The sequence below is a fragment of the Lissotriton helveticus genome, chromosome 3_1 (assembly GCF_964261635.1).
Source record: "Lissotriton helveticus chromosome 3_1, aLisHel1.1, whole genome shotgun sequence".
In the NCBI taxonomy this organism is placed as follows: domain Eukaryota; kingdom Metazoa; phylum Chordata; class Amphibia; order Caudata; family Salamandridae; genus Lissotriton; species Lissotriton helveticus.
Genome location: NC_136061.1, coordinates 1769889619 through 1770177976, shown reverse-complemented (window position 1 = coordinate 1770177976; position 288358 = coordinate 1769889619). Strand labels below are relative to the sequence as shown.

Genomic DNA, 288358 nt, shown 5'->3' with positions numbered 1-288358 from the left:
CTCAAGGATACCAAAAACTAAGGACAAACTAAGGACTGGGAGACGCTCCACTTATACTTAACTGAAGTATTTGAAGATCTGTGACGTCGCTAGAAGACTCGTCTATCGTTTCGCTCTACCAAGGATCACTGGGTCCAAAACAAGGCGATAGTCAGGGCAGCAGTCCTTCGTAGCCGTCGGGACGCGGGGAACCTCGCAGCAAAGACCTTCGGAACCACGTCGACATACAGGGGTCGCTGAAGTGGCTGGCCGTCCTCCGGAATTTTCACACGAAGCTCCTCACGAACATCTGGCTTGGACCATCACCGCTTGATATCGCCCCACGTTGGGCGCCAACTGAGGTGCCGGGTTTTTAGGAACCCGGTGGTGCCAGGGGATAACAGCCGAAGACCTCTGAGTTCTCCCTTGTTCCGGACCACAGAAACCCAGAGTCTTCTAGTTACCGTCAAAGATCAAGTTTTATTGGTAGCTACCAAGTAACACGTGTCCCAGAAGTACACCACACGGAGAGTAGGTTCTTGGGAGACTGTTCGTTTTTACAGAACCAGCCGTCTCCTTATATACAAAAATAATAGCTGCAAGCAAGAATTCCTGAGTTTATGATATGGCTATACACATATTTCTACAATAATACAAAGAGCAAAGTCATGTAAGCAAGCCCATATTTTAGATGTCCAGTTTGTTGATAGATTACCCAGTTAGGCCTGGAACTCCCATCAGATATCGATGAAACCTTAATAAAGAAAGGTACAACCCAGTCATAAAACTGGCCATAAACAAGGAATGTGGACAGGTGCATGTTTGCAGAAAGCATGGTCTGTATGTCGTGAATGGTTTGTGGAATGTTATGTGTTGATGCTATCGTATTCGGCCACTGGGCGAGGAGCTGCCCAAACAGGTTTGGCCGAAGGCAATGGAGTCAGTTGGGACAGGTCAGGGGGAAGTCACGAAAAGGTGGACGTGTCCCTCTTGATCAAGCTCGACCTTTAATTGACTTAACATGAGGGCAAGATACAAGATGGATGCCGTTCACAAAATGGAGTTTAAGGGATGGGGACGGAAACTACGATTTTGGGGTGTTGGCAACCCTCGATTGTGACGCAAATACATAGGAATGATGTCCTAATCATTATCGGTTCATAGACACCAAAATCGTCATGGTACGTTGAGGTTTTGTGACACGGGTATTGGACCTCGATATCGGGAAAACACCAGGGTCCGGATTTTTGAGAACCACAGATACGTCCCCCAGGGGTCCTCCCCTACCTCCACGCCACCATCCCTGGGCCAGAGAGGGGGCCCCCCAGCCAGACCGGGGCCCCGCCCGAACGTTACGTGCCACAGATGCCAGCGACTGGGTCATTATGCGAATGACCCCCTCTGCCCAATGAATCAGCGACCCGGCACCACCGGTCCCCCAACCCGCCAGATCGCGGCCGCTGCCCTGGGTGAAGAAAGGAGTGAGGAGGAGGACCACAACCCCGAGCAAGCCGAGTGGGAACCCGCCGTCATGACCTTAGCATGCCTGGGTACTCACGACCTGATCCCCCGAGGCCCGATCCCCGGCAACACCCAGAAATACCGCCAGTGGGTCACCATCAATGGACGCCGGACCGAAGCCCTCCGTGACACTGGGGCCAGCGTGACAGCGGTCCGCTGCCATCTGGTGACCCCGGAACAGATCCTTCCTAACGTTCTGTGTCCAGTCCGGTCCGCAGATAACTCAGAGACTTTGTGCCAGATGGCCCGCATCCCCTTCGAGTGGGGGGGAGTGTCGGGCGTGCTGAAAGTGACTGTCCGTGTCAATGCCCCCGTGGACTGCCTCCTTGGGAACGACCTAGAAAGTTCCCCCTGGGCTAGCGTCGAACGGAGAGAGCACCTGGGGATGCTAGGCCTTCCCGAGTGGGTCTGTGCGACCACCCGCTCCATGACCGCCCGAGCCTCCACCCCAGCGGGGGAGGCTCCCCCCGAGGAGCCGGAGTGGCCCGCACCTCCGCCGCCCGTCGTCCCCGAGGACGCCGACCCCGAACAAGGCCCCCAAGGGCCCGACCAAGAAGATCTCGCCGAGCTCGACCACCTCCCGGAACTCGCTCAATGGCGCCAAGAAGGTGGCCCCACCCGCGAACAGTTCCGGCAGGAACAGAAAACCTGCCCCTCCCTCGAGGGGATTCGACAGCAAGCCGCTACCCAAGCAGCTGGAGACCCCGCGGGGTCCCACTGGCTCTATTGGGACAACGACCTTCTCTACAGTGAGCAAAAGATTGCTGAACTAGGGGCCGGCCGGGTACTGGTCGTACCCCTCCGATTCAGAGACTTCCTCCTGAACTTAGCACATGATGTGCCCCTCGCCGGGCACCTGGGGCAGGACAAAACTTACAGCCGCCTGGTGACCCATTTCTTCTGGCCCAAAATGCGCTCCGATGTGCATAACCACTGCAGGACCTGCCCGACCTGTCAAGCCAGCGGGAAGAGCGGGGGGTAAGTCAAAGCCCCGCTCCAGCCGTTCCCCGTGGTGACTACCCCCTTTGAGCGAGTGGGAATAGACATCGTAGGGCCCCTGGACCCTCGAACCTCGCAGGGGCACCGCTTCATCCTTGTCCTGGTGGACCATGCTACCCGCTATCCCGAAGCCACCCCCCTCCGGACCATCACGGCCCCCGTGGTGGGCCGAGCCCTCATGAGCATCTTCTCCCGAGTCGGCTTCCCCCGAGAAGTCGTGAGTGATCGGGGCTCCAACTTTATCTCGAAGCATATGCGGTCCCTATGGCAACAGTGCGGGGTCGCCTATAAATTCACCACCTCGTATCATCCCCAAGGAAATGGACTAGTAGAACGATTTAACAGAACATTGAAGGGGATGATCAAGGGCTTAGAAGAACCACTCCGGCGCAAATGGGACGTCCTGCTACCATGCCTCCTGTTCGCCTACCGAGAGGTACCCCAGAAGTCCCTGGGGTTCAGCCCCTTTGAACTTTTGTACGGACACCCGGTCCGAGGCCCCCTCAGCCTGGTCAAGGAAGGCTGGGAGACAGCAATTCGAGAGGCTCCACCGGATGTCTACCGGTACCTCCTGACCCTCCGCAATCAGACTCGGAAGTTCCGGGAACTTGCCGAGGCCAACCTGGAAGCTAGTCAGGAGGAGATGAAACGCTGGTATGACCAGAACGCCTCGTCCATCGAGTTCGAGCCGGGCCAGCAGGTCTGGGTCATGTCCCCGGTCGAACCTTGTGCCCTCCAGGACAAATGGACGGGGCCCTTCAAAGTGGTGGAACGCAAGAGCCCAGTCACCTATCTGGTGGACATGGAGTCCCCCCGGAACCCCCTCCGGGTTCTACACGCTAACCGGCTCAAGCCACACTTTGCACGCACTGAACTGAGTCTGCTGCTAGCGACCGATGACGGAGCTGAGGACGACTCCGAACCCCTACCAGATCTCCTCCGCACCACCGAGAAAGACGGCTCCATCGAAGGGGTCCCGCTCTCCTCTTCCCTGACCCCAGAGCAGCAACAGGACTGCCGGAAGCTGCTGGGGCAGTTTGCGGATCTGTTTTCCCTCACTCCGGGGGTCACCAGGTGGTGTGTCCACGATGTAGACACAGGAGACAGCCCGCCTGTAAAACACCGAGCTTTTCGAGTGCCCGACCGGGTTCGGGCCTGCATCCAATCCGAAGTGGCCAAGATGTTAGCTCTGGGGGTAGTCAAACCCTCCAACAGTCCCTGGGCCAGTCCCGTTGTCCTGGTCCCTAAAGCCGCCACCCCCGGAGCAGCTCCGGAGCTCCGGTTCTGTGTTGACTACAGGGGACTGAATGCCATCACCAGGACCGACGCCCATCCCATCCCCAGGGCGGATGAATTGATCGATCGCCTAGGGGCCGCCAAATATCTCAGCACCTTCGATCTCACGGCGGGGTATTGGCAGATTGGCCTTACCCCTGGTGCACAGGAGCGATCGGCCTTCTCGACACCAGATGGCCACTATCACTTCAAAGTAATGCCCTTCGGCATGAAGAACGCACCAGCAACCTTCCAGAGACTAGTGAACCAGGTGCTGGCCGGTTTAGAGGAGTACAGCGCCGCCTATCTCGATGACATTGCCGTGTACAGCCTCCACTGGGATGAGCACCTGACCCACCTCTGGACAGTCCTGACGGCCCTTCGGCGGGCCGGACTCACCATCAAAGCCAGCAAGTGCCAGATAGGCCAAGGGTCCGTGACCTATCTGGGACACCAAGTGGGGAGCGGCCAAGTGGCTCCCCTTCAACCCAAGATCGACGCCATCCAGGCCTGGGAGCCCCCCGTCACCCAGACCGCCGTCCGCGCCTTCCTGGGGCTCACTGGATATTATCGGCGATTTATAAAGGACTACAGGAGCATTGTGGGGCCCCTCACAGAACTGACCTCAAAGAAACTACCACAGAAGGTGCGCTGGACCCCCGAGTGCCAGGCAGCCTTTGAAACTCTGAAGACTGCCATGTGCACCGCCCCTGTGCTCCAGGCCCCCGACTACAGCAGAGAGTTTGTGGTCCAAACCGACGCCTCAGAGCACGGCATCGGGGCGGTCCTGTCCCAAGTTAACTCCGAAGGAATCGACCGGCCTGTGGCCTTCATCAGCCGACGCCTACTGGCAAGAGAGCAGCGATGGAGCACCATCGAGAGGGAAGCCTTCGCCGTGGTGTGGGCCCTCAAGAAGCTCCGGCCCTACCTCTTCGGCACCCACTTCCGAGTACAGACCGACCACCGACCCCTGCGGTGGTTGATGCAGATGCGGGGAGAAAACCCGAAACTGCTGCGCTGGTCCATTTCGCTGCAGGGGATGGACTTCACGGTGGAGCATCGCCCTGGCAACGACCACGCCAATGCTGACGGCCTGTCCCGATTCTTCCGCCTCGGCGAGGAGAATCCCCAAGAAGATGGGTGACTCTCCCCTGCCTTCAGCTGGGGGGGACGCGTGTTGGACCCGGCCTCATGGCGTGGTCCTACCGCTCCCGCATGGCGGGCCCAGGACAACATCAGACCTCCACCGGATCTCGGACGGCCCCTCCGGCCCGATCCTGCACGCCCCAACACCACCGGTCCGGCTACCATCCCGGTCCCCCATCACCGGCCTGACCCCAGCGTCGGCCCATCCCGACCTGAGCATGAGGCCATGCCCGACTCCATCTTGGGCCCACCACGTCATGACCACGAGGTCTCGGCCCCAGCCCGACCTCAGCGAAGCCCCGACATCGAGGCACCAAGATCCACCCAGGTGGTCGAGTGGCCACTCAACCGATCCCGGAGGAAGGGGAGTTTCGATGGCCCTCCAGCCGTCCCCAGACGCCTGGTATCGATCGCCCTCCGGCCTCCCTGGGCGCTGGCTCCACCCCCCTGCTGGGTGTCTGGACACCATCAACCCGGCCCCTCTGGCCCCCAGGCGCGAGGGTCCGGACATCAAAGAACCTCCATCCTATATCTGGGCCAGCCCCGTAGTAGGACGCCAGTTGTATCCTGGACTGGAAGCTCTGCTGGCGCTGTCACGGCCGACACCGGACGAACTCATCTCCGGTAACCTGAACCATCTGAGAGCCTGCTGGCGCTGCCGCGGCCTACCTTGCTGAACCATCTGAGAGCCTGCTGGCGCTGCCGCGGCCTACCTTGCTGAACCATCTGAGAGCCTGCTGGCGCTGCCGCGGCCTACCTTGCTGAACCATCCGAGAGCCTGCTGGCGCTGCCGCGGCCTACCTTGCTGAACCATCTGAGAGCTTGCTGGCGCTGCCGCGGCCTACCTTGCTGAACCATCCGAGAGCCTGCTGGCGCTGCCGCGGCCTACCTTGCTGAACCATCCGAGAGCCTGCTGGCGCTGCCGCGGCCTACCTTGCTGAACCATCTGAAAGCCTGCTGGCGCTGCCTGCGGCTCGAACCCCTCGGAACCCCCCAGCTCGAGGATTGAGAGCTGTGCGTAGGGTATCCCTTCCTCCGCCCAGAGCTGGACTGTCCCGCTACCTACCCCCCTTTTCCGAGACTTTACGGATCCCTCGATCCGTCTGTATATACTGCCAAGAACCAGCAACCTCTACTACCTATAAAAGCTTAAGAACTTGATCTCTTGTGTGGTGTCCATTTGTAGTGTTGTGATTACTCTGCTGTACGATCCTCGGAGAGGGCCCTCATTCAGGAGGCCTCTCAGCAACGCTCGGCTACTTCTCGACGGAGAGGTGGACCTAGGGGTGGTCAGTCAGACATCTTCTGCCTCCCCCGGGGTCGCCTTTCTAACAAGTAGTGAGTGCAGAGTAGTGAGTAGTGAGTGCAGAGTAGTGATTAGTGAGTAGTGAGTAGTGAGTGCAGAGTAGTGAGTGCAGAGTAGTGAGTAGTGAGTGCAGAGTAGTGAGTAGTGAGTGCAGAGTAGTGAGTGCAGAGTAGTGAGTGCAGAGTAGTGAGTGCAGAGTAGTGAGTAGTGAGTGCAGAGTAGCGAGTAGTGAGTGCAGAGTAGTGAGTGCAGAGTAGTGAGTGAAGAGTAGTGAGTAGTGAGTGCAGAGTAGTGAGTAGTGAGTGCAGAGTAGTGAGTGCAGAGTAGTGAGTAGTGAGTGCAGAGTAGTGAGTAGTGACTGCAGAGTAGGGAGTGCAGAGTAGGGAGTGCAGAGTAGTGAGTAGTGAGTGCAGAGTAGTGAGTGCAGAGTAGGGAGTGCAGAGTGGTGAGTGCAGAGTGGTGAGTGCAGAGTGGTGAGTGCAGAGTGGTGAGTGCAGAGAGGTGAGTGCAGAGTAGTGAGTGCAGAGTAGTGAGTGCAGAGTAGTGGGTGCAGAGTGGTGTGTGCTGTTGAGTGAAGAGTGGTGTGTGCTGTTGAGTGCAGAGTGGTGTGTGCTGTTCAATTCAGGGTGTCAGCCTGATCATTTGTTCAATTGAGGGAAAAGGTGGCGGTCCCTAAAGGGTTTAAAGTGAGGTAATATTCCTTCACCGTAGAGCCGGGTTACAGAAAAGACTGCTGACTAAATGGAGGGAGTCACTATTGAAATGCTGGTCAGAATGATTTTGGGCCTAGGAGGTGTTTGTGCAGATCTGTTTTAAACATAATTGTTCAAATGTGCAGTAGCCAAAAGAGAGGGGGAGTCTGTGAGAATGGGTCTGAGACTGCAATAGCGGCCTCAGGAAGACGAGATTGGCACAACTTACTGGACCTTCCATGAAAATGCCAAAAAGTATTTTTGATGAAATACCCTTATTGCTCATCCCACTATAATTATGGCCAAAAGGACCGGAGAATACTATGGGGGAAGGGGATTAGTCACCACAAGGAGTCATATTCTGATTTTTGATTTGTATGCGGGTTTGAATGAATTGTTATGTTTATTAAATCACTGTACTGGATAATGATATAGATTATGGGACCGATGTCCAGTCTATATCAATCGTATTGCCGAGAGAAAGGATTAAATGCATAAAAAACAGGTGAAGGAACCTGCTATAAGAGTGATTACGTTGTGATTTCCAATCTGTAACATAATATGTTTTACTTGTAATCATAAGTGCGTGGCGTTCACCTTGAAGAAATGGATACTTAGCGAAACGTGTCTACAGTGTCTGTTTTTCCATTAGAACTTTGTATTCAGCGCACTATGAAGTTTTGTCAGAAGATACATTTTTTCTTCACTTTTCTCATGGACATTACACATTTATGGACATTTGGCTACCTGATAAAGCATTACTAATTTGCCTCCACCATCTTCAGAAATACTTGGAATTTCGGTGTTAATGGAATTCTGATTTTTCTTGTCAGAGTTCTTGATAATGTGTCTGCTTTTCTATTTAATTGTCCTGACCCATATAAAAAAACACAGTTTTACTCTGTTTAGAAACAGTACCATCTAGTTTGTCTTGCTGTGTTTTAGCAATATGAAGAACAAGTTACGATGATCTGTATATATATTTACTGGTATCTTAGATTCCAATAAAGGTCTCCATTCTGAAAGGCAGTCTTTATAGCTAGTAGTTCATTTTTTGTTAATGTCTAACTGCATTTTGGTGTCAGAGTACCCACCTGATTCATCTACTCAGGAGTATCAAGGATTGGAGGATACCCCAGGGGAAACAGTTGAGGAGCACACATGACGACAACAGATGATTCTGATGTGCTTCTGACTGTGGCTCACAGGACACTTCACTGACTACTGATTAGGAAGCTGCAACACATACACAAAAAGTATGTTTTCTAATAAATAGTCTGCAATTTATATTAAATAAAAAAATTCTAAGCAAGCACCAGGTTTTATTAAATACCTGTAAGATTATTTCATCTAGCTCAGGATTGCATTTTTTACTTCAGAGTTTTAAATAGTGCGAACTTGACCCGAAGGTATCAGAGCGCTTTACACTAACGCCAGTTGCGTTACAGACTGACCCATTTTGATTGGCACGGGGAGATTAAGTGATTTGTCCAGAATCACAGGCAATTGAGTTTCCCTGCCAAGACTCGAACCCGGTTCCCCAGCGTCGAGTTCTATCGCTGTAGACGTAAGGTCACATCCCAGGTATTTAGTAATGCGCCCGAAAAAAGACAAACTTAAATATAGGTGTTTGTGTAATAACCCAAACTTTGTACAACAAATGACAACAGAAAATGCCAAACTTCCATTTGTACACCAAAAGTTAATTCTTTGAGATAAGGAAGACTCAAAAAATATATCCAAAAGAAGAAATTAAATGGTGGAACTTGCCTCTGGGCCTAATTTAACTCCTTTACAATGCGTGCTACTTAGCAACTATACACCAGATTTGATGGGGCATATGCACACAGGGCCAGAACCATTGCACTCCTGATGTCTTCCACGTGATCATTATATTTCTTTCTATACATACAGACATAGGTGGGATCAATCAGTTAAAATTTCCTTTGGCCATTGATGAAGTTTTCTTGGTAATGGCGAAGGTACTGGGAAGAGTTTTGGAGCCAACGTGGACTAATCATCAGTGTTTCGGCCTTAAGGATCAACAGTACCCAAGACCATGCTCAGGACCATGTGATATACCGCCAATGTAGCCGACCCTTTAAAATCCAGTATTCCAAAGATAGAAGTAAAATAATTTCTATGCTGTAAAATGTGACACAGCGGTACAAAAGGGGGTGGTGATGGACGGAGCATCTGAACCAGTCAAACACTCACACCCAGTCAACAGATCTGGGTTTAATCCATCACCGTTCTTTAGCCCACTCTGCCACCCAGTTCAGACATGGCCATATGCAAATCAGTCTGACACTGTGCCTCATGGGAACAGTCCAGCCCGAACTGCCAAGCCATGCCTTCCCTGGACCGGAAACAAGCTTCCTAGGACTGGTTTCTGGCATTTCAGCCGTCTTCAGCCAGGATAGCTTGACTCCAGTGGCAAAGTGAGCAAGGTACTCACGTCTGAAGATAGCCCTGAAAGTCTCTAGTTCTTTTAGGTGGAGGGAACTGACAACAACTGGTGCATCACCAAGGCAATGACCTCGTCAACACGCATTGTCAACTTCATTTGTATCCCCTTGATGGTCTCCCTGCCACTTATACAGTTTGCCATTGTTTCAAGCATAACGGTAAAGAGGAGTGACAAGAGTTGACAGCTCTGACATATTCCCAGCTTAATGGTGATGAGGGCTGAGCTGACCCCGTTGACTCTAATATGGGCTTTGGGAACCAACAGCTTACAAGAAGCCAAAACTGAAATGCAGGCCAAGCCTATTGTGACGATAACCTGAGACATTTACATCCAGCTCATCATGTCAAACACCTTCTCAACATCCTACAAGAGCAGCAGGATATTTTGTTGCATCTGCTGTGTGTTCTTCAGTATATGAAGTATCTTTTTGGTGTGGTACGCGCTCTGACAGCCTAACATGGAGCCTGATTGATCTGGGTCCAATGTATCTGGCAAAAAAGATGTCAACTGAGCCATCAAAATACCAGTCAAAGGTTTAATACCAATATTGAGGCATGATATTGGTCTAGAAGAGGTACACTTGATATGGTATTTCCTTGGCTTAGGAATCTCTATGACCGAAGCATCTAACTTGCTTCAAGTGACCCTGCTTGAGCCTCAGAGTTCACGGAAGCGCCTCGCCGGCAGCAGGGCTAGCAGATTACTGAACATTTTCTAAAACAAAGCCGGAAATCCATTGGGGTCCAGGGATTTGCCTATTTCAAGTTTTATTATTGCCCATCACATCTTTTTTGGCAATGGGGTCATCGAGGTATCGCTCACAGAAAGACTGTATTTTACCACCAATATGAGCAGAAAGGTATTCTGTGCAGCTATCTACCTTCCAGCAGTAACTCACCTTACTCTTATCACTTGAACCCTCTCCCTTTGGGTTTGGACTCTATGCTGGGATGTCAGGAGTTTGCCTGCTTATTGGGTGAGGAGTAGTACTTCTATTTCTTCCTCAGAAAGTATACCCAGAATTATCTAAATCCAGGGTACCCACTTGCGATCTAAGTGCAGAACCCTCCTCCAAGTTTTGATGGATGTGGGACGTTTGTGGCTGTAAAACACCTCAACACTTAACCCCCGCCACCCCACCCGGGTCACTGTGGGCCATAAAGTCTGTTACCGTTTCTCACTTTCCTCACACATTACTAAATCGTATAGTAATGGGGTATCCATACATTCCTATAGCAAGAGCTACTTCGGATCATTGAAAAGCTGCTCCCTAATGTATGAATTGAGATGGCTACAACATGGCTAAATGACAAACACCTCCAGTCCTGATCCAGAAAGAATACAGCATTACTCACACAAGAGCTGTATCTCAGAAGGTTTGCATTTGGGGTCCACAAAAGGTCAATATTGTCACTCTGCTCTTTAGACATTGAAGGGGAGAGTAAGAGAGAATGAGAAAGAGACAGAGAATGAGAATGAGAAAGGAGGAGACAAAAAAAGAAAGAAGAAAATGACAGAATGAATGAACAAGGTAGGTGAGAAAGAAAGACGCAGAGAATGGCAGGAAATAAAAAAGAATTTAAGAACAGAGAAAGAGGGAGAAAAAAAGAAGAAATAAACAGAGAAAAGAGCAAAGAAAGATTGGAGATGACGGAGAAAAGAAATTAAGGGGAAAAAAGATGAAGAAAAAAGAAAGAAAAGGAGAAATGAATGTACAAATAGAGAGCAAGAAAGACACAAAAATCAAGATATAAAAGAAAGTGGGAAGATCTTGACAAAGTCGAAAGAAAGAAAGTAAGAGAGAGAAAGCTATTGAAAGAGAAAAGGATGGAAAGGAGCAACGCAAAAAAGAAAAAGGAAGGGAAAGCATAACTGGTAGACAAAAACTAAACACAATGGACAGACATGAAGAAGAAGGGAGAAGTGGAGGCAGAAGGGAGAATAAGAAAGCAAAAGTTACTAAAAGTAAGTACAACAAGGATGAAATACACAAAGAGAATGAAAATGATGATATAGAATTAAATAAATAAAGAATCGAAGAAAGGAAGTAGTAGAAAAAAGAAAGGTGGTATGGCAAAAGCAAGGAAAGAGAGAAGGAGAAAAAGCAAGAACAAGAGGAGAAAGGAAAAAGAAGTGGAGAAAAGAGAGGAAAGAGGAAGGAAACAGAATGAAAAAGAAAAAAGTATTGCTAGAAGGAAGATGAGAAAGAAATAATAAAGAATTATAGAAAAAAGGAAGGAAGAGCAAATAGGTAGAGAAACAAAGAATGAAAGTAGGGAAGAAAGAAGACAGGAGTGATAATGGAGGAAATGAGAGGAAGAAAGGAGATAAGAAAGAAAAGGTAGAGGAAAATACAAGAGAAAAATAAAGACAGGAAGAAAAAATAAAGTGAAAGAAACAGAAAATAATGCAAGACAAAAAGAAAAGGGGAGAAATAAAAGAGAAGAAAGAAAAGAAGAGAAAAAAGAAAAACAACAATAAAAAGAGAGCAATAATGAAGGGAGAAAAGAAATTGTGGAAGAGCGAGAGAAAGGCAGGAAAGAAAGGAAAAGAGAAAGACAGAGAAAGAAGGAGAGGAGAAAAACAAAAGAGACAAAGAGGTAAAGAAATACATTTTCAGAAGAGGGTGGGCTGTATCGACCTGTACTGTCAGCTTCAAAGGCCTCACAGAAGCAGTGAGAGTGTTCTAATCTGCTGCCTTAGCAGGTGGGCATCATATTATCAAACCAGCTGACAAGTAGTTATCATAGGTGAGCTACTCAGAGGCAGTCTACAAGCTACTGGTAGATTGCGATCGATCTATGGAAGACCCCTGGCACCCGAAATAGCCATTTCGGGTGCCAGATAGAGCCTGTGTGTGGAGTGCATGTGGCTTAAAGCGGTATTGTGATCGGATTGGCCAGTATGCCCAATGGCCGGCTCCTTCACCTGCCCCAGGTATTGGGACTCAAATAGGAAGTGATCTAGCTGTGCGTATGACCCATAAGCCGCAGAATACAATGTGAAATCCCTTTGTGGCCTGTGCTCCTGTCTCGACCAGGCCCGCACCACTCAACCGGCCCCTGAGATCCTGAGACACCAGTTCCCTGTTTCTGAGCTGCTGGTGCCACCTATCCTTGGTCCCTTCCGTAACTGATTAAGATCTTCTCTCAGTATAAGTACCCCTCTGCATATACAGAATTATCAGAGACAGCCGTCTGGAATTTTATGTGCATACTTTTGCTTTCATGTCAGGAGACACTTTCACATCTTACCACCTTTTAATTGGATTGCTTATTTAAAAAACATTATCTATTGTGATGCCATAATCCTCATCTGTCCCCCTAAAACTCAATGACAAATAAAGTGCAAAATAAGCTAAAAACAAATAAAAGCATTGTCCAAAGTTGAACAGCCTGCCAATACCTCGGCAAAGGGTAAACCCGAGCTGAATACTGGGTTAGAGCTGGCTGGTCATTTCTGTCCCATGATGAAACCCTGGCGCTCGATCCGTCTAAGTATTTCTGTGACAGCAGGGTGCTGAGATACCCAGACAGGGGATGTGCTCGGTGCCCCACAAGGCGTGGCACTCCTAGCGTAAGCCTGAACTGCCGATTGGCTACATGTAAAGATTACCCCACACACATGTAAATATATGAAAGGGATTTATTCTGCGATATTTATGCAGAACAAGGTAAAACTGCTGCCAGTTCTCCTTCTTGGTGACAATTGTACCCCAGAGAATGTTGGCATTCCAACCAGAGCTCTATAATTCCCACAGGGAAGGACATAGGTACCACAATAAAGGTGACAGAATATACCATGATGAATAACAACATTTTAGAATAATGGGGGAGGTAGAGGAAAGAACCAGAGGGACTTCTCCTCCTGTCAATATTATCAAAGTGCCAAAAAGAGCCCATCCATCAATCATGTGCTAGACCTCAACGCCTAGTTGGAAAACAGAATGTTTTCTTTAGATAACCCTCACCCACCAGGGTTTCCACTTGGTGGCATGCTTCATCATTGGGCTCATCCCGTTCCGCTGCGGAACAGGGCGTGCTCGACCTCTGAGACATGTGGGAGCACTTGCAGTTGTAAATTCAATTGATGAATTCTAGATACAGAATATTGTAGCTGGGAGTTTATTAGACTTTAAAAATACCTGCCTAGTAGGTAAAATATTCTTTATTCGAACCTCTAGTCGAATTCGTTAAAAAACGGGTAAAAGAACGAGATTTAAGGGAATAATGGAATTAAGGGAATAATGTTCCTGAGTTTCCAAGGGTCTACGGGCCAGATGTACGACCATAGTAAATTGCGACTCGCAATTTGCGCTTGATTGCAAGTCGCAAATTGCGAGTCGCAATTTACTATGTACTACAGTGTCAGAAACAGGGCCGACTGGCTACCGGGCAGTTGTGTGTGCTGCCGAGCTGGGGGTTAATTTCTCAGTGGTGGGGGCTTATTTTGTTGATGGGGACCTGCGTGCGCATTGAAATAAAAAAAGCAAAACGAATTTCGTTTTTCACACGCAGGTCCCTATCAACGAAATCAGCCCCCAGCACTGCAGCACACACAACTGCCCGGTAGCCAGTCCGGCCCTGGTCAGAAACACTGATTGCGAATACCAATGGGGCAGCAACATGCAAGGCTCATTAATATTAATGAGGGACTCGCATTTTACGGTGGCTGGCCCACCCAGGGATGGTGGCCTGCTGGGCTCAGCAGACCACCATGTCTGGGACTGCTTTTGAATGAAGCAGCCTTTTTTTTTTTTTAAATGCGTCCTGTTTTCCTAAAAGGAAAACGGGATGCATTTTAAAAAAAATTAAATTATTTTGTTTCATTTAAAAAAATATATATATATTTTCGCATGCATTTGCAAAGGGGAAGGGTTCCCCTAGGGACCCCTTCCCAATTGCGATTGCATTACCACCTACTTGAAGCAGGTGGTAATTTGCAAGTGTTTTGCGACCACAATTGCAGTTGCAAAACATTCATTTATGGGTCATGAGTCTCTATTAGGAAGGAAATGCCCCTTCAATAGCGAGTCGCAAAACCTATTTTGCGAGTTGCTAATTGATTAACGACTCACAAAATAGGTTTTATACATGGGCCCAAGATTTTTAGCATGGAAAACAGGTTTTTAACCGTCGTACATCGGGCCCTACATGTTTCAAGCCCTACCCCAAGGCTTTTCGTTAGGATGAAGGATATCTACTACCTGATACCACTCCTGCTAAACCATATAGCTGCACTCAATCTGCATGCTAAGGAAAGTCAAACATATACATACAGCGCCACAGACTGGGTGATCTGAAAAAAAATAATGTGAACGTTAGTCTGCCAAGAGTCTCTGGCTGTATTTCGATATATTTTGTATGTATATAATTGATATAAATACTTTTAGGTCCGTTGTGTCTACTCCTCAAGAAGAAGCACCTCTGGGTGAAACTCGTGATAAAGTCATAAACGATCACAGATGTGGGTACTTCTATTGAAACCAAAAAGAACTTATGACACACACACATTACGCTGAGCACTATTCATACACAACAAGCGTACATATCAAGGACATGAAACTAAAATTAAACATAAATGTCCAGGACATGAAAGTAGAATTAAAGATAAATAAACTTCTTACATATATAATGCCCAAATCTGGCATCATGATTCCGCGAGGATGGGAAGCCTCTAGTCAGACTCTGAAAACGTTGAAAAGTGTTATTCGATGGAGCAGCATGGTAATAATAATAAATTCCAATGCTCGGATATCGTAACTGTTGGACGCGGCTATGCCGTACTTACAATTCCAAAGTTACTCCCTTGTGTAGTAACTTATGGTAGCCGGGCCAGGGCTTGAATGTTACCGTCCGGCTTTTCTTGGGGCCAGATATGCAGGACTCTATGAGGATGTGACGGTGTCCTCATGTGCGAAAAGGCTGGGATGCTAACCGTCAAATGGCTGTTGTGAAACAGGACCACATCTGTGTTTCTAGTGAAAGAGAATATGTATTGGTGCCTGTTGAGCACTAGAAAGACCAATCTATCGTTACTGGATTCAACTTTTGATCGCATGGTGAAGCATAAAAAATAAAAATAAAATATATATAAAAATATATTTAAAAATTGTCACACAATAGAAACGTGGCAGAAAACAAGATTAGACTTAAATGTGTTTTTCCTTTCCACTATCAATAGTCCACAAGGGGCTTTGTAATCGGACTACTGACCAGTGAATTGACCCTGAGAAATGTTGCCATTAAGGCCTTTTTCAATCTGATTGCTCCACGTTGTACTTTCTCGAACAATTGGGATTCATGGTTCACTTGTTCCAGGATCATCTATCGGTAATCCCGTACCGTATGTTTGCTTTCAATGTAATGAACTGACATTTTGGTTGTTGCACTTCCACACTTAAATTGCTGCGGTGTTCGCAGATCCTGGTTTTGATTTTTTGTGTAGTCATCCCTACATAGTGCAAATTGCAGGGACATGTTATCAGATATACAACTCTCTGAGAATTGCAGTTGTTGAATTTCTCTCAAGTCCCATGTGGTATTGTTGCTGATTGTGATTGTTTATTCAACTTCTGGCAAATGATACAACCACCACACAGGTAGTGTCCCATGACGGGGGTTATGACACCCTGATTATCCATTCAGTCACCATGGGTTTTACAGAGGCGTGTATGTACTAGAATTTCTCCGAGGCTATGTCCCCGTCTGTGCTGGAACATCGGTTAGGTGAACGGCAAAACGCCACTCTTCAAAGTGTGCCAGGGTTTGTTAATAATCTTGCTCAATTTGTTGAAAGCTATATTGAAGGTAAGGATACAAATGGGTCTTTCCTCTTGTTCTTTTGGAAGTCAGGTCTCTTACAGTGTTTCTTAGTTGTTATTTCTGTCCCCTTTTATGGCATGGGATATGATTCTTGGTGACATTACTCAGAACATACGCAGAACAGTCCCTGACACAATGCTTAGTTTCTTTCTCCACACCCCTCCACCGTAATTCCTCACGTATTCTCATGGTATGAATGCCAATATGACTCACATATGACAGCTGTAAAACTGTCCTGCATATGTGTCAAGGCACAACTAGCAAATTAGCTCTGCTAGCCAGATTCTTATTGGCTGATCACTCAGTCCCATGTCAATATGAGACTATTGCGCCCGATATGTTTGTAGGCACCAGCCAACCTTTCCTGACATACTCTAGAATCATTATTAAATTCCCATCCTTTTTCAGCTGTTCCAAACAAACATCCACTCTCAATGATCATCCAATACCTTGTTTACGTGACTAACAGTACCTACAATGGCCAGCTATACCTCATCATGCTCACTGCCATTCATACAGTCCAACAAGAGTAAATGAGACAGAATATCTATAGCAAATAGTTTTTCACCAAGAAGATACACTGTTACATTAGTATTCTTGAAGCTGCAGCTGCCACTGTGCAATGCGGAGGGTTGCACGACCAACACTTTCTGTGCAAAACAGTCCAATCAAGGGCTCACATGGTACGAAGTTCAAAAACAGTTCCTCACAAATAACTTTTAAACTGTTGAACTACCTACGTTAAGACAAAGGGATCTGTTTTTTTTAAAACTGTGTATGTTGCTTCCACAACCAGTAAAGCTCATGGGGCAACAGTTACAATTCCTTTACATACACACGCTTGTCCTGCCAGCAATACTGCCCCCAAGCCACTCACTTACACCTGTCATGATAATGACACTCTCTTTAATTTCTTGAATTCTGCAAAACATAAGTAATCGTCACCCTGTCACAGGAATTATCTGAACAGATCATCCTTATTAGAGGATTGGGGGCCTTCTTCAATAGCTCTATTGACTTGTACTTTGGCTTTACTCCTTCTCTAGAAATGTTATGTTCTAAATAGTCTTCCCCTCCAACCGCAAATCTGCACTTTTCCCTTCTCAATGTCATTCCGTTTTCTTGTAATTTCTTAAGTGCGGCATCCAATCTTGTGTCGTGCTGCTTTTTATCCTTAGGGTAAAATACCATCTTTCAAGAATGGTACTCCGCTCGTTCCCTTGAAAATAATGTCCTTTATTCTTTGAAAAAACACCAAGGTGGAAGCCCATCTGAAGAGTGTATGCTTATAGTGATAAGCCCCTTTAGAGGTGACAACAAATATTTAGTGTTGGGATTCCTGGGATTGTTCTAATGAGGATGTGCCACCGACATGTTGAAAGTTATGAACACGGTGGCGTTCTTCGGTATCAACAACATTTTTGCAATAGTGTGTAGGTGTTGGTAATCAACTCAGAAGTTCTTATTGAAGCAGCCCAAAATCACACACACTCAGGGTTTGTGATCTTGTTTGAAAATCAGAACTACAGAGGCCAACCACTGCATACACTCAGGGGCAGATTTACAAGCCCCTTGCACCACCCGTATGTCACTTTTCCCAAAAGTGGCGCAATGGGATTGTAAATAAGCCCCTCAGTGTCTTCTATCACATCAATTTCACACATTTTCTCTAATTCATTCTTCAATTCACTTCTCATGCATAAAGGTACCTTCCTGACTTTACTCACACAAGCCCTGGCATCCACGCTAAGGCTAATTTTGTGTGTAAAACCTTTACCCAAATTGTTCATCAACACATCTGTATATTAGTTTACAAAATGACCGCCCTTTTAGTCCACCGTGTGTACCAACTTCATGTTGTTATTGCATAACAGTTGGTCAGGAAGGTTGGGGTCAAAATCAAATACACCCCATAAGTAAAAATCTTAAATCTCGATTTATTAAATGTAATATTAGGAAAATTCTTAAATTCGTGTTCTTGTATCAATTAAGATATTGCTCACATTTGGGCCTTTGAGTCAGAAACTTGCTCTGCAAGTCCTTGCAAAATGAGCCTTTATATTATATTTGAAGAAATCCTGTGAGCAGACAGAACAGGTCTTCGCATTTCAAAAAATGTGACCTGCTGCAACAGCTAAAACAATTTAACTCCTTGGATGGTTGAAACCATTTCTTTTTGTATGACATGACATTCGGACCCTCCCACTCATTCTTAAGGAGACTCCTATGCACACCTTTGATTTCATTACGTGTTAATCCCCCTGTTACAAACACTTCTATTACACTCATGTCCAATGTTCAATGCCGCGTGCAATGTCCAATGCAGCCAATAATGTTTCTTCCTTCGCCAGAGACAAATCTCCCCTGGAACTTCTAACAGTTGGTTGTCTGAATTACTTGATCTCTAATAGTTTTGTCTCTACAATTGCCATAGTTACAGCTAGTGTTACAAATGCGTTTACAGGTTCTCCTGGATGTTGGACTGCTGCAAAACCTTGTGCCTTTCCAACACCACATTCTTTTTTGATTGAATCTGTTGTCCAGTGTTTGTAGAATTGTTACCGTATTCACCCACCTGCTTCTCCTCCATCAAAGCCAGATTTAATTTTTCCCTCGCGTAAATGACGTATTTTTAATTACTTTCCCAGCAGGAACTATATTGTTGAACAACATTGCCATTTTCTTTTTAGATTTGAAAACATCGCCGTCAAGAGACTTTAATAAGATTTCAAGGTTCCTTTCATTGTTGTCAATTTAATGGAGGTGTTAACCGCTTTGTCTGGGCAAGAGGCAAGACGCGGAGGGCCCTGAGGTTTATGTCGCTCCCGCGGGAAAGAGGGGGTTGGTTACTACCTGATCTAAAGCTCTATTATTGGGCAGCGGCATTACAATGTATGGCGGGTTTGATTGGAGGAGCCGAAGTGGAGGGCTGGCATGATTTTGGATCGCTTGTCATCTACGGTCTGGCTCTTGGTATGAATGCTGAAAATGTCTTTTTAAGATTCTCTGAGGGCAGTTACTTTAAAAGAACACGCTTTAAGACTGTAATAGCTGCATATAATATATGGAAAGGAATATCTAAAAAGGTGGGAATCGGGAAGTATAGTATATATACCAGATTAAAAAATAATCCTTCCCTTCCTAGCGAGGTTTTCTCGGATACTGTATTTCAAGAATGGGATAGGCGGGGGATAAGAAAAGTTGGAGATATGATGGGTCTCCATGGCATACTACAATTCACAGAATTGCAAAATAGGTTTACTTTGGACACAAAATATTTTTTTAAATATCTTCAAATAAGAAGCTGCCTTATAAATAAGCAAGGGGGCGCATTGGGTTTCGAAAGAAATGCATTGATGGATCTTATTGAAAAAGGCTCAGACTGCACGATCAAGAGGTTTTATTTAGAAATGACGACATTAAAGAAGGATGATTTAGAGAAATGGGTAGACAGATGGTCTATGGATTTAGATATGAATTTAGATATGGGCAGGGACATTTTCATCGAATCAATGGAAATGGGGAGGACAGTGCTGTGTTCATCGTCCCTTCAAGCTCAGCACTATAAGATACTATATCATTTATATTACACACCCGCTAAGATCGCTCAGTGGGGCGGTATGACTGGAAATACCTGTTTTAGATGTGGAAATGTAGATGCTGATCTGATACATATTTTTTCAGTCTGCCCCCATTTGGATAAACTGAAACAGGACATTGTGAATTTTTTTCAGATTGCTATGACTTCGACTATAGAATTAACGCCAGCAGTTATGTTATTGGGGCTAAGTGTTGGCGAGCAGCCGACTTGTAAATATTTTTTGTTTGTGGCAATGGCGATTCTGAGATTGATTGTGGCCTCGGCCTGGCTAGATCCTAATCCTCCAACATATCATCAATGGTTAGGCAAAGTAATGTCTATACAAAAGTTAGAAACAGCTATATATGCCAGAAAGGGAAAAAATTGTAAAAAGATGGGAATGCAAATCTGGGAACCCTTTATCCGATGGAAGTCTGGTTGAGATTTTTAGGGGGGGTGGGGGGGGAAACTTATATATTTGTTTTTGCTTTCTGTCTGCAAATTTTTTTTGTTTAACTCTCTGCTTCAAATGGAATGTAATCAATGTGCCCTGCTAATGTTATAAAGAAAATGGGGGGGGGGGGCGATGGGGGGAACCAATAAAATATTAAAAAAATATATATATTTAATGGAGGTGTACCTAATACAACTAAAAAAGGCGCAGATGGAACCACTCCTTCCATTGCCCTCAGAATACCTGCTCACAGGAGTTTCTGTCACCTGGAATTATGTACCGCCTATGAACGTGGTAGCTGAGAAGGGACTAAAAGCAAGACTGTGCTTCGTGAAAACTGGGATTAGTACCGGATTATGCAAAGTGACGACAGCATGCACTGACACTTACCTAATTGCCTGTGGTAATATACTTAGGCCGTGATTAATAAAATAAACGTAAACTTAGTGGTAGTTTGGCTACTTTCCCCGAATTCACAAACTATGTGCAGAGTTTTACAACTCCGCACTACCAATACTTATGTGTGCGGAGTTCTCTGCACCTGGAGATTCCATAGTTTGAGCAGAGAAAATTGCACACATAAGCATAGGAAGAGTGGCGTCGTAAAACTCTGCACTTAGGGGCATATTACCAACAACTAACAATATTTATCGCTAAATGGGCTTGGCAAGTTTTTTTTTATTGCCAAGCATCGCCGGATATAAATGCAGAGATAACGTGCTATATTAGCAACGTTTATCTCTAAAGCGATAAAATATCCGGCGATAGCGGCGAAATGCGTGAATATCGCTGAGAATACAGTGATATTCACACATTAACGCCAATAGGGTCTTAGCCATAATATCCACCTCCCATTGGATATAATGGCTAAGAGCTGGTCTGAGCAGGCGTTAACTTTTGGAGATATTCGTGCTTAGCGCGAATATTTCCATTGCTTCGCCTGCATTGATAATAGGCGATAGCGATGTTAGCGACTGATTTTAGTCGCTAACGGGTGTGGTACGCCCACTTTGCATGTCATTAGCGATAAATATCGCTGACATGCAAAGCGGGCCCCAAATCGCTCGTTATCGCCTACAAGCTGTCGCTACCTGCTGTTAGCGACAGCTTGCTAATAGGGCGATAGAATTATTGCCGCTTAGCAGCCGAAAACGGCCGCTAAAGCGGCGATAATCTCTTATCGCCCTCCTTGATAATAGGCCCCTATGTATTTATGCAGATGCCGCTCCCGACACCAGTCTTTGCTGGTACATGTCAAAGGCCAGTTCAACTTTCAGCTGCAGCTAAATGTGACATTCGCTGTCTCTGCCGAGGCCTGTCCCCGATTCAACTTCCGATGGCAGCCAAGAAGGCTTTGATGTTTGTTGTGTGTATATATATATATATATGCACCTTGGATGGTCCATTGACACTTGTTCTTTGCATGTCTCCTTCTCGTGAAGAAGACATGCAGTGCGACTGGCAAGAGGGGCTTTTGATTCTGGTGAACGCTGCACTTAGCAAGAGTCAGAGAAGGAAGATGCCAAGTTGTTCCCTGAATGTTTCACACAGAGATTTGTTGTTTCTTGGAGAGGCACTCTCGAGCTCTGATGATCGGATTTCGAAATTGGCAAGAACATGATTGTGGGGTTGTCAAACACGTACAGAAGAAAGTCACATAGAGGAGAGAGGTGGAACCATTTAATTCCCCTCCAGAATAATATTTCAAACTCTCCCCTTTAGGCTTGGTATCTTTGAAAGAGTACAGTGAGTTCTGAATGTACAATTGTCAGAGAATCCTGGAGGGGGATTCGGCGAAGCAGTGTATATTCCAACATGTTAGTTCAGATTTCTGTTTGTCGGTTAACAATGGAGAAGGTTTGATGACAGGGATGGGCAGTGGGGCGCTGCATTTAGAATGTTGTCGGTTTAACCGGAAAGCTACCTTTCATTGTAATTTGCTTTGGGAGTGCAGTTCTTCAATAATAGGTGTATGCCACTGGGGTATGCAAAACCCTACCTATACTTTGCCCGCTTCAGCGCATTATTGGAATGGAGGTGCAAGCAAGAGAGTGGGCTGAATCCAGTGCTCGGATGTTTTTTTGGTTGAGGTTCGGGCTGGGAGGGGCAGCAGGTAGATTGAGTCCTTCAAAAGGATGGCTCAGATGTCAGCAGTGCCCTTAGCAGGTAACTAAAGCGTTGGCCCTGGCCAATCCCTCTCTTTCCTGGGGATGGAACTGGATATGCTGAGACAGTAATCGTGGCTAATTAGGGCAAAAGAGAAGTCAGTCAGGGAGGCAGTCCGCATCAGTCTTTCGTGCCAAAACCCAAACTGCATTACTTACTGCCTCCCCTGGAATTACTTCCCAAGCAGGATACCTTTTGTAACGAAGTTAGCAGTCCAGTAGCTGGGGTGGGCGGAGCTAGGTGGGCAGAGGGGAAGAGGAGGAGACAGGATAGGAAAGGGCAGTTAGAGTAGGGACGGGGAACAGAGTAGACGCGGAGAGAATAAAGGGGTTGAATCAATACCACCGCGTCGGCGTGTCATTTGTAGTAAGACACTACAGCTGGCGACGAGGACGGGATGCAGAAGCTAACCCACCCGAATGAACCCCGTCCCGCAGCGTAGAGCGTTCAGAGCTCCGCTGTGACCGTGACCCGCGGTGCCCCAAGTGAGGCCACCCAGAGCGACCTGGTGGACCCTGGAAGCGGGAAGAACCGAGAGAGGAAGAAAGCGCCAAGTAAAAGCGCCGGAGTGCCAGAAGAGAAAGCGCCGAGTGAAAGCGCCAGAACACCAGCAGAGAGAGAGCCGGTTGCACTGGATGCGAGAGTCCCATGGGCGCGAAGACCCAACGAAGACGTAAGTGAAGGTCGGGAGCTCACCCCGATATTGCCCCATCACCCCTGAAGCTCCGTGGTTGTGGAGTGCGGTGCGCTGCGAGTGAACGCAGTGGAAAGTGCAGCCAGCGCGATCGCGCGCCAAGAAAGTATTCGAATCTCACCCTGAGCGTGAGTCCGGGAGAAGACGAAGGACGCGACATCGGGAGCTCACCCCGGTCACGCCTGTGCCCCTCGCTGTGGCGGTGGATGCGGTGACAGCCTCTGTGCCCTGGAAGGAGTCCCCTCGCCCGGTGAGTGCGGTGAATGGACCCGAGTGAATGAAGCAGAGAGAGAGATAGAGAGCCAAACCTCGTGTGACCTGAGGCTCCACAGCGGCGGCCATCTTTAAGTCAGGCAAGCCAAAAGGACACCCCTGTGCAAATCGGGGGCGGCCATCTTTGAGTCAGGCAAGCAGTGTCTGAAGACGGGAACTGATAAAAGACGTACAAACAAGCAGTGACAAAGGCAAGGGCTATACAAACAAGCATTGGCGGCGAAGCCAGCTAGTATAACGAAACAAACAAGCATTGATAGCCACAAGTGAACAAACCGTGGAAACGCGCGCCAGTCGCTGACGCAAGAAGCGGACGTGAGCGCCAAAACCCATCGCCAAGATGTCTAACCCTCCCGCGCAGAAGGACGTCAAGGGAGGCACCCACCTGCGAGCCCCGGAGCCATTGTCAGTCACGACAGGAAGCAGCATGGGACTAAAATGGCAAGAATGGCTAGAGGACTTCGAGGACTATATTGAGGGGTCCAAAATTGAGCCAGACAAAGACAAGATCATAGCCCTTCGCAATCTAGGGGGGCGTGAAATAAGCAAGATCGTACGAGAGATCCCAGCCACAGATGGTGACACCTATGATAAAGTAAGAACTGTTCTAAATAACCGTTTTCTGCATAAGAGAAACGTCGACTACGAGAGACACAAGTTCCACCAGCAGCGCCAGGGAAAGGAAGAACCACTGAGTTCCTTCATACATCGGCTGCGGCGGCAGTCCCAACACTGTGACTTTACCAACTTCTCGCCGGATGCGGCCATCAAATCTCAGATAATCACTGGGTGTCACTCGGAGTCACTGAGACGGCGACTGCTGAGAAAACCACAGGAACTAGCAGAGATCGAAGAAAACTCCCGACTATACGACCAAGCTGAAGAAAATGCGGCGGAGATTGAAACAGGACCCAGTACCAGCCGTGAACACGCCAACCGTATCACTGAGAGACGGCAGGGACGACAGGATCGGCGCGACAGTGGAAGACGTCACCCGCGAGACAGATCGCGGCGCTCCAAGTACTCGCCCAGGCGACGCCCAGACTACAGGCGGAAAGTATCCGAGAGGAGAGATCGCCGACCTGAACGCACGAGGAGATGTTTCAGGTGTGGATACGACTACCCTCACATCGACTCCTGCCCTGCCATGGGCCAACGGTGCGGAAAATGTGGACGGTCCAACCACTTTGAGGCCATGTGTGGGGATTACCACAAAGAAAAACGCAACGATGGTGACAGACAGGATGGGTCGCAGCGGCCCTCGCGATCGGAGGCCAAGCGTCATCACATCAGAGCAGTTCAAGAAGAGCCTCCTAGATCCCCCACGTCCTCCCACTCCAGTCACGAATCTCGGCGCTCCCGATGGGACCGTCGTTCTCCATCAAGAGACTCAAGATCGTCCTCATCCAGGCATTCATCCTACACCACCGAATATGTCAACTTTGCTGACCATGATCAGTTCAAACGGTATCCACGCCTCAACATCAAAGTGGGCAACCATGCCGCCAAGTTCATGATGGACAGCGGAGCATCGCTCAACTACATATCAGTTGCCGAACATGACCAAATGGACCCCAAAGCATGCTTACATTTCGCGCCCGTCCGCGTCTACACCTGGATGGCGAAGAAACCTCTCCAATGCTTGGGCAAGTTTGACACCACCCTCACGCATGGCAAGCTCTCTATCCCAGCAGTTATCCATGTAATTAAAGGACCCGAGGCTGACTGTCTGCTGAGCCTCCCCACGGCGGAACGTCTTCAGTTGGTGCACATCCTCTTCAATGTCCATGACATTTCGGACTGCGCTGGAAAATTCCCCTCCCTCTTCCGAGGTTTGGGGAAGCTGAAAGGCCGTCAAATCCACCTGCATATCAACGAGCAAATCAAACCAGTGGCTCAACACCCGCGAAGAGTGCCATTTCACCTGCAATCCGCGGTTGAATGTGAACTGCAGGAACTTCTGGACGCCGACATCATTGAGCGCACCGCGGGCCCCACTCCATGGGTGTCCCCGGTGGTTATCGTCCCCAAGAAAGGATCCCAAAACAAAGTCCGTCTCTGTGTGGACATGCGTCTGCCGAACACGGCTATTGAGAGGGAGAGACACCCAGGCCCACTCCTGAGCGACATGATCACGGCCCTCAACGGGGCAACCGTGTTCTCTAAATTGGACCTGAACAAGGGTTACCATCAGCTCGAGCTAGACGACAGCTCTCGCCCCATCACGACGTTTGCCACCCATCTTGGTCTTTTCCGCTACAAACGTCTCAGCTTTGGCGTCTCATCAGCCGCCGAGATCTTTCAAGAGGCCATACGTCTCGTCATCCACCACATCCCTAACGCCCTTAATTATAGCGATGATATCTTGGTCTACGGTTCGGACACGCAGGAGCATGACACCGCCCTCGATCGTGTCTGCCTCGCTCTGATGGAAGCTGGGTTAACCCTCAACAAGGACAAATGTGAATTTCATCAGTCGACCCTGAAATTTTTCGGACACATCTTCTCAGCAAGTGGCATGAAACCAGACCCGGACAAGATCGCCACGCTCAACAACACCAAGAGTCCGGCGGACGTCAATGACCTGCGTTCCTTTCTTGGGATGGCCAGCTACTGCGCCCGCTACATTCGTGATTACGCCACCGTAAGTCACCCTCTGAGGCTCCTCACGAAAGCTGGCGCGCAATTTGTATGGACCCCGGAGTGTGAGCGTGCCTTCAAGGACATCAAACACGCCGTGGAATCAGCCAAGTGTCTCTCCTACTTCAATCCCAAGAGGAAAACGGAAATCACCGTGGACGCCAGCCCCGTGGGCCTAGGGGCCATCCTGGCACAGTACGACCATGAGTCGGATCAGAGGAGAATCATCGCCTATGCCAGTCGGAGCCTAACCGACCCTGAGAAACGATACTCCCAACCGGAGAAGGAGAGCCTGGCCGTCGTGTGGGCGTGCGAACACTTCCACATCTTCATATACGGGAAACACTTCACGCTCATAACCGACCATCAGGCACTTGTCACGATCTATGGGAATCCCAAGTGCAAGATGCCCCCCAGGATCGAGAGATGGGGCTTGCGGCTGCAAGAGTACACGTTCTCGATCATTCACAAACCGGGGAAGGATGAGAATCCAGCTGACTATATGTCTCGCCACCCCCGAGACTCATCAGAGACCGCACCCTCCATTGCGGAAGAATACATTCACTTTGTGGCTAACCATGCTCGTCCACCAGCTATCCCCATGCATGCCATTCGGGAAGCGACCAATCAAGACAGCATCCTACAAGCAGTAATAAAGCGTACCCGAACCAACAGATGGAGATACCACCCGCAGGAGGAAGAGGAAAGCCCTGCTGTCAAGAAAGAACTCCAAGCCTTCCGACATGTCTCCGACGAACTCTCTGTAACTGGTGACGACCTCCTCCTCAGAGATCACAGGCTAGTCATACCAGCGACACTGAGACAAGGAGTAATCGACTTGGCCCACGAAGGCCATCGAGGGGTCGTCTCCACCAAAAGAGCACTGAGAGAACGTGTCTGGTTCCCAGCTCTCGACCAGATGGTTGAGGACACATTGAAAGACTGCCACCCATGTCAACTGACCAGCCACAGTAATCCACCTGCACCCCTACAGATGACCCCATTGCCCGATGGGGTATGGCAAGAAGTTGCCATGGACTTTTATGGCCCCCTGCAATCCGGGAAGTATGTAGTCGTCATCCTGGATGAATACTCCAGGTTCCCAGTGGCCCAGTTCATATCGTCCACCAGTGCCGCCTGCACCCTCAAGGTGCTTGAGGAAGTCTTCGCGACTTGGGGTGTTCCCAGGGTCATCAAGACGGACAACGGACCCCCATTCAGTAGTCATGAATTCAGCGACTTCGCGAAACACATGGACTTTCAACATCGCAAAGTCACGCCACTCTGGCCTCAGGCCAACGGCACTATGGAAAGATTCATGTCCACCATTAAGAGAACATTCCAGCAAGCCACGGCTGAAAAGAAAGATCTTCAGTCAGCACTGAACGAAGTCCTTAGTGCCTACAGGACCACTCCCCACTCTACAACGGGCCAATGCCCTGCGACTCTCATGCTCGGGAGAACAATGAGGAATCGGATCCCCACATGGGACGGAGCACTGAGAAAACCTCCGTCAGATCAACAACACAGAGACATGGCCACAACAGATCGGCACCGCAAAGACAAGATGAAAGAGTATGCGGACCGCAAGCGAAGGGCCCGGTCCCCCTCCCTGAAGGAAGGCCACAGAGTCGTTGTCAAACAGGAACAACGCCAAAAGACTGATTGTCGTTTCAAGGATGAGCCCCTAACAATTACCCAACAAAAGGGTACCATGGTGACAGCAGAATCAGCAACACGAAGAGTCACCCGCAACGCTTCTCATTTCAAGAAGTGCTCTCCTGAAGTCCATGAGAGCACACCCGTGGTCCCCAACCCGAAAGCCGGGACAACCCTGAGACTGTTGCACCCGACAACGGACCTTCACCTATAGCAGAACCCTCACCTGAAGGTGACGTATCCACACCAGCGAGACCCCGCCGCCACGTGCGGCCTCCCAAGAGACTGATTGCAGAGATGGACTAATCTCTATTTCATTTGTTGCTTTATTAAGAAGAGGGGAGATGTAACGAAGTTAGCAGTCCAGTAGCTGGGGTGGGCGGAGCTAGGTGGGCAGAGGGGAAGAGGAGGAGACAGGATAGGAAAGGGCAGTTAGAGTAGGGACGGGGAACAGAGTAGACGCGGAGAGAATAAAGGGGTTGAATCAATACCACCGCGTCTGCGTGTCATTTGTAGTAAGACACTACACCTTTGGGCTAGTATTCAGGTGGCAGACCTGAGCCACGGTGGGCCTTAGCACAGACACCACTTCATCATGTTCAGCAATAGTGTTCAGGAGGACTTTGTTGGCTGAAATAAATTCCTGAATGATGTCAATAAAATGGTCATTTGTACAGGTCAGTCGGTGAGCAGAAAGATTTTCTTGCAACTTTTTCATGGGCGCTTTTGGTAAAGTAGGCTTTGGAGTGTTCCTTGACTGCAAGTGACATGGAGCACATAAGGACAATGACATTGAGAGTAACATTGCACTTTTTGTACAGAGCCCCATTTTTGAAGCAGTAGAGATTTGTGAAGAGCAGCCAGGAGCACTGTCTTCTGGTCAGATACCTGGTCGGTACAGCAAGTACTGACCATGGATTCAGCAAGGGGTGCACAATCCTCAAGTTAGTCTGACATTTGGTGTTGAGGAGACAGAATCAAAATATTTAATTCACAGCCAAGTTTGTGGGGGGTTTTAAAAATCAAATTATTGTCTCTTTTGTCATTGTAGATGGAAAGATTTCCGAAAACAGCCACTGAATACAGAGAGAGCAAGTAAACTCTTTCCACAAAGCCTCAGGAGCATTGGGCAGGCTACCTATATGTAAAGTAGGCATCCAGGATATCAGGAAACCTCACACGTCAGAGAGCAGAACAACAGCACTTTTGATTTCCAGTTGTGCAACTGCAGAGATTGTGATGTGGACTGGAGAGCATGGAAATTCAAGTTAATGTGTGAAACGCAGGGTGTCAGCCTGAGTATTTCTTAAATTGTGAGAAAAGGCAGTGGTCTCTAAAGGGTTTAAAGGGAGAAAATAGTCTTTCACAGTCGAGCTGGGTTACAGAAAAGACTTTTGATTAAAGGGAGAGAGTCACTATTGAAATGCTGTTCAGAATGATATTAAGCCTAGGAGGTGTTTGTGCAGATCTATTTTAAACATTATTGTTCAAATGTGCAGTAGCCAAAAGAGAGGGGGAGTCTGTGAGAGTGGGTCTGAGACGGCAATAGTGGCCCCAGGAAGACCAGATTGGCACAATTTACTGGATCTTCCATGAAAATGCCAAAAAGCCTTTTTGATAAAATACCCTTATTGCCCATCCGAATATTCAAGGTCCACCATAATTATGGACAGATGGACTGGAGAATACTAAGGGGAATAGGGACCACAAAGGAATATTCTGATTTATGATTTGTATTCGTTTGTGAATGCATTGATATGTTTATCAAATCACTGTACTGGATAATGATTCAGATTATGAGACCTATGCCCAGACTATGGGCCTGATTCAGATCTCGGCGAACGTATTCCTCTGTTTCAATTGTATTTGTAATTGCATTTACATAACGCTTATTACCCCGGACGAGGCGTCAAAGCTCTTTATCGGTGAGTAGCACGCTACTCCATGACCCATAGAGGGTTAGTGTTGAAGTAGTATAGTGAAATATTTAAGTAATTTTAAGTGGTGGATAGGTTAGTCAGCTATTTGGATTCGGAAGCATAGCAGAAGTATAGAAGAGGAAAATGTTTGTATTTACATAGCGCTTGTTACCCCTGATGGGGTGTTGAAGCTTTTTTTTTTTGGCGAGTAGCACGCTACTCCGGAAACCCATAAAGGATTAGTGTTGAAAATTAATATAGTGAAATATGAAGTAATTGAGTGGTGGATATTAGTCAGTTATTTGGAGAGAGAAGGATAGCAGAGGGATAGAAGAGGAAGAAAGGTTTGCATTCATATAGCATGTGTACCCCTGATGGGTGTTGAAGCGTTTTTCTGGCGAGAAGCACGCTACTCTGGAACCCATAAAGGATTAGTGTTGAAAATTAATATAGTGAAATATGAAGTAATTTGAGTGGTGGATATGTTATTCAGTTATTTGGATAGAGAAGGGTAGGCGGTGGGATAGAAGAGGGAAAGAGGTTTGTACTTATATAGCACTTGCTACCCCTGATAGGGTTTTGAATCACTTTTTTGGCAAGTAGCACGCTACTCTTAAGGATTAGTGTTGAATTGGTATGGTGAAACATGAAAGTAATTTGAGAGGTGGATATGTTAGTCAGCTATTTGGATTAAGAAGGGTTGGGAAACGGTAGGAAAGGGAAAAGGTTTTACATTTATATATCACGTGTAACCCTGATGGGGTTTTGAAATGCTTTATTGGTGAGTAGCATGCTACTCTGGAACCCATAAAGGATTAGTGGTGAATTAGTATAGTGGAATATGGAATTTGAGAAGTGAACATGTTAGTCTGTTATTTTGATTGAAAATGATAGTGGAGGGATAGAAGAGTGAAGGATTTGGATTTGTGTTTTGTTTTTGTTTTAGGAGGCCGTAGCAGTAGGAGGAGGCTTTTGGATGAGTAAAAAGGGGTATGGAGGGGAAGAGTCAGAGGGAAAAGTTTAGAAAGGTTTGTTTTGGGGGATCGGTATAGTAAAAGAGGTGTCAGATGATGCAAGGAGGGCTAGAGCAGGGCAGAGTCTAGAAAGGGTTATTTTGGGGTTCATAGTAGTGGTATGGGGTTTGGGATAAATAAGAGAGTAGTTGTAGAGGATATATTGATAGATATATAGGGTGAGAAAGTTGGGCTAGAAGATATATTGAGAGAAGTATAGGTTGAGAAATAGGGTAGTGCATTGGAAATGCTAAATTAGAAGAAAGTGATAAATATAAAGCCCCATAAGAACATTGAAAGTATATAGATGCATATAGGTGGTAAGTATGTGTAGATTAAAGATATTGATAGAGGTTCAGGATGAGAAATAGGGCAGTGCATTGGATATGATTTTTCAGGAGAAAAGTAACAAACACACAGATCCAAGTACATGGAAGGTACATAGGTGCACAATGGAAGCAAGTACATGTAGACCAATGAGCCACCAGGTAAACTCCAGTTTTCAAGTGTTATTGTACTTTTTTTTAAAAACGTTTTTTTTAACATAATTATTCTACATGTTTATGGAAAGCAATACACAAAGATAGGTACATATCTATAGTGAAAATAAATGCATATATACACAGAGGGATATGCTGTAAATGTTCTGTTTGCGTATGGTTCTTATGTGGGGAACAGCCAATTCTTGAGTAGTTTTCTGAAGATATGGTGGCTGTTGGTGGATCTTATATTGGGGAGCAAAGAGTTCCATAGTTTGGCTGCTTGAACAGAGAAGGATGTGCCACCCATTGTTTTTTTCGTGTATCTTGGAATTTTGAGGCGAGGTGCCCCTTTAGAGTGGAGGTTCCTTTGCTGAATGTGTTTGGTGATTTTATTCCTGATGAAGAGCGGTCCCATTCCATGTATTGCTTTGTGGGTGATACAAAGCAGCTTGAACGTGGATCTTCTGGCAACCGGTAACCAATGCAGGGCTTTCAAGGCAGGTGAGATGTGGTCTTGCGGCTTGATATGTAAGAGTAGTCTGGCAGCTGAGTTCTGAATCTGTTGTAGTCTTTTCATGGCTGTTAAAGGTGATCCGTAGTAGAGGCTATTGGTGTAATCAAATTTGGATAGAACAAAGTAGATGGTAACTTGGACCTTGTGTGGAAATCCCAGATGATGGAAAATTCGTTACAGCGTTTTTATAGTGACAAAGCTTGATCTTGTTAGTTTGTCCACTTGGGCATTCATCAATATCTTGAAGTCCATGGTCATTCTGAGGTTTCTTACTTCCTTATACTTTAGGCGGTGATCCCAGTTCATCAGGCCAGGAGGCAAGCGGGTCTCAATGTTTCCAATCGCCAAATGTGAGTATTTCCGTTTTTAAAGCATTCAGTTTGAGATGGCTCCAAGTCATCCACTGATCCACGGCTCTGAAACAACTGAAAATTGGAGATTTTTCAATGTCGTTGGGGCATTCCAGTTGAAGGAGTATTTGCGTGTCATCTGCATAGTTATAGCACGTGAGGTGAAATTGATTGATCAGTACCGGTAATGACTTCATGTAGATGTTGAAAAGCATAGGCGAGATGATAGAACCTAGAGGTACCTCTGCTTTTGAGGAGTATTGTTTGGACGAGACAGGTGGGGTATGGATGACATTAGTTCCCTCTATGTCGGCTTCATAGAGTTTTGTATCAGAGTCTAATGCTGACCTGTGTCAAAGGCAGCTGAGAGGTCCAAGAGGAGTAGCGAAGCAATCCCGTTGCAGTCTACTGTACTCTTCAGGTCATCCCAGATGGCAAGGAGGGAAGATTCAGTGCCTCTTTCCGGACGGAATCCTGTTTGGAAGTCTGAAAGTATGTCATTCTCTTCAGTGAATTGTGACATCTGGGCGAATGCCGCTCTTTCTATCTGTTTGCCCAGGAAAGGTCCATTTGTAATGGGTCTGTAGTTGTCAGGGTTCAGCGGGTCCAAGTTTGTTTTCTTCAGTAAAGGGCGTATGTGTGTCTTTTTGAGTTCTTCTAGAAATATTACGGTAATTAAGAAATCGTTGATGATTCTTCTTACTGGAGTGGCAGCAGACGTTAAATGAATTGTCTTGAAAGTTTGCGGTGGACATGGGTCAGAAGGGCTGCCGGCAGTCCTGCTTGCTTTGACCAGGTCCATAAATTCATTGCGTGAGATATGTTGGAAGGAACGGAGAAGCTGGGTTAGAGTATTCTTGGATTGTTGTTTTGTACAAGGGTTAGTGCTGGTTCTTTGTTTCTGTTTTAAGTACGAGTCCATTGTTTCTGCTTTGTCCTTGTAATGATTTGCCAGTTTGTCTGTGAAATGATGAGTTCCTTCTGGGCAATTTGGTTTGCGAAATTCATTGATTATTTTATAGAATTCTTTATCTGCACATTAAGCATTTTGAATTCTCTCTGAATAGTACCTTTTCTTAGCTTTTTTGATAGCTGACTTGTATAATCTGTTATTTTTCTGTAGGTGAAGTTTGTCTTGTTTAGCGTTTGTTTTGAGCCAGGTACGTTGCAGCTTTCTAATTTGTTGTTTTATGTCTTTTATCTCTATTTGCCTCCAAGGCTCTTTTTTTCTTTTGTTCCGTTGTGTGGTTTTGAGTGGTATCAGGATGTCAAAAGCTTCCTGTAGCCACTCATATTGTTTTTTTTTGTTTTTTTTTTAAAATTACATTTTTATTGAAAACACAAAATCAAAGCACATTCAGCAATGTAAAGCATATAAACAAAAAGGTAATCATAATATGACATCTGGACAAAGCAAAGCAATGCAGAATAATCGAGGACGCAATTGAAGACCAGTCCATTTGCAATTATACAAAACTGTAAAGGACAACACAGAATGATACATACACTAATACAATAATCAATACTGATCAGTTTGGGTCATTATACACAGTTCTCGACCTGTCCATTGCCATGTCCATAGTGGGAGAACTACAGATCTCCCCCCTGCATGCATTCCATTTACCCCACTTCTTGTCCCATTTCTTGGGGACTCATATTGTTTTTGAACGGAATTTATTGTTTCCAGATTTGTACTGGATGTTAGTTGTGTTTCTAAGTGTTCCAAATTGAGTTTGTTCCATGGCCGATAGGTGGATGGATGTAAAGTAGCTTTAGATGATAGTGACGAATAGTTTGTCAGCCGAAATATAAATCCCATGCAATATAATGGGATTTATATTTTGCCAGATGGGGCGTAGTAGCCCACCAGGGACACACTAGGTGTCACCAGGTGGGCCGGATGGTGAAGCATGCCACCAAACAAGGTCGGTGTGTGAGGGCTTCATGAAAAAGAAAAGCTCTTTTCTTTTTCTTCAGTTTAAAACATACAGCTCCTTCATTATCAGATAGTACTAGACTAGTTCTTCTTGATGATACACCTGTATAAATAGTTACCAGTATCTTAGCTACCAATAAATGTCTCCATTCTGAAACGTCAGCCTTTATAGCTAGTAGTTAATTTTTTGTTAATGTATAAATGCATTTTGGTGTCAGAGTACCCATTCTGAATCAAATAGGCACAGTGTTAGTTATACCCTGTCTCTGTCTGGGTTAGGATGCCAGCTTGTGTTTATAAGCGGGGTGTGAAGAGATGTGGGATGTGCGCAGTAGGGTGCCAGAGCCCAAAACTCTGACTTACTGCAACTGCCGCCCTTTTGTGAAACATCATACTTTATGGTGGAGGTGGCCATATGAAAGATTGTCCTTGGGCAACCCTTTGTAGCAGATCAGGGTCTACCTGTACAGGTAGACGCCGAGGTGGGGAGGAGCCCTGCTGCGAACTTCACCTGCTGCTGGTAGGTGCTGTATGAGCGCATTTGGTGCCCCGCAGCTTGGGGGAGCAGTGCTTGCTGCCGGTGGGGGACTGCATGTCCCCGTAAACAACATGGCAAAGAGGAGCCCTGCTATGGACCTCGCCTGCTGCTTGTGAAGCGCTGTGAACATCACCAGCTCTGGGATCCCTCCAGGCCCAAGATCACCACCCGTGAGTGTAACAACACAACAAAGGCCTGCCTGAAAGCAAGAACCCAACCAATGGTATGAAGATCATGCTGTGTAAATATGTTTTTTTATTTGTCCAACTGTAACCTACTTCAACTTTCATAAAATGTAATCTTGAGTGAATTTGTATATATGTAACTCTAAGCACTAGTATCTGTAGTAGACTTATGTACTTACTACCATTTTTATGTGAACTTAAAGTTTATCTGTTCTGTGTCTTTTCCTTGAGTTTATTTGCAACTTGTATATATATAACTCTAACCACTAGTATCTGTAGTAGACTTTTGTACTTACTATCATTCTTATGTGAATTTAGAGTTTTTCTGTTTGTATCTTTTATGTAACTCATGCACTCTGAAGTCCTTATGTGATGTAACTGGTCCTTTTGTAAAGCGCTCTGACACCTTCGGGTAAAGTTTGCACTATATAAAATTGCATTAAATAAATGAATAGATAAATAAATTCTGATTTATCTCCACATGAGTATCAAGGATTGGAGGACACCCCAGGAGAATGCATTGAGTAGCACACATGACGACAGTATAGATGATTGCGATATGCTTCCTACTGTGGCTCAAACAGAACACTTCACTGACTACTGATTAGGAAGCTGATCACATACACAAAAAAGTAATCTTTCTAATGAATAGTCTACAATTGATATCAAATAAAGAATTTCTAAGCATGTCTCAGGTCTTATTAAATATCTGTCAAATGATTTAATCTAGCTCAGGATTGCTTTCTCTGACATCTGATATCTAGCAATGCTCCTGAAAAAAAGGCACATTTAAATGCAGGTGTCTGTGTGCAAATGTATATTTGTTTCTATTGTAGAAAATCAATAATGCAAACATGTTGGAACACAAACTTATTACAGCACAGCAACAGGGACAAATCAAATTTCCATTTGTACATAAAAAGTTAGTTCTTTGAGACAATGAATCCTCAAAAGATATACCCAAACGTAGAAAAGAAATGCTGCAACCTCCCTATTGCCATAATTTAACTACATTACAATGTGTCATTAGCAACAATCTTCCAGCTTTTGCTAAGGGTTGACTTCAGTAACTGCTGTGTTTGGGAAGCAACAAAATCTGTCTTCAAGCTGCCTAAATACACAGAAGTGTCTAGAGCGAAGTATTAGGTCTCCTTTAAAGATGACTCACTGGCTTCCTGTTCAGAGAACTATGCAAGGGCTGTGTGATGACTTATACAATGCAATGGTTTATTTGGCTGAATACAGTTTGAAATTATATTAATATTCATTCTAGGGCCTGACCTTTGCCACAAGCTGTGTATGCTGGTGTTAGCATGTTTTATTTTAGTGCTGTAAAACTGCCCCTTTTGTTTTCCATAATATTATTCTGCTATTTCTGCCTATTTCTTCCTGTGACTCAATATTTGACACATTTTTTCATCCTGTCTTCCTCTAATGCATATTCTGCAAGTGGTGCTGATGTGTATATGATTGTGACTTCCAGGATACTTAACTTTGTAGGGAAAAATGCTACTGAATGTAGTTGCCTGGACTCAGGATGGTATTGCGATAATATTGTTCATTGTTCCTATACACATGTTCAAAGTGTCTGCTTCAATGAAGAAAGGTGAACTTGTATCTGGATGTCTAGAACAGAATCGGAAGTAATATTTCAATTTATTGAATGTTGCTTCTGCTTCAGTTGTACAATAGTTTGAGGTTCCGTTCTTTAATAGTCTAGAATTAGGTATTACAATTTCAGATAAATATTTCATCAATCCTCGATACAAGTTTGCAAATACCCCCTAAACTCTGAATATCTTTGGCAGATTGTGGAGCTGGTCAATCTGAAACTGCATGTACCTAAACCTGCCCTTCCCTCCCCCCAGAGGGCCTGAAATGTTAGTACTGACTGTTGCTCCGCCACAAATAACATTGCTGATGGTCCAGTGGAGGATTCCTGTTCGGGGATCACCCTCAGCAGAAAGTCTTCAGTATCCAGTGGTTAAAGCCTGACACCCTTGAAGAGTTGAAGATTAATAACAGCACTGGACCACTAGATATTGTTACTGACGTGGGAGACTCCCTCCCATAATGTGCTGCAGCTGTCTACATCCCCTCCCCCAAACAACCAGGGGACAGATGATGGGGTTCAACCCCAACCTTTCCCGATTGGAGAGTAAAGGCTGACGAGACTTTAGGTAGACATAGCCTACCATACATCAGTTTTTTTCTGGTAAAATAAAAAATAGAAACTGATCGGGGAGGTATCCTTCCTGGTACAAGGCTTGCCACTCTCTTCCCTCTAGTCACCATGTGCATTTCAACAAACACTGGAGGAGCAGATTGGGGGAGGGGGACCTGAAGTGGTGCCTGGACAGCAGAGGTTATTTGTCACGGCAAAAGATGGACTGAAAGGGGTGGGACCAAGGAGAGAGGCTCGACCTTACATCCTGATGAGAGTACACTTCAACAAGGAGAAAAAGGAGATAATGACACAGGAAATAACCAAAGACAAGGTAAGCTTTGAAGGTCACAGTGCAATTATATCACCACTTGGCGGTTTCGACTCTGAGAAGAAGAAGTTTTAAACCAGTGGCGTAGCTAGACCGTGTGCTGCCCGTGGCGGTCCCTGCATTTGCCGCCGGCAGCGTCTGCATGTAAGAGTGGGAGGTTCAGGCGTTTCCTGGCTTTGCCGCGATGGCTGCAGGTAAGAGCGGGGTAGAGGCCACCCCCAAATCTCATGCCTCCCTTGCTACAACACTGCTTTAAACCTATAACTGACTTTCTCCAAGAACGTGCTGTCAGTTGTGAATGGGGCCATCCATTCCACCTGTTTTTCAGGTGGGAAGGAGTGAAGAAATACAAGAAATCCTGCTCTTACACTTGGCTGACAGTGATCAAGAGCAAGAAGATAACCAAATGCAAGAGAGAAACAAACCACATGGCAGATAGCACACCAGAGAAGAAGAGGATGTTCTTCTCGTAAAGACATTGCACAGCAAAGACAGAGACAATAAAGTAAGAAAGGGATTACAACTGCTCACCTACTGGAGATGTGGCAGATGATGGCGTTGATCAGGATGAACAGCTTGGCTGATTACCTGGGCAATTAACCACAACTGATATGCTTAATGCAATTCCTTTATGAGATGGGTTGGGCATGGAGTTGATTGTAGTGTTACAGGATGACAAGCTCAAAATCAAAATAGACAGCCTTCTACATGTAGCTGTACAGGGAGGAACCAAACTGGGAAAATCTGGGTCAGAAGACTTTAATTCATAACACCCTGTCACCAATCCTCGCAAGACTTTGTAACCTCTTTGGAAAATCGGGCTGAGTTACTCATTCCATGCTCAATGCCGCAATATCAGTGATCCCAAACCAAGGCAAGGACCCATCACAATGTGGGACATTTAGACTGATCTCCTTCTCAAATCTGTTTGCAAGCAATGTCACAGGGATTCTGGTGGCTCGTTTGGGAGCACTGATGACAGGGGTGGGACCCACTGATCAATGCTCCTACTTCTTAGATCACCAATGTGAAGATAATCTGAAGAAGGTCCTTCACATAGAAGAAAATGTCCAGATAACCTGCACTTCAAGAATGCCTTGCTTCTCGGAAATATTACTGTGCCGCGTAACTGGTAGCCATTAATCAGTGTGAGTATGAATCACCTGAGGAGCCGGCTTACTGGATGGATTGACATGTATTAGGTAAAAGGGGCTACGCCAAAGCGCTTTACACCCCTCCTAAATATTTATCCCTGACGGGGCCCAACAGAAACCACAGTCCAACTTTGGAATATGGTCCAGAAACAGATCAGGTGGAAAGATAAAATAACACAGTACACCTCACTGTGGGACGTGGAAAAGTTAGGCAATATGGGCCAATTTGCCGGCTTTGACAGATGGGATTTAATAGGTGTTAGAAATGGAATTTTTGGTAGGCTAGGGCATGTGCTAAAACCGGGCAGAAACCACCACTCTAGTCAGGATAAGGGAGCTACACTCCTAAAATAACCCCTACTCACCCCGTTGGTAGCTTGGCACGAGCCCTCAGGCTTATTTTAAAGTCAGTGTGTAAAACATTTGCACCTAACCAACAGTAATACAGTGTAAGCACTACAAAAGGACACCACACCAGTTTAGAAAAATATCTGATATTTTTATATACTTAAGACAAGACCAAAAACGATAAAAATCCACAATACAGTACTTAAAAATCATTGGTTATCAAAATGTGCTTGAAAAACAGTTCCTTGATGTCGATAGATCCGTGCGGGGCTATCACGACACCGTGAGCAAACAAATCCAAACAGTTATGGCTGACCGCTGAGTCGCGGGCCAGCTACTGTGTCGGGAAGACCCGCAAACAGTACCTTTTAGAAATGCAGGGCGTCGGTGACCTCTCGTTGAGCTTACGGAAGCACAGCGTCCGCAGTTGTTGGTTCCAGAGGTTGGTGCAGGAGTCGTCGGGCCCTCAAAGTCACACGCGTTACAGATTGAACTCCTCTCGGTTAAAGTCAGAAGCGCTGACGTCGACAGGCGTCGGGTGCTGTGGTGGGCAGTGCATCGGTGCGGCGTGCGGTGCCTTCAGGTCGCGGTGCGAGCAGCAGCTCGGCGGTGTCAGATAGCGTCGTCGGTGAGACCAGGGTCGCGGTGCAAAGTGAATGCGGTGCTCGTCGCGGTGCTGACAGGTCACGGTGCAAGCAGCGATGCCGTTGTTGCTGAGCGCTGTTGTCTGAAGTCGATAGCGCCGGCGTCGGTAGGCCAAGGCTGCGCTGCGGGATGAGGGCGGTGCGTCATGTAACTTTATGAGCGAAGCCCTCGAACCACGGTGCCAGCAGCGGCGTAGATTTCGGGGTGGAGCGGCGTCGTCGGGAATACCAAGGCGTTGTCGTGAAGTGAGGCGATGCGGAGTTCAGCGCCTACAGGTCGCAGTGCGAGCAGAGGCTCGGTGGCGGCCTCAGCAGACAGCGTCGGTGAGACCAGGGTCGCGGTGCGGCATTGTGGCGGTGCCCACTGTGGTGCCTTCAGGACACAAGGTCGGCAGCAGCGGCGTAGATGGCGTCGGGTTGCTTTTTCTTCTGTTGCAGCTGAGGGCAGAAGAACTTGACGTCTTTGCTGTTCCTGAGACTTCTTTAACAGGGGGCAAGCTCTACCTCAAGTCCTTGGAGAAACTCACAAAAGTAGATTGCAGAAAGTTCAATCCAGTCCTTTCACTGCCCAAGACAGAAGCAGCCACTGCAGGCCAGCACAGCAAAGCACACAGCAAAATGTTATTCCCTCCTCACAGCTTCTCTAGCTCTTCTTCTTGTCAGTCTTCTTGGTCCAAAAGAGTTCTAAAATTCTGGGGTCTGGGCCCCAATATTTATATCCCAAGATCCTTTGATCTCTTGGGCAGAGAGTGTCTGTGCCCAGCCAGAACCAGTTCTGCCTTCTCTGGTGTGACTTCCTGTCAGGAGGTGGAGACAGCATTGTCAAAGGTAGAGCAGGCCCTTTGAGGTGCAAGAGAATCTCCTCCCCCTTCCCCAATTTCAGCCCATGTCTATTCAGCCCTTTACTGACCCACCTAGACTATCTGGAGCCACTCCTGCTCCCCAGCCTTCTGTCATCCAAAACCCAGACAGACAATCCACATTTCAGCATAGGCACACAGGATGACTGAGCAAGAAAATACCTATGTTCTCAAACACAGAATGTAAATATCACCTTCACTAAAAGATGCATCTTTAGATTCTGAGTTCAGGCATACTAAACTTTATTTTCCTAACTAATTCCCCCGGGCCAGTTAGTTTATAAGATGTTATAGACAAAGTCCCCATTCTGTCCTATGGGGAACAAATAGCCTTGCAATAGTGAAAAACAAAATTAGCCGTAATCCACTATCAGGACATGCCACACTCACCAGGGCATGTCCTACCTTTCCCATACACTTAACCCGGCCCACAGGGGTACCTTGGGCCTACCTTTGGGGTGGCTAACATGTAAGAAAAGGGAAGGTGAGGGACTGGCAAGTGTGTGCACTAGCCAAGTCGACATGGCAGTTACAGACTGCCTGGCTGGTCTATGTTACCTTTTCAGGGCCACTCACGTGGGTGGCACAATCAGTGCTGCAGGCCCACTAGTAGCATTTGATTTACAGGCCCTGGCACACTCAGTGCACTTTACTAGGGACTAACAAGTAAATCAAATATCCAATCATGGAAACACCAATCCATACCACAATTTACCAAAGGAGCACTTGCAGTTTACCACTGATCAGCGGTGAGAAAAGTGCACAGAAACACTACGCCAGCAAAAACAAAGCCAAAACCGGGAGGTCAGAAAGTAAAAACTCAGGGGAAACACGCCAAAAGATGCCAAGTCTAACACAAGACATATCCTGGTGGGTGACCTATGGGCAGGGGGATACATGCTACCCTTTGCAATGCTCCAGATAGAATATGAGCTTGCAGACACAGAGACATTTAGATATTTACAAATCAAACATGCGCTGCAAGCAGTAATCCCCAAAGGTACTGAGCTCCCAGAGTCCTGCCAACTAGAGGATAGAATAGTTATAGAGCGCATAGGCCGTAAGGCAATATACCTTACACATAAGAAACTGGTTAATAATTCCCCAGATCCTCTCATTGGACTCCGGGATTGGTGGCAAGCGGACATAGGTGACCTGGAAGAGATAAACTGGCAGAAGCCCTGGCGTCCCCGAGAGAGGTGCCCATATCGAGCAAGTTCAGGTTACTACAATTGAAAGTGCTCCACAGAGTATATTACTCCTGTCGTTGTCTGGCTAAAATGGGGAGAGGCAACGACCCGACTTGTAGGAGGGCGTGTGGCCAAGAGGGATCGTATTACCACATGCTATGGGAATCCTCCCTTATACAACAATACTGGACAGCTATTGTCCATAAATTGAGCTGAGTGACAGGAGTAGAGATGACCCCCTACCCCGAATTGGTGCTTCTTCAACATATGGGAAGACACCGACATCAATGATAAAGAGAGAAGCTGGGTAAAACTTGGACTGATAATTGCTAAGTGCAAGATAGCTAATATGTCGGGTGACAAATACTCCAAGGCTTCAAGACTGAATGGAAGACCTTGACTGGTGCATGATAGCGTAAAAAACAGTGTAGGACAGCAGGGGCTGCCTCAGAAAGGGGGAACAGGTATGGGGAAAGTGGAACCCTTACCAAGGGGACCTTTGAGGGAGCCCGGTGGGGGTCTACAAACTGGTACTGACAGATGGGATGATCCTCCCCTTAGATTGAAAACAGACGGGGTGAAAGGGTAGTGGAAACGAAAATGTGGTGTTAACGTCTAAGATAGTAAAGGAGATATACAAAATGGGCAATGGAATTGTGCAATTTGTAATGTACCCTGTCATGTTTAATAAACAGAATAATAAACAAATAATAAAGAATTCCTTGCTTCTGTTACTAGCTGAGGAAAAGACGTTTGACATGTTAACATGGAATTATTTGAAATGTTTGATGCAACAGCTCCTTCTTGGCTTGCAGTTATAGGAATGGCAGATGGCTAACTATTGAATCGAGGATGCATATTTGGGTGAATGTAATGACCACTCAGAATATGAAATGAAATGAAATGAAATGAAAAAGGCATTTGTAAAGCGCATGGTTACGCTAGGGCATCCCAGCGCTGTCCATGGCGCCCTTAAGCTACAACATATCAAGGGAAAAGGAAAGTTTTAAGATGTTTTCTGAAGGTCAGATAATTGGATCGAGCCATATATAGTCAGGCAGGTTATTCCAAATCTTGGCCGCATTATCTGGAAATTTTCGGCCTCCGGTTCGGGCTCTTTTGATCTTAGGTATTGAGATTAGGCCTTTTTTATCCGATCTGAGTGACCTGCTTGATCGGTAGGGTTGAATCATAGGGTGGATCAGTGTTGAACCCTTGCCATTAAGTCCTTTGTGTGCAATGTACAGTGACTTAAATTGGATTCTCTCTAGAATTGGTAGCCAATGTAAAGTGGCGAGAGCTGGTTTTGCTGAGAGGCTTCTCGGGATATTGAGTAGAAGGCGAGCTGCACAATTCTGCACAATTTGCAGTCTTTTTATAGAGACTTGAGGAACACCTAAATAGAGGGCATTGGCATAGTTGAGCCACGATAAAATTATGGCTTGGACTAGTAGCCATTTAGCCCCAGAAGGTAGGAGGGGGAGAATTCCGGTGATCATTCTAAGAAGACCGTAGCAGCTGGCTGCAACTTTTTGTGCTTGTCGCTTAAAGTTGAGATTAACATCAAGCCAGACACCCAAGCTCTTGATCTGTTTTTTTGGCACTGGCGGGGTGCCTAAACAAGTGGGCCAATGAAGGTCTATATTCAGTGGGGCAAAATGAGCTAGGAGCATAAGCTCGGTCTTGGCTCCATTAAGCTTTAAAAAGGAATTGTCCATCCACCTGGATACCTTCTCAAGACATGAAGCCAGACCAGGCTGATTGAGAGAGACCACTAGCTGGGTGTCATCAGCATACGTGATCATCTGTATCCCATCTGACCATACGATTCCAGACAGGGAGCTCATATAAACATTAAACATTGTTGGACTAAGAGAGGATCCCTGGGGGACTCCACTTGTCAGGGGTATTTGCTTCGAGGAAAATTCCTCTTCAAAGACTGTGAAGACTCGATTTTCCAAAAAGGACTGTAACCATTTCAATGCTGTTCCGGTTATTCCTACTTCCCTAGGTCTTTGAATCATTAGTTGGTGGTTCACCGTGTCGAAGGCTGCGCTAAGGTCCAAAAGAATAAGGGTGACGCAGCCTCCGGCATCAAGGATTTTTCTCGATCTTTCTATCACGGCTAGAAGAGCGGTCTCCGTACCCTGTTGAGATCTGAACCCTGTCTGCGAAGCGTGGAGGCAGTTATTTTCTTCCAGAAGTCTGTAAAGGGTGGAATTTACATGTTTTTCTGCTAGTTTACTAATTCCAGGTAGCAGAGAGATAGGTCGGTAATTTGCCCAATCATCAGGGTCGAGGTTTGGTTTTTTCAGAAGAGCTTTCACCCTAGCTTGTTTCCATAAGGGAGGTACAATTCCTGTATGAAGTGAGGTGTTTATCACTTTGAGTATTACTGGTGATACAATCTCTGTAATTTGGTTTAAGATGGTCGGGGAGACTTGTTCAGATGGTGACCCTGATTTTAGTTGTCTCAAGAGACTTTGTAGAGATGTAAGGTCCAGGGGCGGGAATTCCTCCATCGGTGCTTAAGTTGGGGTTATAATATCTATAAATGGGGTGTTTTGTGGGTCTATGGTCTGCGGGAATGACTTGTAGATATTTGAGATTTTGGTAGAGAATAATTCTGCTATCTCATTGCACCGTTGTTGGGGATTATCAGAGATTATGGAGGGACAAGGGGAAGTGAAAAGGGATTTCGCAATTTTTAAAATTTCGCGAGGGGAGTTTGCAGCCGCCATAATTTTATTTTCATAATAAATTGCTAGGGCAGCTTTTATTTCAGTTTTGTAGAGTGCTAACGCAACTTTATAGTTAATTTTACTGTTGGCAGAGAAATCCTTTCTCCACTTTCTTTCCTGTCTTTTGCAAGTTTGTTTTAATGCTCGGAGAGGAGGAGTATACCAGGCATTACTTTTTGCTCCAGCTTTTTTTTGGGTCACTTTCCTTGGAGGACTGTATTAAGGGGTCGATTAGGATCGCGGACGGACATGTTGTTCTGTGAAACGCAGGGGGGTACCATAGGTACCCCCCATGTGTACCCCCGTTCACCCTGGGGGCCTGCAACGGGCCGCCAAAGCAAAGCCCGTATGCCTTTCCATGGCAGCATTGCCGCCACGGAAAGGCATCTGCAACTGGCCATCATAATATGGCTGGCGGTGTCTGGCCGGCCCAAAGGTGACCGGGGCGTAAAAGCGGCGGACAGTGTTTCTGTCTGCCGCGGTCCCCCCGCCATTGTAATATTGCGGGGGGGGGGAGGGGGGAATTTGTGGCGGACGGGCACAGATGGCGGACGGATCGCCATCGCTTCCATGGCGGTGGCGATCCGTCCGCCATCCTAATCGGCCCCAAAGTGAGGATTCTAGTCAGTTGTTGTAGTTTTCATTTGCGACAGTGGGGTTTGATTGGGGGGTTGATGTTCTTTAAAAGAAAAATATCAACATCAAAAAAGATACAAGCCAGGGTACCTTCTGTCACCAGTGCTTTGTGCCTCTACTTTGGAACCATTTGCAGACTGACTGCAAAAAAGAACAATATTAACGGGGGTCCAGATGTACGACCCTTGTAAATTGAGCCTCGCAATTTGCGCTCAATTGCGAGTCGCAAATTGTGAGGCACAATTTACAATGTACTACAGTGTCAGAGACAAAATGCGAGGCTCATGAATATTAATGAGCTACTCGCTATTTGCGACCCTATTGGGAATGGCTGGCCCTCTCAGGGATGGTTGCCTGCTGGGCTCAGCAGACCACCATGTCTGGGACTGCTTTTCAATAAAGCGTTTTTTTTAAATGCAGCCCGTTATACTTAAAGGAAAATGGAATGCATTTTTAAAAAAAAGTTTTCGTTTAATTTTTTAAGGGTAGGCAGTGAGTGGTCCCTGGGACCACTGCCTGCCCCCAAAAGAATATTTTCCCTGCATTTGCAAAGGGGAAGGGGTCCCCTGGGGAATCCTTCCCTTTTGTGACTGCATTACCAACATCTTGAAGAGGGTGTTAATTTGCGAGTATGAGTCGCAAAATATTCATACATGGCTTTGGGCTCGCTATTAGGAAGGGAACGCCACTTCCTAATAGCAACTCGCAATTCTTAAATAGAAAATCGCAAATAAATTACGACTCGCTATTTAGGAATTGTACATGGCCCTGTGACATTTTGCATGCGCAAACGGGTGCAAAGCACAAAAGAGTTTGGCGTCACCGCCTATATAGGCTCCGCCCATCTTGCCTCGCGCTGTAGACCAAAGCTCTGTGGCAGAGGGCTGAGGTGACTGCGCGCTGAGCGCTAACTTGTAATCTTTTAATTTTAAACTTGTAATACCTGGAGATCTCTGCTGCTGACTGGGAGCAGCTGCGTGCTTGGACCGCCCCGCTGAATACGAGCGGCGAGCGGTAACTGGACTATTTTATTCACTCCCCCCCTATCCCGCCCTCCTGACTCCTCCCCTCACTGGCGTCAACGCCTATATAGACGGCCCTCATGCGGCAGCGCAGCGGACGAGCGCAGCGGGCGCGACGTAGGCGCGCCGGAGTCGTGCCAGAGTCCTGCCCGTCTGCGCCCGTCCGCGCCTGTACGGGCCTAGGGCCTAGTCTCTCTGCTTCTAACTTAGTCACCTACTCCCGCTTCAAGCTTAGACTCTCCGCTTCAAGCTTAGACGTTATGTCTTCCACTTTTTGGAAAATGTCATCTTTAAATCACAACTCCTCTCTTACTTTACTTAAACCCTGCCCTACCTGGAAGTTTATCAGTATTAACTGTCGATCTCTCGTGAAACATAAGAGAGACATGTTTGACCTATTGGAGACTGATAGCCCAGCTGCCATGTTCGTCACTGAAACTTGGTTAACGGACAGTTCTGGCCCGGACATCGCCATGGCTCTTCCCGATGGATACACCTATATTGGGCGTAACCGCGTTTTCAAAGACGGTGGGGGAATCGCCATCATTTACAAGAGAGAATTCTCTTGTAAATGGGAAGATCTCGATCTTCCAAATTGTGAGGCGGGTTTGTTTAAGCTCCTACTCTCCCCTCAATTTACTTTAACGGGTTCGCTGATTTATCGTCCGCCGGGTTCCGCCAGTAATTGGGCTTCTTTCTTCCCAGAATTCATCTCCCCATTCTTGGCGCAATCAACCAACTTCATTATTATCGGCGACTTAAACATTCATTTTAATTCTGAATCGTGTGCTATTGCTGCACGCCTCTTACAGGACTTGGCAGCTTTAGACCTTCATTTGCATAATTTTGATCCCACTCACAAAGCCGGCAACCTTTTAGATCCTATTATCTCAAATCTTGCTGGCATCGCCTATCAATCCTCTGAACCAGTCATTTGGTCAGATCATTTTATTGTAAATTTCTCAATTGAAATAGAAAGGGTCAAACCTTCGAATCCCGCTCTTCCTCACAAAGCTAGTAGGAATTGGAAGCATCTAGATATTGACAATCTTAACCTCCTTCTCATCAAGGATAAACCCGCGCATCCCAGTATATCCACTAAGGAGCTGCCCATTATTAAACGATGGCTGACAACGGCTCTGGATATTTGTCTTCCAACGCAAAAAAACAAACCCCAAATCCATCACCCACCAGCACCATGGTTTACTGACGCACTTCGTCATGAAAAATCTAATTGTAAAAAACTGGAACGCATTTGGCGTTCCGAGTACAATATTGACCATAAAATAAAATACAAGGTAGCCCTTAAAGCCTATCATCTGTCTTGTGACACCGCCAGAGCCAACTTTGCCAGTACTTCTATTCTTACGGCACAAAATAGACCTAAGGCGCTGTTTAAAATCGTTAAGGAACTCTCAGGTGCATCTACGGCACCTAAAGACCCTTGTTTAAATACTGCTCAATGTGAGGTTTTGGCCAATTTTTTCGTTGAGAAAATTGACAAAATCTATGATACGTTTAACTCTAATTCGGCTGGGCCTATTCATTCCGATCCTACTCTATGCACTCCCGCTCTTGATATTAACCTTGGCTCCTCTTCTGCACGTTCTTCTCTGCATGCCTGGGACCCTATTTCTTCCACGCTTTTAAAAAAGTATCTTCAAGATATTAAATCTGGCTCCCCCCTCGATCCAATGCCCCCGCAAGTCTTGGGATCCCTTGATCCAGCCCTGCTTCAGATTATTTTTAAAATTCTGAATGCGTAGTTAACTGAAGCTATCGTCCCCAACGAATGGAAGCATGCTATGGTGGTTCCATTATTAAAAAAGGCCAATGCTGATCCCAATATTCCATCAAACTTTCGCCCCATCTCCTTGCTTTCATGCTTTTCCAAAATTTTGGAGAAACACGTTAACTCTTTACTTTCCTCTTATGTTGAAACCTATAATCTTCTTCACGGTTACCAATCCGGGTTCAGGACTGGCTTTTCGACTGAAACCACGCTTCTTGGAGTGTCGGAATCCATTAGACTAAAGGTGGACAATGGGGAGTCAGTGGCACTCATATTACTTGATTTGAGTGCCGCATTTGACACCGTCTCCCATTCCATCTTGTTGTCCACCTTGAAATCTGTGGGTGTCGGTGGCTCTGCCCTGGCCTGGATTGCTAATTTCCTTTCTGATCGCACATTTCAAGTGTTTTCCCCCATTTCTGTTTCATCTATCTTCCCTTCTAAACACGGTGTTCCTCAAGGGTCTATCCTCAGCCCCCTCTTTTTTAATTTATATGTGAGACCCCTGGCCTTTCTGGCTGAGCAGGCAGATCTCACGATTTACTCCTACGCCGATGACACGCAAGTCATCTACTCACTTTCCACCAACAAAAATTCCTCCTCCTCTTCTCTTCAAAATGGACTCCGACAAATATCTGCATGGATGCATGACCACAAATTAAAATTAAACGGGGACAAAACGGAACTGCTTCTGTTTGGCCAAGATATCTCGTTATGGGGCCCACAGCATTGGCCTCCGGAGATGGGTCCTCTTCCTACCCCAACTACGAATGCTCGTAACCTTGGGGTCCTCCTCGACAACCAATTGTCCTTTAAGCAGCACGTTGTGAAAGTCTCCGCCACCTGTACCACCATCATCAGGTGGCTGAGGAAAATCACATGGATGCTGCCTGCTGACACCCTGAGGACGGTAGTCCAGGCTCTTGTCATCTCACGCCTGGACTACGGGAACATCTTACTCTTGGGTGCCAGTAAGGAGGTAACTAGGAAATACCAGGTGGTACAAAATATGGCGGTTCGCCTTATTTGTAACCTTCCTGCTAGAACTTCCACCACAACTCACATGCGTAACCTGCATTGGCTGCGTATTGAGAATAGGACTAAATTCAAGGCCTTGTGTCTTATGCACAAAATTCTGACTGGAACAGCTCCCCACTATCTCTCTGTTTTAGTGCAGCGTTATGTCCCATCTCGCGCACTTAGGTCCTCCACCCAAAATAAAGTGAAAGTACCGCGAATCAAAAGAGCTAAAATGGGAGGTCGGTCATTTTCCTCGTTAGCCCCCTCTCTCTGGAACTCCTTACCGCCATCTCTACGATCGGAAAGGTGTTTTTTGACCTTCCGTAAGGGTATCAAGACCTGGCTATTTGATATGTAAGATGCTGACCTATTGCGCCCTTCACCTTTAATACCTAGTGTCTGCTTTAGCGCCGGGAAACCTCCGGGTAGCTGTGCGCTTAATCAAGTGTAATTATAAATAAATAAATAAAATAAGATAGGCCGGAGAGTCAGAGCACTAGGGGTAAAATGTACTACCCCATCTGGACAATGGGAGGGTTCCCCGGGGTGGATTTGGGGTGGGTGGAGGAAAGTGGGGCCACACACATGTATCTGCGATTATGAGCATTAGGTGGGGAGCATTCGTGAAAAAATGAAAAAGAAAGGGTCCTCACATGTGACTTTAGGTGGTGCACTAAAAGGAGGTGACCTTGATGGAAAAAAAGGGAGTATGACAGAGGAGGCACATTACCCGCATAAAATAGGAATAATATCGTGGAACGTGAATGGCCTTGGGGTGCATAGTAGAAAGAGGAAGATTTTGGAATTATTAAAACTCTCCAATAATGACGTAATAATATTACAAGAAACGCACCTGCACTCTGAGGAATGGGATAAGATTCTTAAGACAAATAAATGGATAGTGCAATTGGTATGCACTAATCAATTGTGCAATATGAAAGGGGTAGCTATATTATTCAAAAGATCTGCACAAGTTAAGGTAGAAAGTTCCATTGTGGATATCAGGGGTATAGGGGTAATACCCAATGTCAAAATAGACAGTATAGGATATACATTGGTGGGTTAATATGGTCCAATCGTAGACGATCCATCTCCACTTAGGGAACTATATAAACACTTACTTGACACGAGGTACCATATTATCATAGGGGAGGGGATTTCAATATATTATTGAATCCTGCTTTTGATAAATCCACAGTAAGACCAACAGTAAACACCCCTAAAATGAGGGAGGCTGCACAGCAGCCAATCAAGAATCTAGGTCTTATAGACATTTAAAGATTAAAGGCAGGTCTTGGAAAAGAGTTTACCCACCAGAATTAAAAAATACTCTCATGCCTCCAGAATAGATTTCTTTCTGGTCAAAATAAGGCCTAGCAAACATATGTCTACAGTCATGCACCAACTAGAACATCATTTGGATCACACAGACGTAAAAATAGTAATATCTGTTGAGAGCCACCAAATTGAGTCTAGGTGGACCCTAGACAGAAGTCTCCTAGGGAATCAAGAGGTTGTAAATACTTTCAAAAAGGACAAGGTAGGGGTGTGGCCAAGATGGCGGAGTGAGGGAACGTGCATTTCCTGAGCTCCGCTCCCGCCAGACCTACAGCATCAACTATGGCACACCGGCGGGGTCTCAGATCCCCCGCCGAAGGCTCTGTTCCTGTGCAGCACACAGACTGAAGGGAAGCGGGCCACCTTGCTCACCTCGGATGGTACTTCTGCACGACTCCCGATCGGCTCGTGGCTCCGGTGTCTGAGGAAGAAAATGCGGGACTGGCTTTTCAGCTCCCTGGGGTGCATCAGAGCCATTGCGCAGCTGCATCATTCCGGCTACTGGGCCAGCAGAGGTCACCTCACCCTGAGCGTTACCGGAGAACCCTGGGACAGCTCCCGCATTTGCACTTTGCCTCCGACGCCGCTGCAGGCACTCAGCCCTGGATCACAGGCAAGGCTGCGAAGGCCTGAAATCTGCTGGGCGTGCTGGTTCTGGCCTGCTGCGGCGGAGGGAGCCAGTCTGGACTACCGCAGAGCAAGGCAAGTGCCTCGCAGAGGCTCTACGGTAGCCACCCTGCCCGCGCCCCTTCTGGGGCCCTTGATTTGCTAGTCGTCTGAATGCGGCCTGACTGAGGCCTATAGCATGGTGGGGGCGCCCAGTGATCCGAACCCATTGGGGCACCAACGCATTCTGCAGGGATAGCACCTTTGGTGTCGACGTGAGGGGCCCCTGACAACATGGATGCTGGGGCCGTGAAGGTGACCATTTGGAGGTGGAGGAACTAGAGTAGCCGCATGGGACCTAGCGGCAGACAAGGCCTTCTGCACAGGGGAACCACTGGAACCTCCTGTCCTTGGCTGGCCCCCTTTATATTCCCCGCTGGTCGACCCAGTGCAGGTTTTGGCTGCATGGTGCACGCCTCTGTGTGCAGGGGTCACCGTAGTGGAACTACTCACCCGCAGCATTGCTGGGCAACGGGGTCTGGACTGAGTCACAATATTGGTACCCCTTTGATCTCACTCCCCACCTCCTCTTCAGTGCAAGCTGCCCTGGGTACCTTGCGGAGTCTACTGGTTGCCGTCGCTGGGTGCAATGAGAGCTGCAGAACAGAACCTCTCTGCGGCAAGGGTGAAGAACAGATTGCACACCACTAATGCACAGAAGCTTTCAACTTGGAGTCAGGTGCGATTGCCCATCTCATTCATAACTACTTAGCGCTGACTTCTTCCTTTTCCAGCAGCCCTACGTGTCTCCTGATTAGACTTGCTTGCTTACTTCACGATGGCTGCCGGCAAAAGTGAGAAGGACAGATCCGTGCAAGACCTCCTACTGAAGGCGATGGGGAACGCCTCAGGCTCTGGTGTGACGCCAGCTGGGGATGGCCCGGAAAACACTGTCACCAGGGAGTTTCTGGAGTCCCTGTTTGCCTCACAAAGGGAAGATATTTTAGCCATCAAGACAGAACTGCAGGCAGATCTCCGTGAGGTCAGGAGAGATGTGGATGCGGAGGAAGAGCGCGTTGCCGCCCTGGAGGATTCCGCAACTGCGAGAGATGAGGAGATCGCAGTGCACTAACAAGAAGTCCTGCGGCTGTGGGATCAGCAGCTAGATCTCCAAGCACACTCCGAGGACCTAGAGATTAGGTCTCGAGGTACCAATATTCGCATTCGGACGGTCCCAATGGGGGCGGAAGGGGAAGACCTCGTGGGCTATGTACAGGACCTCTTCCGCACGGTCTTGGGCACCCAGTCCGAATCCTCAGTCAAGATAGACTGCTGCCATCGAGTTGGCCACCCTCCTCAGCCAAATAGCCCTCCTGCAGACATCCTGATATGCGTCCACAACTACACTGTGAAGGAGGAGAGTTTCAGAGCAGCCCGCGCCAGTCAACCTCTACACTTCAGGGACCATACCCCACAGCTCTTCCAGGACTTCGTGGCTAGTACTCTCCAGAAGAGGAGAGACTTCCGTCCCATAACTAACCATCTTCATTCGCAGAATATTTCCTATGCCTGGGGCCGCCCCTTTTGCCTCATCTTCCGTCTCGACAGGAAGCTGCACCAGGTCCCTTCCCTGTCCGAAGCCTGCAAGGTGTTGAAGCTGTCCCTTGATGACCTGCCTCCTCATCCAGATGCAGCGGAGCGGGGCAGACAGAGGCCTCAGGGGCATGGGCCTCGGAGCGGCCGAAATCTGGAATGCCTCAGCCCTGATCCGGCCACCATTATCAAGGAATGGTCTGTGGTTCTCCGGACCTTGTCAGATGCAGAAGGGGGATCGTTAGACACTAATGATTTGTGGTAATGTGCCTTTGGGGCTATACCATCTTTTGTGGGTCTGGTGGGGCTGAGGGGGTGCTTTGGTTTCTACTGGAGATGTCCCTCATTCCTTTGGCAGTCCCCTTTGAGTACTGCCCAGCTTTCAAGTTGGACTGTGTGTTGGTTTATTGTTATGGGGCTTGTTTTTTTTGTTCTAGGGTGGGGTGGGTCCTCCCTCCGGTGAGCTTTTTAACCAAAATCTCTGTGTTAGGATTTGCCCGTCTGCGCATACATACTCAGTCCTCGATGGGCTCTTCTCCCCATTGCGGGTTCCTGAGCCTTAGCTATGGAGGTTGGTGGCTTTTCTCCCACTGATGGCAGTCCAGGCCGTTAGTTTTAATGTTTTAATGTCAAAGGCCTTAATCACCCCAATAAAAGGAAAGCTGTGCTGTCCTTGCTTGAAAACAAACAGGGGGCTTTGTGCCTACTCCAAGAAACACACCTCCTCCACAGTGATACACACTGCATGCAACATAGAGCATTTCCTGTGCAATGTTGGTCTTCCGGGAAAAATAAGAAAGGGGGGGTGGCCATTTTGCTTTCCAAACCCTTTAGTGGCGGAGATTCAGGGGCGCCTAATTGCTCTGCGATTACGCATAGGGTCTACCACTTTCACAATAGCTTCCCTCTACTGCCCCAATGACCATCAAGTTAAGTTCCTGTTGAATGCTATGGGTGAGGTGCTGCGTACAACTGACTCCCTGGTGGTGGTGGTGGGGACCTGAATTTGGTTATGGACGCAGGGGTGGATCGCTCTTGCCCGAGAACGGGCAGCACAGGAGCCATATTGGGGAATAGGAGGGCATGGCTTGACGATTTTGGGGTTAGAGATGCATGGCGCTGCTTGCACCCTAACAAAAGGGATTACTCCTTCTACTCTGCTCCCCATAAGACGTACGCCCGACTGGACCACTTCCTTGTCACTAAGGCAGCATGGGCCTGTACCTCGGCCTCTTCCATAGAGGCGTGCTCCCTATCGGACCATGCTCATATCATCCTAACACTGCGCCTCCCATCCGGGCAATTGTCCTCATCCCATTGGCACCTACGAGACTCACTCCTGCGGTACCCGCAAGTAGTGGAGGATCTCCAACATACATTGACTGACTACCCAGTGGTCAACGACGATAGCACCACGCTCTTGCCTCTGTTTGGGAGGCGCTTAAGTTAGTCGCGAGATGGGCTCTCATCGCCAAGGCGGCCTATGATAACAAAACCAGGCGAGATAAGTGTGAAGACCTCGAAGGCCGTGTGAAGGAACTAGAGGCCATTCATAAACGCACAGGTGCTCCCCGAATTTGGCGCCAGTTGGAGAAGAAGGTGACAGAGCTGAATACGCGGTGCTAAGGCTGAAACATAAGTATTACGTAGGCTCTGACTGGGGCAGTCGCATGTTGGCGCATTGCCTCCACTGTCAACAGCAGGCCTAAGTGGTGAAGGCGATCCGGGAGACCCAGGGGACGGAAGTAACAACAGACAATTTTAATATTGCTGCGGCCTTTCGGTCCTTCTATGCGGAACTATATTCAAGCCTTGTAGACCCTCTCGAGTACCTACAAGGCGTGGAGGTCACTCCTCTTCCACCTCCTGAAGTGGACGGGTTGGAGGCCCCCATTCAAATTGAAGAGGTGATCTCCGCCATTGCCCAGCTGAAGCTTATGAAAGCACCCGATCCAGATGGGTTTAACGCCCTCTTCTATGAGACTTACAGCGCGGAGCTGGCAAAATGGCTCACACTACTTTTCAACTCATTTACGGACATAAGCACCATCACGCCTTCTATGCTCCAGGCAACAATCTCGGTCATCCCCAAACCAGGGAAGGATCCGGAATTCGTTGCTATTATTCATAGAGAACGTTGGGCTCTTCAGTGTGAGTCCTCCACTATATGGGGAGGCTGTGAGGCTATGGATTTCAATCTCCAATTGTCACCTCACTTCACATTGGGGGGCTCATTACTTTACCGCCCACCGGGCCCAGCGGGCGCCTTCTTGGATGCATGCGGAGATGCTCTAGCTGCTAGAGTATTAAGGTTTTCCAACTACCTTCTCCTGGGGGATTTTAATTTACATCTTGACTACTTGGAGTCTGCTGACTCCGCGGCCTTCATGGAAAATCTCCAGTTGACCATGCTCTCCCAATGGGTGACGGATCCGACTCACAAGGGGGGGGGTCACATTTTGGATCCTATTTGCTCCAACTTCCCGGTGCTGGTCCGAAAGCCTCTCCCGATCACCTGGTCGGACCACTTTCCTATATTCTTTACATGGTCCGCCCTGAGCCAACGGCAATCAGTCAACTGCCACCACCTCCCACGGCCAGGAAGCTGGACGCTGGTCCTCTCGCCGCCCATCTGGCGGCCTCTCGCCCAACCCTCCTAAGTGATCTGCAGGACAATCTCACTAAATTCTCTAGCTGGATTAATGGCTCTGTGAGTGCCCTTTCGACACCGCCCCCCTGCAAACTGGGGAGAGAGACCCCCTCTAAGCCTTGGTTCACCCCGGAGCTTAAGGCTCTCAAGCATGCCTGCAAGGTGTTGGAGAGAGCATGGCAGGTCAGCGGCTTTTGCCTTGCTGCCAAGCAGGCACTCAGAGTTAAACAAAAAACCTATTACACAGCCATCGCCTTGGCTAAGGGCCAACACTTTGCTACTCGCATTGACCAGGCGAATAACAATTCCATGGAAATTCTTGCCATCGTGCAGAGTTTTGTAACGCCTCGCGCCCAGGAGCTGGTGGTCCACCCCTCGGACACCTGGTGCAACACCTTGGCAAAACACTTCAGGGATAAAATCATGGACATCCAAGAATCTTTCCTGGAAAACCTTAAGCCGATCCCGACTGCTCCATCGGGCGGCTCGGAGAGGGTTCTGGTCCATTCTCTTTCGGCTTTTAGCCCTATTGACCCGCTGGCCTCCCGCCGAATCCTAGGAGCCCTGAAATCTGGGTCCCCCAAGGATAGGTTGCTGGCCGAGCTGTCCGATGTGATTAATCCAGAAGTTAACCTTCTGATTAATCAGTCGCTCCGCGATGCCTATGTTCCGCTTTCCTGGAAGCAGGCTCTCATACTGCCCCTCCTCAAGAAGCCTACCTTGGATCCATCGGTTCCCGCCAACTACCGGCCTATTTCGCTTCTGCCTAGCCTGGCGAAGGTCTGCGAAAAAGCAGTTACCTCTCAGCTTACCAACTTTGTTGAGAAGGAGGGTTTGTTGCACCCAGCACAATCGGGGTTCCGTGCTTCTTATAGCACGGAGTCAACCTTGCTGGAGGTGGTGGAAGCTACACGGGACTGTTTGGATGCCGGCGGGAGAGCAGCCTTGGTGTTGCTGGATCTCTCGGCGGCATTCGATACGGTGCCCCACTCTCTCCTGCTTGACCGTCTCACTGCTATTGGCATTGTAGGCTCAGCCTGGAGCTGGCTTAGATCCCTTTTGGAGGACAGGTCACAGCAAGTTTGGCTGCCCTCTTGCTCTTCTGTGTCTACGTCCCTTTTCACCGGCGTTCCGCAGGGCTCCTCACTTAGCCCCCTTCTGTTCAACATCTACGTGACTCCCCTGGTTTATCTGGCGGAGTCACTGGGGGCTAAGGTGATGGCCTATGTGGACAACACACAGCTGTTGTTCTCCTGGAAGCGTGGTGAGGACTCGGTCAGCTCGGCGCAGCACTGTTTGGCAGCTGTGTTTCGCTGGCTGGCTAATGCACAGCTAAAGTGCAACGAAGATAAATCAGAGGTTCTCTTGTTTGGCACGTTCCTGGTGGACTTCAGAGCTAGGCTGTGGCCGCCTGACTTCCCGCCCCCTTTATCCAATAAGGGCCTCGCTAAAAATTTGGGGGTCTGGTTTGAGGAAAATTTAAACTTTGCCGCACATGTGAAGAAACTAACTGGGACATGTTTTGGCACGCTAACAATTCTGAGGAAATTCATACCCCTCTTGCAAGCCCGTGCTAAAGAGACGGTTGTCCGGGCACTGATCCTCTCTCACCTGGACTATGCCAATGCACTCCTGGTAGGATGCCCTGGCTATCTGACCAGGAAGCTGCAGGTAGTCCAGAATGCGGCAGCGAGACTCCTTCTGGGACTTTCTACCAGGCAGAGCGTGCGACTCCATCTTCGTCATCTGCACTGGTTCCCAGTTGAGTCCCGTCTCAAATTCAAAATGCTGTCCATTGTCCAACGGGCTGTGTATGGACTGGGCCCGGTCTTCAGAAGCGCTTTGCCTTTTATAGACCTTCTAGGCAATTGCGCTCCTCTGACCAACTCCTGATACAGAACCCTCGTTTCTGTCGCCACAGGATGGGTGGCTGCTCTTTCACCCGTAAAGCTGGTCTTGCCTGGAATGAGCTCCCTTTGGCCCTTCGGAGGGTATCGGACCCGGTTGTTTTTTAGAAGAAGTTAAAAACTTTGCTTTTTTGAGGGCTTTGCTCTTCCTGTCTCTCCTTTGATTATTATGTGTCTGTGTGTTTCCTTGAATAGTTATGTGGGGGGGCTTTCTTGGGAATCAGCGCCGGGATACTTTGAGTAGCCATGCGCTTTACAAATATAGTATAACATAACATAACATAACATATTCTGCAGCTCATACTGACCCATCTCCCTGCTAAATATAGACGCAAAGTTATTCTCGAGCATCCCACACAGGCTAAACCCTCTCATGCGCAGATTGATCGACCCAGATTAGTCGGGTTTTATCCCAAGTAGGTAGTGTGGGGACAACACCAAAAGGATTTGTCACCTAATTGATATGGTGCACAGGTCAAAGAAAGAGGCTCTTCTGCTGGCAGTCACCGAGAAAGCCTTTGACCGCTTACGCGTGCTCTGGCCATATCTGTTTGCCACACTGGAGCGCTTTGGCATAGGTCCTAAATTTAGCAGACGGGTGGCAAGCATTTATAATGCCCCTACTGCGCAGGTCAGGGTCAATGGCGTACTTTCGGGAGACTTTGCGGTGAAGAGAGGCACCAGACAAGGTTGTCCTCTCTCCCCACTGCTTTTTGCCTTATATATGGTGCCCTTTGCCCAACGTCTTTGGGACGATCCTCAGGCGCAGGTGTACCATTTGGGGCTGATCGTCATCTCATCAACCTATACGCTGACAATGTGATTTTCTCAATGGCACACCCCAAAAATCCATGCCAGTCATCTTGGCAGACTTACAGGCTTTCAATCAGGTCTCTGGGTTTAAAATAAATTTGCAGAAATCGCAGGTGCTGAATCTCACTGTGAATCCCACCACTGTGGAAGCCCTACAGGCCCAATTTGACTTCGACTGGGTGACAGGGAGCATTACATATCTGGGTTAGGTCCTGCATAATAGCTTGGATAAGATTGCAGAAGTGAACTATTCCACTCTACTCTCACACATCCGGAAAGATCTCGCCCTTTGGAGGCGCCTACCCCTGTCTTGGCGCTGTAGAATGGCCGTAATAAAAATGAATGTCTTACCCAGGGCCCTATATCTTTTCCAGACTCTTTCTCTATTACCCCCGCCAAATTTGCTCCCACAGATCCAAATGGAGATCGAACGCTTCATTTAAGGCCCGATCTCACCCAGACTGCAGAAAACTTTGTTACAGCGCCCTAAGAAAGAAGGTGGATTGGCTTGCCCAATTTCACTCGCTACTACCAGGCCTGGCTTCTGCGTTATCTCGTGGAATGGAATCGTCCCATGATGGAAAAGCACTGGGTATTTATGGATCAGACAGTGGCTGGTCGGCACATCTTGAGGGAGGTTTGGCTGCCTGGGTCAGCGCTCTCATGGGGACTCTACTCCTCGCCAGTCACCCACCCACCATGATATCCTGGGACAAGGTGGCTAAAAGTGCAAATCTTACCACTTTTCCCTCCCCCATGTCTCCCATTTTCTCGAACCCAGATTTCCCTCAAAGGATGGACAATGGTGTAGGCGCACGCAGGGTGGAGGGCAGGTGCAAGCGCCTGGAGCAGCTGTTCGACCTGAGGGGCCATATTCTCTTTAAGGAACTCCAAGAGGACTATGACCTGGCAGGTTCAGACCACTTTCTTCACACGCAAATGCTGCACTGGACATCCATCCCCCTTGTGTGTCCCCTGGTCAGCAGACAGATGCTACCATTTTAGAAGTGGGTTTTTCTGAAGAAGGACGACCGCAAGCTCATCTCCAAGTTATACGCCTTCCTCACATTAGGAGCGAGAGGGACTTGTTCAGCGGGACAAAAGTGGTGGGAGGCATAAATAGGTCACAGCCTGTCAGACAAAGAGTGGCAGGATATTTTTTATAGATCACATCATTTTGCACAGTCCATGGGTCACCTAGAGACCGCATTTAAAATTGTATCCTACTGGTACTACACCCCTGCCCAATTAACTAAGTGGTACTCTCAGAACAATGGAATCTGCTGGTGTGGCTGTGGGAGTCCGGGAACTCTTCTTCATTTGTTATGGAATTGCCCAAAACTTACAAAATAGTGGGATAAAATCCTCAATGAGATTGACAGTGCCTTTGATACCACTTTCCCGAGATTCCCTGCATACACTATCTTAGGACTCCCCAATGCTTTGACCTTCCCTTTGGTTCAATCAAAGGCAAGCAGATTGCCTTGGCTTTGAATGCTGCTCTTCGGGTTATATTAGCAGGCTGGAAGACCGACAGGATCCCAGACAACTCTCAATGGCTGCTCCAATTGTTGTCCCTCCTGGGTATGGAGCGATTGTCCTTGGCTACGCTGAGGGACAAATCTGAATACCCTAAGTTCTGGGCTCCCTTTATCACAATCTTATCCACGGAATTCCGGGAACTAACTTGCCCTGCCTATTTGCGGCTCCTGAAGCTGATCTCAGAGAGCCGGGTAGGAGACTAGGGCGTGTGCCCCTAATGTAACGGCTTTTACCACAGGGGTCTGGTACCCTTCATGCAGGTCCCCATGCGTAGGCCTAAGTCTGCAGGTGGCTCACTGAGAGGGAGGAGGGGAAGGGGGTAGGGGAGGACCCGGGGTTTATATGTTTTGAAATCTGGTTTGTTCTTTTCCTTTTTTCCTTGCTGTGATTCTTTAAACGCAGGCGTACTTGCTTCAAATGAGCTATGGTGTACCCTTGTAGCACTGCGCATGAACACGAGTGGTGTCCTAGAACTTGCTCTTATTTTATTCATATTATAATATGTTTATTTCTTACTCCAAGATGCTGTACGCGGCTGGCCCAAAATGGGTTGTAGTCGACGTGCTGTGTCATTCACCAGTTTAGTTGCTCCACGAATCATAAACTCTGCTTTCTATCCTTTGCTCGTGAAATTGCCAGCCCAAAGGGTTGTAGGCAATGACGCACTGTATGTTCTTGTCAAGTGTTCTGCCAATAAAAATCGATTTAATTCTAAAAAGGACACGGTAGACTTCTGTAAGATCAATGGAACCTCTGCTCCCTCGCATATTGTGTGGGATACTTTTCAGGCATATATTCGTGGAAGGATAATAAGCTATGCAGCGTATAAAAGAAAAGAAGGAAAAAGGAACTAAGAGAATATGAGTATTGAGTTGATAAGGCTCAGAAAGACCTTGCGGACAGTAAATATGCTAATTTAAAAACTGAGCTCCGTAGGAAATTGGAAGAGGCTAAGGAATGCTTAGCTGAATTTTTAAAAAGAAGGGTGTGGGAGAGGAGGGATGCCAGTAAACTGGCTTCTTATGAGTATGGGGAAGGATGTGGAAAATTACTAGCCTGGAAGACACGACGGCAAGACCTAATCTGAAACGAGATTAAAGAGGTGAAGATTGACTCTACTCAAGAACGTTGTTTGGAAGTTCACAGTATTGGGAGGGCATTTAGGGACTTCTTTCAAGACCTATATACTGATGATACAAAATCTACTCAGATAGAAGTGTTAGGACACAGAACGGGTCGACAGCGCTACCGGTACGTTAACAGAACTACAACCCCCAGACCGCTCACGCTCTGGAACTATTCTACCCAGAAGGCAACGCCTGGAGCATGCACAGTACGCGCCGGCAGACGAGCCGGCATAAAACAGACAGCGGACGCAGAAGACGGCGTCGGATATTCCGTGTTCGTAGTGTGAGCCAGCGCTTCTGACAAGGTGAGACCTTGATTCTTGGACCTGCTCTTTGTTTCCGCAGCTAGGAACACAGGGGATGCGTACGCCCACACCGCGGAGAGTGTTCCGATAGACTTTGTTGAGACCCGTAGTGCACAACCGCAATCCACGCTCAAGGGTTATCGAGCAAACTCCGAGCGCAATTACCTCTGCAGCAGCCGTACCCGCTTGAGAATTATCAGGCAAGCTGAACTCGTGCTTTGCTGCTCTGTTTGCCGCTGTCCCCGCTCGAGGGTTATCGAGCGCTTTGAACTCACGCTTAGTCGTGCTACTTGCCTCTGTCCCCGCTCGAGGGTTATCGAGTGCTTTGAACTTGCGCTTAGTCGCGCTACTTGCCTCTGTCCCCGCTCGAGGGTTATCGAGTGCTTTGAACTTGCGCTTAGTCACGCTACTTGCATCAGTCCCCGCTCGAGGGTTATCGAGCAAGCTGAGCGTTTCATTGTTGTCGTGCAGGCTGCCTCAGTCCCCGTTCGAGGGTTATCGAACGCACTGGACTTGACCTATTGCTGACGACCGTCTCAGTCCCCGCTCGAGGGTTATCGAGTGTGCTGGGATCTTTGCTTTACTTTATTATTTCAACAAGCCCCCGCACGAAGAAAACGAGCCGGACCAGAGCTTGTGTTTGTTGCCCTCCGTTGGATAGTGTCGGGACCGACACTAATTCGGAGGACGATCTAGGCAGTAAAGTGGTACTCCCCCAACAACGCTCGAGTGGCATTGTCGGCCACTACTTAGCACAGTGCCCTCTGTTGGTGAATGCCGGGACCGGCATTCGTGCAGAGGACGGTTGGAAGGAGAGGTCGGTAGCCAACAGAAGGGGCTTACACCCAAGTACCGACTCATCGCTGTACTGTGTTTCTCTGTACATACTTTAATTGATTAAACCTGGTTTAACCAACACAACAAACTATCCTGTGTACTTGCACAGACCGAAGTCAGGGTGGCTTTCTTCTTTACTCAATCCCGAGGTACCCAGGGGTTACAAGAAGTGAAGGAGTGGCTACAACGGGATAGTCTCCCCAGTTTAAATACTAGGCAAAAATATCTCTTAATCAGGATATCACTGCTTTAGAGGTAGAAAAATCAATCAGACATTTAAAGAGAGGGAAAGAAGCAGGCCCAGTTGGCATTCCGAATTAGCTATATAAGGTTCTAAACGAAGTGCTTGTGCCGTACTTTACTAAATTATGGAACAACATCTATATCAATTATTTACCTTCCCCAACCTCTCGAATGAGGCAGTTATAATGTTAATTCTAAAGCCTAGTAAGGAGATGTAATGTGAGTCATACAGACCAATGGCTCTGCTCAATAGTGATTATAAAATATTTACGCAAATACTCGCCAAAAGGCTAGATAGTGTGCTAACAAATATTGTACACGATAATCAAAAGGGTTTTATGAAACACAGGCAGCTTCATGACTTGACTCATGATTTGGTGATGCTGCCAAAGCTTTTGATAGAGTTAACTGGCCCTACTTATATGAAGTTATTGAACAGAATGGATTAGGTAACAACTTCCTCAGTGCTATAAAATCCATATATAATGCCCCCACAGCAAGGATAGTGGTAAAGGGGTCTCTTACATCAAAAATTGTTATAGGTCAGGGTACCCGACAAGGATGCCCATTGTCGTCCCTTCTATTCAATTTATACGTAGAACCCTGGGCAAGAAGAATAAGGACTGAGAAAATAAAGACGTTGCTATACTTATGGGTGCATCTACCTCTATCTATTTTAAGAACAAACATAGTCAAAATGATGATCCTCCCAAAATTCACCTTCATATTTAATGATCTTCCACTACATTTTAAAACTGAATGGTTTAGAAAGTTACAAAGTGATTTGGTTAGTTTCATTTGGAGGAATAAAAGTGTACGTATAGCCTGGAAAAAACATTGTAAAAAGAAAATAGATGGAGGGATAGCACTCCCGTACTTACAGCTATATTATTGGGCTTTCTCTTTGAAAAATGTAAGACAGCTGCTATTGGAAACCAAACAAATTATTCCACCTCGACTTAAGGTTCTAGCAAAAAAACTTCTGGATCAAGGCAACTATTTTCTTTTTAAATTCGCTCACCCTAAGTTCTTTAAGAAGATTAAATTCAAGGTTCAATCTGCAGCTTGTAAACTGTGGACCCAAGGTAAACGGATTCTTGGAATTCCTTATTATAGTTGTAATGCCCCAATATGGAAATCGCCTGGGACCCCAAGATGCCTTAGCCGTTCCATTTTTAAAAGCAGGCTTGACAAGATGCGGTCAGTTATTTGAACAAGGTTCCTTGGCATCATGGGATTCCTTAGTAATCAGCACTAACTTCACTTTTTCTAGGTTCAAATATTACCAACTGGCAAGTTGGTCCCGTAAACATTCTGAAATCGAACTCAAAACAGAATGGGAGAAAGAGATAAAACGTGGAGGAAAGATTTTTCTTCTGATAAAAAAAGGGAATATAGGTCAGTTATTTACAGGTATAAAGCAGAAATAAAAACTGCCCAAGCCACCGACTATGAGGGAAAGATTCTATCAGCACGCAACTCCCCTAGAGAAATCTTCAATATCGCCCTGAAACTAATGAAATCACCTAACCCAGTGGTTCTGCTGGACTCATCTAGTCAGCGATGTACTGAATTGGCCAATTTTTTCTCCACCAAGGTCCAAAATATCCTGAAGTTTCTCCCTCAAGAGGTCAGGAATGTTTCTAGCATAGACACGAGCGATAGTGGGCAGTTAGGGCTTCAGGAACTAACGATCCCCCATACAACTGGCTTGGACATGAAGGGTTGTGGGCAGTTAGAAAGTCAGATATTAACGTTCTTCCCTACGCTAACCCAGGAACGTCTCTTAGCAATCTTAGCATCGGTATAAGGTGGATCCCCTTTAGACCCAGCTCCTCCCAATATTCTGTCACTGGTTGGACCCACCATTGCCTCCACTGTTACCTGCCTGATTAATTCCTCATTGGATAAGGGTGTGGTTCCCTCAGAATGGAAAAGGGCAATGGTGCATGCATTGTTAAATAAAAACAACCTGGACCCTGCTGAGCTGTGTAACTATCGCCTTATCTCGCTCCTGCCAGGAATCAGCAAGATAACGGAGAAACATGTAAATCACTCCCTCTCCGCCTTTCTGGAGTCCAATGGTGTTCTCCACCCTTCGCAGACAGGCTTCTGCCCCGACCAAGGAACGGAGACCGCTATAATTTCAGTGGTGGAAAAAACCCGGAAAATATTGGACACGGGAGGAGTGGCAGCAATAATCCTCCTCGACTTGAGTGCGGCCTTCGACACGGTTAATCACTGAGTCTTGATTCACCGCCTCAGGAAAGCTGGAGTGAAGGGAACAGCGCTACTATGGCTGCAGTCCTTTCTAGAAGGGAGATCCTTTCAGGTTTTTGAGGGCAGTACCAACTCACAGCCCTTGCCTCTACACTGCTGAGTCCCACAGGGCCCTTCACTGAGTCCAACTCTTTTTAATGTTTATATGGCTCCGCTGGCTGAGGCGGTGGCCCCTTTTGGGATCCATTTGGTAACCTATGCCGACGATACCCAGTTGGTTGTAGCTTTGAACCATTCTAGCCAACAGACCAATCTCCCTTTCTGCTTGCAAGAAGTGGTAAAATGGATGAGTTTATCGCATCTGAAACTCAATGGAGAGAAGACAGAGCTTATGATTCTTGGTAGCTCTGTAAATGCATTCCCAAAAAATATTTGGCCATCCACCATGGGCCCAACACTGATCCCCAAAACTGAGATCAAAAGCTTTGGAATCTGGCTCGACCAGAATCTTACCTTTAAAGCACAGGCAAGGAAAACAGTCGCCCTATGTTACGGTCTACTGAGAATCATTAGCAAAATCCTTCCACTTCTACCTCCGATTGCAAAAATATTAGTGATCCAGGCTCTAATTTTGTCCAGACTTGATTACGGAAATGCTCTGTATTTAGCTGCCCAAAAGAGGTGATCTTAAAACTGCAGGTAGTGCAGAACTGTGCGGCGAGAATGCTTACTGAAGCTAGACCTTCTTTACATGCTCTCCACTGGCTCCCAGTACAGGAGAGATTACATTTTAAGGCTCTCTGTATAGTCCGTAAGGCACTGAATGAAGGAAAGCCTATAATTACAAATGCCATGATCCGCCCTCATAGGGCTAATAGGAAACTTCGCTCTAATGAGCTCCATCTTGCACTGGTTCCTAGGATCAAGAAGGCGAGAAGTGGCGGAAGGCTTTTCTCGCTAAATGCCGCCAAACTCTGGAATGACCTCCCGTTACACCTACGGAGGGAACCGATCCATCTAAAATTCCGGAAACAACTTAAGACCTGTCTTTTCCCTTAAAAGACCGGTGCCCACAGCAACTTATCATAGCACGGGGATGCCTTCGGGTCGCAATGCGCTATACAAATGCCAATACAATACAATACAATAAGGGACCAGGGTTATATGAAAGAAGTGTCCAAGAGAGGAGGTACGAGGAGAGGACGGTCCTTTAACACTGCCTGAGGAGATTTGGAAGATGGACCTGCCAGAGCATGACAGTCTACATTTATGGCAAGTATCTATGTCTACATTTTGGGTTAGAGTGAGATCTGCACCCCTGAGGAGGAACCATTTGTCCAGTCTAAAAAGGGCATGCTGGTCCCCTAAGAATCGTTCAAAGATGGAAGGAAGCAAGAAGAGGATTTGCCCTAAGTGCACTCTAGAAAACAATGATGATTTTCATATACTATGGCAGTGTCCAGCAATCCAACTCTTCTGGCAAGATGTGGGTAAATTTCTGTCGAGACTCTTTGGGGGAAAGATAGAGGTAAGCCTTGAATTGCTTTTTTGGGGATTCTAGTTGGTAATGGGAACTATCATGAGCTGGGGAAAGTTCGGGCCCAATTGCTTTTTACTTTGATAATAATTGCACGAAGAGATATATGCATAAAGTTGGTCTCTCCCATACCACCCTCTATCTCCAAATGGGTGGACCATGTTAAGTACATCAATGGCCTGGACTGCTCTAATGGTTCTGCTAAAAGGATACAAATGTTTGATCCATTGCTTGTAAATATTAGGCGATGTTAAAACGCAGCATGATGGGGCAGATTGGCACCTCCAGGAGGCTAGCCCTGTAGCCATCCTTTATAGTTTTGGAACTGATAATTCTAGAACAGTCCTAGGATTAAGACATACTTCAACAGTTGAGGAGGTTGACAATATCTGAGACAATATCTCCCACAAATGGTTTGAAGGAGGCTCTCCCAGGTCGCTTCCAGCTTAGATTTCCGGCCTATGTTGTACATGAGGACTACAAAAAGAAATGCTATGTACAGTTGTGCCACATTATGACCACCTGAGGAACTGATGGTCCCTCACAGCACTAAACCATCCAGGATCACGGATTCATATGGTACCTTCTTCCTGATGATGTTCAGGACTGTGTCCTTGGCTTAAAGTGACTATAGAGCTTACTGGACTTAAGGGATGATGACCCCTCCCAGCGTCTGAATGCAAGAGCACATCAGTTCTGCAGGAAAGTTCCTGCATTAATCCACAATATCAGAGGGTTTGGTATGCAAAGTACTGCTGTTCATTTCTTCAGAGGATGCACGTCTTTATCTTGATCTTACAGTGCTTTAGAAATTCCCTTAGAATTGGCAGTGAGTGTAAGGAATATGCTACTTACCAGTATGCATCTGTTCTTGGCATGTAGAGCTGCAGAGTTGTACACTTAGCAATAGATCGCCACCTGGTGTTGGGCTCGGATGATTGCAGGTTGTTGTCTTCTTGGAAGAAGTCTTTGTATTCACGAGATAGGTGACTCCTCCTTTGGACAATACTGCGCATGGTCATCGACTCCATCCGCAGATTGTTTTTCGCCATGATGGGAAATGATGGAGTTAGTAGAAGTAAAGAGAAAGGATGTCCATGCGTGTGCATCTAAGTAAGATGAGTAATCAATCAATCAATCAAGAAATGTGTATAGCGCGCTACTCACCCGGAGGGTCTCAAGGCGCTTGGAGGGGGGGGGGGGGGGGGTCCGCTACTGCTCGAACAGCCAGGTCTTGAGTTGCTTCCTGAAGGAGAGGTGATCTTGGGTAAGACGGAGGTGGATGGGGAGGGAATTCCAGGTCTTGGCTGCCAGGTAGGAGAAGGATCTTCCTCCCACGGTGGCTCTTTGAATGCGTGGAACGGCGGCGAGGGCGTGGCTGGTCGATCGTAGTTGGCGGGTGGGAGTGTAGAAGGTCAGGCGGTTGTTGAGGTACCTGGGGCCTAGGTCGTGGAGGGCTTTGTGTGCGTGGGTGAGGAGGCGGAACGTGATTCTTTTGTTGACGGGGAGCCAGTGCAGGTCTTTCAGGTGTCCGGAGATGTGGCTGTGACGGGGGATGGCCAGGATGAGTCGTGCGGAGGCGTTCTGGATGCGTTGGAGTCTTTTCTGCAGTTTGGCTGTGGTTCCGGTGTAGAGGGTGTTTCCGTAATCCAGTCGGCTGGTGACAAGTGCCTGGGTGACCGTCTTCCTGGTCTCGGTGGGGATCCATCGGTAGATCTTTCGGAGCATGCGTAGGATGTTGAAACACGATGAAGAGACAGCGTTGACTTTTCTGGTCATCGATAGGGAGGAGTCCAGGATGAAGCCCAGGTTGCGTGCGTGGTCCGTTGGTTTGGGTGCGCTACCTAGGGCCGGGGGCCACCAGAAGTCGTCCCAGGCAGATGGCGATGATCCAAGGATGAGGACTTCCGTCTTGTCTGAGTTCAGTTTCAAGCGGCTGTTCTTCATCCACTCGGCTACTTCTTTCATCCCTTCGTGTAGGTTGGTTCTGGCGGTGGCGGGGTCGTTGGTGAGGGAGAGGATCAGCTGGGTGTCGTCGGCGTAGGAGATGATGTTGAGGTTGTGTTGGCGTGCGATGGCTGCGGGGGGGGCTCATGTACACGTTGAAGAGGGTGGGGCTGAGTGATGATCCTTGTGGTACGCCGCAGATGACTTCGGTGGCCTCGGATCTGAACGGGGGGAGGCGGACTCTCTGAGTTCTACCGGCGAGGAACGAGATGATCCACTCCAGCGCCTTCTCTTGGATTCCGACGTTGCTAAGGCGTTGTACTAGGGTGCGGTGGCAGACAGTATCAAACGCTGCAGAGAGGTCCAGGAGGATGAGGGCTGCTGTTTCCCCATTGTTGAGCAGGGTTCGGATGTCGTCAGTGGCTGCGATGAGGGCGGTTTCGGTGCTGTGGTTGGCTCGGAAGCCGGACTGTGAGTGGTCGAGGGATCCATTCGTCTCGAGGAAGACGGCAAACTGTCTGTTGATGGTCTTCTTGATGACTTTGGCAGGGAACGGGAGGCGCAAGATGGGGCGGTAGTTCTTGAGGTCGGTGGGGTCTGCTGATGGTTTCTTCAGGAGGGCGCTGAGGTCGGCATGCTTCCAGCTCTCCAGGAAGGTGGCGGTGTTGAAGGAGCAGTTGATGATGTCCCGGAGTTGGGGTGCGATGACGGTGTCGGCCTTGTTGAAGACGTGGTTGGGGCATGGGTCGGTTGGCGAGCCAGAGTGGATGGTGTTCATCGTGTGGATGGTGTCTTCGGTGTTGACTGGGGTCCAGGCGTGGAGGGTGATGGTGGGGGGCGTTCGTTCTGTGGTTGGGTGCGTGGATTGTTCGCTGAAGCTGTTGTGTATGTTTGCGATCTTGCTGTGGAAGAACGTGGCGAGTGAGTCGCAGAGGTCTTGTGAGGGAGTGATGTCGTTGTTTCCGGCGCTGGGGTTGGAGAGCTCTTTGATGATGTTGAAGAGCTCCTTGCTGTTGTGTGGTTCTTGGTGGTGTGGATCAGCTGGTGGTGTTTGCGGGTGGCGTGCTTGAGGGCGGTCATGTTGTCTGCGGTTGGGTTCTTTCGCCAGGTTTTCTCGAGGGTGCGGCAGTTCTTCTTTGAGTTCTTGAGGTCGTCGTTGACCCACTGGGCTTTCTTGCTTCCGGGCCTGTTGGGATGGGTTTTCAGGGGTGCGAGGTCGTCGGCGCAGTTGGTGATCCACTGTGCGAGGTTGAGGTCTGCTTGATTGGGGTCCGTTGATCTGGCGGGAGGGTTCTAGTTCAGAGATGTGGTGAGTCGGTCGGTGGTGACCTTGTTCCAGTTCCTGCGGGGAACCTGTTGCAGGAGGTGGTGAGTCGTGGTCTTTCTGAAGCTGAAGTGGACGCAGTTGTCGTCTGTCCAGTGGAGTCCGGTGGAGTGGCTGAGGGAGATGTGCTTGCTGGAGGAGAAGATTGGGTCAAGCGTGTGTCCGGCGTAGTGGGTGGGGGTGTTCATCAGTTGCTTGAGTCTGAGGTTGGCGAGGTTGTCCAGCAGGGTGGAAGTTGAGGTCCCCTAGGAGGATGTAGTCAGCGGAGGGGAGGGCGTGTGGGCTGATGAAGTCTGCGATGTCTTCGCTGAATTGTGTGCGGGGTCCTGGGGGTCTGTAGATGAGGGTGCCTCTGAGAGTGGTCTTGGGGTCGGTGTGTATCTGGAAGTGGAGATGTTCGGCGGCTGTGAGGGTGTCGTCGGAGTTGGTCGTGATGCGGATGGTGTTTTTGTGGATGATGGCGATGCCTCCTCCAGTCTGGTTGACGCGTTCCCTCCGGATGATCTTGTAGCCGTCCGGGATGGCTATGGCGATGTCGGGTGCTGAGGAGGTGTTCATCCATGTCTCCGTGAGGAAGGCGACATCCGGAGAAGTGGTGTCGATCAGGTTCCATAGTTCCACGGCGTGTCTGTGGACGGAGCGGGTGTTGAGCAGGATGCACTTCAGGTGGTTGCTGTTGGTGCTCGGCTTGGCGGGTGCGGGTGAGTTGCAGGTCCGGATGCAGGAGAACTTGCAGGATTGGCAGGTGAAGGGTCCGTGGGTGCGTCCTGGGGTGGCTCGGTGGCAGCCGGAGGTGACCGTTGTTGAGTGCGCTGAGGGTGGCGGCGTCATACGTCCGGCGGGTGGGATGGCATCTGCGGGGACCAGGTGGTCTGGCTCTGGGCGCGGTCCAGGCGCGGACGGGCGTAGACGGGTTTGCCTTTGGCACGCCTTCGGCGCACCATTGGCGTGCCCGCTGCGCGTACGTGTGGACTCCGCCATAAATGGCTTAGTGAGAGGGGCGGAGTGGGAGGGAGGAGCAGCTGGGAGGCGGGAGCGGGGTGGCGCGGGGAGGGGAACAGGTAGAGAAGGCTAAAGGGGGGGCGGGGCCGCAGGGGAGCAGCGGCGGGGAGCGGGGAGGGCGAGAAGACGGCGGCAGAAACGGCAGGCAGGGAGACCGGGCAAGAACGGGAACAAGAGGAGCAATAAGCACTGAAAGCGGGCAGAAACGGCAGGCAGGGAGACCGGGCACACTTCAGGAGAGCTGCGCGGCAGGTTGAGCGACCGTCACCGACCAGAGCCAGGTCAGGTCACAGCTCCCCGTCGTGCTACCAGTCCTTAAGAGTCCGGAGGGAGGGAGGAGCAGCTGGGAGGCGGGAGCGGGGTGGCGCGGGGAGGGGAACAGGTAGAGAAGGCTAAAGGGGGGGGCGGGGCCACAGGGGAGCAGCGGCGGGGAGGGGGGAGGGGGGAGGGCGAGAAGACGGCGGCAGAAACGGCAGGCAGGGAGACCGGGCAAGAACGGGAATAAGAGAAGCAATACTGGAGTACTGGAACGGATACAAGTCCCGGGGAGGCGGGAGGGCGTGTACAACTCTGCAGCTCTACATGCCAAGAACAGATGCATACTGGTAAGTAGCATATTCCGTTCGAGGCATATGAGCTGCAGATTGTACACTTAGCAACGATTGTGCAGCAGTGTCTCCCCTAGCGGTGGTCGCTTGTATCCGTTGCAGCATACTGAAATAGTGTTTTAAGGACAGCTTGGCCTACTGCAGCTTGCCGCTTGGCTTGCACATCAACACAGTAGTGTTTAGTGAAGGTGTGTATTATAGACCATGTTGCTGCTTGCATATGTCCTCTAATGGTATGTTTCCTAAGAAAGCATAGAGGCTCCTAGTTTGCGAGTGGAGTGCACTCTAGGAGGAACCGTTAGTGTACGTTTAGCTTTTTGATAGCATATACTTTCATCCGAACTCAGTGGCGGAAAAAAAACTATCTGAGGATGGAGTCGATGACCATGCGCAGTATTGTCCAAGGGAGGAGTCACCTATCTCGTGACTACAAAGACTTCTTCCAAGAAGACAACAACCTGCAATCATCCGAGCCCAACACCAGGTGGCGATCTATTTCTAAGTGTACAATCTGCAGCTCATATGCCTCGAACATGAACTTCGCAACATTGGCTGTTTGTGTACAACCTGCTTATCCAATGGGAACAACATGATTATGGGAACAGGCAAACATAATCCATCCTGCAGTTTTGGAGCTGTAGTACAGGAAATCTCAAGTCTGCAAAACGTCTACAGATATAATTTCACTACTATAAATTAAATAAAACGTTGGCACAGGTCAAACTGAGTAAATTGTCAAACTAACATAGGACATGGGGGAGTGGAATGAATTGAGTGTTGGAGCGATTTGTTTGACTTTACCTTGCACACGGCTCATACAAATCGCCTCAACACTCAATTCCAAAAACTAACTCGCTCAAGGAGCAACTATGCATCCTTGCGCCATGGTTCCCAGCTTCCAATCTCTGAATCCTGAAGTCTTTTCTGGTTCATGGCTGCCCCCACCCCCTGATCCACAGTGCACCAATTGCCCTCAGGAACAGTATTCAGGGTAGCCTCCTGGCTCTAGATATGACCACAGGTTGTTAGAGACAGACTATGAAGCTCTAAGAGGTATTTCTACCTCCTGATGGTCACCCAGGCACACCCCAGCAGTTGATCTTGTTTTCCTTAGATAGGGGCTGTTGGCCACATCGTCCCTTCTTCCTTTCCATTGCCCAGAGTGTCTGTGAGGATCTCCTACACTCGGCTGCTGAGCATTATGTCATGTGTTTCTACAGGAGCTTGGGGAGAATCTTTTGAGAGAATCCCAATACTTCTGGTCCATTGTGGAAAAACTTTGGTAGGACCTTCCTCAGAAGTATTACACACTGCCCTTTACTTAAGAGACAGAGAGAGAGTTTGTATGAATGGAATAGATGTGGTAACGAACTTTCTAGTTTATACACAAGTGTCCTAAAGTGTGATAAATTGATATTCTGCACAGCCAGCCTACAATTCAAAGCCCATATCAGATTGAAAAAGGAGAGGAGGCTCCACAGCTCCACATGATCGCCATGGGGTTCTAGAAACAGCACAGAAGTGTCTGACTCTCAGCCCAGCCTCAGTGGCACCTCTGTGGTTGGAGGGGCCTGTTTCTCTCCTGGCGCTCAGTTGTGCATGAAATTACTTTTAGGACTAGTTAGGAGGAGGGCTGATATCCCATAATCTAATGTTAAGGCAATGAGAAGGGACTAAAAGAGAAGGGACTAAAACAAGCCTTTGCAATGCAACAGGTCTCGCAATTGCGAGAGTTTGTGCTATTGGCATTGTAGGAGAGTAGGGTCTGCTTTCCTATGGTCAACCCATTTTTTTGCTTTTTGCTTCACTGGTTTTCGACTTAATGTGGCTGTGGGCCTGCTAATCAGACCCACAGCCCTGCTGTTCTCTCTCTAAATTCACACCATGTACTTTAGGTACATCACCAATTGAGATCTGGGTCACTCGTATGAGTTCCTGTACAGTGTACTATAGGTACCCAGGGCATAGGTGCACCCAAGGCCTACCAGGGGCTGCAGCATATATTTTGCCACCCCTGGCTGGCCATCCAAACTGACACAACTGGCTGATCACTCAGCTGGGGCAAGGTCGTGTAATCACCCCTTGCTTAGATATAGTATTCCTATGTCTAACCTTATATCTAGACACATATACACCTATAAGTCACTCCAATGGCAGGCCTTAACAATCCTGGAGGCAGAGTGCTTGGTTTTATGTGAGATGGTGCTCTAGCATGAGCTGAGCCTGTCTGCAGCTTTCGGAACCATGTCCTTATAGCTGTTCTATGATATAGCCATACCATATACTCTTAAGTGCATTATGAACCTCGCGGTCAGATGCTAACTTTGGTTTGGCTTTATCAAAACATGTCATGTAAGGTGTCATACGCTTTGGAATACTACCCCCTCGCCAGTTCTGGCGACGGGGGTAGCATTCCACCCTTCTAGAGGGAGAAGACATGTTACTTCCATTAATCCTGGTTAAAGTTAACTAGAGCCTCAGCATCACAAAATGGATGCTGCTGCCACAGACACAAGTCTGACCTTTTGCTGCTGGGAGTCCTTCCAGCGAGGGAAGCTTGGACAATAGGTTTCCTGTCACAGGGAGGTGCTAGCACCACCCCAGACAGGTTATAGTGTATTGGAGCCGGGAGGGCTGAATGAAATGAGACACTGCCTGAGGCACAGAAGGTGTCCCATGCATAGTCCAGTTCAAACCGGTGCTGGGGCACTCCAGCCCCAGCTCTGGCGTGAAACTGGACAAGGGTAAAGGGGTGTAACCACCCACTTCCTGGGTCCCACTCATAGGATGGACCTAGCAGGTAATCCAGCCCCTAGATTTGGTATATAGGTAGGAGCTGAGTCCCAAGATTTTTAGATTTATCCTGACTGAAACTCTGATACGAAACTCTGGACCTTCGACATCCTACTCGACGTAGAAGACTGAAGAATCTCCCTTGTGGTCAAGGAGTGACCACCCTGCACAAGCAGGCACCATCAAGCGATCAACAGTTTGCTTTGTTGATGCTCCCGCCGGAGCCCGAGCACAGCGCTTGACAAGACCCGGACTTCCAGACTTCCTTCAGCCCAATCCACAGCCACAGCAAAACTGAGACCCTTGGAGGCGACGCGAGACGTGGGACCGGCCATCTTGGAAAGCCAGCGAATTGCTTTCCGTCCAACTTCTGAGGCACCCTCAAAGTTGTGCATTGGGGATTCAGAAGCCCCAGCCCAGAGCACCAACTGCACCGAAGATCAGCCCTCCACACTCCACGAGTTCTGCGTGGGGCCCTTCTGCATTTTCCTGCTTGACGCTTCTGTCCGGTCACTTGCCTGTTGGCTAGTGGCCTCTGTGACGACGAACCTTTGAATTTCCAATACTGGTCTGGTTGCTCCAGACTGGCCCTTGCTCCCCTGAAAAGCAGCAGTCCATTAGACCTTGCTGGTCTGATTAAGAATCCATCTTTCTTTTCGGCGTGGGTTGCCTTTGCCAAGGCTTGTTGACTCCAGTCCGGAAGCCGACACCGCCAACAGCGAGATCCTTCGTGGGACAGTCCGTATCCAGCTCCTGGTTGTTGTTGACACCTCCTGGTCCACGTGGCTGCAGAAACAAGCTTCACGACATCACCTGATTGCTTTTCGACATCGCCTGGTTCCTTCCTGGTTCCATCCTGGTCACTGGCTAGTGACCCAGACTCTGTCCCCTCTGCTTTCAGGTACTCTTCATCCTCGATCCGCCCTTGGATCCACCCGGACACTTCTCTCCTGGTCGCCTGCAGCATCTTTCTCCAAGGCTCCATAGGAATCAGCGACGAAACCCGACACACTTTGACACCTATGCACCTGCTTCCTGTGGGTGAGGTAACGCGAGTATTTCGGTACCTCTGTGGATTTTGACTATCCTAGTGTCCTAGTTTCAAGTAGATTTTCCCTAGTCCATCCGGAAGTGTCCTAAAAGAACTCGTTTCCATTTCTTTCGTTCCCATTTTAACTCCATGGTAACTTGCGTGCGTGTAAAGACACTGCACGCGCATCCCGTGTGCCTCCTGCTCTCCATCCATTGGTAGTACAGTGTAGCCCCAGCGATTCTCCAGGCCCTGGGCATTTCCTTTGTTCGTGACGTGGTCCTTATACCACTATTTTAGTATATGGTTCGAAGTGCCCCTAGGGCAGTAATGTATTTTGTGCAACGTATTGTATTTTAATTAAGTATCTTGTATTGTGCTGGTGCCTCTGACCTCATAAAGAGTTCAGAGGATTGTGTTAGAAATAAATACATATATATTTTGATAATACAACCTGTGTGGTGTCCTTTCACTTGGTATTAAAGGGATTGCATATGGTAAAACAGCTGGCTTAACATGCCCTCTTGAGTTTAGCCTAAGACTGCTTTGTCCATGCTACCACTAGGATAGATGGTCTATAAGGTTGACTTTACAACCATCACCATAAGGGTTGTTTGGACTGGTGCAAGGTGCTCACTAGAATAGTGAACATCATATACCAGGCCAACTTCTCACATTGGTGTGCAGAGGTTGGGATTTGAGCTTGCTGTTGTTTTACCAATTGTAATCTTTGCAATATCATTTGAAAGATCATACATATCGTACATATAAAACAAGACTACTGAACTTAGTTGTTGTAGACCAAAGGGCCTAGCACACCCTGACTACAACTGCTAGGGAGGTTTAGTAGGAAACACTCAGTGCACACACCACACCTCACTAGATCATGTCTGGCACAGGTGAACCATCTGGATCTTTACCTGTGGTGAGTGACCCTCCCAGGGCACCCTCCAGATATGACATGCTCAACTTCCAAGAGATGAGACACTTGTGTACCTCAAGGAAATTGAAACAGGGTTCCAACCCTACCATTCCACACCTGATAGAACTCCTATAGAGAGCTGATCTTGAGAAGGCCTCTAAACTAGGCCCCCCAGATAATACAGGTGAGGGTGTACCCTCCACAAAAGATGACTCCCCAACCCCAGAAGAGGAGGAAGAGGAGGTTGAAGAAGATTCGGAGGGAGAGGTAGACAGCCAAACTATAGTCAGGAGACTTAGCCAGGCTAACTTAAGCCAACTTGGGGCTGAGAATGGGACAGCCCCATTCAGGCCTCCAAGTGGGTTTAATCAGAGGTATAGAAGGGATAGGTCACTCTCAGGTTACTCTAACCACTCCAATGCTTCAAGGGGTTCTAGGAGGGGAATGACTTCCCCCCAGAGGAAAGAACACCAGGCTAGGATGAGGGAAGTCCAACTCAGAATAGAGAAGGAAGAACTTGCCCTAGCCAAAGCAAAACTTGCTTTAGCAAGGGAGCAAAAGTTAAGTGGATTAGATTCCACTGGTGGCAGCAATATCCCTAAGGATAAAGACAGGTCCTATGACAATAGACACCTGAGTAAGATTGTGCCCCCCTACAAAGTTGGGGATGACATCCACAAATGGATAACTGCTTTGGAGAGGGCCTGCAAAGTACAGCAGGTACCCCAAAGTCAGTGGGCAGCAATCTTGTGGCTCTCCATTGCAGAAAAAGGAAGAGACAAGCTCCTCACAGTTAGTGATGATGATGCTAACAATTACACTGTCCTGAAGAGTGCTCTAATAGATGGGTTTGGCCTAACCACTGAACAGTACAGGTTGATGTTCAGAGATACCCAGAAGACACAGACTCAGGACAGGACTGCTTTTGTTGATCGTGCCACTAAGGCTCTGGAAGGCTGGTTGCTGGGAAGTAAAGTTAAGGACTATACAAGATTGTATCATTTGATCATGAGAGAGCAAATCCTTAATAATTGTCAGAACCAGTTGTTGCACCAACACCTGATTGACTCAGATCTGACCTCTCCCCAAGAATTGGGAAAGATGGCAGACAAATTGGTCAGAACCAGGGTTAAGCAGAAACCCCAGAACCAAGGTGGTGATCAGAAAAAGGCAGACCAAAAAGGTGGGGATCAGAAACAAAAAGACCAGAAGTCTTCATCAGGCCCCCACAATTCTAATGAAGAGGGTCCCAAACTTCTAAGAAGAAGAAGAAAGAAGGTCCAAAGAAACCTTGGTGTAATTATTGTAAATCTGCCTCTCACTGGTTGAGTGAGTGCACCAAGAAAGGTACAGCCCCTACCACTGTAGCCCCTAAGGCACCTGCACCCCCTAGTACAGTTAACAGTGGTAGTTCCCAACCCAAGGCTATAGTGGGGTTAACCATGGGTACTGAGGTGGATTCTGGCCTAGTCAGGATTCCAACCCAGGCTGTTCTTGTCTGTAATGTGGACATGGCTATGTCCTCAACTGTGAGTCCCAGTACTCTGGGCAAGTACAGGCAAACACCTTTGATAAATGACAAAGTGGCTCAGGCCTACAGGGACACATGTGCCAGTGTCACTATGGTGATACCTAACTTTGTGGACCCTGGACAAATTGTACTGGGTGATAATTACCTGGTGACAAATGCTAGCAATGTCACTACTACCCATAGTGTGGCAGTTGTTAACTTCTCCTGGGAGGGGTAACTGGCCTCAAAAGAGTTGTGGTAAGTACAGACCTCCCAGTTGAATGTCTGTTGGGCAATGACCTTGAATCCTCAGAATGGTCAGAAGTGGAGTAAAGGACTCATGCAGAGATGTTAGGCATATCAGCACATGTCCTTGCTGTGACCAGGTCACAGGCCAAAAAGTGCCAAACTGAACAGGCCTTGGATCCTGAAACTATGGACCAAGTGCCATCCAAGAGAAAGAGCAGTAGGGTTAAGGCAGTGCCTTTCCCCCTACCTACATGTGAGGATCAGCCCTCTCAGGAAGCTGATTCTGAGACTCCTGAAGGAACTGTCATAGAAGAACTTGAACCTGATCAGGTTGAATTTCTTGGGACATGGGGACCTTCAAGGGCAGACTTGAGGCAGGCACAGTTAGACTGCCCTTCTCTTGAACCCCTCAGACAGCAAGCTGCTGCTGAGGCTGCTGGGAATGCTACAGGTACCCATAAAGTTTACTGGAATGAAGGACTCCTTTATTCTGAGGGTAGAGACCCCAAGCCTGGTGCTTCCAGGAGGTTGGTCATACCTCAGACCTGCAAGGGTTTCCTTCTTACCTTAGCCCATGATATTCCCTTAGCAGGACATCTAGTCCAGAACAAGACTTGGGACAGGGTTGTCCCTCACTTTCACTGGTCCCATATGTCAGAAGATGCTAAGGAGTGTTGTCGCTCCTGTGTGACCTGCCAAGCCAGTGGCAAATCAGGTGCCTCATACCACTACCTGTGGTGGGGGTACCCTTTGAAAGAGTTGGGATTGACATTGTTGGACCAATGGATCCCCAAACAGCCTCTGGGCACAGATTTATACTGGTGGTAGTGGATTATGCCACCAGGTATCCAGAAGCTATTCCCCTAAGGACCACAACAGCACATGTTGTGGCAAGAGCCCTCCTGGGAGTTTTCTCAAGAGTGGGCTTTCCAAAGGAGGTTGTCTCAGACAGAGGTGCAAACTTCATGTCTGGGTACTTGACTGCTATGTGGAAGTAGTGTGGTGTTAATTACAAATTCACTACACCCTACCATCCACAGTGCAATGGGCTTGTTGAAAGATTCAACAAGACCCTCAAGGGTATGATCAAGGGTTTACCTGAAAAGCTTAGGCGAAGATGGGGCATCCTCATACCCTGCCTTCTGTTTGCTTACAGAGAGGTCCCACAAAAGGGGGTTGGCTACAGCCCTTTTGAGCTTTTGTTTGGGCATCCTGTAAGGGGACCCCTATGTCTGGTGAAGGAAGGATGGGAGTTACCTCTCAAAAAGCCCAAACAAGACATAGTGGACTGTGTACTTGGTCTCCGCTCCCGGATGGCTGAGTATATGAAGAAGGCTTCTAAAAACCTTGAGGCTAGCCAAGAACTTCAAAAAGCTTGGCATGACCAAAAGGCTGTGCTGATTGAGTACCAGCCAGGACAGAACGTGTGGGTGTTGGAGTCAGTGGCCCCAGCAGCACTCCAGGACAAATGGTCTGGACCCCACACCATTGTTGAGAAAAAGGGAGAGGTCACCTACTTGGTGGACCTTGGAAACCCTAGGAGCCCCCACAGGGAGCACCATGTCAACAGACTCAAAGCATATGTTGACAGGGCAGACATGGGCTTGCTCATGGCTACAGATGAGGGAGGGACAGGAGGAAGAGAGTGACCCTCTCCCAGACCTGTTGACTCAGAACCCTGATGATGGTTCAGTTGATGGTGTGGCCTTAGCTGGCAGCTTAGCTGACCAGCAGCAACAGGACTGCAGACAAGTTCTACAGGCCTTTAGACATATGTTTTCATTGACACCTAGTCGGACTAACTGGTGCACCCATGAGGTGGACACTGGTGACAGTCTGCCTGTGAAGAGTAAGATCTATAGGCAACCTGACCATGTCAAGGACTGTATAAAGACTGAGGTACAGAAAATGCTTGAGTTGGGAGTAATTGAGCCATCAGAGAGCCCCTGGGCCAGCCCAGTAGTCCTTGTACCAAAACCTCACACCCAAGATGGTAAGGGAGAGATGAGGTTTTGTGTGGACTATAGAGGTCTCAATGCTGTCACTAGGACAGATGCTCACCCCATTCCAAGAGCAGATTCATAATTCAGTATTAGTAATGAAATAATGATCCATCTCATTGATATGAATCTCTTCTTGATGACGCGTTGAATGCAGCGGCTGCGGCTCAGTGTTGCCGGCCCAGTGGGCGGGACACTGAGTTGGGCAGGGCTTTGGTGGTGTCGTGTGGCGGCTTTCCGCTGTCCCGGGCGCCACAGGACGCATGCAGGCATCGGGATACTCACTTCCGGCCGGAAGTGGTGTCCCGGTCTAGTCCTCCACCACAACGTCTTCACCAAGCACTTCCGGGGGAACACGCTTAAAATGCGTGAAGCCCGCCGGATCGGTGCTTCTGATACTTCCCAGCAGCCGCGCTTCAGCCCAGCAGACGTCGGAGGTCCGGTCTTCTGCTGCTCTACTGGAGGGGCGGCTACTTTGAGTCACGGTAACGCTTCCTTTCCTCACGCGTTACGTGACTGCTTGCCGTGTTGTATTTTCGGGAGTCAGCCGCGCAGGAGTGCTGCTGATAGTACCTTTAGGAAGCAGCTACGAAGGCTCACTGCTACATTCCTGCCTTTGTACGTTTGGTTGGCAGTGGCGCTGGAGCGCTACTGCCTGTTTGCAGTAGGAAGCGCAGGTGCGCTTTAACTTTCAGCACTTTGGTTCCTCAGTTGTTTTGACCGTAGCGCAGGAGCGCTTTGACTTTGTACTTTGGATATTCCTTTGTTTTGGTGGATGCGCAGGAGCGCTACTGCTTGCTTCCTACACACCTAAAGCGTAGGAGCATTGTACATTTGGGCCGCGCTATAGCGCTTACCCTGGAGTTCTTGTTTGTGACTCCCTTTCAGCGCAGAAGCGCCTTCCTTTGGGTTCTTTTGGTTCTTTGGTGGTCCTGGCGCGGGAGCGCCTTATTTTCGTTTTCCTTGCCAAGGACGTAAGGCTCCTGGATGACACTTCACAGACCTCTTCATTGGGGCAACCCGAACAACGAGTTGTGGTGTGTGTCAGAAACAGGGGCTCCTGTCTGCATGTGTCTTGTGGGGTGTTTTCAGCACGAGCGTAGTACCTAGTCCTAATCAGGCATTTCTTGCTCCCTCAGCTGTGCCAAGACCCTTCCCAACGTCCCTACCACCAAAGCCACTTTCCTGGTTCCTTTGGCCCCCATCCCTGGATCCATCTCATCCTTGTCGTGTGTTACTCCCCGCGGGGGTTTGTTGGGACCAGGGGCGGTGGTTTGTGTCGTCTCTGCAGGATTGCTTCACAAGCCCAGGTGAGTCTTGTGGGGTACCTGACAGGTGGCGACGGTCGTCTGCGGGGGTTGGGGCTGTGAGAGGCAGCAGGCAGCGTGAGCAGATACTTTTTTAGATTGAATGCGTGCGCATATGCTGCTTTGCCACCACGCCCAGCATACCCGCATGGCCTCACCTCGTCATCGTGGACGGCCGCCCTCGCTCTGTCTAGTGAGAGGCGAGCGTGATCTGGACAACGTTGGTAGTTCTACTACTTGCAGTTACAACAACCAGTCAGGCAGCACAGTACCAGGTGAGGCAAGGCCTGGTGTTAGGCCTAAATACTCATCAGTTAAAATTAAATAAAGGTGTGCAGCCGCAGCCTAAGCAGCATGCACCAGTGAGGGCGAACCTGATCAATTAATGAAGCTGCGCAGAAGCCAGCCTAACAGAGTCGAGTAATGATGTAATCCCGAGTGAGTGAGAGTCCGACTAGTTAATTTATTTTCGATTTGACTGATAATTTTATGTTGATTGATTATTGCGTGCCTGCGTGATGATTATTGGATTCGACTGGTGAACACTATATATGTTGATAACAATGGCATGGGCCAGTGGCCGCGGGCCCTTAGTTTGATGTTGCGGCTGGATTCAGTTTTGGTTTCTGTTTTACAAGTCTGTGGGTGACGCCGGTGACCTAACCACAAGACCTAAGGCTGAGTGTAATTTAGGACCATATTCCACATATTACCCATTATGTATTTTTAAATTATTTATTTTGGGGTAGTTATTTAGCTTTTTTCTTCAAATTGCACCTAACAATGGGCACTGGTCGTAATTAGACTATATAGGTTGTTTACCTTTCTTTCATGAGAAAATATTTGATAAAATAATGTAAAATTGGGAGGCATGGACTGACGATCTAAGATGGCACTGCTGGCAGTCGCCAGTTAAGCGTTGCGAGCTCCGAACCACAGACACCGACCTCGAATCCCTCTTCAATCATCCTTTATGATGAACCCTTAAAGAAAAGGGGGCGCTGCTGATCCTGAGGGGGTCTAGACTTGGGTGTGCAGTGTGCACTGCCCTCTGAGGGTGGACCGAGAGCAGGAGGGCTGGAAGGTTGCCCAGGCCCTGCAGATAAGAGGGAAGGAGCTCAGCTGCCCTGGACATGCGTCATGCTGTGCGGCCTCCGAGGACACTCGGACCAGCCTGCATAATACGTGTCGCGATTCGGGCTATGGCTGCAATCTGGATGGGGGGCCCCCCTCAACCCCGAGGTTGAAGCATTTCCGGGATTTTAGAAAGTGGTTGCAGGCAGCGCTCGGCTCGGCACTCCTGTCCTGCAGCTGCGGCTGCGGTTGGTGGACTGGGCAAAACTGACCACAGGCCTGTACCTAATCCAGGAAGGTGGTGCACCTGCGCTGGATGGTGCGCCGCCTGCTTGTGGAGGACAACCACCTCGGACGCGAAGAGAGTGAGGCCCGCCGCCCATCCTTGAGCTGCAATTGGCACGGGCGCTCCAACTCAGCAGAGTTTGTTGGACTTGCTTGCTTTCAGTGGCCTCTGAAGTCATTAGGGGGATGGCCATGGCCGCCATGGGGATTGCAGCTTTCGGACTCCTAGGACACAGTGTGGGGGGGTTGCGGCTGTGTGCGGAAAGCAGCGTGTGTGTGCGCAGTATTTTTTTCAGATTGCATTGCAAGCAATGCGCGCGTATTTGCTGCTTTGGCAATTAATCTGGCACACCCCAGCATACCAGGCCGCACGACTGGCCTCTCCCTCACCTCTCACGACATCAGCGAGCCACTCATGATAATACTGGCCATTCGGTTCAAGATTGAAAAACCGTTCAGAGGCGTTGGTTTAATTAGGACGGGTTCACTAAGTGAAGTGGAAGTGGAAGTAAGTAAGTCTGTGTGAAAATGAAAATAAGCAAGCAGCAAGAAGAAGCGCAAATGGCGGGCCAGGCCGGACAACGTTGTTGCGTTGTTGGCGTTGAGGAGTAGCCCGGGCGTTGGCTAGCATAGCCGCTGCCAGCAGTGAGTGAGAGTACTACTGTACTGGAGGTGGCCACTGGCCACCTGTCTGACTCTGCGGCTGCCCGAGGCCACGCAGGGGCCATCAGGAGGGCGGCCCCCTAGACACAGAGGGCTTCCCCCCGCCCCTCTCTAGCCCCTCTCCTCCCCCGGGCAGGTGGAGTCCCGAGGGGAGCTAGGTAGAGCTGAGTGGTCACGTCCGGTGCGGCAGGCAGAGCGAGGGGTACTTAAGCCCCCCTCGCCATCTTCTCTGCCTCTTTACCGCACCGGACGCGTCGTGGTGACCTCGTGGCGGGGACACACATTGTGGAGATCGGACATTTAATCCATGGAGTAGCTGGGAGAGCGTGCCCTGTAGCTTTCCCTACATATTTTTATTGCAGAATCCTCTAAAGTGCATTCCCTGTAAAACAGAACTTCCAACAGCTTTCCCCCTTTTATTATGGACGCTCTCAATGCACTAATAATCCATTAGATTTTATGGACGAGTCTGGTCAAAAGGCTGTGCCAATTGTGGGCGCTAAGGATTGATTGCTGCGAGTAAGCAAGTAAAGCTACAATAGTAAAAAATTATGCTAGATACCTTAGTAGGGACACTGCTAACTGAGAAAAGTTAATTGCAAGACAAATGGACAAAGGTTGCAGGTAGGAAGGAAGCTAGGTAGTGGGGGGCCCGGCCGGCGACGGTTGCCGCTGGCCGGGCTGTGGCGGAGTTACAGGGCGATCCGGAAGCAGAGAGGTGCAGCACTGGACCTCAGCCGGCACATAGGGGTGCCAGAGCCTAAGACCAGGGGACTCATGGGAGGTTCCGGGAACACGTGTCGGCGCCCCATTAGTCCTTCGGGCGGTTGTGGATCTGTGCAACCGGGAGTTTGCCAAGCTACGCCCCGCAAGGGGCGTGAGTATAATGTTTACCATAAGGGGCAGCACATGGTGGTTCGCCGCGGTGCTGCCTGGCTCATCAGGTGGGCAGGTGGCGAGAATGCGGCCTGCCCTTGGATCACCCGTAAGATAACCCACTATGATTACATAACGTTGTATGTAATAAAATAAACCTGCAGCAGTTTCTTCCCAATCTAACACTGGTGTCTAGTGTGTTATTTGTGGGATGCATGCTAAGTGTGGGGTGGTGGGTCCTGTTGCCATGAAGCGTCTATGCGGCTGCCCGAGGCCACGCAGGGGCCATCAGGAGGGCGGCCCCCTAGACACAGAGGGCTTCCCCGCCCCTCTCTAGCCCCTCTCCTCCCCCGGGCAGGTGGAGTCCCGAGGGGAGCTAGGAGGAGCTGAGTGGTCACGTCCAGTGCGGCAGGCAGGGCGAGGGGTACTTAAGCCCCCCTAGCCATCTTCTCTGCCTCTTTGCCGCACCGGACGCGTCGTGGTGACCTCGTGGCGGGGACACACATTTTCCCTCCCGACCTCTCACCCTGTGTGTCAGCTTGTGGGGGACAGTTTGAACGTTTTAATGTTTTAATTTTCGTTGCAGGCGGAGTTACAGGGCGATCCGGAAGCAGAGAGGTACAGCACTGGACCTCAGCGGGCACATAGGGGTGCCAGAGCCTAAGACCTGGGGCCTCATGGGAGGTTCCGGGAACACGTGTCGGCGCCCCATTAGTCCTTCGGGCGGTTGTGGACCTGTGCAACCGGGGGTTTGCCTAGCTACGCCCCGCAAGGGGCGTGAGTATAATGTTTACCATAAGGGGCAGCACATGGTGGTTCGCCACATTGCTGCCTGGCTCATCAGGCGGGCAGGTGGTGAGAATGCGGCCTGCCCTTGGATCACCCGTAAGATAACCCACTATGATTACATAACGTTGTATGTAATAAAATAAACCTGCAGCAGTTTCTTCCCAATCTAACACTGGTGTCTAGTGTGTTATTTGCGGGATGCATGCTAAGTGTGGGGTGGTGGGTCCTGTTGCCATGAAGTGTCTATGCGGCTGCCCGAGGCCACGCAGGGGCCATCAGGAGGGCGTCCCCCTAGACACAGAGGGCTTCCCCCGCCCCTCTCTAGCCCCTCTCCTCCCCCGGGCAGGTGGAGTCCCGAGGGGAGCTAGGAGGAGCTGAGTGGTCACGTCCGGTGCGGCAGGCAGGGCGAGGGGTACTTAAGCCCCCCTCGCCATCTTCTCTGCCTCTTTGCCGCACCGGACGCGTCGTGGTGACCTCGTGGCGGGGACACACATTTTCCCTCCCGACCTCTCACCCTGTGTGTCAGCTTGTGGGGGACAGTTTGAACGTTTTAATGTTTTAATTTTCGTTGCAGGCGGAGTTACAGGGCGATCCGGAAGCAGAGAGGTACAGCACTGGACCTCAGCGGGCACATAGGGGTGCCAGAGCCTAAGACCTGGGGCCTCATGGGAGGTTCCGGGAACACGTGTCGGCGCCCCATTAGTCCTTCGGGCGGTTGTGGACCTGTGCAACCGGGGGTTTGCCTAGCTACGCCCCGCAAGGGGCGTGAGTATAATGTTTACCATAAGGGGCAGCACATGGTGGTTCGCCACATTGCTGCCTGGCTCATCAGGCGGGCAGGTGGCGAGAATGCGGCCTGCCCTTGGATCACCCGTAAGATAACCCACTATGATTACATAACGTTGTATGTAATAAAATAAACCTGCAGCAGTTTCTTCCCAATCTAACACTGGTGTCTAGTGTGTTATTTGCGGGATGCATGCTAAGTGTGGGGTGGTGGGTCCTGTTGCCATGAAGTGTCTATGCGGCTGCCCGAGGCCACGCAGGGGCCATCAGGAGGGCGTCCCCCTAGACACAGAGGGCTTCCCCCGCCCCTCTCTAGCCCCTCTCCTCCCCCGGGCAGGTGGAGTCCCGAGGGGAGCTAGGAGGAGCTGAGTGGTCACGTCCGGTGCGGCAGGCAGGGCGAGGGGTACTTAAGCCCCCCTCGCCATCTTCTCTGCCTCTTTGCCGCACCGGACGCGTCGTGGTGACCTCGTGGCGGGGACACACATTTTCCCTCCCGACCTCTCACCCTGTGTGTCAGCTTGTGGGGGACAGTTTGAACGTTTTAATGTTTTAATTTTCGTTGCAGGCGGAGTTACAGGGCGATCCGGAAGCAGAGAGGTACAGCACTGGACCTCAGCGGGCACATAGGGGTGCCAGAGCCTAAGACCTGGGGCCTCATGGGAGGTTCCTGGAACACGTGTCGGTGCCCCATTAGTCCTTCAGGCGGTTGTGGGCCTGTGCAACCGGGGGTTTGCCTAGCTACGCCCCGCAAGGGGCATGAGTATAATGTTTACCATATGGGGCAGCACATGGTGGTTCGCCACAGTGCTGCCTGGCTCATCAGGCGGGCAGGTGGCGAGAATGCGGCCTGCCCTTGGATCACCCGTAAGATAACCCACTATGATTACATAACGTTGTATGTAATAAAATAAACCTGCAGCAGTTTCTTCCCAAACTAACACTGGTGTCTAGTGTGTTATTTGAGGGATGCATGCTAAGTGTGGGGTCCTGTTGCCATGAAGTGTCTATGGCCAGTGCCGCCCACCAGTAACCACAACAGCCACCAGGTGAGGCAGGGCCTGTGTAATGTGTGGCAGCAGCAGGCCTTATCAGTTAGCTTAAGGCTGCAGTGGCAGCCTGCAGGCTGTGCAGCGCAATACTGCAGTCAGTGTGTGTGCATGTCCCAAAGTACGGTAACTTAAGTTTTAATTGAAACACACACACACACTGTGAATGCACTGTTGTTACTGTAAGTAAGGTATACCGGGCAGCCGTAGCCGCCATGTGATGCCAGTGCCACCATGATCCAGCTGCCCGTGGGTGGCGTGGTGGCCCATGGCAATTGCTTGCTGTTGCTTGCCAAACCAATCAACACTACTTTTTGTTTGGGTGCGCACAGTCATTCGTGCCTCCCTTTCACCCTCGTAATCCTCATCAGACAAAACATACAGACCGAGAGGACAGTGAAGGGCAAATGAAGGTGTCAGCAGGCTGAGCAGGGTCCACTCACGGCACCATTATACTGCATACATTCTAACTCAGCGACCTTGGTGGGACTTGGACTTATGACTGGGCCGGGTGGGCCCAGTCACAAAGGTAAGCAGAGGGTTAACCCCCAGCACAGCCAGTATATTCTTGTTTCAAAAGCACCTGCTGTAGAGTTCCTTCCTGGCCTCCAGTAATATTCAGGCATAAATTAAAATGTCAAGATAACTCTGGCGATTAATCGTCTTCATAGAGAGAGACAGGACTTTTGTCTAGAGGAAGTTGACTGCTTGTAAGGTAGTACAGATGCCAGATGGTTACTACACCTGCTGCAAAGAACGTTTACCATGCTGTTCAAAAAGTGCATGTAATCATGTGAAGTAGGTCAGTGACACGTGTTACTGCTTCTATCAGATCCTTTTGTTACTTGCTGTTTGTAAGTTAAAATCCTAACATAGAACAGCAAGCTATTAACTAGTCTGTCATCCAAGAGCAGCCAGCAAGCAAACTGCAAGTTATATATTAGAGCTATATGTTTTTTTGCCCAATCTTTCATTAACGTAATCTTGCAAAAAGGGTTCATTTTGGGTAGAAATCAATTCTTATTGGAGAGAACCTCTAACAATGCTGTTATGTTTTAAATTCTGAATTTGCGCTTTTCCAGACTTAGAACTCTTAAACTATATGTCCTACAATGCAATTATAAATGACATCTGACTCCTATACCTTGTAGTCCTGTCTGATGTAACATTCCCTATATACTGATTTACACACATAGGATTGAATCTATGCAATGTGTGTATGAGCAAACTAGTGCCCTGACACACCTTATATTACATCTGATGTTTAGCAGTGCCAGTTGGCGACGTGGGTGGAGCTAATATAGTAAGTGAGCGGAGCCAGTGGATGAAGTGGGTGTGGCCTCCGACAAACATTTGAGCACCTGCACTTCATATTTTACAAATTAAGCACTGTGGTGAACCAAGTCCTCACTGGGTTGGATGACTTTTGTGCAGCTTATCTTGATGATATTGCTGTCTTCAGCTCCACCTGGGACGATCACCTGATCCACCTGAAGAAGGTGTTAGAGGCCCTGCAGAAGGCAGGCCTAACTATCAAGGCCACTAAGTGCCAGATAGGGCAGAGTAAGGTTGTGTACCTGGGCCAGCTTGTAGGTGGAGGTCATGTTCAACCACTGGAGAGTAAGATCCAGACCATCAAGGACTGGGCTCCTCCAGCCACCCAGACACAGGTCAGAGCTTTCTTGGGCCTGTCTGGTTACTACAGAAAGTTTGTTAAGAACTATGGGTCCATTGTGACACCACTTAATGACTTGACTTTTAAGAAGATGCCAAAAAAGGTTCAGTGGACAGTTAGTTGTCAAAAGGCATTTGATGACCTGAAGAAGGCCATGTGCTCTGCACCTATCTTAAAGAGTCCTGACTACTCCAAAGAGTTTATTGTCCAAACAGATGCCTAACGGCTAGGGCGCTCGACCTCGGACCTGGGGATCTGGGTTCGAGTCTCGGTAACGACGCCAAAACCTCCTGTGATTCTGGGCAAATCACTTAATCTCCCCGTGCCTAAAATGAAAGTAACTGGAAAACGTAAAAATGTAACGTAACTGGAAAAATATGTAAAGCGCTCCGATACCTGATTCGGTTCGGGTCTAGTTTGCGCTATATAAAAAAAAACTCCGCAACTTAATGTAGATGGTCAAGACCAGCCCATTGCTTTTATTAGCAGAAGGCTGCCCCCTAGAGAGAAACGTTGGTCAGCTATTGAGTGGGAGGCCTTTGCTGTGGTTTGGGCCCTGAAGAAGTTGAGACCATACTTGTTTGCCACTCACTTCAAAATTCAGACAGACCATAAGCCCCTCTTGTGGCTAAATCAGATGAAGGGTGAGAATCCCAAACTGCTCAGGTGGTCCATTTCCCTACAGGGGAAGGACTTTACAGTGGAGCACAGACCAGGGACTGACCATGGCAATGCTGATGGTCTCTCCAGATACTTCCACTTAGAACATGAAGACACAACTGGTCAAGGTTAGTCTAATGTCCCTGCGTTTGGGGGGGTTATGTAGGAGAGTAGGGTCTGCTTTCCTATGGTCACCCCATTTTTTTGCTTTTTGCTTCACTGGTTTTCGACTTAATGTGGCTGTGGGCCTGCTAATCAGACCCACAGCCCTGCTGTTCTCTCTCTAAATTCACACCATGTACTTTAGGTTCATCACCAATTGGGATCTGGGTCACTCTTATGAGTCCGTGTACAGTGTACTATAGGTACCCAGGGCATAGGTGCACCCAAGGCCTACCAGGGGCTGCAGCATATCTTTTGTCACCCCTGGCTGGCCATCCAAACTGACACAACTGGCTGATCACTCAGCTGGGGCAAGGTCGTGTAATCACCCCTTGCTTAGATATAGTATTCCTATGTCTAACCTTATAGCTAGACACATATACACCTATAAGTCACTCCTATGGCAGGCCGTAACAATCCTGGAGGCAGAGTGCTTGGTTTTATGTGAGATGGTGCTCTAGCATGAGCTGAGCCTGTCTGCAGCTTTTGGAACCATGTCCTTATAGCTGTTCTAGGATATAGCCATACCATATACTCTTAAGTGCATTATGAACCTCGCGGTCAGATGCTAACTTTGGTTTGGCTTTATCAAAACATGTTGTGTAAGGTGTCATACGCTTTGGAATACTACCCCCTCTCCAGTTCTGGCGACGGGGGTAGCATTCCACCCTTCTAGAGGGAGAAGACATGTTACTTCCATTAATCCCGGTTAAAGTTAACCGGAGCCTCAGCATCACAAAATGGATGCTGCTGCCACAGACTCAAGTCTGACCTCCTGCTGCTGGGAGTCCTTCCAGCGAGGGAGGCTTGGACAATAGGTTTCCTGTCACAGGGAGGTGCTAGCACCACCCCAGACAGGCTATAGTGTATTGGGGCAGGGAGGGCTGAATGAAATGAGACACTGCCTGGGGCACACAAGGTGTCCCATGCATAGTCCAGTTCAAACCGGTGCTGGGGCACTCCAGCCCCAGCTCTGGCGCGAAACTGGACAAAGGGTAAGGGGTGTAACCACCCCCTTCCTGGGTCCCACCCATAGGAGGGACCTAGCAGGTAATCCAGCCCCTAGAATTGGTATATAGGTAGGAGTTGAGTCCCAAGATTTTTAGATTTATCCTGACTGAAACTCTGATATGAAACTCTGGACCTTCGACATCCTACTCGACGTAGATGACTGAAGAATCTCCCTTATGGTCAAGGAGTGACCACCCTGCACAAGCAGGCACCATCAAGTGATCAACGGTTTGCTTTGTTGACGCTCCCGCCAGAGCCTGAGCACAGAGCCTGACAAGACCCAGACTTCCAGACTTCCTTCAGCCCGATCCACAGCCACAGCAAAGCTGAGACCCGTTGAGGTGGCGCCAGACGTGGGACCGGCCATCTTGGAAAGCCAGCGAATTGCTTTCCGTGCAACTTCTGAGGCACCCTCAAAGGTGTGCATTGGGGATTGAGAAGCCCCAGCCCCGAGCACCAACTGCACCGAAGATCAGCCCTCCACACTCCACGAGTTCTGCGTGGGGCCCTTCTGCATTTTCCTGCTTGATGCGTCTGCCCGGTCACTTGCCCGTTGGCTAGTGGCCTCTGTGACGACGAACCTTTGAATTTCCAATGCTGGTCTAGTTGCTCCAGACTGGCCCTTGCTCCCCTGAAAAGGAGCAGTCCATCAGACCTTGCTGGTCTGATTAAGAAGCCATCTTCCTTTTCTGCGTGGGTTGCCTTTGCCAAGGCTTGTTGACTCCAATTCGGAAGCCGACACCGCCGACAGCGAGATCCTTCGTGGGCCAGTCCGTATCCAGCTCCTGGTTGTCGTCGACACCTCCTGGTCCACGTGGCTGCAGAGACAAGCTTCACGACATCACCTGATTGCTTCGCGACATCGCCTGGTTCCTTCCTGGCTCCATCCTGGTCACTGGCTAGTGACCCAGACTCTGTCCCCTCTGCTTTCAGGTACTCTTCATCCTCGATCCGCCCTTGGATCCACCCGGACACTTCTCTCCTGGTCGCCTGCAGCATCTTTCTCCAAGGCTCCATAGGAATCAGCGACGAAACCCGATACACTTTGACACCTATGCACCCGCTTCCTGTGGGTGAGGTAACGCGAGTATTTCAGTACTCCTGTGGGTATTGACTATCCTAGTGTCCTAGTTTCAAGTAGCTTTTCCCTAGTCCATCCGGACGTGTCCTAAAAGAACTAGTTTCCAGTTCTATCATTCCCATTCTAACTCTATGGTAACTTGAGTGCGTGTAAATTCACTGTTCTGTGCCTTCCTGGCACCTGTAGTTAGAACCCTTGTGTTCCTATGTTCCATGGCTTTATAGTAGAATGTTGCCTTCTGGCAGTTGATAGCCTTTGCCTGGTTCCTGTCGCTGTGCTTCTCTTAAGCTGAATAAACCAAATCTACAAGTTAACCTTTGTGGAGTCTACATCAATACTACAAAATTGTTGGCGACGATGCTGCTTAGGAGAAGGTAAAAGAACCTGCCTTTACCTCGTTTCTCCTCGTATTCCTGCCGAGATTTCACTGTGGATCGAGTGTACCTGAAGCGCGGCTGTTCGACCCTCTGGTGAAGATCTTCAGTGAAGATAAGTAGTCCGCTTTGGTCTCGCGCGTCTTAAGCTATATTTAAGCATTAATCTGCTTAATTTATGTGCCCGCAACATTATTGGGATCTGCGCGAGACTGTTTAACGAGGAAGCTTGAGCGCGAGCGTGCCACGTCATTGACTTCAGCGCGAGGCTCATCTCAAGCGCGAGCGCGCCACGTCATCGACTTCAGCGCGACTCAGTTGCTAACGCGTTCCCCTGACGCGTCTCCATAGCGACCCACAACAACCGACAGACGTGCGCTCCTCTCTACAAAGACGCATCTCCCTGGCAACACGTCTCCAAGCCAGTTCGTGTCTTTTTCCAGCGCTAAACCTTCAGGAGCGGTCTACATCGTCCACGCTTTGGCACCATTCCTATTGGAAATAAAGACAAATAAATACAAAACAAAGCGTTTTCATCTTCAATCACAGACTTCACTTCCTCTTTAGGAAAGGTGTTCATTAACACGCTGGTGCCATCTAGTGGTGGAGGAAAAGTATCTCATAGTCCTTTCTCAAGGAAAATACATTTTTGCATACTGAATTTTTTTTTACACAGCGGCAGAGTCTATAAAGAGGGAAATCTCCTATCTTTTCCAGTATGCAGTCTGTTTCTCCTCCTCCTCCTTTTCTCGAGACTCCAGGCAATCCTCCTATAATCTGGAAAAAATGGTTTGATGCCTTTGAGACTTATTTGGGGGCTATAGGCGCGTCCAGATATCGCGCAGAAAGGAAGAAGTGTCTTCTACTACACTCTTTGGGTTTCGAGGGAAGAGAAATCTTCAAACATTTACCTCCCTTAGTAAGGAACAATGCTGAAGAGGACGTAGATGAGTACACAGAAACAAGATTAAGACTTGAGTCACGTTTTGATGTCAAGCCAAGTCTTGTTGTCATAAGACACAAGTTCTTCAAGAGAGAGCAACTATCTGGGGAGGATGTTGAAACGTATGTTTCCTGTCTCAGACAACTAAGTGCTGAATGTGAATTCGAAGGCTTTCGAGAGCAGTTAATAAGGGATCAATACGTTTGCAAGTGCTCCGATAAATCTATTCAGCAGAAGCTTCTTACTTTGGGCAATCCCACACTTGAAGAGACTATTCGTGTGGCCAAGAGTATAGAGTTGTCGAAAAAAGAAGTAAAGGAACTTGAAAAGAAATGTGATGAGGGAGTTTCGATAGTCAGAACCAAGGAGAACAAAGACAGTAAAGTGGTTGGTAGTCAACGTTTTGACAGAAATAACACTCCTGGTTCTCAACGCTTTGAAAGGAATGCATTTTCAAGAAATGACATTTGTTACAGATGTGGAAATCCCTCCCATAATAAAAGTAACAAGTTTTGCCCGGCCAGGAACTCTACTTGTCGCAACTGTGGCAAGTTTGGACACTTTGCGAAAATTTGCCAGATCTCTAAACAAGGAAATTCCACTTTCAACAACAGATCTCAGAGTCTGAGTACCGTCAACACAATTGGGAATGTCTCAGAGTCCTGTAGTAATACCGATGATGACTCCGACTCCATGAATGGCATTCAAGACGATCTCAGAGACATGGTTGTAGTAGTACGAGACGATGGGGTCATCATAGGTGATCCATCTGACTGTGTTGATCCTCTCGAGGATTTTGGTGTGGGTGACAAGATAATTACCCTATTAGTAGACTCTGGAGCTAGAGTAACTATGATCACGCAAAAGTTGTTCGATGTAACTTGGCCTGAAAGGAGCCTCCTACCTCCTGATAGGACCCCTGTTTCTTATGAAGGGCGTAGAATTGCTCTTCTAGGGTTCTTTGAAGACATTATTCAGTTCAGGGGAAGGAAGATCTTTGGTAAAGTGTATGTTTCCTTGAAAGGCCTAAACATTTTGGGTTGGTTCCACCAGGGGTTGTTCAAGATGATCCTTAGACCAGGGTCCAAAGAACAGATCAGTATTGATGAATCCTGTGATAACGTAGGGAGTTTAGCTGTTGTCGTTTCAGGTGACAATGTTGAGAGTTTGATTTCCAGATTCCCAAGAGTTTTTAGTAATGGCCTTGGCATCATCAAGGGTTTTAACCACGAAATTAGAATGAAGGATGGTGCCATCCCTGTAAAACATAAAGTGAGGAGTGTTCCTTTCAGCGTGAGGGATGATTTAGAAAAAGAGTTAATGGGCCTTTGCAGAAAAGGAGTCATAGAACCCATTGAGTCATCTTTGTGGTTGTCTCCCCTTGTTGTCGCCAGAAAAAGGAATGGGGATTTGCGCGTCTGTGTGGACTTACGCAGCCTCAATAAGAACATCTGGATTGACTCACACCCCTTACCCAAAATAACTGATTTGTTGTCCCTTACCAGGGGGGCAAGATGGTATACCAAGCTGGACTTGGCCTCCGCTTACCACCAGGTGGTGTTGAGTCAATCTTCTAGACATCTGACTGCTTTTGTCTCCCCTTTTGGGAGTTTTCAGTACTGCAGGATGCCGTTTGGCCTTGCGTCAGCGGCCGCAGTTTTCCAAAGGTTGATGAGTCAGATGTTTAGGGATACGCCTGGAGTGATTGTCTTCCAGGACGACGTTTTGATTTTTGGCGAGAACAAGGCGGATCATGACTTTTCCTTGAATCAGGTCCTGGAAATCATGCAAGACAAGGGTATTGTTTTAAAGAAAGAGAAATGTGTCTTCTTAAAAGAAAAGATGGAATTTCTAGGCCATGTTGTTTCTCATGCAGGTGTTGAACCACGTCCTGGTCTAGTGAAAGCCATTGTTGATGCTCCTCCACCTGCCGATAAGTCTGGACTAAAATCTTTTATTGGTCTCAGTGAATTTTACTCCAGATTCATCAAAGACAACGCGTCAAAGGTTCAGCCTTTGACTAACATGTTAAAAAAAAGTGTGCCTTTCGTTTGGGATGAAAATTGCCAAGAGATTTTCAAGTGGATCAAATCTCAACTTGTTGGGGAGAGCATTCTCAAACCCTTTGATCCCAACAAGGAGTGTGTGGTGACTGTTGATGCAAGCGGATTTGGACTTGGGGCTGTCCTTACTCAGAGGAATGGACAGGTCGACAACACCATCGCATATGCCTCCAGGGTACTGCGTGGAGCAGAAGTTAACTTCTCCGTTATTGAGAAGGAGCTTTTGGCCTGTTGGTGGGCGGTCAGGAAGTTCAATCCCTATCTCTGGGGTAGTCATTTCACTATTTGTACCGATCACAGTCCACTGGTTTCTATTTTGTTCGGGGAAAAAATTAAGGAACACACCCCTAGAATCGCGAGGCTGTCCACTAAGCTTCTTCAGTATGACTTCAAGGTTGTTTATCTGCCAGGCTCAAAGAATGTCAGAGCCGACTATTTTTCTCGTTTTCCATTAACTGATAATGACTCTGAGATTGAAAAAGATGAGGACCTTGAGGATTGTTTTGTTGCTGGTCTGGATCTTGAGGGTATGTGTGCAATCAGTGAGGGTGAGTGGAAAAGAGAGTTATTGAAAGATGCAGTTCTTCTACGAGTTGTCGACTATCTGAAGTCAGGTTGGCCCAAGGAGAAGAATGTTACTGGACTCTTTCAAACCTTTGTCAAGGTTGCTGACGAGCTCACTGTTGAGGACGGCATTCTCATGCGGTGTGGGAGGCTCATTCCTCCTGAGAGCCTGCGGAAGCGTCTGGTAGATGGTGCACATGAAGGGCATTTAGGGAAGACCTTCACCAAACGTAGGTTGAGAGATGTGTTCTGGTGGCCGCAGATGGACGTGTGCGTTGATTCCTTGATTGACAACTGTGTAATTTGCAAGTCCTCAGATAAAAGTCATAAGGTTAGGTCTCCCCCCATGGAGCCCGTTCAACTTCCGGAAAGGGCGTGGGAAAAGATTGGGATTGATTTGGTCGGTCCTTTTTACCTTTTACCTTCATGTTCCCGTTTTGCCATTGTTGCCATTGATTACTACTCCAAATGGCCAGAAATTCGCTTTGTCAGTGAAGCCTCCTCTGCTAGTGTAATTTCTTTTTTGAAAGACATCTTCCTGAGAGAGGGGTTTCCTTCTGTTGTCATGACTGACAATGGTGTCCAATTTGTCAGTTGTGAGTTTGAATCTTTCCTTAAACAAGGTGGTGTGACACATAAGAAAAGTTCCCTTTACCACCCCCAGGCCAATGGCCTTGTTGAGAGGATGAACCGTGTTCTCAACAACTGCATCCAGTGGGCCATTGCTAGCAAGTGTGTTGTTGAGAATGCTGTGCGTTCCATGTTGTGGTTTTATCGTACTACAGCTCATTCTTCTACTGGGGTTTCCCCTTTTGAGCTCCTGAGGGGCAGAAAACCCTCCACCAAAATTTGTCCGGGTTGGATGTCCAAGTGGGTAAAAATGAATGTTATGGATGGAGTTGATGTTTCAGTTATGTGGTATATAAATAAATAATACCGGATCTATTTTTGAATGAATGAATGAATAACAGATAGCTCAATAAATAAGAGTCAAAATTCGAGGTAGTAGGAGTTTTTGCAGGTTTAATACAGCATAAGGACAGGAGCAGGACAACCTGCATAGGAATAGGATGACAGGGCCCAGCAGCTGCTGGGGCTGGGTCTGGGATGAGCGCGCTAACTTTTAATAACAATACAGGAGCATATATATACATAGCGCGAACACATAGCATTACATTGCGGTAGGCGTAGCAGTGGGTGGAGCAGAAGGCGTGACGCGTAGCAGTCGCGAAAGATAAGAGTAAAAAGAAGGTGTAACTCAGACATGTGATGCAAACGTAACAGAATATGTCATGAATGGGCGGAAACATAGGAGGGGGCTACCTAAGGAGCCGGGACCTCTAACCTGATGGTGCGCGCAAACTGGCAATGACGTATCACTAGGAGAAGCTGGGGGCTATGAACTCTGTGCTAGGAGCAGAGACTAAAGTCTGGAGGGTCGGAGCGACATGTACCTAAACCCTATCTAGTATCTAATGTTTAGGGAACATGTTGATATAAACTAGAAGTCATGAGGGGAAAAGCTAATTGACTCTAAGACTAGAGCATGCATTTATTCTACATGTAGTGCGTGATGAAGAATATTAAATGACCATTAAATACAGTATTTCTCTTAACATGGAGACGTGAAGGCTAGACAATGACGGAAACTATTGATGCAGTTCAGTAGCTTAGGAATGCAGAGAAGGAGGACTAAACTGATAACTGGAATCATAACATAGTCTTGGCAGACTCAGAGGCAGAGCCAGGCTGCACCGGGCACTGCGAGGCAGGAAGTAAGTGAAAGGTCGAGGATACAGGTGGGGGCTGGATCGCTCCTCAGCGAGGGTTCAGGAAACAGGAGCTGAATCTGATGTCCGGGCCCTTTTGAGGCCTGGAAACGGGGACTTTATAATGAAATAACGTGCACACTGAGAAACGTGGCAACATAACTTTACATAGGCCTGATACTCATAGTATTCACGAGGACTGGAAACTGGCATACTAGAGGAGGACACAACTATAATTGCGTCATTAATCGGACATGGGGAATAACATATGCATATTGGTGATGCACACATAACATATGATGGATGACACGTAGAGACACAGAACATGGCAAAATTTACTTTTCCACATTCCCTCCTTGTCACTACGTTTCCATCAGGAAACATCAATATTCATGATACCATCTATCATTTCATACAGTACCATTTGTTCATCTCGAATTGTCTTGGAACGGGATTTAGAACGGGGCTTGGGACTAGGAATACGAGAGGTAGCACACATGCCGCAAATCGCAGGGCCACATTGTATACAGAGGCAGCAGCTGAATATGATCGCTACTGCAATACCTAGAAAGGACAGGACTTTCCATCCCCAGGCGGAAATTATATTCCAGAACCAACCGGACCATGTCCAGGTGCCTGGATCTTGGTGTAACAGATGGGCAATTTTATGGAGTCTGGTTATAGCTGAATAAACAGACGGCGCGTTATTTGGAATGAAAATGCAGCAACTAGATCCGATGAGTCTACAGGCCCCGCCCCTATCGGCCAGTATGACGTCAAGGACGAGACGATTCTGGAGCACAACAATTCTCATAAAGGATTGCTCTTCGGTTAAGTTACCTAGAGCGGAGGCAGTCTCATCTACTACAGCTTCAAGGGTTCTTGTTAACCTACGGATTAGCTTACTATTTACAACTGTACCTAAATAAGGGAAAACACCTTTATCAATATCAATGAATTGCTCTGCAGCAGTTTCAGTATAATCGACAATCGGGAGGTTTCTTTTGTGTCTAGTATGTACTAGGTAGGAATTCCTATGGTAGTCAGGTGGGGCTAGAAAAACAGGTGGCAGTAGGAAGGCAATGTAACAGGTTCCCTCCCAATCGAGGGGCAGACGAACATATGCAGTTTGACCACAAACAAAATAAGAATGACGTGAAGCTTTAAAAATAGATTTCCCACTGTCACTATACTTGACAATAGTAGTACAATCACTATGTCCTACGTGTACAGAACCATAACTACGGACACATAATTCGCCTTTGACTGGTAGTACTGAAATAGCAGGTGAGTCTGGAGTGGTATCAGACTGAACATTCAGGACCATGAAATTCGAAGAATAGTTACCTAAATTATACACTTCATTTTCTAGATCTAAACCTGTTCTGTGGGGGAAACCTTGCTTGTCTGGGAAACATGTGCTGTTAAGAAAAGACATATCTGTTGAGGATGACGTTAACGTGGACCATGCTCCACACGAACCATTATGTGAAAAAGGATAAGGAAAAAGTGGCAGAACTCCCTTCGACGTCTGGAAAGGGGGGAGTCGACCACACACCCAACAATTAGTGGCATTGCTGGTCTGGTGTGAGTAATGTAACATGCGGATAAATGAGTTATTGCGCATAGCGAGGCGGTAGGACAGTTCATGAGGGGGCAGATCACTAAACGTGTGCTCTGCTGTAGCATTAGCATGCTTATTTACATGAGGAACTGGGAAACACAGGAAAAATGCGTAACTAGTGCAGGAAATCATTATGCTGAGAAATAATATGAAACTTAGAAAAACGATACATCGGTTTGAGTTTGGACTAACTCTCTCACTATGGGGGTCTATTTTATACATGTCAGAAACAGTCTAACCGTTTCACCTAGGGGAGGACTTATACAATCAAACTGGCTGACTTATTTTACTAGACCTTAGCTTTTGCTTATACTCCTGCTGCGGAGTTTTCTCTACCAAGGGAGGGGTTGTGTCAATGTCATTTGCGGGACAGTCCTTAGGAACAATGTTTTGACAAGTCTTGATATCCTGGGAAATGTTTTTAAAGACCGGTTTCAATCCGTAGAATTTCTTGACGTGCGAAAGGTGCACCCAGCCGCGGCGTCCTTCCAATTTCACAGCTGTACGGGTGGTGAGGAGGACCTGACGGGGCTCCTTCCAACGTGGCTCCAGCGGACTTGATCTGTCAAAATTCCGGACGAGCACCATCGAACCTGGAACGATTTCATGCGGTGCCACCTCGGTATTGTCTGGAAATGCGGCGGCAACCTGTGAACGACATGAGTTGAGGGCAGACATCAAGGAAGCTAGGTAATCTGTCAGCATATTACATGAAACATCAGTAATACTTCGGGGTCTAGGAGTACCCCACATGTTAGGGGGGCGGCCGAATACGACCTCATACGGGGACAGACCTGATCTGGAATGTGCGACCATGCGCATATAAAACAAAGCAACTGGCAGAGCTACTAGCCAGTCCACACCCTTATCTTTACATATTTTGGCAATTCGAATTTTCAGAGTCTGATTATGTCTCTCGACTAGACCGGCTGCTTCAGGATGGCGTACACAATGGAACTTCCACTGGTACCCTAACAACAGGGAAACGTGCTTCATCAGTTCAGATGAGAATGGCTGACCGTTATCAGAATATACGACTCTAGGGAGTCCATATCGAGGGAAGAATTCACGAACCAACTGCTTGGCAGTGGTCGCGGCTGTGTAATCTGGGACTGGATATGCTTCTGTCCATCTGGACAAAGCGCATACAACTACAAGAACATACTTGAAACCTCGACATCGCTCCATCTGAATATAATCCATCTGGAGGACCTCAAAAGGGTGGTCAGGAGGCTGGAATCCACCTTGTTCCACCGGGACACTTTTACCTGGATTAAACTGACAACATATCATACAGGTACGGACTTTCTGCTTGGCTGCAGCTCGTAAATGCTTGTTGAACCAAATGTTCTGGATACTGTCTAACATTGCTTTTTCTCCTAAATGTGCTGGACTATGTGTGGTATTAATGATGACTTGAACCATAGAGTCGGGGAGAAACCATGCGGTCCTACCCTTCGTTAACCATCCCTGATCTGTCTGGACCCCTCCTTGTTCAGACCATTTCTTGATTTCATCGGGAGTAGCATGTAACTGGATATCTATGACATCTTGAGTAGGGTCCTTAACGGTCATACATGTAGTCAGATCTGGAGTGTGTGTCTGTGTCGGAGTAACTTGAATGTCTGGAGTCTGTGCTGTAAGCTTGGCTGTGCGATCTGCTAGATCATTACCTTGAGAAATAATGTCAGTAACTTTCGTATGTGCTTTGCATTTCATGATAGCGATAGATGTCGGTAAATGTATGGCATCTAACAGAGCTTGAATAAGGAAACCATGCTGAATCTTGGTTCCATGAGAAGTCATGAAACCTCTCTCCTGCCAGAGCACTCCAAAGTCGTGTACAACTCCAAATGCGTAACGTGAATCTGTGTAAACATTAACTTTCAGGTTCTTGGCGTGTATGCAGGCTTGTGTCAGAGCAACTAGCTCTGCTGCTTGAGCGGACAGGGTATCAATACGGTGTGTCTTAATAACTTCAGTGTCAGTAGTCACTGCATACGCGGCAACTAATTCTCCTGTACTAGTTCTCATACATGACCCATCCACATAAAGTGTCAGGTCGGGATCTGGTAACGGAATATCTGTCAGGTCTTGTCTTGGCTTTGTCGTAATGTTGACTACTTCCACACAATCATGTGTGGCTGGATTTGAATTAACTGATGGTAACAGTGTAGCAGGATTCAGGATGTTGCAGCGTCTGATTTCTATGTGTGGCTGAAACAGTGTCAATTCATAACCTGTTAAACGTGCAATTGTCAAGTGTTGTGTTTGTGTTCGGTTTAAAAGAACTTCCACGGAATGTGGAACTTGTACTGTCAGGGAGTGTCCTAAAACTATGGAATCACTTTGTCTGATAGCTAGTGCTGTGGCTGCAACTGACTTGAGGCACGCAGGCAGAGCCTGGGCGACTGGATCTAGTGTGCTCGAAAAATAAGCACAGGGCTTGTATTGTCCTGCTTGATCTTGTGTGAGAACAGATAATGCTGTACCTTCACGTTCAGTAACGAAAAGTGTAAAAGGCTTACTGTAGTTCGGTGTCGCTAGAACTGGAGCTTGACATAAAGCTTTCTTTAACTCGTTGAAACTAAGTGTATGTTCAGATGTCCAAGGGAGAACAGTCGATACGGCTGCCTCCTGTGTCGTTAACTGTATCAGTGGCTTGGCTAGAAATGCATACCGGGGAATCCATTGTCTGCAATAAGAAGTAAGGCCGATAAAGGCACGTACCTCCTTCTGGGTTCTGGGCTGGGGAAGACTCGCTATTAACTGGATACGGTCTGGTGTCAACTGCCTACCCCTCTTGGACAGTAAGTGTCCTAAGTAGACCACTTGCTGTACACAGAATTGAAGCTTCGAAGGGGACACCTTGTGCCCCATCTCGGCTAGGAAATACAGAACCGTCAGTGACGCACGCTCGCAGTCACGTTCAGAACGGGCTGTGATCAGTAGATCATCGACATACTGGAGCAGGGCAGTGTCAGTTGGCATGTGAATATTGTCTAGTTGTCTCTTAAGTGCTTGACTGTAAATACTAGGACTTTCTGTGAAACCTTGAGGAGCGCGTGTGAACATATAGCTCCTTCCATTTAAACAAAATCCGAAAAGAAACTGGCTGTCTGGATGAATAGGAACACTAAAAAATGCGTTCTTGAGGTCTATGACAGTGAAGAACGTGGCTTCGGAATCAATGGCTGTCAATAGGGAAGAGATATCTGGGACAACTGGGTACTGAGGAATAATACATTTGTTAAGTTCTCGTAAATCAATCACTAATCGATATACTGGGGGTGCATTTGGATCAGTACGTTTCATGACTGGAATGATCGGAGAATTGCATACATTGGAGTCAGTTTCTACAACTACTCCTTGAGCCATGAGCTCGTCTATAATTTTGGATAAGGCTGCTACAGCCTCAGGTGGCAATCTATACTGCCTGATTCGTGGTAACACTACACCTGGTTTGAGAGTCACACGATGGGGTGTGATTTGCATGTAACCTACATCAGTTGGACCTTGCGCCCATAACTGCTGAGGGACATTAGACAGTCTGGGATCAAAATCTCGTAATACATAGTGACCCTTAAAGTCACGCAGGAACAGACGTATTCCCTCTGGGGAACAACATATAACGGCACCTAACTCTTTCAGTGTTTTAATGCCTAATAGATTTTCTGGACATGACTTAGTAAGTAACAGATCAGTAGTGCGGGACAATGGACCTACTTCTAGAGTGACTGGCTTTGAAATCTCATTAACGATAGGCTTTCCTGAAAATCCAAGGGAAACATTTCTTGAGCCTGAGAGCGGAGCCCCTGGAACTTCGGCATGACTAATTGTGGTCCTACTTGCCCCTGTATCAATCAAAAACTTTCTGTCTTTCCCTAATACTTGACTGTGAACATAGGGACCTTCTTGATCTACAGGTATCTCGATGAGAGGCAAGCCTACCTCCCTCTCTAGGCTGTTTCATGAATATGGCTGGTACTCTGGATACTCAGACTGTGCATACTGGTACATCTGTGATGTAACATGCTGTGTTGCAGCGATAGGCTGTGGTACTGTAACTGTCTGTTGTGCATTCTGTGACTGAGGAATCTGTGAAACTTGTTCCTGTCTAGGCGGACGTGGTCTTTCTTTAGTCTTACCAGTAGCTATGTTATGTTTCAGAACTGCACACTCATTTATAAAATGACCTGGCTGTTTACAATAATTGCAGTTCCCTTTAACGGGAGCTGCAGGATGACTGGCTTGATTCGGACCCCTCTTCTGACTGTCTTGAGGAACAGATTGTGCAACTAGTACTTTCATTTTCGTGTCTTTCATACGTTTTCTCTCGTGTTCTTGCTCTTCCCTGATTCTATTCTGGTGGTACTGGAGCATCTGGAGCATCTGGGACGGAGTATTTGCTTGCCAGGTACTTTCGACTTTCAGAACTCGGTTTTTAACTTGTGGGCTTGAATTCTCGACTAATTTAGTAATGAAAAGGTGAGGATATGACTCACTACTTGTCTTGAGGCCACTGTTGATACTAAAGCACTTTTCAAACCTAGAATAAAAATCACTAATATCTTCATCTTGTTTCTGTTTACAGGCTGAGATTGCATCCCAGTCTTCTTTTCTAGTTGTCAATAATCTGGGTAAAACTTGAATTAATAATTCTGGTAATTCTTTACATTTCTCTCCAAGACCAGTACCTGGTACACGTATCTTATCTTCAGCTTCTAGGACTGCCCAATCTATCTTTTTCTCTCCCACCTCCCATTCTTTTTCCTTGAGCTTTTCATACACCCCGGCGGGTAACAGGACCTTTAACATTTTAATGATATCTGGGTAAGTGTATTCTCCCATACGGAGCATGTCTTTTAATTCTCTATGGAACCCTGCTGGATCTTTGTCATGACAGGGAATTAATTTCTTCATTTCGAGGAGTTCCATCTTTGTGATCGGAGTGTATACAAACACTCGTTGCATTTCGCCACCCGTTCCTCTGACTGGGTGGACTTCTCGTAACGGATTCTGTCTGTCTACGTAGAATGATTTACTTTCTGGGGGTGAGACATGAACAAAATGCGGGTTCAGAAACGTTCTATATTTGTGACGCTGTTCTAGAATGACACTAATTAAATCGGTACCTAGACCTCTCCATTTGTACTGGAGTAACTCGTTCAGGATATCATGTAACGGGCCTGGATCAGAGTGCTGACCCTCATACAGAGTAATGAGGTGCTGAATCATATACATACCCACCAGTCGCTGCTCGGCTGGGGGCATTTTCAGAAACATTTGTGCCACTATTTCGTCTGGAAAAGTGGTAGAATCAGTAATCCATCGGACTGCTGATCGAACTATTTCCTGTTCATGCATAGTACTTAACTCACTATAACCGATTCGTGATTTCAGAATGTGATCGGTAGCTTGAAATACTTGTTCTAGGGAACCTTGTTCTGGTGCTGTATGATGGAGAGTTGGCTTGTGTTCTAGACGTAAATGGCGATCTGGAAATCTAGGTTTTCCTACATACGCTATTCTGGCGGTATTCTCATCGTCTTCCTCTTCAGGATCAGAGGTACTTTCTTTCTCGCTTACTTGTGCGGCTTTACGCTGTTCGTGTATCTTTATTATCTCTCTACGGATTTTCTTGTACATACTTTCCATGGCACCAATGGTATTGTGCTTTCCTTCGGCTATATTATCACTCCACTTTGTTAGAGTTTTCATTTCTTCCGGGTCTTTAGACGGATAATCCTGTTCTCTTATTAGACAGTTAATTAAGAACTTTAATATCATGCGCTGAATCTCGGCTTTCCTTTGAGACATGGCATCACTAATACTTTGTGGGTCATCCCCTGTACGGATGAAACGATATATCCTGTCTAGATCTTCTTTCATATTCGGCAGGGTGACTAGATACTCGGTCACTCTCCTTACGCGTACGGAATATAAAACCATATTAAACTCGCCTGGAACTGGGTCATAGACACATTCGCCAAGGGTTTGCCTGATTTCTGCAACAGACTTATTACTCTTGGGAGTACGCTGTGATGCTTGAGCATGTAATTCGAGTGCTGATAAACGCTTGTATGGCGGCGGGGTTTGAGGAAGACCTCCTCCTGCGGCCCCTAAACTGGAATCATCAACTGATGCTTTCCGTCCTGGCAGGGTCGGTAATTGTAACGTGGGCTGGACTTGTATGGCGGGCTGACCCGGGGGGGCTGTTAATGGCACCCCGGTGTCTGGAGGAGCAAGAATTACCTGGTTTACAGGGACGGGCGGAGTGCGAACAGGATTTGCATATTCGGGGACTGTGTCGTCCAGATAGGACGAAATAAAAATATCAGCTGCGGTCGGTTTGTGACGTAGCTTGGTCGGAACTAATGGTGGCGGAAAATTACTGGATGCCTCTGGGGTCGCTTTTGGCAAGCCTTCGGCAAGAAGAGGATACATACCCTTAATGAGGGCATTCCTCTGTCTGTCTGATTGCTCAGTTCTAACTCGTTCACTTATCTCGATTAATTCTCTTTCTTGGGCTCGTTCTTGGGATTCTCTACTTAGTTCTGACTTTCTGATTTCTTTTTCGGTTCTTTTATGAGCTTCTTTGCGCCATAACTCGATGGCATCTTTCTGTGATTGTCTGGCTTTCTTTTTCCATAATGCTTCTTCTACTCGCATGATGCACTCGGCATCCCATGTACCCGATACGGGCCATCTATACTTTTCTTCTAACTGTTTGGTATACTCTACCCATAAATCTAGATACAATATGGCACTTATGCCATGTTTCTGATACATAAAATGACCTGGACTGTCCCTAGGCGGGACGGGAACTGCTGCTTCCAGCAGACCCTTTCTAGTTTTTAACTGACGTAATTTTGAAAAGAGCGGCATGACTGGACTATAATCTGGACATAATACAATACACAATGAAAACACGAAATCACGTCGCACTCATACCACAACATTAAAATACATGAAGAACATTATGAATAACAGTTCGGACAGAATACTACCTGGAAATACTTGAAATTTCTCGAGAACAGAACTGACTAGAACAGAAACTAGATGCACTGCTGAAACAGCACGAAACTTACCGGTCTCTTTAAAGAGACACGTCAGGACCCGCATCCACCGAAGTGGACACTTCGTTTGTGGGACTGTGTACCACCAACCCACAGACCAGAGTCAATTAAATTGACCCTGTCTAGATACCACCCCAGTAACGGTACTCACCGGGCAGCAAGAACGGAAGGCCTCGGACTGGACTGGACTGCTACGACGACGAACTTCGGACTTCGGACTTCAGTTACGGGTGGACCTCCGGATACCTCGGACCTTGTACTCTTGGCTTGGGCTCTGGTCGGGACTCGCCGCGTTCCTCCACCGTCTCGTCTGGATGCTGGACCGCCTCCTCCGTCTCCTCCGTGGGCTTGAGGGATACTTGAGCAGAAATATCTGCCACTGCGCAGAAGAGTTCCGTCACGACTGCAGAGGGTCAGGGGGTCGGCGTGGCTTCACCGACGCGTGGGGAAAGGGCAAGTCCCTATTCGGGCGCCATTATGTGGTATATAAATAAATAATACCGGATCTATTTTTGAATGAATGAATGAATAACAGATAGCTCAATAAATAAGAGTCAAAATTCGAGGTAGTAGGAGTTTTTGCAGGTTTAATACAGCATAAGGACAGGAGCAGGACAACCTGCATAGGAATAGGATGACAGGGCCCAGCAGCTGCTGGGGCTGGGTCTGGGATGAGCGCGCTAACTTTTAATAACAATACAGGAGCATATATATACATAGCGCGAACACATAGCATTACATTGCGGTAGGCGTAGCAGTGGGTGGAGCAGAAGGCGTGACGCGTAGCAGTCGCGAAAGATAAGAGTAAAAAGAAGGTGTAACTCAGACATGTGATGCAAACGTAACAGAATATGTCATGAATGGGCGGAAACATAGGAGGGGGCTACCTAAGGAGCCGGGACCTCTAACCTGATGGTGCGCGCAAACTGGCAATGACGTATCACTAGGAGAAGCTGGGGGCTATGAACTCTGTGCTAGGAGCAGAGACTAAAGTCTGGAGGGTCGGAGCGACATGTACCTAAACCCTATCTAGTATCTAATGTTTAGGGAACATGTTGATATAAACTAGAAGTCATGAGGGGAAAAGCTAATTGACTCTAAGACTAGAGCATGCATTTATTCTACATGTAGTGCGTGATGAAGAATATTAAATGACCATTAAATACAGTATTTCTCTTAACATGGAGACGTGAAGGCTAGACAATGACGGAAACTATTGATGCAGTTCAGTAGCTTAGGAATGCAGAGAAGGAGGACTAAACTGATAACTGGAATCATAACATAGTCTTGGCAGACTCAGAGGCAGAGCCAGGCTGCACCGGGCACTGCGAGGCAGGAAGTAAGTGAAAGGTCGAGGATACAGGTGGGGGCTGGATCGCTCCTCAGCGAGGGTTCAGGAAACAGGAGCTGAATCTGATGTCCGGGCCCTTTTGAGGCCTGGAAACGGGGACTTTATAATGAAATAACGTGCACACTGAGAAACGTGGCAACATAACTTTACATAGGCCTGATACTCATAGTATTCACGAGGACTGGAAACTGGCATACTAGAGGAGGACACAACTATAATTGCGTCATTAATCGGACATGGGGAATAACATATGCATATTGGTCATGCACACATAACATATGATGGATGACACGTAGAGACACAGAACATGGCAAAATTTACTTTTCCACAGAAGAAGCAAAAGACCTATTTTGATGAAAGGAAGAGATCCGTTGCCCATGACATCTGTGTTGGTGATGTGGTTCGAATTAAAAATCCTGTCCATGTCACCAAAGGAAGGAGCAAATTTTCTCAACCTGTTGTGGTTGACAAGGTCTGTGGAAATGCTGTACGGGTTAATAATAAGGATTGGTGGAACATCTGCAAAATTGTTAAAGTCAGTAGTGATGATGCTCACACTGGTGTTTCTCAGTCCAATCCCTGCTCTGTTTCTAGTGACAAACATTCTGGTACTGTTGTTATTGATGGTAATGGTGGTAATGTTGCTGATGCTTCTGTTCCTGGACCTCGCAGGAGTCATAGAGTGTGTCGGATTCCTGCCAGGTTCAGATAATCTGTTGCCACCGCTTTCTCCTTTCTTTTTACCAGTTGTGCTTTTCTTCCTCCATTATTCTTGTTCTAGTTTTCAGGTTTCTTTTCTCTTCTTTCCTTCTTCTTCTTCTTCTCCTTTTCTCTTCTTTTTTTCATTCTTCTTCTTCTCCCAGTACAAACGCTTCTTCTTTTGTTTTATTGAAAAGAGGATAATGTAATATTCACTGTTCTGTGCCTTCCTGGCACCTGTAGTTAGAACCCTTGTGTTCCTATGTTCCATGGCTTTATAGTAGAATGTTGCCTTCTGGCAGTTGATAGCCTTTGCCTGGTTCCTGTCGCTGTGCTTCTCTTAAGCTGAATAAACCAAATCTACAAGTTAACCTTTGTGGAGTCTACATCAATACTACAGTATTGACTATCCTAGTGTCCTAGTTTCAAGTAGCTTTTCCCTAGTCCATCCGGACGTGTCCTAAAAGAACTAGTTTCCAGTTCTATCATTCCCATTCTAACTCTATGGTAACTTGAGTGCGTGTAAAGACACTGCACTCGCATCCCGTGGGCCTCCTGCTCTCCATCCATTGGTAGTATAGTGTAGCCCCAGCGATTCTCCAGGCCCTAGGCCTTTCCTTTGTTCGTGACGTGGTCCTTATACCACTATTTTAGTATATGGTTCTAAGTGCCACTAGGGCATTACTGTATTTTGTGCAACTTATTGTATTTTAATTAAGTATCTTGTATTGTGCTGGTGCCTCTGACCTCATAAAGAGTTCAGAGGATTGTGTTAGAAATAAATACATATATATTTTGATAATACAACCTGTGTGGTGTCCTTTCACTTGGTATTAAAGGGATTGCGTATGGTAAAACAGCTGGCTTCACATGACCTCTTGAGTTTAGCCTAAGACTGCTTTGTCCATGCTACCACTCGGATAGCTGGTCTATAAGGTTGACTTTACAACCATCACCATAGGGGTTGTTTGGACTGGTGCAAGGTGCTCACTAGAATAGTGAACATCATATACCAGGCCAACTTCTCACAGGCATTGCACATGACATTGCATTTTATCTATATGTTTTGAAACGTGCCAGCATACTTTTAGTTCTTGCTTTCAAGAAGCAAGGCTGGCAGTAAAAGAGGCGAAGTTACTGCCAGCCTTGCTTCTCGTATATAACGGTTATATGTACAAAGTGCGTGTTTACGCAGAGCTTGCAGGTTTTCAAAACACATAAATAAAAGGCATTGTCATTTACTATGCCAATAGCTCAAACGCTTGCAATTGCGAGACCTATTGCATTGCAAATGCTTGTTATAATGGCGGTCTTGTGACTTCTTGCTAGGCTTTTTGGGGCAGATTTACAATAACTGGCGAATCCCTGCATATCAGCAGGGATGCGCCAGTTATTGTGCACCATGCCTCCGCCACCATAGATACGCCGCATTTACAATGCGGCGCACCATGGGGCAAAAACGGCAGATGCGTGACACATCTGTGCCGTAAAGGCGGCGCATTGCTGGAGTTGCGTCGCAAGTGCAACGCAGCTCCAGCAATGCTCTGGGGGGGGCCTATTCTTCCAATGCTGCGTCAATCCCTACGCCTGCTTCAAGCAGGCTCAGGGTTTTGACGCAGCATGGTCCCAAAAGTGACTGAGTGAAATGTTTTCACTCAGCCACTTTTAGGAGGCGTTCCTGCGCCAGAATGCCCCCCCCCCTCGCGCAGGAACGCCTCTTTGTGGCGCAGGGCTTTACAACGTGACGCATCTCCCAGATACGTCACGTTGTAAATACTCCGCAGCATGGCACATCTTTTGCGCCGCCGCTGCGTCACAAAAGTGACACAACGGTGGCATAAAAGCAGCGTAAGGGGCTTGGAAATCTGCCCCTGAGTGTGGATGACGGCGTTGAGTCCCGCTTAGCGTTTTTGTGTCAAGATTTCGATTTGGAATTACTGGAAGACTTTGACCTAGAAGTGGAGTTTTTGCACTCTAAACCAAGACCACGACTTGGAACATGAGCAGCACTTATGCTTCCACTGTGACCTCTTATTGTGCTTGACAACGTAGAAGTTTCGCCTCTCAGTCCAAAATCGCTGTGGAATGTCTAAGGGCACACTTGTCACATGACTTACAGTCCTGCCAGGAGCCGAAGCAGCATAGACACTGCTCATACACCTTGATGCAATGTCTGCTTTCTTCAGTATCATGATGATTTGGATCCTACTGTTTTCGGTGTGGATACTGCTCGCTACCACACGGCAAAACTTTTGCAGTTTTTGAAAAAACTGAAGAAATTGGGAGCAGCGCTCCGGATCATCATCAAAGGGCGCGGAAAGAAAAAACTGACGTCAGTACGCAGGGGCGGTGCTTATATTTGGCACTTCTCTTGTCACTTCCAGGGCAGAACGGAGTCATTAAAGAGCCACACAGCGCCATCTACCTGAGCACTTGAGCATTGCTGTAGAATTCTGTAGATCCATTCTGTGGATACTTTAAAGGTGTGTAATCGGTGGTGAAAAGTACCCATCAGAATTGAAAAGGTAGTGATGAGAGAGATGTCATTGATGCATTGACTGTATGTTTTCAACAGTCGGAGAGGATTGTCACAACTGTTGATAATCTGAGAAGGAGGATCAAGAAAGGAGTTAGTTTTAGATTGAGCTTCGATTACAAGTGCCTCCCAAATGTATGCTGTATTCCTAGCAACCTGACACCACAAGGGTTCGTAATTTAGAGGGGTGCCATAAATGGCACATATCCCATGATTTGCCCTAAAATGGGGCATAACATATAGGTTTTGGTAATTATAGCACCAAATCCACATGTTCTGGTATTGATCATGTTTTTCCCTCCGTTAAATTCCGGCAGGTTTGACCTGTCAACATTTATGTGGGAGATGCACATTTAATTGCACGTGGCATTTATTGGGTGTGGTAAACTTTGCATGTGTAATCCAGATACCTGCTGAAACAGGAGTATGTGTGGGGATCCTAAAATAGCATGGAGATTGTAATTGAGGCCTCTTGTAAGATGGAATATACAGAAAAGTCTTTGTAAAAATGGTGGTCTCCATTGGCAGCTGACCTGACTTTTCATGTTCCGTGTGAGTTAATGGTTCTGTGTTGTTTGTTTTTGTACTTGCGTTTCATTTGCAATAGAAAACATGGAGCTTATTGGTGGTTCTAATGATTTAATTGAAAAATTCATAAAATAATTACATTAAGTAAAGACAGACTTCAGCTTAAAGACTACAGACCTGATTTAAAGTCAGTGGTAATGAAAAGTCCTCCAGGCTCCAACCTTTAGGGGAAGGGAAACTTCAGAAGAGAACATATAGGCAGAATTTCCTTAACACTGTTACTCTTATGATGGAGACATTTCAACGATTTTTATATTACTATGATTCCAAAGTAGGCCCTGTATTAAGAAATTGCATGGCTATGAAGTAACTGAGTTCCTTGCTTCAGTGACTGATTGCCCAGCTGATTCCTGCTGTCACATTTGTTCTGTCAGAGTATCTCTTTAGGACGCCAGGGTTTGTTGTGTGATTGATCAACCAACCTAGAAAAGATGGAAGTCAGTTAGGACAATCATCCAGTAGATAGTACATTCAGAGCAAAATTATGCAATTTATACTCCTCATGTATAAAGAGATTTTATATTACAGCAATATTAACTATCTGTGACTACCCTCCCTCTTGGATAACACAACTAAAATATTTGACAATGCTACCATAAATACTCATTTAGTATAAATAATACAATTTGTATATATTTTTGAATAGTACTGAGTATATGATTGTTGTAGGGTCAAATAGCCCTTCCTTCCAAAAAACAACAGGGATAGATAAAATATACAAATTCCATAGTCAATTAACTCTTTGAATGTATAAATGGAAGTTTTATATAGTGTATCAGCGACCTTAACGGGACTAATATGAACCGCATAGCATTAGATGTAAGAATATCTCATTCCTTCCAAAAAATGTAAAGTAACATTAAATGCCTGTGGACCTTCCATGTCCCTTCTGTGAGCTATGAGGTCCATGTTCCCTGTCAATCTCAGGGACATGAGGACCGGTAATCTGTAAAGTATAATATGAGCCTAGAATGAAAGGTCGCATGGACGTCATTTAAGGGTCGCCAGAGGTCGTAGCTGCAAACGTTTATCATCAGTTTGCGACACCTGGCATGTTCCTTGCGACCCCTCGATTTATAACTATCCAAATTCCGTTAGTTAAACTTTCTGCAGTTCCAAAGCTGCACTTGGTTTCCTTGTTTATATGGTTACATTGAAGGGCCCCGGGAGGAGTAACAGGCACAGTCAGTCTCCCCCAGGGGACATTCGTAAATCGGTTAGGCCAGGGCAGGGACTAGGTAGGTTTAGGGGGAAGGGGCAGAAGGCAAGATTAGAGTTTAGGGAGTCAAGAAGGGCATGGTGGCCTCTTTCCGACTCCGTGCACCACTGGAGGGAAAAAATGAAAGAGTAGAGGGTCGTGCCTCCGGTAAATTTTGATGCCGGATCACAAGGTGGTGCAGGCGGCCCTACGCACTCTAGGTGGGGCAGGGTGTCTAAACTCCTCAGGCGTGGGCGTTTTGGACTAGGCCTGGGACGGCATGATGTGAGCAGCTTCGGGTGGAGTGGCGGCGGCAGTTGCAGCATTTTTATCTCCTCTGAGGAGGCTCAAGAGAGGGAAGGGAGGGGCGGGGTAAGAGGCTGGCTGGCCGCCCGCAGCGCCAAAGTCAAAGGCACCCAGGAGAAGTCACAGGGGGATATTCTCAAGAACGTGTGATAATGCGAAACACGAACGTGAAAAAAGTTACAATGAGGCTAATCGCGATACAAAAATCAGCGATAACCAGCAACAGACCTGCAATACCCACACATCATGCGGGGAAATTCCTCTTAAAAGCAGAACAAAAAAAAGGGAAAAATAAATAAACTACGTAGCACCATGGATGCACCCGGACCAAGTGCAGTGATCACTATTAAAGCGGAAACAGAAAACACCAGCATTACAGAAACAACTGCGAAGAATCATGGTGGTATCCGGAGCAAGGACAGAGATCACCCAATATGCAATCAGAAGTGTCCGTGAGTTGCAGTGCACTGAGGTTGGGGCACCAGCGCTGAGGGTGCTCATGTGAATAAATTGTCTAAGATGCAGTGGGGTGTGTTACACATGCATCATCTTCCTCATCATTGTTCCAGGTCTTCACACTGCCTGTGGTGACATTGCTGTGTGAGCTGTCCACAGCACAAAACTCAACCAGAAAGGGTCCATGAGTTGTGGTGTACAGAGTTAGTGGCACCTGAAGAGCTGAGCAGGGTATCAAGCAGATGATGGCATCCACGACAGGTGTGAGCAACTCTGATAGTCTGGCAGTAAGACTCTTTTGACTCTGGCAGTTGTTGGTTGGAGGTGGTCCTGGCAGTGGTAGCGTGTGTATCCTGCGGTGATGGGACGTCCGGGCAGGTCAAGACTCGATTTGATGTGTGAGCCCTGGTGGACTGCAGTTGAGGCCGGAGGCAGTGGACAGCACAGGGCCACGGACACATGGCGTTAATGACCCCAAGGTCATCGACCCAGAGGCCATCCAATATTGTATCAGACAGGTTCCATGACTTGAGCTGCACAGAGTTAGTGGCCCCGGATGCACTGCGGCCGGCACAGGCACACCGCCACAGAATGGTGAGTTGCAGTGCACTGAGGTAGGGCCACGCAAGCTGTGCGGGTCCTCGTTGAAGTCGAAGTTGAATGTCGTGGAGGGTTGCGGGGGACAGTGGAGGGTGTCCCTCCAGGGCATGATGCAGAGGGCAGAAGCTGGCAGAAAAAGGCAAATGGAGGAGTGGAATGCTACAGCCTCACTTTTTACCACAAAGTCAGTATCAGCTCCATGATGATCAAGACAACCGCCAGGCCATAGACTCAGATGCCACCAAAGTTCAACCAGAGAGTGTCCATGAATGTCGGGGCACGGACTTAGTGGCACCGGAGCTGAAAGGTGATGCAGTCTGCGATTGGGTCTGTACAGTGATACAAACTGCCATAAATAAATCAGTTCCAAATGTGTGACCTACTCGACCGCATTGTTGACTGCAGTGTAGGTGCTGCGATCAGCAGGGGCACACAGCCACATGTAGTTGGCTTGCGAAGCACAGAGTTGATGACATCAGAGCAGTTGTTGGTAGAGTACTGCACCACGCTCAGAGCCCCGGGACAATCATTCACCCCCCCACACTGGACTTGTGTACGCCGGCCCAGCCCACTCCTCTTATGTATTGAGTGGGGGACAACAAAGCTACATGTCCAAGGTCTTACCCGCTGCGTGCGGTGACATGGTTGCGTTCGCTGTACACAGCACAATGTAATGTTGTAAGGCACGGGCCCCCATGCATACATTATGACCACACGGACACACTCAGATAGTTTGTGGAACTGGCTACGGGCACGTGGGCCCGGTACCTTTATTGCCAGGGTCACATGTACAGTGACGCCTGTGCTGGATGTGTGTGGGGTGAGTGTAAGCAAACCCTCACGGTGTGGTTGGTGCTGGCAACAACTTGAACAGTGATCACTATTAAAGCGGAAACAGAAAACACCAGCATTACAGAAACAACTGCGAAGCATCATGGTGGTAGCCAGAGCAAGTACAGAGGTCACCCAAAATGCAATCAGAACTGTCTGTGAGTTGCAGTGCACTAAGGTTGGGCCACGCCTAATGGCAGGGTGAGAGGCGCCACCCTGGCAAACACGTTGGCCATTCCAGAAGAGAACCACGCCCAGTGCTACGTTCTTTTTATTCACACCCCTAGCCTAGCCTGGCGTAGGCCGGGCCAGCCCACTCCGCTGACGCTTACAGGGGGGACGTAACAAGCTACATTTCCACGATCTTCCCCACTGGCTGGGGTGACATGGTTCTTGCGTCCACTGTCCACTACACTCCAAACACCAGCAGTGTATGTCGACATGGATATGTCTGTGGTCTGCAGACTGCAGTACATCCACGCCACACTTTGCTTTTTGTACATACTCATTCATGGGTCATTTGCCTCCTTCGCACATGCCTGGTTGCCACCTCTCCCCACAATCTGCTATTATGTGGCTGGGGTGCTATGCCATTGATGGCTTATGTACATGGCTAGCCCAGGTTACCACAGTAAGTTGTGCTGCCGTGTCTGGTGGGTGGGCTTGTTGTTTGGCATGTTGTATATGAGTTTGTAATGTGTGCATTACTAGAGTTGTGAGTTGCATGATTGTGGAGTTGGGCTGTGTGGTGTGTCCATTTGGTACTTACTAACGAGCAGGGCAATTCCGTAGGTGCCATCCTTTAAGTGCTGGTTGATGATGGACTGTCGGAAGATGTAGAAATCATGCATGCACATTGCCTGGGTAGTTGGCGATGACATTGGTGAAGAGTCCCCGGTGGTCCACTATTGCCCGCACATTGATGGGATGCGTGTGCTTTCTGTTGCGGTAATTGTGTGCAGTGTAGGCAGGGGGGACAAGTAGGACATGTGTGCATTTGATTGCCCCCAACATGTGCGGGAAGCCAGCAATGGTTTAGAAGCCTTGCTTGGTCTCCAGCTGTTCCTGCGCAGTGTGGGGGAAGTGAAGGTGCTGATGAAGACATCCAAGACAGTTGTGAGGTACTTTGATAGGGCTGGCTGTGAGACTCCTCCGACTCTGGCGGTTGTTGGTTGGAAGGTACCAGAGGCCAACAAATGCATCACAGCCAGCAGCTTTGTCTGCGGAGGGATGTTGGTTGTCCGCTGTGTTGGTACCGTCAACCTGTGGGCAATGATGGTGAGGAAGCGGCGGATGGTTGTCCTTTTGAGCCTGTAGTGGGCAATGACATCCTCTGGTACGGGTTCTGTGAGGATGGTGCATTTTCTGATGGTCCACTGTCTTTGTCTGCGCTGCCTATGTGGTAGTCCGGGGTTGAGGGGGCAGGGTGGGTCCGATGGGGGTTGCGGGTCTGGGGGTGGGGGCGGTGGTTGGTGTGGCCCTCTTGGGTGTCCGAACCGCATAATCAGTAGCTCCATGGCATCTGTTGTTCTTCAGGTGTGGCTCTGGGCTGTGCTCCTTTTTCTGGTACAGGTTATCATTCGGCTTTATACCAGGTAAGAGCAGGTGTTAAATTTGTGCTGCTAACAGGCCTTATCACCTGTTTTGTGATCTTATCGCCGATCTGGCTGGTCGTTGAGAATGTTGCGAAGTTGTTTTGTCACTGCTTTTTGCACAGGAACGCCTACTCTGCATCCCATTAGCGATAGTTGCCGGTCTCATCTGTGGCAATGTTTTTTGCGGCTGTTATCGCAGGGAATCTGGTGATATCGGCCGCTGGCACCAGCTTGTGAATGGGGCGATAAATTTATTGCCACTTTGGCGGCGATAAAGTGCTGATAACTCGGCGATAAGTCCTTGAGAATATGCCCCACAGCCTCTTGGCATCCACGGACCACCTTGATGGAGTGGGGTCTTCCCAGGGCTTGATTTCCAACAATGGGGTGGTCACAGGCAGGATTAAAGGCATGCATGCAGGCAATAACACTGAGGATTGCAGAGGTATTAATAGAAGGGGGCAGTATGCCCCTTGACCTATCAGCCAGGCAAGTTCAGGAGGGACTTGGGCAGACAGAGGGGCCCAGTGCTGGCCAAAATGGCAGGAAACAGAAGAGGGGAGATCCCCTGAATAAGCTCCATGTGGTGGAGTCAGGGAGTGGGCTGAACAGGGCCCGGTGCTAGGCTTGGGTTGAGAGATTCTACAGAGGCCGTCTGGGTTGGGGACTGATCAGCGGTTTCGATTGTAAGGGGTAGATATGGAGGCCAAGATAAAACAACAGCACCAGTTGTTAAGCGGCACAGAAGAGAGATGTGAGCACTTATGCCAGAAAAGAGAAGCAGCACAGGAACAGGGGCACACAATGAAAAAAGCTAAAGACATGCCCAAGGCAGGGGGATCCGGGGATAGGCACGAAGTGTTGGAGGGGCGGGGGTCATTGGTTGTGGGTACTGAAGGGGGGATTAAAGGGTGTCAGGGACTCAGGGAAATCGTGTGGCTCAAAGGGCAGGTATTGCATGAGGCCCACTAGGTTGGTGCAGTCTGGAGGTTGCGGGAGCGGCACTGCCCTCAGGTGAGATTGGCAGTCTGTTGGTAATGCCGACATGGCACACAACAGCCCCTGGATGTTGGCCTGAAGAGGTGATGAGGTCTGCAGCGGCCCTATCTAAGTCGCAGGCACTGTCACAAGGCACACATATGGATACACATTGTATGCGAGACCGTGAGATGCCTAGGAAAAGATGTTCTGAGAATACGAGAAGGAATGGATGTGATGTGGATCATGAAGAGGATGAGAGGGTGCTGGACTTCGACGATGGCAGTGACGAATGGGAGAATGGTGAACTGCAAGATGATGATGAAATGGTGGAGCAAGCAACACGGAAATATAATAGGTGTGTGGCATCAAAAAGTACAGTTGGTGTCTTTCATAAGTCAAGAGTGGACCGGGGAGGCACTGTTGGACAGCAGTCCGGTTCCAGCGGTGAACGTGCCAAGGATAGATGGAACGTTGGTGGATTACCTGCAGGTAATAAAGAATGGTGGTCAGTATGGGAACTTAAAGACATCGGGTCAGGTTCAAAGGCTTGGAAGTCAGTATGGGTTGGGGATGGTGTCACTTAGGAAGCGGGAAAGAACGCGAAGGAGGCGCTGCAGGTGCGGTCTGCTCATAAGGTAGCGCTGAGCGGTAAAGACAAAGATATGCAGGAGGACAAGTCAGGGGACAAGACAGAGGGCAAAATGCAGATGGATGGCATGGAGATGGCAACAAGGAGGAGGAGGTGCATACAAAGAGTCTCCCTTATGGGTGCTTGGAAATGCCTTTGGGGACACACATTTCTGGGAAAACAAAGAGCAGGATTTGGAAACATGAGCATGTAGATGTTTTCAAGTTATTACACAGGGACATTCAGGTTAAGGAAGGGTCTAAAGAGGAAAAATGGGAGTTGGTGAGGTGACCCAGGATGTATGACGTTACAACGCAGGCTATTACAACGCCTGCCTTTACAACGCGGTTTTTACATCGCAATCCATTACAACGCATAGTGCTTTTGGGTGTTGGATAGTGAATAGTTTAATTTACTATTCCAACTCCAGTTCCCGTGGACACTAGGAAAGGTTATTGGATAGTAAATTAACCTATTCCCTATCCTAGAGCGCCCCCCAGCGCAATGCGTTGTAATGGTTTGCGTTGTAATGACCGCGTTGTAATGGTAGTGCGTTGTAAAAGTTTCGTTGTAAAGGTTGTTTACCGGTGACCCAGGGTGACTTTTAACTTAGAAAACTGGACGCTTGCCATTTTCATCTATAACGGCCTTTATTGAGAGAGGCATACAAAGAGGGCGATTGCACCATTTAAATATATGGATGTTATCAAAAAGGCACAAATGCATTTTGGGGGTATGCATGGCTGCGTTATGATAAGGAGTTCAGGGCCTGAATCAGTATTAACCCAGACAAACCATGGGGGAAAGTTGATTTGTAGGTATGGCTGCAGTGGACACAGCCAACAGCGGGTACTCATACGGCTGGTGGCCTTCTAGTCACGTACCGGCCCTTTCAGCCAAATCCCGCTCAACAGGGGGTGGGATATGTACCAAAAAGTACGAGACTCAATGTGGGGGCATATTGAAACTGTAATAAAGGTTTCTCCTCCAGACACCCATGCAAGTTCAAGCATGAGTGTTCCAAATGTGGGAGAAGCACCCAGACACGCAGTGCTTCACCCTGGTCAGCCCTACGGAACAGTGGGGGCTACAGAGGGCGGGGCATCAGGGTTTGGCTAGGCCAAAGGTCTCCTACGCCAGTTAGGGTTGATGCTTTGCGCCCATGGCTGGCAGTCTACCGAGACAGGGAGGCAGCTTTGAAGATGGAATAAGGTTTTCAAGAAGGTTTTCAGGTGGGTTACTAGTGCCCTAGGGGATGGAGGTGCGCAGACAAATTACAGTCAGCAAAAGAAACATCAGATGTGGTAGCAGGAAAATTAAAGACGGACGTTGAGGATTGAAGGATTTCTGTAACTAGTACTTGATTGTCTCTCTGCTGGGGGTGGTGCCCAAGAAAGTGGAGGGGAAGCTTCAGGATGATACACCACTTGTTGGGAGCCACGTTGAACGATTTCATTGCCACAGAAGACATGGAAGTGGTGTATGCATCAGTGGATGATGCAATACGTTTGGTGAGGTTGTGTGGCAGAGGGGTGGAGTCCGCAAAATGCAATATCAAATCAGCTTTTTGGTTGTTGCCCATACATCCGGAGAACTTTCTATTATTACGCATGCAATTTGTAGATGCCATCTATGTGGACAGAGTGTTGCCAAAGGGGTGTGCCAGCTCAAGTGCTTTGTTTGAAACTTTCAGTACCTTGCTCCAGTGGCTGTGTACGAGGAGGAGGGGGCGCTGTGAGGTGTCACATTACCTTGATGAGTTTCTATTTGTGGGAAGACAGGGTTCAGAGGAGGGTCACAGAGCTCTGTGACAGTTTGAACTTTTGGCAGCAAACTAGGGTTTTCTGGACAGACGGTCCCAGCAAGCTGTTAATGTTTCTGGGAATTGAATTTGACACAGAGGTGTTGGTGGCAAGGTTCCCCTGTAAGAAAATGCAGTGAATCGAGAAAGGAGCCTGGGGTTGAGAAAGGTGCAGAAGTTTTGTTTGTAGAGTGGTGAGAGATGATAGGACTTTTTGCAGTAGATTAGACATTAGGCAATGTTAGAGGCAGTGCTACCTCATGACACAGTGCGTGTTTCTTTGGCAGTGCATGTGGATATTTGTATCTGGAGGACTTTCTTTTCTGGTTGATTTAAATGGAGTGTCAACGGTGGATTACACTGTTTGGCAGGTGCAGATTTCTCTGATGCGGCGGGTGCACATGGTTTTGGGATGGGAGGTGGTGTGTAGAGCAGCGGCCACAACACTGGTTGCAACAAGGGAGAAGCATTGCCTTCTTGGAATTTTTTTCCACCTGAAAGCCTGGGATCTGAGAGTGCTGCATTTGTTGACAGTTTACACTGGGTCACCTGAAACTGAACATTGTATTCAGTGCAGGATATAACAGATTCATTATCTCCTTCACAGTGGTATTGTTTCCGCAGCCCTGCACCGGGAGCGTAAGACAACAAGACGCCAGCACCTGCAGGCATTTGGGAATGTGGGAGTAAGAGAGGTTGGGCTGGTGGAGAGGTCTTTAGCAGAATCCACGAGGAGAAGCTACCGGCTAGCATGGACTGAATTTGAGAGTTTTAAAGGAAGCACACAGAGGCCAAGAGCACAGGATCACAGTGACGGGGAAGGGAGAGAGATATGTTTTGTTAAGTCATTAATTGACAAGGGTATATAGCCCACTACTATTGCCAGCAAGTTGGCTGGAGTTTTGTTTTATAGGAGTTGTTCTGAGGTTTTGACCCAGGGAAGGATGAGATTTTGGCGAAGATTTTGAAAGGGTGAGGTAAGGAGAGGGGTCGAGGTTGGTCTAGTTTATAGGAGGCAATAACATTTGATTTGTTGCAAGAGATCATGGTCGTTTTGCTAGATTACCATTATGACAGTTTTGAAGATTTTTAGACTGTGCATGATAAGGATGTCTGAATTGCTGGGTCTGCATGGGAGTTTGGTGTTTTGCATAGTGAGATATGTTTAGAGCCGGGCCAATTGAGGATATTGCTTAGAAGGTCCAAGATGGGTGAGACAGGTAGGGGCAAGTGAATATGGCTACAGGAGGGTGTAGTGTGGAAGCATGTCCGCCAGCGGAGTGGAGCAAATTTCAGGCCTGGCTGGGGTGCAGGCACGGGGCAATTTTTTGTCACAAACGCAGGGCAAGAGTTACTGTTTTTCAACTGCTGCCAGGGCTGTGCAAGGCATTGCAAACACTGTGGCGGGATTCAGACGACTTCAGGACTGGGGCAACGATGGCGGCAGCGCATCTGGGGTGGGACTGGAACTGGATTCGGAGAATCAGCAGGTGGAGATCTAAGTGTTGGGAGTGCTACGTGTGCAAATAGGGGATTGTGGCACGAAGATGGGCAGGGAGCGTGTCCATTACTAATACATTCATTTTTACCGTAGTGCGTGTGAGCTGATGACTTGGATAGTTAGACATTATTTTATGCATTGGGCGGCTAAGTCTGAAGACCAGCAGGTTTATGGACAGAGCATTTGATTGTCCAGTCACAAGGTGCAATAGTGGGGTAGAAGTGGGATGCACTGGTGTAATTTGTTGCAGTTTCTTGCAAAACTGGTTCCGCAGAGGAGTTGCCGTACTTGCTCCTGGTGCATTTGGGAGAAAATGATTTGGTGCAGTTGTCGGGCTTGGATGTTTGCAACACGTGTAACAGGACATGCAGTTGATCAACAGGAATTTTGCAGGGACATGTCTGGTATGTGCTAAGTTTGAGCCTTGGCGTCAGTGGAGAGGAGCGATTAAACATGCAACGATTAAACAGGCGAGGACGCAGCTCAACAGAGCGATGATGGCGTTTTGCATATCTGAGGACATTAAGGTGATAGCTCATGGGGTATCAAGGAGGAGGAGCAGTTTCTATTTACGAAGGACGGAGTACACCTTTCTCAGTTTGGAAATACATAATATATGATGGAAATGAGCAGCAGCAGCTGGTAACTCGGAAGAGTAGGGGGTGGGCAAATGGGTGGTGGGTGGGTGGATGGACACAAGGCGAATAGTGACTATAAATAAAAAGAATTAGCCACTTACCTTGCTTGTTGCACGACGTCTGACGTCCTCCTCGCTCTGGTCTGTCTTATGCTTCTGTCTCCTCCAAGCTCCAAGGGCTCCAGCCAATACCCTTAATACCCCTAATCAATCCTGGTGCTGCTCTCATGCTGATAACCAGCATGAGAAAAGCACCAGGATTAGAGGGAATGGCTTCTTTCATCGCTCTCAAGAGCAGCGAAGGCCTGTAGTTTAAAATGTGCATGTCTAGCTAACCGTGCAAGACAGCCAGTCAAAATGACATGCACACCTTACACCCAAGTGCACAGCCCCACCGCTCCTCCCTGCTGCAGCAATAGCCCGCTGGATCCTGACACTCAGTTTGGGAAGGTTTTCTGGGGGGCATTTTTGTTAGTAGTGCGATGCTCCTCCACTCTAATGGAGGCGCCGCTCCTGGAAATGAGGGATGTGACCAGCAAACTATGGAATGAGAGAATTTGGTGCAAAGGAGTGTACCAGTGAAGCTTTCATGGCAAAGCAGCAAGGGATCAGTAAAACACCCTATGGGGTGTTTCTGGATGGCGTAAGTTGGGGGCGGTAATGAGTCAGATGCGGGCGTATGCACCCCTCGGTTGGAGTGAGGGGAGTTCTAACAGAAGAAAACAGTGTGCTGTTTACTTCTAAATGCCCCAGTGAACACCAGCATCCAATCACTGGTGGCCATGGAAACTTCCAGTTATCCCTCCCCTATTAAGCGGTGTGTAACACTGACACCTAAGGGAGCCAACCGGAGCATGTACAGGTCAATAACCTACCTCATACCTAAATCCACATTGTGACCAAGTCACAGCATTCACCTGACCAGCCTCTACCTGTCATTCGACAGGAAGCTTTAGCGGACCCTCACTATGGCTTTGATGTGACCCATAATTTGAAGAGCTCTGCCCTGTATCCATGGAAGGGGTTAAAGGTGAGCCTTTGGTAAGCCCCCAATCCTTGAGCTTCCACTATCAGAGGCTACAAAGAACGCCACTGTGTGTCTCCGACTTATGTCCAAGAGTTTAGACCTTCTTCAGGCCCAGCTTTCTAAAACTATCATCTTTAAAGCCGATGCCACACTACCATGCGCCTTGGTGGTGGGTAACTAGCGGGAAATGAGTGCAAGAGGTTATTTGACTGTAATTAAAAACATTATCATTACACACACGTGTAAATAGTTGTGTTACAATAAACCCTGCCCGTACATGGTCGAATGATGAGCAATTTACAACGCTATCCAGAATCTGCCCTTGAGAAAGATCTCACAGCTTCTGATTACAAATGACTAGAAAGCAAGAGTAAAAGATGCAGAGCCACACAGCCTACTGGCATGCTTCGGATTCCCACCCAGGTTGTCCCACAGCACAGTTACCTTGTGAAGATTGAGACAAGCATCTTAGTTTTCCTCCTTCTTGTCCGACGTTCTTGTGATTGTCATATAAGATGTTGCCCCTGTAAAGAAATAGATTCTCTCATCAAAGTAAGAGTTAGGAAAGAACAGTGACTTGCGCCGGTGATGCCATACAAGCACTAGCATAAAGGGATAGGGTGAAAGGCACTGTAGCAAAAGCAGCAGTTTGTCACCGCACCTGCACATTTGTGTAGGGTTCCGACAAGTCATGAACCTTATTGGAACAAGCTTTGGTAAAGCCAATAGGTCTCACCTTTATAATGTGAGTGACTATTGGGCTTGCCAATATTTGTAAAGTATTGACTAAAAAAGTAAAAGTAAAACCATTTCAAAATACTGGAGGAAACGCAAACACTTACCTTATGATATCTCAAAACTGGTCATTGAATTCAATGTTTGCAGTCTTTGTAAATTACATGGTTTATTTTTCAAATATTTTTCACTCAGGAAAATCTGAACAGAATTTTAAAAGAATTAGGAAGTGTTCGAATGTATAGAAGAACGTGTGCCAATACCTAATTTACTCTCCACAGGCTTCAAACATCTGGTCGCCAGCAGTAGCCCGGAGAGTGGATTTATCAGCTTGCTGGAAAAGTCAGGGGCGGCTCCTCCACTAAGGCGGATGAGCGTCGCTCCACAATGCAAAAAAAAAGAAAATGATAATAACGAAACGCGTTATTATCATTTTCTTTTTCGGTTCCCAGGTGCGAGGAGTGCTGGGGCTGGCCAGAGCAGGGGCCAAGGAAGGAGAGGCTTGCCCACTCAAAGTGCAAATGAATGTTGGACCGCTGTGTTGGGCCAACCAAACATTTATGCGCCCTTAGCATGTTCCCCACCAGGCTGTTTTGCACAGCCTGGTGGGGAACATGCACAGGCTCCCTGACCCCCTGTGAGTGCCGAACCACAGCGCTCAGACCAATCACAACACTGCAATGCAATGTTGTCTTTGCCTTAGGGGAACCAATCACAACGCTGCACTGCAGTGTTGTCATTGGCTTAGGGAGCCTGGGAGCCCGGGTGCTTCCCCTGAGACGAGAAGAGGCTGCAGAGAGGCAGAGTCAGAGGCTGGCTGCATTAACCGCAGGTAAGTTTTAAAACATTTTTGTTTATTTTTTCATTTTCTAACCCCCACCGCAGTTCTCTACCAGCCGCCACTGGGAGAAGTGTCTTGTTAGGTTAACCTTCTGCCTTACATGCCAGTTGAATGAATACAGCAGATGGGCCATCTACAAGCACCATAAAAGCCTTTGTCTGCCAATTCTTGTACTTTCATGCAATATGTGTAATGCAGGAGATGGAACAAAGTCTACTCTTAACCGCATGCGTGCGGGCGGAATTCCGCCCGTACGCTGGGTTTTTAAAAATCGCACTTTACGTGACGAGCTGGGCTCGTCATGAGCGTGCGAGGAGGCTACGCCATGACGAGCCCAGCTCGTCATGAGCGTCAAAGGGGTTAAGCTATAGCTCATCAAAAATATCCCTTTTCTATGCTTTCATAGACAGCTTGGAGAAGTGCAGAGCAACACAGAGCGTCAGGCGCGTATTGGCAGGAGGAAACCAGCACTTGGGAGAAACACATGGGGGCATATTCTCAAGAACGTGTGATAACTACCGCAAAATTAGCTTTATGCAACTCTTCACATCGCAGTCTATAACGGGAAAATAACGCTGTGTTAACGTGGTATTCCCAACACGGCAGTACCATGCGATAGTCCCACGTCACCTCCACTGTGTCACTGGCAATTAAAAATGGAATATAGCAGACCATCGTGGACAAGGTGAATGCAGTCGGAGTGTTGAAGAGGACAAGAGGCGCTGGAATGATGTCAAGCGCAAAACCAAGCAGAAACTCGCAAACAACCGGAAGGCAGCAATGCAGACTGGAGGTGGGAGTTCAGCGCCACAGGAGGAGCTTGACGAGATGGAGGAAATGGTGTCCACAGTCATCAGTGGGGAGACGGTGGGGGCATGGCTTGAGCGCCGATGGAGGAGGTCGCCTGAGCGCTGGGCTCCGCGATCGAGCCCCCATACATCCTGATTTACCGATTCTACTGACCCCCAGCCCGCATATTCCGATGGGGGAAGGGTGGCCCCTGTGGCGGACCCACGAGTCGCTGTGTCCGATACCGCTGGCCGCACAGAAAATCACCGGCGCACTGTCCAGGACATCCCGAGTGGGGACGCATCTAATATGGCGGCTGCAGTGCCGAGATGAATCCCGGGGTGCCAGGGGCTGGGGGAGCACTGCTGGCCCGTGAGCTTTCTGCATTCAAAATTGGAGCGGAGACTGGGTCTTGCGGTGCGGCTGCCAACCGGGGGAGAACACACAGGAGGACGGGCCACGGTCTCGATCGGCCCGCTCCTGAGGGCCTCGCTGGAGCTGCATCAGCTCGCACACTGGAGGCAAGGTGGCTTACTCCCCCTCGCCGGGCCTCATCTACACAAGTCACTGCCGACTTTGGGCGCACGGAGGTGAGAGGCGCTGGTGAAGGGTTCAATGCATTGAGCCCCGCGGAACATCTTCCCCGGTAGCTCCACCGGAGATTGAGGACGCTGGCCCCTCCCCTCCCCCCTGGCGACCGCAGAGAGAAGGGGACACGTTCGGAGCCCCCAAAGCGAAGAAGATAGGGGCTCCACGACCTAGCAGGAGCGTGGCTGCATAATCACTAGGGCAGCCCCGTGGAACCCACGCGGGGCCTCCCCTGGATCCCTGCGGCTCCCTACATTTACTCTCCACCTTCCTGGGTGGAGGGGTCCGGTGGGGCTTCTTTGAACTGAGAGACTAGCAGACTGGGCATTCCAGGGCCACGCTAGGGGGCGCTTTTGATCAACGGCCCTGACGGCGCCCAGCGGCCTGGGACCCGGAGGTGGGACAGTGCCATCATCGTATTTGCCCCCGGATTGGAGACAGGGGAACTGGATACCGTACTTTTGAGGCACCAGCTGAGACAATTGTGGGGAGTATGGAGGCTGTGAGGAGGCGCATTGGGGGACGACGGTGGGGCGGAGTGGTGAGACCCCACGGCGGTACACCGGGAAGACGGGTGGCAGGGTCCCGCGACGAAGCTCCTGGCACTGTCCGAACATCGAACCTGAGCAGATGAGGCCAGCCTCGGAGATCCCTGTGGGTGATATACGGCGGCCCATGGTGCTGCCGAACGTACTAGAGCGGCCCTAATCCTACGCGCGAGCGGAGTGGAACCACACAACGGCCGCAGCGCAAGGAACCTGCTGCTGGGAGACACCTGGATCTGCCTGTTGATACTACGGGATGCACATGGGTCCCCCTTTCCTCCTCTTGCCCTGGGCCCTTGAACTCTGACCTACTCCTGGGAACCCGAGAGGTGAGCGTGCACACCGGTGCTACAGGGGGTGGCCTTCTCGGAGCCTACGACAAGAGCCCACAGACTGCTGCTATGAGACTGGAGAACCCAGCGCTGGCTGCCCTAGGGTGGGACCATTACTGTGCCGGCACAGCGATGTTGACTGGCCAACGACAGTACCTATAGATGATGTCAGCCTAGCCACTATATACCGCCGGGGTGAGCCTGCCACTTGCACTTTGCCACATCGTTGGAGCGTGATCTACCCTGCCCCACACTCCGGCGGTTAGCACCCGCAGCGCTGCAGCCTTGGCGGCTCCTCTCTGCATCCTCATCGCAGCGTTGCAACTGAGGACCCCTACACTTCATGCGCCAGGTTCGCAACTCGAAGGACCCCTGGAGTGCGGACCCGAGAGCGACTGGCCATGCAGATTCCCCTCCCTTTGGGTGGCGTTTCCCTGCCCCCTGACGGGGCACCGGACTGTGCGCCCCCAGCATTGGAAAACCCAAGGGGGCCAAAAGCGGTGCTCAACCCACATCGGACACTGAGACAACAGACAAAGGGGATCACTCTGACCCCGGACAATTGCGAGACCCTCAATTGCAACTTCAATTAGACAAAATCCTGTCAGTGATAGCAGACTCCCGTGCGGCGCTCCAACAGGACATTGCGCAGGTGGCCACGGGCCTAGGACTACTGCGGGCCGATTATGGAAAATTAACAGATAGAGTTAAGATGGTGGAGGACACGATTCACACCCTGGAACGGGCGCAAAAAGACCTCACAGCCACTATGACTAACGTGCTGGACCGCATAGATACGCTGGAGAGACGAGCGGAGGAGGCAGAAGGGCGTAATCGCCGGAACAATAGCAGGATAGTGGGCTTACCGGAGAAGGTCGAAGGGAAAGACATGGTACGCTACCTGGAAGAATGGCTCCAGACGGTGGTGGAGCCGGAGGGTCTGTCCTCTTTCTACACACTGGAACGGGCCCACAGAGTCCCGGCCAAGCCGCCGCAACAGGGCCGTCCCCCACATCCGGTGGTCGCCCGACTGTTGCACTATCGGGACAGAGACCTGTTGCTCCAGAATGCACGAGTGAACGGCCCTTTTCAGGTGGAGAACAGCAAGATCAACATCTTTCCGGATTACACCTATGAGACGCAACGACGGCGGACCTCTTTCCTGGCGGTCAAAAGAGAACTGAGAGCTGAGGGACTACAATACTCCTTGCTCTTTCCGGCTCGACTACAAGTAATTGTGGACGATAGCACCAAGTTCTTTGATACTCCTGACGATGCCTGCGCCTGGCTGGAACTGTACAAATCTGGGAAAGACGCCCTTGACCACCGGCCCAGACTGGGCTTTGGGGGCTTGCCGCAACGGAAGTCGAACGGATCCGAAACAGACAGAGAGGTCTGAGGAGGCCATCGCAGTCTGAGTCAACAGCGGAGCGTCAAGGGGTCCTGGAGGTGGTGTCTGCCATTTCGGGAACACAAGATTCTCCATCACAGGAAGAAGAGGAATCTGAAAAAGGCGGTGAACATTCGGACACTGAGCGCTCTGAAACGGACAGTGTGCCTCTACCAGTGGTCACCCCAGCGACGGCGGAGGGAATGCTAGATGAAGGCTAGAAGCACCCGGTGGGCTGTATGAGTCCCAAGTATAGACTGTAACGAACAATCCGCTGCATATTGCGGGAGGGCCTGTTTGATTGAGATTAGGAGATGGGGGGTCAATGAGATGCTTCAATGTTTGGGGCTCGATGGCTTGATAAGGAGTTTAGGGTTTGGGCGGCTGCCCGTTGGCGACCAACCCCGCCGTACTGCCCTTAAGGCACACCCACAGTGACTCCTGTTGGGTTAGTCAAATGTTGTTACCTGGGAAAGTTTGGACGGGAGCTGGATGGAGGTTACTAGGTTCTGTTCTGGGGGGCAGGGGGGTTTGGTTTGTTTCGGGATGTTGGAGGGAGGGCTCATCATCGATGCGGACGTTTTTTCCACATTTAGGGAGACTAAGATGTGGAACTAGTGGAATACACGGGACATTGTGGGATAGTGGGTGATCTGACTAACTTGATATGTATAACCTGGAATGTGCGGGGGCTCCACACCATGACACGACAACACAAAATTCATGCATATTTATTACGTAGAGGAGTGCAGGTTGCATTGCTTCAAGAAACACACTTGACACAGGCCGAAGGGATAGCGCTACAGCGCAGATGGTGGGGCCAAGTATTTAATACTACATATTCGACATTTGCCAGAGGCACCTTAATTTGGGTCAGAGCTGGGGTACCATTTCAATTAACCAAGCAACTAATAGACCCTGAGGGTAGATTTGTGGCAATAGCGAGTAGGCTGCGGGGTAAGGATATAGCCTTTTGCAGTGTCTATGCACCCAACGTTGATCAGCTGAATTTTCTGGCGAGGTTGTCCGGGTACCTAGCACACTTTCTTGTGGGGCCATTGCTAATGGGAGGGGATTTTTAACTCTATACTGGATATCTCGCTTGATAGGTCACATCCCCCCCTGGCAGACTCTCCGACACATCGCATAACTAAAAGTAGAATGGAATGGCAAGTGCGATGGGGTCTGATATCTGGCATGCACAACACCCCCAAGATCGGGATAACTTCTATTTCTCAGGTATGCATGAGCTCCATGTGCGACTGAATGCGATGCTTTGCTCCCCAGACCTACTGCCAGCGATTATAAGAACTGAATATTTGTCGAGGACGGTGTCGGACCATAATCCATTACTACTTGCTATGCAGTGGTTACCTAGCGCCTCATGTGTCCCTACTTGGAAGCTGCGCCCTGAAATGCTGAAAGACCCCGTTTTTCAGGGGGCGTTGGAGGAAAAAATTATACAGTACTTTGAGGACAATGCTGGCACGACTGCGGCGCGGGCGACGGAATGGGATGCCTTTAAGGTAGTCTTAAGAGGGTTTTGCATAGGAAAACAGGTAGGAGTGCAAAAAGTTCTCTTAGATGATCTAGATAAAGCTGATAAGAAACTCCGCGATGCAGAACTCTCGAGGCCTGGTCACCACGAGCTGCAAGGAAGGGTCAGTGAGGCTAAAGAAGCGGTGGCAGTAGAAACAGAGCGTTTGCGTAGCTTTGACTATAAGGCATACATAACCAGGACCCACGCAGAGGGCGACAAGGCTGGGACCTTGTTAGCCTGGCTTGCCAACCCCATGAAGAGGGGTACCCCTATAGTTTCTATGCGTACATCAGATGACGAAGAGGTCTACACCCAGACTGAGATTTCGCATTGCTTCACGAGATATTATGAATCCCTATATAAAAGCAAATTGGCAGTCAGCACTCCAGCCGTAGATCCTTTCTCGAAGGACTTTGCTTCCCAGAATTGGACCATGGCCAGGCAAAGGCACTGGGCAAAGATATAGAGCTAGGGGAAATACGACGCGCCATAAAACATATGGCACACAACAAAACCCTGGGATTAGATGGGCTACCCATTGAATTCTATGGCAAATACACTGACCTTTTGGCGCCAAGACTGCTGGAGGTCTATAGGGAAGCAAAACATAAGGGTGATTGCCGCAATCCATGCGGGAAGCATTGATAATACCCTTACTGAAACCAGGGAGAGAAAGTGAAGACGCAGCCTCATACAGGCCACTCTCGATGCTAACCACTGATTACAAAATACTTAGCAGCATCCTGGCGTCCCGTTTGTTGGAACACATGGCCTCACTGGTGCATGAGGACCAGGCTGGATTTATACCGACACGAAGCACGACCTCGAACATACGCCGCTTGCTGCGGTTGTTGGAAGGAGACCTTCTCGAGGCCCGCTACCCAATGATATTGTCAGTGGATATAGAGAAGGCGTTTTTGGAAAAGGGGGGTGGTGATGGACAGAGTTTCTGAATGATGCAGAATACTCTTACCAAGTCAATAGATCATGGTTTTAATCCATCACCGTTTTTTAGCTCACTGCACCATCCCAGCTCAGAACCTGGCTATATGCAAATTAGTCTGTTCCTGTCCCAGTGCATGATGGGAACAGGGCAAACCAAACTACCAAGCCAATTCTTATACTGGGAAGGAAACAAGCTTCCGGGGACCGGTTTCTGGCATCACAGCCTTCTTCGGCCCGGCTTGCTTGAATCCTGATGGTGCAATGAGCAAGGGACTCACGTCTGAGTATACCCTCCCACACATAGTGTGGATAAAACCGATTTTGGAAAAGGGGGGTGGTGATGGACAGAGTTTCTGAATGATGCAGAATACTCTTACCAAGTCAATAGATCATGGTTTTAATCCATCACCGTTTTTTAGCTCACTGCACCATCCCAGAGAAGGCATTTGACAGCCTTGAATGGGAATATCTCTACGCAGTGCTGAGGCGCTTCGGAGTGGGTGAGGACTACCTGAGATGGACTTCTGTGCTTTACACCTCAGCAGTGGCCAGAGTGAAAACAGGCGCACTGATATTGCAGCAATACCCGGTAGAAAGGGGCACGAGGCAGGGGTGCTCGCTGTCCCCGCTGTTGTTTGCTCTGGCAGTGGAGCCTCTTGCGATGTCGGTAAGAGCGGGAAACCACTACAGGGGGCTACGGGATAGGAGTGGACACCACTTCATATCGTTATACGCCGACGATCTCCTGCTCTTTCTTGAAGACGCCGATGAGGCGATGGTGGGTGCCGCAGGCCTACTAACGAGCTTCGGCGAAATATCGGGCCTAAAAGTGAACTGGGCCAAGACATGCTTATTCCCTGTATGTCAAGGTGAGACCCAACCATCTACGGCCCAATCGGTGCGCTGGGAGCCTAGCTGCCTGAAGTATCTGGGTGCGTACATTTACCACACGCCAACCGATTTATTGGAAGGCAATATAGGCCGCGGAATAAGAGCACTGAAGAGCAGCATGTCCTTCTGGGCTACTCTCCCGCTATCCATGGCGGGCCGCATAGCGCTACTGAAAATGGTGGCTCTCCCACGATTCCTATAATATTTCAGGACGCTGCCAGTATGGATACCTGCTTCCACCTTCAGACTTTTGAGGTCCACGATAGTGTCCTTCCTTTGGGGGACGGGTCGTCGGAGGGTGGCATTAACGACCCTACTGCGACCTAAGATGGAGGGGGAGGCTGGTGGTCCCCGACTTCGAATTATATACCTGTAGTTGTAGCTCAACTACAGGTTTACACGCAAGAGGTAGCTCGAGAATTCAGGAGCCTGGAGCACACCAGGGGCCGAGGTATTCCTCGCCATGTTCTTTATTTTATAGCACTACAGCAGAAATGAGATCTTAGAGAACTAACACAGGAAGAAAAAACGATCAGACTATGTTGGAATCGCTCTCAGCGTAGGGCAGGCGTACTACATCCGTATGCCCCCGAAATTCCACTGGGGATGCTGACGGCACTCCCGCACGGCGGCGAATGGTCACAACTACAGGCTTGGGAGGAAGCGGGTGTCCAAGTAGTAGGTGACTTATATGAATATGGAGCTCTACTTCCATATCCAACACTCCTAGAACGGTTCGACCTGCCTAGAGGGGGCTTCCTGTTGCATGCGGCACTGACGCAAGCCATACAGAAGCACTGGAAAGTGGGTCTGACGGAGCCAAGGACAACAATGGCATGCCAGTATACTATGATGGCCGCAGGAACCTTCAAGGCAGTCACGTGCCTTTACTCCAGAATGATTAATGAGGGGCTCGCTCCTCTCGTTGCATTGAAGGGAAAGTGGGAAACCGATATTGGTAAAGATATCCCTGAGACAGTATGGGCACAGATAGTGCGGAGGGCCTGGAAGAGTACACGCAATGCAAGATTCCAACTGCACTTCTACATCCTCCATCGTGCATACCTGACGCCGGGAAAGATCAAAAAATATTTCGACGTGGACACCGCAGCGTGTGCAACGGTCGAGGTGGAATTAGGTCATATGCTATGGACATGTCCGTTACTGAAGCTATATTGGAGGGAAGTGGGACACACTTTGAACACAATCATAGAAAGGGGCTTAGAATTTGACATGGCTGTGGGTGTCCTACACTGGTTTCCCCATACCCCCAAGAATAATATCACTAGTAAGTTTATAGACATGGGGCTCATACTAGCAAAACGGGAAATTACACGACCCTGGAAAGCAGCGGTAGGACCCAATAGCACTAGATGGAGAAATAAATTCCTTAAGTGGGCTAATGGCGAAAGTATGTTAAGATTTCAGGCGGGGTGGAGACAGCGTAATGACAAAGCAGTGGAAGCGGCCCAAGCATGGGACACCTTAGTTCAATCATTACGCGACTATGGTACACACGACGGAACGGCGGAACAGCACTCTGAGTAGAGCACTCTGCCCGAGACATAACAGGCACATCACATAGAACGCTTCCCAATGGCTCCTGTGCACACACATTGCTCTGACGAGTGCTGACTGCAACCATCGATGATGAGGGTTCGGGGAGGGGGAACATGGGGAACCTTGTTAGTTTCATCGGGCAACAACACACTAGGGTCTATATGCAGGGGGACTCACATACATTGTCTGAATGTCATCCTGGCTCAAGGCCTGTAAACGTGACTAGGGGGCTGTATTGGGTATTTCAGAAGCATTAAAACCGTAATCGAATCTGTATGTTGTGTGAATAAAACCCAATAAAATTTGTTTAAAAAAAAAATCAGTGGGGAGACAGTGGCAGGATTTGGCGGCCCGGACACTGCTCAACATGACCGGACACAACAGCAACAGGATGAGTAACGACCAGGGACTGGGGGGACGTGGGGAGATGGGCACAATGGCACACATGCACATTTAAGCATAGCACATCTGCAGACAAACCATGCCCCAGTGCCCCAACTCCCACCAACAGACCAATGTAACCAAGTATGCAACGCCTCAGCACTGCATAAGCACAGAAGCCAGAGGCACACCGCATGTAAGGGATAAGGGGCAGCTAAATCAGAGCTACAGGGGCGACTCCCCCAAAATGCAGCACACACACATTATATGCAGAGCACATCAACATTGACAACGACGTGGTACAAATCACAGCACTTACATAACAGAACAGAGGACACAACTGGTGCCGCATGTGCGTAGAAACTGGCCAATCACATTTGGCATTGCAGAGAAATGTGAGTTGACAATGGACAAGTACAAACACACATCCGTGATGTTGTCGGAATGTCCACTGTCCCGCATCAAATAGGCAGCTCCCACCAAACAGTCACAATGTACACTGTCATGCAGTCTGAATGTAAACATGCACAATGCATCAACATACATGTGAGCACAATGTTAAACTGCATCTCTCCTTCACATTGCAGGGGGAAATCCAACACATCCTGCAGAGCAGGCTGAACCTCTCTTCTCTGATGACAAGGAGGACCACCACACCTTCGACTCTGACTCCATCCAACAGCTCGTGGAGAGCCTCCGCAGCCCACTTCCAGGAGTAAGGCAGCCAAGCTGCTACGAGGAGAAGCCACCCCCTGCACAGAACACACAGCAGGCAGCACCCACCACCACGGCTGCCTCCAAGGACCCCCACGACAAACACATGGCCTTCCAACGCCGTGTGTTGGGGTGCCAGGAGAAGCTGGCTGAACAGGTACAGGTGGGGTTCGACTGCATGGCAGCCAAACTAGACGTCATACGTGGGTGTCTAAGTCCCATCAGGGACCACTCACAGTCCCTAACAGACACCCACAGTCTGCTCCATGCTCTCCAACGAACCATGACTGACATTGCTAGAGTCTTGACTCTGCGACAAGAACAACTGTCTAGTCAGAGTGCCTCCAACGATCTCACCCGGGGGGTGGGACACATACATGGGAACATGGAGAACATGGAGAGGACGAAGGTGGAAAGAGCTGCTGCCACGGCTGCACACCAGCGAGAGGTAGCTGGGTCCCTCAATGCCCTAAAGACCCTCCTCATGACATTGCTGCCACAAGGCCTGGCGCTGATGCATGCTGCTGCTGGCACCCCATCCACATCTCCCGTCCCTGATGTGTCAGTGCCACACAGTGTGGCAGACATTCCACCTTCGGCCCGTGAGGTGTCACTGCCACACAGTGCTGGAGACAGAACACCACCACCCACATGTGAGGCACATGCAACAGCAGAGGAAGAAGATGTGGATGAATCTGCCTTTGTGGTTAGAAGGACGCAGTAGCATTCATCTCCGCCATGTGGCCTGTTTCTGCTTGGTTCTGCCCTCTACATCATCACCTTCAACTGTCCCGTAATGCACTCTGTGACACTCACCTTGGACCTCGACATGGACTGCCATATTCTCTTCTGTCACCAATGACACAGCTCTCAGACTGCAGACTGAACTCCTCCTTTTCTGATGTACTTGTCATTCCCTGAAGGACTCTAGCTGACCCTCCACGGGCCACCAATGTAAAGTGAGGTTTTCATGGCCCTGTACTGCTCCAGCTGCAACACTCCACTGAATGTGCAATAAACATTCATATTCACACAGATGTGTCATGTCTATGATCTTTCAAGTATGGAAGTATGGATGCATGTAGGGTCAGTGATTCCCCCTTTATGCCATGTTGCTCATGATGTGGGATTTGGGTCACAGGATGACACATTGCCGTTAGCGGTCCGGGTGGCGCCAACACTACAACAGCGACACATCCATTAGTTACTTCCTTGTCCATCCCAAGTCGGAACCACGCCCAGAGCCCCGGGGTCATTGTACACACCATTACGCTGGACTGGCATACACCAGGACAGAAAGTGAGCTAGAGGAAAACCACTAGTATGTCAGGCGCTAGTGGTTTTCCTCTAGCTCACTTTCTTGATACTGGGTTGGCAACCCTCCAACCAGGCCAGCACGCATTCTTTTGAGTACAAAAGATGAAAAAGGTTTTTTATTTTCTGTAACAAGGGTGTGCACGAACCTCTCTAAGAACACTATTCAGTACACACCAGGACAGCCCACTCCGCTTACACTCACTGGGAGGGGGGGGGGACAACGCTACATGTTCCAGGTCTTCCCAGTGGGGATCTGCTGCTCACAGGTCTAGTTGTCCGCATGCCACAGCCACTCCCTCACAGCTGGTTTACAGCCACACCACACCCATCCGGCACAGGCATCACAGGAGATGTGACCCTGCCAATAAAAAGAGCCTGGCGCTCGTGCTGGACGCCATTTTCACTCTTTGAATGGGTTTCTCCGTGTGGCTATCATTTATGCATGAGAGCCTAGGGCCCTGCCACCTCACATTTCCCAGTGCTGGGGGTGACATGATGGCGTCCGCACCACGGGACTCAATCATAAGGGGTCCGTGGCTAGTGGTGCAAAGACTTGGTGGCCCCGGATACACTGTGGCAGGCACAGGCACACCACCACAGGACGGTGTCTTGCAGTGGACTGAGGTAGGGGCACCTGAAGTGCTGAGCGGGTGTGCAGCCTGCGATGATGCGTCGCCCTGACGGTCCGGACTGGTGAGGATTAGAGTGAGCCCTGGTGGACCGCAGTCAAGGCCTGAGCCACTAGGCAGTGTGGGCCTCCCGACACATGGCATTTCCTCGCGGTTCACAGAGTTAGTGGCACCTCAAGAGCTGAGTGGGTGTGCAGCCTGCGATGATGCCGTGTGCACTGATATGGTCTCTGCCATTGTGAAATCAAGACCCAGAATCAAGTGTGTGACCTGGTGGCCCGCGGTGCAGGGCTGTAGGATGTGGAGGGTGCCATTGTCGTGGGCCCCAGGCTTGGAGCTCACACTGGCACGTGGTGGGCCCTCTTGGAGACACGCCGGTGGCGGAAGGTGAGCTGTGAGGCCTGGTTGTGCAGGGACGGGCAATCACCATTGGGCGGCGGAAGGGGTTGCGGTGCAGGAGCCTGTGTGCGCAGGGGCGGACAAGCGGTGATGGCGTGTGCAACTGTATGGCCATTCATGTCTCTGTACACTCTTTCAGATAAGGGACCTGGGGGACAGCAGTGTATACCGGCACTTGGTTGAAGACACACCAGTGGCAGCAGGTGAGCAGTGAGGCCTGGGTCTGCAGTGTCAGCACTCTCTCTCCCTCCCTCTCTTTCTCTCTCTCTCTCTCACTCTCTCTCTTTCTCTCTCCCACTCTCACTCTATCTCCCTCTATCTCTCCCGCCCTCTCTCACTCTCTCTCTTCCTCTCTTTCTCACTCCCTTTCTCACTCGCACTCTCTCTCACTCGCTCTCCTTCTCTCCTTATCTCTGTATCTCTCTCTCTATCGCACTCTCTCTCTGTACTTTGATGAGCGCATGACACACCTTCTTATCTAGATTTCTCTCATGCAGGCTGTGGCTTACAGAATGTCCTGAGAAGACCCACCATAACTCTTCAGAATTGTTGTTTTGGGTTAATTCTGTAATAAACTTATTTTTTGGATATTATGAGATGAATGTATGATTTCCCTTTTTCTGACCACACATGTATGTAAGGTGTTGTGATTGTGCGACTTCAGGCGAATTGTTTGGGCCATGATTTCGCAGAGTCTATTTACAATATCTTTGTCCAAAGGGGGGTTGCCCGGGGTAGAGCCCCGGGGAGGGGGCTCTCCTGGGGTGGTGGCGGTGGGTGTTGTTGCCCTATTGGGGCTCCGGGCTGCATGATCAGTTGCTCTAGGGCATCTGTTGTTCTTCATGTGTGGCTCTGGGCTGTGCTCCCTTGTAAGGTGCAGGTTGTCGTCCGACTTTGCACCAAGTAAGAGCAGGTGTTAGAATCCTGCTGCTACTGAGCCTTATCGCACGTTTTGTGATCTTTTTGCCAATCTGGCTGGTCGTTGAGAATGTTGTGGAGTGGTGTTGCCGTGGCTATTTTGCACTGGAACGCCTACTCTACATATCATTAGCGTTAGTTGCCGGGGTCATCTGTGGCGATGTTTTTTGCGACTGCTAGTGCACGTAAGCTGGTGATATGGGCTGTTAGCACCAGCTTGGGAATGGGGCTATACATTTATCACGCCTTTGGCTGTGATAAAGTGCAGATTACTTGGCGATAGATCTTTGAGAATATGCCCCATGGACTCATTGAATTCCCTAAATGGGAGCCGTGAAATGATAAAAGTCGCCTATCAAAAGGATTGTAAAAAGGCTATTTTTCAGGGGAGGAGGAGACACAAGAAAAGGAAGGCAACACATCGAATTAAAAGCAATCATATGAGTGTGGCAATGGAATCAACCGATGGTAAACAATGAGTAAACCCCTGTAAAGTCATAATAAGTCTAATGCAAACACACAGCTTACTCTACCTGGTATGCACAACCTAAAAAACAAGACGAAACGAGTACATCTACTTGTTTATTTCCCACTGGTGGAATGCTATTTTCTTCACAAACTCATCTGGAGACATAGCTTAGAGTTTTTTGATATACCTGTTTATATGATAATATCCCACGGAAAACAGTTTCTTAAATCCAGAACCATTGACAATACAGATATATGTTTTTTTGTGCTTTCAGAAATGATTGCCTTAATATATGGGATAAAGTACCCCTTGCCATATATTATGGTTTAAATCTTTTATTAAGATTTTGTCAACAAACAGCATGTCCACACCTCAACATATATAGAATAGCAAGGGCGGCTTAAGCCCTAAGTGGCTATAATACATAAGCAGAGGAGTCGGAGCATACGGACAAAATGTCAGAACATGAAAATGAAACTTATTATAAACCCCCCTCCCTTTCCCTCGTCCACCAGAATAGAACTGAATCTGAGAGCTGTTTGACTCCCAGTATGTGAGTTTGAGAATTATATCACTGTCGGCTGCTGGTCAGAGAGCTGTAGGAGGCTCAAATACCTGGAGCAGGTTACTTATCGAAATTCAGAGGCGAAAAGAGACAAGAATGGTTGCCAGAGCGCTCCAAATGTGGAGCCTTTCCCGGCCAGCGTGAAGATCAACTTTTACATCCCTAGGACATGCCACAATCGATACAACCAACCCGTGAACGTAGGGGTCTGAGAGGTGCGCCAATGTGTTAGTATGTTTTGAACCGCCCAGCCTAGAGCAATTGCAATTAAGCGGCCTCTCCAGGATGTAAGAGGGTACGTCAAGGGGTTTGGGAGACCTAATAGAATGTATGTCTAGGTGTTCGTCCAGTACTCCTGCAAGTGGTTGCAGTCCGAAAGGAGATGTACCAAGGTGCCCACGCTCCCACAACCCCGCCAGCAGTCAGCGCTCTGTCTTGAGTCCGCTAGATGAAGGTGTCAGGGGTCTAGTACCACTAGGTGGCCATTTTGGTTAATGTTTCGGTCAGTCCCATGTGGTAGGCAGAGTGCCGAGCCCTGTAATATACACCTTCCCATTCGTTGTCACTGAATGACCTACCCAGGGCTCGCTCCAATCATGCGCGACTGGCACTATGCATGTGTGTGTTCCTGGCTAGTATCATTTTATACAAGTCAGAGATGAGTTTTTTATCTGGTGTGCAAGTAAGGAGGCATTTTTCGTATACGGAGAGGTGTCTGTGAGCATGCGTCCTAATTTGAGGGTGTAGTTCCCAGTGACGAATCTGGAGGTATTGTAGAGATTCGGCTTCAGGAATCCCATACTCCGATTTGACCTGCTGAAATGGTATGATCCCATCAACATCGAAAAGATGGCCCAGGGATCGGAACTCCGAAGATGGCCACCACACAAAGGCTGCTTCGCCCATGCCTGGCTGAAATTCGGGGTTATCGAACAGTGGGGTGAGTGGAGAGGGAAAAGTGGTCAAGTTATGTTTAATGTTAGAGCGATCCCAGGCCTTCAAGGAGACCTGTGTAATGTAGGACGTATAGAGATTAGGCTGTCTGTGCACCTTCCAAAGGAAGGGAACCTTCTGGAGGGATGTAGCTGCTACTGCTCGTTCTTGGAATAGCCAGTGTTTCTCCGATTCCACCCGATTGCATTCAACCAAGTGGTGCAATTGTGTCACTTGGAAATAAAGCTGAAGGTCGGGGATACCGAGGCCGCCTTCCTCTGGTAGGAGGGCTGCTATAGCGTGCTTCATTCGTGGCTTGCGACCGTGCCATATAAATTGCACGAGTTCGTATTGGGTTTGTTGGATACAGCCAGGGGGAGGACGAAGAGGCAGGGTCTGGAACAAATATAAGACCTGGGGTAGTATAGTCATTTTAGCGGCTGCCATCCTGCAGAGCCAAGAGAGAGGGTAATGCTTCCATTGACCCAGCTCCTTGCGAATTCTCGATCGCAGCTGAGTATAATTTGTGGCGGCTACAGCCGGGATGAAGGGGGCTAACTGGATCCCTAGGTAGGGAACTGTGTCCACTGTCTTAGTAACAAAAGAGAGAGTGAAGGAAAAATATATACAGGCACTATGTGAGGTGGGAACTCCTGGTCCCCCAAGCAATTTACAAAAAACAATAGAGGAGTAACCCCTCGTGGACAGAGAGTTATCTCTCTGATTATGAGCTTATGTGCTCTAATCAGCACAATATGACCCAACCTGTTGCTGGATAATGCATATCCTTATAGAAGACCCCTCACTCACCAACCTAGTTGGTGACATGCTTCATCATCGGGGTCCCACCCCATAGGCCGAGTGCCTATAGGGTGTGATGCGACACCTGACTACAGTGGAGCTGGTTAATTTTCTTTTATGTGTTCAAATCTATCAAAAAAATGTTTTTTTTAAAAAGGGCCAACACTACTCACTGCAAGTATTTTATTCTTGAGTGCTTGAACCCTTGTTAAAAATAAAGTGTGGCACCTGTGCCTAATTAGGTAGGCTTTGGTGTCATAAGTAGTGTTAAAAAATATATATAAAAAAAGCAAATTGCGGTTTCATGAAAAAGAGGGTGCGTTTTTCCTTTTTTGGAAAAAAGTAAAAACGCACCCTCTTTTTCATGAAACCGCAATTTGCGGTCTCCTATTTGAACTAGGGCAGGACGCTCCTTAGCGAGAGCGGACCACCCAGTTCAAAACACCACGGTCCTGACGAAAACCCTTGAATAAATATATGGGTTGAAACATGTAGACCTTTTTAACCAATAGTTTTGTAAGATTCACATTCACATAGCACACTTTTGCTATTTTTATATATATTTTTTAACACTACTTATGACACCAAAGCCTACCTAATTAGGCACAGGTGCCACACTTTATTTTTAACAAGGGTTCAAGCACTCAAGAATAAAATACTTGCAGTGAGTAGTGTTGGCCCTTTTTAAAAAAAAAATTTTTGATAGATTTGAACACATAAAAGAAAATTAACCAGCTCCACTGTAGTCAGGTGTCGCAGCACACCCTATAGGCACTCGGCCTATGGGGTGGGACCCCGATGATGAAGCATGTCACCAACTAGGTTGGTGAGTGAGGGGTCTTCTATAAGGATATGCATTATCCAGCAACAGGTTGGGTCATATTGTGCTGATTAGAGCACATAAGCTCATAATCAGAGAGATAACTCTTTGTCCACGAGGGGTTACTCCTCTATTGTTTTTTGTAAATTGCTTGGGGGACCAGGAGTTCCCACCTCACATAGTGCCTGTATATATTTTTCCCTCACTCTCTCTTTTGTTACTAAGATTTAGGCAGCGCACAGCTGCGAGAGTATAAAACACATTAGATATTGCACAACACTGGTCAAACCCATTGATAACATGGCCGAAAACCAGGGCCTCTCCTATACCTCTGCTGAGATAGAGGAGATAATGAGTGACCTATCTGTGTTTGCGGATGCAAACATAGCACAGAGCATTTCAACAACGAAAGACTGGGAAAATCTAACAGAACTTAAGAGGAACAGAATCAGGACCATCCTACACGGGACGATTCTAAAAGAATATTTGAGCAACAGCATGGCACCTAAAGGGTTACTAGTTTCAAATGCACCTCGCATCTTCCTTGAAGATGAAGTATTTCGAAAAGACTGGGCAGCTATAGCGTGGCACTGCACGCATGACTGGATAGTACTGATCCTAAAAACAGCCCTAAGACTCTCAGAAAAGATCAAAGTAGAGATCCAGGTGACAGAGGGCAACATGAAAGCTACCATTACAGGTTTCAAGAAGAAGCTTGATGAGCTGAATAAAGACATGACAGACTACAAAGATAATCTGACACAGCAGAAAGTGCAGAAGTTCCAGAAAGATTTAAAGAAATTCTCTTATACTAAGGCATACCCATACTCCGATCCAGAGTTCGCCCCACCATCGAAAGGAGAAGATAACTCAGATGCCTCCAGCAACGCATCAAGCAACACATCTAATTCTAGTGTGAATTCGAGTGGAGGCAATACCAAACAGAGAGGGAGAGGACGTGGTAGAGGACAGGGAAATTGGCCACATTTCACTCCAGTGCCAATGCAAGGGCCACCTGACCCTTACTACCACCCACAAAATATGCCAATGTATGGTTGGCAACCACCCTTCCAGCAACCATTCTTTCAACCTAACCCCTACACACCGCCTTTTTTATACCGGGGCGGAAGAGGAAGGGGAAGGAGAAAAAATCAAAATCAGGGAGGACATGTACACTGGGCACCGGAAGATCCGAGTACGAACCAGAACAAGCCCAAACCTAAACAAGCAGGGCCGAGCAACCGGAGAATTTGATAACCAACCTTGCCACCAGACCGCTGAGCGCAGATGAAGAATCGGTCCTAAATAAGGGCTTAGGATTTGTACCCACAGCAAATCTAGATAAATTTAGACTTCACTGCGAACTCTCATCATTTTTCAGAAAACTAAGATTAAAAGCTTTCTTTGAAAAAAGACCCAACACAGAGGAAAACCCGGAGCCTAATGAAACGGGACTGAGGAACAAAGCCACTTTCACCCCACCACCACATCTGATTCCCGTGGAAATTTCCACGTTCGAGCAAGCTGTGTTCAATGAAGTTGAGAATACAAAACCAAAGAAACCATTCATGAACCTGACCAACCGAGAAAGGACCGCCCTTGACGTTTTGCGTAACTGCGAAACCATTGTCATTAAGCCTGCAGATAAAGGTGGAGGCATTGTCGTGCAAGATCGCACAGCCTACCAAAATGAGTGTCTCCGACTTCTAGCAGATCATAACAGCTATCGCAGATTACCAATGGACCCAACAGAAGACCTGAAAAGTGAGATAACATCACTAGTGGAATACGGTGAAACTGAGGGTTTCATATCAAAGCAGGAGGCAAATTTCCTTTGTAAAAGCGAAGGAAAAATCCCCTACTTTTATACACTCCCAAAAATACACAAAAACAGGATACCGCCGCCAGGCAGGCCAATTGTTTCAGGTCTTGGGTCAGTCCTGGAACCACTCTCGCAATTCTGCGACATGTTTTTCAAATCTATGGTGCAAAAAACTAGCACATACCTCCAAGACACAAAAAGTCTATTACAGATTCTAGACCAACTCACCGTGGACAATGACACCATCTTGGTGAGTTTCGACATTGAGAGTCTGTACACTAGCATCCCCCAGGATGCCACACTGGAAGTACTAGAACGAGCTCTAGAAAAAGAAGCGTGGACTTCAAGAACACCAAAAAAATGTGTTCTGGAATGTGCGAGACTAGCACTCAAAAGAAACTATTTTGAGTTCGAAGGCCAAATATTCCTACAGACGGGAGGGACATCCATGGGCAGTTCTTTTGCTCCAAGCATAGCGGGATTGTATGTATATGACTTTGAAGAAAAATACATTCTCAATGATACAAACCCCTACAGTTCCAACATCCTACTATGGCGCAGATACATCGATGATGTGCTAACCATATGGAAGGGTATGGAGGAATCCCTGACCTCCTTCTTTAACTGGATAAATACCCGTGACAATCACTTGAGGTTCACTTATGAAAAAAACATTGACACCTTGGTCTTCTTAGACGTAACAATTACAAAAAAAGAGGGCAAACTGACCACTATTACCCATTATAAGCCAACTTCAAAGAATAACCTACTCCGATTTGAAAGCTTCCACCCCAGACCCCTACGTGAGAATTTACCGTATGGGCAATACCTCAGAATCCGTAGGAATTGCAGTGATTTGAAAGATTATAAAAAACAAGCCCAGGATCTCTCTCAAAAACTTCAAAACCGAGGTTACCCAAACAGAATTCTCCAAATAAGCCAAAAGCGAGCGCGGAACCAACCACGTGCAGCTTTATTGGAACCAAAAACCAAGACCTCGGAGGAAATCCCCTTGACCTGTGTTACCACATATAACACAATATCCAACGATGTGTCGAGAATAATAAAAAAGCATTGGAACATTCTGAATACAGGCAATTTGAGATGGAAAAACCCCATTTTTTCGTTTAAAAGGGCACGAAGCATAAAAGACGCAGTCGTCAACACAAGACCCCTAATGGTGTGTCCAGAAAAAGAAACACAAACAAACTTATGGGGCTTACCAAAGGTGACAGGCCACTATAAATGTGGAAGCTGCAGCGTTTGCCCATTTACCATGAATACTAAAACCTTACTTCTGGAACCAAACAAAATCTGGACAATTAGAGGGCAGACCAACTGCAATAGCGAAAACGTCATCTATAGACTGACATGCCCCTGTAACCTACATTACGTAGGAATGACGAGCAGGAAGATCAAGCTACGCATCGGAGAGCACAGAAGCACCATTAGATGCAAAAAGACTAATACAAAGCTCACTGAACATTTTTTGTCCGCAGGTCACACTCCAGATGACCTTCAATGGACGATCATTGAACAAGTCAAACCAGGTACAAATCTGACCCAACGTCTATTCGAAAAAGAACAGAGGTGGGTCTACAGACTCTCCACTCATAAAACCGGTTTGAATGACAATATACCGTGGAATAACGTAATGACATGAGGGGGGTCATTATTATTCTGATTTCCATTCCATAAGATCAATATACTGATAAGCTACTTTGCCCGGATACATCGGCAAATAGTGGAAGAATCAACCCGTGACATTCGTCCTGACTTCCTTTCTCTCTATCTGTCTGCCCTCTATGTTCCCAAAATCGCTCGATGTAACTTGATTATGTCCATCTATTTCTGAAACATAAATAAAATACTATCACCATAGCGATATAAACAATGAATGCTGCTGACAGAGTAGTCCTTCTACCCTGTCTATAAAAGCACCCTGATTGGCTATTACCGGACCACGTGTCAAGACCACGTGACCCGGCCACGCCCAACCAGGAAGTACGAGCAGGTTTACTTTACCGACAGCGCACAGGCACCCGAGTCATTCCACAGGGCACGTCAAGCAGGAACCAAGTAGGTTTTCGGTCTGACGATCAGAAGTTGCAAGTAAGTAAACACGGGCCGATCGGAACGCGGAAAAGATTGATCGCATGTTCCCAGAGGCTGTACCCAAATGCCACAATTCAGCCAGCGCACAGCTGACACTTGGCATATGTTTTCTTTATTTTACAGGAGACGGACTCTTGTCGTCTTGGTAACGCTGGTGCCCATGAAGCGGTAGTTTCGCATCTAAGCGTAAGCATTTAACAAAACAAGTCGCTTCCATGAATTATGGCGGCAATGACACGACTGCTCACAAACAACTCTTGGCAGCCGTTCACGTCGCAGCACGATATAGGTCACTCTCCTATATATCGGCCCCCTGTGTTTTTACACACGATATTTTCCGACGCCAAAATCAGTTCGACACCTCTCCTTTTGGCGCCGGTCCTTTGATTGAATAGGCACAATCCGGCAATTATCACTGTAGTACTGTTGCATGACCGCAATAGAGGAACCCTACACTTGATATTAAAATGCTGGCATGACCCCACACCTGGATCATATGATTGGGGTAACGACCATAAACCTATGTGTTAAATGTGGTACATTCGTTTTGTCTACCCTAGTATGTGACCCCTTCCTGTTTTTTGTCTTCCTGTTTTCTTACAGGTTTTTTCCCAAAAAAGGAAAAACGTACCCTCTTTTTCATGAAACCGCAATTTGCGGTCTCCTATTTGAACTAGGGCAGGACGCTCCTTGGCGAGAGCGGACCACCCAGTTCAAAACACCACGGTCCTGACGAAAATCCTTGAATAAATATATGGGTTGAAACATGTAGACCTTTTTAACCAATAGTTTTGTAAGATTCACATTCACATAGCACACTTTTGCTATTTTTATATATATTTTTTAACACTACTTATGACACCAAAGCCTACCTAATTAGGCACAGGTGCCATACTTTATTTTTAACAAGGGTTCAAGCACTCAAGAATAAAATACTTGCAGTGAGTAGTGTTGGCCCTTTTTAAAAAAAACATTTTTTTGATAGATTTGAACACATAAAAGAAAATTAACCAGCTCCACTGTAGTCAGGTGTCGCAGCACACCCTATAGGCACTCGGCCTATGGGGTGGGACCCCGATGATGAAGCATGTCACCAACTAGGTTGGTGAGTGAGGGGTCTTCTATAAGGATATGCATTATCCAGCAACAGGTTGGGTCAACTGTGTCCACTGCCCACTGGATAGGGTGTTGCTCCTGAAGACATGCCCGGGTGGAAGGACACAGGGAGAGGTCAAGCGCCACAGTCTTGTCCATATTGACTTTAAACCCCGAAGCCTACGCAAATCTTTCCAGCTCCAGGAAGCAGGCTCGCAGTGCGGAACCGGATTCGATAGTGATATCAGGCCGTCATCTGCATATAAACTAATTGTATGGACATCCCCCCGAATTTGATCCCTGTTATCCCAGGATTATGTCGGAATCGGTGGGCCAGAGGATCCATATAGAGCACAAAGAGAAGGGGCGAAAGGGGACATCCCTGCCTATTACCCCTACCGATAGGGAAGCGGGACGACGTGTGGCAGTTCACCTGGACTGTGGCTGTGGGGAAGCGGTAGAGGTTTAAGATGTGTGTTCTGAGTTTGTCTCTCATCCCCATGTGTGTGATCACCTGCTCTAAGTAAGGCCAATGGACCCTATCAAAGGCCTTCTTGGCGTCAATGGTTAAGCAACATGTACTCCCCCTGGGTTCGGGAGGCTTTCTCGATGAGGTGGAGGGACCGCTTGGTGTTATCGCTCGTTTGGCATTGGGGAATGAAACCTGCCTGATCTGGGTCAACAGCCCTGGCATGAAGGGCGCAAGGCAAGCAGCTAAGATTCCGGTGTATAACTTAATATCAATTAAGGAGAGATATGGGACGATAAGCTCCGCAGACAGTTCGATCTCGTCCTGGCTTCGGGATGACCACTATGGAGGCTTCGAGCATGTCTTCAGGGATCGTCCCTGGCTGGTCAAAGGAGTTAAAAAGACTGGTCAAGACGGGGGCCACTAGCGTGCAAAATGTTTCATAAAAGGCAGCTGAGTGGCCGTCGAGCCCCGGGGTTTTAGCTGGCTTAAGGTGCGAGGTAGCTGCAATAACCCCCTCTATTCTTATTTCTCTCTCTAAGTGGTCCACTTGTGCTTTAGTCAGGGTAGGTAAATCAGCCTCCGCAAGGTAATCAATGCCGTTGGCGTTGTTCAGTGGCAGGCTTGTATAGAGTTGGGTGTAAAAATCCAGGAAGGCCTCAGCGATCTCTGAATCCTCCAATACCCGCTGACCATCCTCCCGGTGAATCTCTTGGACTCCTTGTCTCTGCTTGGCTTCCCGAAGTTTATGGGCGAGAAGGCGTCTGCACCTATCCCCTCCAATATAATAAGAAGGTCGTAACTGAAGGGCCGCAAACTCAGCCCTGTCCTGGTCTAGTGCCGCAAGTTGCTGTCACATAGCCCTCAACTGGCGCCATATGCTGGGTGTCCCTGTCCGCTGGTGCATCTGCTCTAGCTCCCTCGTCCTCTGAGTGCGATCATCTCTCTTTCGCCTACGCTCCACATTGCCTGCTGTAGCGATGGCCACAAATTCCCCGCGTATGACCACTTTGGGTGCTGCCCACTGTGTAAAGAGGGAAATATTGTGGTTAGCGTTATGTGAAAGGTAGTCCTTTATGGAGCGCTGTATCTGCTCAACAACATTCACGCAGTGTAAGAGGGTATTGCGGAGGCGCCACTGATGGCTGGGCACTGCAGAGGAGGGAGTGTAAAGGTAGCTATTACTGGGGCATGGTCGGACAGAAAGACTACACCTATCTGTAGTCAGTTGCAAGCGCGTGCACAGGCGATGAATCTAGAAGGTAATCAAGCCTAGCTTAGCTTTTGTGCACACTAGAATAGTAAGAGTATTCGCGGCTATGGGGATGGAAGCAGTGCCAGAGATCTTTGAAGCCTAAGCCCTGTAGATGCGCTAGGCCTGTCACAGAGATCGCGGCCGTCTGGCTTGTGCGTTGGCATGACCTGTCCAAGATGTTATTGAGGATCAGGTTCAAGTCGCCCCCGAACAAGCTCCTGCGCTCCGCCGTCGCATCGGTGACCGGCTCATGCAAGAACTTCTGTCCTTCATTAGGGGCATACACCGACCCAATGGTGAATGTCAGGCCACCCAGGATAAATCGATAGGTGAGGATCCGCCCCTTAATTTCGGCCTCTTCCTGGAGGACTTTACCCTGAATTGTGCAGGAGACTAGGATGGCCACGCCAGCAGATTTAGCGGGGCCAAAGGAGAACATCTGAGTCGGGCATATGCGGGATTTTAGACGGTGGCAGTCCTTCGACAAGAGATGCATCTCCTGCAGAAGGCATACATCAGCTTTGGCATTCTCAAGTCATGACAGGACGCCCAGCGTTTAACGGGATTATTAAGTCCCCTCACGTTCAAGGTGAGGATCTTAAGAGTGGTAGGGGGCATCTACATGTTAGGAAGTCGGTGAAGAGCAATAGCAAGGGGTAGGAACTGCCTCTGAAGCCGCAGGGGAGGTACAGCAACATCTGAGGGTAACCCCCAGTGGGCAGCCATGTGATTAACAAAAAGGGGTGGACGAGAGATCCCAAAACCCAGAAAAAATAACCCAAAACAAACAACCAAGTTCATCCAAACAAAACGTAATCAAAGGACTTCTTGTTTAACATTGTAGTTTAGTCCGTCATCTATAGACGATCTGTCAAAAATCTTCGCAGAGTTCCTGTTGTGGCTGAGGACATCCCTCCGCCCTCCCGCTGGCCGCCCTACCAGCAAGGTTACTAAAAGGAAAAGTCAATGGGCCAGGTGTCTTTCATGGGGGCTGTGTCTTAGCTAATGCTTCAGGTAGGGCATCCTGCGCAGCTCGCTGTCCTTTCGAAATTTCTGCAGGGTCCGGTCGTTTCGGTCGGCGCTGACGTCCTTGCTGTCGCCAGCGTGGTTGAGTGTCCTCCGATCTGTGAGCGGGGCTGCCCCCGCCATCTTCTTCATCTGGGATGCCAACTCCCAAAATACCATATACAGAAAAGTACCTGGAGTCCCAATCTTTATTTTCCAAAAAACTACACTATATTCTTTTAGTGGTTAGGTTAATTTTTATTCAACCTCTTTTTTTTTTAGTTTTAGATATTTTTGTTAAATAAGAAATCCCTTCCATTCTCAGAAGCGCATAGAAATTATACAGTAAGATCACATTAAATACACATATATACACACACTTTTAAGCCAAAATCAATTTGACATAATAAACACACTTATGTACAAAAATTGCTTCATTTTTCAAATCAAAAAAGCATGGTACTCGATATATTTCATCACAACGACCAGCATGACCAATAGTTGCCTATTTGTAAAACATTATCATTTGAAAGGTTATTATTTAGGGGGGCAGCCAGAGGCGTGATTAATCTTAAACCAATATTTGGTTCGTGCGAGCAGAGAATCAATCCAAAGCGTAGTCTCAAAGGGGGGAGGGGGGAGCCAGGCCAAGGGGTTAGCGTCAACTCTGTATTTACTTATGGCGGCATTTCGGACTCGGCTATCTTCTTGTTTCAGCCGATCCTATATGTTTCAAAACGCACAAGGCGCCACTCCCCACGTTCCTTCTTGTTGACAGCGTTCGTGTCATTCAAAATCGTCCTCCGTTGTGTGTGATTCCCGCACTATTTCGATGCGTGAATACCGGCAAGTCGATCGTCCCTGCTGCAAACACCAGCTTTGTTTGCAGCAGGGGAGTGGCGCCTTGTGCGTTTTTAAACATATAGGATCGGCTGAAACAAGAAGATAGCCGAGTCCGAAATGCCGCCATAAGTAATCTTTGGATTGATTCTCTGCTCGCACGAACCAAATATTGATTTAAGATTAATCACGCCTCTGGCTGCCCCCTCCTCTATTTGGAAATTAATTAACTTCCACAATTCAGGAACCGTCTAGAACATTATCCATCTTTGCCCATAATAAGAAGCCCTGATGAAAGCCCGTGAAGGATTTATGCGTGGCTGGCAACGCGTCGGCATTCTTTGACATTATTCTTGGCATTCTTTGACCTTATTCTTGAATTATAAGGAATTAATTAAATTATCCTCGCAGATTTAAGGATTTAAATAATAACCTTTCAAATTATAATGTTTTACAAATAGGCAACTATTGGTCATGCTGCTCGTTGTGATGAAATATATCGAGTACCATGTTTTTTTTATTTGAAAAATGAAGCCATTTTTGTACATAAGTGTGTTTATTATGTCAAATTGATTTTGGCTTAAAAGTGTATGTATATATGTGTATTTAATGTGATCTTACTGTATCATTTCTATGCGCTTCTGTGAATGGAAGGGATTTCCTATTTAACAAAAATATCTAAAACTAAAAAACAAGAGGTTGAATAAATTAACCTAACCACTAAAAGAATTTAGGGGCTCATTAGGATGGCGGACGGAAGAGCCACCGCGTTGCTGGAGTAGGCGGAAAAACCCTTTTCCGTGTCCGCCTGCCGCGGATACTCCGTCCGCCATATCAGGATAGGAAAACGTGTCAAATTTCCATCCGCGACGGGAAAGCACGCACCGCCGTCGAACTACACACGACCACGCGGCGAACGGAACACATCCGGAGGCTCCACCGTACGTACTGACGTCTAAGACCGTCCCCCAAATCAAGATGGCGGAAAATACACATAAAACCACTGCGGAAAAACAACCTGTCTGAACACGGCGGAATCCCCACAGCGAACATAGGTGACATAGCAGAGATACCCACCGCAAGCTGACCACCACCATGGACCCAGCGCTACACGCTTTCCCGATGCTCTTCGCGATCCACCACGTCCTAGTCATGGCCCACCATCGACGCCGACGCAGGTAAGGCACAAACCATTGGCTGCATGGAGGGGAATACCAGCAAGGGTCGTGACGTAGGGAGGGGGAGTGACATGTTACCGAAACCACTGATGAGAAGCAAATACGAATACACATTTGTAGTACGCAAGCAGGAATGACAACGACAAACCACGACACATGATTGACTACCTTTATTGCACATAATAGGGGTATAATCACAGTGTATGTGTGAGAAGTTGGCCTGATGTGCAGTGTTCACTATTCTAGTGATCACTATATATCAGTCCAAACAACCCTTATTGATGATTGGTTGTAAGTCAACCTTATAGACCAGCTATCCTAGTAGCATGGATACGAGCAGTCTAAGGCTAAGACTCTAGAGGGCGTGTTAAGCCAGCTGTTTTACCATCACATTACCCCTTGAACACCCAGTGAAAGGACACCACACAAGTGTTATGAAAATAAACAGTGTATTTATTAGAATCACAACAACCCTGTACTCTTTATGAGGACAGGGTGCTAGGCACACAACAAAACTCTTACGAAAATACTTAAGTTAGCACAGTATATACAAATGCCCGAGGGGCACGAAAAACCATATACTCTAGAAGTGGAATGCGAAATTACTAGCAGGTAAGTACAGTACTAATAGGCTTTGGAATCGCTAGGACTTGACTATAGAATCGTTAGATTACTTCTAGGAGACCTAGGGGACTCGGGTGCAGAGTGTGCACTCTCACGCGGGATGCGGGACAAAGTCTATGGAAGCTAGTAAAGTTAAAGTTAGTGTTCACGGGCGAACCCGACCTGGTAGGGCGAAAACGACAGTGGATCCTGACCCTTGGATAGTGAGGCTATGCTGGGACACCGAAGTGCCGAAGTTACCTAGCCCAGGGGCTGCAGCTGCATAGGTCTCAAAAGACGTCGGGAATCCTCGTTGCCGGACCAGGAGCCTGGAAGAAAGATGCTGGCAGGCGACCAGTGAAGATTGTTCGAGTTGATCCAAGCCTGGATCTGGAAGATGGATGACACCTGAAAGCAGAGGGGACCAAGTTCGTGACTACTAGCCAGTAGTCAGTGGGCACCAGGAGGGCACCGGATGGTAGTCACCTCGACTAGGTGAGTGGGCGACGCTGGCTCTGCAGATCTCACGGACCAGGAGGCGTTGTCGGCGACCAGGATGGAGAGGCGAGCTGTCCCACGATGGATGAAGCTGTCGGCGTCGAAGTTACCCAGGATTGGGCAACAAGCCTTGGCTAATTCAAGCCCACGCGGTGGACTCAAAATGGCGTCTTGAGTGGACCAGGAGGGTCCAGGGTGCTCCTCTTCGGGAAGGGAGCAAGAGCCAGTCTGGAGCAACCAGACCAGCAGCAGTGATGTCGTCGGGCGTCGTTCAGAAGGCCACAAGCCAGCGGGCTAGTAGCCAAACAACGCGGTGAGCAGCAAAAAGCAGAAGGGCCCCACGCCGATCGTGGAGATGCTGGGGGGCTGCTCTTCGGTGCTGGAGCTGCTCAGGGTCGGGGCTTCTCTTACCCCAAAGCACTCAGTCGAGGGTCCCTCGGGAGTCGTGCTGGGCAAGCGTCGTGCAGTCTTGAAGATGGCCGGTCCCTCGAGGTCTCGTCACACCCACGAATCTCAGCGTGACTGATGATGTAGGTAGAGGTCAGAGGTGCCAGGGAAGCCGGTTCTCGTCGAGCTGGGCAGTCTTGATCCGGAGGAGAGACTTGCAGCAGACCGCAGTGTTCTTAAGATGGTGCCTGCGGATGCAGGGTGACTACTCCTTAGTCACAAGGGAGAAATCTTAGGAAGAAGTCTTGAGTTCCTTTCGTGGAAAGTAGTTTCAGGATTCAAAGATGATCTAATTTGGAAGGGGGCCTGCTCCTACCTTTATCTTGGAAAAGGGGGCTGGCACGCGACTAAGTCCTGCCCTATGGGTGGGACCAGGAGGGGGTGGTACACCCACTTCCTTGGCGGGCTTTTCCCCAGCACAGGGTCTGGAGTGTCCCTGGAACTGGTTCAAGCCAGCCTATGCACAGTGAGCACCGGGGTGCCACGTGCAGTCACCTTCCTCTGAAGCCCTGCCTACCTACAATACACAAAATCCTGTCTGGGACGGTGCTGGCACCGCCCCTGGCAGGAAACCCTTTGTCCTTATCTCCTGCTCTGGGAGGACTCCCAGCAGCAGGAGGGCAGACTTGTGTCTCGGTGGCAGCATCCATTTTGTGGATGCTAAGGCTCTGTCTGACTTTAACCGGGGTTAGGGGTTACATACATGTCGTGTCCCTCTAGAAGGGTGGAATGCTAACCCCGTCGCCAGAATTGGCGAGGTGTTAGTATTCCAATTCGTATGACACCTTACTTGACATGTTTTGATAAAGCGATACCAGAGTTGGCATATAACCGCGAGGATTATAATGCACTTAAGAGTATATGGTATGCGATATCATGGAAACGGCTAAGGGATAGATCCCGAAAGCCGCAGACAGGCTCAGCTCATGTCAGAGCACCATCTCACACGATTCCAAGCACTCTGCCTTCAGGATTGTTAAGGCCTGCCATAGGAGTGACTCATAGGAGATCTGTGTGTCCATTTTAGGGTTAGATATAGGTATACTATATCTAAAGCAAAGGGTGAGTACACCACCTTGCCCCAGCTGTCGTGCAGCCAGTTGTGTCAGTTTAGTTAGTCAGCCCAGGGGTGGCATAATACATGCTTCAGCCCCTGGGAGACTTCTGGGTACACCTCAGCCCTGGGTACAGGGACTTGGAGAGGGCCCAGTGCCAATTCAGTACCTGAGTACAATTTGGATAGAGAGAACAGCTAGGCTGTGGGTCTGATTAGCAGGCCCACAGCCAGGGAAAGTCGTAAACCAGTGCGGCAAAAAGCGAAAATCTGGGTGATCATAGGATTGCAGACCCTACTCTCCTACATGACCCCCCCCCAAACTTTGGGACAATAAACTAACCTTGACCAGGTGAGTCTTCTTGCTCTAAGTGGAAATACCTGGAGAGCCCATCAGCATTGCTGTGATCAGTACCAGGTCTATGCTCCACTGTAAAATCCATCCCCTGTAGGGAAATGGACCACCTAAGCAGTTTGGGGTTTTCACCCTTCATCTGATTTAGCCACAAGAGGGGCTTATGGTCTGTCTGAATGGTGAAGTGAGTGCCAAACAAGTAGGCCCTCAGCTTCTTCAGGGCCCAGACCACAGCAAAGGCCTCCCTCTCAATAGCTGACCAATTTTTCTCTCTGGGTGTCAACCTCCTACTAATGAAAGCAATAGGCTGATCATTACCATCAAAATTCAGTTGAGACAGAACAGCCCCCACACCCAACTCAGAAGCATCTGTTTGGACAATGAATGGCTTGGAGTAATCTGGACTCTTTAGGATAGGTGCTGTGCACATGGCCTGCTTTAGGTCATTGAATGCTTTCTGACAGCTTGCTGTCCACTGAACTTTCTTTGGCATCTTTTTGCTTGTCAGGTCATTAAGAGGGGTCACTATGGACCCATAATTTCTGAAAAACTTCCTATAGTACCCAGTCAGGCCCAAGAAAGCTCGAACCTGAGTCTGGGTGATTGGAGGAGTCCAGTCCTTGATGGCCTGTATCTTACTCTCCAGTGGCTGAACCTGGCCTCCACCTACAAGGTGGCCCAGGTATACAACCTGTGTCTGCCCTATCTGGCACTTTGTGGCCTTGATAGTGAGGCCTGCCTTTTGCAGGGCCTCTAACACTTTCCTCAGGTGGACCAGGTGATCCTCCCAGGTGGAGCTAAAGACAGCAATATCGTCTAGATATGCTGCACAGAAGTCATCCAGCCCAGTGAGGACTTGATTCACCAACCTTTGGAAGGTGGCAGGTGCATTTTTCAGTCCAAAGGGCATCACCACAAATTGATAATGCCCTCCAGGGGTAGAAAATGCTGTCTTGGGTTTGGCCTCCTCAGCTAACCTGATTTGCCAATACCCAGCTGTCAAATCAAATGTACTTAAGAAGTTGGCAGAAGCCAATTTATCTATAAGTTCATCTGCTCTTGGTATTGGGTGGGCATCAGTCTTAGTGACTGCATTGAGGCCTCTGTAGTCTACGCAAAACCTCATCTCTTTCTTACCACCCTGGGTGTGAGGCTTTGGCACTAGAACTACTGGGCTAGCCCAAGGACTATCTGAGGGCTCAATGACTCTCAGCTCCAACATTTTCTGCACTTCAGTTTTGATGCAGTCTCTAACATGATCAGGCTGTCTGTAGATTTTACTCTTGACAGGCAGACTGTCCCCAGTGTCAACATCATGGGTACACCAATCAGTTTGGCTGGGTGTCAGAGAGAACATATGTCTGAAGGATTGCAGGACTTGCCTGCAATCCTGTTGCTGATGTTCAGTGAGGCTGCCACAAAAGACAACACCATCAACTGATCCATCATCAGGATTCTGAGTGAGCAGGTCTGGGAGAGGGTCACTCTCTTCCTCCTGTCCCTCATCTGTGGCCATGAGCAAGCTCATGTCCTTCCTGTCAACATATGCTTTGAGCCTGTTAACATGGAGCACTCTGAGAGGGCTCCTGGGAGTTCCAAGGTCCACCAAGTAGGTAACCTCTCCCTTTTGCTCAATGATGGTGTGGGGCCCAGTCCATTTGTCTTTCAGAGCTGCTGGGGCCACTGGCTCCAGCACCCACACCTTCTGTCCTGGCTGGTACACAGTCAGAACAGCCTTTTGGTCATGCCAAGCTTTTTGAAGTTCTTGGCTGGCCTCCAGGTTTTTAGATGCCTTCTCCATATACTCAGCCATCCTGGAGCGGAGACCAAGTACATAGTCCACTATGTTGGTTGCAGGCTTTTTGAGAGGTCTCTCCCATCCTTCCTTCACCAAACACAGGGGTCCTCTTACAGGATGCCCATACAGAAGCTCAAAAGGGCTGTAGCCAACCCCCTTCTGTGGGACCTCTCTGTAAGCAAACAAGAGGCAGGGGATCAGGACATCCCATCTTCTCCTAAGAGTTTCAGGTAGTCCATGAATCATCCCTTTGAGGGTCCTGTTGAATCTCTCAACAAGCCCATTGCATTGTGGGTGATAGGGTGTGGTGAACTTGTAGTTCACACCACACTCCTTCCACATTGCAGTCAGATATCCTGACATGAAGTTTGTACCTCTGTCAGAAACAACCTCCTTAGGGAAGCCCACTCTGGAGAACACTCCAACTAGGGCCCTTGCCACTACAGGTGCTGTAGTGGTCCTAAGTGGAATAGCTTCAGGGTACCTGGTGGCATGATCCACTACCACCAGTATAAACTTGTGCCCTGATGCTGTCTGGGGTTCCATTGGACCAACAATGTCAATCCCCACCCTTTCAAAGGGAACCCCCACCACAGGTAGTGGTATGAGGGGGGCCTTTGTTGTGCCACCTGACTTACCACTGGCTTGGCAAGTGACACAGGAGCGACAAAACTCCTTGGTATTCTCATTCATATGGGGCCAGTGAAAGTGTGAGACAAGCCTGTCCCAAGTCTTTGTCTGACCTAAATGACCTGCAAGGGGAATCTCATGGGCCAAGGTGAGAAGGAAACCTCTCAGAGACAAGGGGATGACCAGCCTCCTGGTTGCACCAGGCTTGGGGTCTCTTGACTCAGAGTACAGGAGTCCATCTTCCCAGTATACCCTGTGGGCACCTGTGGCATTCCCTGCAGCCTCAGCAGCAGCCTGCTGTCTGAGGGGTTCAAGGGAAGGGCAGTCTAACTGTGCCTTCCCCAGGTCTGCTCTGGTGGGTCCCCCTGAGCCCAGAAACTCAACTTGATCAAGTTCAAGCTCTTTAGGCTCAGTTTCCCTCAGTTCTCTCAGATCAGCCTCCTCAGAGACTTGATCCTCAACCTGGGGCAAGGGGGAAGGCAAAGCCTTACCCTTACTGCTCTTCTTCTTGGAAGGTGTCTGGTCCATCATTTCAGGATCCAGCACCTGTTCAGTGGGGCATTTTCTGGCCTGTGACCTAGTCACAGCAAGCACATGTGCTGGCAAGCCTAACATTTCCATGTGAGTCCTCTGCTCCACTTCTGACCATTGTGATGACTCCAAATCATTGCCCAACAAACAATCAACTGGGAGGTCTGAACTGACTACAACTTTCTTTTGTCCCTTCACTCCACCCCAGGAGAAAGCCACAATTGCCACACTATGACTAGTAGTGACATTGCTGGCATTGGTCACCAGGAAATCAGTACCTGGCATGATCTGTCCAGGGTCCACAAAGTTAGGTGTCACCATGGTGACACTGGCACAAGTGTCCCTATAGGCCTGAGCCATTTTGCCATTAATCAAAGGCGTCTGCCTGTATTTGCCCAAAGTATTGGGACTTATCTCAGGGGTTATATCCATATCCCCTGTACAGACAAGGACAGCCTGAGTGAGTGTGCCAACTAAGTTGTCAGACCCCTCAGTTCCCAAGGTTAACCCAACTAATGCCTTGGGAGGTACACTACCACTACTGACTGTACTAGGGGGTGCAGTTGCCTTAGGGGCTGTAGTGGCAGGAGTTTGTCCTCCTCTTTTGGTGCACTCACTAAACCAGTGAGATTTACTTTTGCAGTACTGGCACCACCTTTTTGACTGGCCTTCTTGAGTCTTCTTCTTCTGGGAAGCCTGACCCCCACCCTCTTTGGTTTGTTGGGGACCTGGTGAAGACTTCTGGTCATTTTGTTCACTCTTTGCATTACCCTTCTGGTCTGCTTTCTTCTGACCACCCTGGTTCTGGTTCTGGTTCTGCTTGATCCTTGTCCTGACCCATTTGTCTGCCTTCTTTCCCAATTCTTGGGGAGAGGTCAGATCTGAATCAAAAAGGTGCTGGTGCAACAACTGGTTCTGACAATTGTTTAAAATGTGTTCTCTCATCATAAGATTATACAATCCTGTGTAATCTGTAACCTTGCTACCCAGCAACCAGCCCTCCAAAGCCTTAGTGGCACTATCCACAAAGTCAGACCAGTCCTGAGACTGAGTTTTCTGGGTGTCTCTGAACAGCAACCTGTACTGCTCAGTGGTTAAACCAAACCCATCAATCAGTGCATTTTTCAGGACCTGGTAATCATTAGCATCCTCCACTCTTGTAGTGAGGAGCTTATCTCTACCTTTGCCATCAAAGGAGAGCCACAGTATAGCTGCCCACTGACTTCGGGGAATGCACTGCACAGTGCAGGCCCTCTCCAAAGCAGCCATCCATTTCTGGATATCATCCCCTTGCTTAAAGGGGGGCACTATTTTAGTCAGGTGTTTAGTATCTAAACCCTTCTCTCTATCTCTTGGGAGATTGCTGCCACCAGTGGGAGCTAACCCACTCATCTGCTGCTCTCTTGCCAGGGCAAGCTTCTCTTTGGCCAGGGCAATTTCTTCCCTTTCAATCCTCAGAGTAGCCTGTCTCATCCTAGCTTCATGCTCCATTCTCTGAGGGGAAGTCAATCTCCTCTGGGGAGAGTTCCTTCTCCTCTGAGAAGAGGCATTAGAGTGCAGAGATCTATTGGAGTCCCTAGAAAGAGATCTATCTCTCCTAACTCCAAGGTTAGGCCTACTTAGGGTCAGTACTGGGGGTCCCCCAGATCCTAGCCCAAGCAAGTCTAAGTTGGCCCTAGTTAGCCTTCTGACTACCTCAAGACCTTTGTCTACCTCGTCCCCAGAGAGTTCCCCTTGATCCTCCTCCTCAACTGCATTGGCAATGTTGGGGAGGTCTGGATCCCCAGAGGTACCCTCTAAGGCTGGCATATTCCCATCTAGCTGAGAAAGCTTTCTCGCATCATAAGTCTCTAAGAGACCTATTAAAAAGGGAATGGTGGGGTTAGACCCCTGCTTCAGTTTTCTGGAGACACAGATTTGTCTCATCTCCTGGAAACTGAGAGCTGCATATCTTGAAGTGACCTGTGGAGGGTCAACACTGACCAGGGGAGTCTCAGTAGATTCTCCCTGGCTAGACATGCTTTTCTAGTGAGGTGTAAGTGGTGCACTTACCTACACTATATGTTTGCCTACTGATCCCTTGCTAGAGTTGTAGTTTAGGGTGTGCTAGGCCCTAGGAGCTACAACAGCTGGTTCAGTAGAACTCAGAGTATTCTAAGCTAAGTTATATGTACCTTTAGTACTTATGTGATCTTTCACAAGATATTCTTAGGATATGTGTGGTAAAACAACAGCAAGCTCAAATCCCACCGCTGCCACCAATGTGAGAAGTTGGCCTGATGTGCAGTGTTCACTATTCTAGTGATCACTATATATCAGTCCAAACAACCCTTATTGATGATTGGTTGTAAGTCAACCTTATAGACCAGCTATCCTAGTAGCATGGATACGAGCAGTCTAAGGCTAAGACTCTAGAGGGCGTGTTAAGCCAGCTGTTTTACCATCACATTACCCCTTGAACACCCAGTAAAAGGACACCACACAAGTGTTATGAAAATAAACAGTGTATTTATTAGAATCACAACAACCCTGTACTCTTTATGAGGACAGGGTGCTAGGCACACAACAAAACTCTTACGAAAATACTTAAGTTAGCACAGTATATACAAATGCCCGAGGGGCACGAAAAACCATATACTCTAGAAGTGGAATGCGAAATTACTAGCAGGTAAGTACAGTACTAATAGGCTTTGGAATCGCTAGGACTTGACTATAGAATCGTTAGATTACTTCTAGGAGACCTAGGGGACTCGGGTGCAGAGTGTGCACTCTCACGCGGGATGCGGGACAAAGTCTATGGAAGCTAGTAAAGTTAAAGTTAGTGTTCACGGGCGAACCCGACCTGGTAGGGCGAAAACGACAGTGGATCCTGACCCTTGGATAGTGAGGCTATGCTGGGACACCGAAGTGCCGAAGTTACCTAGCCCAGGGGCTGCAGCTGCATAGGTCTCAAAAGACGTCGGGAATCCTCGTTGCCGGACCAGGAGCCTGGAAGAAAGATGCTGGCAGGCGACCAGTGAAGATTGTTCGAGTTGATCCAAGCCTGGATCTGGAAGATGGATGACACCTGAAAGCAGAGGGGACCAAGTTCGTGACTACTAGCCAGTAGTCAGTGGGCACCAGGAGGGCACCGGATGGTAGTCACCTCGACTAGGTGAGTGGGCGACGCTGGCTCTGCAGATCTCACGGACCAGGAGGCGTTGTCGGCGACCAGGATGGAGAGGCGAGCTGTCCCACGATGGATGAAGCTGTCGGCGTCGAAGTTACCCAGGATTGGGCAACAAGCCTTGGCTAATTCAAGCCCACGCGGTGGACTCAAAATGGCGTCTTGAGTGGACCAGGAGGGTCCAGGGTGCTCCTCTTCGGGAAGGGAGCAAGAGCCAGTCTGGAGCAACCAGACCAGCAGCAGTGATGTCGTCGGGCGTCGTTCAGAAGGCCACAAGCCAGCGGGCTAGTAGCCAAACAACGCGGTGAGCAGCAAAAAGCGGAAGGGCCCCACGCCGATCGTGGAGATGCTGGGGGGCTGCTCTTCGGTGCTGGAGCTGCTCAGGGTCGGGGCTTCTCTTACCCCAAAGCACTCAGTCGAGGGTCCCTCGGGAGTCGTGCTGGGCAAGCGTCGTGCAGTCTTGAAGATGGCCGGTCCCTCGAGGTCTCGTCACACCCACGAATCTCAGCGTGACTGATGATGTAGGTAGAGGTCAGAGGTGCCAGGGAAGCCGGTTCTCGTCGAGCTGGGCAGTCTTGATCCGGAGGAGAGACTTGCAGCAGACCGCAGTGTTCTTAAGATGGTGCCTGCGGATGCAGGGTGACTACTCCTTAGTCACAAGGGAGAAATCTTAGGAAGAAGTCTTGAGTTCCTTTCGTGGAAAGTAGTTTCAGGATTCAAAGATGATCTAATTTGGAAGGGGGCCTGCTCCTACCTTTATCTTGGAAAAGGGGGCTGGCACACGACTAAGTCCTGCCCTATGGGTGGGACCAGGAGGGGGGTGGTTACACCCACTTCCTTGGCGGGCTTTTCCCCAGCACAGGGTCTGGAGTGTCCCTGGAACTGGTTCAAGCCAGCCTATGCACAGTGAGCACCGGGGTGCCACGTGCAGTCACCTTCCTCTGAAGCCCTGCCTACCTACAATACACAAAATCCTGTCTGGGACGGTGCTGGCACCGCCCCTGGCAGGAAACCCTTTGTCCTTATCTCCTGCTCTGGGAGGACTCCCAGCAGCAGGAGGGCAGACTTGTGTCTTGGTGGCAGCATCCATTTTGTGGATGCTAAGGCTCTGTCTGACTTTAACCGGGGTTAGGGGTTACATACATGTCGTGTCCCTCTAGAAGGGTGCAATGCTAACCCCGTCGCCAGAATTCGCGAAGGGTTAGTATACCAATTCGTATGACACCTTACTCGACATGTTTTGATAAAGCGATACCAGAGTTGGCATATAACCGCGAGGATTATATTGCACTTAAGAGTATATGGTATGCGATATCATGGAAACGGCTAAGGGATAGATCCCGAAAGCCGCAGACAGGCTCAGCTCATGCCAGAGCACCATCTCACACGATTCCAAGCACTCTGCCTTCAGGATTGTTAAGGCCTGCCATAGGAGTGACTGATAGGAGATCTGTGTGTCCATTTTAGGGTTAGATATAGGTATACTATATCTAAAGCAAAGGGTGAGTACACCACCTTACCCCAGCTGTCGTGCAGCCAGTTGTGTCAGTTTAGTTAGTCAGCCCAGGGGTGACATAATACATGCTTCAGCCCCTGGGAGACTTCTGGGTACACCTCAGCCCTGGGTACAGGGACTTGGAGAGGGCCCAGTGCCAATTCAGTACCTGAGTACAATTTGGATAGAGAGAACAGCTAGGCTGTGGGTCTGATTAGCAGGCCCACAGCCAGGGAAAGTCGTAAACCAGTGCGGCAAAAAGCGAAAATCTGGGTGATCATAGGATTGCAGACCCTACTCTCCTACAGTATGCGTGAGCATGGGCAAAGTGGGCACCAGAGCAGCTACATCAGAGGCAGCATGTGAGAGGGCAGAATGCAGTATCAGAACAGCAACAGGGCATTGTGGAGTACAGAGCAGGTACATCATTGGCAGTAAACGAGAGGGCAGAATGCAGTATCAGAGCATCAACAGGGCATTGTGCCCAACAGAGCAGGTACATCATTGGCAGTAAACGAGAGGGCAGAATGCAGTATCAGAACAGCAACAGGGCATTGTGGAGTACAGAGCAGGTACATCATTGGCAGTAAACGAGAGGGCAGAATGCAGTATCAAAACAGCAACAGGGCATTGTGGAGTACAGAGCAGCTACATCATTGGCAGTAAACGAGAGGGGCCAAGTGCATCAACAGTCCATAGCACTGAACAGGTCCATCAGAGGCAGCACGTGAGAGGGGCTAAGTGCATCAACAGTCCATAGCACTGAACAGGTCCATCAGAGGCAGCACGTGAGAGGGGCTAAGTGCATCAACAGTCCATAGCACTGAACATGTCCATCAGAGGCAGCACGTGAGAGGGGCCAAGTGCAACAACAGTCCATAGCACTGAACATGTCCATCAGAGGCAGCACGTGAGAGGGCAGAATGCAGTATCAGAGCATCAATAGGGCATTGTGGAGTACAGAGCAGGTACATCATTGGCAGTAAACGAGAGGGCAGAATGCAGTATCAGAACAGCAACAGGGCATTGTGGAGTACAGAGCAGCTACATCATTGGCAGTAAACGAGAGGGCAGAATGCAGTATCAGAACAGCAACAGGGCATTGTGGAGTACAGAGCAGCTACATCATTGGCAGTAAATGAGAGGGCAGAATACAGTATCAGAGCATCAACAGGGCATTGTGGAGTACAGAGCAGCTACATCAGAGGCAGCACAAGTACGTGTCCCTACCAACCCGTCACAGGGACCACAAGAGTGCCACGCAGTTCTCAATGGACACACCATGTGAAATAACATTTGAGTGAAGTGTTCAGCACCTCACATCACAGAATCAGGGGGACTGCGTGAACTACCTGCCTCGGACACACTGGCAGCACCAGCAACAGGAGTGTGAGACACAGCCACAGCCCGAGTGACACACACATGGGCCACGGACCCAGACACACTGGCAGCACCAGCAACAGGAGTGTGAGACACAGCCACAGCCCGAGTGACAGACACATGGGCCACGGACCCAGACACACTGGCAGCACCAGCAACAGGAGTGTGAGACACAGCCACAGCCCGAGTGACAGACACATGGGCCACGGACCCAGACACACTGGCAGCACCAGCAACAGGAGTGTGAGACACAGCCACAGCCCGAGTGACAGACACATGGGCCACACACCCAGACACACTGCCAGCACCAGCAACAGGAATGTGAGACACAGCCACAGATGTAGTCACTGACACGTGACCCACTGACCCAGACAGACTGCCAGCACCAGAAACAGGAGTGTGCAACACAGCCACAGATCTTCTAACTGACACATGAGCCATAGACCCAGATAGACTGCCAGGACCTGCAACAGGAGAGGGCACAACAGAGACTGTGCCACTACATGATGCATGACAGCCAACAACAGACACAGTGCCACCATCTGATACATGAGAGTCAACTGCACCTGCGCCACTGGGACAACTGAAATGATGAGCCACAGGGCTGTATGGGCCAGGAGGCAGGGTGGGCCTGGGAGCTGGGGATAGCTGACCTTGAGCCACATCGGGGTTGGCAGGTGTCAATGGTGTGTGTCTGCGTTTCTTAGGGATGTGTGAGTGCACCCTGGACAGGACAGGACTGCCAAGTGGTGGGGACTCTAAAGAATCACCACCCACCATAGGTGGAGCATCTGCAGCCGGGGATCGGGTTTCTGGGGACGTGCTGGAGCCTGCTTGTCGTTTGGTGTGTGCCTGCCGCCTGGACTCTGAATCATGTGTAATGGGGGATGCAACAACAGGGGACACCCTCCTCTGCTTCTGACTGGCCTGGATGGGAGTGGAGGTATGGGGGGACTCCGCCGCGGAGACATCTGTTTGGCGTTCAGTAGAAAACATCAGCCTCAGTGCAGCCAGGGGTGAAGTATGCCTGTCCTTGATTGCGCCATTGTCCATGCTAGAAGCCTTGTCCGTAGGATGTGCCTTATCCTTAGGTGGAGTGTTGTCTCTGGATGTAGCCTGTGCCCTGGTCGCCGCCCTGTTCCTGCCAGCAGACTTGTCGTCTGTGGTGCACCTGTCTCCAGTAGACACCTGCTCTCTGTGTGTGTCCCTGCCCTTGGGAGATGGACCTTGCTCTGTTGTGGTCCTGCCCTTGGGAGTCTCCCTGCTCTTAGGAGGTGCCTTTGTCTTTTCACTGTCCTTGTGAGGGTCCCTTTCCTCTGTTGTGGTCCTGCCCTTGGGAGTCTCCCTGCTCTTAGGAGGTGCCTTTGTCTTTTCACTGTCCTTGGGAGGGTCCCTTTCCTCTGTTGTGGTCCTGCCCTTGGGAGTCTCCCTGCTCTTAGGAGGTGCCTTTGTCTTTTCACTGTCCTTGGGAGGGTCCCTTTCCTCTGTTGTGGTCCTGCCCTTGGGAGTCTCCCTGCTCTTAGGAGGTGCCTTTGTCTTTTCACTGTCCTTGGGAGGGTCCCTTTTCTCTGTTGTGGTCCTGCCCTTGGGAGTCTCCCTGCTCTTAGGAGGTGCCTTTGCCTTTTCACTGTCCTTGGGAGGGTCCCTTTCCTCTGTTGTGGGCCTGCCCTTGGGAGTCTCCCTGCTCTTAGGAGGTGCCTTTGTCTTTTCACTGTCCTTGGGAGGGTCCCTTTCCTCTGCTGTGGGCCTGCCCTTGGGAGTCTCCCTGCTCTTAGGAGGTGCCTTTGTCTTTTCACTGTCCTTGGGAGGGTCCCTTTCCTCTGCTGTGGGCCTGCCCTTGGGAGTCTCCATGCTCTTAGGAGGTGCCTTTGTCTTTTCACTGTCCTTGGGAGGGTCCCTTTCCTCTGTTGTGGGCCTGCCCTTGGGAGTCTCCCTGCTCTTAGGAGGTGCCTTTGTCTTCTGACTGGCCTTGTCCAAGGTACAGTCCATGGACATGTGAGTATCCCTTGCCTTGGGTGTACCTTTTGTGTTGAATGCCTGTGTAGCTCCTGAAGGCATGTCCCCCAACAACACTTGTGGATCCTGTGTGTGTACTCCAGTGTATTTGACGTTGTCTACGTGAACAGATTTAGCTGACCTAGGGGATGGGGTCTGTGCCCTGCGTGCCCTGACGTGCTGTCTGACGCTGCTTCTAGTGCAATAACCTGTATTTGAGTCCTGCTCAGAATAATCACTACCCCCTGAGACATCCAGTGGTGTAGATGGGGAAACAGAAGTAGCACCCTGTTCATGCGACTGTACTATTGCAGACGACACACTGCTTGCCAATGACTGCACTGTCCTGTGTAGACCTGCAAGATCGCCATGCATCCCTTCCATGAATGCCACCACCTGCCCCAACTTCCTATCATGGTCCTGAAAAGCATTTGTCATATTGGTCTGCCCCACACACAGCTGTCGCAGCAGATCAACGGCCTCAGCACACAGTGCATTTTGGCTCACCGTGGCAGGGGCAGCGGTGCCTGCACCGAACGCCACTCTGCTCCCCCTACTCCTCCGGCCACGAACAGTACATGGTGCAGTTGGCGGAAGTGTGGGCCCTGTGTGCTGTCTTCCGACAGAAGGTGATGATTGCCCACTCCCAGTCTGTGACAACAGTGCAGGCTCACCAAGAGTGTCCGACGAGGAGGACGATGGTGTCTCCACATGCGAGTCCTCAGGGACGGTCCTGTCCCCCTCTCCGGCGCTGGCCTCCTCTGTGTCAGTCTGCGTGTGTGCGAAGTCTGAGCCGGACTCATTTCCTCGACTAATCTCCACCGTCTGTGGCTGAGTGTCCTCTGTCATAGCTGAAATGCACATAAAAGATGTGTGAGTCATGGGCACACTGACGTACAGAAGGACCAGGATTGCCAAATTCCATAGCTGACAAAGATTTTGTAGCCCCCATCCTGCACACGGCCCACCTCTACCAGTCATCCTCACATTTCATGAGCGTTGGTGGCCGTGACACATGTACAGCATGCGGACAGGGCAGGAGCACGTACATCTGCACACATTTCCTGCCATGGGGCCATGGACCACTAGGGGATGTGCTTCAACACTCAACTACTAAGCAAGTGGCGTGTCAACATGGCAGACCTGGATGTCAAATGACAACCACCCAATGGGACCAACATGGCATCACAGAGATACATACGCAACACGAAACTCAATACTGTGTCTGTGCACCAATACATGCATAGCACTCACAGGTTTCCTACACAGACGGTATGCTCACCGCTAGTTTGCTGTTGATCGGCACTCAGACGTTCGGCCAGTTCAGGATGCGTCACTGCAATGATACGGTGCATGAGAGGGGTCATGGAGCGTCGGGCCAGACGGGGCGTCCTTGGAATCATGCCCAGTGTTACTTCCGCTACATTCTTGCTCAGCCTGGAAATGTCGTCCCAGCGTTTGTGGCAGTGTGTATGTCGTCTGTTGCACACCCCCAATGCCCGTACTTCCCATGCTATGCTCCTCCACAGGTCCTTGCGAAGGTGCAGCTTGACCTACCATGATGGGAGACAAAAGGGTTTAAGTCAGTGGACAGTTGGCCTGTCACACACATAGGGGCAAGACGTAACTGTCAGCAGCCATGCACAATCAGGAACATATGTGTAGCCCACACTACACAGCTAAGATAGCAATAGGCCTGATTATTTGGCCCCCTCATGCACACCAACATGTCCCAGACTGCACTTACCACCCGTCCTGGTGCGCCGTAGAGGCGTCCATAGTTGCGGAGTACACCGTCCACGAGGACATCAAGCTCCGCGGCGGTGAAGGGTCGAGACCGGATCTCTTTGCCTCTCGACATGGCAAGATCACGGAGTATGGCACTAGAGCAGCAGTTGGTGGTCAGCTCAGCAGCAGCAGCAGGTCGAGGTGATGGTCACAGGCAGCAGTCGGTGGTCAGCTCAGCAGCAGCAGCAGGTCGAGGTGATGGTCACAGGCAGCAGTCGGTGGTCAGCTCAGCAGCAGCAGCAGGTCGAGGTGATGGTCACAGGCAGCAGTCGGTGGTCAGCTCAGCAGCAGCAGCAGGTCGAGGTGATGGTCACAGGCAGCAGTCGGTGGTCAGCTCAGCAGCAGCAGCAGGTCGAGGTGATGGTCACAGGCAGCAGTCGGTGGTCAGCTCAGCAGCAGCAGCAGCAGGTCGAGGTGAACAGGCAGCACTGGTCCCCAGGGTAGGAAGTGTCATTTTGGCCAACACACATATATAGGGCCCTCAGCACGTGTCAGTGGCATAAGTCGCCAGCAATTGGTCTGCCCTGGAAGCGTGTTCGTGAAATGGGCCAATGACTGGCCCTGTTGTTGCGGTGCACTGCTTCCGCTACTTGCGATTGGCCATATGCGGCCAGCGTCCCTCTTCCCATTGGCTGCATGTGCACGGACCGTCACGGGCACACATCGGCAACCGCACGTGCAAACTTCAGGCACGGATGCTTCAGTTGCAACAATGTGCTATCACTGGCGCCACCATGGCGGTGCACGTACTCAGCGGGGGAGGTGCAGGCCTATACACCCTTTAGATGTACTCAATGGACATGCCAGTTCATGTCCCCTCTTACAGTCACATTGCATCATCCACCGTACACCGGCCGGAGCGGCCGGGCCAAGGACGGCCGTGCCGGCCATGTACACAACCACCGTGGCCGGCCATGTACACAACCGCCGTGCCCGGCCATGTACACAACCGCCGTGCCCGGCCATGTCCGCAACCGCCGTGCCCGGCCATGTCCACAATCGCCGTGCCCGGCCATGTCCACAACCGCCGTGCCAGGCCATGTCCACAACCGCCGTGCCCGGCCATGTCCACAACCGCCGTGCCAGGCCATGTCCACAACTGCCGTGCCCGGCCATGTACACAACCGCCGTGCCAGGCCATGTCCACAACCGCCGTGCCAGGCCATGTCCACAACCGCCGTGCCAGGCCATGTACACAACTGCCGTGCCGGCCATGTCCACACCCGCCGTGCCAGGCCGGGCCTGGCACGGTGGTTGTGTACTTGGCCGGGCACGGCGGGTGTGTACATGGCCGGGCACGGCGGTTGTGGACATGGCCGGGCACGGCGGTTGTGGACATGGCCGGCACGGCCGTCCTTGGCCCGGCCGCTCCGGCCGGTGTACGGTGGATGATGCAATGTGACTGTAAGAGGGGACATGAACTGGCATGTCCATTGAGTACATCTAAAGGGTGTATAGGCCTGCACCTCCCCCGCTGAGTACGTGCACCGCCATGGTGGCGCCAGTGATAGAACATTGTTGCAACTGAAGCATCCGTTCCTGAAGCTTGCACATGCGGTTGCCGATGTGTGCCCGTGACGGTCCGTGCACATGCAGCCAATGGGAAGAGGGACGCTGGCCACGTATGGCCTTTGGGAAGTAGCGGAAGTTGTGCACCGCCATGGCGGCGCCAATTATGTTATCTTGTCAGACGCTGCACCGTGATGTGTTGTGTGCAGTTGCGTCATGAGGGTTGTGAGCGTGATAGGGAAAGGTCATATGTCATACAATATAGCATGTGTCTCCATACTATGCCCATCGGTCGGCACACAATGGGCAACAGATGTGCATTTGGACGTGTTGACGTCGGGTGTGACCCTACAGACGTTATTACATCTTCACAACTACACAGTACATCACGGCTGTATGGCCAAATTATGCATCTGTTGTCAGTGTGTGGTTCTGGCGAGGTGACTACAGTGGTGGTGGTACACATGCATTCCGTGTATGTGTTTTGGACGTTGTGTCACCATGCATGTAATTACCGTATGCACAACATTATTGGTGTTGGCATTGGTGCTTGATGACATGGCGTGTGTATCATTATCGTTTGTGTGCATGCAGTTGCATGTGTGTCTGTGATGTGGCTACTAAACATTAGGGTGAAGACTGACGTTTTGTCAGTAAGGTTCACATGTGATGGAGTTGTACACGTATGCGTCGTTTGTAAGTTGACCTAAGTTACATCTCTCTCCCACACAGGAGGGCTCCAAATGTGCATCGGCCATACACTGTGCTGGAGGATATGGTTGACGAGGAGGTGATTAGGAAATTCCGGCTGGATCGACGTCGGTTGCTGGAGCTTGTTGCTCAATTGTCTCCTCATCTGCAGCCACGTAGGACGTATCCTGGTTCGATTACACCCACTGCAAAGGTCATGGCGGTACTACATTTCTTTGCAACTGGCACCTTTCAGTACACAGTTGGACATGCCGGGGGGATGTCACAGGCCATGTTCAGCACGGTTCTTCGGGATGTCTTAACAGCTATGATGCTGTACAAGAATGACTACATACATTTCCCACGGCCGGAAGAGTTGGCAGCAGTCAAAGCTGACTTCTATGCACTGGGCCACATACCTCACGTTGTGGGTTCAATTGATGGCACACACATCGCTATCATTCCACCACGGGCACGTGAGCAAGTTTTTAGGAATCGCAAACACTTCCATTCGCTGAACGTGCAGGTGGTGTGCCTGGCAAACAACATCATCTCCCATGTGTGTGCAAGATTTCCTGGCTCCGCACATGACGCCCACATCATGCGGAGCAGCATTGTCCCACGACTTATGGCAAATCTGCGACCCGGTCAAGCGTGGCTTGTTGGTGAGTGTGCAGTGGGGACTCTTGTGATCTCTGTGTGGCATGGGGTACCCACCATATCTTGTTGTGATGTTTGTGTCTCTCATCCCCCTACATAGGCGACTCGGCGTACCCAAACCGGCCCTGGCTCCTCAGTCCCCTACGTAATCCTACAACAGCGGGTGAAATGCGGTACAATGATGCACATGGAAGGACACGGAGAGTCATCGAACGTACCTTTGGACTGCTAAAGTCTAGGTTTCGGTGCCTCGATAAGACCGGAGGGGCCCTGCCTTACTCACCAGGAAAAGTATGCAGGATCGTGATTGCCTGCTGCATGCTCCACAACCTGGCAGTACGCAATGACATTGAACTGCTCTTGGACCCTGAAGACGAAGAAGTTCCTCGGCCTCCCATCCCACCCATGTCGACTGATGAGGATAGTGGTGAGGAGGAAGGTGTGGACCAGAGGCGCCAGCTCATAGATCGCTACTTCCCTTGAATGTGAGTAACTACCTCTAGTGGCGGTTGACAATGCCTCATGTATGTTTGCTGGTGTTGTGTGGATGTGGGGTGCATCAGCTGTGTGTTGTTTGTGATGGTTGCATATGTGTGTCTTCATTTCTTTGGACATACAAGTCTCCATGATGTGTGTGCTCTCATCCCATGCTTTTGTGATGATTGTAGTTTGTGTAATGTTGCTGTGCATTGTGTTGTGATGTGTGTCAATCTGTTTCCTGACGTGTGTTTGCTGTCTCTGATTTTCCCTAGGTCACTCCCGCAGCGCCATGATCATGTACGACTATGATCCCTGAACCTGTTTACGTCTGTTTCTGAAGGCAATCATGTGAATAAACATGGAGGCAAAACATCATTGTGTGTGTAAGTGAAATTTATTTACAGGTTGTGCTTTTGTGCTGGTGAATATTTACAAGTAAGTGGGGTGGAGGGAGTTGGAGTTGAAGGTAATGGCAGATGAAATGTCCGTGCTGACACCACATTGGGGGGTGTCAGGGTAGTCCAGCAGACCAGTGGGAATGATTGTCTATGTGGGACAGGATACTTAGCAGGGTGAATGTCTGGCACAGGCAGTGACATTGTCATTGGCGTCCCCTCTTGGAGCGTGTGGATGGCGCTCCAACACTGCTCTCAGCCACTTCCTGCCTCGGCCGGCCCCTCCGTCTCTGAGGTGGAACAGAGGCAGCTGGGGGGGCAGGTTGTTGATGGGCCACATCCGTCGCCAGGGGCACAGGTGGTGGTGGCGGCGGTGGAGGCGGAGGTGACGGTGGCGGTGGAGGCGGAGGTGACGGTGGCGGTGGAGGTGGAGGTGACTGTGGCGGTGGCGCTACGACAATTGGTGGAGGGGGGGGGGTTGTTCCGGCCAACCCATTCCCTCCACATCGTTGCCTGCTGGCCCATGATGTGCACTATCTGGCCAAGGAACCCAGAGATTTCGCGCAACATGTTGGTGTTGTCCACTGAGTCCTGGTGTGCACGATCAGCGTTTGCCTGGGACCGGTCGTATGACGCCTGGCACCTGTCAAGGGCTTGTAGGGACTCTGCCACTGGATGGGGTAGCTGTCCTTCCTCTGTACGGCGGTGTGTGGGTCGCCTGATTGGCTGATGTCCCGTTGCCTCTCTTTGTGGCCCACTCACCCTGCTTGGGTGTGAGGCCGATGGACCAGCGTCGTGCGCTGGGTTAGGCTGGGTGGCACAGGCAGGAGTCGTGGTACTGGTGGTACTGGTGGTACTGGTGGTACTGGTGGTACTGGTGGTGGTGGGGACTGTGCAGATCACAGAGACAGGTGTCGCTGGAGTCACACATGCGACGGTGGTCGGTCCCGGGAGTCCCTGTGAGCCAGATGGCCCTGGCTGTGTGCTTGGTCCCGCTCCATCCTCCGCACCGGAGCTGCCTGTGTCCTCGTCACCAGAGAGTCCTGTATGTGTGGGAGGCGAGGCTGGCGGCCGGGCACTGGTTTCCCCAGTCAGTTCACGATCACCTGAGGGACAAGATAGAGCTGGTCAGTAATGTGGACATTACATGGTCATATAGATTTGTAGACATTTCTGTTTCCTGTCGCACACACCCCACCCTCCACCACCACCACCCTCCCCGTGAACATGGGGGCCTGTTGGGAGTTGTAGTTTGGGCCTCTCACACACCCCACCCTCCACCACCACCACCCTCCCCGTGAACATGGGGGCCTGTTGGGAGTTGTAGTTTGGGCCTCTCACACACACCACCCACCACCACCACCACCCTCCCCGTGAACATGGGGGCCTGTTGGGAGTTGTAGTTTGGGCCTCTCACACACCCCACCCTCCACCACCACCACCCTCCCCGTGAACATGGGGGCCTGTTGGGAGTTGTAGTTTGGGCCTCTCACACACCCCACCCTCCACCACCACCACCCTCCCCGTGAACATGGGGGCCTGTTGGGAGTTGTAGTTTGGGCCTCTCACACACACCACCCTCCACCACCACCACCCTCCCCGTGAACATGGGGGCCTGTTGGGAGTTGTAGTTTGGGCCTCTCACACACACCACCCTCCACCACCACCACCCTCCCCGTGAACATGGGGGCCTGTTGGGAGTTGTAGTTTGGGCCTCTCACACACACCACCCTCCACCACCACCACCCTCCCCGTGAACATGGGGGCCTGTTGGGAGTTGTAGTTTGGGCCTCTCACACACACCACCCTCCACCACCACCACCCTACCCGTGAACATGGGGGCCTGTTGGGAGCCATGTACATGTTTGTGAGTTGGTGTCCAACGTGCATGGGTTGGGGCGTAGGAGATGTTTCTTCTCAGTTGTGTGAGCCTGACCATGTCGTGCTGATCGTGGTGCTTGGTTTGTACTTACCAGCCTCTTCTCCTTCGTCAAGTCCGTCTAGGCTCTCTGGGTGTAGTATCACCAGCACCTTCTGCTCCCAATCGGTGTAGGGTATGGGCTCCGGGGGTGTTCCACCGCCAGTAAGAATGGCTCTTGCATTGTTTTTCGATCGGATGCCCTTCACCCTGGTCTTCAGGTCATGCCACCGCCTCTGAATTTCATGCTTCGTCCTCGGCACAGTCCCCGACGCATTCACCCGAGTGACGATCCTGTCCCACATGTGGTTCTTTTGCGCCACGGACGTCTGCTGGACTTGGGCCCCGAAGATGTGGGGCTCAACACGGATTATTTCATCTACCATTACCCTCAACTCGGTCTCCGTGAATTTAGGTTTTTTTTTGGGTGCCATGGTGTGTGGTGCTCAGTGTGTGAGTTGAGTGAGTTGAGTGAGTTGGGGGGTGCAGGTGTGTGGTGTGTGATGTGTAGGAATTGTGTGGTGGGTGTTTGTGTGGTGGGTGTGGTAGGGTGGTGGTTGTGTGTCTGCTATGTGAGTTAGCAGTATCTCGATTTGGGCCTCTTGCTAGCAGCAATGCTGTGATGCAAAGGATTGTGGTAGTGTGTGGGTGTCATTTTATAGTCGTGTCTCAATGGTTGTTGGCAGTCAGGTGGTAGGTGGGAGTGTTGACTAGTGTGCATTATTGGATACTTGGGACGTGTCATGGTGGCTTGTGCTTGGTGTTGGTGTATGGGGGGGCGTTGTCAATGTTCGTATGTTTGCTTTGGACTTGCGGTACACTTTCTAACATTTGTTTGATGCTAGGGATGTTGTGCGTGTTGGCCTTCCGCAGTGATGCAGTGTTTATCGTTGCATTCTTTCCGCCGCGGACGTGGATGGCTGTGCGTTCCGTGGTACGGGCGGATTTATCCTAATTGCGGCCACGGAGTATTCACAGGTATGGCGGTACATGTGTTATTTTCCGCGGTCATTTCCGTCCGCGGCGGTGGTTGTTCATTGGACTCCGTCCGCCGCGGATGGAGTTGGATGTGTTCCGTCCACCGCGGACGGTGTTGGTTATGATCCGTCCGCCGCGGTCGGAGTTTCGTGACATGATTATCCTAATCCCAACCGCGGAATCTCCGTGGCGCAGCCGGGAGTAAAATTTCCCCGACCATGGCGGACAGTACCCATTTCCGTCCGCCATCCTAATCGACCCCATAGTGTGGTTTTTTGGAAAATAAAGATTGGGACTCCAGGTACTTTTCTGTATATGTTGTATTTTTGGCCCTACCTGGGTCCTGTCATTTGGGCTTAACCCCTATATGGTTGCAACTCCCAATAAACGGCCCACTTCTGAGAGTGAGCGGAGTTGGTAGAGTTTGCCTTCCAAATATCAGTCGAAATGGGTGCCCCCAGCTATAGGAAATGTTGCGTTGGCGCAGATGTACGGTGATGGGCCAGAAGGTCCTCCGCTTTTGCAGGGTGAGTGCCGCTAGGTCTTGGTACAGGACAGGGTTTTGGTCCCAAAACGTGAGTGGGTGCATCAATCGGCCTTTTGGAGGACTTCCTTCTTGGTACGGAAGTCCTGGACACAGACCAATATGTCTGACGATGGGGCTTTGTCGGAACATGGTAGACCCACTCTGTGCGCTCTGTCTAATTTGAGATCTGCATCGGGCGGTTTACCCAGGACGTGATTAAAAAGTTCTCTGGCATACGTAAAGATGTCACCAGCCTCTTCGTCTGTCCTCACCCCGCGGATTCTGACGTTGTGGCGGCGGTAGCGGTTCTCCAGGTCTTCAAGATGTGCCTGGAGGTCCACCTGCTGATCGTGAATACGGATGACCTCTTGTTGAAGGGTCATCATTTCCGTTTCCCTGCCGTCGCCTTTATCTTCTAGCACATCGACTCTCTCGCAAATGCTGTCCATGTCTCTGCGGACAAGCTTAATTTCAGCAGTGAGAGTGACCGCTGCGCCTCTCACCAGGCCGGGTCACCCCCTTGCCCCAGCCTGCCTTGCCTTGCCGCATTTTCTCCTGCATTTTTTTCCTGCCGCCACAGTCACCCCCCTGGTCCCACGAGCGGCCCAGCCACTGCAGAGCCGGCCGCTCGCCAGTTCTCGCCGCTGCTAGCCCAGGCCCCGCCCACCACCGGCCCACTGGCCGAGCCGCTCCCGCCGCCCAGCTGACCCGCCCTCACGTCCCCCTTCTTATGACGCCCCCAGAGCGACCGAGCAGCGGACGCGCGCAGCGGGAGCACCGATTGAGCGCCGAAGGTGCGCCAAAGGTAAGCCCGTCTACGCCCGTCCGCGCCTGGACCGCGCCCAGTGCCAGGACCCCTGGCCCCCGCAGACACCAGCCCACCCGCCGGACGTACGACGCCGCCACCCTCAACGCACTCAACTCCGGCCGATTCCCGGGATGCTACCGAGCCACCCCGAGACGCACCCACGGACCCTTCTGCTGCAACTCCTGCAAGTTCAACTGCAACCGGACCCGCGCCACACCAGCACCCACCAAGCCGACCTCCAGCAGCACCCACCTGAGGTGCATCCTGCTCAACACCCGCTCCGTCCACAGACACGCCGTCGAGCTCTGGAACCTGCTCGACACCACAGCCCCAGACATCGCCTTCCTCACTGAAACCTGGATGAACGCCTCCTCAGCGCCCGACATCGCCATCGCCATCCCGGACGGCTACAAGATCATCCGGAGGGACCGCGTCAACCAGACAGGAGGGGGCATCGCCATCATCCACAGGAACACCATCCGCATCATGACCAACACCGACGACACCCTCGCACCCGCCGAACACCTGCACTTCCAGATCCACGTCAACCCCAAGACCACGCTCAGAGGCACCCTCATCTACAGACCCCCGGGACCACGCACCCAATTCAGCGAAGACATCGCCGACTTCATCAGCCCACACGCCCTCCCCTCCGCCGACTACATCCTCCTCGGGGACCTCAACTTCCACCTGGAGAACAACAACGACCGCAACACCACCACCCTGCTGGACAACCTCGCCAACCTCTGACTCAAGCAACTGGTGACCACCCCCACCCACTACGCCGGACACACTCTCGACCCGGTCTTCTCTTCCAGCAAGGACATCACCTTCAGTCACGCCACGGGACTCCACTGGACGGACCACAGCTGCGTCCACTTCAGCTTGAGGAGGACCACGCTGCACCATCACCAGCAACAGGTTCCCCGCAGAAGCTGGAACAAGATCACTGCAGACCAGCTCGCTACTTCCCTGAGCAAGAACCCTCCCACCAGCACAACGAACCCCAGCCAAGCGGCCACCAACCTCACGAAGTGGATCAGCGACTGCGCAGACGACCTCGCCCCTCTGAAGACCCCGCCGAGCAGACCTGGCAGCAAGAAAGCCCCATGGTTTAACGACGAACTCAAGAGCTCCAAGAAGAACTGCAGAGCACTCGAGAAAACCTGGCGCAGAGACCCAACACCGGACAACATGACAGCCCTCAAGATCGCCACCCGAAAACACCACCAACTGATCCACACCACCAAGAAAACTGCATTCAAGGAACGACTGGACAACAACGCACACAACTTCAAGGAACTCTTCAACATCGTGAAAGAGCTCTCCAACCCCAACGCCGGAAACAACGACATCACCCCTTCGCAAGACCTCTGCAACTCCCTCGCCTCCTACTTCCACAACAAGATCGCGGACATACACAACAGCTTCAGCACTCAACCGACGCACGCCACGACCGAACCACCGCCCCCCACCACCACCCTCCGCGCATGGACCCCGATCAGCACCGAAGACACCATCCGCACGATGAACTCCATCCACTCCGGATCTCCGACCGACCCCTGCCCTCACCACGTCTTTAACAAGGCCGACGCTGTCATCGCACCCCACCTACGGGACATCGTCAACACCTCCTTCGACACCGCTACCTTCCCGGAGAGCTGGAAGCATGCCGAACTCAGCGCTCTACTTAAGAAACCATCAGCCGACCCCACCGACCTCAAGAACTACCGCCCCATCTCGCTGCTACCGTTTCCGGCAAAAGTCATCGAGAAGACCGTCAACAAGCAGCTGGCCGCCTTCCTCGAGACGAACGGTTCCCTCGACCTCTCGCAGTCTGGCTTCCGGGCCAACCACAGCACCGAGACCGCCCTGATCGCAGCTACCGATTACATCCGAGCCCTGCTCGACAACGGAGAAACAGCGGCCCTCATCCTCCTGGACCTCTCCGCGGCCTTCGACACTGTCTGCCACCGTACCCTAGTACAGCGCCTCAGCAACGTCGGAATCCAGGAGAAGGCACTGGAGTGGATCATCTCCTTCCTCGCCGGAAGGACACAGAGAGTCCACCTCCCCCCGTTCAGATCGGAGGCCACCGAAGTCATCTGCGGCGTTCCTCAAGGCTCCTCGCTCAGCCCAACACTCTTCAACGTCTACATGAGCCCCCTCGCAGCCATCGCACGCCAGCACAACCTCAACATCATCTCCTACGCCGACGACACCCAGCTGATCGTCTCCCTCACCAACGACCCCGCCACCGCCAGAACCAACCTGCACGAAGGGATGACAGACGTAGCCAAATGGATGTCGAACAGCCGCCTGAAACTGAACTCGGACAAGACGGAAGTCCTCATCCTGGGATCCTCACCCTCCGCCTGGGACGACTCCTGGTGGCCCCCCGCCCTGGGCAGCGCACCCAAACCAACAGACCACGCACGCAACCTGGGCTTCATCCTGGACTCCTCCCTCTCCATGACCAGACAAGTCAACGCCGTCTCCTCGTCGTGCTTCAACATCCTGCGCATGCTACGTAAGATCTTCCGGTGGATCCCCACCGAGACCAGGAAGACGGTCACCCAGGCCCTCGTCACCAGCCGACTGGACTACGGCAACTCCCTCTACGCCGGAACCACCGCCAAACTCCAGAAGAGACTCCAGCGGATCCAGAACACCTCAGCACGACTCATCCTGGACATCCCCCGCCGCAGCCACATACCCGGACACCTGAGAGATCTGCACTGGCTCCCGGTCAACAAAAGAATCACCTTCCGGCTCCTCACCCACGCACACAAAGCCCTACACAACCAAGGCCCAGGATACCTAAACAGCCGCCTCAACTTCTACGCTCCCAAACGCCAGCTTCGATCGACCAGCCACGCCCTCGCCGCCGTCCCCCGCATCCGAAGAGCCACCACAGGAGGAAGGTCCTTCTCCTACCTGGCCGCCAAGACTTGGAACTCCCTCCCGGCCCACCTCCGCCTGACCCAAGACCACCTCGCCTTCAGGAAGCAGCTCAAGACCTGGCTGTTCGAGCGGTAGCGGACCCCCTCCCCCCAGCGCCTTGAGACCCTCCGGGTGAGTAGTGCGCTATATAAATGCTCTGATTGATTGATTGAGTGAGGTCGCGTTTAAGTGTCTGCAGATCATCCCGCAGTGCCAGGAATAGGGACTCCAGAAAGGCCCTTGTCACTGGTTCCTCTCCGGCATCACCCATCTGTGAGGAGGAATCGTCACCCAGCGGTGCGGGTTCCGTCGGGGCCCTGCTCTGGGCCCGTGCGAATAGTTCCTTTAGTTTTCTATCTTTTCTCCCTCGAGTGGTGGACATGCTGTTTCCCGGCAAGAGGGGCCCAGCAGAAGCACGGTTGGTCGGTCAGGATGCCTGCCCAGCCCCTGGACTGTGGTGTGGATGCGGGACACCTCCTCGAGGTGTTCCTCTGTGGGTACAACGGTCCGCTCTGTCACCACCTGTCTTGGGGTTTGTTGGGTCATCTCCTTGTGGGAACTAGTAAGTTCGGTGTGTGGCACCGGGAGACCACTGGGCACAGTACTTCACTGGTGTCTCTCTGCCCGTAGGCCGACGATAAACGCTGCAGGGTCTGTCACTGCGGACTGCTGGGTCGCGTGCGCGGTAGTCTCACCCACCTCTCTGCCCCTGGGCCAGCGCGGGGGCCGCGCTCTGATTTGTGCGCACGATGGCTGCTCTCTAGACTCCCCGGAAAATGTTGTGGAGCCGATCCAACTCTCACTGCGAGGCTCTCACTCCCGGTGCTGATTGTGCACTGTGCGCCTCCCCTCTGGATTCCTCACTTCCCCGCACTGTCCCAGCATGCAAGGGCCTCCGTAGTCAGGCTCAGGGCCTAGCCAGACCCCGGATTGCAGTCCGCCGGGTGTCCGCTCTTCAAGATGGCAGGCGCAGCCCCCCCAGTGCCTCTCCAGCAGAAACCGCTGTTTTCAGAGGTGGGAGTGTCCCTCTCACCTCCCTGCTTCGGGGCCAGACCAAAGCATGCTCTGAGCTCTGAGCAGCTGACCTCCCTGACCACTCTGCAAAGCTGACGCGGCTTCTGCCGCTCTCCCCGCACTCCCAGTGCCGATCATTCACTACGAAGTTCCCTATGAGTCCCTCACTTGCCTGCTTCAACTTGGAGTGTGGGGATCTCCAGATGTATGCTCAGGGGCTGGCCGGTCCCCCAATCGTCGGTCCACCGCAGGGCTGCATTCCAATATGGCGGTTGCTTCACCTCCAGCGCCGCCTCGGCGGGAGCCCACTGGCGCAGCCTCTGGCCTGGGGCACGCCCGGTCCTTCTCTCCGACCTGTGGTTGGTACCGGGCCAGCGCCCGTTGCTTCCGTCCCTTCCAGGTGGATCGTGCTGCCCTCTGGTCCTGTTCGTCTGATCTCCTCCTCCGCTCTGCTAGGCCGCAACCCGGTGATCTGGGGCGCGGCGTCACTGCTGCTTATGACACTGATGGCAGCCGTCTCGCTGGCTGCCCGCCAACCATCTCGCCGGTCCCTTCACCAGCCACTGCTCTGGCGCACTTCTCCCAGGTGGTCCAACTGATATAGACAGCTCAAGGCTGGTGGTTTGCTGTGCCGCTGACTGGAGAGACGGAGCAACGCGTCCTATCTTGCCGCCTTCTTGGCCATGCCCCCCCGTTGCCATATATTATAAGAATATTGCAAGTCACCAAGTAGTTCTGCAACCATATATGGGAACAAGGCCAAAGGCAGAGTTCCTTTAGAAAGCCATGTGCCTTGCAATATCCTTTAAATGTAGAACAGAGGGTATTTTATTTCTTATACTTTATGTTCAAACCATGACCGTTCACATAAACTATTTAAATACTTGGGCCCAGATTTATTCAAGGATGGGCAATGTTATGTTATGTTATGTTATGTTAAAATGTTATTTATATAGCGCACGGCTACTCAACGAGAGTGTCCCGGCGCTTTCAAAGAACAACTCAGCAGATAAAAAACATAACAGTCAACAAGCAGAAAAGAAGAAATAAAACAGAAAAGAAGCAGCCTACAAATTAAAAAGCGAAGTTTTCAGGTTTTTCCTGAACAGGAGCAAGCTAGGGATGCTGCGTAAAGCAAAGAAGAGGGAATTCCACAGCTGGGGGGCCTTAAAGCTGAAGGAACGACCCCCGATACGCGCCTTCCTCACACGAGGCACCACGGCCATGCACAAAGATTCCGACCGCAAGGAGCGAGCCGGACGGTAAAAGGCCAGTCTGCGCTGCAGATATTTGGCTCCGGAGCCAGAAAGTGCCTTATGCACCAGCGTGAGCGTTTTAAACATTATCCGCTTTCGGATAGGGAGCCAGTGAAGTGACTGAAGCACCCCGGATGTTCTTGCCCGCCTATGTAGGCCGTATATGGCGCGAGCCGCAGAGTTCTGCGCCACCTGCAGCCTTTGGATCAGATACTCCGGAAGTCCTAAGTACAGAGCATTCGCATAGTCCAGTCTAGATCCTATTAGAGCTTGGACAGTGATCTTCCTATGCTCCTCTGTAAGCAGGGGTAAGAACTTCTGGAGCATCTTGAGGATTCCAAAACAGGTGCCCGTCAGACCAAGAATGTGCGGTCTGAACGAGAGGTCAGTATCGACCTTTACACCCAGATTTTTGGCAACCACAGAAGGCTGGGCGGGGGGGCACATATCAGCCGGCCACCAGTCACGCCATTCCGGTTCCGAAGCACACCCAAATAACAGGACCTCAGATTTGCTAGCATTGGCCTTTAGACCATTCTGTTGAAGCCAGTCAAAGACCTTCTTCAGACATCGCTGGATGCTCTCCCCATCAAATGGGTGGTCTTTCCCGCAGGTAAAGAGAAGCTGCGTGTCGTCCGCATAGGACACGATCCGGGCCCCCGAAGTCTCCGCGAGTGCCGCCAGAGGGGTCATAAAGATGTTAAAAAGGGTCGGGCTCAGCACCGAGCCCTGTGGGACCCCGACTACCAGTGGCGGCATCTCGGCGGAGCTCGAGGAGGCCCAGACCGTTTGTCGACGGCCCTCCAGAAACGATGTAAACCATTTGAGCACCGTCCCCCTCAGACCGATGTCGTAAAGCCTGGTGAGAAGAGCCTCGTGGGGGACGGTGTCGAAGGCCGCCGACAAGTCCAACATGACCAACACAGCCTTCCCCCCTGCATCCAGGGTCTCGCGGATGATCTCTGACACCTCAAGAAGTGCCGTCTCTGTACTCAGGTTGGGCCGAAAGCCGGATTGCGAGGGATGCAGCAGGTCGTTAGACTCGAGAAAACCCGAGAGCACGCCATGAACGTGCTTCTCCGTAAGCTTCGCGAGAGCCGGCAGAAGAGAGATAGGACGGTAATTGGCCAGAACCCCGGGATCCAATCCTGGCTTTTTGAGGAGGGGGATCACCATCGCCCTTTTCCAGGACAGAGGGAGCCGACCCTCTCTCAAAGATAAATTCACAAGAGGATTCACCAAGGGGTTCATTAGCTGCGCCATCCTGGCCAGAAATTTGGCCGGACAGGGATCGAGTGGCGACCCGGACTTAAGCGTGGCCAGAAGTGCAAGAGAGGCATCTGGGGAGACTGACGGAAACTCCGCCAGAAGTGCCTCTGGCGTAGCCGATGGAACACGTCCCCCCCCGGTGCCACTAGCCACAGGCTCAGCAGTAAAGGAGGCCTGGATCGTTCTGATTTTATCAGTAAAGAACCTAGCCAGGTCGCAGACCCAGGTCTCAGATGGAACTGCTTGCTGAAGATTGGACCTAGGGGCAGTGAACTCCCTAACCACGGTGAAAATCTCCTTGCAGGAGTTGGCCGCCGCCTCGATCCTCCTGGCGAGATACTCTTTTTTAGCGCTCAGAATGTTACAGTGGTATGCTTTAACCGCCAACCTATAAGTGAGTCTGGCCTCCGCGTCATAGTGTGAGCGCCACGCCCTCTCCGCAACCTTACACAAGCTGCGTTCAATGCGCAACGCCCCCGTGAACCACGGCGCAGACTGCCGCTCACCCCCTGATCGAAGAGCTCTCACAGGGGCAAGGTCGTCCAATCTCTCTAACAGCCACGCCTGTAGAGTCTCAGTGTCCAGGTCCAAGTCACCCACTATGGGGCAGGGATGGTCCACAAATACCTGCTCCAGCAAATCAGGCGAAACTCTATGTAGCCCCCTCGAGGCAGCACCAGAGTAAGTCGGGGCACTGCCAGAGAACAAATCGCTCCCTTGAATAAAAAATCTGGCCAATCTATGATCTGACCAAAGTACCGGGAGCAGTTCAATGTCCACCAGAGGGACAGAGGAGAACACCTGATCTAATGTATGCCCTCGCTCATGTGTGGGGCCCGATAACGCGGGAGCGAGACCCAAAGGGGTGGTAATATCAAACAATTTATTTGAATTTGTGTCCCCCACAATGTCCAGATGGAAATTAAAATCACCCGCTAGCAGACAATGCTGCGCAGACAGGGCCAGTCTGGATAGGACCTCCTGGAGGTCCTCACAGAAAGAGCCCACCGGCCCAGGGGACCTATACACCAACAGGCCCTTCAGGGCTTGATGGGGGGACAGCCTGATGGCAAAGGCAAGGTACTCAGAGCCCGCTATCATCTCCATGGGGAGAATAGAACACGAGACGCTTTTCCTAACCACCACCGCCACTCCGCCACCCCTTCCCTTGGCTCTATCCTGTCGGAAGATGTTGTAATCCGGAGGGATAGCCGCCAGGATGTCCGGGTTGGACGACTCCCCCAGCCAAGTTTCGGTCAGTAGTAGGCAAAGAGGTTTGTCCCTGACCAAGAGATCGAACACGTCAAGGGCATGCCTACCTAATGAACGCGTGTTCAACAGTAAACACAGATGGTTCAGCCGAGCCACGGCAGACCGTTGGACGAGGGAAGGACCAAAGGCAGGAGACCAGCCACAGGCAGGGCAGCGATGCTTACCCCTATACCGACCAGGAAACACAGATCGGCACGCACAGGGAGTGGGCTGCAAGGAGCGGAGAATCGTAGAAGAATAGCGAATCATGCTGCTCGTCAGGCCAGAGTTCCGCACCACTATGCCACTTCCGGGACGCTGACGGGCGCAGACGGGCAGGACTCTGGCAAGACTCAGGCACAGCGAGAGGCACGCCCGCTGCGCGTAAAGTGTGAGCTTTAAATAGGTCTCCCCCAGGGCGTGAGGAGCGCTAGACCGCTCCCTCCTGAAGTAACTCGGCGTCCAGCCCACACCAAGATGGCGCCCGTACTCACCCCACCACCCGGGAACCGGACCCGCGAAAACGCGGTGCAAATTCCTTTAGCGTGCAGGTAAGGGGCCCAAAATAGAGCGATTAATATCAGGGGAAAATATCAACCAACTAAAAAAATAAAGTAGTATAAAGGGCAATTTTAAAACAGCGCGCTAAGCGCTAGGCATTAAGCAGGCAGAGCGTTATGTAGGCTAAAGCGTCTTCATCAAGAGCTTACCGGCGAATGCTCGCCTTAAATAGGTCTCCCCCAGGGCATGAGGAGCGCTAGACCGCTCCCTCCTGAAGTAACTCGGCGTCCAGCCCACACCAAGATGGCGCCCGTACTCACCCCACCACCCGGGAACCGGACCCGCGAAAACGCAGTGCAAATTCCTTTAGCGTGCAGGTAAGGGGCCCAAAATAGAGCGATTAATATCAGGGGGAAATATCAACCAACTAAAAAAATAAAGTAGTATAAAGGGCAATTTTAAAGCAGGCAGAGCGTTATGTAGGCTAAAGCGTCATGCAATCCTTAAGTCAGATTTACCAAACCACGCAGGACCCCCTTGTGTGGCCCTGCATGGCTTGGTACAGCTGAAGTAATACAAGGGAGCGCAAGTCACGGCCATGCGTTACTCTGCCAGGAAGGCATTACATAGGTGCACAACGGATGTTCCCATTTATCCACCAATGTATTTTGAAGGATTCACAGATTTGCCAAGACAAGTAAACCTGGGAATGCTTCAACACTGTGTGCCATCCTGATAGAGGAACAACAAGGGGCGGTCCCTTCCTGCACAAAAACAATCCAGCCTGCAACACAGGCACATGTACACATGGTGTATTCCTGCCCTCTCCATTTGACGCAATTCAGAAAGTTGTGTTGCTGCATTGCTCTGCCTCAAATAATGAGAAATCTGCCCTCTGCGTCTTGCTCTTTCATATGAAGGAGATAGTATGTTTTCAGATAAGTAGAATCTGTAGTGTGAAATTAAACACAAGCGCAAAACCAAGCAGAAACTCGCAAACAACCGGAAGGCAGCAATGCAGACTGGAGGTGGGAGTTCAGCGCCACAGGAGGAGCTTGACGAGATGGAGGAAATGGTGTCCACAGTCATCAGTGGGGAGACGGTGGGGGCATGGCTTGAGCGCCGATGGAGGAGGTCGCCTGAGCGCTGGGCTCCGCGATCGAGCCCCCATACATCCTGATTTACCGATTCTACTGACCCCCAGCCCGCATATTCCGATGGGGGAAGGGTGGCCCCTGTGGCGGACCCACGAGTCGCTGTGTCCGATACCGCTGGCCGCACAGAAAATCACCGGCGCACTGTCCAGGACATCCCGAGTGGGGACGCATCTAATATGGCGGCTGCAGTGCCGAGATGAATCCCGGGGTGCCAGGGGCTGGGGGAGCACTGCTGGCCCGTGAGCTTTCTGCATTCAAAATTGGAGCGGAGACTGGGTCTTGCGGTGCGGCTGCCAACCGGGGGAGAACACACAGGAGGACGGGCCACGGTCTCGATCGGCCCGCTCCTGAGGGCCTCGCTGGAGCTGCATCAGCTCGCACACTGGAGGCAAGGTGGCTTACTCCCCCTCGCCGGGCCTCATCTACACAAGTCACTGCCGACTTTGGGCGCACGGAGGTGAGAGGCGCTGGTGAAGGGTTCAATGCATTGAGCCCCGCGGAACATCTTCCCCGGTAGCTCCACCGGAGATTGAGGACGCTGGCCCCTCCCCTCCCCCCTGGCGACCGCAGAGAGAAGGGGACACGTTCGGAGCCCCCAAAGCGAAGAAGATAGGGGCTCCACGACCTAGCAGGAGCGTGGCTGCATAATCACTAGGGCAGCCCCGTGGAACCCACGCGGGGCCTCCCCTGGATCCCTGCGGCTCCCTACATTTACTCTCCACCTTCCTGGGTGGAGGGGTCCGGTGGGGCTTCTTTGAACTGAGAGACTAGCAGACTGGGCATTCCAGGGCCACGCTAGGGGGCGCTTTTGATCAACGGCCCTGACGGCGCCCAGCGGCCTGGGACCCGGAGGTGGGACAGCGCCATCATCGTATTTGCCCCCGGATTGGAGACAGGGGAACTGGATACCGTACTTTTGAGGCACCAGCTGAGACAATTGTGGGGAGTATGGAGGCTGTGAGGAGGCGCATTGGGGGACGACGGTGGGGCGGAGTGGTGAGACCCCACGGCGGTACACCGGGAAGACGGGTGGCAGGGTCCCGCGACGAAGCTCCTGGCACTGTCCGAACATCGAACCTGAGCAGATGAGGCCAGCCTCGGAGATCCCTGTGGGTGATATACGGCGGCCCATGGTGCTGCCGAACGTACTAGAGCGGCCCTAATCCTACGCGCGAGCGGAGTGGAACCACACAACGGCCGCAGCGCAAGGAACCTGCTGCTGGGAGACACCTGGATCTGCCTGTTGATACTACGGGATGCACATGGGTCCCCCTTTCCTCCTCTTGCCCTGGGCCCTTGAACTCTGACCTACTCCTGGGAACCCGAGAGGTGAGCGTGCACACCGGTGCTACAGGGGGTGGCCTTCTCGGAGCCTACGACAAGAGCCCACAGACTGCTGCTATGAGACTGGAGAACCCAGCGCTGGCTGCCCTAGGGTGGGACCATTACTGTGCCGGCACAGCGATGTTGACTGGCCAACGACAGTACCTATAGATGATGTCAGCCTAGCCACTATATACCGCCGGGGTGAGCCTGCCACTTGCACTTTGCCACATCGTTGGAGCGTGATCTACCCTGCCCCACACTCCGGCGGTTAGCACCCGCAGCGCTGCAGCCTTGGCGGCTCCTCTCTGCATCCTCATCGCAGCGTTGCAACTGAGGACCCCTACACTTCATGCGCCAGGTTCGCAACTCGAAGGACCCCTGGAGTGCGGACCCGAGAGCGACTGGCCATGCAGATTCCCCTCCCTTTGGGTGGCGTTTCCCTGCCCCCTGACGGGGCACCGGACTGTGCGCCCCCAGCATTGGAAAACCCAAGGGGGCCAAAAGCGGTGCTCAACCCACATCGGACACTGAGACAACAGACAAAGGGGATCACTCTGACCCCGGACAATTGCGAGACCCTCAATTGCAACTTCAATTAGACAAAATCCTGTCAGTGATAGCAGACTCCCGTGCGGCGCTCCAACAGGACATTGCGCAGGTGGCCACGGGCCTAGGACTACTGCGGGCCGATTATGGAAAATTAACAGATAGAGTTAAGATGGTGGAGGACACGATTCACACCCTGGAACGGGCGCAAAAAGACCTCACAGCCACTATGACTAACGTGCTGGACCGCATAGATACGCTGGAGAGACGAGCGGAGGAGGCAGAAGGGCGTAATCGCCGGAACAATAGCAGGATAGTGGGCTTACCGGAGAAGGTCGAAGGGAAAGACATGGTACGCTACCTGGAAGAATGGCTCCAGACGGTGGTGGAGCCGGAGGGTCTGTCCTCTTTCTACACACTGGAACGGGCCCACAGAGTCCCGGCCAAGCCGCCGCAACAGGGCCGTCCCCCACATCCGGTGGTCGCCCGACTGTTGCACTATCGGGACAGAGACCTGTTGCTCCAGAATGCACGAGTGAACGGCCCTTTTCAGGTGGAGAACAGCAAGATCAACATCTTTCCGGATTACACCTATGAGACGCAACGACGGCGGACCTCTTTCCTGGCGGTCAAAAGAGAACTGAGAGCTGAGGGACTACAATACTCCTTGCTCTTTCCGGCTCGACTACAAGTAATTGTGGACGATAGCACCAAGTTCTTTGATACTCCTGACGATGCCTGCGCCTGGCTGGAACTGTACAAATCTGGGAAAGACGCCCTTGACCACCGGCCCAGACTGGGCTTTGGGGGCTTGCCGCAACGGAAGTCGAACGGATCCGAAACAGACAGAGAGGTCTGAGGAGGCCATCGCAGTCTGAGTCAACAGCGGAGCGTCAAGGGGTCCTGGAGGTGGTGTCTGCCATTTCGGGAACACAAGATTCTCCATCACAGGAAGAAGAGGAATCTGAAAAAGGCGGTGAACATTCGGACACTGAGCGCTCTGAAACGGACAGTGTGCCTCTACCAGTGGTCACCCCAGCGACGGCGGAGGGAATGCTAGATGAAGGCTAGAAGCACCCGGTGGGCTGTATGAGTCCCAAGTATAGACTGTAACGAACAATCCGCTGCATATTGCGGGAGGGCCTGTTTGATTGAGATTAGGAGATGGGGGGTCAATGAGATGCTTCAATGTTTGGGGCTCGATGGCTTGATAAGGAGTTTAGGGTTTGGGCGGCTGCCCGTTGGCGACCAACCCCGCCGTACTGCCCTTAAGGCACACCCACAGTGACTCCTGTTGGGTTAGTCAAATGTTGTTACCTGGGAAAGTTTGGACGGGAGCTGGATGGAGGTTACTAGGTTCTGTTCTGGGGGGCAGGGGGGTTTGGTTTGTTTCGGGATGTTGGAGGGAGGGCTCATCATCGATGCGGACGTTTTTTCCACATTTAGGGAGACTAAGATGTGGAACTAGTGGAATACACGGGACATTGTGGGATAGTGGGTGATCTGACTAACTTGATATGTATAACCTGGAATGTGCGGGGGCTCCACACCATGACACGACAACACAAAATTCATGCATATTTATTACGTAGAGGAGTGCAGGTTGCATTGCTTCAAGAAACACACTTGACACAGGCCGAAGGGATAGCGCTACAGCGCAGATGGTGGGGCCAAGTATTTAATACTACATATTCGACATTTGCCAGAGGCACCTTAATTTGGGTCAGAGCTGGGGTACCATTTCAATTAACCAAGCAACTAATAGACCCTGAGGGTAGATTTGTGGCAATAGCGAGTAGGCTGCGGGGTAAGGATATAGCCTTTTGCAGTGTCTATGCACCCAACGTTGATCAGCTGAATTTTCTGGCGAGGTTGTCCGGGTACCTAGCACACTTTCTTGTGGGGCCATTGCTAATGGGAGGGGATTTTTAACTCTATACTGGATATCTCGCTTGATAGGTCACATCCCCCCCTGGCAGACTCTCCGACACATCGCATAACTAAAAGTAGAATGGAATGGCAAGTGCGATGGGGTCTGATATCTGGCATGCACAACACCCCCAAGATCGGGATAACTTCTATTTCTCAGGTATGCATGAGCTCCATGTGCGACTGAATGCGATGCTTTGCTCCCCAGACCTACTGCCAGCGATTATAAGAACTGAATATTTGTCGAGGACGGTGTCGGACCATAATCCATTACTACTTGCTATGCAGTGGTTACCTAGCGCCTCATGTGTCCCTACTTGGAAGCTGCGCCCTGAAATGCTGAAAGACCCCGTTTTTCAGGGGGCGTTGGAGGAAAAAATTATACAGTACTTTGAGGACAATGCTGGCACGACTGCGGCGCGGGCGACGGAATGGGATGCCTTTAAGGTAGTCTTAAGAGGGTTTTGCATAGGAAAACAGGTAGGAGTGCAAAAAGTTCTCTTAGATGATCTAGATAAAGCTGATAAGAAACTCCGCGATGCAGAACTCTCGAGGCCTGGTCACCACGAGCTGCAAGGAAGGGTCAGTGAGGCTAAAGAAGCGGTGGCAGTAGAAACAGAGCGTTTGCGTAGCTTTGACTATAAGGCATACATAACCAGGACCCACGCAGAGGGCGACAAGGCTGGGACCTTGTTAGCCTGGCTTGCCAACCCCATGAAGAGGGGTACCCCTATAGTTTCTATGCGTACATCAGATGACGAAGAGGTCTACACCCAGACTGAGATTTCGCATTGCTTCACGAGATATTATGAATCCCTATATAAAAGCAAATTGGCAGTCAGCACTCCAGCCGTAGATCCTTTCTCGAAGGACTTTGCTTCCCAGAATTGGACCATGGCCAGGCAAAGGCACTGGGCAAAGATATAGAGCTAGGGGAAATACGACGCGCCATAAAACATATGGCACACAACAAAACCCTGGGATTAGATGGGCTACCCATTGAATTCTATGGCAAATACACTGACCTTTTGGCGCCAAGACTGCTGGAGGTCTATAGGGAAGCAAAACATAAGGGTGATTGCCGCAATCCATGCGGGAAGCATTGATAATACCCTTACTGAAACCAGGGAGAGAAAGTGAAGACGCAGCCTCATACAGGCCACTCTCGATGCTAACCACTGATTACAAAATACTTAGCAGCATCCTGGCGTCCCGTTTGTTGGAACACATGGCCTCACTGGTGCATGAGGACCAGGCTGGATTTATACCGACACGAAGCACGACCTCGAACATACGCCGCTTGCTGCGGTTGTTGGAAGGAGACCTTCTCGAGGCCCGCTACCCAATGATATTGTCAGTGGATATAGAGAAGGCGTTTTTGGAAAAGGGGGGTGGTGATGGACAGAGTTTCTGAATGATGCAGAATACTCTTACCAAGTCAATAGATCATGGTTTTAATCCATCACCGTTTTTTAGCTCACTGCACCATCCCAGCTCAGAACCTGGCTATATGCAAATTAGTCTGTTCCTGTCCCAGTGCATGATGGGAACAGGGCAAACCAAACTACCAAGCCAATTCTTATACTGGGAAGGAAACAAGCTTCCGGGGACCGGTTTCTGGCATCACAGCCTTCTTCGGCCCGGCTTGCTTGAATCCTGATGGTGCAATGAGCAAGGGACTCACGTCTGAGTATACCCTCCCACACATAGTGTGGATAAAACCGATTTTGGAAAAGGGGGGTGGTGATGGACAGAGTTTCTGAATGATGCAGAATACTCTTACCAAGTCAATAGATCATGGTTTTAATCCATCACCGTTTTTTAGCTCACTGCACCATCCCAGAGAAGGCATTTGACAGCCTTGAATGGGAATATCTCTACGCAGTGCTGAGGCGCTTCGGAGTGGGTGAGGACTACCTGAGATGGACTTCTGTGCTTTACACCTCAGCAGTGGCCAGAGTGAAAACAGGCGCACTGATATTGCAGCAATACCCGGTAGAAAGGGGCACGAGGCAGGGGTGCTCGCTGTCCCCGCTGTTGTTTGCTCTGGCAGTGGAGCCTCTTGCGATGTCGGTAAGAGCGGGAAACCACTACAGGGGGCTACGGGATAGGAGTGGACACCACTTCATATCGTTATACGCCGACGATCTCCTGCTCTTTCTTGAAGACGCCGATGAGGCGATGGTGGGTGCCGCAGGCCTACTAACGAGCTTCGGCGAAATATCGGGCCTAAAAGTGAACTGGGCCAAGACATGCTTATTCCCTGTATGTCAAGGTGAGACCCAACCATCTACGGCCCAATCGGTGCGCTGGGAGCCTAGCTGCCTGAAGTATCTGGGTGCGTACATTTACCACACGCCAACCGATTTATTGGAAGGCAATATAGGCCGCGGAATAAGAGCACTGAAGAGCAGCATGTCCTTCTGGGCTACTCTCCCGCTATCCATGGCGGGCCGCATAGCGCTACTGAAAATGGTGGCTCTCCCACGATTCCTATAATATTTCAGGACGCTGCCAGTATGGATACCTGCTTCCACCTTCAGACTTTTGAGGTCCACGATAGTGTCCTTCCTTTGGGGGACGGGTCGTCGGAGGGTGGCATTAACGACCCTACTGCGACCTAAGACGGAGGGGGAGGCTGGTGGTCCCCGACTTCGAATTATATACCTGTAGTTGTAGCTCAACTACAGGTTTACACGCAAGAGGTAGCTCGAGAATTCAGGAGCCTGGAGCACACCAGGGGCCGAGGTATTCCTCGCCATGTTCTTTATTTTATAGCACTACAGCAGAAATGAGATCTTAGAGAACTAACACAGGAAGAAAAAACGATCAGACTATGTTGGAATCGCTCTCAGCGTAGGGCAGGCGTACTACATCCGTATGCCCCCGAAATTCCACTGGGGATGCTGACGGCACTCCCGCACGGCGGCGAATGGTCACAACTACAGGCTTGGGAGGAAGCGGGTGTCCAAGTAGTAGGTGACTTATATGAATATGGAGCTCTACTTCCATATCCAACACTCCTAGAACGGTTCGACCTGCCTAGAGGGGGCTTCCTGTTGCATGCGGCACTGACGCAAGCCATACAGAAGCACTGGAAAGTGGGTCTGACGGAGCCAAGGACAACAATGGCATGCCAGTATACTATGATGGCCGCAGGAACCTTCAAGGCAGTCACGTGCCTTTACTCCAGAATGATTAATGAGGGACTCGCTCCTCTCGTTGCATTGAAGGGAAAGTGGGAAACCGATATTGGTAAAGATATCCCTGAGACAGTATGGGCACAGATAGTGCGGAGGGCCTGGAAGAGTACACGCAATGCAAGATTCCAACTGCACTTCTACATCCTCCATCGTGCATACCTGACGCCGGGAAAGATCAAAAAATATTTCGACGTGGACACCGCAGCGTGTGCAACGGTCGAGGTGGAATTAGGTCATATGCTATGGACATGTCCGTTACTGAAGCTATATTGGAGGGAAGTGGGACACACTTTGAACACAATCATAGAAAGGGGCTTAGAATTTGACATGGCTGTGGGTGTCCTACACTGGTTTCCCCATACCCCCAAGAATAATATCACTAGTAAGTTTATAGACATGGGGCTCATACTAGCAAAACGGGAAATTACACGACCCTGGAAAGCAGCGGTAGGACCCAATAGCACTAGATGGAGAAATAAATTCCTTAAGTGGGCTAATGGCGAAAGTATGTTAAGATTTCAGGCGGGGTGGAGACAGCGTAATGACAAAGCAGTGGAAGCGGCCCAAGCATGGGACACCTTAGTTCAATCATTACGCGACTATGGTACACACGACGGAACGGCGGAACAGCACTCTGAGTAGAGCACTCTGCCCGAGACATAACAGGCACATCACATAGAACGCTTCCCAATGGCTCCTGTGCACACACATTGCTCTGACGAGTGCTGACTGCAACCATCGATGATGAGGGTTCGGGGAGGGGGAACATGGGGAACCTTGTTAGTTTCATCGGGCAACAACACACTAGGGTCTATATGCAGGGGGACTCACATACATTGTCTGAATGTCATCCTGGCTCAAGGCCTGTAAACGTGACTAGGGGGCTGTATTGGGTATTTCAGAAGCATTAAAACCGTAATCGAATCTGTATGTTGTGTGAATAAAACCCAATAAAATTTGTTTAAAAAAAAAATCAGTGGGGAGACAGTGGCAGGATTTGGCGGCCCGGACACTGCTCAACATGACCGGACACAACAGCAACAGGATGAGTAACGACCAGGGACTGGGGGGACGTGGGGAGATGGGCACAATGGCACACATGCACATTTAAGCATAGCACATCTGCAGACAAACCATGCCCCAGTGCCCCAACTCCCACCAACAGACCAATGTAACCAAGTATGCAACGCCTCAGCACTGCATAAGCACAGAAGCCAGAGGCACACCGCATGTAAGGGATAAGGGGCAGCTAAATCAGAGCTACAGGGGCGACTCCCCCAAAATGCAGCACACACACATTATATGCAGAGCACATCAACATTGACAACGACGTGGTACAAATCACAGCACTTACATAACAGAACAGAGGACACAACTGGTGCCGCATGTGCGTAGAAACTGGCCAATCACATTTGGCATTGCAGAGAAATGTGAGTTGACAATGGACAAGTACAAACACACATCCGTGATGTTGTCGGAATGTCCACTGTCCCGCATCAAATAGGCAGCTCCCACCAAACAGTCACAATGTACACTGTCATGCAGTCTGAATGTAAACATGCACAATGCATCAACATACATGTGAGCACAATGTTAAACTGCATCTCTCCTTCACATTGCAGGGGGAAATCCAACACATCCTGCAGAGCAGGCTGAACCTCTCTTCTCTGATGACAAGGAGGACCACCACACCTTCGACTCTGACTCCATCCAACAGCTCGTGGAGAGCCTCCGCAGCCCACTTCCAGGAGTAAGGCAGCCAAGCTGCTACGAGGAGAAGCCACCCCCTGCACAGAACACACAGCAGGCAGCACCCACCACCACGGCTGCCTCCAAGGACCCCCACGACAAACACATGGCCTTCCAACGCCGTGTGTTGGGGTGCCAGGAGAAGCTGGCTGAACAGGTACAGGTGGGGTTCGACTGCATGGCAGCCAAACTAGACGTCATACGTGGGTGTCTAAGTCCCATCAGGGACCACTCACAGTCCCTAACAGACACCCACAGTCTGCTCCATGCTCTCCAACGAACCATGACTGACATTGCTAGTCTTGACTCTGCGACAAGAACAACTGTCTAGTCAGAGTGCCTCCAACGATCTCACCCGGGGGGTGGGACACATACATGGGAACATGGAGAACATGGAGAGGACGAAGGTGGAAAGAGCTGCTGCCACGGCTGCACACCAGCGAGAGGTAGCTGGGTCCCTCAATGCCCTAAAGACCCTCCTCATGACATTGCTGCCACAAGGCCTGGCGCTGATGCATGCTGCTGCTGGCACCCCATCCACATCTCCCGTCCCTGATGTGTCAGTGCCACACAGTGTGGCAGACATTCCACCTTCGGCCCGTGAGGTGTCACTGCCACACAGTGCTGGAGACAGAACACCACCACCCACATGTGAGGCACATGCAACAGCAGAGGAAGAAGATGTGGATGAATCTGCCTTTGTGGTTAGAAGGACGCAGTAGCATTCATCTCCGCCATGTGGCCTGTTTCTGCTTGGTTCTGCCCTCTACATCATCACCTTCAACTGTCCCGTAATGCACTCTGTGACACTCACCTTGGACCTCGACATGGACTGCCATATTCTCTTCTGTCACCAATGACACAGCTCTCAGACTGCAGACTGAACTCCTCCTTTTCTGATGTACTTGTCATTCCCTGAAGGACTCTAGCTGACCCTCCACGGGCCACCAATGTAAAGTGAGGTTTTCATGGCCCTGTACTGCTCCAGCTGCAACACTCCACTGAATGTGCAATAAACATTCATATTCACACAGATGTGTCATGTCTATGATCTTTCAAGTATGGAAGTATGGATGCATGTAGGGTCAGTGATTCCCCCTTTATGCCATGTTGCTCATGATGTGGGATTTGGGTCACAGGATGACACATTGCCGTTAGCGGTCCGGGTGGCGCCAACACTACAACAGCGACACATCCATTAGTTACTTCCTTGTCCATCCCAAGTCGGAACCACGCCCAGAGCCCCGGGGTCATTGTACACACCATTACGCTGGACTGGCATACACCAGGACAGAAAGTGAGCTAGAGGAAAACCACTAGTATGTCAGGCGCTAGTGGTTTTCCTCTAGCTCACTTTCTTGATACTGGGTTGGCAACCCTCCAACCAGGCCAGCACGCATTCTTTTGAGTACAAAAGATGAAAAAGGTTTTTTATTTTCTGTAACAAGGGTGTGCACGAACCTCTCTAAGAACACTATTCAGTACACACCAGGACAGCCCACTCCGCTTACACTCACTGGGAGGGGGGGGGGACAACGCTACATGTTCCAGGTCTTCCCAGTGGGGATCTGCTGCTCACAGGTCTAGTTGTCCGCATGCCACAGCCACTCCCTCACAGCTGGTTTACAGCCACACCACACCCATCCGGCACAGGCATCACAGGAGATGTGACCCTGCCAATAAAAAGAGCCTGGCGCTCGTGCTGGACGCCATTTTCACTCTTTGAATGGGTTTCTCCGTGTGGCTATCATTTATGCATGAGAGCCTAGGGCCCTGCCACCTCACATTTCCCAGTGCTGGGGGTGACATGATGGCGTCCGCACCACGGGACTCAATCATAAGGGGTCCGTGGCTAGTGGTGCAAAGACTTGGTGGCCCCGGATACACTGTGGCAGGCACAGGCACACCACCACAGGACGGTGTCTTGCAGTGGACTGAGGTAGGGGCACCTGAAGTGCTGAGCGGGTGTGCAGCCTGCGATGATGCGTCGCCCTGACGGTCCGGACTGGTGAGGATTAGAGTGAGCCCTGGTGGACCGCAGTCAAGGCCTGAGCCACTAGGCAGTGTGGGCCTCCCGACACATGGCATTTCCTCGCGGTTCACAGAGTTAGTGGCACCTCAAGAGCTGAGTGGGTGTGCAGCCTGCGATGATGCCGTGTGCACTGATATGGTCTCTGCCATTGTGAAATCAAGACCCAGAATCAAGTGTGTGACCTGGTGGCCCGCGGTGCAGGGCTGTAGGATGTGGAGGGTGCCATTGTCGTGGGCCCCAGGCTTGGAGCTCACACTGGCACGTGGTGGGCCCTCTTGGAGACACGCCGGTGGCGGAAGGTGAGCTGTGAGGCCTGGTTGTGCAGGGACGGGCAATCACCATTGGGCGGCGGAAGGGGTTGCGGTGCAGGAGCCTGTGTGCGCAGGGGCGGACAAGCGGTGATGGCGTGTGCAACTGTATGGCCATTCATGTCTCTGTACACTCTTTCAGATAAGGGACCTGGGGGACAGCAGTGTATACCGGCACTTGGTTGAAGACACACCAGTGGCAGCAGGTGAGCAGTGAGGCCTGGGTCTGCAGTGTCAGCACTCTCTCTCCCTCCCTCTCTTTCTCTCTCTCTCTCTCACTCTCTCTCTTTCTCTCTCCCACTCTCACTCTATCTCCCTCTATCTCTCCCGCCCTCTCTCACTCTCTCTCTTCCTCTCTTTCTCACTCCCTTTCTCACTCGCACTCTCTCTCACTCGCTCTCCTTCTCTCCTTATCTCTGTATCTCTCTCTCTATCGCACTCTCTCTCTGTACTTTGATGAGCGCATGACACACCTTCTTATCTAGATTTCTCTCATGCAGGCTGTGGCTTACAGAATGTCCTGAGAAGACCCACCATAACTCTTCAGAATTGTTGTTTTGGGTTAATTCTGTAATAAACTTATTTTTTGGATATTATGAGATGAATGTATGATTTCCCTTTTTCTGACCACACATGTATGTAAGGTGTTGTGATTGTGCGACTTCAGGCGAATTGTTTGGGCCATGATTTCGCAGAGTCTATTTACAATATCTTTGTCCAAAGGGGGGTTGCCCGGGGTAGAGCCCCGGGGAGGGGGCTCTCCTGGGGTGGTGGCGGTGGGTGTTGTTGCCCTATTGGGGCTCCGGGCTGCATGATCAGTTGCTCTAGGGCATCTGTTGTTCTTCATGTGTGGCTCTGGGCTGTGCTCCCTTGTAAGGTGCAGGTTGTCGTCCGACTTTGCACCAAGTAAGAGCAGGTGTTAGAATCCTGCTGCTACTGAGCCTTATCGCACGTTTTGTGATCTTTTTGCCAATCTGGCTGGTCGTTGAGAATGTTGTGGAGTGGTGTTGCCGTGGCTATTTTGCACTGGAACGCCTACTCTACATATCATTAGCGTTAGTTGCCGGGGTCATCTGTGGCGATGTTTTTTGCGACTGCTAGTGCACGTAAGCTGGTGATATGGGCTGTTAGCACCAGCTTGGGAATGGGGCTATACATTTATCACGCCTTTGGCTGTGATAAAGTGCAGATTACTTGGCGATAGATCTTTGAGAATATGCCCCATGGACTCATTGAATTCCCTAAATGGGAGCCGTGAAATGATAAAAGTCGCCTATCAAAAGGATTGTAAAAAGGCTATTTTTCAGGGGAGGAGGAGACACAAGAAAAGGAAGGCAACACATCGAATTAAAAGCAATCATATGAGTGTGGCAATGGAATCAACCGATGGTAAACAATGAGTAAACCCCTGTAAAGTCATAATAAGTCTAATGCAAACACACAGCTTACTCTACCTGGTATGCACAACCTAAAAAACAAGACGAAACGAGTACATCTACTTGTTTATTTCCCACTGGTGGAATGCTATTTTCTTCACAAACTCATCTGGAGACATAGCTTAGAGTTTTTTGATATACCTGTTTATATGATAATATCCCACGGAAAACAGTTTCTTAAATCCAGAACCATTGACAATACAGATATATGTTTTTTTGTGCTTTCAGAAATGATTGCCTTAATATATGGGATAAAGTACCCCTTGCCATATATTATGGTTTAAATCTTTTATTAAGATTTTGTCAACAAACAGCATGTCGACACCTCAACATATATAGAATAGCAAGGGCGGCTTAAGCCCTAAGTGGCTATAATACATAAGCAGAGGAGTCGGAGCATACGGACAAAATGTCAGAACATGAAAATGAAACTTATTATAAACCCCCCTCCCTTTCCCTCGTCCACCAGAATAGAACTGAATCTGAGAGCTGTTTGACTCCCAGTATGTGAGTTTGAGAATTATATCACTGTCGGCTGCTGGTCAGAGAGCTGTAGGAGGCTCAAATACCTGGAGCAGGTTACTTATCGAAATTCAGAGGCGAAAAGAGACAAGAATGGTTGCCAGAGCGCTCCAAATGTGGAGCCTTTCCCGGCCAGCGTGAAGATCAACTTTTACATCCCTAGGACATGCCACAATCGATACAACCAACCCGTGAACGTAGGGGTCTGAGAGGTGCGCCAATGTGTTAGTATGTTTTGAACCGCCCAGCCTAGAGCAATTGCAATTAAGCGGCCTCTCCAGGATGTAAGAGGGTACGTCAAGGGGTTTGGGAGACCTAATAGAATGTATGTCTAGGTGTTCGTCCAGTACTCCTGCAAGTGGTTGCAGTCCGAAAGGAGATGTACCAAGGTGCCCACGCTCCCACAACCCCGCCAGCAGTCAGCGCTCTGTCTTGAGTCCGCTAGATGAAGGTGTCAGGGGTCTAGTACCACTAGGTGGCCATTTTGGTTAATGTTTCGGTCAGTCCCATGTGGTAGGCAGAGTGCCGAGCCCTGTAATATACACCTTCCCATTCGTTGTCACTGAATGACCTACCCAGGGCTCGCTCCAATCATGCGCGACTGGCACTATGCATGTGTGTGTTCCTGGCTAGTATCATTTTATACAAGTCAGAGATGAGTTTTTTATCTGGTGTGCAAGTAAGGAGGCATTTTTCGTATACGGAGAGGTGTCTGTGAGCATGCGTCCTAATTTGAGGGTGTAGTTCCCAGTGACGAATCTGGAGGTATTGTAGAGATTCGGCTTCAGGAATCCCATACTCCGATTTGACCTGCTGAAATGGTATGATCCCATCAACATCGAAAAGATGGCCCAGGGATCGGAACTCCGAAGATGGCCACCACACAAAGGCTGCTTCGCCCATGCCTGGCTGAAATTCGGGGTTATCGAACAGTGGGGTGAGTGGAGAGGGAAAAGTGGTCAAGTTATGTTTAATGTTAGAGCGATCCCAGGCCTTCAAGGAGACCTGTGTAATGTAGGACGTATAGAGATTAGGCTGTCTGTGCACCTTCCAAAGGAAGGGAACCTTCTGGAGGGATGTAGCTGCTACTGCTCGTTCTTGGAATAGCCAGTGTTTCTCCGATTCCACCCGATTGCATTCAACCAAGTGGTGCAATTGTGTCACTTGGAAATAAAGCTGAAGGTCGGAGATACCGAGGCCGCCTTCCTCTGGTAGGAGGGCTGCTATAGCGTGCTTCATTCGTGGCTTGCGACCGTGCCATATAAATTGCACGAGTTCGTATTGGGTTTGTTGGATACAGCCAGGGGGAGGACGAAGAGGCAGGGTCTGGAACAAATATAAGACCTGGGGTAGTATAGTCATTTTAGCGGCTGCCATCCTGCAGAGCCAAGAGAGAGGGTAATGCTTCCATTGACCCAGCTCCTTGCGAATTCTCGATCGCAGCTGAGTATAATTTGTGGCGGCTACAGCCGGGATGAAGGGGGCTAACTGGATCCCTAGGTAGGGAACTGTGTCCACTGTCTTAGTAACAAAAGAGAGAGTGAAGGAAAAATATATACAGGCACTATGTGAGGTGGGAACTCCTGGTCCCCCAAGCAATTTACAAAAAACAATAGAGGAGTAACCCCTCGTGGACAGAGAGTTATCTCTCTGATTATGAGCTTATGTGCTCTAATCAGCACAATATGACCCAACCTGTTGCTGGATAATGCATATCCTTATAGAAGACCCCTCACTCACCAACCTAGTTGGTGACATGCTTCATCATCGGGGTCCCACCCCATAGGCCGAGTGCCTATAGGGTGTGATGCGACACCTGACTACAGTGGAGCTGGTTAATTTTCTTTTATGTGTTCAAATCTATCAAAAAAATGTTTTTTTTAAAAAGGGCCAACACTACTCACTGCAAGTATTTTATTCTTGAGTGCTTGAACCCTTGTTAAAAATAAAGTGTGGCACCTGTGCCTAATTAGGTAGGCTTTGGTGTCATAAGTAGTGTTAAAAAATATATATAAAAAAAGCAAATTGCGGTTTCATGAAAAAGAGGGTGCGTTTTTCCTTTTTTGGAAAAAAGTAAAAACGCACCCTCTTTTTCATGAAACCGCAATTTGCGGTCTCCTATTTGAACTAGGGCAGGACGCTCCTTAGCGAGAGCGGACCACCCAGTTCAAAACACCACGGTCCTGACGAAAACCCTTGAATAAATATATGGGTTGAAACATGTAGACCTTTTTAACCAATAGTTTTGTAAGATTCACATTCACATAGCACACTTTTGCTATTTTTATATATATTTTTTAACACTACTTATGACACCAAAGCCTACCTAATTAGGCACAGGTGCCACACTTTATTTTTAACAAGGGTTCAAGCACTCAAGAATAAAATACTTGCAGTGAGTAGTGTTGGCCCTTTTTAAAAAAAAATTTTTTGATAGATTTGAACACATAAAAGAAAATTAACCAGCTCCACTGTAGTCAGGTGTCGCAGCACACCCTATAGGCACTCGGCCTATGGGGTGGGACCCCGATGATGAAGCATGTCACCAACTAGGTTGGTGAGTGAGGGGTCTTCTATAAGGATATGCATTATCCAGCAACAGGTTGGGTCATATTGTGCTGATTAGAGCACATAAGCTCATAATCAGAGAGATAACTCTTTGTCCACGAGGGGTTACTCCTCTATTGTTTTTTGTAAATTGCTTGGGGGACCAGGAGTTCCCACCTCACATAGTGCCTGTATATATTTTTCCCTCACTCTCTCTTTTGTTACTAAGATTTAGGCAGCGCACAGCTGCGAGAGTATAAAACACATTAGATATTGCACAACACTGGTCAAACCCATTGATAACATGGCCGAAAACCAGGGCCTCTCCTATACCTCTGCTGAGATAGAGGAGATAATGAGTGACCTATCTGTGTTTGCGGATGCAAACATAGCACAGAGCATTTCAACAACGAAAGACTGGGAAAATCTAACAGAACTTAAGAGGAACAGAATCAGGACCATCCTACACGGGACGATTCTAAAAGAATATTTGAGCAACAGCATGGCACCTAAAGGGTTACTAGTTTCAAATGCACCTCGCATCTTCCTTGAAGATGAAGTATTTCGAAAAGACTGGGCAGCTATAGCGTGGCACTGCACGCATGACTGGATAGTACTGATCCTAAAAACAGCCCTAAGACTCTCAGAAAAGATCAAAGTAGAGATCCAGGTGACAGAGGGCAACATGAAAGCTACCATTACAGGTTTCAAGAAGAAGCTTGATGAGCTGAATAAAGACATGACAGACTACAAAGATAATCTGACACAGCAGAAAGTGCAGAAGTTCCAGAAAGATTTAAAGAAATTCTCTTATACTAAGGCATACCCATACTCCGATCCAGAGTTCGCCCCACCATCGAAAGGAGAAGATAACTCAGATGCCTCCAGCAACGCATCAAGCAACACATCTAATTCTAGTGTGAATTCGAGTGGAGGCAATACCAAACAGAGAGGGAGAGGACGTGGTAGAGGACAGGGAAATTGGCCACATTTCACTCCAGTGCCAATGCAAGGGCCACCTGACCCTTACTACCACCCACAAAATATGCCAATGTATGGTTGGCAACCACCCTTCCAGCAACCATTCTTTCAACCTAACCCCTACACACCGCCTTTTTTATACCGGGGCGGAAGAGGAAGGGGAAGGAGAAAAAATCAAAATCAGGGAGGACATGTACACTGGGCACCGGAAGATCCGAGTACGAACCAGAACAAGCCCAAACCTAAACAAGCAGGGCCGAGCAACCGGAGAATTTGATAACCAACCTTGCCACCAGACCGCTGAGCGCAGATGAAGAATCGGTCCTAAATAAGGGCTTAGGATTTGTACCCACAGCAAATCTAGATAAATTTAGACTTCACTGCGAACTCTCATCATTTTTCAGAAAACTAAGATTAAAAGCTTTCTTTGAAAAAAGACCCAACACAGAGGAAAACCCGGAGCCTAATGAAACGGGACTGAGGAACAAAGCCACTTTCACCCCACCACCACATCTGATTCCCATGGAAATTTCCACGTTCGAGCAAGCTGTGTTCAATGAAGTTGAGAATACAAAACCAAAGAAACCATTCATGAACCTGACCAACCGAGAAAGGACCGCCCTTGACGTTTTGCGTAACTGCGAAACCATTGTCATTAAGCCTGCAGATAAAGGTGGAGGCATTGTCGTGCAAGATCGCACAGCCTACCAAAATGAGTGTCTCCGACTTCTAGCAGATCATAACAGCTATCGCAGATTACCAATGGACCCAACAGAAGACCTGAAAAGTGAGATAACATCACTAGTGGAATACGGTGAAACTGAGGGTTTCATATCAAAGCAGGAGGCAAATTTCCTTTGTAAAAGCGAAGGAAAAATCCCCTACTTTTATACACTCCCAAAAATACACAAAAACAGGATACCGCCGCCAGGCAGGCCAATTGTTTCAGGTCTTGGGTCAGTCCTGGAACCACTCTCGCAATTCTGCGACATGTTTTTCAAATCTATGGTGCAAAAAACTAGCACATACCTCCAAGACACAAAAAGTCTATTACAGATTCTAGACCAACTCACCGTGGACAATGACACCATCTTGGTGAGTTTCGACATTGAGAGTCTGTACACTAGCATCCCCCAGGATGCCACACTGGAAGTACTAGAACGAGCTCTAGAAAAAGAAGCGTGGACTTCAAGAACACCAAAAAAATGTGTTCTGGAATGTGCGAGACTAGCACTCAAAAGAAACTATTTTGAGTTCGAAGGCCAAATATTCCTACAGACGGGAGGGACATCCATGGGCAGTTCTTTTGCTCCAAGCATAGCGGGATTGTATGTATATGACTTTGAAGAAAAATACATTCTCAATGATACAAACCCCTACAGTTCCAACATCCTACTATGGCGCAGATACATCGATGATGTGCTAACCATATGGAAGGGTACGGAGGAATCCCTGACCTCCTTCTTTAACTGGATAAATACCCGTGACAATCACTTGAGGTTCACTTATGAAAAAAACATTGACACCTTGGTCTTCTTAGACGTAACAATTACAAAAAAAGAGGGCAAACTGACCACTATTACCCATTATAAGCCAACTTCAAAGAATAACCTACTCCGATTTGAAAGCTTCCACCCCAGACCCCTACGTGAGAATTTACCGTATGGGCAATACCTCAGAATCCGTAGGAATTGCAGTGATTTGAAAGATTATAAAAAACAAGCCCAGGATCTCTCTCAAAAACTTCAAAACCGAGGTTACCCAAACAGAATTCTCCAAATAAGCCAAAAGCGAGCGCGGAACCAACCACGTGCAGCTTTATTGGAACCAAAAACCAAGACCTCGGAGGAAATCCCCTTGACCTGTGTTACCACATATAACACAATATCCAACGATGTGTCGAGAATAATAAAAAAGCATTGGAACATTCTGAATACAGGCAATTTGAGATGGAAAAACCCCATTTTTTCGTTTAAAAGGGCACGAAGCATAAAAGACGCAGTCGTCAACACAAGACCCCTAATGGTGTGTCCAGAAAAAGAAACACAAACAAACTTATGGGGCTTACCAAAGGTGACAGGCCACTATAAATGTGGAAGCTGCAGCGTTTGCCCATTTACCATGAATACTAAAACCTTACTTCTGGAACCAAACAAAATCTGGACAATTAGAGGGCAGACCAACTGCAATAGCGAAAACGTCATCTATAGACTGACATGCCCCTGTAACCTACATTACGTAGGAATGACGAGCAGGAAGATCAAGCTACGCATCGGAGAGCACAGAAGCACCATTAGATGCAAAAAGACTAATACAAAGCTCACTGAACATTTTTTGTCCGCAGGTCACACTCCAGATGACCTTCAATGGACGATCATTGAACAAGTCAAACCAGGTACAAATCTGACCCAACGTCTATTCGAAAAAGAACAGAGGTGGGTCTACAGACTCTCCACTCATAAAACCGGTTTGAATGACAATATACCGTGGAATAACGTAATGACATGAGGGGGGTCATTATTATTCTGATTTCCATTCCATAAGATCAATATACTGATAAGCTACTTTGCCCGGATACATCGGCAAATAGTGGAAGAATCAACCCGTGACATTCGTCCTGACTTCCTTTCTCTCTATCTGTCTGCCCTCTATGTTCCCAAAATCGCTCGATGTAACTTGATTATGTCCATCTATTTCTGAAACATAAATAAAATACTATCACCATAGCGATATAAACAATGAATGCTGCTGACAGAGTAGTCCTTCTACCCTGTCTATAAAAGCACCCTGATTGGCTATTACCGGACCACGTGTCAAGACCACGTGACCCGGCCACGCCCAACCAGGAAGTACGAGCAGGTTTACTTTACCGACAGCGCACAGGCACCCGAGTCATTCCACAGGGCACGTCAAGCAGGAACCAAGTAGGTTTTCGGTCTGACGATCAGAAGTTGCAAGTAAGTAAACACGGGCCGATCGGAACGCGGAAAAGATTGATCGCATGTTCCCAGAGGCTGTACCCAAATGCCACAATTCAGCCAGCGCACAGCTGACACTTGGCATATGTTTTCTTTATTTTACAGGAGACGGACTCTTGTCGTCTTGGTAACGCTGGTGCCCATGAAGCGGTAGTTTCGCATCTAAGCGTAAGCATTTAACAAAACAAGTCGCTTCCATGAATTATGGCGGCAATGACACGACTGCTCACAAACAACTCTTGGCAGCCGTTCACGTCGCAGCACGATATAGGTCACTCTCCTATATATCGGCCCCCTGTGTTTTTACACACAATATTTTCCGACGCCAAAATCAGTTCGACACCTCTCCTTTTGGCGCCGGTCCTTTGATTGAATAGGCACAATCCGGCAATTATCACTGTAGTACTGTTGCATGACCGCAATAGAGGAACCCTACACTTGATATTAAAATGCTGGCATGACCCCACACCTGGATCATATGATTGGGGTAACGACCATAAACCTATGTGTTAAATGTGGTACATTCGTTTTGTCTACCCTAGTATGTGACCCCTTCCTGTTTTTTGTCTTCCTGTTTTCTTACAGGTTTTTTCCCAAAAAAGGAAAAACGTACCCTCTTTTTCATGAAACCGCAATTTGCGGTCTCCTATTTGAACTAGGGCAGGACGCTCCTTGGCGAGAGCGGACCACCCAGTTCAAAACACCACGGTCCTGACGAAAATCCTTGAATAAATATATGGGTTGAAACATGTAGACCTTTTTAACCAATAGTTTTGTAAGATTCACATTCACATAGCACACTTTTGCTATTTTTATATATATTTTTTAACACTACTTATGACACCAAAGCCTACCTAATTAGGCACAGGTGCCACACTTTATTTTTAACAAGGGTTCAAGCACTCAAGAATAAAATACTTGCAGTGAGTAGTGTTGGCCCTTTTTAAAAAAAACATTTTTTTGATAGATTTGAACACATAAAAGAAAATTAACCAGCTCCACTGTAGTCAGGTGTCGCAGCACACCCTATAGGCACTCGGCCTATGGGGTGGGACCCCGATGATGAAGCATGTCACCAACTAGGTTGGTGAGTGAGGGGTCTTCTATAAGGATATGCATTATCCAGCAACAGGTTGGGTCAACTGTGTCCACTGCCCACTGGATAGGGTGTTGCTCCTGAAGACATGCCCGGGTGGAAGGACACAGGGAGAGGTCAAGCGCCACAGTCTTGTCCATATTGACTTTAAACCCCGAAGCCTACGCAAATCTTTCCAGCTCCAGGAAGCAGGCTCGCAGTGCGGAACCGGATTCGATAGTGATATCAGGCCGTCATCTGCATATAAACTAATTGTATGGACATCCCCCCGAATTTGATCCCTGTTATCCCAGGATTATGTCGGAATCGGTGGGCCAGAGGATCCATATAGAGCACAAAGAGAAGGGGCGAAAGGGGACATCCCTGCCTATTACCCCTACCGATAGGGAAGCGGGACGACGTGTGGCAGTTCACCTGGACTGTGGCTGTGGGGAAGCGGTAGAGGTTTAAGATGTGTGTTCTGAGTTTGTCTCTCATCCCCATGTGTGTGATCACCTGCTCTAAGTAAGGCCAATGGACCCTATCAAAGGCCTTCTTGGCGTCAATGGTTAAGCAACATGTACTCCCCCTGGGTTCGGGAGGCTTTCTCGATGAGGTGGAGGGACCGCTTGGTGTTATCGCTCGTTTGGCATTGGGGAATGAAACCTGCCTGATCTGGGTCAACAGCCCTGGCATGAAGGGCGCAAGGCAAGCAGCTAAGATTCCGGTGTATAACTTAATATCAATTAAGGAGAGATATGGGACGATAAGCTCCGCAGACAGTTCGATCTCGTCCTGGCTTCGGGATGACCACTATGGAGGCTTCGAGCATGTCTTCAGGGATCGTCCCTGGCTGGTCAAAGGAGTTAAAAAGACTGGTCAAGACGGGGGCCACTAGCGTGCAAAATGTTTCATAAAAGGCAGCTGAGTGGCCGTCGAGCCCCGGGGTTTTAGCTGGCTTAAGGTGCGAGGTAGCTGCAATAACCCCCTCTATTCTTATTTCTCTCTCTAAGTGGTCCACTTGTGCTTTAGTCAGGGTAGGTAAATCAGCCTCCGCAAGGTAATCAATGCCGTTGGCGTTGTTCAGTGGCAGGCTTGTATAGAGTTGGGTGTAAAAATCCAGGAAGGCCTCAGCGATCTCTGAATCCTCCAATACCCGCTGACCATCCTCCCGGTGAATCTCTTGGACTCCTTGTCTCTGCTTGGCTTCCCGAAGTTTATGGGCGAGAAGGCGTCTGCACCTATCCCCTCCAATATAATAAGAAGGTCGTAACTGAAGGGCCGCAAACTCAGCCCTGTCCTGGTCTAGTGCCGCAAGTTGCTGTCACATAGCCCTCAACTGGCGCCATATGCTGGGTGTCCCTGTCCGCTGGTGCATCTGCTCTAGCTCCCTCGTCCTCTGAGTGCGATCATCTCTCTTTCGCCTACGCTCCACATTGCCTGCTGTAGCGATGGCCACAAATTCCCCGCGTATGACCACTTTGGGTGCTGCCCACTGTGTAAAGAGGGAAATATTGTGGTTAGCGTTATGTGAAAGGTAGTCCTTTATGGAGCGCTGTATCTGCTCAACAACATTCACGCAGTGTAAGAGGGTATTGCGGAGGCGCCACTGATGGCTGGGCACTGCAGAGGAGGGAGTGTAAAGGTAGCTATTACTGGGGCATGGTCGGACAGAAAGACTACACCTATCTGTAGTCAGTTGCAAGCGCGTGCACAGGCGATGAATCTAGAAGGTAATCAAGCCTAGCTTAGCTTTTGTGCACACTAGAATAGTAAGAGTATTCGCGGCTATGGGGATGGAAGCAGTGCCAGAGATCTTTGAAGCCTAAGCCCTGTAGATGCGCTAGGCCTGTCACAGAGATCGCGGCCGTCTGGCTTGTGCGTTGGCATGACCTGTCCAAGATGTTATTGAGGATCAGGTTCAAGTCGCCCCCGAACAAGCTCCTGCGCTCCGCCGTCGCATCGGTGACCGGCTCATGCAAGAACTTCTGTCCTTCATTAGGGGCATACACCGACCCAATGGTGAATGTCAGGCCACCCAGGATAAATCGATAGGTGAGGATCCGCCCCTTAATTTCGGCCTCTTCCTGGAGGACTTTACCCTGAATTGTGCAGGAGACTAGGATGGCCACGCCAGCAGATTTAGCGGGGCCAAAGGAGAACATCTGAGTCGGGCATATGCGGGATTTTAGACGGTGGCAGTCCTTCGACAAGAGATGCATCTCCTGCAGAAGGCATACATCAGCTTTGGCATTCTCAAGTCATGACAGGACGCCCAGCGTTTAACGGGATTATTAAGTCCCCTCACGTTCAAGGTGAGGATCTTAAGAGTGGTAGGGGGCATCTACATGTTAGGAAGTCGGTGAAGAGCAATAGCAAGGGGTAGGAACTGCCTCTGAAGCCGCAGGGGAGGTACAGCAACATCTGAGGGTAACCCCCAGTGGGCAGCCATGTGATTAACAAAAAGGGGTGGACGAGAGATCCCAAAACCCAGAAAAAATAACCCAAAACAAACAACCAAGTTCATCCAAACAAAACGTAATCAAAGGACTTCTTGTTTAACATTGTAGTTTAGTCCGTCATCTATAGACGATCTGTCAAAAATCTTCGCAGAGTTCCTGTTGTGGCTGAGGACATCCCTCCGCCCTCCCGCTGGCCGCCCTACCAGCAAGGTTACTAAAAGGAAAAGTCAATGGGCCAGGTGTCTTTCATGGGGGCTGTGTCTTAGCTAATGCTTCAGGTAGGGCATCCTGCGCAGCTCGCTGTCCTTTCGAAATTTCTGCAGGGTCCGGTCGTTTCGGTCGGCGCTGACGTCCTTGCTGTCGCCAGCGTGGTTGAGTGTCCTCCGATCTGTGAGCGGGGCTGCCCCCGCCATCTTCTTCATCTGGGATGCCAACTCCCAAAATACCATATACAGAAAAGTACCTGGAGTCCCAATCTTTATTTTCCAAAAAACTACACTATATTCTTTTAGTGGTTAGGTTAATTTTTATTCAACCTCTTTTTTTTTTAGTTTTAGATATTTTTGTTAAATAAGAAATCCCTTCCATTCTCAGAAGCGCATAGAAATTATACAGTAAGATCACATTAAATACACATATATACACACACTTTTAAGCCAAAATCAATTTGACATAATAAACACACTTATGTACAAAAATTGCTTCATTTTTCAAATCAAAAAAGCATGGTACTCGATATATTTCATCACAACGACCAGCATGACCAATAGTTGCCTATTTGTAAAACATTATCATTTGAAAGGTTATTATTTAGGGGGGCAGCCAGAGGCGTGATTAATCTTAAACCAATATTTGGTTCGTGCGAGCAGAGAATCAATCCAAAGCGTAGTCTCAAAGGGGGGAGGGGGGAGCCAGGCCAAGGGGTTAGCGTCAACTCTGTATTTACTTATGGCGGCATTTCGGACTCGGCTATCTTCTTGTTTCAGCCGATCCTATATGTTTCAAAACGCACAAGGCGCCACTCCCCACGTTCCTTCTTGTTGACAGCGTTCGTGTCATTCAAAATCGTCCTCCGTTGTGTGTGATTCCCGCACTATTTCGATGCGTGAATACCGGCAAGTCGATCGTCCCTGCTGCAAACACCAGCTTTGTTTGCAGCAGGGGAGTGGCGCCTTGTGCGTTTTTAAACATATAGGATCGGCTGAAACAAGAAGATAGCCGAGTCCGAAATGCCGCCATAAGTAATCTTTGGATTGATTCTCTGCTCGCACGAACCAAATATTGATTTAAGATTAATCACGCCTCTGGCTGCCCCCTCCTCTATTTGGAAATTAATTAACTTCCACAATTCAGGAACCGTCTAGAACATTATCCATCTTTGCCCATAATAAGAAGCCCTGATGAAAGCTCGTGAAGGATTTATGCGTGGCTGGCAACGCGTCGGCATTCTTTGACATTATTCTTGGCATTCTTTGACCTTATTCTTGAATTATAAGGAATTAATTAAATTATCCTCGCAGATTTAAGGATTTAAATAATAACCTTTCAAATTATAATGTTTTACAAATAGGCAACTATTGGTCATGCTGCTCGTTGTGATGAAATATATCGAGTACCATGTTTTTTTGATTTGAAAAATGAAGCCATTTTTGTACATAAGTGTGTTTATTATGTCAAATTGATTTTGGCTTAAAAGTGTATGTATATATGTGTATTTAATGTGATCTTACTGTATCATTTCTATGCGCTTCTGTGAATGGAAGGGATTTCCTATTTAACAAAAATATCTAAAACTAAAAAACAAGAGGTTGAATAAATTAACCTAACCACTAAAAGAATTTAGGGGCTCATTAGGATGGCGGACGGAAGAGCCACCGCGTTGCTGGAGTAGGCGGAAAAACCCTTTTCCGTGTCCGCCTGCCGCGGATACTCCGTCCGCCATATCAGGATAGGAAAACGTGTCAAATTTCCATCCGCGACGGGAAAGCACGCACCGCCGTCGAACTACACACGACCACGCGGCGAACGGAACACATCCGGAGGCTCCGCCGTACGTACTGACGTCTAAGACCGTCCCCCAAATCAAGATGGCGGAAAATACACATAAAACCACTGCGGAAAAACAACCTGTCTGAACACGGCGGAATCCCCACAGCGAACATAGGTGACATAGCAGAGATACCCACCGCAAGCTGACCACCACCATGGACCCAGCGCTACACGCTTTCCCGATGCTCTTCGCGATCCACCACGTCCTAGTCATGGCCCACCATCGACGCCGACGCAGGTAAGGCACAAACCATTGGCTGCATGGAGGGGAATACCAGCAAGGGTCGTGACGTAGGGAGGGGGAGTGACATGTTACCGAAACCACTGATGAGAAGCAAATACGAATACACATTTGTAGTACGCAAGCAGGAATGACAACGACAAACCACGACACATGATTGACTACCTTTATTGCACATAATAGGGGTATAATCACAGTGTATGTGTGAGAAGTTGGCCTGATGTGCAGTGTTCACTATTCTAGTGATCACTATATATCAGTCCAAACAACCCTTATTGATGATTGGTTGTAAGTCAACCTTATAGACCAGCTATCCTAGTAGCATGGATACGAGCAGTCTAAGGCTAAGACTCTAGAGGGCGTGTTAAGCCAGCTGTTTTACCATCACATTACCCCTTGAACACCCAGTGAAAGGACACCACACAAGTGTTATGAAAATAAACAGTGTATTTATTAGAATCACAACAACCCTGTACTCTTTATGAGGACAGGGTGCTAGGCACACAACAAAACTCTTACGAAAATACTTAAGTTAGCACAGTATATACAAATGCCCGAGGGGCACGAAAAACCATATACTCTAGAAGTGGAATGCGAAATTACTAGCAGGTAAGTACAGTACTAATAGGCTTTGGAATCGCTAGGACTTGACTATAGAATCGTTAGATTACTTCTAGGAGACCTAGGGGACTCGGGTGCAGAGTGTGCACTCTCACGCGGGATGCGGGACAAAGTCTATGGAAGCTAGTAAAGTTAAAGTTAGTGTTCACGGGCGAACCCGACCTGGTAGGGCGAAAACGACAGTGGATCCTGACCCTTGGATAGTGAGGCTATGCTGGGACACCGAAGTGCCGAAGTTACCTAGCCCAGGGGCTGCAGCTGCATAGGTCTCAAAAGACGTCGGGAATCCTCGTTGCCGGACCAGGAGCCTGGAAGAAAGATGCTGGCAGGCGACCAGTGAAGATTGTTCGAGTTGATCCAAGCCTGGATCTGGAAGATGGATGACACCTGAAAGCAGAGGGGACCAAGTTCGTGACTACTAGCCAGTAGTCAGTGGGCACCAGGAGGGCACCGGATGGTAGTCACCTCGACTAGGTGAGTGGGCGACGCTGGCTCTGCAGATCTCACGGACCAGGAGGCGTTGTCGGCGACCAGGATGGAGAGGCGAGCTGTCCCACGATGGATGAAGCTGTCGGCGTCGAAGTTACCCAGGATTGGGCAACAAGCCTTGGCTAATTCAAGCCCACGCGGTGGACTCAAAATGGCGTCTTGAGTGGACCAGGAGGGTCCAGGGTGCTCCTCTTCGGGAAGGGAGCAAGAGCCAGTCTGGAGCAACCAGACCAGCAGCAGTGATGTCGTCGGGCGTCGTTCAGAAGGCCACAAGCCAGCGGGCTAGTAGCCAAACAACGCGGTGAGCAGCAAAAAGCAGAAGGGCCCCACGCCGATCGTGGAGATGCTGGGGGGCTGCTCTTCGGTGCTGGAGCTGCTCAGGGTCGGGGCTTCTCTTACCCCAAAGCACTCAGTCGAGGGTCCCTCGGGAGTCGTGCTGGGCAAGCGTCGTGCAGTCTTGAAGATGGCCGGTCCCTCGAGGTCTCGTCACACCCACGAATCTCAGCGTGACTGATGATGTAGGTAGAGGTCAGAGGTGCCAGGGAAGCCGGTTCTCGTCGAGCTGGGCAGTCTTGATCCGGAGGAGAGACTTGCAGCAGACCGCAGTGTTCTTAAGATGGTGCCTGCGGATGCAGGGTGACTACTCCTTAGTCACAAGGGAGAAATCTTAGGAAGAAGTCTTGAGTTCCTTTCGTGGAAAGTAGTTTCAGGATTCAAAGATGATCTAATTTGGAAGGGGGCCTGCTCCTACCTTTATCTTGGAAAAGGGGGCTGGCACGCGACTAAGTCCTGCCCTATGGGTGGGACCAGGAGGGGGTGGTACACCCACTTCCTTGGCGGGCTTTTCCCCAGCACAGGGTCTGGAGTGTCCCTGGAACTGGTTCAAGCCAGCCTATGCACAGTGAGCACCGGGGTGCCACGTGCAGTCACCTTCCTCTGAAGCCCTGCCTACCTACAATACACAAAATCCTGTCTGGGACGGTGCTGGCACCGCCCCTGGCAGGAAACCCTTTGTCCTTATCTCCTGCTCTGGGAGGACTCCCAGCAGCAGGAGGGCAGACTTGTGTCTCGGTGGCAGCATCCATTTTGTGGATGCTAAGGCTCTGTCTGACTTTAACCGGGGTTAGGGGTTACATACATGTCGTGTCCCTCTAGAAGGGTGGAATGCTAACCCCGTCGCCAGAATTGGCGAGGTGTTAGTATTCCAATTCGTATGACACCTTACTTGACATGTTTTGATAAAGCGATACCAGAGTTGGCATATAACCGCGAGGATTATAATGCACTTAAGAGTATATGGTATGCGATATCATGGAAACGGCTAAGGGATAGATCCCGAAAGCCGCAGACAGGCTCAGCTCATGTCAGAGCACCATCTCACACGATTCCAAGCACTCTGCCTTCAGGATTGTTAAGGCCTGCCATAGGAGTGACTCATAGGAGATCTGTGTGTCCATTTTAGGGTTAGATATAGGTATACTATATCTAAAGCAAAGGGTGAGTACACCACCTTGCCCCAGCTGTCGTGCAGCCAGTTGTGTCAGTTTAGTTAGTCAGCCCAGGGGTGGCATAATACATGCTTCAGCCCCTGGGAGACTTCTGGGTACACCTCAGCCCTGGGTACAGGGACTTGGAGAGGGCCCAGTGCCAATTCAGTACCTGAGTACAATTTGGATAGAGAGAACAGCTAGGCTGTGGGTCTGATTAGCAGGCCCACAGCCAGGGAAAGTCGTAAACCAGTGCGGCAAAAAGCGAAAATCTGGGTGATCATAGGATTGCAGACCCTACTCTCCTACATGACCCCCCCCCAAACTTTGGGACAATAAACTAACCTTGACCAGGTGAGTCTTCTTGCTCTAAGTGGAAATACCTGGAGAGCCCATCAGCATTGCTGTGATCAGTACCAGGTCTATGCTCCACTGTAAAATCCATCCCCTGTAGGGAAATGGACCACCTAAGCAGTTTGGGGTTTTCACCCTTCATCTGATTTAGCCACAAGAGGGGCTTATGGTCTGTCTGAATGGTGAAGTGAGTGCCAAACAAGTAGGCCCTCAGCTTCTTCAGGGCCCAGACCACAGCAAAGGCCTCCCTCTCAATAGCTGACCAATTTTTCTCTCTGGGTGTCAACCTCCTACTAATGAAAGCAATAGGCTGATCATTACCATCAAAATTCAGTTGAGACAGAACAGCCCCCACACCCAACTCAGAAGCATCTGTTTGGACAATGAATGGCTTGGAGTAATCTGGACTCTTTAGGATAGGTGCTGTGCACATGGCCTGCTTTAGGTCATTGAATGCTTTCTGACAGCTTGCTGTCCACTGAACTTTCTTTGGCATCTTTTTGCTTGTCAGGTCATTAAGAGGGGTCACTATGGACCCATAATTTCTGAAAAACTTCCTATAGTACCCAGTCAGGCCCAAGAAAGCTCGAACCTGAGTCTGGGTGATTGGAGGAGTCCAGTCCTTGATGGCCTGTATCTTACTCTCCAGTGGCTGAACCTGGCCTCCACCTACAAGGTGGCCCAGGTATACAACCTGTGTCTGCCCTATCTGGCACTTTGTGGCCTTGATAGTGAGGCCTGCCTTTTGCAGGGCCTCTAACACTTTCCTCAGGTGGACCAGGTGATCCTCCCAGGTGGAGCTAAAGACAGCAATATCGTCTAGATATGCTGCACAGAAGTCATCCAGCCCAGTGAGGACTTGATTCACCAACCTTTGGAAGGTGGCAGGTGCATTTTTCAGTCCAAAGGGCATCACCACAAATTGATAATGCCCTCCAGGGGTAGAAAATGCTGTCTTGGGTTTGGCCTCCTCAGCTAACCTGATTTGCCAATACCCAGCTGTCAAATCAAATGTACTTAAGAAGTTGGCAGAAGCCAATTTATCTATAAGTTCATCTGCTCTTGGTATTGGGTGGGCATCAGTCTTAGTGACTGCATTGAGGCCTCTGTAGTCTACGCAAAACCTCATCTCTTTCTTACCACCCTGGGTGTGAGGCTTTGGCACTAGAACTACTGGGCTAGCCCAAGGACTATCTGAGGGCTCAATGACTCTCAGCTCCAACATTTTCTGCACTTCAGTTTTGATGCAGTCTCTAACATGATCAGGCTGTCTGTAGATTTTACTCTTGACAGGCAGACTGTCCCCAGTGTCAACATCATGGGTACACCAATCAGTTTGGCTGGGTGTCAGAGAGAACATATGTCTGAAGGATTGCAGGACTTGCCTGCAATCCTGTTGCTGATGTTCAGTGAGGCTGCCACAAAAGACAACACCATCAACTGATCCATCATCAGGATTCTGAGTGAGCAGGTCTGGGAGAGGGTCACTCTCTTCCTCCTGTCCCTCATCTGTGGCCATGAGCAAGCTCATGTCCTTCCTGTCAACATATGCTTTGAGCCTGTTAACATGGAGCACTCTGAGAGGGCTCCTGGGAGTTCCAAGGTCCACCAAGTAGGTAACCTCTCCCTTTTGCTCAATGATGGTGTGGGGCCCAGTCCATTTGTCTTTCAGAGCTGCTGGGGCCACTGGCTCCAGCACCCACACCTTCTGTCCTGGCTGGTACACAGTCAGAACAGCCTTTTGGTCATGCCAAGCTTTTTGAAGTTCTTGGCTGGCCTCCAGGTTTTTAGATGCCTTCTCCATATACTCAGCCATCCTGGAGCGGAGACCAAGTACATAGTCCACTATGTTGGTTGCAGGCTTTTTGAGATGTCTCTCCCATCCTTCCTTCACCAAACACAGGGGTCCTCTTACAGGATGCCCATACAGAAGCTCAAAAGGGCTGTAGCCAACCCCCTTCTGTGGGACCTCTCTGTAAGCAAACAAGAGGCAGGGGATCAGGACATCCCATCTTCTCCTAAGAGTTTCAGGTAGTCCATGAATCATCCCTTTGAGGGTCCTGTTGAATCTCTCAACAAGCCCATTGCATTGTGGGTGATAGGGTGTGGTGAACTTGTAGTTCACACCACACTCCTTCCACATTGCAGTCAGATATCCTGACATGAAGTTTGTACCTCTGTCAGAAACAACCTCCTTAGGGAAGCCCACTCTGGAGAACACTCCAACTAGGGCCCTTGCCACTACAGGTGCTGTAGTGGTCCTAAGTGGAATAGCTTCAGGGTACCTGGTGGCATGATCCACTACCACCAGTATAAACTTGTGCCCTGATGCTGTCTGGGGTTCCATTGGACCAACAATGTCAATCCCCACCCTTTCAAAGGGAACCCCCACCACAGGTAGTGGTATGAGGGGGGCCTTTGTTGTGCCACCTGACTTACCACTGGCTTGGCAAGTGACACAGGAGCGACAAAACTCCTTGGTATTCTCATTCATATGGGGCCAGTGAAAGTGTGAGACAAGCCTGTCCCAAGTCTTTGTCTGACCTAAATGACCTGCAAGGGGAATCTCATGGGCCAAGGTGAGAAGGAAACCTCTCAGAGACAAGGGGATGACCAGCCTCCTGGTTGCACCAGGCTTGGGGTCTCTTGACTCAGAGTACAGGAGTCCATCTTCCCAGTATACCCTGTGGGCACCTGTGGCATTCCCTGCAGCCTCAGCAGCAGCCTGCTGTCTGAGGGGTTCAAGGGAAGGGCAGTCTAACTGTGCCTTCCCCAGGTCTGCTCTGGTGGGTCCCCCTGAGCCCAGAAACTCAACTTGATCAAGTTCAAGCTCTTTAGGCTCAGTTTCCCTCAGTTCTCTCAGATCAGCCTCCTCAGAGACTTGATCCTCAACCTGGGGCAAGGGGGAAGGCAAAGCCTTACCCTTACTGCTCTTCTTCTTGGAAGGTGTCTGGTCCATCATTTCAGGATCCAGCACCTGTTCAGTGGGGCATTTTCTGGCCTGTGACCTAGTCACAGCAAGCACATGTGCTGGCAAGCCTAACATTTCCATGTGAGTCCTCTGCTCCACTTCTGACCATTGTGATGACTCCAAATCATTGCCCAACAAACAATCAACTGGGAGGTCTGAACTGACTACAACTTTCTTTTGTCCCTTCACTCCACCCCAGGAGAAAGCCACAATTGCCACACTATGACTAGTAGTGACATTGCTGGCATTGGTCACCAGGAAATTAGTACCTGGCATGATCTGTCCAGGGTCCACAAAGTTAGGTGTCACCATGGTGACACTGGCACAAGTGTCCCTATAGGCCTGAGCCATTTTGCCATTAATCAAAGGCGTCTGCCTGTATTTGCCCAAAGTATTGGGACTTATCTCAGGGGTTATATCCATATCCCCTGTACAGACAAGGACAGCCTGAGTGAGTGTGCCAACTAAGTTGTCAGACCCCTCAGTTCCCAAGGTTAACCCAACTAATGCCTTGGGAGGTACACTACCACTACTGACTGTACTAGGGGGTGCAGTTGCCTTAGGGGCTGTAGTGGCAGGAGTTTGTCCTCCTCTTTTGGTGCACTCACTAAACCAGTGAGATTTACTTTTGCAGTACTGGCACCACCTTTTTGACTGGCCTTCTTGAGTCTTCTTCTTCTGGGAAGCCTGACCCCCACCCTCTTTGGTTTGTTGGGGACCTGGTGAAGACTTCTGGTCATTTTGTTCACTCTTTGCATTACCCTTCTGGTCTGCTTTCTTCTGACCACCCTGGTTCTGGTTCTGGTTCTGCTTGATCCTTGTCCTGACCCATTTGTCTGCCTTCTTTCCCAATTCTTGGGGAGAGGTCAGATCTGAATCAAAAAGGTGCTGGTGCAACAACTGGTTCTGACAATTGTTTAAAATTTGTTCTCTCATCATAAGATTATACAATCCTGTGTAATCTGTAACCTTGCTACCCAGCAACCAGCCCTCCAAAGCCTTAGTGGCACTATCCACAAAGTCAGACCAGTCCTGAGACTGAGTTTTCTGGGTGTCTCTGAACAGCAACCTGTACTGCTCAGTGGTTAAACCAAACCCATCAATCAGTGCATTTTTCAGGACCTGGTAATCATTAGCATCCTCCACTCTTGTAGTGAGGAGCTTATCTCTACCTTTGCCATCAAAGGAGAGCCACAGTATAGCTGCCCACTGACTTCGGGGAATGCACTGCACAGTGCAGGCCCTCTCCAAAGCAGCCATCCATTTCTGGATATCATCCCCTTGCTTAAAGGGGGGCACTATTTTAGTCAGGTGTTTAGTATCTAAACCCTTCTCTCTATCTCTTGGGAGATTGCTGCCACCAGTGGGAGCTAACCCACTCATCTGCTGCTCTCTTGCCAGGGCAAGCTTCTCTTTGGCCAGGGCAATTTCTTCCCTTTCAATCCTCAGAGTAGCCTGTCTCATCCTAGCTTCATGCTCCATTCTCTGAGGGGAAGTCAATCTCCTCTGGGGAGAGTTCCTTCTCCTCTGAGAAGAGGCATTAGAGTGCAGAGATCTATTGGAGTCCCTAGAAAGAGATCTATCTCTCCTAACTCCAAGGTTAGGCCTACTTAGGGTCAGTACTGGGGGTCCCCCAGATCCTAGCCCAAGCAAGTCTAAGTTGGCCCTAGTTAGCCTTCTGACTACCTCAAGACCTTTGTCTACCTCGTCCCCAGAGAGTTCCCCTTGATCCTCCTCCTCAACTGCATTGGCAATGTTGGGGAGGTCTGGATCCCCAGAGGTACCCTCTAAGGCTGGCATATTCCCATCTAGCTGAGAAAGCTTTCTCGCATCATAAGTCTCTAAGAGACCTATTAAAAAGGGAATGGTGGGGTTAGACCCCTGCTTCAGTTTTCTGGAGACACAGATTTGTCTCATCTCCTGGAAACTGAGAGCTGCATATCTTGAAGTGACCTGTGGAGGGTCAACACTGACCAGGGGAGTCTCAGTAGATTCTCCCTGGCTAGACATGCTTTTCTAGTGAGGTGTAAGTGGTGCACTTACCTACACTATATGTTTGCCTACTGATCCCTTGCTAGAGTTGTAGTTTAGGGTGTGCTAGGCCCTAGGAGCTACAACAGCTGGTTCAGTAGAACTCAGAGTATTCTAAGCTAAGTTATATGTACCTTTAGTACTTATGTGATCTTTCACAAGATATTCTTAGGATATGTGTGGTAAAACAACAGCAAGCTCAAATCCCACCGCTGCCACCAATGTGAGAAGTTGGCCTGATGTGCAGTGTTCACTATTCTAGTGATCACTATATATCAGTCCAAACAACCCTTATTGATGATTGGTTGTAAGTCAACCTTATAGACCAGCTATCCTAGTAGCATGGATACGAGCAGTCTAAGGCTAAGACTCTAGAGGGCGTGTTAAGCCAGCTGTTTTACCATCACATTACCCCTTGAACACCCAGTGAAAGGACACCACACAAGTGTTATGAAAATAAACAGTGTATTTATTAGAATCACAACAACCCTGTACTCTTTATGAGGACAGGGTGCTAGGCACACAACAAAACTCTTACGAAAATACTTAAGTTAGCACAGTATATACAAATGCCCGAGGGGCACGAAAAACCATATACTCTAGAAGTGGAATGCGAAATTACTAGCAGGTAAGTACAGTACTAATAGGCTTTGGAATCGCTAGGACTTGACTATAGAATCGTTAGATTACTTCTAGGAGACCTAGGGGACTCGGGTGCAGAGTGTGCACTCTCACGCGGGATGCGGGACAAAGTCTATGGAAGCTAGTAAAGTTAAAGTTAGTGTTCACGGGCGAACCCGACCTGGTAGGGCGAAAACGACAGTGGATCCTGACCCTTGGATAGTGAGGCTATGCTGGGACACCGAAGTGCCGAAGTTACCTAGCCCAGGGGCTGCAGCTGCATAGGTCTCAAAAGACGTCGGGAATCCTCGTTGCCGGACCAGGAGCCTGGAAGAAAGATGCTGGCAGGCGACCAGTGAAGATTGTTCGAGTTGATCCAAGCCTGGATCTGGAAGATGGATGACACCTGAAAGCAGAGGGGACCAAGTTCGTGACTACTAGCCAGTAGTCAGTGGGCACCAGGAGGGCACCGGATGGTAGTCACCTCGACTAGGTGAGTGGGCGACGCTGGCTCTGCAGATCTCACGGACCAGGAGGCGTTGTCGGCGACCAGGATGGAGAGGCGAGCTGTCCCACGATGGATGAAGCTGTCGGCGTCGAAGTTACCCAGGATTGGGCAACAAGCCTTGGCTAATTCAAGCCCACGCGGTGGACTCAAAATGGCGTCTTGAGTGGACCAGGAGGGTCCAGGGTGCTCCTCTTCGGGAAGGGAGCAAGAGCCAGTCTGGAGCAACCAGACCAGCAGCAGTGATGTCGTCGGGCGTCGTTCAGAAGGCCACAAGCCAGCGGGCTAGTAGCCAAACAACGCGGTGAGCAGCAAAAAGCGGAAGGGCCCCACGCCGATCGTGGAGATGCTGGGGGGCTGCTCTTCGGTGCTGGAGCTGCTCAGGGTCGGGGCTTCTCTTACCCCAAAGCACTCAGTCGAGGGTCCCTCGGGAGTCGTGCTGGGCAAGCGTCGTGCAGTCTTGAAGATGGCCGGTCCCTCGAGGTCTCGTCACACCCACGAATCTCAGCGTGACTGATGATGTAGGTAGAGGTCAGAGGTGCCAGGGAAGCCGGTTCTCGTCGAGCTGGGCAGTCTTGATCCGGAGGAGAGACTTGCAGCAGACCGCAGTGTTCTTAAGATGGTGCCTGCGGATGCAGGGTGACTACTCCTTAGTCACAAGGGAGAAATCTTAGGAAGAAGTCTTGAGTTCCTTTCGTGGAAAGTAGTTTCAGGATTCAAAGATGATCTAATTTGGAAGGGGGCCTGCTCCTACCTTTATCTTGGAAAAGGGGGCTGGCACACGACTAAGTCCTGCCCTATGGGTGGGACCAGGAGGGGGGTGGTTACACCCACTTCCTTGGCGGGCTTTTCCCCAGCACAGGGTCTGGAGTGTCCCTGGAACTGGTTCAAGCCAGCCTATGCACAGTGAGCACCGGGGTGCCACGTGCAGTCACCTTCCTCTGAAGCCCTGCCTACCTACAATACACAAAATCCTGTCTGGGACGGTGCTGGCACCGCCCCTGGCAGGAAACCCTTTGTCCTTATCTCCTGCTCTGGGAGGACTCCCAGCAGCAGGAGGGCAGACTTGTGTCTTGGTGGCAGCATCCATTTTGTGGATGCTAAGGCTCTGTCTGACTTTAACCGGGGTTAGGGGTTACATACATGTCGTGTCCCTCTAGAAGGGTGCAATGCTAACCCCGTCGCCAGAATTCGCGAAGGGTTAGTATTCCAATTCGTATGACACCTTACTCGACATGTTTTGATAAAGCGATACCAGAGTTGGCATATAACCGCGAGGATTATATTGCACTTAAGAGTATATGGTATGCGATATCATGGAAACGGCTAAGGGATAGATCCCGAAAGCCGCAGACAGGCTCAGCTCATGCCAGAGCACCATCTCACACGATTCCAAGCACTCTGCCTTCAGGATTGTTAAGGCCTGCCATAGGAGTGACTGATAGGAGATCTGTGTGTCCATTTTAGGGTTAGATATAGGTATACTATATCTAAAGCAAAGGGTGAGTACACCACCTTGCCCCAGCTGTCGTGCAGCCAGTTGTGTCAGTTTAGTTAGTCAGCCCAGGGGTGACATAATACATGCTTCAGCCCCTGGGAGACTTCTGGGTACACCTCAGCCCTGGGTACAGGGACTTGGAGAGGGCCCAGTGCCAATTCAGTACCTGAGTACAATTTGGATAGAGAGAACAGCTAGGCTGTGGGTCTGATTAGCAGGCCCACAGCCAGGGAAAGTCGTAAACCAGTGCGGCAAAAAGCGAAAATCTGGGTGATCATAGGATTGCAGACCCTACTCTCCTACAGTATGCGTGAGCATGGGCAAAGTGGGCACCAGAGCAGCTACATCAGAGGCAGCATGTGAGAGGGCAGAATGCAGTATCAGAACAGCAACAGGGCATTGTGGAGTACAGAGCAGGTACATCATTGGCAGTAAACGAGAGGGCAGAATGCAGTATCAGAGCATCAACAGGGCATTGTGCCCAACAGAGCAGGTACATCATTGGCAGTAAACGAGAGGGCAGAATGCAGTATCAGAACAGCAACAGGGCATTGTGGAGTACAGAGCAGGTACATCATTGGCAGTAAACGAGAGGGCAGAATGCAGTATCAAAACAGCAACAGGGCATTGTGGAGTACAGAGCAGCTACATCATTGGCAGTAAACGAGAGGGGCCAAGTGCATCAACAGTCCATAGCACTGAACAGGTCCATCAGAGGCAGCACGTGAGAGGGGCTAAGTGCATCAACAGTCCATAGCACTGAACAGGTCCATCAGAGGCAGCACGTGAGAGGGGCTAAGTGCATCAACAGTCCATAGCACTGAACATGTCCATCAGAGGCAGCACGTGAGAGGGGCCAAGTGCAACAACAGTCCATAGCACTGAACATGTCCATCAGAGGCAGCACGTGAGAGGGCAGAATGCAGTATCAGAGCATCAATAGGGCATTGTGGAGTACAGAGCAGGTACATCATTGGCAGTAAACGAGAGGGCAGAATGCAGTATCAGAACAGCAACAGGGCATTGTGGAGTACAGAGCAGCTACATCATTGGCAGTAAACGAGAGGGCAGAATGCAGTATCAGAACAGCAACAGGGCATTGTGGAGTACAGAGCAGCTACATCATTGGCAGTAAATGAGAGGGCAGAATACAGTATCAGAGCATCAACAGGGCATTGTGGAGTACAGAGCAGCTACATCAGAGGCAGCACAAGTACGTGTCCCTACCAACCCGTCACAGGGACCACAAGAGTGCCACGCAGTTCTCAATGGACACACCATGTGAAATAACATTTGAGTGAAGTGTTCAGCACCTCACATCACAGAATCAGGGGGACTGCGTGAACTACCTGCCTCGGACACACTGGCAGCACCAGCAACAGGAGTGTGAGACACAGCCACAGCCCGAGTGACACACACATGGGCCACGGACCCAGACACACTGGCAGCACCAGCAACAGGAGTGTGAGACACAGCCACAGCCCGAGTGACAGACACATGGGCCACGGACCCAGACACACTGGCAGCACCAGCAACAGGAGTGTGAGACACAGCCACAGCCCGAGTGACAGACACATGGGCCACGGACCCAGACACACTGGCAGCACCAGCAACAGGAGTGTGAGACACAGCCACAGCCCGAGTGACAGACACATGGGCCACACACCCAGACACACTGCCAGCACCAGCAACAGGAATGTGAGACACAGCCACAGATGTAGTCACTGACACGTGACCCACTGACCCAGACAGACTGCCAGCACCAGAAACAGGAGTGTGCAACACAGCCACAGATCTTCTAACTGACACATGAGCCATAGACCCAGATAGACTGCCAGGACCTGCAACAGGAGAGGGCACAACAGAGACTGTGCCACTACATGATGCATGACAGCCAACAACAGACACAGTGCCACCATCTGATACATGAGAGTCAACTGCACCTGCGCCACTGGGACAACTGAAATGATGAGCCACAGGGCTGTATGGGCCAGGAGGCAGGGTGGGCCTGGGAGCTGGGGATAGCTGACCTTGAGCCACATCGGGGTTGGCAGGTGTCAATGGTGTGTGTCTGCGTTTCTTAGGGATGTGTGAGTGCACCCTGGACAGGACAGGACTGCCAAGTGGTGGGGACTCTAAAGAATCACCACCCACCATAGGTGGAGCATCTGCAGCCGGGGATCGGGTTTCTGGGGACGTGCTGGAGCCTGCTTGTCGTTTGGTGTGTGCCTGCCGCCTGGACTCTGAATCATGTGTAATGGGGGATGCAACAACAGGGGACACCCTCCTCTGCTTCTGACTGGCCTGGATGGGAGTGGAGGTATGGGGGGACTCCGCCGCGGAGACATCTGTTTGGCGTTCAGTAGAAAACATCAGCCTCAGTGCAGCCAGGGGTGAAGTATGCCTGTCCTTGATTGCGCCATTGTCCATGCTAGAAGCCTTGTCCGTAGGATGTGCCTTATCCTTAGGTGGAGTGTTGTCTCTGGATGTAGCCTGTGCCCTGGTCGCCGCCCTGTTCCTGCCAGCAGACTTGTCGTCTGTGGTGCACCTGTCTCCAGTAGACACCTGCTCTCTGTGTGTGTCCCTGCCCTTGGGAGATGGACCTTGCTCTGTTGTGGTCCTGCCCTTGGGAGTCTCCCTGCTCTTAGGAGGTGCCTTTGTCTTTTCACTGTCCTTGTGAGGGTCCCTTTCCTCTGTTGTGGTCCTGCCCTTGGGAGTCTCCCTGCTCTTAGGAGGTGCCTTTGTCTTTTCACTGTCCTTGGGAGGGTCCCTTTCCTCTGTTGTGGTCCTGCCCTTGGGAGTCTCCCTGCTCTTAGGAGGTGCCTTTGTCTTTTCACTGTCCTTGGGAGGGTCCCTTTCCTCTGTTGTGGTCCTGCCCTTGGGAGTCTCCCTGCTCTTAGGAGGTGCCTTTGTCTTTTCACTGTCCTTGGGAGGGTCCCTTTTCTCTGTTGTGGTCCTGCCCTTGGGAGTCTCCCTGCTCTTAGGAGGTGCCTTTGCCTTTTCACTGTCCTTGGGAGGGTCCCTTTCCTCTGTTGTGGGCCTGCCCTTGGGAGTCTCCCTGCTCCTAGGAGGTGCCTTTGTCTTTTCACTGTCCTTGGGAGGATCCCTTTCCTCTGTTGTGGGCCTGCCCTTGGGAGTCTCCCTGCTCTTAGGAGGTGCCTTTGTCGTTTCACTGTCCTTGGGAGGGTCCCTTTCCTCTGCTGTGGGCCTGCCCTTGGGAGTCTCCCTGCTCTTAGGAGGTGCCTTTGTCTTTTCACTGTCCTTGGGAGGGTCCCTTTCCTCTGCTGTGGGCCTGCCCTTGGGAGTCTCCATGCTCTTAGGAGGTGCCTTTGTCTTTTCACTGTCCTTGGGAGGGTCCCTTTCCTCTGTTGTGGGCCTGCCCTTGGGAGTCTCCCTGCTCTTAGGAGGTGCCTTTGTCTTCTGACTGGCCTTGTCCAAGGTACAGTCCATGGACATGTGAGTATCCCTTGCCTTGGGTGTACCTTTTGTGTTGAATGCCTGTGTAGCTCCTGAAGGCATGTCCCCCAACAACACTTGTGGATCCTGTGTGTGTACTCCAGTGTATTTGACGTTGTCTACGTGAACAGATTTAGCTGACCTAGGGGATGGGGTCTGTGCCCTGCGTGCCCTGACGTGCTGTCTGACGCTGCTTCTAGTGCAATAACCTGTATTTGAGTCCTGCTCAGAATAATCACTACCCCCTGAGACATCCAGTGGTGTAGATGGGGAAACAGAAGTAGCACCCTGTTCATGCGACTGTACTATTGCAGACGACACACTGCTTGCCAATGACTGCACTGTCCTGTGTAGACCTGCAAGATCGCCATGCATCCCTTCCATGAATGCCACCACCTGCCCCAACTTCCTATCATGGTCCTGAAAAGCATTTGTCATATTGGTCTGCCCCACACACAGCTGTCGCAGCAGATCAACGGCCTCAGCACACAGTGCATTTTGGCTCACCGTGGCAGGGGCAGCGGTGCCTGCACCGAACGCCACTCTGCTCCCCCTACTCCTCCGGCCACGAACAGTACATGGTGCAGTTGGCGGAAGTGTGGGCCCTGTGTGCTGTCTTCCGACAGAAGGTGATGATTGCCCACTCCCAGTCTGTGACAACAGTGCAGGCTCACCAAGAGTGTCCGACGAGGAGGACGATGGTGTCTCCACATGCGAGTCCTCAGGGACGGTCCTGTCCCCCTCTCCGGCGCTGGCCTCCTCTGTGTCAGTCTGCGTGTGTGCGAAGTCTGAGCCGGACTCATTTCCTCGACTAATCTCCACCGTCTGTGGCTGAGTGTCCTCTGTCATAGCTGAAATGCACATAAAAGATGTGTGAGTCATGGGCACACTGACGTACAGAAGGACCAGGATTGCCAAATTCCATAGCTGACAAAGATTTTGTAGCCCCCATCCTGCACACGGCCCACCTCTACCAGTCATCCTCACATTTCATGAGCGTTGGTGGCCGTGACACATGTACAGCATGCGGACAGGGCAGGAGCACGTACATCTGCACACATTTCCTGCCATGGGGCCATGGACCACTAGGGGATGTGCTTCAACACTCAACTACTAAGCAAGTGGCGTGTCAACATGGCAGACCTGGATGTCAAATGACAACCACCCAATGGGACCAACATGGCATCACAGAGATACATACGCAACACGAAACTCAATACTGTGTCTGTGCACCAATACATGCATAGCACTCACAGGTTTCCTACACAGACGGTATGCTCACCGCTAGTTTGCTGTTGATCGGCACTCAGACGTTCGGCCAGTTCAGGATGCGTCACTGCAATGATACGGTGCATGAGAGGGGTCATGGAGCGTCGGGCCAGACGGGGCGTCCTTGGAATCATGCCCAGTGTTACTTCCGCTACATTCTTGCTCAGCCTGGAAATGTCGTCCCAGCGTTTGTGGCAGTGTGTATGTCGTCTGTTGCACACCCCCAATGCCCGTACTTCCCATGCTATGCTCCTCCACAGGTCCTTGCGAAGGTGCAGCTTGACCTACCATGATGGGAGACAAAAGGGTTTAAGTCAGTGGACAGTTGGCCTGTCACACACATAGGGGCAAGACGTAACTGTCAGCAGCCATGCACAATCAGGAACATATGTGTAGCCCACACTACACAGCTAAGATAGCAATAGGCCTGATTATTTGGCCCCCTCATGCACACCAACATGTCCCAGACTGCACTTACCACCCGTCCTGGTGCGCCGTAGAGGCGTCCATAGTTGCGGAGTACACCGTCCACGAGGACATCAAGCTCCGCGGCGGTGAAGGGTCGAGACCGGATCTCTTTGCCTCTCGACATGGCAAGATCACGGAGTATGGCACTAGAGCAGCAGTTGGTGGTCAGCTCAGCAGCAGCAGCAGGTCGAGGTGATGGTCACAGGCAGCAGTCGGTGGTCAGCTCAGCAGCAGCAGCAGGTCGAGGTGATGGTCACAGGCAGCAGTCGGTGGTCAGCTCAGCAGCAGCAGCAGGTCGAGGTGATGGTCACAGGCAGCAGTCGGTGGTCAGCTCAGCAGCAGCAGCAGGTCGAGGTGATGGTCACAGGCAGCAGTCGGTGGTCAGCTCAGCAGCAGCAGCAGGTCGAGGTGATGGTCACAGGCAGCAGTCGGTGGTCAGCTCAGCAGCAGCAGCAGCAGGTCGAGGTGAACAGGCAGCACTGGTCCCCAGGGTAGGAAGTGTCATTTTGGCCAACACACATATATAGGGCCCTCAGCACGTGTCAGTGGCATAAGTCGCCAGCAATTGGTCTGCCCTGGAAGCGTGTTCGTGAAATGGGCCAATGACTGGCCCTGTTGTTGCGGTGCACTGCTTCCGCTACTTGCGATTGGCCATATGCGGCCAGCGTCCCTCTTCCCATTGGCTGCATGTGCACGGACCGTCACGGGCACACATCGGCAACCGCACGTGCAAACTTCAGGCACGGATGCTTCAGTTGCAACAATGTGCTATCACTGGCGCCACCATGGCGGTGCACGTACTCAGCGGGGGAGGTGCAGGCCTATACACCCTTTAGATGTACTCAATGGACATGCCAGTTCATGTCCCCTCTTACAGTCACATTGCATCATCCACCGTACACCGGCCGGAGCGGCCGGGCCAAGGACGGCCGTGCCGGCCATGTACACAACCACCGTGGCCGGCCATGTACACAACCGCCGTGCCCGGCCATGTACACAACCGCCGTGCCCGGCCATGTCCGCAACCGCCGTGCCCGGCCATGTCCACAACCGCCGTGCCCGGCCATGTCCACAACCGCCGTGCCAGGCCATGTCCACAACCGCCGTGCCCGGCCATGTCCACAACCGCCGTGCCAGGCCATGTCCACAACTGCCGTGCCCGGCCATGTACACAACCGCCGTGCCAGGCCATGTCCACAACCGCCGTGCCAGGCCATGTCCACAACCGCCGTGCCAGGCCATGTACACAACTGCCGTGCCGGCCATGTCCACACCCGCCGTGCCAGGCCGGGCCTGGCACGGTGGTTGTGTACTTGGCCGGGCACGGCGGGTGTGTACATGGCCGGGCACGGCGGTTGTGGACATGGCCGGGCACGGCGGTTGTGGACATGGCCGGCACGGCCGTCCTTGGCCCGGCCGCTCCGGCCGGTGTACGGTGGATGATGCAATGTGACTGTAAGAGGGGACATGAACTGGCATGTCCATTGAGTACATCTAAAGGGTGTATAGGCCTGCACCTCCCCCGCTGAGTACGTGCACCGCCATGGTGGCGCCAGTGATAGAACATTGTTGCAACTGAAGCATCCGTTCCTGAAGCTTGCACATGCGGTTGCCGATGTGTGCCCGTGACGGTCCGTGCACATGCAGCCAATGGGAAGAGGGACGCTGACCACGTATGGCCTTTGGGAAGTAGCGGAAGTTGTGCACCGCCATGGCGGCGCCAATTATGTTATCTTGTCAGACGCTGCACCGTGATGTGTTGTGTGCAGTTGCGTCATGAGGGTTGTGAGCGTGATAGGGAAAGGTCATATGTCATACAATATAGCATGTGTCTCCATACTATGCCCATCGGTCGGCACACAATGGGCAACAGATGTGCATTTGGACGTGTTGACGTCGGGTGTGACCCTACAGACGTTATTACATCTTCACAACTACACAGTACATCACGGCTGTATGGCCAAATTATGCATCTGTTGTCAGTGTGTGGTTCTGGCGAGGTGACTACAGTGGTGGTGGTACACATGCATTCCGTGTATGTGTTTTGGACGTTGTGTCACCATGCATGTAATTACCGTATGCACAACATTATTGGTGTTGGCATTGGTGCTTGATGACATGGCGTGTGTATCATTATCGTTTGTGTGCATGCAGTTGCATGTGTGTCTGTGATGTGGCTACTAAACATTAGGGTGAAGACTGACGTTTTGTCAGTAAGGTTCACATGTGATGGAGTTGTACACGTATGCGTCGTTTGTAAGTTGACCTAAGTTACATCTCTCTCCCACACAGGAGGGCTCCAAATGTGCATCGGCCATACACTGTGCTGGAGGATATGGTTGACGAGGAGGTGATTAGGAAATTCCGGCTGGATCGACGTCGGTTGCTGGAGCTTGTTGCTCAATTGTCTCCTCATCTGCAGCCACGTAGGACGTATCCTGGTTCGATTACACCCACTGCAAAGGTCATGGCGGTACTACATTTCTTTGCAACTGGCACCTTTCAGTACACAGTTGGACATGCCGGGGGGATGTCACAGGCCATGTTCAGCACGGTTCTTCGGGATGTCTTAACAGCTATGATGCTGTACAAGAATGACTACATACATTTCCCACGGCCGGAAGAGTTGGCAGCAGTCAAAGCTGACTTCTATGCACTGGGCCACATACCTCACGTTGTGGGTTCAATTGATGGCACACACATCGCTATCATTCCACCACGGGCACGTGAGCAAGTTTTTAGGAATCGCAAACACTTCCATTCGCTGAACGTGCAGGTGGTGTGCCTGGCAAACAACATCATCTCCCATGTGTGTGCAAGATTTCCTGGCTCCGCACATGACGCCCACATCATGCGGAGCAGCATTGTCCCACGACTTATGGCAAATCTGCGACCCGGTCAAGCGTGGCTTGTTGGTGAGTGTGCAGTGGGGACTCTTGTGATCTCTGTGTGGCATGGGGTACCCACCATATCTTGTTGTGATGTTTGTGTCTCTCATCCCCCTACATAGGCGACTCGGCGTACCCAAACCGGCCCTGGCTCCTCAGTCCCCTACGTAATCCTACAACAGCGGGTGAAATGCGGTACAATGATGCACATGGAAGGACACGGAGAGTCATCGAACGTACCTTTGGACTGCTAAAGTCTAGGTTTCGGTGCCTCGATAAGACCGGAGGGGCCCTGCCTTACTCACCAGGAAAAGTATGCAGGATCGTGATTGCCTGCTGCATGCTCCACAACCTGGCAGTACGCAATGACATTGAACTGCTCTTGGACCCTGAAGACGAAGAAGTTCCTCGGCCTCCCATCCCACCCATGTCGACTGATGAGGATAGTGGTGAGGAGGAAGGTGTGGACCAGAGGCGCCAGCTCATAGATCGCTACTTCCCTTGAATGTGAGTAACTACCTCTAGTGGCGGTTGACAATGCCTCATGTATGTTTGCTGGTGTTGTGTGGATGTGGGGTGCATCAGCTGTGTGTTGTTTGTGATGGTTGCATATGTGTGTCTTCATTTCTTTGGACATACAAGTCTCCATGATGTGTGTGCTCTCATCCCATGCTTTTGTGATGATTGTAGTTTGTGTAATGTTGCTGTGCATTGTGTTGTGATGTGTGTCAATCTGTTTCCTGACGTGTGTTTGCTGTCTCTGATTTTCCCTAGGTCACTCCCGCAGCGCCATGATCATGTACGACTATGATCCCTGAACCTGTTTACGTCTGTTTCTGAAGGCAATCATGTGAATAAACATGGAGGCAAAACATCATTGTGTGTGTAAGTGAAATTTATTTACAGGTTGTGCTTTTGTGCTGGTGAATATTTACAAGTAAGTGGGGTGGAGGGAGTTGGAGTTGAAGGTAATGGCAGATGAAATGTCCGTGCTGACACCACATTGGGGGGTGTCAGGGTAGTCCAGCAGACCAGTGGGAATGATTGTCTATGTGGTACAGGATACTTAGCAGGGTGAATGTCTGGCACAGGCAGTGACATTGTCATTGGCGTCCCCTCTTGGAGCGTGTGGATGGCGCTCCAACACTGCTCTCAGCCACTTCCTGCCTCGGCCGGCCCCTCCGTCTCTGAGGTGGAACAGAGGCAGCTGGGGGGGCAGGTTGTTGATGGGCCACATCCGTCGCCAGGGGCACAGGTGGTGGTGGCGGCGGTGGAGGCGGAGGTGACGGTGGCGGTGGAGGCGGAGGTGACGGTGGCGGTGGAGGTGGAGGTGACTGTGGCGGTGGCGCTACGACAATTGGTGGAGGGGGGGGGGTTGTTCCGGCCAACCCATTCCCTCCACATCGTTGCCTGCTGGCCCATGATGTGCACTATCTGGCCAAGGAACCCAGAGATTTCGCGCAACATGTTGGTGTTGTCCACTGAGTCCTGGTGTGCACGATCAGCGTTTGCCTGGGACCGGTCGTATGACGCCTGGCACCTGTCAAGGGCTTGTAGGGACTCTGCCACTGGATGGGGTAGCTGTCCTTCCTCTGTACGGCGGTGTGTGGGTCGCCTGATTGGCTGATGTCCCGTTGCCTCTCTTTGTGGCCCACTCACCCTGCTTGGGTGTGAGGCCGATGGACCAGCGTCGTGCGCTGGGTTAGGCTGGGTGGCACAGGCAGGAGTCGTGGTACTGGTGGTACTGGTGGTACTGGTGGTACTGGTGGTACTGGTGGTGGTGGGGACTGTGCAGATCACAGAGACAGGTGTCGCTGGAGTCACACATGCGACGGTGGTCGGTCCCGGGAGTCCCTGTGAGCCAGATGGCCCTGGCTGTGTGCTTGGTCCCGCTCCATCCTCCGCACCGGAGCTGCCTGTGTCCTCGTCACCAGAGAGTCCTGTATGTGTGGGAGGCGAGGCTGGCGGCCGGGCACTGGTTTCCCCAGTCAGTTCACGATCACCTGAGGGACAAGATAGAGCTGGTCAGTAATGTGGACATTACATGGTCATATAGATTTGTAGACATTTCTGTTTCCTGTCGCACACACCCCACCCTCCACCACCACCACCCTCCCCGTGAACATGGGGGCCTGTTGGGAGTTGTAGTTTGGGCCTCTCACACACCCCACCCTCCACCACCACCACCCTCCCCGTGAACATGGGGGCCTGTTGGGAGTTGTAGTTTGGGCCTCTCACACACACCACCCACCACCACCACCACCCTCCCCGTGAACATGGGGGCCTGTTGGGAGTTGTAGTTTGGGCCTCTCACACACCCCACCCTCCACCACCACCACCCTCCCCGTGAACATGGGGGCCTGTTGGGAGTTGTAGTTTGGGCCTCTCACACACCCCACCCTCCACCACCACCACCCTCCCCGTGAACATGGGGGCCTGTTGGGAGTTGTAGTTTGGGCCTCTCACACACACCACCCTCCACCACCACCACCCTCCCCGTGAACATGGGGGCCTGTTGGGAGTTGTAGTTTGGGCCTCTCACACACACCACCCTCCACCACCACCACCCTCCCCGTGAACATGGGGGCCTGTTGGGAGTTGTAGTTTGGGCCTCTCACACACACCACCCTCCACCACCACCACCCTCCCCGTGAACATGGGGGCCTGTTGGGAGTTGTAGTTTGGGCCTCTCACACACACCACCCTCCACCACCACCACCCTACCCGTGAACATGGGGGCCTGTTGGGAGCCATGTACATGTTTGTGAGTTGGTGTCCAACGTGCATGGGTTGGGGCGTAGGAGATGTTTCTTCTCAGTTGTGTGAGCCTGACCATGTCGTGCTGATCGTGGTGCTTGGTTTGTACTTACCAGCCTCTTCTCCTTCGTCAAGTCCGTCTAGGCTCTCTGGGTGTAGTATCACCAGCACCTTCTGCTCCCAATCGGTGTAGGGTATGGGCTCCGGGGGTGTTCCACCGCCAGTAAGAATGGCTCTTGCATTGTTTTTCGATCGGATGCCCTTCACCCTGGTCTTCAGGTCATGCCACCGCCTCTGAATTTCATGCTTCGTCCTCGGCACAGTCCCCGACGCATTCACCCGAGTGACGATCCTGTCCCACATGTGGTTCTTTTGCGCCACGGACGTCTGCTGGACTTGGGCCCCGAAGATGTGGGGCTCAACACGGATTATTTCATCTACCATTACCCTCAACTCGGTCTCCGTGAATTTAGTTTTTTTTTTGGGTGCCATGGTGTGTGGTGCTCAGTGTGTGAGTTGAGTGAGTTGAGTGAGTTGGGGGGTGCAGGTGTGTGGTGTGTGATGTGTAGGAATTGTGTGGTGGGTGTTTGTGTGGTGGGTGTGGTAGGGTGGTGGTTGTGTGTCTGCTATGTGAGTTAGCAGTATCTCGATTTGGGCCTCTTGCTAGCAGCAATGCTGTGATGCAAAGGATTGTGGTAGTGTGTGGGTGTCATTTTATAGTCGTGTCTCAATGGTTGTTGGCAGTCAGGTGGTAGGTGGGAGTGTTGACTAGTGTGCATTATTGGATACTTGGGACGTGTCATGGTGGCTTGTGCTTGGTGTTGGTGTATGGGGGGGCGTTGTCAATGTTCGTATGTTTGCTTTGGACTTGCGGTACACTTTCTAACATTTGTTTGATGCTAGGGATGTTGTGCGTGTTGGCCTTCCGCAGTGATGCAGTGTTTATCGTTGCATTCTTTCCGCCGCGGACGTGGATGGCTGTGCGTTCCGTGGTACGGGCGGATTTATCCTAATTGCGGCCACGGAGTATTCACAGGTATGGTGGTACATGTGTTATTTTCCGCGGTCATTTCCGTCCGCGGCGGTGGTTGTTCATTGGACTCCGTCCGCCGCGGATGGAGTTGGATGTGTTCCGTCCACCGCGGACGGTGTTGGTTATGATCCGTCCGCCGCGGTCGGAGTTTCGTGACATGATTATCCTAATCCCAACCGCGGAATCTCCGTGGCGCAGCCGGGAGTAAAATTTCCCCGACCATGGCGGACAGTACCCATTTCCGTCCGCCATCCTAATCGACCCCATAGTGTGGTTTTTTGGAAAATAAAGATTGGGACTCCAGGTACTTTTCTGTATATGTTGTATTTTTGGCCCTACCTGGGTCCTGTCATTTGGGCTTAACCCCTATATGGTTGCAACTCCCAATAAACGGCCCACTTCTGAGAGTGAGCGGAGTTGGTAGAGTTTGCCTTCCAAATATCAGTCGAAATGGGTGCCCCCAGCTATAGGAAATGTTGCGTTGGCGCAGATGTACGGTGATGGGCCAGAAGGTCCTCCGCTTTTGCAGGGTGAGTGCCGCTAGGTCTTGGTACAGGACAGGGTTTTGGTCCCAAAACGTGAGTGGGTGCATCAATCGGCCTTTTGGAGGACTTCCTTCTTGGTACGGAAGTCCTGGACACAGACCAATATGTCTGACGATGGGGCTTTGTCGGAACATGGTAGACCCACTCTGTGCGCTCTGTCTAATTTGAGATCTGCATCGGGCGGTTTACCCAGGACGTGATTAAAAAGTTCTCTGGCATACGTAAAGATGTCACCAGCCTCTTCGTCTGTCCTCACCCCGCGGATTCTGACGTTGTGGCGGCGGTAGCGGTTCTCCAGGTCTTCAAGATGTGCCTGGAGGTCCACCTGCTGATCGTGAATACGGATGACCTCTTGTTGAAGGGTCATCATTTCCGTTTCCCTGCCGTCGCCTTTATCTTCTAGCACATCGACTCTCTCGCAAATGCTGTCCATGTCTCTGCGGACAAGCTTAATTTCAGCAGTGAGAGTGACCGCTGCGCCTCTCACCAGGCCGGGTCACCCCCTTGCCCCAGCCTGCCTTGCCTTGCCGCATTTTCTCCTGCATTTTTTTCCTGCCGCCACAGTCACCCCCCTGGTCCCACGAGCGGCCCAGCCACTGCAGAGCCGGCCGCTCGCCAGTTCTCGCCGCTGCTAGCCCAGGCCCCGCCCACCACCGGCCCATTGGCCGAGCCGCTCCCGCCGCCCAGCTGACCCGCCCTCACGTCCCCCTTCTTATGACGCCCCCAGAGCGACCGAGCAGCGGACGCGCGCAGCGGGAGCACCGATTGAGCGCCGAAGGTGCGCCAAAGGTAAGCCCGTCTACGCCCGTCCGCGCCTGGACCGCGCCCAGTGCCAGGACCCCTGGCCCCCGCAGACACCAGCCCACCCGCCGGACGTACGACGCCGCCACCCTCAACGCACTCAACTCCGGCCGATTCCCGGGATGCTACCGAGCCACCCCGAGACGCACCCACGGACCCTTCTGCTGCAACTCCTGCAAGTTCAACTGCAACCGGACCCGCGCCACACCAGCACCCACCAAGCCGACCTCCAGCAGCACCCACCTGAGGTGCATCCTGCTCAACACCCGCTCCGTCCACAGACACGCCGTCGAGCTCTGGAACCTGCTCGACACCACAGCCCCAGACATCGCCTTCCTCACTGAAACCTGGATGAACGCCTCCTCAGCGCCCGACATCGCCATCGCCATCCCGGACGGCTACAAGATCATCCGGAGGGACCGCGTCAACCAGACAGGAGGGGGCATCGCCATCATCCACAGGAACACCATCCGCATCATGACCAACACCGACGACACCCTCGCACCCGCCGAACACCTGCACTTCCAGATCCACGTCAACCCCAAGACCACGCTCAGAGGCACCCTCATCTACAGACCCCCGGGACCACGCACCCAATTCAGCGAAGACATCGCCGACTTCATCAGCCCACACGCCCTCCCCTCCGCCGACTACATCCTCCTCGGGGACCTCAACTTCCACCTGGAGAACAACAACGACCGCAACACCACCACCCTGCTGGACAACCTCGCCAACCTCTGACTCAAGCAACTGGTGACCACCCCCACCCACTACGCCGGACACACTCTCGACCCGGTCTTCTCTTCCAGCAAGGACATCACCTTCAGTCACGCCACGGGACTCCACTGGACGGACCACAGCTGCGTCCACTTCAGCTTGAGGAGGACCACGCTGCACCATCACCAGCAACAGGTTCCCCGCAGAAGCTGGAACAAGATCACTGCAGACCAGCTCGCTACTTCCCTGAGCAAGAACCCTCCCACCAGCACAACGAACCCCAGCCAAGCGGCCACCAACCTCACGAAGTGGATCAGCGACTGCGCAGACGACCTCGCCCCTCTGAAGACCCCGCCGAGCAGACCTGGCAGCAAGAAAGCCCCATGGTTTAACGACGAACTCAAGAGCTCCAAGAAGAACTGCAGAGCACTCGAGAAAACCTGGCGCAGAGACCCAACACCGGACAACATGACAGCCCTCAAGATCGCCACCCGAAAACACCACCAACTGATCCACACCACCAAGAAAACTGCATTCAAGGAACGACTGGACAACAACGCACACAACTTCAAGGAACTCTTCAACATCGTGAAAGAGCTCTCCAACCCCAACGCCGGAAACAACGACATCACCCCTTCGCAAGACCTCTGCAACTCCCTCGCCTCCTACTTCCACAACAAGATCGCGGACATACACAACAGCTTCAGCACTCAACCGACGCACGCCACGACCGAACCACCGCCCCCCACCACCACCCTCCGCGCATGGACCCCGATCAGCACCGAAGACACCATCCGCACGATGAACTCCATCCACTCCGGATCTCCGACCGACCCCTGCCCTCACCACGTCTTTAACAAGGCCGACGCTGTCATCGCACCCCACCTACGGGACATCGTCAACACCTCCTTCGACACCGCTACCTTCCCGGAGAGCTGGAAGCATGCCGAACTCAGCGCTCTACTTAAGAAACCATCAGCCGACCCCACCGACCTCAAGAACTACCGCCCCATCTCGCTGCTACCGTTTCCGGCAAAAGTCATCGAGAAGACCGTCAACAAGCAGCTGGCCGCCTTCCTCGAGACGAACGGTTCCCTCGACCTCTCGCAGTCTGGCTTCCGGGCCAACCACAGCACCGAGACCGCCCTGATCGCAGCTACCGATTACATCCGAGCCCTGCTCGACAACGGAGAAACAGCGGCCCTCATCCTCCTGGACCTCTCCGCGGCCTTCGACACTGTCTGCCACCGTACCCTAGTACAGCGCCTCAGCAACGTCGGAATCCAGGAGAAGGCACTGGAGTGGATCATCTCCTTCCTCGCCGGAAGGACACAGAGAGTCCACCTCCCCCCGTTCAGATCGGAGGCCACCGAAGTCATCTGCGGCGTTCCTCAAGGCTCCTCGCTCAGCCCAACACTCTTCAACGTCTACATGAGCCCCCTCGCAGCCATCGCACGCCAGCACAACCTCAACATCATCTCCTACGCCGACGACACCCAGCTGATCGTCTCCCTCACCAACGACCCCGCCACCGCCAGAACCAACCTGCACGAAGGGATGACAGACGTAGCCAAATGGATGTCGAACAGCCGCCTGAAACTGAACTCGGACAAGACGGAAGTCCTCATCCTGGGATCCTCACCCTCCGCCTGGGACGACTCCTGGTGGCCCCCCGCCCTGGGCAGCGCACCCAAACCAACAGACCACGCACGCAACCTGGGCTTCATCCTGGACTCCTCCCTCTCCATGACCAGACAAGTCAACGCCGTCTCCTCGTCGTGCTTCAACATCCTGCGCATGCTACGTAAGATCTTCCGGTGGATCCCCACCGAGACCAGGAAGACGGTCACCCAGGCCCTCGTCACCAGCCGACTGGACTACGGCAACTCCCTCTACGCCGGAACCACCGCCAAACTCCAGAAGAGACTCCAGCGGATCCAGAACACCTCAGCACGACTCATCCTGGACATCCCCCGCCGCAGCCACATACCCGGACACCTGAGAGATCTGCACTGGCTCCCGGTCAACAAAAGAATCACCTTCCGGCTCCTCACCCACGCACACAAAGCCCTACACAACCAAGGCCCAGGATACCTAAACAGCCGCCTCAACTTCTACGCTCCCAAACGCCAGCTTCGATCGACCAGCCACGCCCTCGCCGCCGTCCCCCGCATCCGAAGAGCCACCACAGGAGGAAGGTCCTTCTCCTACCTGGCCGCCAAGACTTGGAACTCCCTCCCGGCCCACCTCCGCCTGACCCAAGACCACCTCGCCTTCAGGAAGCAGCTCAAGACCTGGCTGTTCGAGCGGTAGCGGACCCCCTCCCCCCAGCGCCTTGAGACCCTCCGGGTGAGTAGTGCGCTATATAAATGCTCTGATTGATTGATTGAGTGAGGTCGCGTTTAAGTGTCTGCAGATCATCCCGCAGTGCCAGGAATAGGGACTCCAGAAAGGCCCTTGTCACTGGTTCCTCTCCGGCATCACCCATCTGTGAGGAGGAATCGTCACCCAGCGGTGCGGGTTCCGTCGGGGCCCTGCTCTGGGCCCGTGCGAATAGTTCCTTTAGTTTTCTATCTTTTCTCCCTCGAGTGGTGGACATGCTGTTTCCCGGCAAGAGGGGCCCAGCAGAAGCACGGTTGGTCGGTCAGGATGCCTGCCCAGCCCCTGGACTGTGGTGTGGATGCGGGACACCTCCTCGAGGTGTTCCTCTGTGGGTACAACGGTCCGCTCTGTCACCACCTGTCTTGGGGTTTGTTGGGTCATCTCCTTGTGGGAACTAGTAAGTTCGGTGTGTGGCACCGGGAGACCACTGGGCACAGTACTTCACTGGTGTCTCTCTGCCCGTAGGCCGACGATAAACGCTGCAGGGTCTGTCACTGCGGACTGCTGGGTCGCGTGCGCGGTAGTCTCACCCACCTCTCTGCCCCTGGGCCAGCGCGGGGGCCGCGCTCTGATTTGTGCGCACGATGGCTGCTCTCTAGACTCCCCGGAAAATGTTGTGGAGCCGATCCAACTCTCACTGCGAGGCTCTCACTCCCGGTGCTGATTGTGCACTGTGCGCCTCCCCTCTGGATTCCTCACTTCCCCGCACTGTCCCAGCATGCAAGGGCCTCCGTAGTCAGGCTCAGGGCCTAGCCAGACCCCGGATTGCAGTCCGCCGGGTGTCCGCTCTTCAAGATGGCAGGCGCAGCCCCCCCAGTGCCTCTCCAGCAGAAACCGCTGTTTTCAGAGGTGGGAGTGTCCCTCTCACCTCCCTGCTTCGGGGCCAGACCAAAGCATGCTCTGAGCTCTGAGCAGCTGACCTCCCTGACCACTCTGCAAAGCTGACGCGGCTTCTGCCGCTCTCCCCGCACTCCCAGTGCCGATCATTCACTACGAAGTTCCCTATGAGTCCCTCACTTGCCTGCTTCAACTTGGAGTGTGGGGATCTCCAGATGTATGCTCAGGGGCTGGCCGGTCCCCCAATCGTCGGTCCACCGCAGGGCTGCATTCCAATATGGCGGTTGCTTCACCTCCAGCGCCGCCTCGGCGGGAGCCCACTGGCGCAGCCTCTGGCCTGGGGCACGCCCGGTCCTTCTCTCCGACCTGTGGTTGGTACCGGGCCAGCGCCCGTTGCTTCCGTCCCTTCCAGGTGGATCGAGCTGCCCTCTGGTCCTGTTCGTCTGATCTCCTCCTCCGCTCTGCTAGGCCGCAACCCGGTGATCTGGGGCGCGGCGTCACTGCTGCTTATGACACTGATGGCAGCCGTCTCGCTGGCTGCCCGCCAACCATCTCGCCGGTCCCTTCACCAGCCACTGCTCTGGCGCACTTCTCCCAGGTGGTCCAACTGATATAGACAGCTCAAGGCTGGTGGTTTGCTGTGCCGCTGACTGGAGAGACGGAGCAACGCGTCCTATCTTGCCGCCTTCTTGGCCATGCCCCCCCGTTGCCATATATTATAAGAATATTGCAAGTCACCAAGTAGTTCTGCAACCATATATGGGAACAAGGCCAAAGGCAGAGTTCCTTTAGAAAGCCATGTGCCTTGCAATATCCTTTAAATGTAGAACAGAGGGTATTTTATTTCTTATACTTTATGTTCAAACCATGACCGTTCACATAAACTATTTAAATACTTGGGCCCAGATTTATTCAAGGATGGGCAATGTTATGTTATGTTATGTTATGTTAAAATTTTATTTATATAGCGCACGGCTACTCAACGAGAGTGTCCCGGCGCTTTCAAAGAACAACTCAGCAGATAAAAAACATAACAGTCAACAAGCAGAAAAGAAGAAATAAAACAGAAAAGAAGCAGCCTACAAATTAAAAAGCGAAGTTTTCAGGTTTTTCCTGAACAGGAGCAAGCTAGGGATGCTGCGTAAAGCAAAGAAGAGGGAATTCCACAGCTGGGGGGCCTTAAAGCTGAAGGAACGACCCCCGATACGCGCCTTCCTCACACGAGGCACCACGGCCATGCACAAAGATTCCGACCGCAAGGAGCGAGCCGGACGGTAAAAGGCCAGTCTGCGCTGCAGATATTTGGCTCCGGAGCCAGAAAGTGCCTTATGCACCAGCGTGAGCGTTTTAAACATTATCCGCTTTCGGATAGGGAGCCAGTGAAGTGACTGAAGCACCCCGGATGTTCTTGCCCGCCTATGTAGGCCGTATATGGCGCGAGCCGCAGAGTTCTGCGCCACCTGCAGCCTTTGGATCAGATACTCCGGAAGTCCTAAGTACAGAGCATTCGCATAGTCCAGTCTAGATCCTATTAGAGCTTGGACAGTGATCTTCCTATGCTCCTCTGTAAGCAGGGGTAAGAACTTCTGGAGCATCTTGAGGATTCCAAAACAGGTGCCCGTCAGACCAAGAATGTGCGGTCTGAACGAGAGGTCAGTATCGACCTTTACACCCAGATTTTTGGCAACCACAGAAGGCTGGGCGGGGGGGCACATATCAGCCGGCCACCAGTCACGCCATTCCGGTTCCGAAGCACACCCAAATAACAGGACCTCAGATTTGCTAGCATTGGCCTTTAGACCATTCTGTTGAAGCCAGTCAAAGACCTTCTTCAGACATCGCTGGATGCTCTCCCCATCAAATGGGTGGTCTTTCCCGCAGGTAAAGAGAAGCTGCGTGTCGTCCGCATAGGACACGATCCGGGCCCCCGAAGTCTCCGCGAGTGCCGCCAGAGGGGTCATAAAGATGTTAAAAAGGGTCGGGCTCAGCACCGAGCCCTGTGGGACCCCGACTACCAGTGGCGGCATCTCGGCGGAGCTCGAGGAGGCCCAGACCGTTTGTCGACGGCCCTCCAGAAACGATGTAAACCATTTGAGCACCGTCCCCCTCAGACCGATGTCGTAAAGCCTGGTGAGAAGAGCCTCGTGGGGGACGGTGTCGAAGGCCGCCGACAAGTCCAACATGACCAACACAGCCTTCCCCCCTGCATCCAGGGTCTCGCGGATGATCTCTGACACCTCAAGAAGTGCCGTCTCTGTACTCAGGTTGGGCCGAAAGCCGGATTGCGAGGGATGCAGCAGGTCGTTAGACTCGAGAAAACCCGAGAGCACGCCATGAACGTGCTTCTCCGTAAGCTTCGCGAGAGCCGGCAGAAGAGAGATAGGACGGTAATTGGCCAGAACCCCGGGATCCAATCCTGGCTTTTTGAGGAGGGGGATCACCATCGCCCTTTTCCAGGACAGAGGGAGCCGACCCTCTCTCAAAGATAAATTCACAAGAGGATTCACCAAGGGGTTCATTAGCTGCGCCATCCTGGCCAGAAATTTGGCCGGACAGGGATCGAGTGGCGACCCGGACTTAAGCGTGGCCAGAAGTGCAAGAGAGGCATCTGGGGAGACTGACGGAAACTCCGCCAGAAGTGCCTCTGGCGTAGCCGATGGAACACGTCCCCCCCCGGTGCCACTAGCCACAGGCTCAGCAGTAAAGGAGGCCTGGATCGTTCTGATTTTATCAGTAAAGAACCTAGCCAGGTCGCAGACCCAGGTCTCAGATGGAACTGCTTGCTGAAGATTGGACCTAGGGGCAGTGAACTCCCTAACCACGGTGAAAATCTCCTTGCAGGAGTTGGCCGCCGCCTCGATCCTCCTGGCGAGATACTCTTTTTTAGCGCTCAGAATGTTACAGTGGTATGCTTTAACCGCCAACCTATAAGTGAGTCTGGCCTCCGCGTCATAGTGTGAGCGCCACGCCCTCTCCGCAACCTTACACAAGCTGCGTTCAATGCGCAACGCCCCCGTGAACCACGGCGCAGACTGCCGCTCACCCCCTGATCGAAGAGCTCTCACAGGGGCAAGGTCGTCCAATCTCTCTAACAGCCACGCCTGTAGAGTCTCAGTGTCCAGGTCCAAGTCACCCACTATGGGGCAGGGATGGTCCACAAATACCTGCTCCAGCAAATCAGGCGAAACTCTATGTAGCCCCCTCGAGGCAGCACCAGAGTAAGTCGGGGCACTGCCAGAGAACAAATCGCTCCCTTGAATAAAAAATCTGGCCAATCTATGATCTGACCAAAGTACCGGGAGCAGTTCAATGTCCACCAGAGGGACAGAGGAGAACACCTGATCTAATGTATGCCCTCGCTCATGTGTGGGGCCCGATAACGCGGGAGCGAGACCCAAAGGGGTGGTAATATCAAACAATTTATTTGAATTTGTGTCCCCCACAATGTCCAGATGGAAATTAAAATCACCCGCTAGCAGACAATGCTGCGCAGACAGGGCCAGTCTGGATAGGACCTCCTGGAGGTCCTCACAGAAAGAGCCCACCGGCCCAGGGGACCTATACACCAACAGGCCCTTCAGGGCTTGATGGGGGGACAGCCTGATGGCAAAGGCAAGGTACTCAGAGCCCGCTATCATCTCCATGGGGAGAATAGAACACGAGACGCTTTTCCTAACCACCACCGCCACTCCGCCACCCCTTCCCTTGGCTCTATCCTGTCGGAAGATGTTGTAATCCGGAGGGATAGCCGCCAGGATGTCCGGGTTGGACGACTCCCCCAGCCAAGTTTCGGTCAGTAGTAGGCAAAGAGGTTTGTCCCTGACCAAGAGATCGAACACGTCAAGGGCATGCCTACCTAATGAACGCGTGTTCAACAGTAAACACAGATGGTTCAGCCGAGCCACGGCAGACCGTTGGACGAGGGAAGGACCAAAGGCAGGAGACCAGCCACAGGCAGGGCAGCGATGCTTACCCCTATACCGACCAGGAAACACAGATCGGCACGCACAGGGAGTGGGCTGCAAGGAGCGGAGAATCGTAGAAGAATAGCGAATCATGCTGCTCGTCAGGCCAGAGTTCCGCACCACTATGCCACTTCCGGGACGCTGACGGGCGCAGACGGGCAGGACTCTGGCAAGACTCAGGCACAGCGAGAGGCACGCCCGCTGCGCGTAAAGTGTGAGCTTTAAATAGGTCTCCCCCAGGGCGTGAGGAGCGCTAGACCGCTCCCTCCTGAAGTAACTCGGCGTCCAGCCCACACCAAGATGGCGCCCGTACTCACCCCACCACCCGGGAACCGGACCCGCGAAAACGCGGTGCAAATTCCTTTAGCGTGCAGGTAAGGGGCCCAAAATAGAGCGATTAATATCAGGGGAAAATATCAACCAACTAAAAAAATAAAGTAGTATAAAGGGCAATTTTAAAACAGCGCGCTAAGCGCTAGGCATTAAGCAGGCAGAGCGTTATGTAGGCTAAAGCGTCTTCATCAAGAGCTTACCGGCGAATGCTCGCCTTAAATAGGTCTCCCCCAGGGCATGAGGAGCGCTAGACCGCTCCCTCCTGAAGTAACTCGGCGTCCAGCCCACACCAAGATGGCGCCCGTACTCACCCCACCACCCGGGAACCGGACCCGCGAAAACGCAGTGCAAATTCCTTTAGCGTGCAGGTAAGGGGCCCAAAATAGAGCGATTAATATCAGGGGGAAATATCAACCAACTAAAAAAATAAAGTAGTATAAAGGGCAATTTTAAAGCAGGCAGAGCGTTATGTAGGCTAAAGCGTCATGCAATCCTTAAGTCAGATTTACCAAACCACGCAGGACCCCCTTGTGTGGCCCTGCATGGCTTGGTACAGCTGAAGTAATACAAGGGAGCGCAAGTCACGGCCATGCGTTACTCTGCCAGGAAGGCATTACATAGGTGCACAACGGATGTTCCCATTTATCCACCAATGTATTTTGAAGGATTCACAGATTTGCCAAGACAAGTAAACCTGGGAATGCTTCAACACTGTGTGCCATCCTGATAGAGGAACAACAAGGGGCGGTCCCTTCCTGCACAAAAACAATCCAGCCTGCAACACAGGCACATGTACACATGGTGTATTCCTGCCCTCTCCATTTGACGCAATTCAGAAAGTTGTGTTGCTGCATTGCTCTGCCTCAAATAATGAGAAATCTGCCCTCTGCGTCTTGCTCTTTCATATGAAGGAGATAGTATGTTTTCAGATAAGTAGAATCTGTAGTGTGAAATTAAACACATAAAACATACGTTGCTAACTTGATGCAAAAGGACATTAGAATCAGTTTAAAATAGGTCACTTTAAAAATGCAGTGTTTGAGTATATATAGAAACAAGCAGATATTAGATATACTGTAATGATGCACAGTGTGGAAGAAAATAAACATGTTGCCAAGAATATCTCCTTTATTCTAATCACTGCTCATTTAAGAAAACAGACCATAAAATGTAACAGATAGTTCTTGTTTTCCTTGCTTAGGCTTCAGCTATAACTAAGCTCCTGGAAATGCTTTCCAGCTTGGCTCTGCCAGCAAGCATTATAACGTCGCAACTTGACTGTAATAAGTTCTTATAGTTGAGCAGCTACGTAATTTTCCAGGTACGGATGGCTAGAGATGTTACAATACAACTGTAATAAGGCCATAAAAGACAGGTCTTTATATAGAGATTGCAGGCTCCCACGTATTTTAATAATCTAATATTACTGTAGTTAATGACCAGATTTTATCCTGTCCACCACAAGAATATTTCCTATCATTCATAGCAGCCGTCTCTTGTATTGAGTGTTTTAATGCCAAGGTTTCTTACAGATCAGTCCATAAATAGAGAATTGTGTGATACTCAACCACAACATAATGTATCTGCTTTCTATATTTACTGATGTGTACAAGAATTGCTCCTCCAAACTTCTGACTAGTGCCACACACTAGTAATTGTGTGTGGTCTTTCCCATGGGAAACATCCTTTACACCGCGGATGTTTCAACGCAGTGCTGTTACGACGCGTCCTTTACAACGCAAGTCGTAACCACGACTTGCGCTGGCGGGCGCTACAGGATTAAGAATAGTATATTTACTATTCCAACACCTTCCCTAGTGTCCACGGGGACTGGTGATAGAATAGTAAATTATACTATTCTCGATCCGCGCCCCCCAACGCAAGTCGTTGTCACGACTTGCGTTGTAAAAACCGCGTTGTAACAGCACGCGTTGTGACGGTACGCGTCGTACCATCATACATCCCTTTCCCATATCCTTCAAGGTTTAGGCACCTATTAGCCCTATCAAAATGTGCGGCTGCACGATCTCGCTGCGACGGTACTCTGCACTGGAAAATGTTTGGCTTCCTAGGCTTCTTTGCTTCTGAGGAGCAGCTTCTCATTCGAAAAGAAATAGTACTAAACATTTTAGAATATAAATACTGTACATATAAGAATGGCAGTGTGCTAGTCTTGATTTGAGCAGTGCCAGTCCTAGGACTTTTGGGGCCCCGGGCGAAAAAGAAGTGAGGCCCCTCTAATTTGCATGTGACATCACAAGAAGTGACATCACAGGACTTCTAATCTCCTTTGGTATCGCCAAGGGATCTTATACGTGCAAATCAATCACATGAATAAAAAGATAAAAACCCAAATGAAACAGGTCAGTCTATTTTAAAGCTGTATTTAGGGGATTGTCACATTGAACGGAAAAGCTAGGCACAGGTCTCACAAAGATGGACTTCCTTACTCAATGTTAACTGATTGTTTCCAGTTTAGTGCACAATAAAAGGTCCAGAGCACTGCAGAATCTTATTTGAATGGCATCCCTATGGTAATAAATATGCAACCGGATATTGCGAAATAAAGTTGAGTTTGAATATATGTACCTTTTCAATTTTATTAGAAAGCTTTATAAATCACAGGTTAGAACTAAAAGGGCAGCAGAGTTCTGTGGAAACAAAGCAAAGCATGTAGTCACAAGCACCATGCATCCTCGTGAGGCTGCATCATAGAAGGGTTAAAGTCACCCCTGTACTGAAAAGGCTGTTGAAAATGTGAGATTTTACAATTCCCAAATTTATACGTAATTTGATTTATTCCTTTCATTTGGATATTGTACTACTGCATTTATGATAGAAAAATGAAAACTCAAGTTCCAGAATGCAAGAAAATAACAGCAAAACTGCTTACATGTGATTTAAAGAAGCAACTTGAGGTCCCCTCTGGTGGAAGTCTGTGCTGGTGAGAGTTACAGGCTTCACATAAATCCCTTGCACTGTGACTGGAAAAACGTTTGATGATGCCCTTATTCTGGAACCCTTAGTGAAGCCAGTTGTGAGGCTAAGGCAGTGGACAGCCTTGGTGTGAGTGTGTTCACGCAAGTGTGTGTGTTTGTTTCACTAGTATAGTTATTTATTTTGGACACCTTGCCTTTTGCTACAAGCACAATATAAACCACAAGCACAGCTAATGGCACTAGGCTTTCTTTAGAACCCATACTTAAAACAAAACATGCTCTAATCTAAAATTACTAGTGTAATTGTGGGAGGGCAGGTCGGATATACAGACGCGGAGGCTGAATATATTGTCGAACAGCACTTTTATTATCAGGATTTAAAGTCTTAGGTTTCACAACGGGGTCCGCAATTCCTCCCTCGGCAATTGTCTCTTCAAGGTTGAAAGGATTGGCCGTGATACTCAGAGTGGTTTCTCCCTCTTCTGCCAGATGATAGATTTCCTGGGGCGATGAGGGCTCCGTGGCGTTGGTTTACCCGGAGGTACCGAGAGGGAAAGAAAAAAGGGGCCGTCAGATGGTCTGTTCAAAAGTAACCCTTGTCCTTACACCCGGAGGTAGTGCTCGACAAATGGAATGGTGATAGGTTGTGCCCAAAGGTTCGGGATGTGAAGGTTTGGGGAGAGGGAGGAGAAGGGAGACGCCAGGGTGAGATGATAAGAAATAGGGAATAGCCGTAGACCAAGTACTATCCCAAGATAAACAATCAGAGTGCCGCTTTCACGTACTATTGCCAAGATAAACAACCAGTGTGCCGCTTTCACGTACTATTTCCAAGAGAAACAACCAGTGTGCCGCTTTCACGTACTAAACAACCAGTGTGCCGCTTTCACGTACTACTTCCAAGATAAACAACCAGAGTGCAATACTTTCCCCTTAATCCATTCCACCCTCCACCCACGACATACACATCACCACCCACCACCCGTAACACAGAGCAATTCCAGAATAGTCCCCAGGCCAGTTTACTCACCGGCCCCGCCGTAACTCTCCTGAGTCACGGCACACTCTCCAGCCTCCTCCGGGGGACACCACCACTCCTCCGTCCAGCGGTCTTCGGCCTCCCCCGCCTCTTCCTCACGCTCAGCAACGCTGTCTTGACTCTCGGCGTTCAGCTCCGGCTCCCGGCTCCGAGATTCCACGTCTTCCGCGTGGTTCGTCCCAGGTCCCGCCTCCTCGACGTACAGTGACCCCTCTTCCTGTGTAGCGTCCGTTTTTACTCGTTCCCGCTCTGTAGCTCCTCCTCTCGACCTTGTCCCTCGCTGTGGAAAGAGAGGAGAGACATGGACCGCCGTCCGTGATTCCTGTGTGACGGGACTTTTAGGACATCGTCCTGTTGGTGCAGGTAAGTCTGGGTCCCGTAGTCCGACCCTACATGGAGTTCCGCCTGGTCCCTTCTCACAGTAATATATAAGTAGATGTTGGGTGGCATTCAAAATGTCATGCATATGATGTAGATATGCCATAGGTAAACTTAGGGCAAATACAGAAATGTCACACACTGGATAGACAGAAAATTAAATAATTACATTAAAATACCCACCACTGTGTACCAAAGCCTTTTTGTCACCAAGCAAGCCATTGCAACCCTCCCTAGAAGAACACTTGTCTCTTCCATCTAAGCATCTATACATTCATGCATCCTCCCTTCCACCTACTGATATCCACAATTTCCCCTTTGCATTCTGTCATCTATTCATTCTTTCATCAATCATGCAGTCTTTAACCATTCTGTATGCCCGTCCATCCCCATTTTCCCATCCATATCAAACCTAGCCATCAATAATTTCACTCATCCATCTCTCCATCCACCCTTTCACTCATCCATCCACCCATCTTTTCGACCATCCACCAATCTCACTGCTCATCCATTCAGCCACACTTTCAATCCATCCTTTCCCTCATCCATTCATTTATCTATCCACTCATCCGTCCATCCATTTACACTTTCACTCATCCATCCATCCTTTCTTTCATCTCTCTAACCTCACTTTCATTCCTCTTTTCATTCTTACACCCATCCTTTTTACTAAATCGTTCATGCTTTCACACATTTACCTATCCTTTCGCTCATCCTTCCATCCATCCTTTCATTCCATCATTCCACCCTTTCACTCCATCCATCCTTACAGCAACCATTATACTTATCCATCCATCCACTCATCTATTTTTTCACTCATACATCCACCCTTTCACTCCACCCACCCTTTCACTCCATCCATCCATCATCCCTTTTACACGTCCATCCACCCACTCTTCCACCCATCCAATCAGCAGGGGGTTCACGCGTCATGCATGATGAATAGAACCAGAATGTGAGGTGATTGTGACATGGGTCTGTGGTTCCTTTCTTCGCACTTATATATTGCACAAACTCAGCCCAAAGTCTTTGGAGCGCTTTACAAAAGTACCAATCCCATTACAGAAGGTCAGGGATTTTTAGGCATGGGAGGTTTAATGATTTGTCCAGAATCTCAGGATTTTGAGCTAACACCAGGACCTGTACCTGGTTCTCCACTTCCACTAAACTACTCAATGTGCAGCGAGGCCCAGGTGAGGGAGTTTTATCCCCTGGGCTTCACAGCACTGAGGCCAAGGAGAGGGGTGCCCCCTGCCCTGGGCCACACAGCACTGGCTAACAACAGCATGGCCCAGGGAAACCTGGACCCTGCAACCTTATGCAGTGCTTCAAGGCCCAGGTGACTGAGCTGTGCTAAATCCTGTCCTGCCAGATCAGCCTTTTCTGGGTGCTTCCTCTTTCCCCAACCCACCTCTCCTCACCTGATAATGTCCAACTGGTCCTTGGAACAAAGGCGCCCTTGGCAACGCAAAACAGAAACGGCAGGCAAGGCTTCAGAGCAGGTTGTTAAGGGAGGTGCTGCCCGGCTCCTAACACCCTGCTTCTGAGGTTGCGAGCCAACACATTTGTTGCCTTTACTGCTGCCCACTTCCCTACCCTCTGCTTTCCTTTCCTCACCCCTGCACCCACAGAAATACCACCATGCACTTGGATGAGGGAGGTCAAGACACCTCCCTTGAAAAATACATTTGTGATGTGGTTCTTTCCTTTGTCGTATTCCCTTTATATGCACTGCACCTCCATTCTCTGTGCTTCTTTCACCCTCTTTCTTTATCCTAGGGGAACAAGGTTGCCACAAGCCGTTGTTCTACCCCTAAAGCCCATATTTTTAAGCCTTACCTTTAAATACTTCAAACAACAGGTATAAATAGAAAGTAATTTTAAATATGCTATAGAGATGCATTAACAATACCTGACTAATAGGTAAAGTAAAGAAGGGCAGAAAAGCCATGTTACGTACATACTATTATTTTAGAGTCCAAGTTAGTCTAACCTCTAAGCCTTTGCAGACTCCTAAAAAACAACAAATGGCCGGTATTTTTGTCTTTGAATGCATGCAACCTTAAGGGGAGCACTGTTCATTGTGATGCGTTAATGTCTTTTATGGTGAGCCCTGCAGGACACGCTGCTTTTCATTCATGCAGGGTCAGGGTTTACTTCACACAAAAGGTCACTTTACATTCCCATCTAATCGCTGTTATGCAGATGCAGCGGTTATATTACTGAAGGCCTTTCGACCAATGACTTTGAGGCCCAGGGAAGGGGGCCCCCTCCCTTGGTCCTCACAGAATTGCAGCACTATCATAACAGCGTCTCTTAAAAAGCACTGTGCGAGGCCCCTCTTGCAAGTTAACAGATGCAAGGCCCTGGGCAGCTGACCACACTGCCTATGCCTAGCGCCGGCCCTGGATTTGAGAATAGGTTTAGTAGACCCTCCTTAGTACCTCCCTCTCTTCTGTTGTTACCTCCCATGAGGACAGCCCCTCTTATATGTGTCCTTACTCTCTAGATTTCATTAACAGTTAGTGAGCACTATTTAGTTAATTAATGTCGTGCTGAACCAGCCACGACATGCTGTCTGGCTTTTGCAACCCGCCTTCCTTTGTAGTTGCTGGACGAGGCACATGTTCAACTCGTGAAGCTGCAGAGGAAGTAATTTGTTTGAAGTGTGCTTTCCTGTGAATTTTTTTTTTTTTAACTATTTATTAAATTATCAGTCAGTCAGTCAAAGCTTTTATTTCGGTTAAAAACCATAAAAAGACAGTTTACAATTTCATAGTCTAATTTAAAAAGACAAGTTAAAAACTGTTAAAATTGTGAGATGCTCATACATGTTTTGACGTTTGGCAGGATTCTCCTGACTGTGGAGAACTGCATATATGCCTTACCTGATCAATAAAATAAAAAGTTTGTTGTGAGAAAAAAAAAACTGTTAAAATAATCACGATAAAAACTGTATCATAAAATTACATATGGACAGTAAAAAAAAGTATAAAACCAGTACACCCATAACATGGTATCAAACATAAAATAATAGATAGGGTCCCACACAGTGGATACCTCTACCATGATCAAGAAAAAAACCTTTAGCTATTGAGGGGTGTTTTTGGACTTCCTTTTAAAATTGCACACCTAATATACCACATAGAAATGAGGAACCTTGATGTAGCGAACACGGCCAAGGCCGTGGTGTCCGTTCTTAGAATTCTCAACACTGCCCTAAAGTCTCTGAGACCTCTGGACCTGCAGTACTGGACTATCCATTTAGCCCTTGCACCGCGGTAGGAGGGGCAGAAGAGCAGAACGTGCTGATCTGTCTCCTCTGCAGCCCCGCACCCGGGGCAAGTGCTCACTGTTTGTGTGCTCCCTGTCCATTTATGAGTGAGGCCCCTACGGCAGTGTGCCATGCCTAAATTGGATGTATAGCTTCTTGGCCAGCGGAGGCTGGATATCATCTAAGAATTTCTCAAATCCTGGGAGTGCCTTGAAATCCAGAAAGTGCTCGGTCAGCCTATCCATAGAAGGATTTGTGAATACACTAGCGAGGCGATGTTGATTTAGAGCTAGACTCAAGGATTTTTTGGAGATCTGGGTGCAGGCCGCCTCGGGAGATGTCCACAGGTCCCCCATTCCAAGTGCTAGAGTAAGATGTTTAATATAACTCAGCCATGGGATCTTTCCCGCTCCACTTACGGACAGGAGATCGCGCAGATCCTCTCTGAAGCTCTCTAATTCTGGAGTGGACCAGAGCCGTCTCCAGTATAACAGTGGACGGTTCGAAATGATATCCTGTATGGGCACTAATCCCAAATCGAACCTCAGAGGAGTTAAGGGGGTACTCCTTGGGAGACGCTAGATCCGTCTAGTGAAACTATTCTCCAAAAGGGAAAGTGAGGGAGTACTGGAATGCCCCCAAAGGTCCGCCCCATAAGTCGCACCCCCTCGTGCCTGCACTTTGTATATTTCAACCGGCGGACCCACTAGTTTCTGGGATGTTTTATTGAAAACTTTAAGAATACCACCCGAGGATTGTGATAATTTCAGGTTCGCCCTGGCTACATGTGAGGACCAGTCCATTTTATCATTAAGGGTAACCCCCAGATAATCAAATGTGGACATCCATGTGGGGGTGGGGGCAAGTTGATTTATTTTTAAGGTTATACACCATGTACTTGGTTTTGGAGACATTGATCTCCAAATCCCTCATCCTGCAGAAGCCACAGAAGGCCTCCAATGTTCGCTGAATACCCCCAAAAGATTTTGATAGTAGGAGGGTATCATCAGCGAACATTAGTGCCGGTATCTTCCGCCCTGCCAGACTGGGGGAGTCCAAGTTCCTAGCCCCTGCTAGATGTGCGATCAACCCGTTAAGATATAGGGAGTAGAGCGTAGGGGCCAGAACGCACCCCTGTCTCACGCCTTTGTCGACAGGGAACGGGGCCGACAGCTCCCCACCTTCACCGAACCTGACCCTGGCATAGTTACCCACATGCATTCGCCTAATGAGATCACACAAGTAGGTCGTGGCACCCAGTTCCAGGAGCAGAGCCCAAAGCTTGTCCCTGTTAACTAGGTCTAATGCGGACCTAAGGTCCACAAAAATCAAAAACAAACTACCTGCCCCTAGAACAACAGTCCTCCAGTATATGAGCTGGAGCCTGAACAGTTGATCGATCGTAGATACTCCCGCCCGGAATCCTGCCTTCAGGGAGGTTAGGATGTCGTGGTCATCCATCCAATTCTGCAACCTGAGCAGTAGGACTCGGGCGAAGATCGTCGGCAATACGTCGATCAAACTGATGGGTCGGTAATTTGCAGGGTCAAGGGGGGGGAGGCCTTCTTATAAATGGGAATGATTTCCGCACCCAGCCATGTATGGGGAATATCCAGACCCTGCATGATGGCGTTGAACAGGACACACACGTAGGGCGCCCAGACCCTTTGTTCGGACCGATAAAGGTCACCAGGGATTCTGTCCAGGCCTGGAGCTTTCCCAGCAGCCAGGCTTTTAAGCGCTGCATTTACTTCCAGCAAGGTGCACGGATAGTTAACTTGGGTTATGCCCCTCAAGGGCTCAGGGGCCAATGGTCTTATTAGTTCCTTTGCAGCAGCTGGATCGGCTAGGGGATCAAGCAAGTATAGGGGTTTAAAGTGGGCAAGCCACGTATCCTCGCTGAGATTAGGTGATATGGCTGGCATCTCTGTCACCGATCCCCCCCTAACCAGGTTCCAGAAAGATCTATAGTCCCGGGTGGCAAGGGCCCTGCTCACCTTATCCCACCTATCCGCCTCCCATTCAGATTTGGCCTCTGTAACTAGAGTTTTGTAGTTTTGTCTAGCCTTCCTAATTCGTCTGGGTGACCCCATTTTAACCTCCTTTACTAGGATGGTTTTCGCCTCCCTACAGTTTTTATTGAACCAATGTTGTTCGTTCTTCCGGGCCCCAGGCCTGCCCGGCTTGGAGGTGTAGAAGTATCCTACCAGTGCGGAAAGAAGCTCATTATGGGTGTGCTGGAGGGCTGCGAGGCTCGATGGGTCTAGATTGAGCCCTGTCATGTCACTAACCGCTACTAGAGCCCCAGCTACGTGATAGAAGATTTCTGCTAACGTGTCCGGGGCTAATGCCACCTTCGCCCAGCCAATTCATCTGCCTCCCGCCATTTGCAGGTAGTTCTCATTTTGTGAGGGTTCCACTATCGTCTGTGTAGTGTGTGCCCCTAGGTGGATGGCCAATTCCAGCGTTAGGAGATTGTGGTCACTCTCAACCCGGGGGATTACCCTAAACGATTTTACATTTGCCCAATATTCTACATTGACCAGGATATAATCTATTGGGGTGCTTCTGTCTAATCTATTAAAAGTGTGAGCACCTGGTATGTCAGGTAGCAGTCTACCATTGCATGCCCTAAGGGAATTAGAAACAACCAAATTATTGATTGCAAGGACCAATGGGGATAATCGCTTTGCTGGATACATGTGGCATTCAGAGATTGACCAAATTTCGTCCTCCTCCGTCGTGACCGGAGGGATCCCCCAGAGTGGCTCAAAGTGACATTTAAAATCTGCGCCTATCACCTTGTTATAAGAGGAGTCGAAGGATGAGAGTAGTGCCTCCAGGGCCTCTAAGGTGGATAATCCTAGCTTGAGTGGAGTCGGGCGTAAATAAATGTTAATCACGGCCACCACCGAAGCATCCTTAAGTGTAAGGAGAATGCATAGGATATCAGGGCTGTGTGTATCAACTATCTTGACTGAACACCCCAGGTGTACTGCTACCCAAGTGCATAGTCCTCCTGATGGTCTTCCCCTAGGACCCTGCACTGCCGGTGTGTGATAGGACGCAAATCCTACCCTACATGGGGCAGACAAGAGCCAGGTTTCCTGGAATAGGCATATATCATAGCCGTCCATCAGCTCTCCCCACTCCGGGATCTGTAATTTTGCCCCCAGCCCTGCCACATTCCAGGACCCAATCAAGGAGGAGCTGAGGGATGCCTGGCCACCGGGGGATCCCGGTTGTGAGTCAGGGGGTGGTGGTGGACCACCCTGGCAAGCACCCGGCTCCCAATCCCCCAGAAGCATTCTGGCTCATTGGTGGGCATTGGGATGAAAACCGACCTCTACGGGGCACTGGTTTAGATCCTCAGACCCTGTTTTATTGCTAGGATCTCCCTCACTCCGCCTCTCTGAAGAATGGTTAGCCGTGGCATTGTCTTCCCCTTGTGTTATTAGTCAGTCAACGTAGCTCAGTGCCCTATATCTATTGGCCACCGGCACGTTATACTCCCAACCATAGCCACTTAAATGAGGAGGGGGTTTCGCCATGGTCTGTGGATAAAAGTACCCCAAGTGGTGAGTACAGATCTTGCTCGTGTTTTCGAACCCGCCGTTACCTAAAATGTGTTTGACCACCTCAGAGTCCCTGAAATTAATAATAACACAGTCACCTCCTATGTCCTTGTGTCTGGTGCCCAGCCAGCTGACTCTGCGTACAAAGAGGATCTCCCCCTGCCCCGGTCCTACTCTTGGTCTATGCCGATTTAGCCAAAATGTGTTTTTGTTTTTTAGCTCTAGGTAGGATTCGGTGGAGCTTGTTTCCAGAGGTGGAACTCCTGTAAGCACCACCACATAAGGCATAGCCTCAGGCGGGAGCTGTGGACGTGGAGCAGGTTTTAATGAACTCTCTACCTGTCGTTTCTGGGGGGCAGGGGGCACAGGTTTGCCATCAGCACGTGACCGCATCACAGGTGCTACCAAGGGTGGAGGCGGTACACCTGTTAATGGGGCAATTGCTTTGGGTGCCTCAGATGGACAAGGGGTTCCAGCAGATCTATTTGGTGCACTAGTGGGTTTTTGCACGACTACATGGGCCATAACGTGTTGTGGATTAGTTGTTTGTATGGGTGGGCTACCCACCAGACCCATGGCCGCTGGATTACCTGAAGTGGAAGCTGTACCCTCTCCCATGACGTGGTTCCCCTGTGAGCTAGCTCGCCATGCGTCAGCTTCACCCGTTTAAAGCTAAAGCGCAGCATGCCATACTTGTTTCAAAAGTAGATAAATTGAAAAAAAGGTGTGGGGCTGCTGCATTAGTTTTCTATTTCTTTACTTTTGTAGCAATCGCGGCACGCCTTGCTTTAGCTTTAAACATTTCAAGCTAAAGTGTCGCGTGTTGTGATTGCTACAAAAGTAAATAAATACAAAAAAAGGCTTCGGCCACACATCTTTTGTATTCTATTTAATTACTTTTGCTACAATTGCGGCACGCTGCACTTTAGCTTTAAACATCTTAAGCTCAATGGTGGTGTGCCACGATTGCTTTAAAAGTAAATAAATAGAATAAAAAGCAGCGACTGCACACCTTTAAAAAAAAAAGTTATTTACTTTCATTGCAATTGCGACATGCCGTGCTTTAGCTTTAAACATATTAAGCTAAAGTGTGGCATGCTGCCATTGCTACAAAAGTAAATAAATAGATTTTTCAAAGTGGGCAGTCGTTGTATTTTTTCTCTCCATTTCATTACCTTGGAAGCACACAAATTACAATGTGCACAGGTGCTGCTTACATACGTTGTTCCCAGCCACGGCCGGCAGTGGGAGTACCTGCAGGGCGGTGACATGGGGAGGGGGAGAGGCAGGGTGGGGGGTAGTAATGTATGGATTACAGAGTTTTACAGGTAAGTAAACATTTAAATAAATAAAACAAATTTCGTTGAGCGCACTGCATTGCATTTGGGGATGCAGTGCACTCAACAAAATTCATTTTAGTTATTTAAATGTTTACTTACCTGGTAAGCTCCGTAATCCATACATTACTACCCACCAACCCTGCCCCTCCCCCTCCCCACCGCCCTGCAGGTACTCCCACTGCCGGCCGCGGCTGGTTGTTCCCCTCCCCCACAAAGTTGCACGTCACTTCCCTTCTTTTTCACAACTGTCCTACATACGATTTCACTCCCTCTGTGCTTCCTGCTTACACAAACGCTTCCATACTTTATAGTATGCACGTACTTTCTTCAAAACAACACTCCACTGCAAATAAATAACATTCATAAAAACGGTGTCATATATAACACCTGTAGCTCTAATATGCAAATGCGAGGCCTAATGCATTGCAAATGCTTGTTTTCAATGATCTGTGTCTCAGACTAGTGAAGTCGGAGTCTGCATAGTCCCCTTCATTAAGGGCCAATGAGAGGCACCAGAAATACACTGGGGCAGTGACAATAGGCTGAACAGAGGGTGGGTCCGCTCTGCACGCGCATTCTTACAAGTACCTAAGGCAGCTATTGAGCAGCCGACATTAACCCCTCACTTAAAAAAGAATTAAACTCAATCTTTCTAGTATATGTTTCCATTTCGGAGTATGGAGAAGACAAGGAGACCAAAGCTCCTCAATGAACGCGGATCTGCAACTTCAATCAGCATCAGTTGCTGTAACCTAGAATGCAGGGTGCCATAGGGAGCAAAGGCGCAGGGGCCGTGAAGACCCCGAGTCAGGGCCACACTGAGGGGCTTGTTTGACAGATAGTAGAGTCTTCGGCCCTCATGCCAGATTGTGACAACCAGTCAGCCAGCAGATTATCATTAAACAAATACATGCTGTGATATCCCTTCTTTAATGGCAACTTGCTCCATGTAGTGAGACATTTCCTCTCAAATCTGACTGAAGGTGGCTCATACACTTAGACATTCATTCCACCAGTTCACACCGTGCTTCTCTTACTCGCGCTCCGCGGGATGGCGACTACTGATCCAGCCGGCACTCACCAAAGATGATTAGTGTTGACCTTACGATTGTTCCAGCCAAGCGCTGAGGTGTTAAAAAAGATGGAACACCAGCTGCAGTCAGTGCAAAATGGGCAATAAGACCACCCATCCCTGCGCAGAAAAAGAGACAGAGGTGATTGATACACGAGCAATCTGCGTCACTCTCCTTTACAATGAACTATGCCAAAGAGCCCAAATTCTCCATTATTCCAGGCTAAACATATGACTACCTGTCAACCTAGCTCACCTCTGGCCTACAGGCCCTCTTCACATTTGTTCCATTAATGATACCAACAAACATAGTGGCAGATTTACAAGGAACTGACGCATCTGCATAGAGACTGCAACAAGCTCCATGTCGTAAGAGATGCATCAGAAATTCTTATACATCTGTTGGCGCAAAAGTGACTCATTGCTGATGTTGCTCATGAAAGTGACGTAACCCCAGCAATGCGCCACAATAGATGGGTGAGTCCCATTCAAAAAGCCCTGCATCATTACTTACGTCTGGTCTGGCCAGGCGTAGGGATTTTGACGCAGTGAAGACGTAGAGTGACGCAGTGACATCTTGTAAATTTTACTGCGTCCGTTGTACATGGCTTTTTGCGTGGGACGCCCACCATGCATACATTATACCTGACGCAGGTATAATGTGACGTAGGGCTTTACACAGTGACGCATTTCTCTAGAAGTGTCCCGTTGGAAATGGGGCGCAACATTTATGCCGCAGCTGCGTCACAAAAGTGACGCAACGGCACCGCAAAAGTCACGCAATGGGCATGTAAATCTGCCCCTTAGAGCTCCCAATGCACCACAGTCTTCCTCAGCAGAACATGTGCTGGAAAGGTGGAAGTTACAGTGAATTGGTGTTTAGATGCAGAAGGAGCAATTATGCATCACCTCTTTCTCCTTTGGTATAAGTGTTCATTAGCTTTGTTCTAAGATTAAAGCTTTGGCACAAAATACAGACGTTTGCCCACCCTGTGGCCTTTGTCTCAAAGTTCCACCATTTGATTGTTTTTCCTTGTCATCTATGATCCCCTGGTGCCAGAATCACTACTTGCAAAAAGAGAACATGGCACTTTGTGGACTTCGAGCTCCCTGGTCCTCTGCTGCTCCTAGGCCTTGTTGTTTCATTTCAACCACTGCAGTCCTTCAATAGCTGAGTCTTCTATACACATGAATCCCCTTCAGGCACCTACAGTTTTCCCCATTGGTCTCACACTTGGTTACCTGACTCATTAGGCCTAGCTCCTTTAAACATGGCTAGGATCCTGAAAGTAAATGAGCTGCCTTTGACTCTCAAAATGCAGGTGACCATATTAATATTAAAATGCTACAAAACCACCAACTTGTTGCCCCTTGCTGCCTCCATTATGCCATTGGCCAAGCACGTCATAAAGGGAACTCGCAGAAAGAAGATAGGGGTAATACCTTACCTGCACCTACAATGATGCCGGGAAACGCATTCCAAATCCAACTGACTTTCTCCTCCTCCGATGCTATAAAGGAACACAGAAAAAGACCTGCTCATGACTGAAAATTGCTCTTTTACCATCACAGCCCACTTTTGGCAAAATTGCACACACCTGCTATTTTGAGAATAGTTCAGGTTCTCAATTAGGTGAGTGCACTGCTTGTGCCTAGTTGCACGTTGGCCACCTTGGAATGGAGAATAATATGCTAACTGTGCAAGTTATTCTCCACATGCCAGTGTTGCTTCTGCGGTTAGCTCCAGGTTTCATCTACCACCTATTTAAGACCCTCCACTGTAATTCTGTTTCAGAAGCAAATGAAAATGTCCTCCCAAAATGATAATATGGACTCTATCGTGTCCAGGACCTTAAAGATTATTGACTTCAAACGCTACCCTTTTAACTTCAACATAACCTTTTCAAAGGTTTTGTGGCAAAGTCAAATCGATTCACAGATGAGGTACACTTGGATTCTGCAACCTAAAGCCAATATCTGGGATCTGGTCTTCATTTGGCAAAGAGGTGGGAACAATAAAAGTACTATACTGAAACATCATGTTACTAAAACTCACACAATGCCTGTGACTTTATAAATATATGGTCATCACCACTAGGGTGCATACCCACTTGAAAAAGATGAGCAGTCGAAACGCGTCGTGGGATTAAATGGATTTACCAAACAGACTTTTGGGAGTGCAGCGTATTTCTCCTTTGTTGGTAAATATTGCTGGGTTTTGTGGTCTTTTACCTCGAATTCTGCACCGGCAGTCTGAGCGCACCGTAAGCAGACGTCCGTTGTTGGCTAATATATATATATATATATATATATATTCGGTACGTAGTCGTCCAGAATTCACTCAGAATTCGCTCAGCCGAGCCAAAGGAAGAAGCGATATTAATATATATATATATATATATATATATATATATATATATATATATATATATCCAACTGCAAAGTTTGCCTGGAGAGAGCGAGCCCAACGCAGGTGAGTATAGATAACCACACTTTTAATGGAGAAAACAGCAATAGAACCAGCACGCAGGTACCTCGCTGAAAGTAAGTCCAGTGATAACGCCCGACGCGTTTCATGTTAATGAACATTTCTTCAGGGGCTCACAGTTGCAACAGAGTTACTGGGCACAGCAGTTAACAAGCATTTACAATGCAATGGTTTTGCCTTTGTTAAAGTTTGAGCTATTGGCAATGCTCTTGACATTTTTATTTATGTTTTTTTTAACATAAATAAATGGCATTGTCATTTGCAATGCCACTAGCTTTATCTTTCGCAAATGACACCCACAAACACCTACAGAGAGCCCCCCAACACACACCCACACAGAGCCCCCCCACACACTGCGAGCCCCCCACACACTACGAGCCCCCCACACACACTGCGAGCTCCCTCCACACACTGCGAGCCTTCTCCACACACTGCGAGCCTCCCCCACACACTGAGAGCCCCCCCACACACTGAGAGCCCCCCCACACACTGAGAGCCTCCCCCACACACTGAGAGCCTCCCTCACACACTGAGAGCCTCCCCCACACACTGAGAGCCCCCCCACACACAGAGAGCCCCCCGCCCACACACAGAGAGCCCCCCCCTTGTCTGGCAATGTACATCAGGCCCTCAGAGTTAATTGTGAAGAAAGACAAGAAGGAGAGAGAAATGGAGAGATGGAAATGAAGGGTAGGAAGAAGAGAGAGATGAAAAAGGAGAGAGGGCAAGAAAAGAAGGAGAGAGAGTTGGTGACTGAAAGAAGAGAGTGAGAGAAGGCAAATAGAGAGGAAAGGCACGCGAGAGAGTGCAAGAGAGAGAAGCATGATAGATAAGGAGGAGGAGAGAGGACGCATGAGAGAGAGATCAAGAGAGAGGGAAGGCAGGAAGAAAAGTAAGGGCAGAATGGAGTGAGAAGGCAGAAAACAGAAAGAGTAAAAGATAGAAAAAGAAGCCAAGATGAGGAGGGAGATGGAGAGAGGACGCAGGAGGTTGCTCCATGACATGTCAGCTTCCACCATTGACAGTTGTGGTCACCTGCCCCTGACAAAGAAGGGCATGCTAAACATACAGATAAGGGTTTAGCCCCTCATGCCACACTCACCCCCTTCGCAGGTCTCCAGGTGGTAGCCTGCGCACAGATTAACGATGTAAGACTCGGAGAAGAGATAGTCCAGGCGGAAGTCAGCAGGAACACTTCTGTGACTTAACGTTCGCAGCTGTTATATGGGCTGGAGTGGCTCACGGTGGTTGCTTGCACCACCAAAGCTGCTGAAGGGCGGAGTAAGGATGATCAGGTAGGAGACTGCTGCATTGGGTCCGTGAAGTTGATCTTCGGGTGGATTCCGGTAGAACTCCTACCCTGGATGGTGGGATGGTGCTAGCAGTGATCTCTGGTGCTCTTTCACCGCAGCACTGACCATTCACCAGGGTGGATGGCAGAGCGAGGAGCCGAAGTTGGGCAGCGTGCAACAATTGTAAATTTCCTGAATAGCATTAGGTCCCATCTTCAATCAGTAAGTAATCCGTCTTCCCTTTCTGTAGCTCATCGTCCTGCCTGGAACCGGAAGCAGTGTGTGGGTCCTGGTAGGGTTTCCTGTGGCTCAGCGGGGACCAGGGAAGTGAGAGATCCTCCGTTTGCACCGAGGAAGCAAGATGGCGGTTGACTGAGACCGTAATGCACACAAGCTCAGGGCTCCAACGGCCAACCTAAGCAACGTTGACAAATCCTTTTGAAGAAATGGTTTGATGCCATAAATGCGGATGCTAATATAGAGCCCCTTGATTTGGAGATGGGTCTGCCAGAGAATAAATGCCAAGAAACTGAGAAACCGGCATATAATAGAATAACCGCTCTCAGCACTGTTATCAGTTTGGCGGTCCTTCGTTATATTTATAAAGCAATTCCTAAGGCGAGTGAAGGGAACAGGATAAGAACCTACCTTGCTGGGAGCAGTGAAGGCGAAGGTGAAGGTGAAAGTGACACGGATATGGTGCCTAAGATTGCAGCAGCTTCAGCAGCAGCAGCGGCTCGGGCTCGAGCTGCGAGACAGGCCCGCAACCCCCGATGCACAACATCAGCAACAGCCCGCGGAGCCAGCGAGTGAAATCCCCGATGTGGGGGTTGTACAGTCGGAAGGGGCGATTCCACAGGAAGCAGGAAGGCAGGCGCCGGCAATGCCGGACCAGATTCAGGGGCGTTCCCGGCTTTCGGCTGACGTCGCGTGACGTCGGCAATAGCCAAAGAATCTCGGGAACGCCCCCGAATCTGGTCCGGCATTGACGGACAGGCCCCTCGTCCAATGGCTAGGCTCCATTTATGGAGCCAGCCAATGAATGACGAGGGCCGACCCAAACCCACACTACAGTTCTCATTAGGTTTTCGCCTGCGCGAAAAAGATGCGCAGAGCGCATCTTTTCGCCAGGCAAAACCTAAAAAGGCACTTGGATTACCTCGTCCCCGCCCTGATGGGCGTGGCCACCACTGTGGTCTCCTGGGTCATGTAGTGCCTAATATTTCAACTCCAGTGAGCCGCTATGTACAGGCTCCGAATAACAGCAAATTAAACCCAAGTGGGTAGCGAGTGTTCTCCCACGTCGTTTCTGCTGCTCAAAATGTATAAATCCATTGGGACTCTCCTGTCCTTGCGTCACTCTGTTGTGACTTCTATGGATGCATACAAAATCTAACTGTGGCTCAGTTGCTGTGAATATTTTGCGCGTCAACCAGAACTGCGCTACAGAAGCCCCGTTTCATCAAGTTGGCCTGGGCTGTTCTGGGTTCTGTCTCGGCAGTCTGTTAGTCTTTTCCAAGGTATTGGATTAGCCTGGTGCCCGCCTCTCAACGCCTAGGAAACCAGGGCGGCTGCATTGCGGTCCGTGACTGCACGGAGGATTGAATTGCATTGTCCCTTTGACCCCTGCTCGGTGAACTTTTGGTTTTTGGGGGCTGAAACGTTAGGGGACTGGAGGAAGCGCTGGGATTTTAATTCACGGGATATTGACCTTCAATCACACCGGTTTTGCCTGCACTTTACCGATCCACTTGGTTTCACCCCATGCAGCACTTACCTGGACACTGAATTCTGGGATTTGCCGTTCCTACGAGCAGCAAATAGTGAGCGGTTATCCAAGGAGGGGGTGTGGTAGTCCTTATCCAATGGGACAGTGGCAGGTTCATTCAAAAACGGGTGAATTGGACTCCTGAAACACCTGATGGCATCTGAAGAAGGCTAATCTCTGGCCGGAATGCATCATGCCTTACATCATTAAAGAGCTTCCAACAGTTTCCCCCGTTGTGGCTTCTGTTTCTTCGTGAGTGGAGAAGTTGCTGTGAATATATATATATATGTATGTGTATATATATTTATGTATACATATATGCATGTGCATGTATGGTGTGTGTGTATATATATATATATATATATATATATATATATATATATATATATATTACCTACTGGCGGTCGCCAGTAGGTATATATAGTTAGGATTTTTTCTCTATGGGATTTTTGAAAATTCTATGTCTAATAACTTTGGCGTTTGTGGACGGAATTGGCTGAAATTTTCAGGAAAATGGCACATTTTGTTTCTGAGCAGCCCTTGAAAATTTGGGGGGGGTTTGTCAAGGGGGGGCCGAGAAAAAAGGGGGGTCCCAAAACGTGTTTTTAACATTGAGTTTTCCATAGGGCGGTTGGCCTCACTTTTAGCCCGAACGGCTGAATGGATTTGCACGAAACTTGGCAAAATTGTAGGGACTGGTAGCCCGATGTGCCTTTTGTAGGTCTCAATATATGTGCTTCAGTGGATTTTGAGAAATTAACGTTCAAAAAAAGATATATATCTGTAACAGCGGACCGGGCAGCGCTCCAGTTCGCGTACTTTTCGCGCAACGGAGCTTTGTGAAGCGAAGCTGATTGGTTCTCCGGCGTCTGTAAACATTCCAAACAGTCCGTAGCGGCCGCCATCTTGTCTCTCGGTAGGATCGAGAGACAAGAGGAGGCCAAAGCGAAGGGGCAAATGACCATAAGGGGGCATAGTAGATCCTCGCTGACCCCCTAGGTTTGATGTGGAGGTTTTAAAAGGGCCCCGCGGGGCAAAAAAATAAAATAATAATAATAATCGAACGGCTGAATGGATTTGCACGAAACTTGGTAAAATATTAGGGACTGGTAGCCCGATGTGCCTTTGCTAGGTCTCAATATATGTGCTCCAGTGGATTTTGAGAAATTAACGTTCAAAAAAAGATATATATCTGTAACAGCGCTCCGCTTCGCGTAACGGAGGTTTGCGAAGCTGATTGGTTCTCCGGCGTCTGTAAACATTCCAAACAGTCCGTAGCGGCCGCCATCTTGTCTCTCGGTAGGATCGAGAGACAAGAGGAGGCCAAAGCGAAGGGGCAAATGACCATAAGGGGGCATAGTAGATCCTCCTTGACCTCTTAGGTTTGATGTGGAGGTTTTAAAAGGGCCCCGCGAGGCAAAAAAAAAAATAATAATAATAATCGAACGGCTGAATGGATTTGCACGAAACTTGGCAAAATTGTAGGGACTGGTAGTCCGATGTGCCTTTGCTAGGTCTCAATATATGTGCTCCAGTGGATTTTGAGAAATTAACGTTCAAAAAAAGATATATATCTGTAACAGCGCTCCGCTTCGCGGAGATAAAATTATATCTGTATTACCTAGCTGTTGCTAACACCAGTTAGCGACGGCTAGTAGGAGATAGCGACCATCTTGGGCCCCACTTTGCATGTGAGTGATATTTATCACTAATGACATGCAAAGTGGGCATGCCAAGATGTTAGCGACTGGAAACAGTCGCTAACATCGCTATCTCCTATTATCAACTTTTGGAAATATTCGCGATAAGCGCGAATATCTCCAAAAGCTAGCACCTGCCCTGAGCAGTTCTAAGGCATGTTATCCAATGGGAGGTGGATAACATGGCTAAGAGCATTAGCTCGGTAATGCATGAATATCGCTGAGTTTTCAGCGATATTAATGCATTGCGGTCGTTTTTTATCGTATTTGCGATAAACCTTGATAATAGCAAGGTTTATCTGCGATAATTTCTGACGATGCTTAGCGGTAAAAAAATCATTGCTAAGCATCGTTAGGGATAAATATCGCTTAACTTTGGTAATATGCCCCAACGTCTGTTAACGTTCGATTCGAAGGAAATCAGGAGTGTTGAAAAACATTGTCTGCGCCATCTTGCCTTTTTTCAAATGCCACACTTTTGTCGTGCACGGCAGTCATTTTAGATGCCTTGACCAGACCCACTCTGTGCACGCTGTCGATCCTTAGCATGACTCCCCACCCTCGCAAGCATCTCCCCCAGGCAGTGGTCACCCCCGCTCTCTGTCTTATGCATGGGTAATAAACCACCCCCCATCTGCGCTGCTCTTCCCTGAGAATCACACCCTGTGCCCGCCCGACACCTCCCTTTCGCCCTATTCACTACCGCACCCTCTGACACTCCTTTTCCTCTGTGTCCGATTGTCCAGGCTGGTCCTAGGGTATCAGCTAGCCCTGCAGATGTAGTTTATGGCCCCAGCTGTAAAGAATCACCCCTCTTCAAAGGAGTTATAGTAGATCAAGGCCCACACTCGATGAGATCCGTCACAGCAGACGCGTTCCTATTATCTGAAAACCATCCTGTATTGTGATTGGGGAGGGGACCGAGCCTGAAGCGGAAGGTTCCAGGGATGACTCTTTGTACATCAAAGTTTTTACAATTATGTGTCACATTAAAAATATATAGCACTCCAACAAAGTAGTAAGATTATAAAACTTTAATAACTTATAAATATATACAAGAAAACAAAAACAGTAATAACATATAAACATTTTTAGGGAAAAACAACGAAGTAGCGGTCGGCTGTGCGAATAGTCCCAACGCAGCACAACGTCCAGATTTCTGGCGTGGGGCGTCGCGGGGGGTGGGTCATCAGTAGCAAACTGTTGTGCGAATAGTTCCAAGGCAGCAGAACGATGGCACCAAGGTGATGTCCAGTAAGTTGCCGCACTGGTTTTGGTATCCTACAATGCTGCTCCGAATAACGGCGTGGGGCGCCCCGGGGGAGGCGGCGTGAACGGGCCTCTCCAGGTGGAGTCTTGTCTGTTGTAGTGGGGCGCCCCTTTACCGTTTCAGTTGCCATTCCGTCCGTTTTTGGTCCACTGTGTCAAAAGCCGCAATTCAGCTGAGTTGCGCCCACTCTTGCGGTGCAGCGATAGGCGGCTGTCACAGGACTCTCAAAATGGCGGCAGGCTCTTTCCTTTTTGGGCCTGGTCCACTGAAATGGCCCTGGGACACCTTGGAAATCGGACGCTTGTCTGCTAGGTCTTGGACCCCATTCTCGAAAGCGTCCCCTCCGCCTTGAGGATTTATCAAAAGTTTTGGGGGCCCCCGACTCCTGTAGGCTTCTGGTGGGGAGCGGTTGCCATGATTGCTCGCGGAATGACCACGACGGAGCTACGAGATGGTGGTGCTCTCATGCTGAAGCCAGCTTCAGTCTGAAACATCCAGAAACAAGGTGGGGCTTTCATCGTTTGGGGAAAAAAAAAAGTTTTCATCCAATGAAAAGTGTTGTTTTTAGGTCATATGATCAAGCCTTCCATCATTAGGAAACCAAAAGTAAAATGAACCAATGAAAAGTTTTATAAACAAGTCACATGACCTGTTATGCGGCATAGGGTATAAAATGCGGAGAAAATACGTTGGCACGTGAGGCGGCGTCAGTAGCGGACCGATGTGCGAATAGGCCGAAGGCAATACAACGCGCCAAGATCCGGATGGCACCGAGGTGGTGTCCAGCAAGTTGCAGCACTGGTGTGGCCATCCTACAATGCTGAAAGTCGGCGTGGGGCGCCCCGTTGGCCTGTGAGTTTGCGTCAGTAGCGGACCGATGTGCGAATAGGCCGAAGGCAGCACAACGCGCCAAGATCCGGATGGCACCGAGGTGGTGTCTAGTAAGTTGCCGCACTGGTGTGGCCATCCTACAATGTTGAAAGTCGGCGTGGGGCGCCCCGTTGGCCTGTGAGATGGCGGCAGTAGCGGACCGATGTGCGAATGGGGCCAAAGGCAGCGCAACAATATTTTCGGAATAGAAGACACCACAAGGCGCTGAGATGCCAAGATCCGGATGGCACCGAGGTGGTGTCTAGCAAGTTGTGGCACTGGTGTGGCCATCCTACAATGGTAAAAGTCGGCGTGGGGCGCCCTGTTGGCCTGTGAGATGGTGTCAGTAGCGGACTGATGTGCGAATGGGGCCAAAGGCAGCGCAACAATATTTTCTGACTGACACCACAAGGCGCTGAGATGCCAAGATCCGGATGGCACCGAGGTGATGTCTAAGTTGCGGACCGATGTGCGAATGGGGTCAAAGGCAGCGCAACAATATTTTCTGTATGGAAGATACCACTAGGCGTTGAGATGCCAAGATCCGGATGGCACCGAGGTGATGTCTAGCAAGTTGCTGTACTGGTGTGGTCATCCTACAATGCTGAAAGTCGGCGTGGGGCGCCCCATTAGCCTGTGAGATGGCGTCAGTAGCGGACCGATGTGCGAATAGGCCGAAGGCAGCACAACGCGCCAAGATCCGGATGTCACCGTGGTGGTTTCATAGTTGAGAGGCACTTCATCTGCAGTGGGGCGCCGAGATCCGGATGGCACCGAGGTGATGTCTAGCAAGTTGCTGTACTGGTGTGGTCATCCTACAATGCTGAAAGTCGGCGTGGGGCGCCCCATTAGCCTGTGAGATGGCGTCAGTAGCGGACCGATGTGCGAATGGGGCCAAAGGCAGCGCAACAATATTTTCTGAAGAGAAGACACCAAAAGGCGCTGAGATTCCAAGATCCGGATGGCACCGAGGTGGTGTCTAGCAAGCTATGCAGTTGAGTTGTGTGCGCACTTGCGGCGAATAGGTCGAAGGCAGCATAACAATGTTTTCTGAATAGAAGACACCACAAGGCGTTGAGATTCGGTTACCACCGAGGTGATGTCTAGCAAGTTGCCGCACTGGTGTGGCCATCCTACAATACTGCTCCGAATAACGGCGTGGGGTGCCCGAAGGGGGGGGGGGGAGGCGGCGTGAACGGGCCTTCCTAGGTGGAGGCTCGTCTGCTGTAGTGGGGCGCCCCTTTACCGTTTCAGTTGCCATTCAGCTGAGTTTCGGCTGCTCTTGATGCTACAGCGACAGGCGGCTGCAACAGGACTCTCAAAATGGCGGCCTGTTCTTTGGATTTGGGCCTGGTCCACTAAAATGGCCCTGGGACACCTTAGAACTCGGACGCTCGATTTTTTTTTTCCTTTCCTGTACATGCAAAAAAAGGTAAATGCCCGGTACGTTACACGCTTCATCTGCCACGATGAACTCTCCAGAGGAACCGAAAAAAAATATAGTTATGGTAACTATACCATGCATCGTCATATGGAGAGGTGGCACCAATTAATTATAGTGCTGCATAAAAGAGAGATTTGGAGGAGAACCCCTGACCTGCTAGTACATTTATCAAAGAAATGGCACTGACAGCATCAGAGGCAAGGGAAACGGTCCCAAATATTTAGAAGAACTTTGGAAAGATTAAAATGACATGTTTAGATTGTGGCAAATTAATTTCATGTGGACAGATGAGTGTTACTCTAATAAATACAGCATATGAACATCATCATAGTCGATGGTTGGTAGAGACATTTTGACTATATCCTGGACCTGCCCGTCCTCGCCCAAAATGGCGCCGGAATAAATGGGACTCGTAACTCCTTGTTGTGTACTGGTTGCAGAACCTTGAAATCACGAGATACGTATGCAGTTTTGAAGCACATGGCGGGCGGGGACGAGAATTGATTAAATATTTCGACATCCCTATTGATATTAAGTTCTGATGTGTTATTGATTACTGTACTATTGAAAGTTCGAATTAACGTCACCCATGGTACTTGCCCGCAAATGTATATCTAGATAATTTTATTGTAAGTGGCCCTGTCGTATTTTAATTATAAAATGTACGTCCACCGATTCCGTAACTGTTAGACACCTTAGTTCTTGCAACCTAATGGCCCGCCCGTTACGTTCCTCTACAGTGTAAATGTCTACTCATCATATACGATTACAGTTTGCTCCGTGGCCGGCCCACGTGGCTATAGGCTCGTATTTGTATAATGAAATTTTCACAATAAAGGTTTTTAAAAGAAAACATGGTAGTAGTATATACATTGGTAAAGTTTTTAATAATAGTCACTGTTTTAGAATCAGTAAAAGGCAAGTGAAATAAAGCAGACCAATTACATGAAGGGTAAAAGGTATAATTCGAAGGAACGCAGTAAAGATAAATGGTCAAGGGCTGTTGTGTTTTCTACTCCTGCAACATAAAGTGATCGATAAGAATCTCATATTCAGGCGTATCGGCGACTAAGACAGCAGGTCGACCCTCTTTTGCTCAACGGCTCCGTCATGGGACGAAGAAACGCTCTTTTTCTCGAAAAAAGAATATATTTTACTTGCAGGACAGTTGTAAATTTTCCGGGAAAGTACATTAGCCTGGAACATTATAACATATATTTAAGAAAAAATAATGTTCGGAAGTAATAAAAAGCGTAATTTTTAGGTCATATGACCAAGCCTTTCATCATTAGAATAAGAAAAGTAAAATGAACCAATGAAAAGTTTTATTAACAAGTCACATGACTTGTTATGCTTACGTTACGCGCTGCGCGCCCCGGATGACTTCCGGATGCGCTAACGCGGCGCGTCATATGACGCATTACGCGACAACGCAGGTCCAGAATATAGTCAAAATGTCTCCACCAACCAGCGGTTGGAACACAACCCCTTTCAGCAGGCTAAATAGTTCTGTTAAATGACAACAGAAGGGACAGGCAACAAGAACCATCAGTCAAAGAGGGGAGGGCTAGTTCTTCTCTACCGGGTTACATTGGGGCGCTACCGGAACTGATCGAATTGGTAGTCTACAGTGTTTCTGGATATTCAGACTGAAGCTGGGGTTAGCATGAGAGCAGCACCATTTCGTAGCTCCGTCGTGGCCATTCCGCAACCAATCATGGCAGCCGCTCTTTATCGTTATTTTGGGCGGGGTGGGTGGCGGAGCCAAGCTGTTTTGCAGCCATCATTGTGTGGAGTTCAGTTCATCTCACTAGTTTTGTATTTGTCATGAGGGGTTGTTCCTAATGTTTCTATTTTAGCGAGGTGAAAAAGAGATCCCATTAGTGGCCTACTGATTTTGCTCGATTCCTTTTCTTTTTTTTTTACACGATTTTTCGTTATCTGCGAAGACTAAACAGAGTATTGCGACTCTGTGTTTGTTTGTAAATAGAGAATGAACCAAAGAGAACCAATTCTAAAACAGTAAATACTTGGATAACAATCAATCAAATGGAGAGAGAAGCAGGCACGACGTATTACAACGGGGGCAAAGGCCTGCGTTAACTACCCTTCACTATGTGCAAAGAGAGAGTACTCCTAATAGAAATGAGGGGGGGGGGGCACCATTCAAAGCAGATCAGTGTGCATAAACACGAAAATGTTTTCACTTACCACGTACTTGACATTCGACAGCTTATGATATTTGCTATTAAAAAACCATTGAAATTCACTGAAAAAACCATAGGTTATAGACCATATATAGTTAGGAATTAGCATTTACAAAACCTTGAAAATTCACTGAAAAAACCATAGGGTATAGACCATATATAGTTAGGAATTAGCATTTAAAAAACCTTATTTTATGTTATGTTATGTTATGTTAATAACTTTTATTCAGCGCACAGCTGCCCCAGCGAAGGGGCGTCCTGGCGCTTGATCAAGTACCACAACATAACAGATCGCCACTGAGAAGAAGAAATTAGTTAACGGAGGTGAACAGATGGGTCTTAATCGCCCGTCTGAAAAGAGTCAGGCTATTCAGGGCACGGATATGGACAGGAAGAGAATTCCATAATCCAGCCGCCATAACACAGAAAGAACGACCTCCAATCCTACTCAATCTAAATCTAGGCACGTTCGCCAGGTGGAGGGATTCCGACCTGAGAGACCGCCTGGGGACATAAGGGGAAACAAGGCCCAACAAGGCGGGGGGAGACGAGAGTTTCAAGATCTTAAATGTCAAACAGAGTGCCTTAAATTTGATTCTCTGTCTGACCGGCAGCCAATGCAGGGAGGTCAAGACTGCCGATACAGAGCACCGTCTCGGGAGGCCTACAATGGCCCGCGCAGCGGCATTCTGCACCCTCTGCAGTCTAGTCGCCTCGGCCTGATTAACGCCGAGCAACAGAGCACTCCCGTAGTCCAGCCGGGAAAGAATGGAGGCTTGGACCACCAGTTGCCGAGTAGGGGGGTCGAAGAATTTAAGGACCGGTCTCAGTCCTCGCAGAATCCCATAACAGGTGGCTGCGATCTTCTTAGTATGGCTGGTAAAAGAAAGGTTGGAATCCAGCCAGACCCCCAAGTTCTTCACTTCGGCCGCTGGAATGGGAGTCACCCCCAACTCAGGAGGCCACCATTGATCTCCCCACAAATCCGCTTGCTTTCCTAGAATCAGGACTTCGGTTTTCTTGGCGTTTAACTGTAAACAGTTAATACGCATCCAGTCCGCCACGGCAAGAAGCCCTGCGCGAAACCTGGGGGCAGTCACCTCAGGGTCCCCACTGAGTGTCACCGCTAGCTGCGTGTCATCGGCATAAGATGTCATGGTTAAGCCAGATTGTCTAACTACGGCAGCTAGCGGTTTTACATACAAGTTGAACAGCGTGGGGCTCAACGCCGAACCCTGAGGGACTCCTAACCCCAGAGGATGGAACGAGGACTGACCAGGAGGCATGGCCACTTTAAAAAACCGGTCCGAAAGGAAAGAGCGGAACCATTGAAGAGCCTTGCCCTCAAGTCCCACTTCCTCCAACCTCCGCAACAAAATGCCATGAGACACAGTATCAAATGCGGCGCTCAGATCTAACAAAAGGAGCGCCGCTGTCTGCCCCACATCCAGCACCGAACGGAGATGTTCGCTCATAAAGAGCAGGGCCGTTTCGGTGCTGTGTTGTGCCCGAAAGCCATTCTGACTCTCGTCAAGAATATTATTACGAGAGAGATGGGCAGACAAGATGGAATTTACATGTGCCTCAGTGACCTTGGCGGTCCAGGGCAGGAGGGAGATGGGGCGATAGTTCTCAGGGAGCAGAGGGTCTAGACTAGGCTTCTTCAATATAGGGCTGACCACAGCTTGCTTCCAAGAAGCAGGAACCACGCCTTCCGTGAGAGAAAGATTAATCAGGTCCAGTATGGGTTCACGACACAGGGGCGGAAGGAGAGCGATAAGCTCTGGCTTCAGAGGATCTAAAGGAGAACCCGATTTAATTTTGAGGCTCAGGGTGTCAAATGCCTCAGCCGACATAGCAGGCAAGGAGGACAGAGGTTCACAATCTGGAACCCTAACAGGCCTGGGCTCAGCATCGGGCACAGCTGGCATAAACCCTCGGTAGATTATCTGCACCTTCTCCACGAAAAAGGATGCCAAGCTTTCACAATGAGAGTCCGTGCAGATTTCTAGCGAGGTGGCCCGTTTACCCATCAGATCTTTAAGCACCTTAAAAATTAATTTAGATGGGTTAGGGCTGTTGGAGAACTCAGACGCATAATATGCTGCCCGGGCTTGACAGATAGCTCTGTGATAGCTCTTAAGCTGGGTAAAGTACAATGATTTCAATGTGGGGTCAAAAGACTTCCTCCACGCCCTCTCCACTTGTCGGCACGTTCTCTTGAGCTCAGCAAGGGACTCATTATACCAAGGACTGCGGGTTTTAGCATGACATTTCGACCAACGCATTGGTATAAGAGAATCGAGGGCAGTACGGACCCAAGCACAGAACTGTTCATATCCCTGTTCAACATTCGACAGGTTGCCCAAGGGCTGTGCCTCGAGAATATTAACAAACTCCTCTATTTTAAGCTTACGCCAATTTCTTTTATAGGTCAATCTGTCCACAGGTTTAAATTGGTGATCATCCAGAGGGCATGATACTTTAACCAATAGATGATCAGTCCAGCCCACCACCATCGGGTCAGATGCCAGAGCCCGGTCCAAGGTGGTAAAAAAGGGGTCGAGAATGTGACCTCCTCTGTGGGTAGGGGCAGTGACAAGTTGGTTCAACTGCATGGCTTCCAGATCCGCTATCAAAGAGCTGATGGATAAAGAAGATGTCTGATCAAGATGTATATTCAGATCACCAATGATGTTAAAATTAGCACATCTAGGAGCCAGGGAGTTAACCATGTCAACAAGAGCGGCCTTAAAGACCGTGTCATTCCCTGGAGGGCGATAGATTAACAGACCACTAAAAGTGAACTGATGGCTGACAGTGACCTTGAAAGCGGCGCTTTCGCACATCGGCAGATCAAGAGCTTGCCAGACCGCCGGAAAGCAAGATTTTGTTGCCAAAGCTATGCCTCCACCCCTGGTAGTACGGTTCAGGGTGAAGACCGTGTAGGTGGAGGGAAAGGCCAAATTTATTATGGCCGAGTCGGTGTCCTGTAACCACGTCTCAGTGAGAAAAATAAGATCCGGTGAGTCCTTGTCGATCATGTCGCGAAGGGACTGATGGTGCTTAACCAATGATCTGACATTAAGGCTCCATATACTAAGTGCTCGCCCAGAAAGGTCTGTATGCGCAGCTAGGGTAGACCTTTCAAAGGAGCGCACCCCACTAGGGGGATCCAACGAAAACCTGCCACACGGACAGTCATAGGGTCCCACAAGTGGGCACACCGCAGCATGAGTACAATCCGAGTGACCGTCGCTTAAGGTAAGGAGGTCAGTACGATTGTACCTGAGTGGCATGATAGAGTCCATGGTGTAATAAGGACTGATGCCAGAGTACTCACACAAAACCATTGAAATTCCATATATAGTTAGTTGCACTAACTATATATCGCGCACCCGCAATCCACTGCTGATGATGTCACATATTACATCATTCATGACATGGTCAGTGACATCACTGATGACATCACTGATGACATCTCAAAGTGGTCTTTACTGTCCTGTATCGTGGGTGGGCTACCTCTGCGGATTATGGTATTGTCGGATTGCTGCTAGTATTTTCCCTTTAAGTATGTATCCTTGCCACAATTGCATCCATCGGTAATATTGCTTTTAACACATTGTATACTTGCCCACCTTCTGATGTATCGTGTAAGGAGTATGACACCTGATTTATGTATATTCTCTTGTTTTTCTTCAATAAAAACCTTTAAAAAAAAAATAAAAAAATAAAAGATTAATTCCCACAGGATAATATCACTCGGATTCTAGAGTTTAGTAGTGACTCCTCAGGTTAGAACAGGGGTCTCCAACCTTTTCTCTAATGAGAGCTACTTCTGATCAGCGAAAATCGTTGTGAGCTACTGAAGGCCATGTAACTTGTGCATTGTTACTAGGCACCCCCACTGCTGGCTTCATTGACTTTAAACCTGTGTCCATGTGGAGCCTGATACTATGACTTGATCAAAATACTGTGACTAGGGGTACTATGATAGGGCTGCCATGTGCGTCGGTGTGCGTCACGCACACACCCTTGCACTGTAGCGCAAAGGTGTTTGTGTGTCGCTCTGCAGCAAAATTCTGCACCCGCGCTAGGAAGAAGGGAAGAGAGAGCCATATTTCTGTAGATATGGAGCTTTCCTGCTCTCTTCTTCTCATGCAACAGTGCTGTGCTGCTTTGTGTCAGAATTTAGTAAATCTGACCTTATGTTTCCAGCCGCTTTCTGTTAAATTATAGTTATTATTGGGGGCTGGGAATGTGTGTGCGATCTGACTGTTGTTGGAAGAGTGGAGGGTGACCACCATCCTGTGGTTCTCCACATGAATTTGAGCCCAGTGTGGATTTCTAGTACTAACAATGCAAGCAGGCGCATGGTGAATTTGGACCACAAGAGTGTTCCAATTAATAGCAGGTGGAGAATAAGGTGGAATAGTGAGAAATACCACCAAGAACTCCCAATGCTTGAATATATGATGGCAAATGATGGACCTATTCTTATGTATACCCCAGCTGAGGATAGTGGAAGCTTCTTAGCAGCCTTTAATGACATGGTAGAAGTGTTGAAGTTGTTGTGGGCTAAGCTGATTGTGGCCAAAAAACCGTGGCCACACTAGTTGGAGGCTGATATGAACACTTCTGCATGAAGAGAGTTGCCTCACCAGCTTTGATATGGCGCAAATGTAACCCCAAGAGAAAAGCGTTATTTCAAAGACTAAGCTAGAATATAAACAACTTTTAAGTGTCAATAAATTGCAGCTCCAAACTCATTGTAGGTGGATCTGAGGGGATCTCTTTTGATAAAATCATGAAGAAGTTTTGGGGACTTGTCATGCGGGTAGAGAAGGGGCAGTTAATGCGCTAGAATGTCATATCAGCCCGACAGTGTGGATACAACATTTCAGTGCTTTATGCCATGCTGAGCCCAAAGGCCACTCTGGCTCCCCGTTAGTGTGTGAGGATCCTAGTAAGAGTCACTGCAATTACCATTTTAGTAGCGGAGGTGAAGAAAGTACTGAATGCCACGAAGAAACATAAGGCACCAGGCCCGACTTAGTGCCTATTGAAATTTATCAGGAGGAGCCCTACTTGTTGAGGGCTTGTTTCCTCACCAAAATATTCAATTTGGCTGTTGCTGGGAACATTGTTCCTTCTTCCTGGTGCTCAGCCATTCTTATACCTATATTCAAGAAAGGTGATCGGAACAGTCCCTGTAACTATCACCTGATCTCCCTCCTGGAAAAGGCAGGGAGAGTCCTTGCGAAAGTCCTGGTTAACCGGCTACAGGGTTGGGTCGGGAGCCACAATATTATTACAGAGGTACAAGCTGGTTTCAGGTCACGGGTAGTTACGATTGACCAAGCCGTTTCTATTGTATGATTTCATTGAAGTTTACATTCATATGGAAACCTTCATTGTATCTAATATTTGTGGATATGAAGGCAGCTATTGACGTAGTAGATCAGGAGTAGTTGTTGAAATCACTGGTCGAACAGGGGGCTGATATCACATTTGTACGGGCAATAATGGCTTGTCACTCTAACAACACGGCTAAAGTTAGTTATGGGCTGGGAGGTGATTGCACTGAAACTTTCCCAGTATGAAAGAATCTATAGCAAGGCTGTGTGCTGGTGCCTCTACTCTTCAGCCTTTTTATAAATTATGCAATCTCTATCTATTGGATGAACCCCTAAGTGTTCCTATTATAGCTGGAAAAAGAGTCCCGATATTACTATTTGCTGACGATGCAGTATTGAAGGCGCAAACAGAAAATTCAATTCAAAGGTTATTTAAGTGCTTTGTAGACTAACTACTGTGACAAGAATTTCGTGATCATACTGTGCTCCTTCATTCCACAAGTGATGCACCCGTAGTTGGCCTGCAACACTCTACTTGAAATCAACACCAACAAATTCTAGTCTCTAAACCCTTGGAGAGCCGCAGGGTGTTGGAGGCCGGGTATCAGCCGCTGCCGGGCTCCGGGAGTGGGTGTTGTAGTGACGGAGCCACCCGGCCACACGCACTGCACACATGCATACACACACCCCGAGGGCGGGCTCGCCCGAGGGGTTAAATAAAGGGGCATAAGACCGCTCGGGGTCTTGGCCCAGTACCAGCATACCCGTGTGGGTGTCACTTTACTGCTGCGAGCCACGCCTGAGGCCTAGCCTCTGCGCAGTGCGTGTCCAGCCAGGCCTGGACACCACATTGGCGATGAGGCGGGTCCCACCCGTGCCTCCGCTGCACCTCACCTGCCCCGGCTGTGGTCCATGCCGTCGAAGAGTGTGGCGTGCAGTCTCCACCGTCTGTGGGCCGCCCTGCTGCGCCTGTGAAGTGGAACCACAATCATGTTCCCACCTCGCTCTGCTGCACGGCTGTGAAAGACGCGCTGTTCTGTGGGTGCCCACCTTGCCTGGAGAGGCTGGCACTCACTCCTGTGATCTCCGCGGCGCAGCAGTGAATAAATGTGGCCCAGCGGGAATGCCGGCGGCGCCGTGTGAGTCAGGTGAGGTGGTCTGCCCTGCTCAGCACGCGCTCGCCTGCCCCTGCAGCGAGAACCGTGCTCCCACCATTGCGTGGTTGAGCCGGTTGCCCAAGAACAGGGCCTGGTCACGCACACGAGGAAAGAGAAAGCGCAGGCGAATGAGACGGCCGGGGGGGGGGGGGGGCACTAAGAACTGTTGCAGGAGCAGGCAAGCATTGGTAAGTGTAATTACCTCAACTATGAGCACTCCAGCACGTGGCAGCCCACCCCTCACCTCAGAGAGTCAATAAGCACTGGCAAGTGCAAATAAGCACTCCCCTGCTCGTGCCTGGTACTAGGAACTGGACAAAGACAGTACAGCGCGCACACAGTGGCCCTGCGCTCCACAGCTCACTCCCTCGCCTCCTGCGACACGCACGGGCTCCAGCAACGGCCCACGGCCCAGCCCTACGCACCATCTGCAACACACCAATCCCATTGCAGCCACCCGTCGCCATGAGGGACGGATAGTGCAGGCATCTCACCAGGAGAAGAGTCAAGCAGGCAGCATGCGCACTCACTTACAGGCATGAGGTTGCCCAACGTGGACGGAGCCGGTGCCCCGGCAGCGAAGCCAACAGCTCCCCAGCCGCGCCACCGCATCCAGGTCATGCCACTGTGGCCCCCTTGCCCCCGTCCAGTGAACTCTCCGATCCTGCAAGGGAAGCGGCGCGATGGAAGTCGTGGATCAACCGCCTAGACCACAATTTCGTGGGAATGAGAGATACTGATGGGAGAGTGAAGAGATCACTCCTCATGTGCTATGGTGGAGGTGAACTGTATGATTTGTTCAAGATGCTGCCTGCCACAGGGGAGGACAACGACTACGAGGGAGCGGTGGCTGCCCTGAACAGGCATTTTGATCCACAAATAAACTCTGAATTTGAACGTTTCAAGTTACGCCAGGCAAGGCAAGGGGAATCCGAGTCCATAGATGTCTTTTACGCCCGTCTAAGAAAGTTAGCGAGCTCCTGCACGCTGCTGGACCGGAGGGAGGAGATCAGGACACAGATCATTCAGGGGTGTCGTTCAGTAATGCTACGTGGCATGATACTCTGACAACCGGGCATCAGTTTGGACAAGATTCTCGCACTAGCCAGGCCCCATGAGTAGTTCAATGCTCGTGCAGACGAGACGGAGGCAGCCTTCAACCGGCCTTTGCCGGAGCCAGCATAGACATTGTGGCCTGTGATCAAAGAGGAGAGAGTGGATGCTATTCAGAGATGGCCAGCACCGTCGAGAGGACCCACAAGACCACCCCAAAGATTTCTTTGTGTCGTTTGTTGGTCGAGAAGGCACAAGATGCCGGCCGCCACCCATGTGCACCATCACAGGGGCTGGTTCTCCCGTGAGCGCCCTCATAGACACGGGCGTCGGTGAATGAAATGGACAGTGTCCAGTATGAGCAGTTATCACCACGTCCGCCGCAAGTATACACACATACGATGGAAATGAGCTGATTTCCCTGCGGGGAGTCATGGAGGTTGAGGTTGCCAATGAGGGCCATCGTCTCAATACAAGTTTTCACGTCACGGAAGGGAAACGAGGAACCCTCCTCAGTTGTCACACAGCTGAGGCCCTGGATTTGGTTTTCTTCGTGAACTAGGTGCATGATCTGCACGTCCATGAAATCCTCAAAGACTTCCCAATGTTATTCGAGGGCCAGGGCCGCCTAAAAGGCAAAACGTTCAAGTTGCACATCGATCCAACTGTCAAGCCTATGGCCCTGAGTGCCATTCTACCTACGCCCTCAAGTGGAGGAAGAGCTGACGAAGATGGAGGAGTTAGGCATGATAGAGAAAGTGTCGGGCCCCACCCCACACTTTGATCATAGCCCCCAAGCCGAAGCAGTCGGGAGCCATTCGGCTCGGTGTTGACATGCGCCTTCCAAACAAGGCCGTGAAGAGGGAGCGTCATCTCACACCCACCATGGATGACTTTGAGGCCGACCTCAATGGCGCCAAGTGGTTCACCAAGCTCGACCTCAATGGCGGCTACCACCAACTGGAGCTCCACCCCGACAGCAGGAACATCACGACTTTCTCCACTCACGTGGGGCTACATCGGTATAAGAGACTGAGCTTCGGAGTGTCCTCTGCCGCGGAGGTGTTTCAAAAGCGATAAGGGAGACGCTCACCGGGTTGCAAGGTGTTATAAATTTGAGCGATGACACCCTCGTATTCTCTAAGACACTGGAGGAGCACCACGTGCATCTCAGAGCTACCCTTCAGCAGCTGGCAGTGAACTGACTCACCCTCACAGAGACAAGTGCTCGTACTATCAAGAGTCGGTGGACTTCTTTGGCTACATTTTCTCCAGAAATGGCGTACGTGGTGATCAGAAGAAAACAGCGGCCATACGGTCTGCCCCGATGCCCACGTCACCCACAGAGGTCTGCAGTTTCTTGTGAATGGCCACTTACTGTGGCCGGTTTATTCCCAATCTGGCGTCTCTCTCTAAACCACTCCGCAATCTTACAAAGTATGGTCAGCCATGGGTCTGGTCAGCGAACGAAGATCTGGTATTTCATGCCGTCAAGGAAGCCCTTATCGATGACAAAGTGATGCCGTACTTTTGCCCCCATCTGCGCAGTGAAGTGGTGGTGGATGCAAGGCCCGTAGGGCTGGGCGCGGTCCTGATGCAAGAGAGGGAGTCCAAAGAGTGGGTCCCAACTGCATACGCCAGCAGGGCACTGACCGGAACGGAGATGCACTATGCACAGATAGAGCGCGAGGCCCTGGCTGTTAAATCTAAGGTCAAGGGACAATCGATATTTGCCCGGCGGTATCGCCTCTTTAACCCACGAATTATTAATCAATGAAGAGGCAGGCGCTGGAGACGGGAAGGCAGGAAACAAGGTTTATTCTCTCCGGAGGAGAACACATCAGTTCAGACAGCAGGTATCGTTATGAGGTGCTCTAACTGCATCTCTGAGGCCTGGCCTCTTATACACAGGTTTATTGCTTTATTACATACAACACATTCTTGGCAATGCTTTGATGCACGGAAAGACATTCTCGGAGTCCCCGCTCCAAGCCCGTTCCCACACACATATACAGCAGAAGTCCCCACCCAGATCACAACAGGTGATGATTATCGCGCAGCTGGACATTCCGCCGATTCACGGAATGTGGGGGGTTTGATCGGATCTCATAGGGTGGGGGCTTTGATCAACTCGAGGGTCCTTTGATGAGGGAAGCTTTCTACTGTACGGGGAGGGGCAATAAACAGTATCGGCAGAGCAAGGTGTCGGCCTGGGAACGAGGAAGACAAACGGGCACACAGGAAAAGGGGGTTTGTATCAAAGAGGGCCTGGGACCATGAAAGGAAGGAAGGGAGGTGTCGCGCTGGGGACAGGATGGGGTTCTGAGGCAGAGCTGCGCTGAAGAGGGGTTTATGACCCAAGGCATGTGCGAGCGGGGGTTGTCAGAGTGCGGGCTTTGTGAGGGAGGAGGGCTATGCTGGGGGCCAGTGGCATGCAAAAGGGTTGTTCTGATCGAGGCACCTAAAATGGCGGGTGCGCACGACAAAAAGTGTGGCATCAAGGGAAAAAGGCAAGATGGCGTAGATAATGTTTACCAGACCGTACTAATTTTCCACAGTCCTCCCTTTAACATATCCAGACATCTTGCTGGCCTATTTCCAATTCATGCCGACTGTGGTGGTCGTAGGAAAAGAAGTAGGTACCCAGGTGAAGGAGTTATAAACATTACATTTTAAAATCTTTCATCTTAGGAGGCGGGTCTATCGATAAAAACTCGTTTGCAGGAAAGCCATAGTAATGCAATAACAGACAAAGATGATTCTGTAGTGAGAGCATTGGGTACATTTCATAGCTACTTATAGTCGTTCGGAATGTAAATTGATATGTCATTACATATGTGAGTTCTGTTCATGTTTGGTTGGAGCATAATTAATACAATGGTGGCTGGGGGAGAAATGAGACGTAGTAGAAACGATAATTGAGAGTGTCAATGTTCGAAGTTAATGAGTTCTCAGCATTCTTTGTCGTCTTTTGTTGGCGCTGTGGAGCACCGGCGGTGGAGCTACGGGTCCAGCTCTATTCTAGGTCCCGCGTTGCAGGGCACGACCTTTTCCTCGCGTTTCTGGTCAAAAAGGCCCTTTTCGCCCTGTGTCCTTTGAGTTGATTGTCAAAAAGGTTCAGATGGAAGAAGAGTGGGTAGTCCATAGGGTAGGTCGGAGAAAAAGGGGGGATGGAGCTGGGCCAAATCGGGAACAGATCAGGGGGGGCGGAAATTTCAGGTAGGCGGGCTCATGACCGAATTCAGAGAGCGGGGACTTTTCGGCACACGTTGTACATTGAGCAGGGGCATCAGGTCAGCCCTTTCCTCTCACTTTGACGGAAACAGTGCCTCGTCCTGCAACTCCTTTCTGTCGCGGTCTCGCCTTGGCCAATGTCGCAGATGTTCCACGATCTGTAGTCAGGCCACGCGCTCCCACATCCGGTCCTTCTTTCCTCCGACAGTCGTACCCTTAAATGAGTTTGAAAAGACAGTCTTTAGAGAATTGGCAGAGGAAGGTAATCACATAAGTCTATTTCTCTCCCAGCTCCAGGCAAAAATGGAAACGTCCGTTATATTAGGGTTCGCAACTAACATATAAATGATTGATGATGGGCCTGCTGGATTTACTATAACTTTCCTTCACAGCTATTTCTTTGGTGTTTGCTGGTCGTGGGACGAGATCTGGCACATTTTATTGCATTACAGTTACGTCAGTTCTTCTGACGGAGACCCACCTTCTTAATACGAGCCTTACGAAGCTATACCGTTCTCCAGGGCTTTATATTTAAAAAGGGTGCTGTGTGCTATCACCATGGTCTGACAGGTATCTTGCGGAGGGATGAACATAGGCTAAACATTTTTCATTCTATCAATGCATCCTGCCTTTCAACTAAACATTTTCGCTGTCAACAGGGTTCATTGCAATGATTTCTTCGCTTCGGTCTAATTTTTAATTTTGTAAAACATCATTCTGGTTCCTACGTAGCCTCTTACGGCCTGACTACTTAATTAGAAAAGACAGGGGTCTTATGGGAAACAACTAGGGACATAGAAAACTGTGGTAAGGGCGTAAATCGACCCATCTCTTACCACCGGGGGTGAGGGACAGTTTTATAACTCTCGTCTGGGGCAGCTGATACGAAACAGGGGGCGCTCCGGGAACATGAGGATGTTTCGATCACCTTTACTGTTTGGGTATTGTGACAATTCGGGACGGGGAAGGTGGCGTTATCTGAGGCATCTTTTTATAACACAGGAGCCGCTGACATGTAGTTCCCTTATTTCGGGTCAGATTAGGGAGCCTCAGTCGTCTTACCTGTCCTTTCCCTAATGGCCAAATCTCGGTTTCATCAATTTATTAGCAGAAAGGAGAGGTAGTGACACGGCGTCAGGGTGATTTTTATTTAGGATAAATTTTGAGCAAATACTTGTGGTATTTGGAGCCAATTGGTGGTGCACTAGGGGTGGCGGTTTGCCAATTTAGGTGCTAGTCGTTCGGAAGAGCGAGAGAGAGAGTGAGAGAGAGAGAGAGAGAGAGAGAGAGAGAGAGAGAGAGAGAGATGTGCAACAACAGGCTAAATAGTACACGTGCGACATGGGGAGTGGCCGTGCATTAAGATAGGCTATTCAGCGCATTATACAACATAAGACATTACGGGTCTGTGTTAGAATTTTGAAAACATGCAGTTTGTGATGGACGAGCGTTAGGTCGGGTACAGGGGACATGCATCGAGTAAAAAAAAGGCACCATTGTGTCGTATTTCTTGCATTCTCGGTCCTTTAACCAGTTAAGTCAACGCGTCAGTCATACACAAACATCATCTCATAGTTTCAGATATACGTGACAGGTGTCCATTCACGCAACACGGATTAAGGGTGATCGCTTTCATCATGTCATACAATTTATTGGCTCTTTTGGTACAAGAGCAGTTTGTGGGTGTGTTTAGGTGCCACCAGGCAGTGTTAGTCCGCTTCGTGTATCAGACGTGGCGAGGCTTCAGATCTTCACCATACATTGGTCGTGATTCCGATGTGGCCTGCAGGGGGGGGGAAAAAGAGGGGAGGGGAGGGGGACAACATTCGAGCATATCAAAAGCACGGGTACGAAGGTCTTTTACTTACCTCATACTCGTCTTATTTCCTCGGGATAGAATCCCTGGGGTTGTGGTTTCTGGAGCCAAGGGGGGGGGGGCAGTGTGTCCTTATAGGCTGTGAGTAGGAAAACGTTAGAGAATCAGAAGCACTTAGCGCGAAGTTTCTAGTTGGTAGGTGTATTTAGCTATCAGGGTCCTTAAATCTCTTCCAACGCTGTGATGTTCTAGGGTTTATCAGCTCTTCGGTCAACTCTGTTCCCTAGTACCTTTGAGTGTCGTATCTTTATAATATTCTATCATTTACATCGTTTCACTTTACCCATCCTTTATATTCCATCTTTTACACCGTTTCGCCTTACCCAACCCCAGAAATCGAGGTCTTTCTCCATGCGCGAGTCCCTGAGTCAGTCGCATATTTGACGGCAGAGTGTCGTGTCTTAGATTCGATCCTCCATCCGGGGCTGGGCAACCATCTTCTATTAACCTTAAAGAGAGAGCAGAGTAGGGTGCACAGAAAAAACTCTCCCGCCGATCCCACATTTTAAATAAAGCATGCAATACCCGTTCATAGTTTCGAAAACCTTTATTTTCACAATTGTTCAGCATGTTGATAGGACAGTGTGATCGGGGTTGGCCGGATACGGTAATGGCTAAAGTGCGTACAGTAGAGGGGGGGGGGCTATCTTGTAGGATTAAAAACATGTTTAAAAAGGTTCATTCATTCATTTGCAGGGAACTAAAAACGTCTATCGAATAGTTGAGGGACCGAGGGGCATTCATTTCATAATTGGAAACACAGTTGGACTAGTTGTAATCAAATTCCTAGAGGTATACCATGGGAGTGTGTCATAAGCGAGGTTACATGTCGGACATGATAATATCATAATGAATCGTACATTGAAAAACATTTTTCACGGGGTCCTTTTACATGTTCGTCGAGTGAATCCTCCCTCTTTTCCGTCAAGTGTACAAAGGATCATAACATATCTCGGAACATCGAGTCTTTTTAGCAAAAGAAAACACCACGAGGCGTTCGTGAGTTCCTATTGATACCGGCGCCATTTTGGGCGGGGCCGGGTTAGTCCGGAAGTAGCGTCAGGGAAAAAATGTCTCCTACAACCGGCAGTTGGACCAGAGAGAATTCATGCTAACAGAAGGAGTGGCTATGTCATGCTTATTTCGTTAGCGATCAAGGCAGTTGTCCCTCACCGGAAACCTGCAGGGGCCGAGGGCTCTTGGGACTTTTGTAGAATCTTCAAGGCTGTGGGGGTGCTGTCGGAGGTGGGGGCTCGTGCCCCGGTGGGCAAGCGCCCGAGTTACATTGCTGTTCAAAGTTACTCTAGCGGCCGAGACCCGCCTTCCAGCGGACCCAGACGCCATTTTGAGGCCCTGCAGCAGCCCCCCCCTCGTCGAGTCTGCAAGAGTGGAAGAGACCTTTCTGGGGACAAATAGGGAATGGAACTCCGTGTTGTGGAAGCAGGACGTTCGGCTAGGGTGCAGCTGTGGTGCCCCCACCTGGGGGGCGAGGGAGACTCGTTCGCGCCGTCTCCATCTCCCGGTGCACTCCATGCCGCTCTCTTTCATGGGCATGCACGATGGTCTCTCCACACCCTGTGCTCCACAAGTCCCATGCCCAGTGCTGCGGAAGTATGGCCACCTGCGGCGCATGTTCGGTGCTGCGCAAGTACTGGGGCGCCACCGCTGTATGTTCGGTGCTACGCAGGTATTGGCACCACCGCCTGGCTGGAGGAGTTCGGCGCTGGGCCGGGGGCTGGGAAACCTCCTATCCGTGGAGGTGGGAGAGGCTCGTCCGCGTCGCCTCTCCCTCCCAGCCCGACCTGGACTAATTTTCGCGGAGGTATGTGCAAGACATCCCTCCCCCCAGAGTTGTCGCAGCCATTATACAAGTGGCGCCGGGCGTGCTGCTGCGGCCATTACGGAGGGGAAAAGAAAGAAGTGTCCCGTCCTTCTCTGGGCCGGGCTTCCGGTGGATGTCGGCCGGACGCCCCTTGCTCTGGCCCCATAAACGGGTTCCTTGGCTCCTCGGCTGCAGCCGGATCCAGTTGGCCCCAGTCCCTGGCCATTGGTGGCCGGATCGGGAAGACATGTGGCGGGACTATCTGCAACTCCCACGCGCCACCGTGGCCGGACTGGGGGAGAGAGCGAGGGGGGGGGTCGAGGACATAGACATTCCCCCCCCCTTACAACTCTCCGGTGTGGTCAAGGTGATCCCCTGGCTGGGTCCCGCTGACCCTTGTCTCTCCTCCGGCTCCACCCTATGTTACGATTTTCTGGCCGACTGTTGGCAGCAGGACCCGCCTTATATGGGTTGCTGCCGGCTGGGTGTAGCCGTAACCCTGCCCTACCTTGGAAGGTTCCAGAGTGGGGGGGGGGGGCGAATGTTCTGCTGACTTTCATTTTCTAGTTTACCATTCTTGTTTCAAACGTTTTCTGTTGTTAGGGCATTAATAGGTGTTATTATTACGTACTGTTATTTGTTTCTTGTTCGTTATGTTAAAATAAAAGTTCAAGTTCATCAGTGGCCTACGGATTTCGTTTTCCCATTCCTTTCTTTCCAGGTTGTTCCATGCTAAAGCTTCCGTTAACAGAAGTTGAGTAACACGGAAACACAGGCAGAGGGATGACGCAGATTCATGCATCACGTACACACAAACTCAGACGGGGAGACAGTACAAATATTATATAAAAAAAGACCCAAGACAAACATAAAACAGTTATTGGCCATAATTATCTTATTTCTATATGCTGCGCATACTTTTTGTTAGAGCAATGGGGCAGGCTTTAGTTATATGCCTATAAGGACGCGGAAGAAAGGAGGTAGTAGGTTTTCAGACATTGGCAATATCCCTAGTCCTCTCGGCGAAGGATACTTGTGTAACCCTTACCTCGAAATACCCTAAACTTTTCCCTACTTGGCTAAACGTAAGGATGCTTGATCATGTGTGTACATTATTCTTTCTGGTTTCTTCGGGATTTGTCGTCTGTCAATTTAGAGCTACACTGGGTTTCCCGTCTTATCGTTGTTTGATCTATGAGGACTCGAACATGTCGCTGAAATCGGCTTGGCGAAATCTGTGCCATCGGGCATAATCGAACGTGGTGGTTCTATCTGGCCTGTCCAAGTCAGTCTGATTCATCTCTGTCTCGCGCCTTTTCCCTTTCTGCCGGCCTGTTATTCCTGTCGGTCCTCTGTTCCTACTCACGTTCAGTAGAGTCGGGCATTGGGCTTTCCAGTGCCCGGCATATCTACAAAAAGCACATTGCTTTTGCCCTAAGTCTGGCCGTCCTGTGCGTAGTGTCGGGGGATTACTTTCGGGACGTTGTGTCCTGGGGTCGTCCTGTCGATATGTTCCTTTACCTGCTCTGTCCTCGTCTCTATTCTTTCGTTGCATTGCTTCTTTGCGCCACATACCGAGGCAGTCGAGCATAATAGGCGTTGTCTTATTATCACGAAGGGCTATTTCTAACGTTTCTATTTTATCAAGATCGAAGGATCCTATCAGTGGCCACTGTTTCTCTTGACTTTCTTTGGTATACCTGTGCCACAGTTTACTATAGGCTATGGTAACTAATCCATAGTTTATGAAAATGTCTTTATTAGGGGTGCCTTCCAGCGGAGCTAGATGATCCACCTCTAATAAACGGTCCGGGCTGAACCAGCTATCGACCAGTGGGGAGAAGACAGACATGACAGCTCACAACGAGGGACAAAAAGTCAGCACTGCCTATCTTATCACTGTATGCAAAGACTAGACAGAATATTTCTATTCTACGTTGTTTGCAGGCAGTGAATACCTCATGAACCAATAAAAATAAAAAAACAATTCAGTGGGGAGAATAAGTAGATTCGCAAAAGGTCTGCGTCCTCTACCCTTTCACTATCTGCAAAGGGGAACCTGTTCTTTCCTGTTTGTAGACAGAGAATCTCCAGAAAACAATCCGCGAACAGTAGCTCGGGGTCAAAAACAGTTAATCAGTGGCCGTTAAATAAATAATTAATCAGTGGGGGAGAAAGATAGGCACGACGGCTGCGTTACCTATCCTTCACTGTTTGCAAAGAGAAAGAGCCTACTGTTTCTTCGTGTGCAGACAGTGAATCTCCAAATAGGTCAACAAAGAGTAATACTAGTATTTTCTGAACAATTAAACAATTATTTCGTGATTCGTCGTGTCTACACGACCTTACCCGGACCGTATGGACAGTTTCTTGTCTTCCGAATCCAGCGCCCGATCGTCCTCTTTTCTTTGTATTCCTCGTAGCACTCCTGATGGTTCCCAGTCAGGACCGTAGATCACTCGGGAGAGGTCTGTTCGGAACCAGTGAAGTTCGGATGATCGGCTGCCAGACGAGGGTCTATTGGGCAAGAGCTCTCCCGATCGTTGCAGTCGTTCACTCTGTCGTCAGGACCTCTCCCACTGGATCCACGAGTCGCTGATGGGCCCCACGCTTGGGACGCCAATTGTTAAATCTAAGGTCAAGGGACAATCGATATTTGCCCGGCGGTATCGCCTCTTTAACCCACGAATTATTAATCAATCAAGAGGCAGGCGCTGGAGACGGGAAGGCAGGAAACAAGGTTTATTCTCTCCGGAGGAGAACACATCAGTTCAGACAGCAGGTATCGTCATGAGGTGCTCTAACTGCATCTCTGAGGCCTGGCCTCTTATACACAGGTTTATTGCTTTATTACATACAACACATTCTTGGCAATGCTTTGATGCACGGAAAGACATTCTCGGAGTCCCCGCTCCAAGCCCGTTCCCACACACATATACAGCAGAAGTCCCCACCCAGATCACAACAGGTGATGATTATCGCGCAGCTGGACATTCCGCCGATTCACGGAATGTGGGGGGTTTGATCGGATCTCATAGAGTGGGGGCTTTGATCAACTCGAGGGTCCTTTGATGAGGGAAGCTTTCTACTGTACGGGGAGGGGCAATAAACAGTATCGGCAGAGGTAGGTGTCGGCCTGGGAACGAGGAAGACAAACGGGCACACAGGAAAAGGGGGTTTGTATCAAAGAGGGCCTGGGACCATGAAAGGAAGGAAGGGAGGTGTCGCGCTGGGGACAGGATGGGGTTCTGAGGCAGAGCTGCGCTGAAGAGGGGTTTATGACCCAAGGCATGTGCGAGCGGGGGTTGTCAGAGTGCGGGCTTTGTGAGGGAGGAGGGCTATGCTGGGGGCCAGTGGCATGCAAAAGGGTTGTTCTGATCGAGGCACCTAAAATGGCGTGTGCGCACGACAAAAAGTGTGGCATCAAGGGAAAAAGGCAAGATGGCGTAGATAATGTTTACCAGACCGTACTAATTTTCTACATGGCCATCAAATTGGCGTGCCAGCATTTCCATCTCTATTTATATGGACACAACTTTCAAGTGGTCACAGATCACAAGCCTCTCGTTCCCCTGTTCGCCGGCACATCCCGGCTGGTTCCTGCCTGGATTGAGAGGTGGGAAGTCCAACTGCAGGCTTATCACTTTGATGTAATCTTTTGTCGGGGGTCAACAACCCTGCCAACTTCCTGTTGCGTCACCCCGGCCTATCAGTGCCGGGGTGACGCGACAGGTTGAAGTTGAATTAAGTGTAGTTGAGTTGTGTGGAATGTTATTCTGTGATGTGGAATTATGTGGTATGGAGTGAAGTGGAAACATGTGTATTTTTAGGATTGTAATTGTGTGGTATGGAATGTTGTAGGGATAAATTATTTATAGTTGAATTGTATGGCGTGGAATTATAAGCAGGGGCGTAACACAGGCCCCCGCAGTCCCTGTGTTGCGGGGGGCCATGCGCTCCAGGGGCCCCCTCAGCGGTGCCAGCAAGCACTACACATCTGTGACCGTCTGGGATAGGTAATTAATTAATATAGGTAGGTTATGTAACTTACGCTCGCTCTAGACTTTTCTTCATAAATTAAATGGTAAAATGTAAAAGAAATGGTAATGGTGCACAATGTGCAGCTGGCAGATGTCTCCGCCGCCGCGTCTGCGCGGTCTTACTCTTCACCCTTAGGGTGCGGCTGGTGACCAATTGTCATGCGCATTGCTGACCGGTGAAGCGAGGATGCATCCCAGAGGCCACTCTGGTTAGGCTTGTTTGCCCTGTCTTCTGCGGCCCGCGCAGGTGAGTCTGTCTGTTCCCCCAGTCTATGCTACCCCCGCTGACAAGTGCACCCCACCCAAAATTCATTGCGACAACCACTTGTGTGCGTAAGGTCTCCAGTTTAGGGTGATGTCATTTAGTAAAAGAAAGGCGCCTTTGGTACATGAAGGTTGTTTGGAAAAGAGGGGGGGGTTATGTTACACATTACAGATTAAAAGTGTGTCATCAGCTAGAGGCGGCGCGAACACGGGGTAGGTTGCCACCTGACTAGCGTCATGCCGAAGTTGTGGTCTTTCAGAAGCCGGGCAGACCCCCAGACAGACATGCCTCTTATCGCCCAATATCTCTGCTCAACATAGAGGCTAAAATACTGGCTATGGCGTTGGCGAACCGACTACTCCCGTATGTGACGGATCTGGTCCACCCAGACCAAGCCGGCTTCATGCCACATAGGGCGACGCGGCACAACATCCGACGGGCACAGGCGGCAGTCGATGCCATGGGGGCCACGGGGGAACGGGCGGCTCTGCTACTAACGGATATTGATAAAGCTTTTGATTCGGTTAGTTGGACGTACCTATTTGCGCTCCTGCCTCGTCTCAATCTGGGCCCGGTGTTTATTTCCTACATCAAACTACTATATACCGATATCACCGCATCGGTGCGTGTCTCCGGGGCGGTCTCAGAAAAGTTTCCGATTGGCCGGGGGACCCGACAGGGGTGTCCACTCTCCCCATACTTATTTGCACTAGCTATGGAGCCTCTGGCCTCTTGGGTGCGCATTAACGCACAGATGCGGGGCTTTGAGTGGAGTGGGAACCTCACTGATAGAATTGCATTATATGCAGATGACGTCCTCTTCTTTCTTACTGATTTACACAGATCGGGGCCCCGAGTCTTGGAAATTATGCGTATTTCCGGGGAGGTATCGGGCCTTTGTCTAAACCCACGTAAGTCCACTCTGTGGGTGTTGGGTGGCGGGATTGCGGCGGACCCCTGGGCATCAGCGTTGCAGGTAGCGGCCGGGGGTTTGAAGTACCTGGGGGTGTTCCTCTCAGAATCCGTAGATATTGCCTGGGAACATAACATAGTACCAGTATGGGAGAGGGTCCAGACGGACGTGAAAACGTGGTCCCGGATGCCCCTCACTATTTTCGGTAGGTCCGCGATCTTCAAAATGGTTGCGCTCCCGCGCCTTTTATACCAGCTGCAAAGCTACCCACACCTAATTACCCCCCAGTGGTTTCGGCAGGTCAACTCCGTTTTGGGCCGTTTCCTGTGGGCTGGGGGTGCTGCCAGGGTGGCGCTGCGGACATGCTTCCTATCCACGTATTGTGGTGGTTTGGCCACGTCGGACCTATTGTCCTATTATCAGGCCTCCCAGTTACTGGTACTCAACAAATGGTGGTATGGAGACAGAGGAGACCCAGCATATGCCCTGGAGCGCTCGCTGATGGGGGACAACACACTCCACACGATCCTGTACTCGGCTAGGCTGCGGCGGACATTGCCATGTGCCACGCGAGTTGTCTTTGCTGTGTGGCGACGGCGCTGCGTCGCATGGGCTGGTGGGGTAGATTAACGGCGGAGACTCCGTTGTGGAAAAACGGGCGGCTCCCCGCGCTGGCCTCGTTGGCGGGGTTTGATGGCTGGGACGCCATTGGGATCTCGTCGTTGGGTCATGTGCTGACCGGGGTCACCCTCAAATCATTCCAAGAACTCAGCACTGAGTTCCACATGCCCAAGACCAAATTCTTTCGGTACCTACAGTTTCGCCATGCGCTAGCACCTAGTATCGCTAACATGGAGTCGCTCCCGGACTTTAGCCCAGTTGAAGCGAGGGTCTTCATGGGAGACCTTGGAGATAAGAAGGTGTCCCGAATCTATCAAACGATGGTCACTCACTGCTCCACCACCCTACTTCCCCTTAAGGAGGCCTGGGAGGTAGATGTTGGTCCCCTGGATGAGGATGATTGGAGGGAAGCCCTGGAGTCCCCGCGAGGGGCTGCCATTGCAATACGACTTAGGCTAATCCAATTCAAGTACTTACACAGGGCCTATTACACCCGGGAGCGGCTGTGGAAGGCGGGACTGATTGGGTCTCCGGAGTGTCTGCGCTGTCGGGCTGCAATGGGTACGCTGCTGCACACTGTGTGGTCATGTGCTGGGCTGATCGGATTCTGGAGGGGTGTTTGGAGTTGCTTGTCAGAGGTATTGGGATGGGATCTTCCCCGCACCCCTCGATTAGGGTTGCTTCATGTATTGGAGGGTGTAGGTGGAAATATATATAAACGCCATCTATTGTTGCTGGGGCTTGTTGTTGCCAAAAGAGACCTTGCCCGAGCATGGAAGGGAGAGCGAGCCCCCCCCCCCTGTGTGCATGGAAGGCTGGACTAGACTACTTTATGGGACTGGAACGCCCGGTATTTGAAGCAAGAGGATGCCCCCGTAAGCATTTTAAGATCTGGAAGCGGTGGGCGGAATATAGGGGGTTGATACTGGACCCCCCAGTAGAACAAGAGGAGGAAATACGGGTAGAGGATGCTTTACAGTCCTAGGAAGTGCGTCATACCTAGCACACTACGACCAAGTACTGAATATTTTATATACTCACGTGCATGGGGTTAGGGAGGGATAAGGGGTGGGTAGAAGGGTGGTTGGGGTTGGTGGGTGGAGGAGGGGGGGTTCTTGTCTTTCCTCTTTTTTATTGATTGGACTTTGCACTAATGATAAAAATGTGTCATGATGCTTGGTGGTGATCTCCTGAATGTGGGGAGCCACGTATCTCGTTTTGCTTAATCACTCAATAAAACTTGTTGTGAAAAAAAAGTGTGTCATCAGTTTTACCTGTGATTCATGTTGATTTACGGATTTTACAGAAAACACAAAAATCGTCATTGCAGTTTGTGGGCGCAAGAAAATGTACCCTTCACCTATGAATTTACACCTTTGTCTGTGACTTTGGGAGAAGTTTCCCGGTTTCACCCGACTTTGTCAAGGCAAAGTGGTACCCACTTCCCCCCAAAACTGACACGGTTTCATGTCGCTGATTTCTAGTTGCCGAGTGATGTCAGTTCTGAAGGGGCGGGTCCAGCTGAACTGGACATCAGGGTGTGAGTGGGTGGAGTGGGGGAGGGTTGGTGCAGAGAGGGTGAGGATTGGGGCTGTGGTGGCAGTGGTGCTCCATAAATTGCAGCTTGCAGAAAAAATGTTTTCTAGCTGAAACAGATAAAAGTTACTAAAATACAGCAACATGCATTGCTGCACAGTCAAATGCCCTTCGCTAAAATTGACAGGACACCTTTCAGTTACTCTTTGCTGTTTGGTTGTTAAACTGAGACTGAGGTGAAACGTTTGCCAGAA

General features: G+C 49.7%; 1 long non-coding RNA gene across 1 annotated transcript; it reads right to left on the bottom strand.

The window, feature by feature from the left end:
- Positions 1-109680: 109680 nt before the first annotated feature.
- Positions 109681-253315, bottom strand: LOC144825131 (uncharacterized). The gene is made up of 3 exons (XR_013609293.1): positions 253201-253315; positions 121631-121710; positions 109681-110047 (listed from the first exon to the last, which is right to left on the bottom strand). It is a non-coding gene; the product is annotated as an uncharacterized LOC144825131 (long non-coding RNA).
- Between the last annotated feature and the right edge of the window lie 35043 nt (positions 253316-288358).